The sequence below is a fragment of the Dendrobates tinctorius genome, unplaced genomic scaffold (assembly GCF_039654945.1).
Source record: "Dendrobates tinctorius isolate UK_male_01 unplaced genomic scaffold, ASM3965494v1 ptg000046l, whole genome shotgun sequence".
Classification (NCBI taxonomy): Eukaryota; Metazoa; Chordata; class Amphibia; order Anura; family Dendrobatidae; genus Dendrobates; species Dendrobates tinctorius.
Window position 1 is genome coordinate 15,996,528 of NW_027361714.1, and position 288,358 is coordinate 16,284,885.

Consider the following 288,358-nt stretch of genomic DNA (forward strand, 5'->3'; position numbering starts at 1 on the left):
AGAGAATAAACTATCTAAAAGAAAATGTCCATGTGGCCCCATCACCGACCAGCTTTCATTTTGTATTATGCTGGTGAAAAAAAAGAAAGCCATGCTGTAATTGGTTGTTACATGAAATAAAGAGAGGTTGTCTTTTGTTAATCGGCCCCTATGTATTTAGGAAAGCCGTATAACACAGGATAGTGTTTAGCTATAACATCCCAACTCTTACTTGGCGATTTCATAGAGGAGCTTTCCTTATTCTTCATCATCCAATTTTCAGATTGTGGAGGTACATGTAGAAATGCATACAACCTTCCATCATAGACCTGTTTTTACCATACTTACCTCATCTTCAAGGTTGAATGTGCATATGGTGACCACAGTTAGGGCTCATTCAGATGGCACTCACACCCATTATAGTCTATGGGGCTGTTCACCGGAGACAAGGCTGGCTTTGATCCAAGTCTATGCAAGTCTTTGGATCCATGAAAAATAATGGGAACAACACTTAGACGCATCCATGTGATAGCTGATTTTCATGTTTTTTCAATAGGGGACGTTTGAGAAACCTTCTGGCATGCCAAAAACAACTGATGAAACTCTGATGATAAAAACGGACACTCGGACCAAGCACTGATGAAAATGGGTCCATTTATTGCATAACAGAAAAGCCGCTGAGTCTGAATGAGGCCCAATACTGCGAGATGTCTGCCTCCAGCCACTGCCTGCCAGGCTTACTACAGAGAAAATGCAGAAATCAAGTTGGTCTCAAAACGTATGCAATTCACTGACCGTTTATAAGTGGCGAGGTTTTATGTTCCGAAAGTAAAACACACATTTGTGTCACTAGTTTGCTTTGTTTTTCTCTGTACCCACCTTTTTTAGGCATTTTTGTTTTCTTATAGAAAGATTTCTGAAATAAAAGCTACGTACCCACAACCTGATATCTTTTTGAGAAAAACAAACAAACAAAAAAAACAACAAAAACTTGTAAAAAATGCATTAACAAAAAAAGCTACAGAAAAACCACATGCTTGCAGTGCGTTTCGTTTTTCTCTACTGGCAGCCTGCTACCATCTGACTGCAGTGCTTGCAACAATAACTCGAGGAAAAACACAGCAAAAAGCCATCCCTTCTGTATGTGCGCAGTATGCAGGCACAAAAGCAAACAATTGAAAGGCGCTCTTCTGATGATATTCATGGGAGACAGGAAAATTAGGGACCAAACGCACTTAAAGGGTTCTCTGGTTCTGAAAAAAACCCCTGTCCCCGACTGCAATTTGTAAAAAAAAAAACAAACAAAAAAAAAAACAACCTTAGCTATACTCAGCCTCCTTGGGTCGAGCACAGAGTTTCCTTCGCTGCTCCTGGTGTCTCGTTATTGTCGGGTCTGACGACATGTTGACAGAGCTACAGCCTATCACTGGGCTCAGCGGCTCATGCCATCAACCATTGATCTCCGTTATCGGTTGCAGCGCTGTCGACATGACATCAACGCTGCAGACGATATAAGACCCTGGGGAGGGTGCGGAATGAACAGATTTTGTTTGTAAAACAAACTGCAGGTAGAGGGTTTTTCCGAAACTGAAAATTCTTTACAATCTTACTTCTGCTCATTTGAGGTCTAAAGTCTCAGACCAGAGTTTATTGCCCCTTTAAAAAAAAAGATAAGCTGCTGCATTAATTGAGTATTATGAGGCCTCTTCTACAGCTAACTACATTGTCCTACCGGCATATAAAGCTGCTAATCGGAGCAGGTTCAATGCAGCCAATTTACTAGCCAAATGCCAGCTTGGCACTGCACCTTTCAGCAATTAAGAGCTGAGTTTTGACTTCTTGTGCAACTGGGAAAGGTAGACAGGCTCAGTGGATCCAGTGCTAATGATTTCCTATTAGTGATGAGCGTGCTAACAAACTATCTTCAGCACGCTTGAAAAATATTTTCAAGGCCCCGCGGCTCCTTGTCTCGCGGCTGTTAGACAGCTGCAACACAGGTATGGTTTTCCGGATTGGTAGGCAATCCCTGTATGTGTTGCAGCTGTCTAACAGCCACCAGACATGCAGCTGCGGGGGCTCAAACATATAATTCGAGCACGCTGAAGTCACTTTGTTAGCACCCGAGCATGTTCGGATAACACCTTATCCCAGCGCGTTCGCTCATCATTAGTTCCTATGCGTCACGTTTAGCGTTAGTCATACCAGCATCGTAGCGTCCTGGAGTACACATGGTAACATACATACAGAGAATTAAACAATTATTAGACTCTAAGAAATGGACAAGACAGAGTTATAAATGTATAGCAGGATAGGCAAAATATTCCAGAACTGGAAATATCCATGATGTACTCTACTTACAAAATGTAATAAACCTTAATTAGAATAAATTTGGAAATAGCAAATTCATATGTAAAAATGATAGCGCAACCATACAATGAACTTATAAAATTATGTCATAAATTCTCCCGACCCTACCCAACCATTCCCTGACTGCCTGGCGCACACGTATGTCATTTACATGACAGGTCAGCTGGCTGATGCACGGGAACACTGCCGGTTGCAGAGCAGCAAACATCGGGTCTGGCAGGATTTGGATTTGATTTAGAATAGTCAACACCATGTTGGTCCATGCCTAAAATACAAAAGCATACATATATAAGTACTGCACAGGAAAACGGAAACCCTTCAACTGACATATAGATGAACAGTATACAGTGGCATGTAAAAGTTAGGGCACCCCTGGTCAAAATTACTGCTATTTTTAACAGTTAAGAAAGTTGAAGATGAAATGATCTCTAAAAGGTCTAAAGTTAAAGATGACACATTTCCTTTGTATTTTAGGCAAAAGAAAAGTATTGTAATTTTTACATTTTAAAAATTACAAAAAGGATAATGGACCAATGCAAAAGTTAGGGCACCCTTGGAGATTTGTGTGCCTATTAAAGTTATGACTTTTTCACCATCATTGTTACGAAAGGCCAGGTGATGCAAATTTCCCAGCTTTATAAAAACCCAGCCTCCTCTAAACTTGTGCCACAAATCAGCAACTATGGGTACTTCTAAGCTACTGCCTAGCACTCTGAAATTGGTGGAGGCCTCCAAAGCAGGAGCAGGCTATAAGAAGATTGCAAAGCGTTTTCAAGTTGCCCTTTCCTCAGTTTGAAATGTGATTAAGAAATGGCAGTAAACAGGAACAGTGGATGTCACGATAAAATCTGGAAAATCAAGCAAAATTTCAGTGAGAACTGCTCACAGGATTGCTAAAGAGGCAAGTCAGAACCCCCGCGTGAGTACAAAATATCCTGAGAAAGATTTTTTAGCAGAAAACCTCTTCTGCGTCCTCACCATAAAATTTGCATCAGAAGTATACAAAAGAACGTCTAAACAAACCTGATGCATTTTGAAAACAAGTCCTGTGCACCGATAAGGTTAAAATAGAACTCTCTGGTCACAATGATGAAAGGTATGTGTGGAGAAAAAAGGGCACAGAATTTCAGAAAAAGAACATCTCACACACCATTAAGCCTGGGGGTGGATCAATCATGCTTTGGGGTTGTGTTACAGCCAATAGTACGGGGAACATTTCACAGGTAGTGGGAAGAATGGATTCAATGAAATTTCAACAAATTCTTAATAAAAAAACATAACACCATCTGTAAAAAGCTGATGTTAAAAAGATGATGGCTTGTACAAGTGGATAATGATCCTAAACACACATCAAAATCCACAAAAGACTACCTCAAAAGGTGCAAGCTGAAGTTTTAATAAAGGCCCTCACAGTCCCCTGATCTGATCATCATTGAAAATCTGTGGCTAGACCTCAAAATAGCAGTGCATGCATGATGACCCAGGAAGCTCAAAGAACTGGAAGAATATTCCAAGGAAGAATGGATGAAAATACCTCAAACAAGAATTGAAAGACTCTTGTCTGGCTACAAAAAGCGTTCATACTGTGATACTTGAAACTTGAAAAACTAAGTGCTACTAAGTACTAACCATGCAAACTTTTGCATTGGACAATTTTCCTTCTTGTAATTTTTAAAATGTAAAAAATGAAAAAAAAAAAAATTCTTTGCCTAAAATACAAGGGAAATGTGCCATCTTTAATTTTTGCCATTTTAGAGATCATTTCATATTCAACTTGCTGAACTGTGCACAATAGAAGTAATTTTGACCAGTGGTGCCAAACTTTTACATGGCCACTGTAGGTGATGATTATTACATCGGTATTGGTCCCCGCTCTCCCCTGGCCACAAAGACTGCGGCCAGGAGGAGTGGAGATAATACTTGATAGATGATAGCCAAGCTCAGCATTTTGCCATCATAGTAAATGCCACAGACTTTGACTGGTGTGGTATGGCAGCCACTTCATTATACGGAAGACATAAGTCACCTATTCTGACGATCAGTGCGAGTCTAAGTAATGTAACGATTACCACCTATCCAATAGAGGTGGCAACTTTTGAAGACCTCTTTGAGTGACTTGCATATAACGAGGTTGAAAAATACAATTGGCAAGGTAGCTGTGCCCATATGTGTGTAAAAATTAAAGAGACTGTCCTTATCTAGGAGCTGTGTTAAGGCCCCGTTACACACAGCGATATTGTGAACGATATTGTTGCAACGTCACCAGTTTGGTGACGTTGCAGCGATGTCGAAACCACATTGTTGCGTGTGACACGTAGCAACGATCAGTTGGCTGATCGTTAATCGTTGCCTAATGGTCTGGGCCATAAATCTATCATTGGTCTCCCGCTGGGCAGCACACATCACTGCGTGTGACACCGAGAGACCAACTGTCAACAAGTTCCCAGCGCCAAACAGTAGACGTTGGGAGCTGGTATCCGGAGTAAACAGCGGGTAACTAAGCTGCGCGGAGCTTAGATACCCGCTGTTTACCCTGGATACCAGCATCCTCACTGGTGCTAATCGGGTATCCAGGGTACCCTGGATACCAGCGTGCTCGCTGGTCCTGATCGCAGGTGAGTCTGCCTATGTGACAGCTCATCAGCGATCAGCTAACTCTGTCCCAGCGATCCCATCCACGTCGGATCGTTGGTGGGATCGCTGGGACATTGAAGCGTGTAACGGGGCCCTTAGTTGAGGGCATCATCATGAACATTGCTCGTACATAATAAAACGTTTCTCCTTTCATTGTGATCTATTGTCTGCCTGACAGCCTTACCTTGTCACTTAGTTAATTATCAGCAGCTTGACCAGCTGATAAGAGCCGATTGCTGATGGATTTAGCAGCCAGGCCAACAGCTATCAGCTTATTATCAGCCAATTCTCATTCTGAAAAATATGTCTTCAAGCTCAACTCTAAAGTACTTTATCGATACTGGAAAATGTTAAATTGCAACCTGTTGCTGCTGTGCATTTAGCACCTCTTCTTCTGTATTCTCCAGCTGGTCATATTAGCGTTGAGGCATGTATATAAGCCGATATGTGTGATCAATGACAAAGGTTGGAAAACCCCTTTACTGCAGCATTTCCCAATTGGCAAATGGCTCTTACAAATGGATTACCTGTATCTGTGCTTCTGCATCCCGTGTTGAAATATTGAACGTACTAACAGTGGATCCGGAGCGAGATCTCTTCTCCTGCCTCAATATCTCAGGGCCAGCACTGAAAGAGTGTCTCATCTGAGTCTGGTCAACCAGATGTTGGGGCCTTTGTGGCATAGGCGACTCCTGCCCCCTGGAAGATAACATTTCAACCTTTTTGTCCAATTTTGTGTCTTTAACGAACGTCGTCAGGTTATGCTGCTGCTTTCTCTTTTTGTATTCGGTCATGAGTTTCGCTATTGTTTTATCGGTAGCTATGGTATAGATCTTGTTGCCAGCATTCTCCCACCATTCCTTCTTTCTGCCCTGATCTCTTTTCTCTAGCTTAGGACTTTGTGGCATTGATGCAGCAAAACCTCTTGGTGGTAGATCAATAGGGTGGTCCTTATTCAGATATCGGTCATCTTCAGAGGGGGTTTCTTTTCCAGAGAGACCTCCAGTTGATGGTGTTGAGGTTTCTGACTGAAATGATGGTAGAATGAAGAAAGGGTCCCCCTTAATGCTTGGGTGATCTTCATTATTCTCCAGGTCTAGATGCATCTGAATGTAGTTATTACAAAGTTCCATGCACAGCTTGTGAAGTCTTTTAACCAACCAAGCCCAATCGGCATTACTGACCGGCTGAACACTCAGCGATGGAACTCGAGCCCGCCATTGTCGTTTTTCTTTCCCTCTTGGAGGGCTGACTTGAGCAGTTTCTTCGAATATGTCTTCATCCTCTGATGAGCACTGCTGGGAGGAATCTGTACTATGCTCCTCTTCTTCATAAAGTATCTTCTTCACAACATCAGCAGTTATGTTGTCTTGATTGGTCAACAAGGCACAAATTAAAGCCTGAAAGTAAATGTTAAAGCTCATTGCCGACTGGCGATAAAGATTTGCTGCTCCTCCAATGCCAGAAACTTTCATGAGCAAGCATTTCAAGCCAGGACGTGCATCAAATTCCCTGGCCGTTCTGTAGGAGTCCAACAAGAGGTCAAAAATAACAGCCAGGTTTTGCATTGAAATGTATCTCAGAAATCCAACCGTTTTAGCTTCGGGTGGAGGAGAAGCTTTATCTTCAGTTATTGTGGGGCATTTTACGAATTCCTCCAACAGAATGTCATACAGGTTTTGCAGCAGAACTTGATGAGAAAGCAAACTGACTACAATTGTCCTAAATGGAATACTTTAAGAAAGAATGAGAAATGGAGTTAGGAGAGTTCAATGTGCATTAGCATTATGTGCACTAAATAATGCAGACATTATATATGGTTTCCCACTACATTTCAATACTATTTGTAGTTAGGAAAATTGGAAGCGCAACAGATTTACCTTATGGTTTAACCCCAAGATCAATCAAAAGACAGTATGCTAAATCTTTTCCCACGATTGTTAAAAAGGGTTACCTCACTAGGACATCCCATACTGGAAACAAACCCAGCATAGTGAACGGTCCGTCGCTATCTGTATGGCAACTCAAACCAGTGGCTAGAATATCGGATCATTACAGCTAGTCCTATAGGGATGCGTCGGCGTCCGAGCCACCGATACTCTAGAAATCAATCATGCAGAAAACAGTGTTTTCCTTAAAAATGCGTTAGACAATCTTTAATGACAGTGCTGAGAAAGATCAGCTTTGTTCTTTTGTATGATTGATGTGCTCTAATAGGGTATATGGACTCCAAGATGCGGACATATGGGGAAATACCCAGAGGAGCCCAGGGACTACTAACACAGCCCTTAATGTAAGAGCCTGCCAATGTTACAGAATCCTGGACTACGGAGTATGGGAAAACGGTAAAAAACTAATTAGAGATGGAGGCTTTAGTAATCTTTGTTATATTAAAGGGGTAGTTGGTGGATGGGGGAAAAAAAAAATCTCACCTTCATGGATCCCTCGCTGAGCCTCATTCGTCTATACTAGGCTATCCTGTCTCAACATGCGGGAAATGCCGCTCAGCCAACCGCTGACCATAGCAATGATCCGCCTCAGCCAGGTATTGGCTGAGCAGCATTTCCTGAATATTAAGAGGGACCGGGAAGCCAACATCAGTGGGTACTAGAACGTGAGTGGTGGGAGATAGGTGCAGAGAAGTATTGCTTTCTATGCCACAAGGAAAGGTTTTGAAAATATCTGTATGATTGGACAACCCATTAAATCTTTAACACAAAGCCAACGTTCAGTTATTAATTGTAGAGCTGTAATTGTTCCTCCTTATTTTCATATTTTAGCTAACAATATGAACATTACACAAAAAATTAATTTCCACGTAACCACTACCTGACATTTTTGTTAGCCTCAATATGCAATAGTGCCAAGCAACATAAAGAGCTTACCCCAGCTTTCTGTTTAGTAGCACAGCGTTAGTTATAGGCAGGAAAGAAAAAGGCAGAGAGTTAGAAGCTGTACATGCAAGAGCTGCACCAATTCACGTCACAAAAGACAACAGTGATCACATGAAGCAGCTGTGGTCAGCAGATAATTAGGACCGCCGCCATCTATACGCTAAGCTGCCATGACTGGATACAGGGTAAGGAGAGTCTGAGAATAGGGGTCAATTACACATTTCCAGTACCGATATCTTAAAAGAAATAAATACTACTATCTAGAAATGTTTAAGCCCCCTACTGCCTTTCAGAAAGCATGCTTAAAATAGGACCTGTCACCAGGTCAAAATTGACTAGTTTTTCCTTTTATTTTATTCTTACTGCCTCCCAGAGTTTTCCGCTTTTTTCCTTTTTGAAAATGAGCTATACTGTTCCAGAGATACAAGCCTTTTTATTTAGTGCGGATTTTAATAGTCTTTTCTAAGGGTAGTGGGGGCGTCCTCGCAGAATTCTCTGGAGTATGTCTTTAGGCTGATCTTTATTATTACCCTATGAGAAACACCCCCAAGGTAAAGAACATAAAAATTAGCACTGACTAAAAAGGCTCATAATTTGGGAAAAAAAAGTAAAATACACAAATAGAATATTCAGGGAAGTAGAAGAACAAAAGAAGAATGAAATCGGCCACTTTTGATGGGGTCACAGGTCCTCTTTAAAGGTGAAAGTGCTGAAGATATTAAAAGCCTATACAAATTAAAGCATTTTAATAGAATTTACAACAAGTTTTCATTCCTATGAATTTATCAAAATTACACACTAACTATCTAGGGCTGTTTGGTTAGGTTGTCGGTAAACTCATAAATCGTCTCTGCAAGGATCAGTCTATTGACCTCCTGGTTGCAAACATAAAAAAGTCAAGTTGCAAAAGTGGTGCAAATGTTCTACTTGTCTTAGGAATGTCCAAAGGATCCATGATCTACCTTTTAGTTCATGAACAAGAATCAAACAGATCAAATGCAACTAAAAGCCATCCAAATATTTCTACCTGTTTGGACAGTAAAAATAACCAGCTATTTAAACAACTAACATATATAAAACTAAAAATTAAATATATTTTGGAGTTCTACATATGCCATTTGCACATACAAAGTAGCTTAAATAGTAACACATATGTAGCTGCTCCTATCTAGCCAATGTAACCGTGTTGTGCCTTGAAGCTGGAGAAAAAGGTTCAGCGAAGCTCCTTCATGGACTTTATCATTTAGGTAACCTTATAGTAATCAGTAAGCAGGATCTTTCACCAATGTTAACATGTTAAAGTGGCCACATCATGGAATTGTGGCTGCAGAGCAGAATCAAAAAAACGCTTTTATTTTTAAATATCTCCTCTCCGTTGCAAAGATATTAGCTTGTAAAGTTTACATTATTTCTTCTTGGGGAAGCATGTACTTTTCCCCTGTATGACGCTGACCAATCCTAAGCAGGAGGCGTCATGCAGAATAAAAACACGCCCCCAAAAGGTCAGAACATACCTTCTCATGCAAGATGTGTAATGACTGAAAGCCCTGGTCTCAGCCTTCGCTTTTGCACCTAGTTGAGAGTGATTACAAACACTTTCATTTTTCAACTCACAGCTGTCAATGTGGAAGAAGGGGGAGTAGAGCTGATTTGAGTCAATACAAACACATTTGCAACTGCACGTCTACTTTACAATACTGTCAGATCTGCTTTAGTCCACCTCCTCCACACTGACAGCCATAAGATGAAAGCTGGAAGTGTTTGGAATCACACTCAGCTCTGAAGTACTCTACACAGTAGCTTCAGAGATAAGGACTGAGAGCAGGGCTGTCTATCATTACAAGTCTCCCACTTAGGTTATCTAGGGACATGTTCTTTTTCCCCTGTATGAAAGAGAAAAAGTAATCTGGTTGAACTTATCACCTAAATTTTATAAGCCAATATACATGCAAGTGAGACTATAAATTAAAAATAAAAATAAAAATATTTGTTTGGATCTGCACCCTCTATTTCATGATATAGCCTGTTCATCAGCAAAGTTGTCTCGTATAGCAGCATTGGAAGCGTTCACAGGTACTAAAGCCAGCTAGACCAGAGCAGTATTTACAATATCTACTGGAAAGAGCTTGTAAGTCATGCTCCTGATCAGCCACCACTGCTAAACTTCAGTAGTGGCCGGTACTCTAGGCAATAAGCAGTAAAAAGGAACATTAAAAATTCCTACATTCATCAGGACGGATGGGATTTTTAATAAGAAGGAAATTGTAAAATTGCTTATTTTTACAAGCACTTTCAAATTTTACAAGTAGAAGAACATGAGAATAACATTTTAAATATATCAGTGCTTGATTACACAAACGTGAAGGCTTTTCAAATATGTCAGCCTAATGGCTTTTCTAGATATTGTGGCGACTGGTGACATACAAATTATGGTCAAATTAACATATATGGCATCCTGAATAATTGCTATGCAAGATTATATCTCTTTTAGCAAGTATTAGGTGAAAAATGAACAATAGTGCAAAAATATGGCAACACTTGCTATACCAGATCTCCTGTGATTCCTTCTGATCGGTTTCCATTTTAACCTGCCCATCTTTTACACAAAGTCACTGGAAAGTTCTGGACGGGAGGTATGTTTCACTGCGCTTAAGGGCGTCAGTGATATAAAGCTCAGAGATTTTCCTCCAGCACACAAAGTGCGGTGAGGGGTTAAAAGCTAATTTATGTAATGGGCTGAGTTTTATGTGGACATCCATAGTGTGGGTGGGAGGATGTCCACCTTATCTCCACCCCAGGGTGTAGTCTGGGGCTTAAGTAGCTGGCCTCCAAAGGCAGCAGTGTTCAGTGTCTGGAAAGGAACACTTCAGAGAAAGGTTTGTAGCTTGTTGACACCTGAACCGTGGGCCTTGCTAACCCGGAGTGGGCTGATCCCTGCTAATACAAGGACTGTGCTTAGTGCTACCATTTTATTTTGCCCAGAGGGCCGTGTTTACTTTGTGCTTCATCTTGGTTTATGCCGCAGCTAATAAACCAAGGACATTCTTATAGAGACAGTGTTCCCATGTCTACCTCTGTGTACAGCCGAGTGAGTCGATCTACCACAACAGCCTTACCTTTTCTGCGTGTGTCCATTGGGTTTTTCATCTGGAGGCAGCTCAATTATAAGCACACAGGACTGGGCATGTTCAAAGCCCTCCTTATTGTTTGGGGTTTTTGGTGAGCACTGGGCATCTAGCATGAACACCTGTCAATGACAATGACCTTAATGTGCTGCTTGAACATATGGTAGAAAAGTTTTAGTAAAAATCCTGGATATTTCAAATCTGAATGCTACCAACTAAGGAAAAGAATTCTATCAAACCATGTACAGTAAAGGGAATCTGTCAGCAGGATTTTGAAATGTACTCTGATAGCAGTAAAATGTAGGGACAGAGACGCCGATTCCAGTGATATGTCACTTACTGTGCTGTGTGTTGCAATTTTAATAAAATCAGTATTTCAATCAGCAGGAGATTAAAGCCCCCGTTACACACTGCGATATCGCTAGCAATATCGCTGTAAAGTCACCGATTTTGTGACGTTATAGCGATATTGCTAGCGATATCGCTGCATGTGATACTTACCTCCGACCGGCTCCCCCGCTGGTTATCGCTGATCGCGCGAGAAGCTCCTGGACCATTCCTCGTCGGTCACTTCCTGCGGCTCTAACTGTGGCGCCTACAAGCGGCGCGTGGAGTCGGGTGGGAGGACGCAGGATCGCCGCGTCTGACAGGTAAGTTGCGATCCCCGTCCCCAGCGATTTCGCTGGTGAGATCTGCCTGTTTGGCAGCTCACTAGCGACCACCTAGCGATGCACCAGCGATCCTGACCGCGTCATATCGCTGGTTGGGATCGCTGGTGCATCGCTAGGTGTAACGGTACCCTAACACTACAAGACTAGATATCTCGTGCCTTCTAGTCCAACCATGACCCCACCAGTGATTAGCCGCATTCTCTCAATATATTGAAGGTGATTCATCAAGGTTTTTTCATTTCTGGTATTTACAAAGCATTAAAAAGTCACAAATATTTTAGCGTAACATCAAGGTGTGCAAAAAATGTATGGTATTTGGCATTTTTTCACCATTTGAGTCAAAGTGGGTGGAGGTGGGGCAAAAAACTCTGCTAAGCTGTGTATGAATTTAGCCAGCGTTCAAAGAACTGGTAAATTAGCTGCAGACAAAGCTGTGATTCTATCAAAACTGCTGCACCGAGTAAATGGCACAATGCTGGAATCAAGGTCTCTGTCCTTGCAACATAGGACTCTCAGTTTACATAGCAAAAACCTGATGACAAATTCCCCTTAAGTAGTCAATCTGACGTAGTAGGAAATGGAAATAAAAATATTTTGCATTAAGCCACTCCATCTTTGCTGCAGAATTGAATTATGGCTGCCCACATCTGTTCATTTCCATGATATTCTGGTGTAATCACAAATCTATTATGCATCCATCAAGAGACCGAGAGCAGCGCGTGAAATGAATCATCTCATCTACATCAAATTTAGGCCAAAGACTTTATTAAATTTTCATTCCCGGTTAAGCACACTGACTTCTGGCATAAATATATCTTTCAGTTTTTGGCCAGTAGCCAGTGAACATGGCGAGTGGCAGTGAAATACATTATGTAATAGGTAGAGATGGGAGAATCGATTTGCAGGACCCTGGTCAGTAGTCCTGGACTGCTGGATAACCGCTCTGCAAATCATCACTTACCTACTGTCATCTTTGGATTAGCTGGGCTGATGCGACAACATCATTGATGCACACACTGCACCAGCTCAGCTATCAAAGGAGCAGCAGATGCTGTCAGGTAGCCAGCGATCACAGATCTGGCCTGGCTGCTGGACCTGTAGGGTCACTACTTGTAGGTAGTAAGACTAAAAAGTAACAGTATATCTCAATTTTATGTGGGATTGTTTGGTTTTTTTTTACCTGTTGCGTCATGGCCCGGATTCTCCAGTATTCAGCTTCTGCATTTGGGGATAAAGAAGGTGCTGCCACCTTCACTTCACAGGCGTCTCCAGAAAAACTTTCTGACCCACTGTGGAAATAGCCTAATAGATTCTGAGAGATGATAGAAACTTTGTTATATATTTCCAATAGCGTGACTAGTGTCATTTGGTTATAACATCCCTTATGTCTTACCTTCATTGGTTCTAACGTAGCAGAAAACGCATCCTGCAAGGCACAGCAAGCCAATCTCCACATCTCCTCTGTAAAGACTGGTCCTGCAGTTACCAACACATATCTAAAAAAGAAATCAAAAAGATGACAGGATCAGATTAGAAAACAGAAAAACCAAGGATTCCCATATCCGATCTATCCACGAATCCCTACCTGATACAGGAACAGCCCACTCGAGAGATGGTTTCGGTGGGTTCAGCCACACATGTCTCAAGCAGCTTGAATAATTCTTTTAGCATTGTGTTAATCATATTTTCATATCCTATGTCTGCAGGAAAAGAACCAAAAATTAAACCTTGTAGATCAGAAACATGTTAATTAGTGGTAAAGTTGGGGCACGGAGACTGCCTTGTATAATCGTGCACACTCTGTAGCTGGTACCATATGCAGTGCACACTTGGGCTGGTATTGTAACACACAATTGTATTACATAGGTCTATGTTGTATAATCTGCTGGTTAATTTGGTTGACACCTCTTAAAAATAGAATTGGCATTTTGGGATAATTTGTGATTTCAACGGTTGGGATTAAAGCATAAAATAGGCTTTGTTTTAATTTTTATTTCCCAAATCAATAGTACACATGAAAATAAGCAACGTTGTAATATGTCTCTTCAAAGAAATCTGCTTTCTTCTCCTGGACTGATAATTCATTATCAACTCATAACTAAAATCTGTGTTCAAGGCAGATTTTCATATTACTGAGATAGGAGATGACTTGGTCGGGGCTCCTTTTGCATCAATTTCTGTATCAATGCGGCATGGCATGGAGGCGATCAGCCTATGGCACTGCTGAGGTGTTATGGAAGCCCAGGTTGCTTTGATAGCAGCCTTCAGCTCATCTGCATTGTTGGGTCTGGTGTCTCTCATCTTCCTCTTGACAATACCCCATAGATTCTCTGCGGGGTTAAAGTCAGACAAGTTTTCTGGCCAATCAAGCACAGTAATACCATTGTTTTGTTTTTAAACCAGGTATTGGTACTTTAGGCAGTGTGGACAGGTGCCAAGTCCTCCTGGAGAATGAAATTTCCATCTCCAAAAAGCTTGTTGGCAGAGTTCATGAAGCATGAAGTCCTCTAAAATTTCCTGGTAGACGGCTGCGCCGTCTTTGGTCTTGATGATACAGTGGACCTACACCAGCAGATGTCATGGCTCCCCAAACCATCACTGATTGTGGAAACTTCACACTAGACCTCAAGCAGCTTGGATTGTGGACTCACCACTCTTCCTCCAGACTCTGGGACCTTCATTTCCAAATGAAATGTAAAATTTACTTTCATCTGAAAACAACACTTTGGACCACTGAGCAACAGTCCAGTTCTTTTTCTCCTTGGCCCAGGTAAGAAGTTTCTGGCTTTGTCTATTGGTCATGAGTGATTTGACACAAGGAATGTGACACTAGTAGCCCATGCCCTGGATAGGTCTGTGTGTGGTGGCTCTTGAATCAATGACACCAGCAGCAGTCCACTCCTTGTGAATCTCCCCAAAATTTTTGAATGGCCTGATCTTAGCAATCCTTTCATGGCTGCGGTTATCTTGCTTGCTTGTGCAACTTTTTCCTTCCACTCAATCTTCCATTAATATGCTTGGATACAACACTCTGAACAGCCAGCTTCTTTAGCAATGACCTTTTGTGGCTTACCCTCCTTGTGGAGTGTGTCAATGACTGCCTTCTGGACATCTGTCAAGTCAGCAGTCTTCCCCATGATTGTGGAGACTACTGAAACAGACTATAGGACCTTTTTAAACGCTTATGAAGCCTTTGCAGGTGTTTTTTGTTAATTATTCTAATTTACTGAGATAATGACTTTTGGGTTTTCATTGGCTGTAAGCCATAATCATCAACATTAACAGAAATAAACACTTGAAATAGATTACTCTGTTTGTAATGACTCTGTGTAATATATGAGTTTCACTTTTTGTATTAAAGAACTGAAATAAATTCACTTTTTGATGATATTCTAATTTTGTGAAAAGCACCCGTAAATGATGACCATTTCTGTGGTAGCGTTGAGCATCAGAGGTTCTTAAATTTCCAGTTGAAAAACAAACATCAGAATCCTGTACCCCGTAATGTGCTTCTAGCCAAGCAGCGAGCTCCATGGACAAAATACAGGTACTGAGAATTGGATTACCCTGTTGCTGTTTTTATAATTGTAGCTCATAATGGAAGCTTTTTGAAATCAGAATTATATTATTGAATTACTGATAATGCAATTCCATGATAATCAGCAAAAGTAACCCTTAATGATACAGAAAGTAAAAGAAAAGATGAAATATGAACTTTATATACAACATCCAATACAAATATACCAGCAAACACTCCGCTCTTCGATCTTGTGTCTCATACTTCAATTATGTTGAAAGTGTATAAAGAATTGGATATGTGTCCAGGACAACAATCCTTTATGGATATAAGGAAAGGGGCTGCAGTATTACACTTCCCCCATACGGTAGTCTGCAGTATGAGACCAAGAATGTGAAGCCCCCGGTCGGCAGGATTAAGGGGGCTCATGGGAATATAGGACTATAGTTGTTACTGATCAGCGAAGATTATTTGCCAACTACTGTTTTCTGTCTGAGTTATACAAGGGTTAATGAGGACATCATGACCAAGCTGACCAGGTTGCTGGGCAAAATATACAGACCTGGAAATGTATTTTCCCGCTATTTAGGGATCAAAATGATTGGTGGAAGCCACAGAAAGGCGGGATCAGAATTCTATTTAAACCAAGGCGCGCTATTTGCAGTGTCATTTAGTGATGGGCAGTTCGGTTCTTTTTGGTGATCCGCTCTCACAGCTCCGCTCACCAAAAAAGAGCCGTCTCTTTTTGGATCCTAAATGGATCCCTATTGCATACGTGTTCAGGTGTCCAAAATACCATCCACCTACCACATAAACCCCGCCCACTTTCTAGGAACCAATTAAATTGTTGAGTGGGCGGAGTTTTGTTCGGGTGGGTGTTGTTACGTCTGCTGAACACTGGGATTTTACGCCCAGTGAGAGCCATTCAGGGATTTTAGTGGCTCTCACTGGGGTGCCGGCTCCCATCGTTCACAGCAGGGAGCCGGCTCTTTGTGTCGTATCGTATCACTAGTGTCATTCTCACAGAAATTTTGAAGATTTCCAGTCCCACCCACCTTGTTTCGTCAATTCCTGGCCATTGCATTGCTTTAATGAAGGGAGGTAACACACAGCTCTCAGGCTGTGTGGGCTTTTATTAATTTGGATGCCCGACTTGAGTCAAGTCTTTGATGATGTGTTCTTAAAAGTTATGTTAGATTTTATTGATTACATTTTATATAGTCCTAATTGTGGATAAATATTTAATATTACAGTAATTTAAGTCTTAATAATAGCTCTTATATTCCCATGCTTAGTTCAGCAATGACTGGTACAGGCTTCAGCTTGGGAAACCATGATGGTCGGTTGGTGGACAGAGAAGGTAAGCAGACGTGGTTGCATTAGGCAGATGTTCTCCAGAACGGTAGTGGAAATAAAGTTTTTTTTATCATTTTTAAATGTGAAATAATAGATGGTTTAAGCCACAAAACAATTGACAAGAATTTGTGAAAAGAAGGGGGTCCCTAGGGTTTAACAGGTATTACTATATTTGTTTTTCTGCAAGGCTGAAACAGAAGCATGCAGAAAACTAAAGTCTACAAAGCACTGTTGGACACAGACAGAAGAGGGCAAGAACAATATATGGACAGCACGGTGGCTCAGTGGTTAGCATTGCAGGGTTTGGGTTTTGGGTTTAAATCCCACCAAGGACAACATCTGTTAAGTGTTGGTATGTTCTCCATGTGGATACAGACACAGTGATGGAGAATGTAGATCGAGAGCCCCAATGGAGACAGCGGTAATGTATGTAAAGTGCTGCAGAATATAAGAGAGCTATATCAGCAAAGCACAAATAATTAATTAAATGGGACCTTTGCAGCTAAAGAGCTCATTTGGAGCTGCCTTGGAGGTATCAGTGGTCGCCTGACCATTTTGGCCCATGTGAAGCCGCACAGGTTGCACCAGTGGTATGTCCGTCCCTGCAGTAAAGTCATGGTAACATGGAGACAGATTTTCTTATGAGAAAATAATGTACCCGAATTTATGAAGCTTTGAATGTGCTCAACCACTAGTTCACAAGACAAGCCAATCGCATGTTTGAAGTTGGCAGAAGCGGCGTCCCAATAGATGTGATCACCCTGACTGCGAGCCAGCCACATGGACATGACAGGTAACAGCAGGTGCACAACTGCATAAATGGCAAAGCCAGGACCTGCAAGACAAAGGGACTCAGTGAGCAAGAGCAACTACACTGTAAAGAGCACTGACTGTGGGATGTATAAGGTAAAAACATTTCCAAGTATAACATAAGGTCTCATTAAAAGTTAGATTATTTTTTTATACCTCTCACATCGTTATTTAAAAAATGATAATAATGTTGTCTCTGTTCTAATTTCCAATAATATACATTGACAATTGAAAACGGATTGCACTGGGCTGTATATCCTTTAGACTAAATGCACACACGGCTGCCAAAATAATAACGGAAATGGGATTTGGAAAAAATACTGAGCTACCACCACCACCAATGGTCACACGTTCAGTACTTGGACAGTATTTTACCTCAGTATCTGGAAGCCAAACCCAGGAGCGGTGATAAATACAGAAGTGGGGACGTGGTTCTATTATACTTTTCCTCTGATTGTTCCCCCCTGGTTTTGGATTACAAATATGGAGGTAAAATACTCACCAAATACTGAATGTGTTGTCGTGGCCCAAGGCCATAGCCTAGAGACGCAATGCTAGCCTATAACAATTATGTTCAGTATTTTCCTAGACCATTTATTGCTTCTACTGGCAGCATAAAAAGAAAGGAATGGCTGCTTACTACACTATCCATTTGTATTCCTGTACCTAAGGGTTATCTTAGTGTAGTAATACATTTACCGGGCACTTTGGCAACTTCTCTCAATAACTCAAAGAGTAAATCCAAGGTGGGTGGTTGATGCTGACGAGGACAATTGGAAACAGCGGCCGTAAGTTGTTCTAAAAGGTTTATCCATACATCAATAAGACCTAAAAGTAAAGGAAACAGACAGACCGCACTTACTAACACAAGGAGGGAGGGGAATAAAAACGTTATAAATACGGATTCAGAAAAGAGAAAGAGACATCCAAAAAATCCTGAAATACCATGGCCACATTTACTAATGCTGCAGACAATAGAACATTAGCCCTGATGGTATTTATCACAATGCCCGAACACGGTGTTAAATTTGGGAAGCTCGCATGAACTTAGACCCCCTAAGCCAACTGTGTTCGGTTACTTTAGGCCAAACACATAGCAGAAAAAGGAAGCCATATTTAACACCACAGGTCAGAAAAAGAATCCATTTACAGGATGCAGCGGAACCCATGCATAAAATCTGACACAACAAAGGTGCAAAATACTGAAGAAACAACCACTCTCAGATCTACTATTGATGGAGGGGCTGGTCGCTTAGTATTAAATTTGCACACAGAAAAGGCTTGTATAAGGCACTGGTCACACAACTGAAGTGCACAGCGTCTGGCTTATTAGTGACACACATACTAATAGAATAGGCGTGCTGCCTCATTTCTTTCGAGTCCCTACACTAAAATCAAAAAGGTAAAAACACAGTAAAAGGGGACACAAAAAATAAAAAACATAGCAGAAACACACATTGCACCTTTTTCGCAGGGATAGCAGCAGTGGTATTTACTGTTGTGAATATCAGAAAAAACAGTGGAAAAACACCGAATTCAAAGGTCCAAAATAAGGTAAAAAAAAAATAAATTTTATTATGTTAACACAATGAACAAGTGAGTTAAGGTGGGGGGGGGGGGGACACCAGAAAGAATGGACACACGACAAGGGATGAAAAAAGATATGCACAATATATAATTAATTGTAAAAATAGTAGTAAAGATAACGAATTTAAAAAAAAAATAGCAGTAAAGATGAAGTATATTAGATGAGCAATAAAGTGCCTATGTGCAAAATTGCAGCCTTATGTTGTGAATATCACTGTGGAGTCACCACTACAGGAGGTAAATTCTCTACATGGGATGAAGAGCAATAGAGTATAGTAGTGTACTATGTTTTCTGTACTGGTTCTTGGGTATTAGAAAAGTGGAATACTAAACCTACCGGTGTCATCATCAAACTCGGATAACACCGCATCAATGCCATCTTCACTGCTTCCTGATCTTTCTTGAACCCGGCGGGGTAAAGTGTTCAGGCGCCCACACAAGAAGATTGGTTTCATTGGCATCTTGTAGATTTTAGCCAGTAGCTGTATATTAAATAAACCATCATTTTATTAGAAGGTTTCTTTGTATATGAACATGTACTGAAAATATCTATTCATAAACTTCTTGTCACTGGGTTACCACAACAGAGAGGGGCCAGAAGACCGCAGCGTCTGATTGCTCCTACTCCTGCACTGATAAGAAGCACTTCACCTTTAAAAAATGGTGTTAATTTATTTTGGCAGAACAGGGGTTAAACAGCCATGTTCGGAGCTCTGGGAGTCTGAGCTCTCAGCTGAGCATGGTTAATCCCTCCCATCCGCTATATAATTTGGGTCCTGATTCAAACCCATGTCAGAGCTAGCTTTTGCTGCATGGCTGCTAGGAGAGTTGTTTGTAGGTTATATGAGAAGGGGTTTGGAGGATTTATCTGTGATTGTTGCGTGGGTTTGTAAGAGTGATAATTTCCTTCCCTCCACTTATTTTGGTTTTCTCTCTCCCCAATGCATTTCTCTGTTATATGCAAGTGAATGTTTGTATGTCTGGTATTTTGATTTGCCTTGTTTGCCAGGTTGGTGTACTGTGGTGTACGGCAGCTTCCCTCTTCCCTGGGTGGGGAAAGGAACAGACGGAGGGCTGATTCAGGAGCTAAAGCAAGGGTGGTGGCCCCGGCATGTTCACCTTCAGAAATATCCTGGGGAATAGGGGAAGCTGGAGCACCCCCTAGGTGTTAGGGACAGGGAAGGAACCTCTGGTCCCGGGTCACCTGACAGCCAAGTTGTGACACTTCTGTTCTGCAAGGAAATGTCGAAAAGCTGCCAAGCATTTCACAAGTTTATGCCTGAAAGCGTTTCTAATTTTTTGGGGTCCAGTTTACAGACATTACATGAAATATTTACCGTATTTTTCGGACTATAAGACGCACCTAGGTATTGATGAGGAAATTAAGAAAAGAAAATTGAAGCAAAAAATGTGGTCAATTCTGTACTTAACATCCCCTATCCTGGTATATATGGTCCCCTAATCCCTATCTTGATACACATGGCCCCCTCATCCCTACCCTGGTATGCATGGCCCCCCTCATCCCTATCCTGGTATGCATAGCCCCGTCATCCCTATCCTGGTATGCATGGCCCCCTCATCCCTATCCTGGTATGCATGGTCCCCCTCATCCTTATCCTAGCATGCATGGCCCCATCCCTAATCCTAGTATGCAGGGCCCCCATCTCATCCTAGTATGCATAGCCCCATCCCTATCCTGGCATGCAGGGTCCCCATGTCGTCCTAGTATGCATGGCCATCATCCTTATCCTGGTATGCAGGGTCCCCATCTCATCCTAGGATGCATGGCCCCATCCTTATCCTGGTATGCAGGGCCCCCATCTCGTCTTAGTATGCTTGGCCCATCCCTATTCTGGTATGATTGGCCCCATCAGAAAACATTAAAAAGAAAACATTACACTTACCTTCCCGGCGCTCCTTTGCAGAGTCCTGCTCCATTGGCCAGCCGAAGGGCAGCTGCCGGAATACTCAGTGCTCCCCACACCGGGATTGTGCGCACAGAGAGAAGTGAGTATTCATTGCTCTTCAGTAGCATGCAAAGTGTCAGCTGGAGCCTTCCTACAGCTGCAGGGCAGTCGCGTGTGCTGCTACTTGAAATGAATATTCACCTCTCTGGGCGTGGCGAGACGTGAATATTCATTTCTCTTAAATATCGGCACATGTGACTGCCTGGCAGCTGCAGTAAGGCTCTGGCTGACACTGTGCCGGGACATGAGGAGCAGTGAGTATTCCGGCAGCTGATCTTCGGCATGTAATGAACGCATGACATCCCTGCCATGCGCTGCTTACAAGAATAAAGCAGCTGCTGGCATCGGAACAAGATGCTGTGAGGGAGCGCTGGAAAGGTAAGTGTAATGGTTTTTCTTGCTTTTTTTAATGTTTTATGATGTGTCCATGCATACCAGGATGGGGGTGGGAGCCAATCATACCAGAATAAGGATGGGACCATGCATACCAGGACCGGGGTTGGGGCCATGAATACCAGGACCAGGGTTGGAGTCCAATCATGCCAAGATACTATTATTAAAGAGAAATGAATATTCATTGCCCTCCACGCCCAGAAGTTAGCCGCAGCCGCCGACTCCTGCCTCTGTGACCCGCTGCTCCACCGATGCCGCTCCCCCACCTGCCCAACGCAGCCAGAGCAGGTACATCCTGACTATAAGACGCACCCCCCATTTTTCTCCACATTTTTGGAGGAAAAAATTGTGTCTTATAGTCTGAAAAATATGGTATAAACCTTTTGAAATAATCTTATGATCTGCAGAGAATAAATGAATTGTTTTACCTGAGAACATTTTCTCAAATAATCTAAAGCCGGTAGGCAGAGGTCTGTGGATGATGAAGCAGACGATGGTATACAATCTCCAATTTCTTTGCAATCATTCTCACCTGAAAATTATATTCAGTACCAGTTATTATATTATTTTGGGTTCTACAGAAAGCAAACATTACTAATCAAAGTAGCACTTTCTGCAGCTCCGTATATATTCATGTATTGCCTGCCAGTCCTGTGTTGTGCCCTGGTGTTTACAGGCCAGGAATGTGGAGGACTGTTATGGTTTAACATCCTTAAAAATAATGGGTATTGCACAAACTTTGTATAATACAAAACCAATGATACCAGAGATGTCACAATAATTCTAAAGCATTTAAAGGGGTTGTCCCGTGAAAGCAAGTTATCTGCACTCCTAATGCCGGATAGATACATTAATCCTCCAAATCTGAGAAGACATGGACTCCAAATAGTATTGAAATTATTAGACTTCATGAAACAGGAATAAATATCTATGTGGAGAAACCCAAATCTTACTGTAAGATAATTTGATTTCACCAGACCCTTTCATCACCTATCCACAGTATAGGTGATAACTTGCTGATCAGCAGTTGTCCAACCGCTGGGACCTACACAGATCGGTGGAACGGGGAATTTGTCATCCCCAACAAATAACTTTTATCCTAGATACAAAATCAAGCTAGAGGTTCGGATGCCCGATCGCCGCTCCATTCATTCATTCTGTAATGTGCTTGCTGGAAAAAGTCAAGGGCAGCCTCAGAGAATGAATGCGGTCAATTATGAACACTGCTGATCCATTCTAATAGATATACAAGCGCCCCGTTCTGCTGATCTGTGCGGGTTCCAGCGGTCGGTCTCTTCTCGATCAACTACTTATCACCCATCATCCAGGTTTGGTGATAAAAAGTTTATCCAAGTTAAGTCACGGTAGGATTTTGGTTTCTCCACATGAATACTTATTCCCATTTCATGGAGTCTGGTGATTTCAGTACTTTTGGAACTTAATGTCCCTTCAAACATGGAGGTTTACGGTCTTGATCTGGGCTCTAGGACATGGGGCCATAGCCACGTGAGGTTTTTATATATGTTTTGTTTGGGTTTTGCTCTACAACTGAGATGTGCGGTTCATTTTTTTTCTCTCCTAACTATAAAAGCAGACAACACTCATGCTAGGTGAAGGCACAGAAAAGCCATCCTACAGAATAGCCCCCACCCACCTTATAACACCGCTGATGTTCTTGGATGACTGATAAAACAAACACCCAGCTAATAAGCATAGCACAGACAGAATTTCAAAAAGATATACCTAATCCTTTCACAAACTTCATAAGGCACATAATGTAATCAGTGGCGGCATTGGCAAAGACTTGAATGTTGTCGGTGTTCAGGAATGCTTCAAACACATCAAACACCGGAGCTTGGCGTTTCCCTAAGAAACAAGACATTAGTGGGTTAGAAAAATGAAGGACAACACCACATTTACTCAATGCAATCATTTTCACAGTCATTTCCAATAATGTACAAAGTCAAAAGATGAATTTTAAAGACCGGATTTAAAAAGGTCTCTTTTGAAAGTACCAGGCCATACAATCTTAGGGATTGTCCAGGCAAATTTAAAGGGAATTGTCACCAGGTTCTTCCTCTGTAATCTGAGAGCACCATAATGTAGGAGCAGAGTGATGTGTCACTTAGTGGGCTGGGTTTTGCTGTTTCAATAAAATCAGCATTCTATCACCAGAAGATTATCGCCACAGAACAACTTGGCATGTGCAGGGTAGTCCAACCACATCCCCAGCGCTTATTAGTATGTCACTATACGATGCACACAGCTCTGTAGTGTGGGCAGAGTTATACACAGCTCAACAATTATGCTCTGCTTAATGCACAGCAGAGAAAACTGATTTTATCACAAGTGAGCAGCTAGTATACTAAGTGGCACATCGCTGGTATCGGGCTGTTTCTCCCATGATGCTGTTAACATAATAAAAACCAGCTGACAAATCAGATTCTCTTTAACCCTTTTGTGGCCAGGAAAATAAAATATTCACACTTTTTTTCTTAGATGGAAGGTATCTGTTACAGAGGAGGCTGTCCTTGGTGTTGTAGGTTCCGGCAGATTACTGAGAGGTTTTTTTTTTGTTGAACCGTATTGTCGATCTGGAATTTAGGTGCAACCTAAGAGCTTGAGTGGGAATGGTCGCTCCCATACCTCCATCCCAGCTTTTTGCAGCTCCTATAAAAGATAGCTAAATCAGCTCAGGTGGGTGTAGTATTGGAGGCAGTCACTCTGGTTTCTAATCAAACAGATTGTGAGGAAACCTCAAAAACACGACCAAACAGTCCACAAATCACTATAAAAATAGATTTTATTAAATAGACAGACAGGCAATGCCCCCTGAGGAAGGATCTAAGGATCCGAAACGTGCGTTGGGGTGGGTGCCTGACTTATATTCCTGTGTCTCCTTGCCGATTTGGAGGTAATATGAATGTCGGTTTATAGTGCTTATTATGCTGGCTGCCCCAGAAGTACATACATTAATGGATGTTAGTATGTGATACATGCTTATTGTCGTTTTATTTATATTTGGGGAATTGCCATTATATTCACATAATTTACTTAGGTATAAATGCTAATTTTTCCATTGCCCCACATTAACATATGCTTATACCTGCCCACTTATACCTGCTTATAACATATGCTTATACCTGCTGTGGTGTAGTTACCACTATGTCAGCTAGGGGGCGCTGTGTGGGTGTCCCAGGACGGGTGTACAGGCACATTCAGTGTGGTAACAGGAGCAGGGTCCTAAATGACCATTATGGGTCTCAAGGTGGGTGGCCTTGGGATGCAGGCTCCAGGGTGTATTGATCAGCAGAGGTACTGCTGATCTTTCTGTTACACTGTGTCAGGGAAGCCTGTGTGTGTCTATACAACCTTTAGTGATGTCATAGCCATGTGATCACCTGTGGGTGTGGTTACAGGGCTATGTAATTGAGGTGTTTGGCACATGTGAGAGAGTGTGAGAGTGAGTCTGTCTGAGTGTGGACAGACTTCCATGTGTCCAGGTGGGACACTACAGAGAGTGTATATGGGGAGGACTACAGCTCCCAGCATGTGCTGAGACTCTCAGTCCGAGTCTGAAGCCACGGACATTTCTGTTCCTTTGCCTGAAGTGAAGGTTACATTTCAGTGTTATGCTGTCTATGGTTTATGGAGTAATAAACCTGGTGAAATTTTAAAGGAACGTGCCTCATGTTTGTCTCCCGCTGCACCTAAGCGAGTCGAATCCCTACAATTGGCGGAGAACGCGGGAAGCGATTCCCAGAAGCACGTGTGGCAGCGCTGGCGATTCTGAGCCAGGAGAGCAGATGGTCTGACAACTGTGAGTAATACTGACCGAGGTCAGAGAAAGTGACTGTATTAATATTTGTGGGATACCTCTGGAGGAGAAGAGGCGTCCAGGAACCTGTGTGGCCGACACAGGTAACAGACAGGAGTCTGTGTTGCACTGACCAGGGTCAGTGAGAGACTGTGTTCCTGGAGGGGTCAGTGAGCAAGGTCCTGGAGGGTCAGTGTTTGGAGGTTCTGGGAGAGGAATCGGATCCCTGGAACACGTGACATGACCTTGGACCTGGTGAGGCGTGTGTTGGGCAGTCTCAGGCGGAGACGGATGTCCTGAAGAGCACCCGCTGAGCCCCTGGACCTGGTGAGGCTGGTGTGTTGGGAGACCCTGGGAGGAGGGTCGGCTCCCTGAATAGCACCCGGTGTGCCCTGTGTGTTGGACGGTCTCAGGTGGAGACGGTACGTCCTGAGTGGCACACGAACAGGACATGTGAGAGACTGTGCATGTGTTTTTTTTTCTTTTTTTTTCTTTTCCTCTGCAAAACCTGAAGGTGCTTGCTGTGGCTCAGTGGGGTCACGAAGGTCTCGCAGCACAAGGACCTGGTGTTTTCTTTAAGGGATCTGCCCTGGGAGCATTGGTAGCAGACGCTGTCTGTCTACACCATCCTGCTGCAGCTTTATGGCATGTGACTAAGCGGATACAGTAGTTGTGGCTTTACACAACTATTAAGGGTGAGTACCCTGTATTATGTCATTATACCATTATACCTGCACTGGTAAGGCCCTATGGGTGCGCTTTTGTGGCTTTTTTATCTTTGAGGGTGACAAGCGGCTTCCAGTAACCCGGCGGGGTTACGAAGGTGACAAGCGGCTTCCGGTGGATCGGCGGGTCCACGAAGATGGCGCAGCAGGAGCTGCAGTGACACCAGCCGCTGTGTGTGTGTGAACAGCAGCCGGAGGTGCCGGTGATCAGTGACAGCAGGAGCTGTGGTGGTGCCAGCAAAGACTTGTGTGGTATCGTTAAAAGACAAACTGTACTGTGTGAACTGTGGCCTAAGAGGTTCTGCAGGACGGACATGGGGAAATCCCAAAAGGGGGCGGTGACCCAAAAGGGGGCGGTGACCCAAAAGGGGGCGGTGACCCAAATTGGAGTGGTAACCCAAAAAGGGGTGGAAACCCAAAAGGGGGCGGTGACCCAAATTGGAGTGGTAACCCAAAAAGGGGTGGAGTCCCAAAAGGGGGCGGTGACCCAAATTGGAGTGGTAACCCAAAAAGGGGTGGAGTCCCAAAAGGGGGCGGTGACCCAAATTGGAGTGGTAACCCAAAAAGGGGTGGAGTTCCAAAAGGGGGCGGTGACCAAAATTGGGGTGGCAACCCAAAGCGGGGTGGTGGTCCAGAAAGGGGCCAAGTGTGAAGAAGTGACAGCACTGGGTGTCTCAGTAGGTATGTCTGGAGTACCGCAGTGTATGTGCAGGTCTTTTTCAGAATGTGGAATATCCTTTCCGGGTAGTAATGACGGGCCACAGATGTGTACAGTGATGCTGCACCGGGAAGGAGCCTTTGGTCGGCTGGACTCAGAGAGTCAGGTGACTCTGACAGGAACTCCTCTCGTTTTCTCTCTGACCGAGAAAAACGTCAGGGTTCGCTGTAAACACGGGGTCACGGTGAACTACGCAGTAGACACAGTAGTGTTTGAGGGGACCAAAGGTGGTGAGTGCCAAGGTAGAGGAATACCACGGGACTTAGTCTATGCCTGGGAGAGGGGCCGGGACTTTCTTTTGTTTGATGACGTTTGGTCTGACGATGGAGATGCTTCGACTGTGGGGCAAGCGGACACTGAGACAGTGACGGCTCCTGACATGGACAGGTCAGAGGTAGAACTGACCAGAGGAAGAAGTACATCTGCCCAACTGACGGACCTGACGTCTCGTGATAAGACAGATGGTGGGCTGGGAGATGAGACGACTGACTAGACACATTGGTGCTGGACGGTAACTGGAGGGTTCACTCGACTGGGGTGACTGACCCAGTGGTACCCTTTAACGATATAATTAAAGAGGTAGTAGTGAGACACGTGATGGACAAAAGAGAGCAGGATCGTGAGATACAGCTGATAAAGGAGACTGAAACAGAACATGTCGAACGGGAAAGAGTCCTAAGGCAAGCAGCTGAGCACAGAGTGGATGAGCTGGAGAAGGAAGTCTCTGAGCTCAGAGGTCACCTGTCAGCGTGTAAAACCATGAACAAGACCCTGTTGGAAGATATGGAGGTGCTCAGAGAGGCTCAAGAGAAGCATCAACAGGAGATTCTCAGGAGAGAGGATGAGCGTCGCTACCTGGCAGAGGAGAAAGATAAAGTTCTGCAAGAACTCAGTGGAGTAGTAAAAGGTCTTCTGCAGGAGAAGTGGAGGGGCGAAGACGTACAGCGGCCTTGCCCGACTGATAGCAAGGCAGAACTGCCAAAGCCCATCTTGGAAAAGGGTCCTGAAGACTGTAAATCTCAGGAAGATGGTGAGCCAAGAGCTGCACAAGACAGTCACCCGGTCTTGGCAGATACCTTGAGGGAAGTGTCCGTGGGGAACCCAGAGCCATCTGTCCAGGATGAGAGCAAGTCCATGACCTTCAAGTGTGTGATGGAGGTACCCGAAGACGTGCGAGAAGCGTGTGCCAGCGAAGGTGTGCATGAGACCTTTAAAAAGGCAGTAAAGGCCTATAGTGTGAGCTGGGCACCAGAAACAGACCAGTTGGTGATACTGGCAGAAACGGAAGACACAGAGAGAAGGGTGGCTGTCCTGAAGGAGATGCACCTACAATGCCTCCGCACGAAACAGATGCTCGTGAAGCGTAATTGGAAAGCCGCTCGACGTCTGGAGCTTGCAAGGGAAGCACAAAGTCGGCTGGACTTTGTGGAAGACATAATTCCGGTGCCCAGAAATCTGGTGGGGAAAGTCGTTGGCAGACTTGGAAAGGTGATGCAGGAGATGGTGAATCGATCCTGTGTGAAGAGAGTGAGGATCCCACCTGCTGGTGAAATCCAAGTCGTTATTGAAGATGACATGGTTCCTGTCATTGTGGTTGGTTCGGTGGAAAGCATTGGGAAGCTTCGCATGCTCCTGGAATATCGGGTAGCGTACCTGAAGGAGATTGAGCAGCTAAGACAGGATCGACTGCAGAGGAATGAGCAGATAGAGAACGTCAGGTGGCGTCCCCCTCCAACCCAAGGTGTAAGGACCCGAAGGGATCCTCCAAGGAATGAAAGGACAGGTAGTCGAAGGCAAGAACGTCGAGAGTCCGCAAGTGGCCGTTCTAATCTTAGTAACATAGGCACGAGACTCGGTGGTGGACATAGCGACAGAGGGTCAGACTCAGACCAGCCAGTTGGCCCAGCTGGACGTGGGACTCATGACCGTGCGAACTGGGAGAGCCAGCCAGTGAGAGAAAGGTCGCGTGATGAAGCACACTGCAGACAGGTGGAGACTAAAGAGTGTCTGGTCACACTGACGGACGTTGACGGGAAGGCCAAAGCCCAAGGCCGAGATACTGACCGCTGGGGGCAGGGGAGGCCTAACGTAAATATGCAGTATGACTACCGAAACAGACGGAGATGGTCCTCCCAACTGGTAGGGCAAGGTGACATGGGTGCCAGGTCTCAAGATCCCTGGGTGATGTCATGTGTTCAACCCCACAAGTTTGAACAGAGGGGGGAGGTATGTGGTGTAGTTACCACTATGTCAGCTAGGGGGCGCTGTGTGGGTGTCCCAGGACGGGTGTACAGGCACATTCAGTGTGGTAACAGGAGCAGGGTCCTAAATGACCATTATGGGTCTCAAGGTGGGTGGCCTTGGGATGCAGGCTCCAGGGTGTATTGATCAGCAGAGGTACTGCTGATCTTTCTGTTACACTGTGTCAGGGAAGCCTGTGTGTGTCTATACAACCTTTAGTGATGTCATAGCCATGTGATCACCTGTGGGTGTGGTTACAGGGCTATGTAATTGAGGTGTTTGGCACATGTGAGAGAGTGTGAGAGTGAGTCTGTCTGAGTGTGGACAGACTTCCATGTGTCCAGGTGGGACACTACAGAGAGTGTATATGGGGAGGACTACAGCTCCCAGCATGTGCTGAGACTCTCAGTCCGAGTCTGAAGCCACGGACATTTCTGTTCCTTTGCCTGAAGTGAAGGTTACATTTCAGTGTTATGCTGTCTATGGTTTATGGAGTAATAAACCTGGTGAAATTTTAAAGGAACGTGCCTCATGTTTGTCTCCCGCTGCACCTAAGCGAGTCGAATCCCTACACTGCCCACTGATGTTAATGCATGACATATTGTACCATTGTACTTTGGATGGCTCTATTTCTTTCTGGCAGCTTATTCATTTGATTTTGAAAGTACATTTTACCATATGTAAGACATAGGTATTATTAGTCTTTGCACCTTTCTTTACATCTCGTGATGTGGATTTATTGCACTTTCTGCTCACTACCCTCCTCTGTCTCTGTACATTTGTCTGTATATTTAATAAAATCTATTTTTATAGTGATTTGAGGACTGTTTGGTCGTGTTTTTGAGGTTTCCTCACAATCTTTGTCGTGTTTTGCGACTGTCCTATTATCATGGCGTAGTCGATCAGCTGATTATTTCCATTATGAGGGTCATTGGTGGTTCTACTATTGTGATGATTTTGCTCATTGGCTGTTTAATCTATTCTAATCAAACAGAAAGAGGAGCAGGGACTGCATCACTGCAAGGATGAGAGACAGTGTGCTTGATCTGCCTACCCAGAGAAGACCGTGTGTTTGAAGTGCCTTTACCCAGGACTTTCAGCCTTTATACTGCACTCGCCTTTGATCTTTGGGACTTCACACCTGCATTTCATCCACCAGTTGTAAGGATCACTCTCTTTCTGGCAGCGCATCAGGTATACACAGGCACTGGGTTCTTGTCAAACAAAGTAAGGTCTCTTAAAACATAATAAACCTTCATATTATTTAAACAAAATGAACCAAAGAAATCAAACACCGTCCCTTCTCTGGGTATGCAAATTAAGCACATGGTTTCTCACCCTTGCAGCGACATAGGCCCTGCTCCTCTCTCAGTTGGATCAGCAACCAGACTAACTGCCTCTCTAACACCAAACCCACCTGAGCTGATTTAGCAGTCTTTAATAGAAGCTACAAAAAATAGATTGAAGGCATCGGACAAACCATTCCCACCCAGGCTCTTTGGTCACTCCTAAATCCCGGATCCAAAATCTGGTCCCCCCAAAAAAAATCCCAACTTCTCAGTAGACTGCTGTTATTGGAGCCTTCATTCTGGGACCTATATCACTAAGACCAGCCACCTCAGTGACACATTCCTTCCATCTGAGATTTTACAAACTGCCTTCCCACAACGACCATAACCAAATACAAAACTTTCTAAAAGCAGACACGCGACTCATTATGAAAATATGACCCATATGTTTTCAAACAATTTGAATTTACTACAGCTCTTTAATGGTAAAGGAATGATAACATGTAGAAAAGTTTCTATCCTGCCCCTTTTCCAATGTGGCTATGTCGTACGGGAAGACAAATGGCAGTAACAGGCTGCGATCCTTCTTCCTGATATAATTTGCAGTTTTCCCTCTCCCAACTGCACTCTTAAATACACAGGACCAGGAGATCAAACTTTTCATGCTTTTACCATTTAAAATGGGTGCTGTGCCTCAAGCTACAAGCCAGGTATAATTTAAAAGCGGAGATACTGGGCTTTAGGTCGGGATCACACTACCATGTGTGATGCGAGAAACTCGCACGAGTCTCTCGCATCCACACCGGCACTCTGGACCGGAGCTGCGGCAGCATGCATTTCTCGCCAGGGCCGGCCCGAACGTATAGGCGAACTAGGCGACCGCCTAGGGCGCCGACCCAAAGGAGGAGCCAGAGAAAAAATAGAAAAAATTATAAAAAATCTTTTCAAAAGGCAAAAAGTTTTAGGGATGGAAAGAAAAGTGTACATATTTAAGGGCAAATATGACGCAAGAGAGGTTGGTTGGGTTGGCAACAATTTCGATGGAATCTGAAGTTGCTAAACAAATTAATCTCGGTGACTTAGTGTCATCCTTTTAAAAAAAAAAAAGGCAAGGAAACAAAAATTTTAATTACCTATGGTCGTTTTTGTTTTGTGTTATTGATTACTTTGTATATATTTGTCCTATACAACTTCTCAGAAGATTCAAGAGTTAGGAGAGAGTTAATTAATCATTGTTGTTGTGGTTTATTTTGCTCCTAAATTTATATCCCAAGCTTTCATCTACTGCCAAGAATAGTAGGGGTGCAACAAAATAGTTTCGCCTAGGGCGCCGTAATCTCTCGGGCCGGCCCTGTTTCTCGCATCACACATGGTAGTGTGATCCTGGCCTTAAAGTGAAGCTGTCACAAGGTTTTTGCTATGTAATCTGAAAGCAGGAAAATGTAGGGGAAGAGATTCAAATTCCATTCAGGTTTCACTTACTGGTCTGCTAGTTGTACTTTTGATAAAATTATGCGCTGCAGATCTAGCAGTTGACTGATTGCTCTGTATAACGCCGCACAGACCACTAATTAAGCTTTCTGTTAACCAGTGCAGTGCTGACAGGGTTACACACCGCAGGAGGACTACATGGCATGAGACAACTAGTCCTCTAGTTCTAATCTACAGGTGATTAAACACTGATTTTAAAAAACTACACCAAGCATCCCAGTAAGTGACACACTACTGGAATCGGGGGTCTCTGCACGTACCTTATGCTGCTCTCATGAAATAGCAAAAACCTGCTGACAGATTCCCTTTAAATATGCTACCTTATCTGCAATATTGTTATCGCTGCTAGTCTTTAAGGTCATGAGAAATTCTGTATGTCCTCAACAGCAAAAAGGTTAAAACAGTCACTGGAACCTATATTGAATGCCAACAATCTATTCATAACATGCAAATACTTCCTTTTCTTCCACGCTTTCACCCCCCATATTGATTAGGCCACAGTCCAAAAGTTTCCTAATAACCGTCTGTTTTCCAATGGCTCTTAAGCATCAGCAATATTGACCAGACTACCATAGAATCCTACAGGAGTCGCAGGACTATGGCAATGTGGTCAGGTGACAGTAATTTACTATGCACAAAACCTTACTCCAGTTTAGCCATCACAATTGGGATCAACTATGGGATATAGTATGAATATGAGTAGAAAGTAATTTAACTCTTACTGCCAGGGAGGTGTACACAACTATCACACTTTTGAAAACCATTAAAAAAAAAATTAAAAGGAGACCCCCAATGTTGTGTGGAAACAGTAAAAGTGACTAAAAATCTCTGCGATGTAAAACTTTGTAAACATTTTTCCGGTAGGGAGCAACGTGTTATTGCGCTTCCAACGTACCCATAGAGTACTCTCCGACAAGATACTCTTTAATATCAGACTTGCTGCTATGTACAGTTTCTAGGGCACTAAACAAAGGTCTCCATCCGGACTGGATCCGAGGAGAACACACTTCCACCAGTTCACCAATCGATGTCACCACCTGAAAGTCAAATAAAGAAACACACTAGATAACCATGCTTGGATCACAAGTTTGCTACTGAAGTCACATTCTTTAGTTATCACTTTTTCACAAAATTAAAAAAAGGGGAAATTTCACAAATTAAGCATAAATTGGATTTATATGGTAAATTCTGGTGCAGCATACAATTCCATAGAGCTGTAAAAATATTGTTTTCCAATTAGACTTGCTGGAAACTGATTTGCAGGCCCCGGTCTATCAGTCATGTCAGTATTCCATAGCTACTGGACGACAGCCTTGAGAACCGTCTCTTACCTCACCGCTTCTGTAGCTCTTCTATTGATTAGCTTGCCTGGTGCGATGTCACAGGTGCGCACTCCACAGCGATGACTTCACACCAAGCCGGCTAATCAAAAGAAGAGCCACGGATGTCAGAAGGCAAGAGGTGGTTCTCACGACTCCGGTACAACCGACAGATTAGGAACGTAGCCTCTGGACAGAGTCTTGCACCAACTCTATTTCAGTGCCAAATGGACGGGCTAAAGCTAGGCTGTCCAATGCCTCTATAGATCCAGCCTTGAGGCAAGTGATCAATACCCTGCATTTCGGTGGTCTTTTGTACTTTTATGTCACCTGGTCCTGAACATCTTCATCGCATAACTCGAGTTGCATGATTCGCTCAAAAGGGCGGAAAAGGGCTTCATTAAAGTGAAATTGTTGAGGCTCGTTCCAGTCCATCAGAACCTCAGTCATGATGTCATGTATGAAGGAGACCGCCTTCTTAGACACACGCCTTTCTTTATGACAAGCTGCCTACAACATAGCAGGAAAGGAACAAGGAAAATGTAGTTAAAGCAACGACTGGAAAAATCACAGGTACATGACTGCTAAACTGGAAATCAAAAAACAGTCAGATACATGTGAGATCAGATTATTAAAACTGGAAGCTTAGACTACCAGTGATTTCTAGAAAAAAAAGGGCTCCATTGGGAACTAAAATCCCTATGGCATAGTCTGGAGATTTCTGCTATTGGAAAATTGAAACATTGTGAGAAGCCCAATCAAGTAAATGGCAAGATGATTATTATTTTCTGCTAGACTTCAGTAATAGAGATATTTCTGTGTCAAAGACTTTAAAGCTTCATTAATTCCTCTACAAAATAACAGCACCAGTGACAGAGCCTATATAATAGTACAATCTGTCTCCACTTTTACAGCACACCTCATACATAATCTCCATTCTACAAAACCTGCCTTCTTCCTCATCATCTTCTTTCTTCCAAGACATCTCCTTTTCTGGAATTCACTACCCTCCATGGTGGAGGGTAGACCGCTCTTCGGATGCACATTTATAAGGAATCTGTCAGCAGGTTATTGCTACCTAATCTGAGACATACTACCATGCCATCATACATACAATGAAAAGCAATGGAGTGTATATTTAAACATTCAATTTTTAGTAATCACAAATTTAAACAAAAAGGAGATGCCTAAGGTCTAAAAAAGACTAAAAATAATACCACTGCTCCATTTTATAACAACATACAGAAAATTGGCATCACTAACGCACATCAAACACCTACAATAAATCAGGTTTTTACAATATAAGTCTAATCATCAATTCATGTTATAGTAACTCATTATAAACTTATATAAAAAAAACAACACTTTTTATACTAAAGCATACAAAGTGTCATAGTGCATATAAGTAGATGCTAAAAATCCTCCAAATTCTAATTCATGCTCCCAACTAGAATTGTTAAAAAGGGAAACACCCTAAATCACACTATTTTATAAGTGCCTCCATGCCCAACTTGTAAATATAATTTTATAATAATAAAGGGCGCATAACAGTTACCACGACTAAGCAAAATCCGCTATTATATAGGAGCATCAGTGCCTTGCTAACAATAAATGATAACTACAGAATTGATAAAGAGCGCAAAAAAACCATCATTCCTAAAGAAAATCCGCTACTGCTCAAATGCATCAGTATTCTGCTGACATTCAAATAATAGCTGCGGGTTAAATGGAGGGTGCATGACAATCATTACCTTAGTAGGAGAGCAGGGAAATGCCGCGTCTATCACCCCAACGCCCACGGAAGAAGAAACTTTGAAACGCGCGTTGGGGTGATAGACATGGCATTTTCCTGCTCTCCTACTATGGAACAGTGGTATGTCTTTAGTCTTTTTTGGACCTGAGGAATCTCCTTTTTGCGTAAATTTGTGATTAATAAAAATTGAATGTTTAAATATACACTTCATTGCTTTTCATTGTATGTATGATGGCATGGTAGTCTGTGTTTGATAAGGAGTGGTACCTCTTCTTGAAGGTGTCTTTGGACTAATATGTATACTAATTTGAGTGCAGCCTGATGTAGGCAAAGAGACCCTGGATCCAACAATGTATCACTTAGTTTACTAGGTGCAGCAGTTGTAACACAGTTCTTAGATTTGGCATGTAGCAGAGGTGAGAAAGCTAATCCAGCCCACACCAGGCTCTGTATATACAATCTATTGACAGTGAGCTGCTTATCACAGGAGTGGGCAGAGTCAGTCCAGTGCTCACGTGGCCAGCTAGTCACAGCAATGATATTTTCCTAGTGAGAAAACCTTCATTTTAAGTAAACAGCAGCACATAGTTTCAAAGTGACATATCGCTGAAATCTGTGTTTTAACCCTACTACCTTATGCTGTTCTCAGTTTACATAGCAAAAGCCTACTTGCAGATATCCCTTTAAAGCTCTATAATAGATAATTTAGTGTGCATAGGCTGCCGCTGTTCTCGACAGCGCACGTCCTGCTTACACAGGACATGCTGCTGAAAACAATGATCCCTTGTGCAGCACAAAAGGTTGTTTTCACCCAACGAAACAGCTCTATGCTGGTTCATCAAGTGATTGTCAGCCTGTTTACACCACAAGATTATCATGAAATGAGCATTTTCAGTGTAAATGGAGCTTTACTTTTGGATTTCAGAAAACCCACCCTTCAGCTCAGATAGCCTATTTACCTTTCCACGACCACCATATTACTCCATATTATTGCATTATATTAGACCAGCACATTATCAGGACAGGGTGAGGACACCATACACAATATATAGTTACCTCTACAAAATGAGGGGCCACTATACTCCAACATCGCACAATGTGCAGAAGAGGACGAGATTTGCTGCGGATGATACGCAACATGACATCGCCAAGGCGGAAGAGATGGAGAGCACTTATTTTGTCCTGAGTAGATTTAATCTCACCTGGAAATTTAGAAAACCATGAGTGAATTACAGAAGACAAGTGTCACTTTATATAAATACAGGAAAGTAGCCATCATATTTAGAGCCTTACACAGCTATCAAGTCCTCCATATAACCCCTATTTTAGAGTAGGTTCCCCCCCTTTCAAACTTATCAAATATTCTCATTAAAGGAAAGTCTCACCTGGCATGGCAAGGGAATAGTCAACCGTATCAGTGACTGAATAGAAAAGCTGAGCCTGGGATGCCTTCTTCAGCTGGCAGAGAAAGCCACTTAGTGCCACCAGATTTAGCTTGTCCGCAGCACCTTCAAATAGTCTAAGGACAATTCAAATTTTTATTTTAACCAATTGGAATTCAAGTATCAAAATAAGCATGCTACAATATATATATACCAATCTGTAGCAGATATTATATTCGGTTTCTCACTTGTCTGCTTGCGTGGACAAGGTACACACAGCCTTAGCAGCATTGCTTGCACTCATCAAGGCATTGCCACGGAAGTCAAAGGACCGACCCTTGCTGCCCTCCTTGATAAGCTCTTTTATTGGGACTGGTTGGATGATCGGACTCTTCCCAAGTGAAGCCTCCAGTTCTTTAGATTGATCTAAAGAATCAGCGGAAAGACCATGCGAGTCTGTGGACTGAGTGATTGTCAGCGGTAGCTGCGATATCCCGTCACTGAAGTGCGTGTGCTCCAATGTGCTGATATATTCACACACCCTGGCATAGAGAAAACAGAGAATTATCTTGAAGAAACTCTACTTGATAATTATTATCACGATATGAAGTCTACTTAGAACGTTAGGTAAAATGAAAAGAAATTAATTCTAAAAAAAAAAAATGCTTCTAAAATACTAACGTAACAAAAAGTAATTGAAAGTATCATACCCCCGGGGCGACAAGTAAACACTATTCTACCTGAACACATGCGGCCAGCAATCTTGATTGTGACTTCCCATCTCCAGACCAACATTAAGTATGGCGTCCATACACAGAACATGGGCATTGTGTAGGCGATACCCTCCATGTTTTCCCATCTGCTCCAGTTTTTGCTCCACTTTCTGCTTCACTGGTTTTAAAAATAAATGATAAAGCAATCTGGTAAATTCAGAACTATCTCCAGGATATTTGGGGAGACTTATCAAACAGTTTACGACACAGTTCTCGTGTTGAATGATGTTCCCGGGGTTGCGCCTACATCACTCGAATCCGCTCTGAAATCCTGCGCTTGCGCATTGTGGAACTGCGCTTGCGCGGTGTGTATTTTGGAGCCGCGCTTGTGCAGTGTCGAACAACCCCGGGAACATCATTCAAACTGCGTGGGCAGTGACAAGCGTGACTCAACGAAATGAAGCACAACCCTAAGACTAAATGAGCAGGTACGATCTAACCATATAAAGTGCTTTTTGCACATGATTACTGGTTTTAAAAAAACAAATGTGTTAGCGATGCACATTGCAGAACCAACAACGCACTGAGGACAGTTTATGTGCTAAAAATGACATGACAGGTTCCCAGGGGCATGAACATCTCAGTGTCTGTCAGTCACTTTTCAGTCTTAAAGGGACTGTCCAAGGTTTTTCCGAAAGTCTGCAGTCACTAAGTGACAGCGCTCACATTATGCGCTGTAATGATGCTCTGATGCAGTCAGCAGAATCACACTTCTGGCCAATATTCAACAAGAGGTGCACAGCCTCGCTCAAAGTTTATCTAGTTGTAATGTGGCTGAGAACATGTATAACTGCGGTCACATGACCTCCGATCTCACCACTGGCACAATCCACACTGTGAGGGTTCACAAGAGAAAAATCACGTGCAAATCGATCCCACAATGTTTGTAAATCAGTGCTCTCCACTTTCTGTTGACCAGGTCCCGATGATTCATAAATTGGGACAGAAATTAAGAGATTTTTTAATAGGAAATTAGAATGTATCTAGCACTTTATTCTTACATTTCCGTCACTTTAATTTTGGGCAATTAAAGATGAGCAGATCTGACAAAATTCAAATTCGGCAAATCAAGCAGATTTTACAGGGGAACTTGGTTTGCACGCAAAGTTGTGCTCTGTGAATTTAACTATAAATGTAGGATGTAAAAATGAAGACAATTGCTAACTTGGGAAAATGTTAGTAAAATTCAATTCCACTCGAATACATTTGTTCCCTGCTATTTGCTATTAAGTAACAGAATGCTTTTAAAACACTGCACAATCTGCGTACCTTGTGATATTGTGTCATTTTGTTCATGATTTTCCTTGTCGTACTTCTCCTCTTGCACACAGGACGCAGCAGCCATCTGAGCTAAAGCTGACGCACAGTTAGCAGCCACCCCTGTACATGCATAGAAGACAAAGGAAAAAAAGCCAAGTATACCAACATTCAACAGATTCACAAAATACACATACCTATGGGAAATCAGAAGAACGTACACTAAGTTACATAATATGAAGTGGTTATCTAAGACTTAGGGAGTTCCGTCCATGAACAAAATTTCCGCAGTCAATCACTTTATATGACTCTACTCCCTCTATGTGTTACGCCCACTGTCAGAATTACCCTCAGTGGCCAGCGGTCCTTAGGATAGGTCCTAATATCAGATCTATGAGTGTATGATTCCAGACAAACCCATGAACCAATCCCAGCCAGTACACAACGCAGAGAGCTTCCGGTGTGTACAGTTTCCTCAATAAGCTAATTGTGGGCATGCTGGAAGTCAGACTTCAACTGATCTAATATTAGTGGCTTATCCTAAGATTTTAGTTACTCTTAGTTCCATCATATGTACAGTTAATATAAAAATTCTAGACTCCACTTGTTAAATGCCAGGTTTTTGTTGTGCAAAAAAAAAAATAAAGCTTTTCAGAACTTTAAGCACTCCAAATCTGTCAAATTGCAAGGGCATCTCAAAGGTACAATGCTCTTCAGGTCAACCCACAGATTTTCAATTGGATTCAGGTCTGGCCTTTGAAATTATGATCTTCTGACAAATCCATTCTTTTGCTTGATTTGGAAGTATGCTTAGGGTCATTGTCTGGCTGAAATGTGAATTTCCTCTTAATCTTCTTAGCAGAAGCCTAAAGAAATGTTGTAATGTATATTTGGAACCAATCACCCTGACTAATGCCCCAGTTATCGCTGCTGCAAAACAACATGCTGCATCCACCATGTTTCACTGTGGATATGGTGTTCTGTTGGTGATGCACAATGTTGGCTTTGCGCAAAACACATATGTTTTCCCACATGATTTTGGCAGACTTGGTGTAGGTTTTGGCAAAACATAGCTGGGCATGGATGTTTTTCTTGGTAAGAAAATACTTCAGTTTTGCCACGCTAACTCACAGGCCAGACATATGAAGAATATGAGACACTGTTGTCACATGCAGTACACAACCAGTACTTCCCAGAAATTCCTGCAGCTCCTTTGATGTTGCTGTAGGCCTCTTGGCAGCAAGCAACACATTTTCTTTTTTTCCATCAATTTTTGAGACGTCCAGTTCTAGCTAATGTCACTGCTGTGCTAAATTTAAGCGACTTCTTTATGATGTCTTCACATTGTTTCATGGTATATCGAATGCCTTGGAATTTTTTTTCGACCCTTCTCCTGACTGATAATTTTCAACAATGAGATTGTCATGATCCAGGACGGGATTTCGCTTTGACCCGTCCTGGTTAGACTAGGGGTTAATTGTGCTGCCTCTCTCTGGCAGCAGGAGGCTATTTAGTGCTCACTGCACCTGGGTCCGGTGTCAGTTATACTCCTGCCCTCGGCTGAGTTAAGTGACCTCTTGTATACGTGTGCCTTGTGCCTGATATCTTGCTTGTTTGTTCGGTTGTGATCTGGTTCTGTCCCTGTTACGAGTTCTGCCTGACCCTCTTGTACTGCGCTACCTCTCGTGTATGACTCTCTGCTTGTGACCCGACTCCTCTCTGCTCGTCCCCTTGGTACCACGTCGCCCTCTTGTGTATGACCTTTGGCTCTGTCTGACTACCCGTCTGTTCGTCCCTCCTGTACCTCGTTCGCCCGTACTGTGTGTGACCTCTGTTTTGCCTGACTCTGAGTTGTTGTATGGTGTCCTGTCCTATCTGAATACAGGACGCTAAGCCCCGCCCCCTTGCAGTCACATGACCATAGGTCCCGTGCACATTATTCAGTTTTAGTGTCCGCAGGTCCTTTGCCTCTTTACCTTCCAGCGCTGACTGGACCCTGACACTATTATCCTGAAGCACGCATGGCCACCTCTGCTGCACACTCCACAGGTATCTTTTAGCACTCCTTCTGTTCTCAGGACACGCGCACTGGCTCTATGAGCGAGTGTAGTGCGGTGTCTCTGACATTATAACTGACCCATACCATTTTTTTTTTTTTTTTCTCTGCTCCCATTCACCTGTGTGTGTGATGGATCCTGTGCACACTCTTTCTGAGCAGGTTAAGCATCTGACGCAGATGTCTCAGAAACTCTTTGGAGAACAAAGAGTCCTGGCTCAGTCTCAGCAGCTGATCGCTGACACTGTGCAGGGGATTCTTTCATTGGGGGATCGGGATGTTACATTAATTTCCCCTGAGTCTCCAGTGAAGTTACCAGATACCTTTTCTGGAGATAAAAATGACTTCAGAGTGTTCAAGGAGGGCTGTAAGCTTTTTTTTTCCTTAAGACCACACTCTTCTGGGGATGAAAGTCAGAGAGTGGGGGTCATTATGTCTCTGTTAAGGGGAGCCCCCAAGCTTGGGCTTTCTCCCTTCCTACCACGGCCCCTGAGCGTATGACTGTGGATGCATTTTTTGAGGCCCTGGGGCATATTTATGATGAGCCTGATCGGGTGCGTATGGCTGAGGACAGGCTGATGAATGTTTGCCAGGGGAAACACTCAGCCGAGTGGTTTTGCTCAGAGTTCAGACGCTGGGCTGCTGAGGTCTGCTGGAACGACGCTGCTCTCCGGGGGTTGTTCCGCAGAGGCCTGTCTGAGCATCTGAAAGACGCCTTGGCTCTCCACCCCCCACCTGATGCCCTGGAGGAAGCTATGACACAGGCCGTCCGAATGGATCGCAGGTTACGGGCAAGGGGAGTGATACAAACCGAGACATCATTGTTCTCCCAAGGAAGGGGAGCCAGTTCTTCACTGAAAATCACGGCGATGGGAACCATCAACCGTAAGGAGGAAGAAAGGAGGCAACGGCACGTGAGAAAATGCTGTGTTCACAGTGGCGAGTCTGGACATGGGAAAAAGGATTGCCCCTCCCGGCCACTAACCAACAAACGACTGAGCCCGGGTGATTATCGTGGAGGTCACCCAGGCTCTCAGGTACCCTTTTCTGCATTTTCTAAAATGTCATTCCAAGTGGAACTTTGTTGTGGGGGTGTCTCCACATCCACAACTGCCTTCGTGGATTGCGGTTCATCATTGAACTTTATTGACTCTGACTTGGTGGCCAGGTGTAAGTTAGGGACAGTTAGGTTGGAGACTCCGATTCACCTTGTTGCTATTGACAAAACACCACTGGGTAAGAATGACATTGTGTTTTGTACTGAAGAGTTTCTCCTTAAAGTGAGTTCCTTACATCAGGAACGTATTTCAGGTTTTGTAATGAACAACCTGCCTGCGGGACTGGTGTTGGGGTTCCCCTGGTTACAGCTGCATAATCCTGTGATTAATTGGGAATCTCGGGATATTGTTAAATGGGGTCCCTATTGCTCGGAGAAATGTCTTGTTTCTGTGTCTGTGTCGTCCGTGGGTCTAGAAGGCATTCCGGAGTGTCTGATAGATTATACTGACGTTTTCTCCGAAAAAGAGGCTGAGGTTTTACCACCACACCGCCCATTTGATTGGGCCATTGACCTGGTTCAAGGTGCTAAATTGCCCAAAGCCCGCCTGTATAACCTCTCGGGTCCGGAACGGGCTGCGATGAAGGAATATATTTCTGAGAGCCTCCGTAAGGGACATATTCGTCCTTCTGTTTCTCCTGTGGCGGCAGGGTTCTTTTTTGTAAAAAAAAAAAAAAAGACGGTGGTTTGCGCCCATGCCTCGATTTTCGTGAGTTAAATAAAATAAGTGTGAGGAATACTTATCCCCTTCCACTTATTCCTGATTTATACAATCAGTTGTCCGGAGCTAAGTGGTTTTCGAAATTAGACCTACGGGGAGCGTATAACCTTATCCGAGTCCGGGATGGAGATGAATGGAAGACCGCCTTTCTCACTACTGAAGGGTTGTTTGAAAATTTGGTCATGCCCTTCGGCCTGACCAACGCTCCAGCGGTCTTCCAAAATTTCATAAATCATGTGTTCTCCGATTTGATTGGACGTTTTATGGTGGTGTATTTGGATGACATTTTAATCTACTCGCCTGATAAACAGACTCACATTGGTCATGTTCGGGCAGTTCTCCAAAGGCTCAGGGAGAACTGTCTGTTTGCTAAACTTGAAAAATGTTTATTTTTTGTTCAGGAACTGTCCTTTCTGGGGTTCATCGTGTCTGCTGAAGGGTATCGCATGGATCCTAATAAGGTGCAGGCCATTCTCGAGTGGGTTCAACCGTGTGATTTGAAGGGTCTGCAACGTTTCCTAGGGTTCGCTAATTATTATCGGAAATTTATAAGGGGGTTCTCACAGGTGGTTAAACCCCTCACAGACATGACTCAAAAGGGGGCCGATATCAAGAATTGGTCAACCGCAGCGGTAGCAGCATTTCAGTTTTTGAAAAAATGTTTCATGTCGGCCCCGGTTCTTATCCAACCGGACCCCTCTGAACCATTTATTGTTGAGGTAGACGCCTCAGAGGTGGGGGTGGGGGCGGTATTGTCCCAGGGACCCGCCACTTTGACCAATTTAAGACCTTGCGCCTTTTTCTCAAAGAAGTTCTCTCCCGCAGAGAGAAACTATGATGTGGGGAATCGGGAACTTCTGGCCGTAAAATTGGCTTTTGCAGAATGGAGGCATTTTTTGGAGGGGGCTGTCCATCCTATAACGGTAATCACGGACCACAAAAACCTAGCTTACATCGAGTCTGCTAAAAGGTTGACTCCCAGACAGGCTAGATGGTCACTTTTTTTTTCTCGATTCAACTTCTCGATCACTTTCCGACCAGGATCCAAGAATATCAGAGCGGATGCGTTGTCACGCAGTCTAGATCCGGTGTCCCCCCCGGAACCTCCATCCTCCATTCTTCAGCCTGGGGTGGTGGTGGCAGAGGTTTCTAATGTGTTGGAACGAGAGATTCGAGAAGCCCAGGCTCTTGCACCTCCAGCTAAGCCGGTGGATAAACTTTATGTGCCAGCTCAGTTTCGTCTCAAGGTCCTCCAGGAGTTCCATGACTCAGTTCTGGGTGGACATCCAGGGATCTCAGCGACCCGGAAGGCCATTGCTAGAATGTTCTGGTGGTCTTCTTTAGCCTCTGATGTTGGGGAGTATGTGTCTGCGTGTGAGGTTTGTGCCCGTGCGAAAACTCCCCATAACCGGCCGGCCGGGGAATTGGTACCACTGCCAATTCCTGAGAGACCATGGACTCATCTGTCCATGGATTTCATCACCAACCTTCCCCCTTCCAAGGGTAATACCGTGGTCTGGGTCGTAGTGGACAGGTTTAGTAAGCAGGCACATTTTGTACCTTTGGCAGCTCTACCTAATGCGGAAACATTGTCCAGATTGTTTGTGGAGCATGTGGTGCGGTTGCATGGGGTACCCCTGAATGTGGTGTCTGATAGGGGAGTGCAATTTGTGTCCAGATTTTGGAGAGCTTTTTGTAGGAGGTTGGGTATTAGTCTGTCCTTTTCATCCGCCTACCATCCAGAGACTAATGGGCAGACTGAGCGGACCAATCAGTCTCTGGAGCAAATTCTGCGTTGTTTGACCTCAGCCCGACAGGATGATTGGTGTTCTGTGTTACCATTGGCTGAGTTTGCTTTTAACAACCGCACTAACCAGTCTACGGGTACATCTCCTTTTTTTTGCAATTATGGGTTTCATCCTCATTTTGGAGAATTTTCCCGCTTGAATTCTGGGTGTCCTGGGGCGGACGAGTCGATCCAGCGGTTGGGGGAGGTATGGCGGGAGGTCCAGAATAACATTACGAAGGCCCAGGACAAATTTAAATTTTTTGCGGACAAAAAACGATCAGTGTTTCAGGTTGGGGATAAGGTATGGTTATCCACCAAAAATATAAGGCTCAAGGTCCCCTCTGCGAAGCTTGGACCCAAGTTTATAGGTCCCTATGTAATTACCGAAGCAGTTAACCCGGTGGCTTTTCGGTTGCAGCTCCCGCCATCTCTGCGGATCCCAAATGTTTTCCATAAGGCCCTTTTGAAACCTGTGAGGTCCAGTGGGGAGGGATCATCATCTTCCCCGACACCGGTTCTGGTAGATGGGCAGGCTGAGTACGAGGTGGAACGAATTGTCGACTCCAGGTTGGTCCGTCGCGCCCTTCAGTATTTGATACATTGGAAGGGCTACGGTCCTGAGGAACGCTCGTGGGTTCCTGCTCGATCAGTTCATGCGGATTGGTTGATCCGAGCCTTTCACGCCAAGTACCCTGAGAGACCTGGGGGTCCGGTGGCCCCCCATTGAGAGGAGGGTACTGTCATGATCCAGGACGGGATTTCGCTTTGACCCGTCCTGGTTAGACTAGGGGTTAATTGTGCTGCCTCTCTCTGGCAGCAGGAGGCTATTTAGTGCTCACTGGACCTGGGTCCGGTGTCAGTGATACTCCTGCCCTCGGCTGAGTTAAGTGACCTCTTGTATACGTGTGCCTTGTGCCTGATATCTTGCTTGTTTGTTCGGTTGTGATCTGGTTCTGTCCCTGTTACGAGTTCTGCCTGACCCTCTTGTACTGCGCTACCTCTCGTGTATGACTCTCTGCTTGTGACCCGACTCCTCTCTGCTCGTCCCCTTGGTACCACGTCGCCCTCTTGTGTATGACCTTTGGCTCTGTCTGACTACCCGTCTGTTCGTCCCTCCTGTACCTCGTTCGCCCGTACTGTGTGTGACCTCTGTTTTGCCTGACTCTGAGTTGTTGTATGGTGTCCTGTCCTATCTGAATACAGGACGCTAAGCCCCGCCCCCTTGCAGTCACATGACCATAGGTCCCGTGCACATTATTCAGTTTTAGTGTCCGCAGGTCCTTTGCCTCTTTACCTTCCAGCGCTGACTGGACCCTGACACTATTATCCTGAAGCACGCATGGCCACCTCTGCTGCACACTCCACAGGTATCTTTTAGCACTGCTTCTGTTCTCAGGACACACGCACTGGCTCTAGGAGAGAGTGTAGTGCGGTGTCTCTGACAGAGATCCCTTTGCTGTGTTGTAAGCCGTTTACAGTCCATGGTGTTTGCTGTAAAATGTAACTAAGAAAATTTCAAAGATTCTACTAGAACAGCTAAACTTTATATGGAGTTAATCAGAATCCCTGTAAATGATGTACTGTCTACAATTGAATAAGACTTTCAATCTAATTGGCTAATTCTGATCACAACCACATCCCCAATCATCGGAGGGTGTTCACACGTATGAAACCACATTATTTTATATTTTTGTTATTTTTTAATCCTCCCCATCAAAATGATTTCAGCTTGCTTCTCAATGGATTTGTACAGATTATGGATGACAAAGCTGGAAAAAGTCCTGAAATGATTCTTCATGGATGTGATTTTTGAGCCGTCAATCTTGCTAACTGGGTAAAGAATTAGTTTAAACTTTGAGAAAACCATTCTGACATGGATTTTTACTGTAAGCACACCAGCCTCATTAGATCTAAAATCAATTTAGTAATGTATGCAATTGGTATTGTGAAATCTGGTGACAGATCCCTATATCAGCTTTTTATACTTGATAATAGACAGGCAATCATCACATACAGCAGTAATCTGGCTTTCTAAACTAGTGGCCATGAAACCCTACATTCAGGCTATGTGCCCACGTATGCAGAAAATTTCTGCTTCAAAACTGGACACCTTCCCAGAAAATGCGCATTTTATTTCCGCACGTTTTTTGCGGAAAAACCGCACGTTTTTGATGCTTTTTTTCCGCGCATCTTCTGACTCATAGAAAATAGCTAAAAACGTGGACTTTTCCGCAAAATGAATGAGCATGCTGCGTTTTTCACCGCTAAGCGTTTTTTGCGTGGGAAAAAAATGCATCAATGTGCACAAAAAGTGCGGAATTCATTTAAAATGAATGGGATGCTTCTTCTATGCATTTTTGAAGCGTTTTGACCAGGACAAAGGCTTCAAAAATGCTTACGTGGGCACACAGCCTTACTGTTAAGTCAGGTCTACAGATGATTTCAAGTTCGAACGTCAATAAAAAGAACAAGGCAAGCCATACCTAAGGCGCAGCTGAGACGAGCAGCTTTCCTTAAACCATCAAGACTCATACAGATAGAATCTCTTTCTTTCTGATTTTGCTCCTTCACGCCTTCTGCTCCCAAAATAAATGACAATCCTTTGGAGCTCCCTGCCATGCGCCCAGTTAGTGGTGCAGACAAAGTGTCTATGAGGTTCTTCCAGCACCCAATAAGTACAAAGCGTGCAAAAGCAACACCTGAGTCAGGGAAAGCAACGAGATTATAGATTAGGATAGTTTACCTTTCTAGAGATTCAAAACACTAAAAATGCATTACAGAATAAGGATTATTATGGTGAAGATTACACATGGACTCGGCAAACCTACCATCTTTACAATAGGTTCATTATCGATACTGGGTGTCGGATTGGCTCATTAACCACATTCAAATCCCCTACGGCCTTATTTAACTAGCACACACAATATTCAATGTAATATTGGCGAGGTTTTCTACCCCCCATATTAAACTTTCCATATGGCTCCAGTTGGTAAACTCTAAGAAAGAGCATATACTCACGGTCTGTTCCCCAATTGATCCCCTGCCGGTATCCTCTCTTCTTTCAAGCATGCCTGGCGCTTAACCACATAGTGGCCACCGATACGTCTTTTTACTAACCTGACATATAAGGGAATATCATCCCCTAAAGGGTGAAAAATGCAGAAGCCATCAGAATACACTATACCCCATGCCCTGCTGCATCAGTCACAACTGATGTTGACGCCGACCATGGAAGTTTATCCTCTTAGTCACTGCAGTCAATAGTGACTACAGCATATAGATGGTTAACAGAGTATGGGGTGACCCCATTGGCAACCTGAGATCATGATTGTGTGGTCCTGATGGCTGTCATGACAATTCACAGCCAAATAACGGCCTTAGAATCTGCCGGCTACAGTGAACCAGTTCAGAAGTTAGCAACATTTAAGTGGTACATGCCATTTTGTATTAATTTCTGAATAGCACCTGAAGTGTTAATAAACAATCTGACAGCAGTTTAGAATATGTTGAGGGGTGCATTTTTTAAAATGGTAATTTTTGGGGTTCCCAATATATAGGTGCCCCAAAGTCACTTCAAAACTGATTAAGGCTGGTTTCACATTAGCGCATTTTAAGCGCACGCACGGCCGGGGGTAGCTCCGCCCCCGAGCCAGCTCTCTGCCCGGCGTGCCCGCCCCTTGCTTGTAGCGCCGCCTCCTAGCGCACAGCGGCGTCTGCGATCGGCGCACCCTATCTTTAGCATAGGGTGCGCAGATCGTGCGCAGGCCGTGCGCTAGTTGCGCTTTGACCTGCGCTGCGCACTTTTGACGGTGCGCCGTGCGCGCCAAAATCAAACTTTTCGGATTTTGGCGCGCACGGCGCACCGTCAAAAGTGCGCAGCGCAGGTCAAAGCGCAACTAGCGCATGGCCTGCGCACGATCTGCGCACCCTATGCTAAAGATAGGGTGCGCCGATCGCAGACGCCGCTGTGCGCTAGGAGGCGGCGCTACAAGCAAGGGGCGGGCACGCCGGGCAGAGAGCCGGCTCGGGGGCGGAGCTACCCCCGGCCGTGCGTGCGCTTAAAAAGCGCTAATGTGAAACCAGCCTAAGGTCCCTAAAAAAAAATAAATTTTGGGAATTTTCTTGAAAAAAAAAAAAGAAAAATTGGTACTACATTTTTAAACCTAACATCATGACAAAATGCAAAAAACTTTTTTCAGATGGTGTCAATTCAAAGCACACGAGGGAAATGTTATTTATTAACTATTTTGTGTGATACGGTATGACAATCTGGATTAAAGGGATAATCAAAGTTTGAAAATTTTGTCACACTTCTGATTTTTTTTTATAAATTAAAAGCAAACGATATCAACCTAAATTTACCATTAACAAAGTATAACGTGTCACAAAAAATTACCTCAAAATCACTGGGCTATGTGCAAACATTACAGAGTTATTACCACAGGAAGGGACACATAGATTTGAAAAATTCATTACTTAGCGGTTAAATGGGTTTTCCCCACAAAGTTAATTTTAATTAATAGATCTTTGAATAATAATTATTTTCAACACATCCAATTGTGGAATTTATGCTCCTGTGCTGAGATAATCTTATGTGCCTCTGAGAAATGGCTGTGTTTGACCGTGCAGGAACATGGTCTGATCATACCTCATAGGAAGCAAAATAGTATACAGGTATGACAGTAAGGGACCACATCTGCTGCTTTCTGTGAGGTAAAACTTATTTAAAAACAAACAGCAAATGTTTTACCTCACAGAAAGCAGCAGCTGTGATCCTGTGGTGTACCGTCTGCATACTCTTTTGGTTCCTCCCCTGCCCAGGAGATGTGGCATGATCAGACCATGTTAATGCACGGTCAGACACAGCTATTACACAGTACCCAGCAGGGACACATTTAGAAGATTATCTTAGCATAGGGACATTTTATTTGAACACATCCAATTTTGGAAATTATTATTATTCCAAGATCTATTGATTAAAATGTATTTTGTTTTGTGTGAAAAACCCATTTAATGCTGTGTCAAGAAGCTGAGGCCACTAGATGGCTTCAATGGTATCATGTCAACCATAACGAAAAAGGAGAGAACACTAGCGTGGGACAAAGGAGCAATAGGGGAACGGATGGTGAGTATATGCCATTTCTTATTTTTTTTTTACCACATTGGGGTCATATGTACTGTAAAGTTAACGAAAAAAGCAATGTGGATGTTTGTCAAACTGGTTATTTGCTTCAGAGAAGCCATTTTCAAATATTGTTTTACAAGGTGATTGTTCAGGTGCTGAAAGATCAAACATTTATCGTCAACCTTGTGCGTAGGGGATAAGTGTCCAACAACCACTTTGATAGAAGTTGAGTGAGATATTCCAAATTTCACTAATTGCCTTCATTTTGCATTTGCAGTAAGAGTTATGTTCCATAGTGACAGAAATGTATAGAAATGAAGGCGCCTTGCACATTAGTATTTTCTCCCCGCACACCTGCCACGGTTGTTGGGTCCATATTCTTGTCAGGAGGAAGTGGAGATTGTGTTAACGCGGATGCCTGAAGCTGCCCACCGATGGCACTGCTGCCCAAACCATCAATGTCTACAGTAATAAAATACAAAATCAAGTTTAATAAAACAGACTTGAAATAACAGTTTTGTACAAGTAATGGCACAGACATGTGTATAAATACGAAAGTACTATGTGCGTTTCCTTCCCTGCTCTTACAGTTACATCCTTCCTATTCATCTGGATGTCTGATCCAGAGCTATTGTCTCACCACCAGAACCACCTTGATACATTGGGGTCTTCATTACGGGTGATTGGGTTAAAAAATGTAATTCTGGAGAAGAATTTTCTTTTTTTTTTTTAATAAGGCATTAATTCAGAGGGGCAAAGCCGTAATGTTAGACTCTAGCTTTATATTTATTGTGCTTATACAGGTAACGGGAGAGGACTTCTAAATAATGGCTGCCCATGTAATGTATTGGCATGCCTGGTTCACCAACAGCGGACCTTCATGGTTCACAAAGAGGCCTTATTAGAACATGAGGACAGGGGTTGTCCTGGTGGAACCCCATGAAAAAGAGCCCCGAACAAACATCAAACTCCGAGGAACAGGTTAAAATGGGTGCACATACTAGTGTGGTTGGCTCCCTCCTACTGACAGTAACATGAAGATAAAAGAGAGGAACATTATTCCGATGTAATAGGCCACACATTACATCACTATTCACAGGCCATGTTAGACATGACACCAGTATTAAAATAATGGGCCAGCTTTTTATATCAGTCTGCTTTGGAGATTTCTTGTATCCTCAATAAATAATAATTCTGGAGCAGCTTTTCTCACAATTCTACTTCTTCCTCAGTCATTCTTGCTGGAAATGTATGAACACAACTGCTCCCATTGTTAATACAATGTTTAATTGTAGCACCATCAGCAATGATTAGATAGTATGACATGGGGAATATTGTTGGAAGGTTGTCAAGTTATGGGGGGGGGGAATAACAGCAGTGGCTTTTGTAAGAAAAGATTGCAGTAATAGAATCTTGAATTTTATATCTTAAAGCATAACATAATATACAAAAGGAACAACAAAAAGCAGAGAAAACAGTTAAGGCAAAAACAAGATAATACTCACTAATAAGCATGGTAATAAGAGGTAGACCTTGGCCTTCAGGGGTGCCCCAGTAGCCAGACTCTCCAAGCATGTTCCTGTCCATGATTTGGTGATACAACTCCTCGATCCAAGCCTGGGAGAACACTATGACCACCCCACTGGACTGGACCTGCTTCATGAATTCCTTCTGTATAATGAAACATACGATAAATAGAAGATACTAAATGAGACTACTCTCGCATTAACACCATGTTCAAGGTCTATTAACTGAAGAGCATTTTTCCTCCTTCAGCGAGTCAGCAGCCATATTTGGCTTTCATCTCTCTGCATACAGCCCACTGGTTGTGGACCCAGACTGCAGAGGTGAAACCTGGCACCTGTCCCAGGGCCACATGACTGGTCCATGGCACCTGTCCCAGGGCCACATGACTGGTCCATGGCACCTGTCCCAGGGCCACATGACTGGTCCATGGCACCTGTCCCAGGGCCACATGACTGGTCCATGGCACCTGTGCCAGGGCCACATGACTGGTCCATGGCACCTGTCCCAGGGCCACATGACTGGTTCTTGGTGCCAGGCTCAGAGCCATATTACTGGTTCTTGGCACCAGGCTCAAGGCCATATTACTGGTTCTTGGCGCCAGGCTCAGGGCCATATTACTGGTCCTTAGCAAAAGGATCAGGATAATAAATCAGGCACCTGACCCCAGTAAACACTAGGCAACATATCACTGTCCTTGTCACTCTAATTTTGTTGGTCGATCTGTATGCTTTTATTTGGGTGGTCATAACATTTTAAAATTTAAGTGTTTGGTAATTGCCTAAAAAAGGATCAGACAGACCAATAATAAGCATGATAGTGGTGATGGAAGAGCATATCGCCGGATCCAAGCGCACAAATTTATGGTGAAGTCAAATGATAGTTACCAGCAAATGGATGAAACACCCGACCATTACTAATGTGTAGGGAACGTTTTAGTTATGGTCACACAGTTGGACATAAATTCTTGTTTCATCTATGTGTTTAACCCTTTTATGGCAAGACGTCTAGCAATTCTCAACAACCAAAATTTCAGCTTTCGAAATGCAGCATTCTAAAAGGTGATTCATGTATTTATTTTTTTATGCTGTACTTTACTCACTTTATATTTGATATATTTATCTTTGCAGATCAGCTGTGGTCGATATGTACAGTAATAGTAAACCCTTCCAACACAGGTGCAGTTTCTTTTAAATAACCAAAATACGCATTACACGCCCTCCCCGGGTCCAGTGCAGAGAGTCTACTCCTGTTCTGGGTCTGACATCTGATGTCAGTGCTGCAGACAGTAAAAGACAGTGAGAGTAGAGCCAGAGACTCAGTACTGGACCCAGGGAGGATTACTAAGGAACAGTTTTTTGTTGTTTTTTTAAAAAAAAAAAAAAACAAATTTCACCCAGGAGACAAAGGGTTTCTGAGACCAAGAAACCCCATGAAACAAAGAAAGATGCTAAAAAAATAGAGCAATGTACACTTATCAGTTTCCCTTTGAATGCTACCATGGTGGCATTACTAAGGTACTAAAATGGCTTGCTGATGGACCACAGGCTTCCTTAGAGAAGATACACAGGTGGGTTATTATGAGGGTAATCTCTTGTTACCGCCGGTGAGGCTCAATGCTACAGGGAGGTCTATGGCCAGACTGTCCTCATTATATTATTTTTTGAGCCACCATTGGCAGACATAGCAGGGAAGGGAGTGTTCCTGTAGCTCCACTGCCAGCAATAGAGAATTACATCAAAGCTACAGGAAGCTGCATCATTTAGCATGTATCCATTGGCTACAAGAGGAAGCAAGCAGAGTCGCGAGGGATCGCCAGGAGAGGCAAATGATTTTTTTTTTAACTTTAAATTGAGTAAAAAGGTGGTGAGGGGAAGGTCATGACATTGTAATGAATTGAGGGTGGTAGGGAGAGGACATGACATAATAAATTGGGGAAAGGAAGGGTGGGAGAGAGGACATGACATAATAAATCTGGAGATGGGATACAGGACATGCCAAATTGGAGGTAGGGTATCGGAGAAAGAACATGACATTATAATGAATTAAGGAGGGTGGTGGGAGCAAGGACATGACATTATAATGAATTGAGGGAGAGGACATGATAGTGTAATTAATTTGGTGTGGGCATGTAATTTTAATGAATTTGGGGAGTATGAGGAGCACTGTGATGGGGGGGTTGAGGACACAAGAGAGTGACTGGTAATGAATTGGGGTAAACCTTTACCAATCGGCAATCAATTAATAGCCTATAAACAACGGGCAAACAGTATACAATGAGAACTGAGTAATCTATAATACATCGCTCAGTGTGCATAGGCCACCATTGTTCTTGGAAGTCTACTTGTGACTTATCACAAGACCTCCCAAAAATATAATGTGATAGGTCACATGATACATTTGGTGCTGGAAGAGACCAAACGATCACAACTGCCCTGGGCTCTGGAGACTCAATCTTCCCCTGGGAACATAGCTTTAAAAAAAGATGTGTTCAATAAGACAAGTCAAGACATTTCAATTTGCATGTGACTCAGGCTCTAAAAGGCTGGAAGCCCATGTTCACTAGATATAAATCTTCAGAAATCACATGTGCATGATTTTTGATAGAGGTCGCGCCACGTAGTGAGATGGGTTTCATAAAGTAAAATTGCACCTACTAGTGTCAAGGGGGCCAAAGCGGTTTTCTTCCTGTAATAATCACTGTTGGCTAGTTTCAAGTTCAGGAGAAGGGTGTAGTAGGCTGCAACATATAAACTGTCTGCATTCAGAAGGTTCTGGGCACATGTTCCACCATTAGTGTCAAAGCCGGGTGAATGCATCACACCTGTGAAAAGTAATGCTGGATTAAAGAAATGTGAAATAACTCCCCTACCTAACAAGAAGAATGATAGTGATGACACTAAGGCTAGGTTCACACATTGTGTGCTGAGCTTCGGCCTTGACTCCTGAAAAATTGCACCGAAGAACCACAGAGGTCACAAGGCCTGACCCAAGCCTAGGAGAATGTGCAGATGTTTCCTTCAGGCAGATTTGCACCCCAAGGCACCTGCTGCTTCTTTTAGGCTAAGGCTACATGAAGACTTTGGCCGCGACAGCCGTGGTGTGATCAAAGATCACTTGGTGCGGCTGCTACATCACAGCCCTATACAAGTGAATGTGGCTGCATTGCAACACCTACATATCTGCAAACGTGACAGGCAAGTTGCAAAAATGAGACTCCATTGACTTTTTTGTGACTTGCATGTCACAATGCGATCCCGATCACTTTTATAGAGCTGTGATTTAGCAATGGCACTAAGCGAACTGCTGTTGCACCACAGTCGCTGTGAAGCCCTAGCCTTAAGGGAATCTGCCTATTAAAATAATTTCTGAATTAGAGGGCAAACCACTGGTGGCCCCACCATTTCCAAAATGGAGTTCTGAAATATCCTGTAAGAATGGAGATGTGGGTGCCATGCTCCACTTTTTCTGGCACTCCTGGAGAGAATGAATAGAGTGGCGCACATGCGTGCACAAGGCTCCATTTGTTAGGAGTGCTACAGCAGCCTGTCGTTGGGAACACCTGGTGATGGAAAAAGCCCTTTATGTACGTGCAGCAATGAATATCACATGGAAACATTTCAGAGTGAGACCCAATTGTCTATCTGAAATTGAAACAGGTGAAGACAGAGACAAATCACAATCAGTGGTGTGAGGTGGAGACCCAACAACACGGTATCCATTTAGTTTAACGCAAAGCCTATATACAAGTTGGATAGCAGTCAGATGGACATTCACACAACTGCTATCTCTCCCGACACCTCCATACACAGGAATGATTGGCTCAACTAAGCATTCCTGTGTTCTCCATGAAAGCTGCTGCCAGATTCATCTGGAAACAGCCCGTCTCCCCAGCAAACACAAGGACCGGGAGATTAAACAACCACCACCAGATCTTTATTTCCCCAGACACAAAAATTTAGTAAAGGCAGTCTGGATAGGTGCCTGAATTTATACTGCAGTAGCAATGGGACTAAATGCAAATCATGAACTCAATAATTAAAGCTGGCCACAGACATAAAATAGCTGATGGCCGACTGCTCATTTAGTCATCAGTTATCTCTCCCGACGTCCCCAGATACATGAACATGCCACTCGATGAAATGTTCATGCGTTTTCTAAGAGGAGAGCGAAGCAAGCTGTGACTAAATTTCTCCAACAAACGTCTTCGCTCTGCACATCAGAAAATGGACAGCAATGGTGCCCACCAAATCCTTCTCACTTACAGTGGGTATGGGAAGTATTCAGACCCCTTTAAATTTTTCACTCTTTGTTTCATTGCAGCCATTTGGTAAATTCAAAAAAGTTCATTTTTTTCTCATTAATGTACACTCTGCACCCCATCTTGACTGAAAAAAAAAGTGAAATGTAGAAATTTTTGCAAATTTATTAAAAAAGAAAAACTGAAATATCATATGGTCATAAGTATTCAGATCCTTTGCTCAGACACTCATATTTAAGTCACATTCTGTGCATTTCCTTGTGATCCTCCTTGAGATGGTTCTACTCCTTCATTGGAGTCCAGCTGTGTTTAAATAAACTGATAGGACTTGATTTGTAAAGGCACACACCTGCCTATATAAGACCTCACAGTGCATGTCAGACCAAATGAGAATCATGAGGTCAAAGGAACTGGCCAAAGAGCTCAGAGACAGAACTGTAGCAAGGAACAGATCTGATCAAGGTAACAAAAGAATTTCTGCAGTACCCAAGAGGTTCCTAAGAGCACAGTGGCCTCCATAATCCTTAAACGGAAGAAGTTTCGGAAGTCTTCCTAGACCTGGCCGTCCAGCCAAACTGAGCAATCGTGAGAGAAGAGCCTTGGTGAGAGAGGTAAAGAAGAACCCCAAGATCACTGTAGCTGAGCTCCACAGATGAAGTAGGGAGATGCGAGAAAGTTCCACAAAGTCAACTATCACTGCAACCCTCCACCAGTCAGGCCTTTATAGCAGAGTGGCTCGACGGAAGCCTCTCCTCAGTGCCAGACATATGAAAGCCTGCATAGAGTTTGCTAAAAAAAAAAATAAAAAAAAAAAATACATAAAGGACTCACTATGAGAAATAAGATTCTCTGGTCTAATGAGACGAAGACAGAACTTTTTGGTGATAATTTTCAGCAGTATGTGTGGAGAAAACTGCTCATCACCTGCCAATACAATCCCAACAGTGAAACATGGTGGTGGCAGCATCACACTTTGGGGGTGTTTTTCATCTGCAGGGACAGGACGACTGGTTGCAATTGAAGGAAACATGAACACGGCCAAGTACAGAGATATCCTGGATGAAAACCTCTTCCAGAGTGCTCTGGACCTCAGACTTGGCCAAAAATTCAACTTCCAACAAGACAATGACCCTAAGCACACAGCTAAAATAACAAAGGAGTGGCTTCAAAACAACTCTGTGACCATTATTGACTAGCCCAGCCAGAGCCCTGACCTAAACCCAATTGAACCATCTCTGGAGAGACCTGAAAATGGCTGTCCACCAACGTTCATCATCCAACCTGACAGAACTGGAGAGGATCTGCAAGGAAGAATGGCAGAGGATCCCCAAATCCAGGTGTGAAAAACTTGTATCATTCCCAAGAAGACTCATGGCTGTACTAGCTCAAATGGGTGCTACTACTCAATACTGAGCAAAGTGTCTCAATACTTATGACCATGTCATATTTCAGTTTTTCTTTTTTAATAAATTTGCAAAAATTTCAACGATTCTGGCTTCTTTTTCAGTCAACATGGGGTGCAGAGTTTACATTAATGAGAAAAAAAATGGACTTTTTTGAATTTACCAAATGGCTGAAATGAAACAGAGAGAAAAATTTAAAGGGGTCTGAATACTTTCCGTATCTACTGTATAATGGGGTCCATAAGGTTCAACTGAAAGGATAAATAATTTTCACAAGAAAAGAAAAGCTGCATAAAGCTCCATTTTTTTCGGCAAATATTATAGTCAGCAGATGTATGAAGCAGGAAAGAAGTCTATAGTGAACAAAAAGGGATTATTTATGCAGTTATCAATACTTACTTCTATATGAAGGGGTTGTAGAATATTCTTTATAGTTTAAGGCGCTTATCTGGCGGATATCTCGCCAATGGTATTGTGTTGTTGATTTCTTGTAGTGGTCAGTGGATGCTAATAAAATAATAAGGATAGAATTAAAATAACAGTAATATTAATATCCCATGCTGAACCTTTTATATTCACTGTACTCACTAGTATTTTCTAAGTATTTCTATTCCCTTCGGGGTGGTACCGTGGTGTTTGCTGATGGCCCAATTTCACAGTGCTGTACAGATAAAATTGGATCCAATTAATACTAGTAACCGTGAACTGGATAATGAGTCTATAAGGGTACCTCTGCACTTACTTGCACTTGGTTTTAGTGTTGAAAAAAGTAAGCAGGAACAATATCCTCTCATATGAGCATTGTAATGGAGCTTTAGTTATAAAAAGTTTGCTTTTACTGCATAATAGTAGTGGCCACCAAGTCATCAGTGGATTCTGATAGAATGCTTAAGGTAATTCCTGCTAGCTGAACGGAGCAGGAGCGATGTTTGCTCGTTATGGCAAGGCACTAAACAGAAAAAAACAACCACTTAGTATAGTGTTGTTAGAGTGATCAGTCAGTCCTAATAGGACTCGTCTGGACTTACTTGTACCGCTTGTTAAGTCCCTCTGCGCACCCGTCTCTGTTTGCCTAGCTTGTGACGTCACATAGCTCCGCCCCCTAATCGCGCCGCGTCCTCGCTGCTGCTTCCGGCCGGAGCACACGAGGTGCTGGCGTTCACCCGCTCCCCCGCCACGTGCGGTGCAGTCTCATCCTCCTTGCTTACAGCTATCGCCTCGCTAACAGCCACCACCTGGGCATATTGCGGGACTCAACAAGCGGTACAAGTAAGTCCAGACGAGTCCTATTAGGACTGACTGATCACTCTAACAACACTATACTAAGTGGTTGTTTTTTTCTGTTTAGTGCCTTGCCATAACGAGCAAACATCGCTCCTGCTCCGTTCAGCTAGCAGGAATTACCTTAAGCATTCTATCAGAATCCACTGATGATTTGGTGGCCACTACTATTATGCAGTAAAAGCAAACTTTTTATAACTAAAGCTCCATTACAATGCTCATATGAGAGGATATTGTTCCTGCTTACTTTTTCAATACTAAAACCAAGTGCAAGTAAGTGCAGAGGTACCCTTATAGACTCATTATCCAGTTCACGGTTACTAGTATTAATTGGATCCAATTTTATCTGTACAGCACTGTGAAATTGGGCTATCAGCAAACACCACGGTACCACCCCGAAGGGAATAGAAATACTTAGAAAATACTAGTGAGTACAGTGAATATAAAAGGTTCAGCATGGGATATTAATATTACTGTTATTTTAATTCTATCCTTATTATTTGATTAGCATCACTGACCACTACAAGAAATCAACAACACAATACCATTGGCGAGATATCCGCCAGATAAGCGCCTTAAACTATAAAGAATATTCTACAACCCCTTCATATAGAAGTAAGTATTGATAACTGCATAAATACTCCCTTTTTGTCCACTATAGACTTCTTTCCTGCTTCATACATCTGCTCAGTATAGCGCGGTAAGCTATATAATTACACAGTTTTTCAGTTTTAAACAGGAACCGACACAGTCCTGTCCCTTACCAGTTGCATCCGAGTTATAATTTGTAGCTAGGTAGCGCCCGTGTATACTCTACCCTAAATATTATAGTCAGCGACTGAAGCTCCAAAATGCATTGCAAAGGGTGAATACTGCAAACAAAATCCGCAGCATATATGGACATGCTGCAGATTTACAATCTGCACCACAGGTACATTTTTGGAAGTATTTCTCTTCCCACAACATGTGAATGAAATGTATCAAATTCTCATCCACTTTCCTTCTAATGTAATATGCTGCTATGTGTGATCATACCATCAATTCGCAAAATCATGACCAGTTAATAATATGCTTTGTTGCTCATGCATGCAATTTTTGACATGACTAGGTCTAAGAATATTTGATGATTGCTTAATAATAAATGGACTAAAATCCTACCAGTGGAATATCATTAGGTAGCATTCCTGAGCAGGCCTGACTACAGATGTACAGTGTCCCACTACTGCACAATGAATAGTTACCAGCTTGTAAAGTGGAGCAAAATGTTGAAGCAAAATTCTGCAGCGTGGAATCAACTTCCTCCATCCTCTGCAGTGTCAGGAGGCGAGGGATAAGACCTTCTAGAGACTGGACAAACAGCCGTGCGCTGTGCTGATCTGCCTCCTGGTTTTTCAGCAGTTTTAAAGATAAAGCAGCAGTCCGCAATGACCTATGACCAGGACAGTCTCGGGGAGTTTGCTCTTCATCTGCCAGCGAGCAGTTATCGGAACCAATGTCCGAGACGTCAGATCTACCCGAATCTTTCTCTGCAGCCATAGAGTACTGATCACATGAGTCAAATTCTGTCCTAGAGAGATCTTGCTCGTCAACACTAAAGTTACTCTCACTGTACCTTGAGCCGTAAGACCTTGTCCTACTCTCAACGGACAGGAAGTTTGTTATATCGGGGTAAACGGTAATATGACTCCTTTGGACAACATCTGGTTGATCTACAACATCCAGCTCTGGATCTTTATTACGATTATCTCCTTGCCCATCTAGGTTATCTTCTGGAGTAGTCTGTCCTAAATCTCCTTCTAAGGTGGTTTGTCCAGTGTCCGTGGTCACGCTAATACTAATATCAGGACTCTTTTCTGTTCCCAGCTCCCAAGGTGTATGTTCAGAGGATAAAACGCGTCTTTGCCACCTGAAATCTGCCTCATTAATTTCCATGGATTCTCTGCTTGATTCCGCTCCATCTCTCAGCTCGTCAAGCCGTCTTAGAAGATGTTGGACATGAGCGTCTTTAAGACCTTTTCCTTGACTCATTTCATCCAAAGCTCCAAGCAATGCGCAGACACAAGACACCGAAGCATAACAAGCTTCGATGCCTCCTTTCATACATGCTTCTGCCATCCCATCCATAATCCTACAAGACAAATCACAAAGTACAAGGTGACATATCTCATTCTTGTTGCACTTTATTAATGTAAATCTTAAAACCCCATTAGTTCCAATTTGTAAAAAAATAAAGATGACATGTGGCAGGTCTTCTAATGTCTGTTTCAGTACATACTTATATGAAAAAAGATCCTGTATTATTGTTATTTTTTATGAGATATACAAGTCCTCTATTACTCCTCCTAGAAATATATGAAAGCAAATCTACAATAAAAATGTAGTAATAAATGCATCTGGCCACAAAGGTTTTCTTCAATGCATACAGGCAACAGAGACTGAAGTGGTTACAAAGATAGGTGGGGACCAGCTAAAATTTATTGATCAGCCATTATCATTATTTTTTCTATAATTTCCTAAGCATTAGTAACAAATAAAATCCTGAATTTTCGATGCTCAAAATAAACTTACAAATGAAAGTTTTTAGAAGTAACAAACATAAGTACTTACAGCTTTAACAGGTCCAGATGGGACTTCCTTTTTGATATGGATCGTTTCCTGGTTTCTTGTTCAGAAATACATGGCCCAGCAAGATCAAAAAGTCTTTGTGGACTGCTGAGAATCTAGGGAAAGAGATAAATTAACCGAGTATGAGTCATGTCTGGTAATAACTCCTGCCATCCAATGTCGTGTAACTCAGGAACAGAAAGAAAAGTTGTGCCTATGTGAAACTTTCCGTTGCTTCTATGCCCGAGTGCATCTCAACCCAAGGTCAACAATGTAACAGGAGAATGCCACGAACACATCTATTAGTTGAAAACGTTTAGCTTGTGCTCGGTATACTTTTAAAAAATATATGGCCAGAGACTGAGATAGGACATAGGGGTGTACACTCAAATCTAGGGCTCCATTCCAAATGGGCCCTTCCCAACAGGGCTCCCGGCTGCCCATCAGGTGCTGTGAAGCCCCAATGGAGATGATAGAGGGACCTCCTCATTAACCACTGGTCATTGTTCATAGCGGCATCCAAAAAGATAAACTGCTGCTTACAGCGCTAGCTCCAATTGCAGCAGTTGCCTGCAGGTATCAACGTGTTAGCATGCGCCAGACAACGTGTGAGCATGCGTCATACAAATCCTCCACACTTCTGCCATAAAACGTGAGAAGATGCAAAGCAGGGGTCGAGGCTGTTCATCCTCAGGCCCCCAAGCTCAGGCACTCCATAGCAGTGGTGTGGCCTGCCACCATTGGTTTTTAATTAGGACAATGCATAAAAACAACCTTAGGGTCCAACACTTCTACCATTTTTATATGACTGTGTATCCCTTTAAAAGATAAGACAGTCGATGCCTATATGACCTCAGAGTGTTGCTGCTGCAGAGAGAAATCACGTTTTGCAGATTAGCATACTACAGTCTGGAAGTGCATTGGGGGGAGATGATGCATCTCTACCTCTTCAACTTTTTGAAGTACCAAGCGCCACCCTCCATTGGTTGATTGACAGGTTGTTGGCAATGTATCAGAGCAACCAACCAGATGAGACTGGCTAGGCAGGGAATTCAATGTGAGGCAGAGAAGCTGGAAGTGCATCGCCATGCCCCAATGCACTGCAGTGCTCTAGGGTCACAAAAGGTAAACTGCCTAATTATATTGAGCCCATTAAAATATTAGCATTCATGGCTTTACAACCGCTTTGGGTAACCAATATAATATTTAGGGAAATGAGATCATGTGACTAGATGGAACATACAAGAATTAGATGCTGACTGATAACAGCAATATATAGGTGCAAATTCACACTACGGCCATTGCCACAACACCAGGATACATACAACGCACAGATTATTCATTGTATTTCTCTTACGTATCGGCTCACGTGACCGCTGGCATCAGCAGGAAGGCTCCGGCTGACACTGCTCGCTACTGAAGAGCAATGAATACTCACTCCGATGAACAGTCCCGGTGAGTATTCCAGCAGTGGTGCTCTGCTTGTGATCAGCACATGACGTCCCTTCCATGCACTGCTTACAAGCATTAAGCAGCTGCTGGCAACGGCGCAGGACGCTGCGAGGGAGCGGAGGAAAGTAAGTGAAATGGTTTGTTTTTTTAATCTTTTCTGGTGGTTTGTTTTTTTTAATCTTTTCTGATGGGACCATGTATACCAGGATGGGGGTGGGGCTAATCATACCAGGATAAGGATGGGACCATGTATAGCAGGACTGGGGTGGGGCCAATCATACCAGGATAGGGATGATGGGGCCATGCATACCAGGATAGGGATGAGGAGCCATGCATACCAGGATAGGGATGAGGAGCCATTCAGACAAAGATAAGGATGAGGAGACATGCAGACAAGGAAAGGGATGAGGGGGCCATGCATATCAGGATAGGGATGAGGAGGCCATGCATACCAGGATAGGGATGAGGGGTCATGCATACCAGAATAGGGATAAGGGGCCGTGTGTATAAGGATGGGGATTAGGGGACCATATTTACCAGGATAGAGGATATTAAGTACAGAATTGACCACATGTTTTTCTTCATTTTTTTTTCCTAATTTCCTTCTCTAAAACCTAGGAGCGTCTTATAGTCCGAAAAAGACGGTTTTCATTGATTTTATCCTAGATGTTATATACAGTTCCTTGCATATGGAGGTCATTTCCTTTTGGAAACAGTACTCCATGGACCTCAGTCACACGGCCATCGATTCTCTCATGTGACAGAATAGGGCGCATTACGCTAATGACACTCAGCTCAAACTCTGTCAAAGCTTGGTCCGAGTGTCACCTTAGTATGATCCGATTTTCTCGTTGACAGAATCACAGCACAGGTACGTAGGAGACTGAGAACTTAATTTCTCCATTGTCTCTGTGCGTGTAAATCGGACTGCACTCAAATGACACCCGAGTGCAGTCTGATGTTTCACACGCACCCATAGTCTTGTTTGAATAAGCATTATCCAGTCATCGGATGCACCTACAAGCATGCTGCGATTGTTTTCTCAGGCCAAATCGAAATAAGAAGAAAATAAATAATTGTAGACCTGCACTGCCCCATGGTATAACATTGGGCTGAGTGCTATTTGATAAAACATCACAGATCTGCACTGCCCCATAGTATAACATTGGGCCGACTGCTATCTGATAAACATCACAGATCTGCACTGCCCCATAGTATAACATTGGGCCGAGTGCTATCTGATAAAACATCACAGATCAGCACTGCCCCATAGTATAACATTGGGCTGAGTGCTATCTGATAAAACATCACAGATCTGCACTGCCCCATAGTATAACATTGGGCCGAGTGCTGTCTGATAAAACATCACAGATCTGCACTGCCCCATAGTATAACATTAGGCCGAGTGCTATCTGATAAAACATCACAGATCTGCACTGCCCCATAGTATAACATTGGGCCGAGTGCTATCTGATAAAACATCACAGATCAGCACTGCCCCATAGTATAACATTGGGCTGAGTGCCATCTGATAAAACATCACAGATCAGCACTGCCCCATAGTATAACATTGGGCTGAGTGCCATCTGATAAAACATCACAGATCTGCACTGCCCCATAGTATAACATTGGGCTGAGTGCCACCTGATAAAACATCACAGATCTGCACTGCCCCATAGTATAACATTGGGCTGAGTGCTATCTGATAAAACATCACAGATCAGCACTGCCCCATAGTATAACATTGGGCTGAGTGCCATGTGATAAAACATCACAGATCTGCACTGCCCCATAGTATAACACTGGGCTGAGTGCTATATGATAAAACATCACAGATCTGCACTGCCCCATAGTATAACATTGGGCTGAGTGCCACCTGATAAAACATCACAGATCTGCACTGCCCCATAGTATAACATTGGGCTGAGTGCCATCTGATAAAACATCACAGATCTGCACTGCCCCATAGTATAACATTGGGCTGAGTGCCATCTGATAAAACATCACAGATCTGCACTGCCCCATAGTATAACATTGGGCTGAGTGCCACCTGATAAAACATCACAGATCTGCACTGCCCCATAGTATAACATTGGGCTGAGTGCCATCTGATAAAACATCACAGATCAGCACTGCCCCATAGTATAACATTGGGCTGAGTGCCATGTGATAAAACATCACAGATCTGCACTGCCCCATAGTATAACATTGGGCTGAGTGCTATATGATAAAACATCACAGATCTGCACTGCCCCATAGTATAACATTGGGCTGAGTGCCACCTGATAAAACATCACAGATCTGCACTGCCCCATAGTATAACATTGGGCTGAGTGCCATCTGATAAAACATCACAGATCTGCACTGCCCCATAGTATAACATTGGGCTGAGTGCCATCTGATAAAACATCACAGATCTGCACTGCCCCATAGTATAACATTGGGCTGAGTGCCATCTGATAAATCATCACAGATCTGCACTGCCCCATAGTATAACATTGGGCTGAGTGCCATCTGATAAAACATCACAGATCTGCACTGCCCCATAGTATAACATTGGGCTGAGTGCTATCTGATAAAACATCACAGATCTGCACAGCCCCATAGTATAACATTGGGCTGAGTGCTATATGATAAAACATCACAGATCTGCACTGCCCCATAGTATAACATTGGGCTGAGTGCCACCTGATAAATATCACAGATCTGCACTGCTCCATAGTATAACATTGGGCTGAGTGCCACCTGATAAAACATCACAGATCTGCACTGCCCCATAGTCTTACATTGGGCTGAGTGCCATCCCATTATCACTTCAGGATGAAACAATTTACTAATGCGTACAGTATGTCAATAGGAAATGTCCCTAATAATATCGGCCATTTAGTGAACAATCCTTTATATAAACAATAGATGGTTTAATCAGCTTTAAGAACTGAAACAGTTGTGTAATTACAAATTCTCAAATTTAAAGACCCCTATACACATTACCAATGTTGACTAAACTCACCATTATCGTCAGAATAGGCCAACAGTCTAATGTGTATGGAGGCCTCCTGTCTCTTCCCCGACAGATTATGTTGGGGAAGGGAAGGACCTGGCAAGTTGAATTTCCAATGGTTGATCCTTTGGTTCTCCATAAAATGATCTTCAACCGGAGGTGCATGGCAGCAGCTATTTCATAGAGAACAAAGGATCGCTTTGCCAAGATGCATGTATAGATGAGTCGGGAGAGGTACAGTAGATATCCATTGTATATACGGGCATAATCTTGAGTACTTTTTATTCTTTATTCACAATAAAGCTAGAGTTTATGCAATGAATAAAGTCTTATGACCCTCATACACATTACACTAATGTTTAAGGAACCCACCAGTATCGGCAGGCACGGATGTTAAGCTCCCATCACACTCAGCGACACTACAGCAATCCTGACAACGATACGACCTGGTAGGGATCATTGCTGCGTCGCTACGTGGTCGCTGGTGAGATGCCAAACAGTCAGATCTTCCCAACGACGCAGCAACGATACGGCGACCCGTAGCAACCTTTGGAACGATGTCGGCGGTCGTTAGGACCCTGTCACATAGCAGCTACTCTGACGATTCAGGCCTCAAATTAACGCAAATCCACACCTAGGTGTCCCGCTTCGGAGTCGCTAACGAGGTCATTGGTAAGGTGTCAAACATACCGATGCATGCTACCCAGCGGGACCTCAACGATCAAAAAATGTCCAGCTCATTCCGATACGACCAGCGATCTCACAGCAGGGGCCTGGTCGCTGCTACCTGTCAAACGTAGCGAGATCGCTGCTGAGGTCGCTGTTGCGTCACAAATAGTGTTGAGCATTCCGATACCGCAAATATCGGGTATCAGCCGATATTCGCGGTATCGGAATTCCGATACTGAGTTCCGATACTTTTTGCATATCGAATACCGGAATCGGAAGTTCCCATACTGCTATGAGCCAGTTTGATTTGATTCAGCCAATGACAATCCTCAGAAGTGTGAGCACATCCTTTTAGGCATGTAGGCATGTTAACTAATGGCATGGCTGTGATTGGCTGCTGAAATGATGTCATGATGCAGTATAAAAGCCGCCGCCATTTCGGGTTCACTCTGCTGTGAATTCAGTTAGGGACAGGCTGCTGTTCAAGACTCTGAGGGACAGTTAGAGATAGCGATTTTCCAAATAATATTGTGCTTTACCCAGGCTACATTATCAATCAGTGTAGCTTTCTTTTGCCTTGCAGCGCTGTTCAAAGCTGTCTGCAAGGTCTGTGTGAGAGCAGCTCACGCTGTGTAGTGTGTCCTGCAGCCACGTCTGGTTGTAGGCCGCTCAGCGTGCGTCACTGCCTCACACATATTTTTCTTTTATTGCTGCTCATTTTTCATTAATTCTCCTATTAGTGTGCATCCATCCGTATCCATATACATTGGTTGCAAACACTATAGGAGTAGACAGCGGAGCCTTACTGCAGCCTTTCAGTGCTAGTGCCCAGTTATCTGCACTGTTCACGGCTGAGAGGTCTCTGTGTGTGAGTGCAGCTCACGCTGTAGTGTGTCCTGCAGCCACGTCTGGTTGTAGGCCGCTCAGCGTGCGTCACTGCCTCATACATGTTTTTCTTTTATTGCAGCTCATTTTTCATTAATTCTCCTATTAGTGTGCATCCATCCGTATCCATATACATTGGTTGGTTGCAAACACTATATAGGAGTAGATAGAGGAGCTTTTTTTCTGGCTTGTGCCCTGTAGCTGCAGCCAGATTAGTATTACCCTATTTTTTGGAGCCTCATCTATTGAATTGAAGGTTACCTTCCTGCATTGTAATCAGGGCTGTGGAGTCGGAGTCGTGGAGTCGGAGTTAGTTTTGGTTGGAGTCGGAGTCGGTAGAAATGTACCGACTCCAGCTTTAAAAAAAATGTATTAATATTTCATAATTGAACTTTCGTATGAATTTTATAAATGTTACTCAAATATATATGTTCTATCAAACTATGAACAACAGTGATAAGCAGTTCTGCTGGAGATAGAGACATTTCTTACTTCTTGTGTGTCACTGTTCTCCACTGCCCTTATCTAATCTTATACTTGGTTAACCTCATGCTGCCCCAACCCCCCTACTTACAATGTATGAAACTGAAAGTGAAAATATGTTGCAAATTCTTAGTAGTAAAGCTCCTCCTCTAGACTAGATCATACTAGGTGTGCGTCTTCCAAGCATCTCACAGCTGCCTGCTACTCAGAAGAGGAAGACTGTAAGAAGTATTATCCTTTCAACAAACTTTGCATCAGTTAACTGTGAGTACATGAGGAATAATAACAGTATTACTGACCACTATATCAGTTGTACGACCTGGCAATAATTTTGTACAATTGTTTTTAGGAAAAACAACTGTCATTTGGATTGTGAATGCAGAATTAAAAACCTGAGAATGTCAAAGAAGCATCACATTAAATCAGCTGTATTTGAACATTTCACCATCACTCAAGATAGAAAACATTATGTCTGTCAGTGTATGACAAATCATCCAGACGAAAACAAATGCTGTGAAGCCAAGATGAGTGCATATTCAGGCAAAGATAAAAATGCTCCTACCAGAGCTTCTAATCTAAAGAGACATTTACAGCGCTTTCATCCAGAAGTACTGAAAGCAGTGGATGAGAAAGACTGCATCCAAACCAATGAACCAGTGCCCAGCTCTTCCAGCCAAACAAAGGAGCAGAGAACTTTGCAGCCATCAGTTGCAAGATATTTTGTCAGTGACAAAGTTAGTGTGACAATGACAGTAGATACATTTAAAAAACAGATCATAGAGCTTGTTGTAAAGGATAGTGTGCCTATTTCATTATTTTCACGACCAGCTTTTATGTGTCTGAATGGGGAAATGGCCCGCAAGCTTGGTGTTTCTCTGGAGAGAGAGAGTATTAGAAAATTAGTAATTGAAGAAGCTTTTAAACAAAAGGAAGAACTTAAAAAAACTCTCAAGGGACACTTTCTGTTTCTTAAAATGGATGCCTCCACACGTCACAGAGTGAACTATTTTGCCATCAATGTCCGATTTGTTTGTGACAAAAATGAAATAGTTACCAAGACATTGGCAGTAAAAGACACCAAAGCTCATCACACCAGTGAGTTTCTCCAGGTCTTGGTGGAAAAGGTTCCGCAAGACTATGAACTTAAAAAAGAGCAAGTTCTTTCTGTCGTAACTGACAATGCTTCAAATATGATAAGTATTATTAAGCTAATGAATGAGAGTAATGATGGTGACCAGCAGCTAGACGAACATTCTGGGTCCACAGACACAGAAATGTTTGAAATAGAGGAACACAGTATTGTAACTGAGGAGCAAACTGAAGTTGCTTCAGATGAACAGCAACATGATAGTTTAGAAGATCTTGTTGAAACTGTGTCAATATGTTCTTTCATTCATCACATGCGCTGTGTTGTGCATACGCTACAGCTGGCTATAAGAGACATTCTGCAAGAAGGACATGCTGCTGCACTGATTGGCAAGGTGAGAAAATTGGCTACTGTTGCCAGAACCCCTAAAGTTGACTCAATTTTGAAGAGACGTGCTGGAAAAGGGGCAGTTATTGATCAAGTCACACGATGGGGCAGTACTTACTTAATGATTCAGCGCTTGGTTGAACTGAAAACCTTTCTTGTAGACATGGCTAACCCTCAACTGACGCTAAATGAAAGTCAGTGGAATCAGGTGACTGAGCTGGAAAAATTGCTAGAGCACCCATTTACAGTGACTAAAAAATTACAAGCAGAAGACTTAACTCCAGGTATTTTCTTAAAGGAGTGGAAGAACCTGATGTTTCGCCTGTCCCAAAGAGGAGGGTTAATTGCAAGTGGCATTGCTACATCAATGAAACGGAGAGAGGGGCTACTATTACAAAATAACATTCTTTTGGCAGCTGTTTATGTAGACCCAATGCATCGGATTCTTCTAGATGATCAACAGCTAAGTAAAGGAAAAGAAGCTCTGTTTGAAATAGCAGTAAGGATGAAAGGGTTGCATAACAGTCAGGAGGAACAAGAAGAATTTGGTCATCCTGCCACATCTTCACCCTCATCATCAACTGATGAAAAATTTAATTTAGAAAAATATTTGGATCACAAGGACCGTGCAAAGCGTTCCCGCATAGAAGAAGAGTCATCCCCATCAAGGAACACAGCCAGTACATTTCAGCAGAATTTTTCATGTGCACTAAAAGAAATTGAGAAATTTGACCGTTCATCAAAAATAACAGGGCAACAAGCGATTCCTCTGTATCCTGACATTGTCAGAGATGTTGCCCGAGTGGTTACTGCTTTGCCACCAACACAAGTTAGTGTAGAGAGGTTGTTCTCTGCTCTTAAAATAATTAGATCAGATTTGAGGGCATCGATGAAGGAGGATCTGACAGAGGCAATACTTTTTCTGAGGACAAATTTATAGATTTCTTCTTATTAACTGCATAAAAGTGTTTATTGCATATTTACTTACAGTTTAGAAAAGTTTATAAAAGTTATTTGCTATATTCTAATTGTATTTTAATAAATGTAGTTTTTGCTCTAAGTGGTCTGATTACTTATATGATGGTGAGAAACTGAATAAGCATGATGTTTAATATTTTACAACAGTAAATTTGTTGTTATGAATTGGCCATTTATGAAGGAGTCGGAGCCGGAGTCGGAGCCTGATAAAATCCAGGAGTCGGAGTCGCAACTGTGGCTTACCGACTCCACAGCCCTGATTGTAATAGCTCCAAAAAGTTTGTGATACTATCGCTTTCACATATTTGGTCACATCCTTTTTGTTTTTTTGAAAAACCAAAAAAAATAAAGTTCACCAAACACTCCACTTGACAGATGTGTAGGCCACATTAGCTCATATTAAAGTGTAGTCCACACACTTTATAAAATTAGTGTTTCTTATACCTGTTAGTAGCTGTTCAGGAATAAGCACACTAAGCCCCCCCTTTGTACTTTTCTGCCTATCTTTATCAGTCTACCAAGATGAAGAAGGCAGGGAGTAAGGCACGTGGTCGTGGAGTTGCAGCAGGGAGAGGACGTGGAGATTCAGCAGGGAGAGAACGTGGGGATTCTGTGCCTGCTGCGGGCACCAGTGAGTCAGCATCCCCCAGTTTTACCAGGCAACAGTCCTTTATGCGCAGCTTTGTAGGACCTCACCGTACCCCACTGCTGTGGGAGGAACAAATTGAAGCCGTTGTCGGATGGATGGCAGCTAATGCATCGACTTCAATGACTTCCACATCCTCTCAGGGCCAGAGCACTGAATAGCAACCATCTGTCTCTTCACCACCTGCCAAATTGCCCAGGCAGTCAGTGAGCCCTGTACAGGAGCCATCTCAGTCTCTACTTCTGTTCTCTGAATCTGTTGGCTTGGAAAGAGGGGGCCAGCCAAGCAGCATTCAAGAATGTGAAGAAGAGGGAGTATGCAGTGATGCGCAACTGCTTTGTCCCTCTGAATCTGAAGAGGGCGTGCAGATGAGGAGGTCCTTGACCCATCATGGCGTGAGGAACAGGAAGGTGGTGGGAGCAGCTCTGAGGAAGAGATTCCCCGAATGGCAAAAACAGGAGTCCAGTTCCTCAGAATCAGCGCTGCAGGAGCCTGTTATGACCGATATGAGCACAGCCGTGGCCAAACGTCAACAGGCCGTACTGAAATTAATTTCTTTGGAGAATCGAAGCCACACAGCGCAGGAGCTCTGGAATGCCATCGAGCAGGAGAGCGACGTGTGGTTTGTGCCAGCGAATCTCCAGCCAGGCTTGGTAGTGTGTGACAATGGCCGAAATCTGGTGGCAGCACTGGGCCTAGGCAACCTCACTCACATCCCATGTCTGGCACATGTGCTCAACTTGGTCGTGCAGAGCTGCAGAGCTTTCTGAGGGACTATCCAGATCTTGATGCACTGCTGCACAAGGTCCGCATAGAGTGCGCTCACTTGCGGCGTTCCAGCATGGCAAGATCGCGCATTGCAGCTCTGCAGCGCCGATTACGCCTTCTGGAACACCGCATCATATGTGACCTACCCACCAGGTGGAATTCAACGTTACATATGTTGGAGCGGTTGTGTGAGCAGCAGGCAGCAGTAATGGAGTACCAGCAACATCAGGCGCAAACAAGTCGCACTGTGCGCCGGTCACACTTCAGCACCACTGAGTGGGCCTCTATGAAGGACATCTGCCACACTTTTGCGTGCCTTGGATGATTCCACACGGATGGCGAGTGCAGATGATGCACTAGTCAGCATGACTGTCCCCCTTATCTGTCCGCTTAAAAAATAATGCAAGCACTAAGGGAGGAGGTTTTGGAAGAGGTGGAGGATGAGGAGTCACAAATGCCATCTGCTTCTGGACAGTCTGCGCTACGTGGTTCCTCAAAAAGGCCTAGGCATGGGACATTTTGCGAGGAGGATGAGGAGGAGTCAGTGGAGGAAGACACCTCTCCAGAGGGAGGTACACAATGCTCTAGTCAGTATGTACAGCGAGGGTGGGGTGATGCAGAGCAGGCAGAGATGACGCGTCAAGCAGGGGACAGCGTTTCTTGGGCAGTTGGGAGTCTGCAGCACATGGTTGATTTCATGCTGCAGTGCCTGAGAAACGACTGCCGCATCGCCCACATTCTCAACACGGCTGATTATTGGGTGTAGACCCCCCTAGATCCTCGCTACCGGAACAACTTACAAAGCCTCATAACACCGTTGAACCGGGAGCGTAAAATGCGGGAGTACCAAGAGACACTGGTGCATTCCATCATGTTCTCCATTCCACCCGAGAGCAGTGCTGCTAGTGCTTTAAAAAGCAGCTCTGTGCGTTGAGGCAGTGGAGGAAGCTCTGCCCAAAGAGGGAGCAGAGGCAGCGCCTCAGCACAAGGCAAGACCAGTATGGCCCAAATGTGGCAAAGTTTTGTGTGCCCGCCACAAATGTCTACACCATCACAGATGGCTCCAGTCAGCAGGAGGCGTTTCCGTCAGATGGTGACAGACTACATGTCTTGCCCTGTCAGTGTACTCCCAGACGGCTTTTCCCCCTTCAAGTTTTGGGTCTCTAAGCTGGATACATGGCCAGAGCTTAGCCAGTATGCATTGGAGGTGCTGGCTTGCCCTGCTGCTAGTGTATTATCGGAACGCGTCTTTAGTGCCGCAGGTGGTGTACTAACAGACCGTCGCACGCGACTATCCTCCGATAACGTTGACCGGCTTACTTTTCTGAAAATGAACAAGGCCTGGATCTTGCCAGAATTTGCCAGTCCTCTTCCAGAATAGATAATTGGTTGGCAACAGTATCCAGATCTCCTGTTGTGTTCATGTTTCTACCACCTGAACTGTAATCCCTGGGCTCCAACACCGCCAGTTGTTGCTCAGAAGTGCCATCTGCACAGAGAAACACACATGCTAAAGTGTTAGTGGGGTTCAGTAACGCCAGCTGCTCCCCTGCTGCATGTCCGGCAATGTCTACTGCTGCCTCCACATTCACACTACTACTGATTTCAAACTTAATCCAATTAGGCCTCTGGCTCCACTCTGTCTCTAGTATTTCCCCTGGCCTCCAACACCGCCAGTTGCTGCTCAGAAGTGGCATCTGCACAATCAACACTTGTTCCTGTGTTACTGGGGTTCAGTAACTCCAGTAATGTCTCCTGCTCTGTCCACATTCCCACTACAAGTAGTGGGAATGTGGACAGAGCAGGAGATATTGCCGGTCACACATCAGGGGATCAGCTGACGTTACTGAACCCCAGTAACACAGGAACAAGTGTTGATTGTGCAGACGCCACTTCTGAGCAGCAACTGGCGGTGTTGGAGGCCAGGGGAAATACTAGAGACAAAGTGGAGCCAGAGGCCTAATTGGAGCAAGTTTGAAATCAGTAGTAGTCTACAACAGACTATTAAACTAGATGAAATTAGGCCTCAGCCTACACCCTGATTGACCCTGGGCTCCAACATCGCCAGTTGTTGCTCGGAAGTGCCGTCCGCACAGAAAAAAACACTAGCTCCTGTGTTAGTGGGGTTCAGTAACGCCTGCTGCTCCCCTGCTGTGTGGACGGCAATATCTCCTGCTGCCTCCACATTCAAACTACATCGCATATAAAACTTGCTGCAATTAGGCCTCAGCCTACTCCATGATTGACCCTGGGCTCCAACACAGCCAGTTGTTGCTCAGAAGTGCCATCTGCACAGAAAAAAACACTAGCTCCTGTGTTAGTGGGGTTCAGTAATGTCAGCTGCTCCCCTGCTGTGTGTACGGCAATATCTCCTGCTGCCTCCACATTCAAACTACATTCGATTTTCAACTTGATCCAAGTAGGCCTCATTCTACACCATGATTGATCCTGGGCTTCAACACAGTCAGTTGTTGCTCAGAAGTGCCGTCTGCACAGAAAAAAAGCACTAGCTCCTGTGTTAGTGGGGTTCAGTAACGTCAGCTGCTCCCCTGCTGTGTGTACGGCAATATCTCCTGCTGGCTCCACATTCAAACTACATCCGAATTTCAACTTGATCCAAGTAGGCCTCAGCCTACACCATGATTGATCCTGGGCTTCAACACAGCCAGTTGTTGCTCAGAAGTGCCGTCTGCACAGAAAAAAACACTAGCTCCTGTGTTAGTGGGGTTCAGTAACGTCAACTGCTCCCCTGCTGTGTGGACGGCAATGTCTACTGCTGCCTCCACATTCAGACTACAGCTGATTTTTAACCATGCTCCAATTAGGCCTCTGGCTCCACTGTTTCTAGTATTTCCCCTGGCCTCCAACACCGCCAGTTGCTGCTCAGAAGTGCGGTCTGCACAATCAACACTTGTTCCTGTGTTACTGGGGCTCAGTAACATCAGTTGATCCCCTGATGTGTGTCCGGCAATGTCTCCTGCTCTCTCCACATTCCACAGGGAATGTGGAGAGAGCAGGAGACATTGCCAGACACACATCAGGGGATCAACTGACGTGACTGAACAGGAACAAGTGTTGATTGTGCAGACCACACTTCTGAGCAGCAACTGGCGGTGTTGGAGGCCAGGGGAAATACTAGAGACACTGGAGCCAGAGGCCTAATTGGAGCACGGTTAAAATCAGTAGTAGTCTACAACCAATATTAAACTTGATGAAATTAGGCCTCAGCCTACACCCTGATTGACCCTGGGCTCCATCATCGCCAGTTGCTGCTCAGAAGTGTCTTTGGCACGGGTACTCCTGTTACAGAACCACTCAGCACCCAGAATATGTTGTGCAGTTATATGTATGTATAATAGGTTCCATGTGAGATGCATGTCCCTAATGTATCAGCAGTGTCCGCCCTCCCCCCACCTTTGTAATTCCCACAGTAAACATCCGCAGGCTCCAGCCACCTGCGGCTTTTGTAATGCATGTCTGGCCTGACGATTGTCTATTGGCCGGCCCTCTGTATCTGTGTGATATATTCTGTGTCCTGTGAGTAAAGTGTTGTCAGACTGGAAATACATGGAGAAGCAGTGATCTTTTATATGCGCCCATGCACTCAGAGGAATTCCAGCCAGCGTCATTCATTCAGACTCCAGCCAACGCAGAGCGGACCTCCGAAAACACTGGGTGGTACTGAAAGAGGTACCCCAGCTTGGAAGACCCCGTTACAACTCCCTCCTGCCCAGCCTGGTTCTAGCACACCTGCTGTTTCCGGGTAGTGTCAACTTCACTTTGCCACCAAAACGTTGTCCTGTCGTGTTGCGGTCGGGTTAGCCGAGTCTATGGTGCCTGCAGTTTAGGTGCTTCCTATATGGGCTGCGGGTTCTGGTAATAAGGGCTGGTTCAGTAGTGCCAATAGGACAAGCACCCCCTGTAAGGACTGTGGGTTTCGGTAACAGCGGCCGGCTCGCGGCCTTGCAACTTTGTTTTTCATGGGTACCTTCTGCTACCCCTCCGGGTTCCAGCACCGTCAGCTGGTTCCAGGCAGAGCCTTTGGCCTAGGTGCCTCCTTCTCGGTATCCGAGTTCCAGCAATGTCTGCTGGTCCTTGGTAGTGCTTTCTAGCACAGGTATCTCCTGCTTAGTAACCGTGTTCCAGCACCGTCAGCTGGTCCTCGGTAGTGCCATTGGCTCTTGTTCCTTCTGCTGCCCTTCCGGGTTCCAGCACCGTCAGCTGGTCCTTGCTAGTTCCATTGGCTCTTGCAGCTTCGGCTACCCATCCGGGTTCCAGCACCATCAGCTGGTTCCCGGCAGTTCCTCAGCCTTCTTGTACCTTCTGCTACATTTCCAAGTTCAAGCTTTTGGAAATGGTTTTTGTTTATTATCACTCTGGATCTCCCTGACGACAACCCTGAAGACGACAACCCTGAAGACCACTCCGAAGAAGACGACGCCCACCAAAACGATGACTGTCATGCCCTCAGCCGCAGGCACGGTCTCTGCTGCGCAGGGAGACCGGCGCCTATCTCGCAGCTCCACTGCTACTACTCACCCTGTCCGTGGCTCCAGACAATCAGCGGCTCCTTTCTCTGTTAAGAACTTGCATCCTCTTGGCAGGTCTCCTGGTTATGCTCTTAGGAGGCGTGCCCCGTTTCCTGCACATACTTAAAACAGCAGGGCACCTGTTGTCTATTAGGGCTGTCTGTGCTGTGATGCTCTGTGCATAAAAGGCATCCTCCCTCAAGAGGGAGTTGCCTGAACAATGTGTTCATTCTGTGGGATCGCTGCCTCTCACTCAGGCCACACTCTGCTTTGCTCAGCGTTCTGAATGCCATTGCAATATTCTAATATCTCTGTCTCCTCAGAATCCTCTGCTGGCAGTTCCCGCTCCTGGACACTCCGGTTCCTACCCCAGACTGACCAAGGCTTTCCTCTTGGAATCATCCAGTGACCATCGCAGGCTAGATCAGCGTTTCTGTGATTACTCAGACCTTCCAGGTCTCTCACCACCTCCTCTATACAGTCTGTATGGGTCGTCCCTCTGGTCCGGGCATCGCGGCATTAAGGTCATCTGGTGTTGCGACGGGGGAGCCCCTGTATAGGGGTAGACCTTGCCCGGTGCTCCACTACGTGGTTCTGTGTCGTGGTCCAGAGGGTTCTTCCCTCAGGCACCTTGTCCATTTGTTTGCTTTATTTAATAAACATCTTTAGTTTATTTGATGCTCTTCTCCTGTCTCTTGTGTATCGGGTATACAGCTACCACTGCACCATCAGTGGTCTAGTGGGTCCACTATACATCTTCACGCCCTGTGGGTGTAACAGTTTGTTCAGGCCATGGACTCCGCTGATACCCGATACTCAGCCCAGGGTGAGATGGCTGTGCTTCGACAGAGTCAGGATCAGCTAGTGGCCTTTATGCAAACTTTGGATACCCATCTGTCTACTCTACAGGCTGCCGAGCCCACCAACGCCACCCAGCTAGCAGAGCTCCATCTGGAACTCACTCACCAACTAGAGATGCAGACCCGCTTGTTGGACTACATGACCTCCGTGGAGGACCAGTTAACTAAAGTACTGCCGGTTGCTGCATCCCCAGTCCTTCAGCCCCCAATGCTGCATCCTATGGTTGTGACCTCTACAGGACCCAGTCCTCGTCTCTGCAAACCTCCTCGTTACAATGGTGACCCCAAGTTGCGCAGAGGATTTCTCAACCAATGCTTGTTGCATTTTTTTTTTTGCCTCAGCATTATCCGACTGACATGGTCAAGGTGGCTTTCCTTGCCTCACACCTAGAGGGAGAGGCTTTAGCCTGGTTCAACCCCCTAATGGAGCGGAATGATCCCATCGTGTCTGATCTGCAGGTATTCCTGGACACCTTCCGCAAGATATTCGATGAGCCTGGTCGTGCCACATCTGCTATGGAGTCTCTCTTCAATTTGCAACAGGGCTCTCTCTCTGTCGGTCAGTATGCCATCCGTTTCCGTACCCTGGCTTCGGAGCTCCAGTGGACCAATGAGCCTTTGGTCGGAGCCTTTCGGCGAGGATTATCCGGAAGAATCAAGGATGAATTGGCGGTCAGGGACCTACCTGAGACCCTGGATGATCTCATATCCCTCGCCATTCGAATTGACCTGCGTCTCCAGGAGCGCTCCAGGGAGAGGATTCTCGAGAAGCGATTTCATCGTCCTGCATCTTCTTCACCGAAACCTCGGTTTCCGCCTTGTCCTGCTCCGGTTTCTAAGAATGAACTCATGGAGCTTAATCACGTTAAGGTGAAGAGGAATAGGCAGGAGAAAATGTCCGCTAGGAATCCGCATCGTTATGGTGGATGCCCTGCTCCCAGTCCATGCAGTGGAATGGAGAGGCCAGAGAAACTCTTCCGCCTGGGACAGGTAAGAGAGGCCTCCCTAGGTGAGAATGATTCCTCACCTCCACTAAGTATATCCATACAGGTGATCTTTGGAGAGGTGCGGTTCTCCGAGATGGCCTATCTGGACTCTGGATCGGGTGGAAACTTCATCCAGCAAGCAGTGGCCATGCAGTTCGGGATCCCTATCACTCCTTTGCAGCCGTCCCAGCACATCATCTCCGTAGATGGAAGACCCCTGAAAGATCCCATTCTTGGTATCACCGAAGAGGTGGAGCTTCAAATCGGAGCACTCCACAAGGAGAGAATTGCCTTGTGTTACCGAATCTTTCTCCACCGTTTCTACTAGGTCTTCCGTGGCTGCGCCATCATGAACCTGTCCTGGATTGGCAGTCAGGAGATGTCCTTCGATGGGGTCAGTCTTGTCACAATCACTGCCTCGTACCCATACGGCCTGGTTCAAGCCCGCGTCCTCCTGCAGCCTTACCCGGGTTACCCGCTGCCTACTGGTCCTTCGCAGATGTATTTGACAAGAAGGAGGCCGAAACTCTTCCCCCACACAGGCCTTATGATTGTCCCATCGACCTAATCCCCGGATCCACTCCGCCTCGAGGTGGGATCTACCCTCTTTCTCCCACTGAGACTCAAGCCATGTCTGATTACATCAAGGAGAATTTGGCTCAAGGGTTTATCCAGAAGTCCTCTTCTCCGGCTGGAGCTGGATTCTTCTTCGTCAAGAAGAAAGATGGATCTCTTCGTCCATGTATAGACTACCGTGGTCTCAATTTAATAACGGTAAAGAACAGATACCCTCTTCCCTTAATTCCAGAGCTCTTTGATCGTCTTCGAGGTTCCAGGATTTTTACCAAGTTGGATCTCCGTGGGGCTTACAACCTCATCAGGATACGATCTGGGGATGAGTGGAAAACCGCCATCAACACGCGAAACGGTCACTACGAATATCTGGTGATGCCCTTCGGACTAAGCAATGCGCCCGCCGTCTTCCAGGAGTTTGTCAATTACATATTCCGTGACCTGCTCTATGTTTGTGTGGTGGTCTATCTGGACGACATCCTGGTATTTTCTCCCGACTTATCATCTCACAGGAGGAATGTTCGTCTCGTTCTTCAACGTTTGAGAGAGAATCGCCTCTACGCGAAGTTTGAAAAATGTCTGTTTGAACAGAGATCTTTACCCTTTCTTGGCTTTATCATTTCTGATACAGGTCTCAAGATGGATCCAGAGAAGGTCTCCGCCGTGCTTAAGTGGCCCCGACCTGATGGAATCAAGGCCATACAGCGGTTCTGGGATTCGCCAATTACTATCGGCAATTTATCCCTCACTTCTCCTCCCTGGTAAGACCACTCACCGCTTTGACTTGTAAAGGTGCCAAACCAAGGGATTGGACTCCTGAGGCCGAGTCGGCTTTCACTTCCCTTAAACTAGCCTTCTCTACTGCCCCGGCTCTTCACAGACCAATGATCAACAAGCAGTTTTTCATGGAGGTGGACGCCTCGTCATCTGGAGCCGGAGCGGTCCTCACGCAGAAATTGTCTACCGGTAAGATGGTGACCTGTGGATTCTTTTCCAAGGCATTCTCGCCCTGCGAACGTAACTACTCAATTGGGGATAGAGAGTTACTGGCAATTAAGTTAGCCTTAGAAGAGTGGCGATATCTGCTTGAAGGTGCAGTTCATCCAGTCATCATTTACACAGATCATAAAAACCTGTCCTACCTCCAGTCAGCTCAAAGACTCAACCCTCGCCAGGTTCGTTGGTCTTTATTTTTTGCTCGTTTCAATTTCTCTCTCCATTTCCGCCCTGCAGAGAAGAATATCAAAGCCGATGCGCTTTCCAGGTCATTCCTGTCAGACGACCTTGAAGAGAAGCCTCAGCATATCATTGAACCATCCAAGATGATCACGGTGGCTCCAGTCAGTTTGTCGCAGATCCCGCCCGGTAAGACTCTTGTAGTTGAAAGAGACAAGAGGAGAGTTCTACGCTGGGGTCATTCTTCTAAGCTGGCCGGACACGCCGGTCAAAAGAAGGCGTTACAGCTAATATCTCGATACTACTGGTGGTCCACCTTGCGCCAAGATGTTCTGGACTTCGTTACAGGCTGTCCCGCCTGTGCTCGTAATAAAACACCCAAGAAACTGCCAGCCGGTCGCCTCCTTCCGCTCCCGGTTCCGTCTGCTCCCTGGCAACACATTGCCATGGACTTCGTCACGGATCTGCCAGCATCATCTGGTTGTAGAGTAATCTGGGTTGTTGTTGACTGGTTCTCCAAGATGGGACATTTCACTCCGCTCTCCGGTCTTCCTTCCGCCCCTAAACTTGCAGAGCTCTTCATTCAGCATGTCCTTCGGCTTCACGGACTTACACTCCATATTGTCTCTGACAGGGGAGTTCAGTTCATTTCCCGCTTCTGGCGGTCCCTCTGTAAGTTGTTGGATGTCACCCTGGACTTCTCCTCGGCCTATCACCCACAATCTAATGGCCAAGTGGAGAGAGTGAATCAAGTCCTCACAAACTATCTGCGACACTTTGCGAATGGTCACCACAGCGACTGGGCCAACCTGCTACCATGGGCGGAGTTTTCATACAACAATCATGTCGGTGAGTCCTCCTCTAACTCCCCGTTTTTCATTGTTTATGGACAGCATCCTAGGATCCCGACTCCACTGCCTCTTGCCTCTGGCAATCCTGCCGCTGAGTCCCTGGCAAAGGACTTCTCAAAGGTCTGGACAGAGACCAGGACCTCTTTGGAGCAGGCATCGGTTCGGACCAAGGAGCATGCGGATAAAAGACGTCTGGATCCGCACTTTACCAACCCGGAGATAAGGTATGGCTGTCTTCCAGGCACATCCGTCTTAAGGTCCCTTCTTATAAACTGGCTCCTCGTTTCATCGGTCCCTTTGAAGTGCTCCACCGGATCAACGATGTGTGCTATCGTTTGAAGTTGCCAGCCTCCTTACGGATCCATAACTCCTTCCATGTCTCCCTGCTGAAGCCAGTTGTTCTCAGTCGCTTCACCCAGGATCCAGGTAAATTTCCTTCTCCTGTCAGTTCCGAGGATGTCTATGAAGTGAAGGACATCCTGGCCATGAAGAGAAGAGGGGGCAGGTCGCTCTTTCTGGTTGATTGAAAGAGATATGGTCCTGAGGAGAGATCCTGGGAGCCTGAGGAGAACATTAATGCCCCGATGCTTCTTAGAAAGTTCCTGGCGGGTTTGAAGAAGGGGGGGGCGTAAGGGGGAGGGTACTGTCATGCCCTCAGCCGCAGGCACGGTCTCTGCTGCGCAGGGAGACCGGCGCCTATCTCGCAGCTCCACTGCTACTACTCACCCTGTCCGTGGCTCCAGACAATCAGCGGCTCCTTTCTCTGTTAAGAACTTGCATCCTCTTGGCAGGTCTCCTGGTTATGCTCTTAGGAGGCGTGCCCCGCTTCCTGCACATACTTAAAACAGCAGGGCACCTGTTGTCTATTAGGGCTGTCTGTGCTGTGATGCTCTGTGCATAAAAGGCATCCTCCCTCAAGAGGGAGTTGCCTGAACAATGTGTTCATTCTGTGGGATCGCTGCCTCCCACTCAGGCCACACTCTGCTTTGCTCTGCGTTCTGAATGCCATTGCAATATTCTAATATCTCTGTCTCCTCAGAATCCTCTGCTGGCAGTTCCCGCTCCTGGATCCCTCTGGACACTCCGGTTCCTACCCCAGACTGACCAAGGCTTTCCTCTTGGAATCATCCAGTGACCATCGCAGGCTAGATCAGCCTTTCTGTGATTACTCAGACCTTCCAGGTCTCTCACCACCTCCTCTATACGGTCTGTATGGGTCATCCCTCTGGTCCGGGCATCGCGGCATTAAGGTCATCTGGTGTTGCGACGGGGGAGCCCCTGTATAGGGGTACACCTTGCCCAGTGCTCCACTAAGTGGTTCTGTGTCGTGGTCCAGGGGGTTTTTCCCTCAGGCACCTTGTCCATTTGTTTGCTTTATTTAATAAACATCTTTAGTTTATTTGATTCTCTTCTTCTGTCTCTTGTGTATCGGGTATACAGCTACCACTGCATCATCAGTGGTCTAGTGGGTCCACTATACATCTTCACGCCCTGTGGGTGTAACAATGACCCTGAAAACGACAACCCGGAACACCACCCCGAAGAAGACCAAAAAGATGACCCTGAAGAAGATGAACAAGAGGACAAAGAACATGAAGACAACCACCAAGATACAGAACAACAAGAGACAGAAGACCAAGAAGCAGAAGACCAAGAAGCTGCAGAACAAAAAGCAGAAGAACATTAAGCATAAGACTAAAAAACAGAGCAAAAGATATTATCTAAAGTATAAGCAGAATAAGACTAAGCAGTGTATGGGGGTGAGTCCGTTCCTCCTCATGGTGCCCCAGGAAAATGCCTGCTGCTGCAGGCCAAACTGAACGCGGACAAATCCTGTTGTAAATCTTTTGTGACAGGCAGAACGGAAGGTGTAATCTTCAAACTTTTATAGATAACTACAGGAATGCCTGTCACAAATAAGAAATTGATGAAGAAGAATAGGAAGAAGATGAAGAAGAATAATAGTTGAATAAGAAGACTATGAAGAATGTAAAAAAAAAAAGAATAATAGGAAGAAGGTGAAGAAGAAGAAGATGAATAAGGTGAAGAAGAAATTGATGAAAAAGATGCTGCTGCTGCTGAGGATCATGAAGGAGAAAGTGTGGGAGAAGTAAAAAAGAAGGTGAAGAGCATGGAAGTAGTGAAACATACATATCTGACAAAATATAAAAAAGGTTAACATTGTCAATATCTTTGTAACTCCGAACGTTTAAAAAAAAAAAAAATTATTCCTGCTATTCCATTTGCTTGGGCTAAACCTCTATGCCTTTAATGTTTCCTCCACCTCCCAAAATACATTCTACATTATTCTTAGCTGTTTTTCTTCATGTAGAATTAACCTACAAGAAAAGAAAGGGTTTTTTTTAATTCCGATATTTCCGTCCCATTGACTTGCATTGGTTTCCGGTATCGCAATCGGCGATACCCGATACTTTTTTGGTATAGGTCCAATCCGATATTTCACGATATCGGATGGTATCACTCAACACTAGTCACAAAACTTATAACTCAGCAGCGATCTCGCTAGTGATCTCGTTTAGTGTGATGGGGGCTTTAGTCTAATGTGTGCGGGGTTCTCCTAACAAATGATGTTTGGGGAGATAAGGATCTCACGTCTGATTTCGGACTACCAATCCTTTTGTTCTTGGCAAGATAACAAGAGAATTCTGGCAATGATTCTCTAACAGACCTCTGGAGCGCTCGTCAGAGTGAGCGCTCAGTTGTATGGAAGAGTCGTGAGAGAGTTGTTGGCCGAACAATCATTTGGCTGAAGCCCACCTATTGTTTATGGGTCCTCTTGCATAGAGAACTTAAGGCATCTAAAGAATAAAAAGGAAATCATTCATCTTTTACTTACCTCCTTCATAATTTTGATAGCTTCCACACGATTTTGTGGTGGTGCATACAGCAGAATGCGGTGGTATAGTGACTGAAGAACAGGTCTCATGGATTCGACAGTGCCCATAAGTCGAACTAACTCAGCTGCAATGTAATAAATTGTTCTGGCGACTGGACCACTCAGAGCCGGTGCAGTAGAAGAACATGCTGACCCCCGCCCTTGGTCTGCTACGCCGGTTGATTGACATTCTGAATCCACAAAGGTGTTATTATGGGCAGAGGTTATGGTTTTGTCGTGGACTGGATTTCCCAGGATCACTACAAGCGCTGGACACAGTTGCTTCCTTGAACACAAAAATCACAATCTTGAATGTAAAAAAAAGTGTACTAAACAAATTAATGAATGTTAACAGTAAAACACTATCTGGCAGACATTCAATGTGACCAGAAGTGGCCAAGAAAATCAGTGTAGAGCCTGAAATATAATAATTACTGACAAAAGAGTCACTAGCCTGTTCAATACATTTCGTTTTGCCAATTCTAAGCGGATACTTACCATATCAAGTCCATGAAGCCCTTGTGGCTGTGCATTGTTGGAGAGGAGCTGTTCAGCATCGAAAGTATGCATTCCAAATACAGGAGCTGCAGGGGGTGATTCTCACTGCAAACAAATAATGGGAATGAATGGGAGGTGGGCTGCTAGGTCTAAAGACCTACAGTATAGGTGAATAATATGATATCCTGGCACAGGCCTGACCCCCAAATCACACAACCTAAATGAACTATTGGTGAAAAAAAATACTTACTTAACAACCGCCTGCAACTTGTCACATAGGACCGTGAGGACAGATACAACGTCATCACACAGCGACTCTACGGAGGGTCCAGATTCTGGGTTAAAGATCACAACATCAATAAGAAAAAAAGAACATAATAAATACAACTTTTTTATTACTACAATTTTTATTATGTTTTGTGTGTTCGAAATAGAAGATAAAATACATTAAAACTGAATCCCTAACCATCCTCCAATATCCAAACTGGTAATCAAAAGAGATAAGAGGAGGGAAAGAAAAAGAAACGTAAGCAAGTAGGTCATACATAAAAAAAAAAAGAAAAGCGGTTAGATACTATAGTTAGGGATGGATAGGTAAGTTTTAATGCAAGTATATTAGAAAATAGTATAGATTAATGCACTAGAGATTTAGGATGAAAATTATTTTAGACTTTAGACCACCCCTTTAAGGAAGAAATTAACATAGGTCTTCACTGGCTCAAAAATTCTAAAGAAGTCATGAAACAGTTGAATTAATTCCCCTTCCCCTAAAGTAAGCTATAAGTAATGTGAGTTGATTTGTCATTCTCAAAGTGGTTGGAAGATTGTTCCATTTCGTAAAGTCGACCCTTTGTAACCCAGCTCCTATTGCTTCCAGTGCATTACCCCAGGCAAATATTTTGTACTTAGTCCAGACAATGCCATTAACCCCTTTAAGATGATTTCTCTATATGAGTTACTGTATTTTTCAGACTATAAGATGCAATTTTTCCCAAAAAAATTTGGGTGGAAAATGGGGAGGATGCATCTTATTAGTCCGAAAGCAGGCTTATGAGGGGTGGCCGCTGTGGAGTAGCAGTGTCCCTGGCGGCGGCACAAGTGCGACGATGCAGAAGCTTGGTGACGGCGGTTAGCAGTGGTGAGTGCATCATTGGTTTCCTTGCGGCCATCTTCCTATAGCCGTGGGCCGCTGGAGGAGGCACGTGCGCGGATTGAGATGTCTGCTCACCGTGGACACCGGAACGCAGCATCGCAACATTTCTGCCGCCGGCATCCTGAGGAAGAGACCCTGCTCCAGGCAATACGCTCTACCTCACCGCCGACACCGAACCCGCAGAATCGCACCGCTCGGATACCCCGGGACTGCAGCATTGCCCCACTTCAGCAGCCGCCGGCTTCCTGAGGAAGGGACCATGCCTCCTGTGACCCTGCTCTACCACCGCCGGCCCTCAGGTAAGATACATTAAATTTGGACGATAAGATGGACGCCCATCTTATAAAAATCATTTTTTTTTTTTTGCTATTTTCCACCCCAAAATTTGCGGTGCGTCTTATGGTCCGATGCATCTTATAGTACGAAAAATACGGTATTTCTTGACAGTTATTATTTCAATACAGTGTATTCTGTGGTAACAGAATCTTAGTTGCAATATAGAGATATGTTCCTTGTATGACATAGTTAAGCATCTACAACGCCTCATATTTACAGGGTGCTATTCTGAATGGCATTTATCGAGTAGAACTGACATACCTTGGCTACGGAATTCCAAAAGAGCTTCGTGGATTTCGGTATTCTGTAAAAATTAAACAAGATCTTTAGGAACTCTACTTGAGAATTCAAATACACAAAATTCTTACAGACAGCCTCCTAATAGTAAAGAAACTAAGGTCTGGAAGTCACTGACAGAATATCAAAGGGATTCTTTGTGACTAATGATCAAGGGGAACAAGCAAGGGTAGATCTAGTTTTATTTACCATTTTTCTGGGTAATGCCTTAAAGTAGACATCATCGTGTTTTAGAGCCAGAGAGCAGCGTATACAGATACAGTGGGTGAAATAAGAATTGAACACGTCACCAATTTTCTAAGTAAATATATTTCTAAAGGTGCTATTGACATGAAATTCTCACCAGATGTTGGTAACAACCCCCAATAGATGTCAACAAATTAAGGTATGTGTAATAATAAGTGACAGTATTGAACACGCTTACTGAAATGTAATTAATACTTTGTACACAAGTCTTTGTTGGTGAGGACAGCATTAAGACATATCCTGTATGGAGAAACTAGTTGTATGCATTGCTCAGGTGTGATTTTGGCCCATTCTTCCATGTGCTCCTTCTATGAATTCTGAGCTTTAGTTCCTTCCATAAATTTTCTATTGGATTCAGGTCAGGTGACTGGCCGGGCAAGTCGAGCAACTTTGTTTTCTTTCTCGGAGCGTTTTCTTGGCTTTTCATATTCATCATCCTGGTAGACGGCAGCATATTTTTATCAAGAATGTCTAGGTACATTTGTCTATTCATTCTTCCATCATTGATATGAAGTTTGCCAGTACCATATGCTGAAAAACAGCCCCACACCATGATGTTCCTACCTCCAACTTCACTGTTTCTATGGCATTTTGAGGGTGATATCCAGTGCCTTTTGGCCTCCAGAAAGTGTGTATTATGGTATCCAAAGTGTTCAATTTTGGTCTCATCTGACAAGACTATATTCTCCCAGTATTTCACAGATTTGTCCAAATGTTTTTGAGCGAACTTTAAATTAACGTGATCATTTTTTTTGTTCAACAATGGAGTCTTAGGTGGTCAGAGTGCATACAGGCCATGGAGGTTGATTGCATTACTTTGAATTTTCTTAAAACAATTGTACCTGCTCATTCCAGGTTTTTCCTGTAGCTTTCCATAGGTGGTCCTTGGCTCTTGGACAACTCTTCTGATAATTCTTTTCACTTCTCTGTCTGATCTTATGCAGGGAGCACCTGGTCAGGGCTAGTTTATGGTGAAATGATGTTCTTTCCACTTGAGGAGTATGGCCCAACAGTGCTCACTGGAGTCTTCAGTAGTTTAGGTATTCTTCTTTAACAATAAGGTAGCAAAGGTCTTGAGATAGTTCACTTTACCCATCATGAGGTTTCTTGTGTGGCACGTTGGTAATGAGACACCATTTTATAGGCCTACAGCTGAATTAGCTGATATTATTTTTCACTAAGTGGCAGGATTACTTTCTAATTACTGATAGATTTCAGCTGGTGTCATGACTTTCCATGGCTTTGTGCACCTCTCTTTCTACATATGTTTTATACTTTTTCCCTGTGTCATGCCTCATTATTACTACACAATTTAATTTATGGACATTTATGGTTTGATTTATTTGCCTGTCTGGATTGGATGGGTCGTTACCGACATCTAGTGAGAAGCTCACGTCAATAACACCTTTAGCATAGCATATTTATTTAGAAAATTAGTGACGTGTTTAACACTTATTTCACCCACTGTATAAAAGTACTGGTCAATGGTTTTCCTTATCTTTGCTCTTATTGGAAAGCGTACATTGTAGATTCAGTCTGAAGGCAGCAAACCATAAAATAATACATATGGAAACAAAGAGTAAAGAACCATGTGTGAAAGCACCCAGAATATGTGTTGAACCTCAGATTCCTAAAAATACCCCCCCCACTACTCCAATGAAAGCTTTATACTCCCTTGCCATTCTAACAAGCAGCTTTATCAGATAGTCACCTGGAATGGCTTCCAACAGTTTGAAAGAGTTCTCATGAGGTGCTGAGCACTTGTTGGCTGCTTTGCATTCACTTTTCGGTCCAACTCATCCCAAACCATCTCAATTGGGTTGAGGTTGGGTGTGAGTAGAAGCCATGTCATCTGATGCAGCACTTTATCCCACTCCTTCTTGGTCACACAACTCTGGTCACAAGATGTTTGAGAGAATGCCAACAGAGTGTAATACGGTCAGCGTAAAGGGCGGCATTTTAAAGAATCTAAGGTTTAACACATGTTCCGGTTTGTTTTTTCTGAAGACCAAAACAAATGACGCTAACACGAAATGCAAATCTGATGCAAGGACATGTTTTTGCACAATGCTGTTGTAGCCATGCACTGTGAGTCGTGATTTTGGAATAAATCATCAACATTGACCTCAATGCTTCACGGTGAGCATCAGACATGTAGAAACCCTCCGCTCACCTTGTGTGCGTCTTAAAGACATGGCGGGTGGCACCAAACATCTCAAATTTTGACTCATTACACCACAGTACAAATTTTTCACTGATCTAATGTCCATTCCTTGTGTTGCTTGGCCCAAACAAATCCACTCTTGTTTGAGGTTTTCAATTGTGGCCTTTTTTGCATCAATATGAATATAAGGTCTGCTTTTCATGGTCTTTACTAGTCAGCTTGTATTGAGAGGTTTCAGCTACTTGATGTCTGTGCATCATTTAGGAGAACTAATAACTGAGGTGCTGTCAATATGCAGTTTTGTAGGCCATCTGTAACCCTGTTGAACTTGTCCTCTGCAGCAGAGTTTACTCTTGATCTTCTTCTCCTGGAGTGCTCATCATGAGACAGTTTGATGGTTTTCATAATTGCACTTAAGGATACATTCAAGGTTCTAGCAATTTTCCGGACTGACTGCCTCCATGTTAAAGTAATAACAGACCTCCATTTTTCTTTGCTTAGTGGAGTGTTTAGTGCCATATATTCACTTACAACAGTTAGTTGTAGAATAGGTCTCAGTATGGTATGGAACTGCGTACCAACATTGCCTCTGCAAAACACACCTGATGAACGCAAACGCTTTCTGAAGGTCAATGATTCTACAAATGAACTCTTGACGAGGCATACTTGTTCTTTGGAAGCCATTCCAGTGGACTAGCTGATGAAGCTGTTTGAATGCCAAAGGTTTTTAAAGTTGTCAGAGTAAAAAGGGCGTTACTGTGAGGAATCTAAGGTATAACAACTATTCTGGTTTGTGTCACCCTTTATGCCTTGTGTTTACATGTGTTCCTTTGTCATTTTGAAGCAGTCAGTCTGGATCTACAATGTGCACATTCCAACAACGTCAAGGAAAACCAGTGTATAATGACTGTCTAAATGTTTGATTGGTACTGTAGATTTGTAAGACCTCAGTATAAGACCTCAGAGTAAGCATGGGTTTTAAAAGATCTGCTAAATCTTGTTCCATAAAGCTACATAGTAATCTACTGCGCATGTCCTGTTGAATGACATACTGCCTTGGTTAGTACAGGTTCACTTTAAAGCTACAAGATATAGGATATGTCCACACAAAATTTTTGGGCTTGTTTTCTGTGACATATCCACAAGAGTTTGCAGGGAAATCAGTAACAGCAAATACAAACATATTTTGTAAGTTTGGTGCAGATTTCCTTGGCCATGCCTGCTACATGCATCCTCCCCGAGCAATGCTTTTTTTCTGATGTCTGTACACCTGCCTCATCTGATGAGGTCTCATCCCACGTGAACGCTGCAGTGATTACATGGACCAAGACGTTCTCGCAGGAGGCCAGGTAGACCGTGACCGTTCAAGAATCAGAGTGTTATTGCTACGGAAGCACCAGTAAGGCGAGGACAGAGATTTAAACATGAAGGAACTAATTGATTATTAAGGATTTGAGGTTTTAGGCAAATCCAAGGGTAATCTGCAACAACTTGGGTTTATTGTGGATTTTAAGATTTCTTTTTAAGTTCAGTGAGAAAATCCGCTAAGCTGACACCATTCCTCGACATAAAATTTCTATGTTACTGATGTAAAAGTAAGCACTACAGGTCAATTTCTGTGTAGAAAACTTCTACAGCCTCAGGATGAGAGATGCGCAAAATTGGTCTCCACGGCAGATTTATTTTTACAGAAAATTCAGACAAATTTGGAGCATTTCTGATCAAACCCAAGGACATGAACTGCCTCTGACTTTAAAATCAAATAAACCTTAATTTTTCATTTTGAAACCAGAGAAACTAATGGTAAATCTACAATTTATACCTCATACATTCAGTGACGTAGAGAAGGTTGGCAGCGTCCAGAGCAAGTCAAGTATTTTATGCACTTAAATCCATGGGAACCATCTCAAAACCCACTCCTATGCACAACACTAGATTGTTGTTTTTGTACAATTTTGCACAGGAGAGCACCCCATGCAGCTCTCTGTCTCTCACCTCACAAATCAAAAGTGAGAGGAGAGGCACGGAGTTGAGAGAGTATAGCTCACCCTTTGTCATTTCAGTTTCTGCCTATGCAGAGTGGAGCAGGTGTCATTGGCAGCTGTGTTCTGTAGAGGCAGCACTCAAATTGAGACCTTTGTCATCTCTGATTGGGTATGTGCAGCGTTGTGAAGTTGATTTTTCTTGACATTGTAACATTTAATGGACTGATATTTGATAGTTTATATGATTTGGAACTGAATTCATGCAATGATGCAGTGTGGGTGAAGGGATCTACAGTAGTGGTTGCCCCATGGCTCAAAGCTTCGCTCCCTTCTTCCTTACTGCCACTTCTTCTTGGAGCAGCACAGTGAGTGCTTGGTTGCTGAACTAGATAATTAGTGCAGCCTTGGGCAGCTTTCACAACTATGTCACCACCACAGGTCCCAATGCAGAGTGCAGCAGTCAAGATGAGTTCTCTGCTTGGGGAGCGTCAGACATAGTGATGAGTGACTACGCTCGGGTAAGGTGTTATGCGAGCATGCTCGGGAGCTAACCCAGTGTCTTCGGTGTGCTCGAAAAATATGTTACAGTCTACGCGGCTATATGTCTCGCGACTGTTTTTCAGCCGCAACCAATACAGGGATTGCCTGTTTGTTAGGCAGTCCCTGCATGTGTCACGGCTGTCCAACAATTGTGAGACATGCAGCTGCGTGGACGGCAACATATTTTTCGAGCACGCCAAAGACGCTCGGTTAGCTCCCGAGCATGCTCGCATAACACGTGAAGAGTCATCTGAGTGCTGCCAATCAGACAATTCAGGCAGCAGTCTCCTAACCCATCCCTGCCAACTTAGTTAACACTTCCCCAGCACTCTCATCCTGACATCCTCCGAAGCTCAGCTGGGCAAATGTTAATCAATGGGGACGAGTTTGAAGACTCTTCCTGATTTCAAAACCCAAATTACTCTTCACTGGTAATTACCATACAGCACGCCATCTTATAATCTTTTACTGGATAAAAGAGAAGGAAAAGAAAAAGAAAACATACAAAGAAATGTGAAGAAGCATTTATAGGTTAAGTGTTACGTTAGAAATGTTACTAGGGCTGATAAATTAGCTTCACAATTTACTTTTAATAAAGACCTGTCACTTGCTCAAAACATGGAGTAAATATCCGCTGTTGTCCATTTTGAACTGCGTTGCTCCATTACGGAGAAATTCACTTTGGTTTCTTCAGGATATTCACTATGTGAAATCTTGGCTTGCAATCCAACTGGGTGTTACTTTGCAGTCTTTTCTGGGGATATGCACTTTCAACACTCCCTCCCAGACACTGCCAAATCACAGCTCAGGAGCTAATCTAACCGTTTAGCAGTCTCAGACGATGCCTGTGATTGACAGCGCTTATGAGGCATAAAGCAAGTCTCCAGAGAAGACTGAAGAAACACCCCGTTGGACTGCAAGCAGAGATTTCACATCCTGCGCTCCAAAAGAAACAAATGTAAATATCTCCGCAATGCAGGCAGTGCAAAATGGAAAGAGGGGCAGAATCAGGGTAGAGCAGGGATTTTTTACACGGTATTTTGCTCAATTTTTCAGGAACTGACAACTACTCTGTAAAGGGAACCTGTCAACAAGATTGTGCTGAGTAACCTAGAGATACTGTCAGGTTGGCGTCCTTATACTGATTACAATGACACCTGGGTTGATGAAATCCGCCTTGTGGTTGTTGTTTAATCTTTATTTTAGAATTCATGATATGCTCGTGCCCCAGGGCAGGCCTTATATATATGAAAAAGAAAACGCAGCAGCACTCTATATAAGCCAAGATATATGGAACCAAACACTGAAAACATTAAATCTAAATTGTGTTATTACTCAGATGTACTTACAAAAGTGCAGGTTTTAGCCATAAATTGGGCAATTCATGTATGCCCATCAACCACAGCATACATGAATTGCCTACAGAAGGGTTTTTTCTTTTTTTTCCCCATACATATAATATTCATTATGTAAACTAGGGGGCAGGTCAGTGAGGGATCAGCGACCTATCAGAAGCCATACAAATGAATACCTAATCAGAGCACTACATGAAGACCCCCACAGGCCGCCCCAGAGCACAAGCATATCGTTAACTCAAAACTGAAAGTAAAGATTAAACAACAACAACCACAAGACGGAATTCATCAACCAAGGTATCATTGTAATCAGTATACTGGCGCTGACCTGACGCTGTGTGTACGTTACTGTGCGCAATCCTGCTGACAGGTTCCCTTTAAATAAGAGTAATGCCGAATGTAGAAGAAGGGGGTTGCTCATGAACCAAACATGCCATTATATACATAGCACTGAATTTTTACGTTAGTAGTCTTGGCAGTGTTGAGCTGTTGTGTTTATTTCATTTACTGCATCTGCCTAAATAAGTTCGGTCAGTCCACAACTGCATTCACGCTGCATATTCAAGAAGAGAACATATACTACAACATATGGCCACTGCCAAGGTGTCTGCTGACTCACAGAGCCGCGGGGCTGGAAACGCCCCGCGTACAAAGCTTGACGGCATGAGTAACTAGCATATCGTAACACCAGAAGGCATGTCTGGATGCTGCAGCCCGCTATACTCTCACACACGAGATTCGCTAGTTATTAAATAGGCAAATTAACTAATATCTTATAATTGAACTTCTTCCCTCATTTCTTACTTTGGAAGTGGATTATACAAGAATATAGCATCCCAATCCCACGACAATACTCACTGCTTGCTCAGTCTTGTCATAGGGAAACTGCAGAAACTCCAAACACAACCAACTGCAAGAATGTGAATACTGGGGCCCCAAATGCATGTGATGTTTATTAAGGTGGTCTCTTCTTATGTGGCAAAGGTGTCTTTAAGCCCTTTCAGGCACCAGGACCTGGTTGGACTGACATGTCTGCACTCCATATAATTGGAGGTAAGGTGCATCCAAACCTCTACACATCGTGTACACATATAAACCGACCTACCACTAAAAGGGTGTGTGTTTTGTTTTTGCTGAGTTTTCGGAGCAGAAACTCCATGTTTTTGGAGAAGGATTCGGAGTTTCCACTCAATTTCTGCTCTAAAAACTCAGTGCCAACACATCATTAGGGTGTATGCACACAGCGCTGTTTTCCCTGAAACATCTCTGGCGTCTTTTTTGGGATCTGCCTGTAAAATGACGTCGTGCGCACCTACCCCAAGGCTGGTTTCACATACAGCGGTTTAAGAGCAATTTTGTATGTTCTCATTTATGGGGATTGTCTAAAGTTTGTAAATGGGTAAAACTGCAAAGTGCTTATAAAAACCACCAACTTTGAAATTTACTTCTTAGAATTAAAAATCCCTCCATTCTTGAGAATTCTTTTTACTAAGCGTATCGCTCAATGCCTAGGTTAGTCTCAGAGTGGATGGATGCCCAGGTAAGGAGCACATGGCGCGAGACGGCTCTACAGCCGGCTCATCTTCAGGGGCGCACCGATCTCAGCAGAGCAAACAGCTGGGAGGCAGAGGAGCACTGCGCTCCTGAAGACACTACTTCAGAAGAACCCTTTGACTAATACTAGAAAAGTAGAATAGTAAAGAAGAGTAACGGTTTCATGTTATTATTAATTTAACAAATATTAATTGATTAATAAAAAAAAATGAAATTTATTAATTTAAGTTCATGTTTCATTTTTTTTTTTTTTTAGAATAATTTATACATGTACAATATTTTCAGGGGTCAAACATTGCACGCGGACAACACCTTATCCCAGCACATTAGCTCATAACTGCTGCTAATCCCTGGCATTGTCGGAAACATAGATTTACCTGCAGAAAAAATATATATATCTAGAAATATATGACGTCTCACCGGGCTGTCCTGCTTTTGACGCAATTGTAATGTCAAGTCACTTAACATCTGACTGAGCGTGGCTCGTACAGCCGTGTTAATGCTTCGCTGGTGACAGCTTGATACATAGGTTTCAATGCAGATCTGCGGGGAAACAGCAGGAACAGTAATGTCACAATCTACAAAAGAATGACTGAACGCAGGACACCAGTTTCTCCCATATATCTATATGGGACAGATTTTTTATAGAAGTCACTATATTGACACCGTTAAATGTCACGACCATCAGTTCACAAAAAAAAGTCTCGAAAGGTGTAAAGGGCAGGTATAAATGAATATGGTAACTACTTCACATCCTGAAAATAAATAACTTCCCCACTTATTATAGGATTCACAAAAAAGGACATAAAAAAAAAGAGAAAAAGGGCAGCCATGCTTACTAAAACACTATACTAATGCAGCGCAGGATGTAGAAGCCCCCACTCATAAAGGCAGAGGCAGCACATGTGAAAATTACCGATGAAACCACGGTTCACACACCTAACAGTCATGGACGGGTGGAGGCCTAATATTACAAATGTATGTAGATAAGTTTGTTTGCTGCGAACGATATCTATAACTTTGTATGTAACCCCCCTTCTCATGTACAGCACCATGGAATTAATGGCGCTATATAAATAATAATAAGGCTTGTATAGGGCGCCAGTCACCCGCACATGTACTGCACAGTGTCTGGCTTACAGACTATTAGTGACACCAATACTATTACATCAGGCGGGCAGCCCAGCACTATATAAGTACACCCCACAACTAATTCCCCAAGCCATCACTAAAAGGGCCTAGCTGAACCGTGCAAAAAAAATGAAAAATAAGAGATGAAAGGCAGGCATGAGTGTGGTTGTTTCCCCAGTATATTTCACATGTGCTGCCCCTGCGCTTATCATTGGGGGCTGCTGCATCCGGCAGTGCATCAGTCTTGTGTCTCGGTGTAAATACGGTCACATACACAAGTAATAGGCTAAAATGCAAAATATCAAAGGAAGCATATGTATAGGGAGGGGTTATACAAGACCTTAATTTTATGTAAACTCTCTCTATTGATATAATGGGAGATCAGATAAATGAATAAATAAAAGTAACTTATCCACATACATACATTAGTACATTAGTAAATAACAGGATACCTCGAAAAAAGCAGTGGGCTGCAAGGGGCCAAGGAAAATGCGATGGCATAAAGCAATTAGGACGTGTGCAATGGACTCTCGTATTATTTCATGCAAGCGACGGGATCCTTTTTTATGGCATGCCAAACACAACTACAGATGGAAGAGCAAAACCACAAGCAGTAAAAGCATAACACAAAGAGGAAAACTGACACATGAAACGCAGATATGAGATGTGGAAAAATGGAGCCACGCACACAATCATAAATATATGCTAGTACTAACTAGAGACCAAGGCGTAATAGTTCCTTCATGAAACAAAGTAGAGCTCTGTGGCTGGAGCAGGTATATGGTCTCAAATGCATAAACTCTATACAGTGTACTGGAGGCAGACCATTCCTATATATCTGTAAAGCGCATCACATCCGTTATAGGAAGCCGCATTTCTTCTAGAAAACGTTATAAATACCTAGGCTAGAAGACCATGTGTATAAAAAAATAAAACTCTATTAGAATATGTTTCATGGAAATAAAAGTAAGGAGAATGACCCAAAGGTCTTTCTCATTATGATATAGACACTCTTGTGAGCAAGACGACAGCTGCAGTACAACTAAGTCCTTTTCTTTGCTTTTTAGTAGTGTTAGTGGCCACACATGTTGTGGCCGAGCCACAGATTACCGCTAATTACCTATTTTATCAGTGCCAGCCAATCATGTAATGTGTAGAGGATCCGCACAACTCTTCGCCAACTGATGAAGTCAGGGAGAAAAGAATCATGTATACTGTTTAATCCCAAAGCCCAATGTTTTCGTATTCCCAGGAGATAAACCGCAGTGTCTTATGTAGTGTCTTATCTGCGTGGAGTGGTATGTGTTCCTACCTATCATTTCTTTTGCCACGATCTGTTTCACTCCTCTTGATTTAGTACTCTAGCATATCTTTGAGTGGTCACTCCTACCCCTCCCTCTCTTTTATGACCTTTGTCTAAGGCCCCGTCACACATAGCGACGCACCAGCAATCCCGACAACGATATGACCTGGTCAGGATCGCTGGTTTGTCGCTACATGATCGCTGGTGAGCTGCCAAACAGGCAGCTTCACCAGCTATCAGCACCAGCGACAAGCGGGTAACAAGCGACGCACGTCGCTTAGTTACCCACTGTGTACCTTAGTTACCAGCGCGCTGGTGCAGGGAGTTGGTAACCAAGGTACACATCGTGTTTCTAAGCGCTGCGCGCCGCTTAGAAACCCGACATTTACCTTAGTTACCAGCGCGCTGATCGCTGGTCTCCCACAGCGATGCGTGCTGGCCAGCGGGAGACCAGCGATCAAAAAAATGTCCTGGCCATTCCAGGACGATCAGCGATAATCAGCAGGGGGGCCGCCGGTCGCTGGTCAGTGTCACACACAGCGATCTCGCTAGTGAGATCGCTGTTGCGTCACAAAACTTGTGGGTGGCCAAAGGGTATGTGCACACATTGCGGATTCTGCTGTGGATCCGCAGCAGATTCTCCTGCGGTGTACAGTACCATTTTAATCAATGTAAAATGAAAAACGCTGTGCACATGCTGCAGATTTTTCTGCGGGTATTTGAATCCGCAGCATGTAAATTCTTTGTGCGGAATCCGCAGCGTTTTACACCTGCTCCATTATAGGAATCCGCAGGTGTAAAAACGGAGGTGGAATCTGCACAAAATCTGCAGAAAATCTGCATTAAATCCGCAGGTAAAAAGCAGGTCATTTTTCCTGCGGATTTAGCAAAATCCGTGCGGAAAAATCCGCAGAAGAATCCGCAACGTGTGCACAAACCCTAACTCTGTTCATTTGGTCTGACTATTCTCACCCACCGCCCCCTCAAGCCTGATTGCTCTTAACTCAATATATATTCAGACCCATAAGTCTGATCCATGCATCTTTCAAAGTACCGTATTTTTCGCTTTGTAAGATGCACTTTTTTCCCCCAAATTTGGGGGGAAAATGGGGGTGCGTCTTACAAAGCGGACATGCCTTACCATAGGCCATGATCAGGGGCTGTCCGGCGGTTGCTGGCCGATGCTGCGGGTGTCTATGATGCCCAGCGGTGCTGCGTGTGTGCCCGGTGCTGCCCGGGGCTCTGCTGACATTGTGCGACAGGCCAGAGCCCCGGCATTTCCTCGGTTCCCTGTGTGTGTGCAGTGGTTCCAGTCAAAAATGGCCGCCGGCGCTTGCGCAGATGGGATCTCAGGACCTAGCTCTCGAGAGATGAGATTTCAGCGCTGAGATTTCATCTCTCGTGAGCTGGGTCCCGAGATCCCACCTGCGCAAGCGCTGGCGGCCATTTTTGACTTGAAGCACTGCACACACACCGCTGGGCATTGGAGACACCGGCCAGCAACCGCCGAACACCCCGGCAGCAGCACAAGACCCTGCAGCAGCACAAGACCCCTGCAGCAGCGACACACATCAGAGCCCCCCTCATCCCTGAATGCGGCCTGCAGCATCACTCCACGCCTGCCTCCTCCAGCAACAAGCCTGGGACCCCGCTACACCGCAACCACCAACCCCAGTAAGAAATAAGATGCAAGGATTATTATAAGAAGCACCACCATTTTATTAAAAAATATTTTTTTCTTATTTTTCTCCTCAAAATTTGTAGTGCGTCTTATAATCCGGAGAGTCTTATAAAGTGAAAAATACAGTACATCTTTTTAAGTACAAAACTTTGAATTAGACTAGAATTGGACTGGAATTGACTAAGGTAATGGGATATAAAACCACTACAATGTTCCTGTTTCTTTTCACTTTCACCCCCATACTACTTTATTTCTTACTATCTCCTGTAATCCCTCCACCTAGTAAGGAACTAGTCACATCTCCTTCCATCCTCCCCAGCCATCTCACCTCTTCCTCAGAACTGTTCCTCCACATACAATCCTTTTTTTCCAGACACGCATGGCCACATCATGTCCTATCCTCCTCCCACTCCTCATTGCTGGTGACATGTCCCCAAATGCTGGCCCTCCTCAATACATCCCCACACTCATTTCTAACACCCTGTCACGACCCTGTACAAATTTTCGAAATCATGAAAACCTCATATCCATTAATCCAGCCCCCACTCCCCGAGTCCCTCTATCTGGAGCACTATGGAACGCATGCTCTGTCTGCAACAAACTGTCCTATATCCATGGCCTCTTTTCACTAACAAACTCTCCTTCCTTGGCATCACTGAAACCTCCTGGCTCACCCCCTCTGACACAGCCTCTCCTGCTGCACTTTCTTATGACGGATTCCATCTCTCTCACACCCCTTGCCCCAGCAACAAACGTGGTGGAGGAGTTGGCTTTCTCCTGTCCATTGCCTACTCTTTTATCCCAATACCACTCCCACCCTCCGCTACTCTTCCCTCGTTTGAGGTGCACTCCGTCCGCATCTACTCCACCTCCAACCTCCAGCTGGCTGTCATCTACTGCCCCACAGTACTAGCCATCTCCACCTTCCTCAACCACTTCACCACCTGACTACTTAATTTCTTTTCTGCTGACATCCCCACTATCATCATGGGTGACTTCAACATCCCTATCGACACTTCCACCTCAGCTGCCTTTAAACTTTTATCCCTGACTGCCTCCTTTGGCCTCACTTAATGGTCCTCGGCGGCCACTCACAAAGATGGCCACACGCTGGACCTTACCTTCACCCGCCTCTGTTCCCTTACTAATCTCACTAACTCGCCCCTCCCCCTGTCTGACCACAACCTACTGACATTCTCTTCCCTCTCCTCTCCTAGTGCGCAACCCCCACTCCACAAACTCACTCACCCACCCTTGCAGAAATCTCAAACACCTCAATTTCCATTCACTCTGAGTCCTTTCTCCCTCTTACAGACATAGCTTCATTACATGACAAAGATACTGCTGCCACTTTTTATAACATCACAATAACAGCAACACTAGATTCAGCCGCCCCCCTCACGCACACCATAACTTGTACAAATCAACAGGCAACCCTAGCTGACCAGCCTGACCAAAGAACTGAGACAGGCTTCCAGGGTTGCTGAGCGGAGATGGAAGAGATCCCATTCTGCAGAGCACGTTTTCAGATACAAGCAGTCCCTTGCCAGCTTCAAGTCCACGCTCACTGCCGCAAAACAAACTTACTTCTCATCTCTAATATCCTCCCTGTCTCGCAACCCTAAACAGCTTTTTGACACTTTCAATTCTCTCCTCCGTCCCCCAACATCTCCTCCCTCCCTCTTCTCTCATTTCTGCTGAACACTTTGCATCTTTCTTTAAGCAGAAGATCGATAATATCAGAGAAAGCTTTGGCCCACAGCCCCCAATGACCCTCCTCTTAACTGCTCAGCCCTATTCTTCCAAAACCAGCTTCTCTAACATGACCGAAGATCAGATATCCACACTGCTTTCAAGATCACATCTCACCACTTGCACGCTTGACCCACTCCCGTCCCACCTCATCCCTAACCTCGCGCCACAGTCTTCATCCCAACCCTAAAGCCCCCATCACATATAGCGATCTCGCTAGCGAGATCGTTGCTGAGTCACAAGTTTTGTGACGCAACAGCGATCTCACCAGCGAGATTGCTGTGTGTGACACTGACCAGCGACCGGCCCCCCTGTCGATTATCGCTGATCATCCTGGAATGGCCAGGACATTTTTTTGATCGCTGGTCTCCCGCTGGCCAGCACGCATCGCTGCGTGTGACAGGCGGGAGACCAGCGATCAGCGCGCTGGTAACTAAGGTAAACGTCAGGGTTTCTAAGCGGCGCGCAGCGCTTAGAAACCCGATGTGTACCTTTGTTACCAGCGCGCTGGTGCAGGGAGCTGGTAACCAAGGTACACATAGGGGTTTCTAAGTGCCACGCGCTGCTTGGAAACCCCATGTGTACCTTGGTTACCAGCTCCCTGCACCAGCACGCTGGTAACTAAGGTTACACAGTGAGTAATTAAGCGACGTGCGTCGCTTGTTACCCTCCTGTCGCTGGTGCTGATCGCTGGTGGAGCTGCCTGTTTGGCAGCTCACCAGTGATCATATAGCGACACACCAGCGATCCTAACAAGGTCACATCATTGTCGGGATCGCTGGTGCATCGCTATGTGTGACGGGGCCCTAACACATCTCTTCAACCTTTCACTTACAAACGGTGTATTCCCCTCATCCTTCAAACAAGCCTCAATCACACCCACCCTCAAAAAGCCCTCCCTTGACTCATCATCAGTGTCTAGCTATCACCCAATATCACTTCTCCCTTATGCCTCTAAACTACTGGAACAGCATGTCCATCTTGAACTGTCCTCCCACCTCTCCTCCTGCTCCCTGTTTGACCGGTTACAATCTGGCTTCCAACCGCATCACTCAACTGAAACCACCCTAACTGAAGTCTCCAATGACCTACTAACTGCCAAGAACAAGCAACACTACTCTGTCCTCCTCCTCCTGGACCTGTCTTCTGGCTTTGACACTGTAGAGCATTCCCTTTTGTTTCAGATTCTCTCATCTCTTGGCATCACAGATTTGGTCCTATCCTGGATCTCGTCATATTGAATAGACCAGACATTCAGTGTCTTCCTCTCCCACACCACCTCCGCACCTCACCCCTATCTGTCGGTGTTCCCCAAGGTTCAGTTCTAGGACCCCTACTCTTCTCCATCTACACCTTTAGCTTTGGACAGCTCATAGAATCCCACGGTTTGCAGTATCATCTCTATGCCGATGACAAGCAGATCTACCTATCTGGACCCGACATCACCTCCTTACTGAGCAAAATCCCACAAAGCCTGTCCACCATTTCATCTTTATTTTCTGCTCGCTTTCTAAAACTGAACATGGAAAAAACCCTATTAAAATATAACTTTTATTAAGTACAAAAATAACAATATAAAATTGCACAGATGTCCCCTATTATAAAGCCTAGTAAAAAAAGGGCTATTGTATTGCTGGAAAGAGATAAGCTATAACAGTTAGACCAAATCAGGCCCCGTCACACATAGCGATCTCGCTAGCGAGATTGCTGCTGAGTCACAATTTTTGTGACACAACAGCGATCTCACCAGCGAGATCGCTGTGTGTGACAGAGATCAGCGACCGGCCCCCCTGCCGGTATCGCTCATCGCTGCAGGAAAGGCCAGGACTTTATTCTGGTCGCTGGTCTCCCGCTGGCCACCACGCATCGCTGCGTGTGACAGGCGGGAGACCAGCGATCTGCTGGTAACTAATGTACACATCGGGTATCCAAGGGACGTGCGTCCCTTAGATACCTGATGTGTACGCTAGTTACCAGCGCGCTAATGCAGGGAGCTGGTAACTAACGTACACATCGGGTATCTAGGGACGCATGTCCCTTGGATACCCGATGTGTACGTCAGTTACCAGCTTCCTGCATCAGCGCGCTGGTTACTAACGTGCACAGCGACGCCGGGCGCTGGGCGGCGCTGTGCTGATCGCTGGTGAATCTGTCTGTTTTACAGCTCACCAGCGATCACAAAGCGATTCACCAGTGATCCTGACACATTGATATTGTTGTCAGAATCGCTGGTGAGTTGCTATGTGTGACTCCAGCCTAACCAGCTAAATCTGCCATTCCAATCATATGGTCAAAAAAACCTGAATCCAAGCAGTTAAAAACTGCAAAATACTACTATAGCCCAAAAAATGGAAAAAAAGGGAAATGGACATAAAGAAGATGTAAAAAAATTGATAATACGTGCTACCATCTGATAACAATTTCACTCAGCCGATGTGAAGAAAAAGAGTGACCTGGCCCTATACAAAATGACTATCTGAACACCTACCTAGGTGCGGAGCTTGGCACCCTAAGAAATACGAGAATGGCGCCCCCGTGCGATGGCTATCCCTAATCTACTATATCATCCTATAAGACGACAGATTAGAAACAGAGGGCCAGACGGCCTGTATCCATTTGCTTAGAATATCTTCATGAATGCAGTAAAGCAGATTTATACAATCATATATGGATGTGAGGAAAGGTAGAAAGTCCAGACAGTCTGAATAGATGCATAACACTCACACACAGTAGAACCAGTCACATATAAATTTGTAGCAAATTATGCCCTTTCCCAAAAACCACTATGTTATGTACATGAAGTATATATAAATTGTCACATCAAGTACCCAGATATAAAACTGCCCATTAAACACAATGATGAATCAATGGAATCAATAAGCCCATTCATTCAAAAAACAGTACTTATCTGTGAATATATACTCCTTCGTAATGATCGCCATAAGGTCCATGATAACATCATTCCTCAGATATAGTCCACACACTCTCACGAGTACTGTTTTTTTGCATGAATGGGCTTATTGTTGTCAGTATCTGGTGATTTTCCTTTTTTTGAGGTTTTTGGGCTATAATAGTATTTTGCAGTTTTTAACTGCTTTGTTTCAGGTTTTTCTGACCATATGATTGGATTGGCAGATTTAGCTTGTTAGATTTGGTCTAACTGTTATAGCTTATCTCTTTCCAGCAATACAATAGCCCGTTTTTTACTAGGTTTTATAATAGGGGACATATGTGCAATTTTATATTGTTATTTTTGTACTTAATAAAAGTTATATTTTAATAGGGCTTTTTTTCAGTTAGTCGGTTATAGGTAACCCTTATTCACATTATACTTGTAAGTTGGTGTTTAAAACTGAACATGGACAAAACAGAATTCATCATCTTTCCACCATCTCACTCTACCCCTGCACCAGTCCTATCCATCAACGTCAATGGCTGCTCACTTACCCCAGTCCCGCATGCACGGTGCCTTGGGGTGATCCTTGACTCTGCGCTCTCTTTCAAGCGACATATCCAAGCCCTTGCCTCCTCCTACCAACTCCAACTCAAAAATATTTCCCAGATCTGTACATTCCTTGACCAAGAAACTACGAAAATGCTTGTGCACGCCCTCATCATCTCCCGCCTAGACTATTGCAGCCTACTACTCTCTGGCCTCCCCTCTAGCACTCTTTCATCACTCCAATCTATCCTAAACTCTGCTGCCCGACTAATCCACCTGTGGCCCTGTTGTTCCCCAGCCTCTCCTCTCTGCCAAGCCCTTCACTGGCTTCCTATTGTCCAGAGGCTCCAGTTCAAAACCCAACTATAACATACAAAGCCATCCACAATGAGTCTCCTCCATACATCTGTGACATGGTCTCCCGGTATTTACCTACATGCAACCTTTGATCCTCTCAAGATCTCCTTCTCTACTCCCCTCTTATCTCTTATTCCCACAACCGCATACAAAACTTTGCCCGTGCTTCCCCATAATCTGGAACTCTCTACCCCAACACATCAGACTTTCACATACCATGGAAACCTTCAAAAGGACCCTGAAGATCCAGCTCCTCTGGAAAGCCTACAACCTGCAGTGATCCTCAGTCTACTGAACCACCACACGACCAGCTCTACCCTCTCCTAGTGTATCCTCACCCATCCCCTGTAGACTGTGAGCCCTCGCGGGCAGGGTCCTCTCTCCCTCTGTACTTGTGCATGCCTTGTATTGCTCATGTTTATTGGGCTTGTCTTTGTATGCCCCTTTTTCACATGTAAAGCACCATGGAATAAATGGCGCTATAAACATGAATAATAATAATGTAGTAGATCGCTAGTGTCCTGAAGTAACTTGGCCGTACTTCACATTGTCACATAACAACAGACCATGAAAAAGACTTTAATTTATGGGAGTTCTACATTTTACCTTCATACTGACGTTATGTGTTGCACTAAAATGACGCTTCCTATAAGGATAGCTGCGCTCGTCAATACGTTAGTAAATAGTTAAATACAAGATGCATAACAATATTACAATGCAAGCAGCAAGAAACAGACGAGCAGTGTGAATGGTGACAAAGGTAGTTTTAGTAATAGCTCAGCATAAATAAATCTGCCATCACTTACCTCCGCAATCTTCAGGACTGAGCTGCCATTCAGCTCAAACGTAGACGTATAAGTGATACAGAGTAACACCTACACAAATAAGAACAGTAATTATGCAGCAATTCTGGACGCATAGTATCCCAAGGCTTTGTTCACACGTTGCTTTGTTTCTGCAGCAAAACTTGCTCTCTTGGCAGTAAAGAAGCAGCGTCAAAAAAGCAGATTTTGCTGCGCTTTTTTACTGTGGTTTTGTCAGGGTGCATTTGCCTCTTGTGCATGGTGATACAATTTACTGCATAAAAAAATAATCTGAATCAAATTCTTCAGGTTTTGGCACCAAAAATGCAGCAAAACCTGATGCCAGGTTTGGTTTCTATGGGTGAGAAAATTCTGAGAAAACACTGAATGCTGCATTTTGCAAAAAAAAAAAAAACTATTTGACAAAACAGTCAGAAAAAAACCAAAAAACCCCCAAGCTGTGTGCATGAGAGTTCTCAAATCTCAGACTTTGCTGGTGCTGTAAAGTGCACCTGAAAATTTGCATTAAAAAAGCAGCAAAAATGCAACGTGTGAACATAGCCTTAGGCTTCTTGTACGCAGGCAGATAAATGGTAGAATGCAGAATGGGGGCCGATTGGAAAGATTTTTACAATTGCATTCTTTTTTAGAATTCTGACACAATCACTTGCGCTTTCTTATCTTTGACTATGTCCAATACGAACGATTAAATTACACGAGTGAATTTACTGTCTACAAGCAATATAGTGTAGGTGATCATGGAAGGTAAGAATGTGAAAAACAAATTAATTATTGCCAATGGCTGCACCTGTTTACACTGGATTATTGGGAATTTTGGTGCAATTTAAAAGGGAATCTGTCAGCATGATTCCCCTCTCCCCAAACTGTTCCCATGTACATGTACAGTAGCTCTATCAAAGACAAGTCCAGTAATATCTGTACATGGCCATCTCCATTACTGAGAAATGAACATTTGAACTGATATGCAAATAAGGCTGTAGATTTGATGCCTGTGTCACTCCAGCTCTATTCAGCTCCTCCTGCTTGGCTGATGGCTCCTTGCTTGAAGTCACACAGCACAGACACTACCAGGCAGAGCTGGGCAGGGAATAGAGCTGGAGTCATAGATGCTTCAGATCGACCATAGTCTTTCAGTCTCGTTTGCGTAATAATACAAACGCATCTAAAATAGCTACATGAGCTTATACATAGTGTGGGGTGTGAAATCCTGCTGACAGATTCCCTTTAACCATTGATCTGCCAATGACTGTATGTAAGCTTATGTGAATGTAAGCTTTCTCCCATTAATATTCAATGTGCTGACAGACGCACTGTGCACACACAGCACTGCTGCTTGCTGTTATTTGCAGTGTTGTGCATATGCTTTTCCAGAATTTAGCATATTATTTCCAATGACATATAGTAGGTGTTTTTACCATCTGTCTGATAAGCCACCAAACCAAGTCAACCACACACAAGATGTCAGTCACATGATGGCAAGGAACAGAGGCTCCGGTGCTATAAAGCAGACAGGTTCTTCTGGTTTGTAAGCACACAGTGCTACCCAGGTTGTAAATTTCCACTATATAGCCTCAGAGGGTATACTGCATATATCTACTGTATACACTACAGTATAAGCAAAGTTTTTCAGCACATTTTTAGTGCTGAAAACGCCCATCTTGGCTTATACTCGATTGAGGGTCACATAAGATGGAGGGGAAGCGACAGCGGCAGAGCAGCGGGTCACACATGGCAGGAGCTGGCAGCTGAGGCCAAAGCCTTTGAGGGGACCATGCATACTAGGATAGGGATGAGGGGGGCATGCATACCAGGAAGGAGAGGAGGAGCCATGCATAACAGAATAGGGGATGGGGGCCATGCATACCAGTATAGGGATGAGGAAGCAATGCTTAAAAGGATAAGGATGAGGAGCCATGCATACAAGGATAGGTGTTGTTAACTCTCTTGATCTGACTTCTTAGTCGGGGCTCCCTCTGGTGGTTACAGCGGGTTGTGGAGCTGCCGGGGTTGACAGAAGTCTGCCACCTGACGACAATGATTGGAAATCAGGGGTCACTGACTGGGAGAATTTAAGTGAGCAGGCTTCACTTAGTTGCTGCTGGTGATTTAGTTTCTTCCTGTGCATTTTGAGGTCTGCCGTCTCCTGCCTGATCCTGCATTTTTCAGTTAAGTTGTTAATTTGCTAATCCTTTGCATTTGATCTGGTTTTGCCTTTTTCTGCTTTGCTGCTAGGGTTCAGAGTGCTCCCTGCTGGGGCGGTGCTGGACCCCGCTCCATACGTTACAGCTTGTTTCAGTTTGTTCAGTCCCGTGTTATAATAGTCTCTTTTGCTTTGCTGCCAATTCACACCAGAATGCTGATATAGTGGGGGAGAGGTCGTGAGACCTCAGTGTTGTTATGAATGGGTCACAGAGGAGGATGGCAGGAACAGTATAGGCCACCAGAAGACCAGAGAGGTTGGTAACTAAGTGGATTGCAGACCCCTGATCCTATCCGCACAACTAGCAGTAGCCGTGGAGCGTTCGTACGATGCCCTAGATGCCTCGTCACAGCCGGAGGACTAACTAAGCCTAAAGACCGAAAGATGAAATCTAAACTGCCCCGGAGCAGATCGGCAAAGGAATGGACAGCCCCAAACATATATTGTAGGTGAGACAAGATGAGACACAAAAACACAGGGTGAGAACAGACTGAGCAAACGGTGGGGCCCAAGCTGTCTAGACAGGACAGGATAGAAAAGATACTGTCTGCAATCATGCACAAAACCATGAAAAAGTCCAACACTACTGATATACAAAAAACCTGAGATCACACGATCTCATCCCCGCTAGATCAGCACTCTGGTATAAACTGGCAGCAAGCAAAAAGATACTAACATAATAGGGGACTGAACAAGCTGCCACATATGAAGCAGGGCCCAGCGCTGCCCCCAGCAGGGAGCACGCTGAACCCTAGAAGAAAAACAGAAAGCAAAAAAAAGACACAACCAGATTAGATGCAAAGGATTAGCAAAAGAATACTTAGCTGAACCATGCAGATCAGGCAGGGGACAAAAGAGCTCCAAATGCACACTGAGGAAATCACCAGCAACCCCCAAGAGCAGCCAGCTCAATTATAAGCTCCCAGCCAGTAATCCCAGGTTTCCAATTATCGTCGTCAGGTGGGGAACTTCCATCCATCTGGTCAACTCCACTACTCTCAGCAACCACCAGAGGGAGCAGAGGGAGCTTAGGCTCAGAACTCCGAGCAAGAGTATTCACAACAGTACCCCCCCTTGAGGAGGGGTCACCGAACCCTCATCCACGCCACCAGGCCGATCAGGATGGGCCCGGTGAAAAGCATGAATCAATCTCTTGGCATGGATGTCAGAAGCAGAGACCCAAGAATTATCCTCCTGGCCATAACCCTTCCATTTGACCAAGTACTGAAGTCTCCGTCGAGCCAGCCGAGAATTCAATATCTTCTCTACCTCATACTCCAAATTACCCTTAACCAGTACAGGATCAGGGGGCGCTGCCATGGGAATGACTGGCTCCACAAACCTTTTCAACAAAGATTTATGAAAGACTTTATGAAACTTAAACGTACAGTTAGGTCCATATATATTTGGAAAGAGACAACATTTTTCTAATTTTCGTTCTAGACATTACCACAATGAATTTTAAACAAAACAATTCAGATGCAGTTGACGTTCAGACTTTCAGCTTTCATTTGAGAGTATCCACATTAAAATTGGATGAAGGGTTTAGGAGTTTCAGCTCCTTAATATGTGCCACCCCGTTTTTAAAGGGACCAAAAGTAATTGGACAATTGACTAAAAGGCTATTTCATGGACAGGTGTGGGCAATCCCTTCGTTATGTTATTTTCAAATAAGCAGATATAAGGCCTGGAGTTGATTTGAGGTGTGGTGCTTGCATTTGAATGGTTTTGCTGTGAAGGAAACATTCAGTCAAAGGAGCTCTCCATGCAGGTGAAACAAGCCATCTTTAAGCTGCAAAAACAGGAAAAACCCATTCGAGAAATTGCTACAACATTAGGAGTGGCAAAATCTACAGTTTGAGAAAGAAAGAAAGCACTGGTGAACTCATCAATGCAAATAGACCTGGGCGCCCACGGAAGACAACAGTGGTGGATGATCGCAGAATAATCTCCATGGTGAAGAGAAACCCCTTCACAACAGCCAACCAAGTGAACAACACTCTCCAGGAGGTAGGCGTATCAATATCCAAACTTACCATAAAGAGAAGACTGCATGAAAGTAAACACAGAGGGTTCACTGCACGGTGCAAGCCACTCATAAGCATCAACAAAAAAAAAGGCTAGACTGGACTTTGCTAAAAAAAAACATCTAAAAAAGCCAGCACAGTGCTGGAAGAACATTCTTTGGACAGATGAAACCAAGATCAACCTCTACCAGAATGATCGAAAGAGAAAAGCATGGCGAAGGCGTGGTAGAGCTCATGATCCAAAGCATACCACATCATCTGTAAAACACGGAGGAGGCAGTGTGATGGCTTGGGCATGCATGGCTGCCAGTGGCACTGGGTCACTAGTGTTTATTGATGATGTGACACAGGACAGAAGCAGCCGAATGAATTCTGAGGTATTCAGAGCCATACTGTGTGCTGAGATCCAGCCAAATGCAGCCAAACTGATTGGTCGTCGTTTCATACTACAGATGGACAATGAGCCAAAACATAAAGCCAAAGCAACCCAGGAGTTTATTATAGCAAAGAAGTGGAATATTCTTGAATGGCCAAGTCAGTCACCTGATCTCAACCCAATTGAGCATGCATTTCACTTGTTAAAGACTAAACTTCAGACAGAAAGGCCAACAAACAAACAGTAACTGATAACCACCGCAGTGAAGGCCTGGCAGAGCATCAAAAAGGAGGAAACACAGCGTCTGGTGATATCCATGAGTTCAAGACTTCAGGCAGTCATTGCCAACAAAGGGTTTTCAACCAAGTACTAGAAATTAACATTTTATTTAATCTGTCCAATTACTTTTGGTCCCTTTAAAAACAGGTTGGCACATGTTAAGGAGCTGAAACTCCTAAACCCTTCATCCAATTTTAATGTGGATACCCTCAAATGAAAGCTGAAAGTCTGAACTTCAACTGCATCTGAATTGTTTTGTTTAAAATTCATTGTGGTAATGTCTAGAACCAAAATTAGAAAAATGTCTCTGTCCAAATATATATGGACCTAACTGTAACTGGAAGAGCCAAACGAAAAGAAACGGGATTAAGGATTTCCAAAATCTTATAAGGTCCAATAAACCTTGGCTTGAATTTTGGAGATGCAACCTTCAAGGGAATATATTTTGAGGACAACCAAACCATATCACCCACTTTAAACCGGGGACCATTGGTCCTATGCCGGTTGGAAAACCGTTGGGCCTTTTCCTGAGAGTGGGACAACTTATCCACTGCTGGGTCCCAAATCTGCTGCATTCTCTCTACCACAGAATCCACACCTGGGCAGGCAGAAACTTTTACCTGCCCCGAAGAAAAATCGAAGATAAAACCCAAAGTTACAAAAGAAAGGAGACATCAAAGTGGCGGATCTAGCCCTATTGTTTAGCGTGAATTCGGCCAAGGGCAAAAATGAGACCCAATCATCCTGATCAGCAGATATGAAACATCTCAAATAGGACTCCAACATCTGGTTTGTTCTCTCAGTCTGCCCATTGGTCTGAGGATGAAACGCAGAGGAGAAAGACAACTGAATTCCCAGTTTGGAACAAAAAGCCCTCCAAAACTGGACCCCTCTGTCTGACACAATATACTCAGGAATCCCGTTCAAACGAACCACTTGTAAAAACAAGGGCACCAACTCAGAAGAAGATGGCAACTTTGGGAGTGGTACAAGATGGACCATCTTAGAAAATCTATCACAGATCACCCAATAACAGTCATTCTCTGAGAGACAAGTAGATCAGAGATAAAATCCATTGAGATATGGGTCCATGGCCTCCTGGGCACCGGCAGGGGCATCAACAAACCACTAGAACGAGAACAGGGCTTAGACCGAGAACAAGTTCCACAGGACTGCACAAAATTCCTGACATCACGAGATAAGGCAGGCCACCAAAAAGTCCGACTCACCAAATCTCTGGTACCAAAGATACCTGGATGACCAGCCAACACGGAGCAATTAATTTCAGACATTACTCTTTTCCTCTACTGGTCAGGGACATACAAGTTTCCCATAGGGCGTCGTTCAGGTTTATCCTCCTGAAATTCCTCCAGGGCACGTCTCAAATCAGGACAGATGGCGGAAAGAACTACACCCTCATTTAGAATGGTCGTAGGCTCGATCACGTCAAGAGAATCCGCAAAGAAACTCCTAGTAAGGGTGTCCGCCTTAACATTCTTAGTGCCAGGAAGAAAGGAGACCACAAAATTAAAACACGTGAAAAACAAGGCCCACCTAGCCTGTCTAGGATTCAAGCGCTTGGCTGATTCAAGATAAATTAAATTCTTGTGATCGGTGAGGAAAACAACTTGATGTCTAGCTCCCTCCAACCAATGTCTCCACTCTTCAAATGCCCACTTCATGGCCAATAATTCCTGATTCCCCTCGTCATAGTTACGTTCAGATGGAGAAAATTTTCGAGAAAAGAAGGCACAGGGATTCATCTTAGAGGTTACCAGATCTCTTTGAGACAAAATGGCCCCTGCACCAATCTCAGAAACATCTATCGCCACCTGAAATGGGAGTAAAGCATCAGGTTGCCGTAGAACCGGAGCAGAAGTGAATCTCTGCTTAAGATCCTGAAATGCCGACACTGCCTCTGTAGACCAATTTACCACATCAGCGACCTTTTTGGTCAAATCCGTCAGAGGTTTAACAATAACAGAAAAATTACTTATAAATTTACGGTAGAAATTAGCAAAACCCAAAAACTTCTCAAGAGCCTTCAGAGAAGTGGGCTGAACCCAATCATAAATAGCCTGTACCTTGGCCAGGTCCATTTTAATAGCAGACGGGGACAAAATGAATCCCAAAACCGAAATCTTCTGTACACCAAAAAGACATTTTGATCCCTTAACATACAGAGAATTTTCTCTCAAAATCCGGAACACAGTCCGGACATGTCCCACATGAGAATCCCAATCACTGGAAAAAATCAAAATATCATACAGATAAACGATCAAAAACTTATCCACAAGGTCCCGGAAAATATCGTTCATAAAAGATTGGAAGACGGAAGGGGCATTAGTGAGCCAAAAAGGCATCACCAGGTACTCAAAATGTCCCTCCGGAGTATTAAACGCCATCTTCCATTCATCCCCGTGCTTGATGCGAATAAGATTATACGTCCCCCTGAGGTCAAGTTTGGTAAACCAACAAGCACTTTTAACTCTGGAAAATAAATCAGGGATAATGGGTACTGATATTTAAACAGTGATTTTGTTAAGGAAACGATAGTCAATACATGGCCTTAATGAGCCATCTTTTTTGGCCACAAAGAAAAAAACAGCACCCAAAGGCGAAGAGGATGGTCTGATATAACCCTTCTCCAATGATTCCTTGATATAAGATCGCATAGCATCATGTTCAGGTACCGATAAGTTGAAAAGCCGACCCATGGGAAATTTACAACCGGGCATTAACTCAATTGCGCAGTCATATCTTCTATGAGGAGGCAAAGACGCAAACTTACTCTCACTAAATACATCAGAAAAATCAGCCAAATAGTCAGGAACGTCTTGAGACTGGGGAGAGGTGGAGAAAACAAGAGTGTCACTAAGAACACATTGACAACCCCAACTCACCACAGACAGATTTCCAATCTAAAACAGGATTATGGGTTTGCAACCAAGGAAAACCTAGTACAATAGTATCATGTAAATTGTGCAAAACCAAAAATTTACAATTCTCTTGATGGCCGGGGGTGACCCGCATTACCACCTGGGTCCAAAACTGGGGTTTATTCTCCGCTAAAGGGGTAGCTTCAATCTCCCTCAAGGGAATAGGGGTTCTCAGTGGCACCATGGGGAAACCACAACGCTTGGCAAAGTCAAGATCCATCAGATTCAAAGGTGCTCCTGAATCAACAAAGGCCTTAGGCTAGTTTCACATTTGCGCTTTTGAGCGCAGCGACGGCCTGTGCACGGCCGCCGCTAAGCCCCGCCCCTGCCACGCCTCCGCCGGTAGCTCCGCCTACCGGCGCATGGCGCTGCATGCGTCCTGCGTCCCCTATCTTTATCACTGGGGGCGCAGGCCGTGCGCAGTATGCATTTGGTGGCGCATGCGCCTTTTTGACGGTGCGCCGACCTGCGCCAAACGCAACCTGCTGCAGTTTGGTTGCGCTCGGCGCACAGTCAAAAAGGCGCATGCGCCGCCAAACGCATACTGCGCACGGCCTGCGCCCCCAGTGATAAAGATAGGGGACGCAGGATGCATGCAGCGTCATGCTACCGGCGGAGGCGCGGCAGGGGGCGGGGCTTAGCGGCGGCCGTGCGCAGGCCGTCGCTGCGCTCAAAAGCGCAAATGTGAAACTAGCCTTAGCAGAAAAAGTAGACAAGGAGCAGATAAAGGTAACTGCCAACAGAAACTTAAGCAGTATACTGCCCACGGCAAATGCGTGAGCAAAACGTTTTTCTCATTTAGGGCAGACAGAAATAACATGAGAGGCGTCCCCACAAAAGAAGCATAACTTATTATGCCTTCTAAACTCTTGACGTTGCGTCCTAGACAAAACCCAATCACATTGCATGGGTTCAGAAGTTTGTTCAAAAGGCAGCACCGTCTCTCGCGTACTTTTACGTTCACGTAAACGTTGATCAATTTGAATGGCTAATGACATGGAGTCGTTAAGACCAGAGGGGACAGGAAATCCCACCATAACATCCTTTACGGTTTCTGCCAGACCTTTCCGAAAGAGAGCTGCTAGGGCATCATCATTCCATTTAGTAAGGACCGCCCACTTTTGGAACTTCTGGCAGTATAACTCCGCAGCATCCTGACCCTGGTTTAATGCCAATAAGGTCTTCTCAGCTTGATCATTAGCATTAGGATCTTCATACAACAACCCCAGGGCCTGAAAAAACACATCCACATTAGCCAGAATAGGATCTCCAGGTGTCAGAAAAAGAGCCCAATCCTGGGGATCGCCACGCAGCAGGGAGATGACAATTTTAACCTGCTGCACCGAGCTCCCTGATGAACTATGCTTCAAGGCAAGAAATAGTTTACAGTTATTCTTGAAATTCAAAAATTTAGGCAGATCCCAAAAAACACATCAGGAGTAGGGATCTTTGGTTCTACAGCAGATGATTGAGCGAGATAGGCAGAAATTCCCCGCACTTCAGCAGTGAGCTGCTCAACATGATCGGATAATTGCTTAGTCTCCATTAAAGAAAAAAATCCTCCTACGGCCCCAGAGAAAAAGAGGAAAAAAGATATTTTAAAAATGCTGACTTTTTTTTTTTTTTACAATTCTTTCCTTCTTTTGAGTACCCTAGAGTCTGCGGTTAGGCTGGTGATTCTGTTATGAATGGGTCACCGAGGAGGATGGCAGGAACAGGCTAGGCCACCAGAAGACCAGAGAGGTTGGTAACTAAGCGGATTGCAGACCCCTGATCCTATCCGCACAACTAGCAGTAGCCGTGGAGCGTTCTTACGATGCCCTAGACGCCTCGTCACAGCCGGAGGACTAACTAAGCCTAAAGACAGAAAGATGAAATCTAAACTGCCCCGAAGCAGATCCCCAGAGGAATGGACAGCCCTCAAACATATATTGTCGGTGAGACAAGATGAAACACAAACACAGGCAGAGAACAGACTGAGCAAACAGTGGGGCCCAAGCTGTCTAGACAGGACAGGATAGAAAAGATACTGTCTGCAATCACGCACAAAACCCTGAAAAAGTCCAACACTACTGATATATAAAAAACCTGAGATCACACGATCTCACCCCCGCTAGATCAGCACTCTGGTATAAACTGGCAGCAAGCAAAAAGATACTAACATTCCAGGGGACTGAACAAGCTGCCACATATGAAGCAGGGCCCAGTGCTGCCCCCAGCAGGGAGCACGCTGAACCCTACAAGAAAAACAGAAAGCAAAAAAAGACACAACAAGATTAGATGCAAAGGATTAGCAAAAGAATCCTTAGCTGAACCATGCAGATCAGGCAGGGGACAAAAGAGCTCCAAATGCACACTGAGGAAATCACCAGCAACCTCCAAGAGCAGCCAGCTCACTTATATGCTCCCAGCCAGTAATCCCAGGTTTCCAATTATCGTCGTCAGGTGGGGAACATCCATCCACCTGGTCAGCTCCACTACTCTCGGCAACCACCAGAGGGAGCAGAGGGAGCTTCGGCTCAGAACTCCGAGCAAGAGAATTCACAACAAGTGTTTTTTGTACATCAGACGTGTTGGATTTTTTAGGGTTTTTGCGTGATTGCAGACAGTGTCTTTCCTGTCCTATCCTGTCTAGACAGTTTGGGCCCCATCATTTGCTCAGTCTATTTTCTGCCTGAGTTTGTGCCTCATCTTGTCTCACCGGCAATATGTTTGGGGGCTATCTATTCCTTTGGGGTTCTACTCCAGGGCAGTTTAGATTTCACCTTTCTTGCTTTAGGCTTAGTTAGCTCTCCGGCTGTGCTGAGGCGTCTAGGGCATCGTAGGTACGCCCCACGGCTACTGCTAGTTGTGTTGTTAGGATTAGGGGTATGCAATCCGCTAAGTTACCAACCTTTCTGGTTTCCTGATGGCCTAGCCTATTCCTGCCATCCTCCTTGGTGACGTATTCATAACAGATAGGGATGAGGGGCAATGCATACAAGGATAGGGATGAGGAGCCATGCATACAAGGATAGGGATGAGGGGCAATGCATACCAGGACAGGGGTGAAGGGACAATGTATACCCGGCTTATACTCGAGTCAATAAGTTTTCCCAGTTTTATTGTGGTAAAATTAGTTGCTTCATCTTATACTCGGGTCGGCTTACACTCGAGCATATACGGTAGTTGAGTTTTCCAAGTTTACATTTACACAACAGTGTGACTAAAATAATTTTATGACAGGTCAATCAAAACGTGTCAGAAAAGTCAGACTGGTAATGGGCACCTTCTGTTCCTATAAGCTGTTCCTAGCTCTCGTTTTGTTTTGTTTTTTCTAGTAGTACCCTCTCCGGGTCCACTGATAGCTTTCCACTGTTGTCCTAGTCTCTGTTGTTCGTCTACAGTGCTGAAGTCAAATCAACAGCACTGTAGTTAATTAGAGAACTCAGTGGCTCGTGTCCTCCAGAGAGGAACTGAGCTCACAGATTGGCTGCAGTGCTGTTGATGTGACATCAGTGCTGCAGACAAACAATAGAGACTGGGGATGAATGCTGGGAGGGCAAATACTTTTTTTCACTATAGCTACTACAAACTATAACACGAAGATAAGCCCTGTCAAAGGGAGATTTTAAAAGGAGATTGGTAGAATTACACTACTCTATTGAACCTGCAATCGAGTGACTGCACGATCAAAAACCCAAGGGAGACCAAATAACAAATGCATAAAGATAGGGTACAATTTTTTAAAAAACTATATAGTAATCACTTTATTACAGAGAGTTGTATGTACCCCAAAATGGCCCCAATAAAATAAAACCAGCAACACTGGCCAAAAAAAAAAAAAAAAAACACCTAACAGCTCAGGGAAATAAAAAAGTTATGGTTGCCAGAATTTGGTGGCAATGCAAGTTTTAATTTTCCTAAATTATCAAAAAAAAATTACAAAAAGTCTGTATTTTTGTCAACTTTGACACACACAATTTATCAAGAAGAAAATGAGGTTGAACACTGGGAGAACTGAGCAGCTGCACAGTTCTCTCTCTCACTGCCTAACACTGATCTTTCGAATCAATGCAGGGCAGGAAAGAAATCTGAAAAGGACCTGCACATTCCACCCTTCCCCTTGATGCACGTCCTGACACAACATACTTGGAACATGGGTAGCTCCTCGCAAAATGATAACTCATGATTAGCTGGTGGAATGTCCATGAAGCCTGAAAAGAACTTGAAGTGTGGACAAGACTAGAAGTTTTTCACCTCGTAATACACTTGCAATAAAAAGGTAAGAAAAAGGAAAAATGGCTGTAGTGGTAAAACGTTAAATCAGAAATACCTGAACAGATACTTTTTTTATTATTAAAAATAGTCCCTGTAAATTTCCTACCTAAGCAATAAATCACAAGGATCCCCACGATCACTGGACCGAGTGGATTCTTACCACACAAAGCAGTAGTCTATCTTCCGCCTGCTGCACAGGCCCATCCCATTATATGACTTATGATATCATTTGCGGAGGTAGAAACTTGCTGAACATTTTGATAATTGTGAAACTATATTTTATGCAAACTAATGTGTAAACTATATAAATTCTATATTAGAAGTAGATATACAGGGAGATTAACTCAAAAGAGTCCTCAAATATTCTGTAATGACTCTCGCTAAGATGAAGAAACGACATGGTCTTCAGTATCTGGAGCTTTGGGCCAGCTCGGGGGCATGCTACTTTGTACAATGAGGTAGATGCCGGACAGCCATCGGAATGTTTAACCTCCGGACATAACAGATGGTTGGAACAGGAACATGGCGGAAATTTAGTTCTCTTTCGGCAACAGAATAATTTCAAAGGAGCTTTGGTCACCATGGTTTGACACCACCAGACTTCTTTCGTTGGGGTATGTGCAAACAAAAAGTCTATCGAAACAAGCCTCGGACTGTGGAAGATTTGAAGGGAAACCTCCAATGTGAAATTGCTGCTAATCTCTCCGATAAGCTTACCGATATGCTAAAGAACATTGAGCACCACATTGAAATTTGTCTGGCAGAAAGTGGAGGTCATTTCCAGCATCGCATGCAATGCAATCGATTACACATATGTCAAGGTATGTAGGTCATTATTTGGTTCAGGCTGCTTCACCCGAACGGGAATCACGACAATAATGGGGGTCTCTTTCCAGTGATTCTCCCTGTACTATAGCTACATATAGAGTCTATTTTCAACACAAAATCAAAAGACATCACATTGTGGAGAACTTACTTTCATAACTTCAACTTGCAGATCTTCATATAGAGATGGGGTCACTTTAACGGCACTCAGCATTTGGTTAAGCAGCTGCTGTTCATCAGGTTCTGTTTCCACGGATACAAATCTGTCGTCGGTGAGAAGTTTCTATAGAAAAAAGTAGCGGAGAAGCAATGAGTCAGCTCTGAGGTCATTATCGTCGTGCGACCAGCCATCCAGAGCTAAAGTCATTTTCCTATCCAAGAAAGAAGACACTTTATTTTAGATCAAGATGTTCAGCCTATATTTTTGTTAGAAGGTTTCACTATGGACTGAAATAAGGTCTCATTATGTATAAAAGTCATCAGAAATGGCAGAAAATTATATTAATGGGTTATTATAGTCAAAGGCATTTATACCATGACCTTAGTATTTGCTATACATGGTTGTAAGGTAGGTGGTCACAGAGAGGACATCAGGAGAAAGACTGGTTCCTGGAGTGATGCCCTGTTGCCAGGCATTGACAGGTATCACGCATGTGGCCTCTTATAATTCAAGAGGCACTAAACCTTCAACACGTTTGTTTTTAATTTGAGTTACTTTTTAATTGCAAGCAGATCAGTGCAGGTCCAGGCCCTAACTTCCCCACCAAATGCTCAAAAAAACCCCAAAGAGGTGTGTAACTCAGCCGCCCGGAGCACAAAGAGTGATATGGATTCAATAGAAAGCATAGACTTTGTAACCTAGAAAGCATGTGCTTCATAGCTGTGAACTACTGCCCGCTGCCTGGCTGCACGCTCCTGCCCGCTGCCTGGCTGCCCGCTCCTGCCCGCTGCCTGGCTGCACGCTCCTGCCCGCTGCCTGGCTGCACGCTCCTGCCCGCTGCCTAGCTGCACGCTCCTGCCCGCCGCCTGGCTGCACGCTCCTGCCCGCCGCCTGGCTGCACGCTCCTGCCCGCCGCCTGGCTGCACGATCCTGCCGGCTGCACGATCCTGCCCGCTGCGCAACCCTCAGGGTTTTTCTTGAGCAACTTATGGGAGTTCTCAGGACCGAGACCTCAACTCCCTGCTTGCAATTAAAAAGGCACTCAAAGACAAGAAAAAAAAGGTTTAGTTACTCAAGCACCTGATGGACACCAGATATGAGAGATGCCAATAACCCCCTTTGGTAATTAGTCCTTGGTCTTCATTATACTAAATGTAATCAATTCCTATTTTTCAGCTTCTGGACTGTTGCAGGAGAGACACCTAATTCATCAATACTGTGAGCTGTGATCTGGCCTCCAACAATGCCAAATACATACTCAAATAAAAGCAATCTATACTATACCACCTGATCTCCCCACTGTTACCTGCATGCCAGCTAGTGCTTGCTGTGCTAACTTCATATTTTTAGATTCCAGAGCAAGTTGAAGGGGGAGAAGGCATCTTTCCCTAAAACAACAAAAAACCAAAATAAAGATGTAGAAAAAAAATGTTTCTATGATAAATGAAGAAATTTATCAGATGGAACCCATGAATAGCTCACTGTCAATTATCTCAAAATGTCTATTTCAGACCACATACTATGACTTGTTTGCAAGGATAACATTTCACATATTAATTTTATCTGTCATATCAAATATACAATGTATGGAAATCAGCAATATGAAGATGGCTTGTATTAGTGTAGGGCAATGCATATGAACCAAGGTTTGGCAGGCCACACGTGTAACATAATATAACTATTTAATGGCATTATTCCCAGTATATATGATAAATGTATGATTGGTTGGGGTCCAATCACTGAGACCCCGTTAAGGGCCTGTCACACTAAGCGATATCGCTAGCAATATCGCTATAACGTCACTGGTTTTTGTGACGTTATAGCGATATCGCGGTGTCTGATACTTACCTCCGACCGCTCCCCCGCTGGTTATCGCTGATCGCGTGAGAACGTCCAGGACCGTTTCTCGTCGTCAGATTCCTGCTGGGCTTCCTGCTGTGACGACGAGCGACGTGTGGACGCAGGCGGGAGGACGTCAGGATCGCCTCGTCTGACAGGTAAGTAGCGACCCCCGACCCCTGCTATGTCGCTGGTGAGATCTTCCTGTGTGGCAGCTCACTAGCGACCACTTAGCGATGCACCAGCGATCCTGACCGCGTCATATCGCTGGTACATCGCTAAGTGTGACATTACCTTTAGTCACAAGAATAAGGGGCATTTTATTCCTTGTCTGAATAGAGCGACATGGTGCATATGTGACCACTGCTCACGCTATCAATGTACAGCTCTGGCAAAAATTAAGAGACCACTGCAAAATTTTCAGTGTGTCTGATTTTTCTCTTTATAGGTATATTTTTGAGTAAAATGTAAATTGCTCTTTTATTCTATGAACTACTGACAACATGGCTTCAAATTTCCAAGCAATACATTTTGTATTTATTTTCAGAAAATGAGAAACGGTCAAAACAAAAAAATGCAGTGCTTGCAGACCTCAAATAATGCTAAGAAAACAAGTTCATAATCATTTAGAAACAACAATACTAATGAAATCCTGAAAACATGATCTGTTGGTGGGTCTTGAGAACGGGAGTTGGGGAACCCTGCTCTATGGTCCAATCCTTATGGTCTTTGGCAAACTTCAGCCTGACTCTCCTTTGCTTCTCATTGATGAAAGGCTTTTCTCTAGTTCTACCTGACTTGAGCCCTGCCTCTAGGAGCCTGTTACAAACTGTTCTTGCAGCTTGTCCTATTGCAAGAGGATTATGACCACCACATCAGAGTTTTTTAAACTTTCCTTCATTAAATAAGATTTGGTTCAGGTGATCACCTAATCAGAGGCACATTAAGTAGAATGAGGTGTACTCTGGTTGGAATTCAACTGACGCTGGAATGGCTGTCAGACATGTAGAGAAGCGGATTTTTATAAAACGCTGCAGTGGCCTCTTAATTATTTTGCCAGAGCTATATAAGACAGCTGTTGACACACACGTGTGGAGTCACTGAATGAGGCCTTAGCAAACTCAATTAAGTCCACTTGCTTAAACAAAAATCACTGACTAAGGAGGACGAACAATAAAAAAAAATCACTTAATATTAATTTATTTCCCAAATCTATGGTGCTCGTGCAGTCTATCAGCCTGTCCTATTATTATTTTCCCAATTGATGTTATACAATAGAAATTATTTTCTTTCCATAGCAGGGAGTTTTTCCTTTCTCATTTGCCACATTTCAGTTTATTTCTGATAATATTGCACCCAATTTCAGCCTGGGATGCCAAGGGTCCACCAGTAACCAACTCCATTCACATGGGATCCGCAAATATATCATTTATCAGGTGGTATTTCCACCTGGCAGATCCCCGACGCGCGTTTCCTCCCCTTGAGAAAGCCATGCTGAAACGTGCGTCGGAGATCAGTGGGGCACCCTATCTTTCACTTGACATTGGTAAGAGGCAATTAGCATCTGTTATGACCCATTAGTGGTCATGTAGTATTACTGTTGCATATTGATCCATGATTTAAGGTTTACATAGACATGCATCTGTTTTTTTGCGGCACCTTAAACTTTTTTTGGGCACATGCACTTTATATTTAGTATTCAGGTATTCAGTCACTCGGTACTTCATATGTTTTTGGTTGCCTTTTTCTGTCCATTATTTATGGGTTACCCCACTGTTTGTCTTTGAATGTTCCTCCTTGCTACCTGTTTGATTTTGGCAATATAAATGTACTAGCTGAAGAGCCCGGCGTTGCCCGGGCATAGTAACTAACTATGGTTGGTTATAACAAATTCGGTTAGCTATAACAAATTATAATGAATATATATCTATATACACAGTACAGACCAAAAGTTTGGACATGCCTTCTCATTCAAAGAGTTTTCTTTATTTTCATGACTATGAAAATTGTAGATTCACACTTAAGGCATCAAAACTATGAATTAACACATGTGGAATTAGATAATTAACACAAAAATGTGAAACCGCAGAGTAAAGGCAAAAGGGCCAACAAGTGCTAAGCATCTCTGGGAACTCCTTCAAGACTGTTGAAAGACCATTTCCGGTGACTACCTTTTGAAGCTCATCAAGAGAATGCCAAGAGTGTGCAAAGCAGTAATCAAAGCAAAAGGTGGCTACTTTGAAGAACCTAGAATATAAGACAAGTTTTCAGTTGTTTCACACTTTTTTGTTAATTATATAATTCCACATGTGTTAATTCATAGTTTTGATGCCTTCAGAGTGAATCTACAATTTTCATAGCCATGAAAATAAAAACTCTTTGAATGAGAAGGTGTGTCCAAACTTTTGGTCTGTACTGTATAATATATATATATATATATATATATATATATATATATATATATCTCTGAGTGTAGAGCCCCGCCCACTCCGCATAGCCACATTCACTATATCTCACATCATCCCGTCAGCCAGAGCTATCGCACTATTACCCCTAATATCCCACATCATCCCGTCAGAGCCACTAGACTACTACCCCTAATATCCCACATCATCCCGTGAGCCAGAGCCACCGAACTACTACCACTAATATTCCACATCATCCAGTCAGAGCCACTGGACTACTACCCCTAATATCCCACATCATCTCGTCAAAGCCACTGGACTACTACCTCTAATATCTCACATCATCCCGTTAGCCAGAGCCACCGGATAACTACCCCTAGTATCCCACATCATCCTGTCACAGCCGCCGGACTACGACCACTAATATCCCACATCATCCTGTCAGAGCCACCGGACTACTACTCCTAATATCCCACATCATCCTATCAGCCAGAGCCACCGGACTACTACTCCTAATATCCCACATCACCCCGTCAGCCAGAGACACCAGACTACTCCCCCTAAATCCCACATCATCCCATCAGCCAGAGCCACCGGACTACTCCCCCTAATATCCCACATCATCCCGTCAGCCTGGGTTCAGAACCAGAGCACTGAGTGTAATGATCCTAAATTCCATACCGGGGATCACTTTAAGAGGGGCCTGGGGTCAGAACCAGAACGCTAAGTGGAATTGCCCTGACTTCCATACCCGGGATCCCTTTAAGAGAGGCCTGGGGTCAGAACCAAAGCGCTAGATGGATTTGCCCTGACTTCCTTACCAATGATCCCTTTAATAGAAGCCTGGGGTCAGAATCAGAGCGCTGAGGGATTTGCTCAAACTTCCATACCAGAGATCCCTTTAAGAAAGGCCTGGGGTCAGTACCAAAGCGCAGAGTGGATTTGCCCTCACTTCCGTAGCAGGGATCCCTTTAAGAGGGGCCTGGGATCAGAACGAGTGCTTAGTGGAATTGCCCTAACTTCCACACCAATGATCCCTTTAAGAGACCATGGGGTCAGAACCACAGAGCTGAGTGGAACGGTCCTAACTTCCATACCGGGGATCCCTTTAAGAAAGGCCTGGGGTCAGAACCAGAGCGCTTAGTGGAACTGCCCTAACCTCCATACCAACGATCCCTTTAATAGAAGCCGGGGGTCAGAATCAGAACGCTGAGGGATTTGCCCTAACTTCCATACCGGAGATCCCTTTAAGAGGGAAGATGTGCCAATGGGATGGAGGATGTGTGATGAGTATACGGGCAGGGAGTGGGGGGGGGGTTGACTCATTTCTGTCCTGTGCTTTCTGCTCCTTTCTGGGGGGCAGACAATGGCTGGGAGCTTATGTTCCCGGGGATGCTATATTTCTCCCACCCGGTCACTGTCTGCTGAGGTGTTGTGGAGTGGGAAAACTGTTGCTCATAGCATCCAGTCACAGCTCATCTTCTTTTAAACATCTTTGGTGAAATGAAAGATGCTTCGTGATTGGTTGGTGACACACACATACATTCAATTTTATATATATAGATAGATAGATAGATGTTTTTATTGCTTTTGTGTAAATAAAATTTGTTCGTGTTTATTTTAATACTTTTTCGTGGTTTATGGTTACTCTGGTTTTTCTTCTGTTTCTTTTTTATCTAAGTGGTGAAAACAAAATTCAAACTTTCTTTAAAAAAAAAAAATTGCGCCATTTGGGTGAGAGCTTATTTTTGTGTGCCGAGCTGTCACTCAGAATCTGGCTATGACAACCATAGAGGTCTGCTGGAGAACTCTGGCATTCATGTCGACCCATAGGTGACGCGCAATCATGTGATGGGGTCACCGATGGGCGAGATAAAGGACGCGCTTCCAGTAAGCACGAGTTAAATGCCGCTGTCAGAAACTGACAGTGGCATTTAACTAGTTAACAGCCGCGGGTGGATCACGATTCCACCCATGGCTATTGTGGGCACATGTCAGCTTTATAGATCAGCTGACATGTGCCTGGAAAGGTGCGGGCTCAGCGCCAGACCCCACACCAAACAGGGGGGGGGGGGGAGTCCGACATGGGCGTATTATTACGCCCAACGTCGGAAAGGGGTTAAAAGGTATTCAACCACACATTGCAAGCAAAGCTTTTTTCAACCCCATCAAGACAAAGGTCTAATTACTTACCATTTGGCTGTTATAACCTGCTGCAAATGTGATGCATAGCCAGATACCAGCTTCTGGCAGTGTTCCTGAAGAATCTGGAGGTCAGTGTCTATAAGGAAAATACTAATATTCTTGGGTATGTGCACTTATGCCAGTCAATACTGTACTGAAAATATGACACTCTTGCAAGCCAAGCATAAATGTTAGGCTACATTCACACGTATAAACTGTCTGTCTGCTACCAGATTTTTTAATCAGATGGCACACAGACCTATAAAGTCACAGGGATACCACGACAGAAAGGGGCCAGAAGATTGTGGCATCAGCACTAATTACAACAGCTTCACCATCCTATTAAACAGTGCATGCTTTCCTTACTCTGTCATGGCAAGGGTTAATTCGTTCAGGTCATCTACTGGAGCTTTTCTTCCTGAATTGTCTCTGCTGTTCAGTGTTAGCAACTCCCCTCTGGCATACATGCTTGTTACTGGCTAGTGATCTGTCTTTCACGAACGATCCGACAAAAAGAGCCGGCTACCTGCTGTAAACGATGGGAACCGGCACCCCAGTGAGAGCCACTAAAATCCCTGAATGGCTCTCGCTGGGCATAAAATCCTGATGTTCGGCAGACATAACTCCGCCCACCCGAACAAAACTCCCACTCAGCAATTTAATTGGTTCCTAGAAAGTGGGCGGGGTTTATGCGGTAGGTGGGCGGGGGTATGGACGCCTGAGCACGGATGCAATAGGGATCCCTTTAGTATCCAAAAAAAGTTGGCTCTTTTTGGTGAGCGGAGCCGTGAAAGCCAGATCACCAAAAAGTGCCGGACTGCCCATCACTATTACTGGCACTGAGGAGTTGCCAGTGATAGTTCTACTTCCTGGTTTGGTGGTGAAGGAGAAAGTTCAGTGTTTGATGTTGGGGGTTGGAGAGCTTTTCTGGAGATTGCTGCTTGGAGTTGGTTTGCGCGTTTTTCCTTATCCTCTCACATTTGGTTTCCCCTTTCTATACCTCCTCCATTTCCCAATCTGTTGTTTAGTGAGTGTATTTGTATGATTGTAGTTTTCTTTTATCTCAGTCTGACTGGTTATGTTTTCCTATACACTTCAGCCCCTCACATCTCTGGGTGGGGGAGGGATCAGATGATTTTTAACGTACACACGAGAACGTCCCTTCAGGAGTAATCCGAGGGACAGGTATAGACTAGGGTGACCCTAGTTTGAGAGATCAGGTAGGTGCCCACAGGCCCTTGACATGATTTGATATATTAAGTATCGTAGATCTATTCATACATCAGTAAAAATCAAGGATCCAAGTGGGAGATCAATGAGACTTGAAGCAGGTCCCATTTAAGAGTCTGTGTGCTTTATGAATGAAAAATCAGACAGCACATGGATGTGTGAACGTAGGCTGATAAGGAGGTTGTAAGGACAGATACATTTGATGGACTGATCTATGGTCTCAGACTATTTATGTGCACAGTTATTTCAGCCGGTTTTATTTTCCTTATACTGTACAATAGCGGAAAATGAGTTCAGATCATTTGAACGTTGATAGTAACGTTTCCTGCTCACTGCTGTATTATATTATTATTTGTATACCACATAATAAAAGTAGTAATAAAGTAGTAAGAGTTCTTAGGACATAGGCCACCAACATCAGATTGGTGGGGGTCCAACACCTGGCACCCCAACTGATCAGCTGTTATCAGATTTAGTATTACAGATTAGCTCCTATTTAGGCTGTGTGCCCACGTAAGCGGTTTTTTCGCGTTTAAGCGCTTTTCCCTGCAAAACGCTTAAAAAACGTATACATTAATCATCCCATTCTTTATAATGCATTCCCCAATTTTTGTGCACATGATGCGTTTTTTTCTGCAAAAAAACGCAGTGGAAAAAAAACGCAGCATGTTTATTAATTTTTGGGAAAAAAACGCATCTCCAACTATATTCTATGAGAATGTGGAGACTCCGGAAAAAAATGCGTAAAAAACACGCACGTTTTTCCCAGGAAGGAGTCCGGTTTTTAGTCAGGAATTTTCTGCATATGTGGGCACATAGCCTTAAAGTAGCACTCTTTTTTTACTCCATTCTGTCACTATATATACCCACATTATATATTTACTAGCTGAAGAGCCCGGCGCTGCCCGGGCATAGTAACTAACTGTGGTTAGTTATAACAAATTATAATTATCCTCCATCCCATAGTCCCGTGCCCATATACACATCATACATATTCTTCATCCCATAGTCCAGTGCCCATATACCCATCATACATCCTCCATCCCAAAGTCCCGTTCCCATATACCCATCATACATATCCTCCATCCCATAGTCCAGTGCCCATATACCCATCACACATCCTCCATCCCATAGTCCCATGCCCATATACCCATCATACATATCCTCCATCCCATAGTCCAGTGCCCATATGCCCATCACACATCCTCCATCCCATAGTCCCATGCCCATATACCCATCACACATCCTCCATCCCAGATTCTTCATTTGCAATTTTTAAGTCATCTTCATGTTTTGTCATGTGATATTAGTTGCTGTTTTTTTGGCACCAAATTCTCAAAAATAGTTCATGTGTTTCATGAATTTAACCCCTTTCCTTCATTGGACGTAATATTCCGTCCATGCGCCCTGGGCTCTAATTACCATGGACGGAATATTACGTCATAGCGATAAGCGGCGCCCACGTGGTGAGCGCCGCTTATCGCGGCCGGGTGTCAGCTAATTATCATAGCTGACACCCGGCACAATGTGTCAGGGGCGGTCACGGACCGCCCCTGACATGTTAACCCCTTGTACACCGCGATCAAACAGGATTATTATACATATACATTATACATATTAGGTATCGTCGCGTCCGTAACGACCCGCCCTATAAAACTGTCCCACTAGTTAACCCCTTTAGCGAACCCCTTAAAAAATAAAAATAAAAAACGAAGCAAAAAATAATGATTTATTATCACACCGCCAAACAAAAAGTGTAATAACGCGCGATCAAAACGACGCATATAAATATCCATGGTACCGCTGAAAACGTCATCTTGTCCCGCAAAAAACGAGCCGCCACACAGCATCATCAGCGAAAAAATAAAAAAGTTATAGCTCGCAGAATAAAGCAATGCAAAAATAATTATTTTTTATATAAAATAGTTTTCATTGCATAAAACCGACAAAACATAAAAAAACGACCTAAATGAGGTATCGCTGAAACCGTACTGACCCGAAGAATAAAACCGCTTTATCAATTTTACCGCACGCGGAACGGTGTAAACGCACTCCCCCAAAAGAAATTCATGAAACGCTGGTTTTTGTTCATTCTGCGTCCCAAAAATCGGAATAAAAAGCGATCAAAAAATGTCACGTGCCCGAAAATGGTACCAATAAAAACGTCAACTCGTCCCGCAAAAAATAAGACCTCACATGACTCGGTGGGTCAAAATACGGAAAAATTATAGCTCTCAATATGTGGTGATGCAAAAACTATTTTTACAATAAAAAGCGTCTTTTAGCGTGCGACAGCTGCCAAAAATAAAAACCGCCATAAATAGTAAATCAAACCCCCCGTTATCACCCCCTTAGTTAGGGAAAAATAATAAAATTAAAAAAATGTATTTATTTCCATTTTTCCATTAGGGCTAGGGTTAGGGTTAGGGCTAGGGTTAGGGCTAGGGTTAGGGTTAGGGCTAGGGTTAGGGTTAGGGTTAGGGCTGAGATTAGGGTTAGGGGTGTGTTGGGGTTCGGGTTGGAGTTAGAATTGGGGCTTTCCACTGTTTGGGCACATCAGGGGCTCTCCAAATGCAACATTGCGTCTGATCTCAATTCCAGCCAATTCTGAGTTGAAAAAGTCATATGGTGCTCCTTCCCTTCCAAGCTCTGCCATGCGCCCAAACAGTGTTTTACCCCCACATGTAGGGTATCAGCCTACTCAGGACAAATTGCAAAACAATTTTTGGGGTCCAATTTCTCCTGTTACCCTTAGGAAAATAAAAAATTGGGGGCAAAAATATCATTTTTGTGGAAAAAAATGATTTTTTTATTTTCACGTCCGAGCGTTATAAACTTCTGTGAAGCACTTGGGGGTTCAAAGTGCTCACCACACATCTAGATAAGTTCCATGGTGGGGTCTAGTGTCCAAAATGGGGTCACCTGTTGGGAGTTTCAATAGTTTAGGTACATCAGGGGCTCTCCAAACACACATGACACCCGCAGACCATTCCATCAAAGTCTGCATTCCAAAATGGCACTGCTTCCCTTCCGAGCCCCGACGTGTGTCCATACAGTAGTTTTCTCCCACATATGGGGTGTCAGCGTACTCAGGACAAATTGGACAACAACTTTTGGGGTCCAATTTGTCCTGTTACCCTTGGGAAAATGAAAAAATTGGGGACTAATTGATCATGTTTGTGGAAAAAATACGATTTTTTTATTTTCATGCCCTGGCATTATAAACTTCTGTGAAGCCCTTGGGGGTTCAAAGTGCTCACCACACATCTAGATAAGTTCCTTAGGGGGGTCTAGTTTCCAAAATGGTGTCATTTGTGGGGGGTTTCCACTGTTTAGGTACATTAGGGGCTCTCCAAAGGCAACATGACACCCGCAGACCATTCCATCAAAGTCTGCATTCCAAAACGTCACTACTTCCCTTCCGAGCCCTGACGTGTGCCCATACAGTAGTTTTCTCCCACATATGGGGTATCGGCATACTCAGGACAAATTGGACAACAACTTTTGGGGTCCAATTTCTCCTGGTACCCTTGGGAAAATAAAAAAATGGTGACTAAAAGATCATGTTTGTGGAAAAAATACGAATTTTTTATTTTCACGCCCGGGCGTTATAAACTTCTGTGAAGCACTGGGGGGTTCAAAGTGCTCACAACACATCTAGATAAGTTCCTTAGGGGGTCTAGTTTCCAAAATGGTGTCATTTGTGGGGGGTTTCCACTGTTTAGGTACATTAGGGGCTCTCCAAAGGCAACATGACACCCGCAGACCATTCCATCAAAGTCTGCATTCCAAAACGTCACTACTTCCCTTCCGAGCCCCGACGTGTGCCCATACAGTAGTTTTCTCCCACATATGGGGTATCGGCATACTCAGGACAAATTGGACAACAACTTTTGGGGTCCAATTTCTCCTGGTACCCTTGGGAAAATAAAAAAATGGTGACTAAAAGATCATGTTTGTGGAAAAAATACGAATTTTTTATTTTCACGCCCGGGCGTTATAAACTTCTGTGAAGCACTGGGGGGTTCAAAGTGCTCACAACACATCTAGATAAGTTCCTTAGGGGGTCTAGTTTCCAAAATGGTGTCATTTGTGGGGGGTTTCCACTGTTTTGGTACATCAGGGGTTTTCCAAACGCGACATGGTGTCCGATCTCAATTCCAGCCAAAAACGTCAAATGGCGCTGCTTCCCTTCCGAGCTCTGCCATGCGCCCAAATAGTGGTTTACCCCCACATGTGGGGTATCAGCGTACTCAGGACAAATTGCACAATAACTTTTAGGGTCCTGTTACCCTTGGAAAAATAAGAATTGAGGGTGAAAAGATCATTTTTGTGGAAAAAATATGATTTTTTAATTGTATGGCTTTATGTTATAAACTTCTGTGAAGCCCATGGGGGTTCAAAGTTCTCACCACACATCTAGATAAGTTCCTTAGGGGGTCTAGTTTCCAAAATGGTGTCATTTGTGGGGGTTTCCACTGTTTTAGTACATCAGGGGTTTTCCAAACGCGACATGGTGTCCGATCTCAATTCCAGCCAAAAACGTCAAATGGCGCTGCTTCCCTTCCGAGCTCTGCCATGTGCCCAAATAGTGGTTTACCCCCACATGTGGGGTATCAGCGTACTCAGGACAAATTGCACAATAACTTTTAGGGTCCTGTTACCCTTGGGAAAATAAAAATTGGGATGAAAAGATCATTTTTGTGGAAAAAATATGATTTTTTAATTGTACCGCTGTACGTTATAAACTTCTGTAAAGCCCTTGTGGGTTCAAAGTTCTCACCACATATCTAGATAAGTTCCTTGGGGGGTCTAGTTTCCAAAATGGGGTCACTTGTAGGGGGTTTCCACTGTTTAGGTACATCAGGGACTCTCCAAACGTGACATGGCGTCCAATCTGAATTCCAGCCAATTTTGCATTGAAAAAGTCAAACGGCGCTCCTTCCATTCTGAGCTCTGCCATGCACCGAAACAGTGGTTCCCCCCCACATATCAGGTATCTGCGTACTCAGGACAAATTGCACAATAACTTTTGCAGTCCAATTTCTCCTGTTACCCTTGGTAAAATAAAAAAAATTGAACCTGAAGTATTTTTTTTATGAAAAAAAGTTAGATGTTCATTTTTTTTTTAAATATTCAAAAAAATTCCTGTGACGCACCTAAAGGGTTAATAAACTTCTTGAATGTGGTTTTGAGCACTTTAAGGGGTGCAGTTTTTAGAATGGTGTCACTTTTGGGTATTTTCTATCATATAGACCCCTCAAAGTGACTTCAAATGTGATGTGGTCCTAAAAATAAAATGGTGTTGTAAAAATGAGAAATCGCTGGTCAACTTTTAACCCTTATAACTTCCTAACAAAAAAAAATTTTGGTTCCAAAATTGTGCTGATGTAAAGTAAACATGTGGGAAATGTTAGTTATCAAGTTTTTTGTGTGCCGTATCTCTGTGATTTAAGGGCATAAAAATTCAAAGTTGGAAAATTGCAAAATTTTCAAAATTTTCGCCAAATTTCCGTTTTTCTCACAAATAAACGCAAGTTATTTGAATGAAATTTTACCACTAACATGAAGTACAATATGTCACGAGAAAACAATGTCAGAATCACCGGGATCCATGGAAGCGTTCCAGAGTTATGACCTCATAAAGGTACAGTGGTCAGAATTGTAAAAATTGGCCCGGTCATGAACGTGCAAACCACCCTTGGGGGTGAAGGGGTTAATGCACACTCTGCACCCCATCTTGACTGAAAAAAAAAAAGTAGAAATTTTTGCAAATTTATTAAAAAAGAAAAACAGATATCCCATGGCCATAAGTATTCAGACCCTTTCCTCAGTATTGAGTAGAAGCACCCTTTTGAACTAGTGTAGCCATGAGTCTTCTTGGGAATGATACAAGTTTTTCACACCTGGATTTGGGGATCCTCTGCCACTCTTCCTTGCAGATCCTCTCCAGTTCCGTCAGGTTGGATGGTGAACGTTGGTGGACAGCCATTTTCAGGTCTCTCCAGAGATGCTCAATTGGGTTTAGGTCAGGGATCTGGCTGGGCCAGTCAAGAATGGTCACAGAGTTGTTCTGAAGCCACTCCTTTGTTATTTTAGCTGTGTGCTTAGGGTCATTGCCTTGTTGGAAAGTGAACCTACGACCAAGTCGGAGGTCCAGAGCACTCTGGAAGAGGTTTTCATTCAGGATATTTCTGTACTTGGCCGCATTCATGTTTCCTTCAATTGCAACCAGTCGTCCTGTCCCTGCAGCTCAAAAAATCCCCCATAGCAGGATGCTGCCACCACCATGTTTCACTGTTGGGATTGTATTGGGCAGGTGATGAGCAATGCTTGGTTTTCTCCACACATACCTATAAGAATTATCACCAAAAAGATCTATATTCGTCTCATCAGACCAGAGAATCTTATTTTTCACAGTCTGGGAGTCTTTCATGTGTTTTTTTTTTTAGCAAACTCTATGCGGGCTTTCATATGTCTTGCACTGAGGAGAGGCTTCCGTCGGGCCATTCTGCCATACAGGCCCGACTGGTTGTGGGCTGCAATGATAGTTGACTTTGTGGAACTTTCTCCCATCTCCCTACTGCATCTGTGGCGCTCAGTCACAGTGATCTTGGGGTTGTTATTATTATTATTATTTATTATTATAGCGCCATTTATTCCATGGCGCTTTACATCTGAAGAGGTTCTTCTTTACCTCTCTCACCAAGGCTCTTCTCCCATGATTGCTCAGTTTGGCTGGACAGCCAGGTCTAGGAAGACTTCTGGTGGTCCCAAACTTCTTCCATTTCAGGATTATGGAGGCCACTGTGCTCTTAGGAACCTTGAGTACTGCAGAAATTCTTTTGTAACCTTGGCCAGATGTGTGCCTTGCCACAATTCTGTCTCTGAGCTCCTTGGCCAGTTCCTTTGACCACATGATTCTCATTTGGTCTGACATGCGCTGTGAGGTCTTATATAGACAGGTGTATGCCTTTCCAAATCAAGTCCTATCAGTTTAATTAAATACAGCTGGACTCCAATGAAGGAGCAGAACCATCTCAAGAGAATCACAAGGAAATGGACAGCATGTGACTTAAATATGAGTTTCTAAGCAAAGGGTCTGAATATTTATGACCATGTGATATTTCAGTTTTTCATTTTTAATAAATTTGCAATAATTTATACATTTCTGGATTTTTTTTCAGTCAAGATGGGGTGCAGAGAGTGAACATTAATGAGAAAAAAAAGAACTTTCTTGAATTTACCAAATGACTGAAATGAAACAAAGTGAAAAATGTAAAGGAGTCTGAATACTTTCCGCACCCACTGTAAAACAAGACAGTCACAAATAAAATAAGGAATTGGATGTAAACGACAATTTAAAAAAAACTGCAAAGAGCATAAAACTAGGCAAGAAATAGGTGCAAAAGCAGTGATGAAATAATGAATTGGGTACCTAGTAGCTGATCTGCAGCTCTTAGCATAGGGCACTACATACTGAATGTGGATGTTCTGGTGATTTCCATTCACTATTCACAACCACCACAGGAGCCAATAACAGATGATCGGAGGGAGCCTTGGACTGTCACCTGATGTGATATTGATGACCTATGTTAAGGTTAGGTCCTCATTATTATAGGTATATGCCTTGACAAACCCTTTAATAATTAGTGATGTGTCGTTCCAAATCAAAGAGCCGGCACCCCAGTGAGAGCTACTAAATTCTCTCAATGGGCATATAATGCTGGTGTTCGGTGGCTGAAATCCCGCCCACCCGAACCAACCTTTCCCATTCATCAATTTCATTGGCTTGTTACAAGTAGGCGGTGTTTCTGTTGCGAGTGGGCAGGTGTTTGATTACGTTAAAATTAAATTAAGAGGGTGTTCACCTACAGTGAACACATTTCATGGGGATACATTTAGGATTCTAAAGAGGCAACTCTTTTCGGTAAGCAGACCCAAGTGATCCAGAACACCAAGAGCCGGACTGCCCATCACTGGCACTTATAGCCTGCTATGGGCCAACAATGTAAGTTCTGGTGCTTTGAATATTATATAGAGACACAGCTCTATGGGATAACATTTCTCCTTGTGGCGAGTGACATGCCAGTGAGGTTTTCCCCCATGAAGCACCATTTCTTCTAAGAATACTATCTACCATCCAATGTCACCATTTGCTGGAACCTATGATGTCTACAGGGAGGGAATATAACCCTGTGAAGGACTGTTCCCAGAAAGACAGCTCAAGGGCTCATTTAAAAGGGGCTGAAAACTAATAAAGTAGGGACTGTTACAAGATCTGGGAGTTATGCAAATTGTCTCTTCAGAGAGGAAGTGGACTAGAACTCTAGTGCCACCTACTGGAAGTAGCAATCCTAGAAGCCAATGTTGACTCTTTAACGAGCCTTGTTACATGATTTAGGATAAAAGCCAAGCCAGAATCTCAATTTGCAGACACTGTGTTTCGGGGTACTGCCCCTCATCAGTGCAAAGTGTGAGATCTGGTTTGGCTGTGTGAGAGGCGTCTGACCGATATCCAAGAAGTATCATTTCTCCTTGTGGAGAATGACATGCTAAGCATGTCGAGGTGAGGAGACTTAAAGCCGCAATGCTCCTCTGGGAAATATGCTAATTATTATGCAAATTGTCTCCAGAGAGGAAGAGGACTAGAACTCTAGTGCCACCTACTGGAAGTAGCAATCCTAGAAGTCAATGCTGACCCTTTAACGAGCCTTGTTACATGACTTAGGATAAAAGCCAAGCCAGAATCTCAATTTGTAGACCCTTGAGCTTGGCTTTTATCCTAAGTCATGTAACAAGGCTCGTTAAAGGGTAAACATTGACATCTAGGATTGCTACTTCCAATAGGTGGCACTAGAGTTCATCTTCTTCCTCTCTGAAGAGAATTTGCATAATTAGCATATTTCCCAGAGGAGCATTGCGGCTTTAAGTCTCCTCACCTTGACATGCTTAGCATGTCATTCTCCGCAAGGAGAAATGATACTTCTTGGATAAAGATCTGGGAGCTAATAACAATGTATGACATAGGAAAGATCACTGATAGAAAAACTGTAGTGAACAACCCACATTTGTGGGGAATTAGGTTTTTCCTCAGCAGCAGGTTTCTCTTATGTTACATACTAATATTTCAGTGAGGGCAGATCAGCTGTTTAAAGAGATTGTATCATGACAGGCATGTATGGCAGATGCAAAGTCAAACAGTAAAGGAAAGCAGTAGATCTGGGTATTGCAGGCAGCTGTGGCGCAAGTGCTCGAAGAGGACTCTTCACCAGTTTTAGCATGTTAAACCGGCCACATCATGGAGTAATCGCTGCAGAGCTGAATAAAAAGCTAGTTTTCAATTTCTTATCTCCATTGCAGAGATATTAGCTAATAAAGTTTATGTGCTAATTTCCACTAAGCCAATGGGATGCTAACAGAGACTCTTCTCTGGAGAAATTGATCTTTTTATCCTTGCATGATGTTGCCCAATTATATGCAGGAGAAAGAAAAAAAAAATCCCATGCCCCCAGATATTAGACCTGGCTTTCTTTGTGTAATATGGAAAGATGTTTAAAGAAACACAGCTCTGCTGTCCTCCTAATCTCACTGCCTACACCTACTGTGATCACAGTTGGGAAGTAGAGCAGAGCTGTGTGTTATTACAAGCACCTCAGCATATGCAGCTCTCATCTAATGGCAGTTACAGTAGAGCTAACAGCACCAAGAGATGAAAGCTGCAAGGGATGTTTGCCACACAGCTCTGCTCTACTTCCCTCCTTCGAGGGTGAGTGGTCACATTACTGATGTCACCGCTCACCAAACCATTCAGATGAAGCAGAGATGGGAATCGTCATGGGACATCATTATGGATTAACGGCAGACAGGTGAGAATTACTTTGATTTTTTTTATTTTTAGGTTATTAAATGGGTAAAAGAGGGCGATTGCCGGGGAGTAATTTGTACAATTAAAGGACTTTTCTCTGTGTGCATCTTTATTAATTTGGACTATGGGGTTAGTAATGGAGGTGTCTGACAGATGACTCTCCATTACCAACCCCTGGGCTTCAAGCCCGGGAGCATAAAACAGCTGACATCAACCTCAAAACTGTTACCCCACTGGCCAACAGCAAGTGGAAAGAGCCAAGGCTAACGGCCAGAATTCTAATGGATGCTCCATTTCTGGGACGGCTGAGGGTCAATAGCCATGGTCTTTTGCCAGCCTATTAATCTCAGCCCACAGCTGTCTGTATCGCCTTTGCTGGTTAGTAAAAATAGGGAAATCCCGACATTTTATTTTTGGGTTCTCCCTTTTTACTAACCACTAAAAGCTAAGCAGACAGCTGTAATCATTTTTAACCTTTATAGCTACTGGCCCCTTCCCAAAATAACAACAGCCCCCAGCTGTCTGTTTTCCCACAGCTGGTTAGGAAAAGTGACGATTTTCATTAAAATGATTTATTTGATATGCGCAGACTACAATTGTCATCAGCGTTGCCTGGTCTCAATGATCGCAGGGAGACCAGACGACAATGAAGAGAGCTGGATTCAGCACTAAGCGCCTAGAAAAGCGCCAACTGTAAAGCTTTTCCCAGACTCCAGTACATGTCACACTTATGACACATGGATATCATCCATGTGACAGTGTGTAGGACATATTGCAGACCGTGCTGCTGGCAAAAAACTGGCATGTCTACGTGTTTTGCACACGATCCGTTGAAACTCACTGACATGTGCGCAGACCCATAGATTTGAATACGTCTATGTGTGCAAGTGTCTCCAGTACGTGTGGAAACTGTCACCACACGTGCTGGAGACACTAATGTGTGAAGGGGCCTAACCAGAACGAGCTGGAGAGGTTTTGCCTTGAGGAATGGGCAAAAATCCCTGTGGAAAGGTGGAGAAAGCTTATAGAGAATTATCCAAAGCAAAATGCAGTTGTACTTACTGCAAAAGGAGGTTCTACAAAGTACTGACTTTAGGGTGTGAATAGTTATGCACAGTGAAGTTTTCAGCTATTTTGTCCTGTTTACTTCACAATAAAAAAGAAAAACAAATGTTCACAGTTGTAGACATGTTCTTTACATAGACAAAAGCAAACCCTCAAAAAAAAAGAGAAATTCCAGAATGTGAAGAAGCAAAACCCCAAAAATGCAGAGGGGGTGAATACTTTAGCACGCCACTGTATGTTGCTTTTTGCAGAGTCCCTATAATGCAGGACTTAGCGGTCCCTGTGCTCCAAAAATGGGCACATTGAAGAGCCCATTCATGTTTATGCCAATATATTTAAAAATTACTTTACAACTTATAATTTAAAAATCTCCAAAATAATTACAGATTTTACGATGAAAATGTTCTATGAGGATTCCAGAAGAGAGGAGACTTATTAATAAGCACTGACATAAGCCGTGTCTATAAGGATACCGAATACAAGAACAAATGTTATTTCTTTTGGAAATAGTTGGCGTGTGACAAGATTTGGAAACCGCTCTCACTCCTACAACTACTGATTATTTCGTTTCCAGCATTGGGAAGTTCTTCTCTCAGACATTTGTGAGCCCCCTCCACAGTTACGGACCCCTGAACGGGACGTTTATTCACATCCTAATGCGGGAAGGATAGAATATTGTAAAATCATAAAGACGAGCTGTAACACAGTCATTTCCTGTAGCTCGATGCCCTGATGTGGCTTTATGCAGCGCTACGCATGAACTGCTCAGGGGTCTGTGATGGCAATCCTGCGCAATATATCGCTGACAGTAGCGATAGCAATGACCAGGGATATCCAACAGATGGTGCGGGCAGCCGGAATACAGATGCTCGTGCTTGTAGAGATGGAGCGGCGGGCACTTACCTAAGGTGGCAAGGAGGGATCTTGGCGGTGCCCTCTGGAGCTTCTAATACATCTGTACATTGAAAAGAAAAATGCCCATCAATCAATGAGAGAAACGTATTGACATTTTCTGCGGAATAAATATTGTATGCGTATGAGCCAAAATGCACAGAACACAACAAATGCCACAAGGCTTTAAGAGATGAATGATACAGGAGAATACTGTACTGGTAATAAATTCATCATGCATTTAAAGGGACTGTCCTCTTTAAGAAACCCTTCTATCATAGACTACTGTAGCAATACAGAACAAGTGTTACTCAGGCCTCTGTATGACACGGCCGAGCGCTGTGTGATGTTTAATCAGAGAGCACGCGGCCCAGTGTTACACTGTGGGGCAGTGCAGGTCTGTGAATATATACTCATGCTAATTCAGGTACATCCGATGACCATGCGCCCCATAGAAGTCTGTGTGTGAGAAACATCAGACTGCACTCAGATGACATCCGAGTGCAGTCTGATTACCACAGATGCCAGCAATGGAGGAGATGGAGAAATTACGTTCTCATCTTCTCCACACTTGTGACAAGATTCTCTCACAAGAGACAATCAGATCACACTTGGATCAGAGTTTGATCCAAGCGTCATATGCACAATTAGCTCGCATGAGAGAATCGACAACGGTGTGAGCGAGCCCTGAAACTCCATGTCGCAAGAGAAAATGACATGTTCCAGATTTCAAACACGCACCGCACATCAGGCTACAGATCGTTAAAAAAAAAAAAAAAACTACAATGGGCATGAGATTTCTATTTCATCCACTTTGCTGGAAAAGTAAGTTGCAGCATCAAAACCTCATAGTGGGAACTTAAAAGGGTATTCCCCATCACTAAGACCCTACCCCACTATGTATAATAATAATAATAGCAAATACCTCCAATTAGAAATGTAGTAGTTACTATAGGAGTGGATGTGACAGATTGTTTGTTGCTAGTGGTTGTAACCATGGAGACCTAAGCTACTGCAATGCACTAAGCGACATAGTGAATCAGAAGAACTACACTACATTCCTAATTGGAGATATTTGCTAATATTATTATTATCCCTACTATATATTGGAATAGGATTTTGGAGATGGGAATACCCCTTTAACCTCAAAAGGTCTCTCTTTGTCTGCAGCACGTCCGTCACATTGACAGCACTGCAGCTAATCAGTGGTGACGGAGAACACTCCTGCGATTCTCGGCCAAGAAAATCTGACCGATTTTTCATACGGCAAGTGTGACGCCGGCCTAAGAAAGACAAAACCTCACTTTTATATTCCTAAATAGTCAGGGCTGAGGTTTATTAACCTTTTGGATTGATTGACAGCACTGTAATTTTTCAAAAATAAAACAAATAATCAGAAATACAAATTATGCACATTATATATAAACATCAGCAAAAGTTTGGTTCACCATCCTTCAAATTTGCTATCTACATATCCACCTATCTACAGTATTATCTATCTATCTACTTATCAATCTAAAGTCTCTATCTATCTACCATCTGTCTCACAGTGACATCACAATAAAGCCGATGTCACAAGTGATGTGATGACTTCATCACATTCTACACATTTTATATTCCATTGTTGCGGCCAAAGGGAAATCACTGCCTTACAGACTCCCAAGGGTGAGGCAGCCCCTTATGTTTTTTATGATAAACGAAGCACAAATTTATTCTAAAATGGATAAAGACAGAAGAAGATCCCAAAGAGATCAGGTTCTGAGAGAGAAGAGAGGAATTAAAGAAGAGCAGGTACCATTGTTCGCTTTAGGGCGAAAAGACTCTATACTACCAGACATGGACACTGACAGCCCAGAAATGGCGTCCAAACGACAAAATCTGGAGAAAATTACAAAGACCGAGAAAATGACAAAGACCAAAAGACATGAGATCCTAACAGAGAGAAGGAATATGGAGACCCTCATGGAGTCTCACTCTGCAGCCTCTGCTGAGCTTCAGAGGGCCTTTCTTATCTCCCTGAAAAAAATCGGAGATCTGGTCCCTGAAATACGGAAGAGGAACAAAGATGACATCCTCAATAAGCGGAGAAACATCAGCGCAGAGTTAGAGCAGGAAGAGGTTCTCCAAGAACCACCAAGACACGTCACAGTCTCCAGATCTGAAAGTCTGGAGGCACGGAACCTACAAAGAGCGGCAGCCCAGAAGAGGATCAGGAACAGCAGAGATTGGGTTGTCCAATGTAGGAGACGTCTCATCTATGCCAAAGCCATTATAAATGGGAATGGTGCATTACGGAGGTCCAGGACATCATCTGAGAACATCTCCATCCCAGAGAACAAACAGCTGAGTGATTCTCCACCACACACCTCACCGGATAAAGAAGAGCCAGGTATGATGGAAACTGCTCTGTATAATAAGACTGGGAGGAGGGGAATTATACTCCTAATATTATGTACAGGCCTCACTTATCAAAATTGCAGAAGAACTGTCCTTCTTGTCCATAGCAACCAATCACAATGCGGCTTCATTGTTCTATAGAATGTTAAGAAATGGAATCTGTGCTGTGATTTGTTGCTATCGGCAACAGGAACGCTTTTGCTATTGGACAGTTTTGATAAATGAGAGCCCAAATATTAGACATTTCTGGCTTATTTACATAAAGCTGTGTAAAATTCAAATATTTGCTCTGGAGCTATATTTGTTAACCCCTTCTTGCCAGGGTAACCTTTGGTTGTTTTTCCTCCCTCCTTTGAAAACCCATAACTATTTATTGCTTAACTATTCTGCCAATTTAGCTGTATGTGGACTTGTGTTTTTTAGTGGACAGAGCTGTAGTTTTCTACACTATTCAATGTTCTGGAAAATGGGGAAAATGATTCAGAATGTGGTAAAATTGTGGAAAAAGTTATTCAGCCATTGTTTTTGGTTTATTGAGTGGTAAAAATGGCCTTCCAAAATGTTTCTCGATGTCAGTTACAACTATGGCAATAATGAACATGTATCGGTTTTTGTTTTTTTTTAATTAAGTGGTGAAAGGAATTTTAGAACAAAAATGTATAGTGTCCCCATATGGCGAGACATTGTATGTTTTTGATAGCTCGATGGTGCTGTGCGAGGACTTGATTTTTGCGTGTCGAGTTCTAGCTATTATTGATACCTTTCCTGGGTAGACCGGACATTGTGATGTCTTTAAATTGCATTTTTTTAGGTGGACACGGCGCCCTAAAAAAATATCACAATCCTGATGTTTCAATTTTCTTTTTCTCACTTCAGTGTTTACTGTTTGGGTTAATTAATGTTATATTTTTGTACATCGGATTAATACAGATGGGGTGATACTAGATATGCCAATTAATATTATTTTTATTATTGTTATTAATGAGGCGGCTAATATATTTTTTTAATTCTTTTCTTTAGTCTCCATAGGGGACTTGAACCTGTGATTTTTTGATCGCTTGTACTATATACTGTGATAGAACTGTATATAGCTAAATTAATGTTCTCATATGAAATTAAGCCAGGCTGGTCTTAACAGAAGGAGGAATATGAAAGACAGGGGCTTTCAGCAGGCCCATGTAGTCATTTCAAACAATTGACCCCCTGCAGCTGTGTCCTGGGGGGAGGGGTAATGGCTGCTGGTGCACACAAATCAGCACGGACTTCATTTAAATACCACTGTCAGCTTTGAAATGGTTAAACAGCAGTAATCGGAGAACGCACTGGTGGCTGCAGTTATAGGCAGGTGGATGCTATGTAATACAGCAGGCATTGGTATGACGCATGCTCAGCTCCTGAGTCCGCTCCATACATTTGCTGCACAACATGACAACCATTTCCATTATGAATTCGCTAAAGGGTTAATAAATCTTGTATCATCCCAGCAGATGGAATGGATAAGATGTCCCACGACACAATAGACATGCCGGCACAAGACCTTGGAGATGCCAATGTACAGATTTCTCCACAAAGAGGACTGGTCCACACAGACCAACCTATGGACCTTTTCAGTCTTGAGCTCCTGAAAGATCTTGGAAAAGGAAACTATGGAAAAGTAAGTGTCAATTTATATTTTTCCGTGTTCCTCAATGTATCCTGAACAGATACACAGGAGGGATGGACTTATTCATTACAGGATGTTCATATGTAATGATACTTGGGATAAACTAGTGACATATTACCCAGTAATAGATGGGAGCTTGGTCTGATCTGTTGTGATTTTTCTCCAGGTCAGCTTGGCATCAGATCCGGTCAATGAAGGACTTCTGGCCATTAAGATCATGGACAAGAGATCTTGTGAGGACATAACATACATAATCTCTACAGAGGTAGAAGTCATGAGAATGGCTGCCGGGTGCCCCTACCTAATGTCTATGCGGGCGTTTATGGAGACACCTACGGAGTGTGCAATAGCCATGGACTATATGGCCGGAGGAGACCTGTGGCACCACATGAAAGATTCAATGCTGTTTAACACAAAGACAATAAGGTAAAATGTCTTATACTGAATCTAGATAATCTGCTGCCTGCACATTGTAGTCCTAGAGCAATGGAGAATGACAACAAGAGCAAATAATGAGGTGAAAAGGACACGTGTGTGATCTCCTCATGTCCTCCGTATGATTGTGTATGTAACCACTGATCCACCCTTTACTTTCTACTCCACAGACTCTTTGCGGCAGAGATGGTGTGCGGACTCCAATTCCTGCATGAACACGGCGTCATACATAGGTAATCATTTCACCTCCATAAATCTGTCACCTGTGACTCTCTGTTCTCTCCTTACATATCTATTGTAGAAAGTTCTATCATGAATTATCCTCACAATCACTGTCTGCTCCTTCTCCCTGCAGTGACCTGAAGCCAGATAACATCCTCATCCAAGACACCGGACACATCAAAATCTGCGACTTTGGCGTATCAGTCACAAATGTCTCTGAGGGTGACATAGTGGAGTACGTTGTTGGCACTAAGGGTTACATGGCGCCTGAGGTAAGGAACAAGTGACTGGTCCCGATAGTAGGATTGAGGGATAATCTGATCCCACTGCATCCTGCTCACATCTAATCACAGACCGGTCCTCATAGTATGTGTGCAATTCCCCATCCCGGTATATTCAGCTTCTCTCCAATCTCATGTTCCCACAGATAATGGATGAGGAAGGATACAACCATCTGGCAGACTCCTTTTCCTTTGGAGTCATCCTATATATGATGAGCGTTGGGGACTGGCCATTTTACAGCAAAGGCTCAACGGATGAATACCACCAGTCTCTACGTGAGCACATCCCTTATTTTCCACCAGGGATGTGCACTAATACCATTGACATCATAAAAAAGGTGAGTAGTATCAGATGGATAAAGATGGCAGTGGATTACAAGAATAGATAGAAGATAAGATGTGGACAGTCCATAGACATTGTGTAATAACTTATCAGTAATAATATATAATCTAATGACTAATGGTCTCTTTCGTTTTTTAGCTTCTCTGCAAAACTCCATCTGCCCGATTGGCCATAAAGTCATCCATCAGGTCCCACCCGTTCTTCCACTCCATAGACTGGAGCGATGTGGAGTGCGGCAGATCCGACCCACCATTCCCATATTGCTATGTAAGTATAACACATACAGATATCCATAATGTTATCACTACCCAGAAACGCACTTACCCACTATATCCCTTATTGTTATATCTCTCAGTACACTGTATATACTGAATGTGAGGAGCTGATTCTCAGATGTGTATATTTCTCTTCTTACAGCAGGACTATTAGGCTGATAACAATCAGCCCCATTCCAGTAACATCCAGGAATGAAGATTTACAATTAATCAGATGAGGCAACGAAACTGGACTTTCTAATTTACCGGACTGTGACAAACCTGCCGAGCTTCCACCACCGAACATCCACGTAGATTTGAGCACCAAACATCCAGGGATTTATTCCGATCGCCATACTTGGGGTCAGGAAGGAATTTTTTTCCCGTGATATGAGGATAATCCAACAACAAGTCCTCAGGGTTATTTTTCGCCTTCCTCTGGATCAACATAGCAAGTAATTAAAGGCTGAAATTGAAGGCCTTCTTTCAGCTATACTTGCTATGTCACCATCTGGATGACTCATCTACAATGTGGTGGTAAGGAGAAGACTACCAGATATGGACAGACAGAAGGCAGCGGCTGCTCCTTCACCTACCAGATATTTACGGAAAGAAGGACGCGGATGCTCCTTCTCCTACTTGGCCATGTACAGGCAGAAGGAAGTGGCTGCTCCTTCTCCTACTTGGCCATGTACAGACAGAAGGAAGCAGCTGCTCCTTCACCTACAAGGCCATGGACAGATGGAAGGAAGCGGCTGCTCCTTCACCTTCCTGCCCATGGTCAGACAGAAGGCCATATGGTTAATCGCGATGCTGCAGGAATCCAGGAAAACGTCAACTACTCAGATCACATCACACATTCCAGCTCTTCTCCTCTCTGTCATGTGTGATCCAGACATGGATGTCCAAAAACGGCACAAGTGCAAACCAAGGCCCGAGGAGCAGAATCATCATCATCTGCTCCTCTCTACAAAAAGTGACAGTACTTATACACTGTCTTTTATCATTATTGCAAATTATTAACAACTTTATTGCATAAAAAAATGATAAAACATCTATATTGCTTTTGGTTAGATTCTTCTCATATACAGACATGTTTTTCAGTATTTTTATAGGTATCATGACTAGGGTCAGAACAAGTTATTTTGGTGCCTTAGGCAGATAGAGCCAATGGTGCCCCCCAGCAAACTATGGTAACAGGACCCCTAACGTAGCACCTCCCCTCTCTGATTGGTCAGGTAACAACCTCTGATGACCACTTCTGCTACAATTATTACTTTTTAAAAAAAAAAATACTAGCAAAAGTAAAAAAACTATCGTGTATTATGGGTGAGGCTTACCAGGGAGCACAATTTCAAAGTTATATGCAGAATCATTCATTGTGTGTGGATTATTTACACATTCCAATTGAAAATGTCCAAAATTTTTTACCTTGGATCTGGGGGGAGGATGAAGAAGGGTCCGAGCAGCACCCTGAACCTCGTTACCAGACGTTAACCCCCAGGGGGAAGGGGTGATCCTGATGAGACTCAGATATCTAGGCTCACTTGGACTGTACTGTGCTGTCAGGGCAGGAAGTGGAGGAAGGTAACTCTAAGGACGTGGAATAGGCGATAGATCCCAGTTGGCGTAAACACAAAGGCACACAGCTGAGTAGGTCATCTGAGGAGGAGGAAGACGAGGCGTTTACGTTGCGCAGTACGGCGCACATAGTGATGTAGCCACAACAAGCAATTTCCACAGCCACAACTTAGCCAGCAGAGTTTATGGGTATGCAGCTCACATGGGTGGCAAGGTCTGCCTAGCCTGGGCCGTTTTTGACACCGCAAAGGATGAGCCATCTCACGTAATCTGCCAACTTTGAAAAAACTGAGTAGAGGGAAAAAGTGCAATTATTTGACGGCTACATGTATGCACCTTCACAGTCACCATTCGTTACTCTGGGAATCCCACTGCTCTAAAATGCGGACCAGCAGACCTCAAAAACCAACAGCCACCCCAGCAATCGCATCTGCTGCTGCTTCTTCCTCCTCTGTTACTGTGCTAAGCATTGTGATGCAGGTCTCTGACCGCAGAACCTCGGCTTCTTTACCTGCTCCAGTCAGGCTGAGTGAGAGCCTGTCAGCTTTCTCACAGCTTTTTCAATCCACATCTCCTCCTGCACTTCCCTCATGGTCCAGCAGTTTGTCCAGTTCACCGTACACCTCCCTCTCTCAGCCAGCCGACGTTACCGCAGTTGTGGTCACGTAAAAGATTGTTTCCTCCTACACGTGATAAAGCTAAGAGGTTGAACTCCACCATCTCCAATCTGTTGGCCATGGAAATGCTGTCTTTCCGCCTGGTAGATACAGATGGTTTCCGAAAGCTGATGGCCATCGCAGTCTCCCAGTACCAGTTGCTCAGCCACCATTACTTTTATTAGAAAGCTGTGCCTGCGCTACACCAGCATGTTGCAGACATCACCCACTCCTTGACTAAATATATGTCTGCATTTCACCACAGCTGTGAAAAGAAAAGGGGGAGACAGGGCGCTTCCAATGCGTAGGTCTGTATGGAAAGTAGATGAGTGCACAGCAAGTGTTAGGCTCACCTGATAGGGTTGTGAGAGTCACAACACCTATAATCGCATAAAACAGCTGCAGCAGTCTGCACGAGGTCCAAGGACTTGGTACAGTCATGGCCAAAAGTTTTGAGAATGACACAAATATTATATTTTCACATGATCTGCTGGCCTCTGGTTTTTATGTGTGTTTGTCAGATGTTTTTATCACATACAGAAATATAATTGCAATCATATTATGAGTAGCAAAAGGTTATATTGACAGTTAGAATGAGTTAATGCAGCAAGTCAATATTTGCAGTGTTGACCCTTCTTCTTCAGGACAGCAGCAATTCTCCCTGGCATGCTCTCAATCAACTTCTGGATCAAATCCTGACTGATAGCAGTCCATTCTTGCAAAATCAATGCTTTTATTTTGTCTGAATTTGAAGGTTTTTGTTTGTCCACCCGTCTCTTGATGATTGACCTCAAGTTCTCAATGGGATTAAGATCTGGGGAGTTTCCAGGCCATGGTCCCAAAATCTCTGTTTTGTTCCCTGAGCCATTTAGTTATCACCTTTGCTTTATGGCAAGGTGCTCCATCATGTTGAAAAAGGCATTGTTGATCGCCAAACTGCTCTTGGACGGTTGGGAGAAGTTGCTCTTGGAGGACATTTTGGTACCATTCTTTATTCATGGCTGTGTTTTTAGGCAAGACTGAGAGAGAGCCCATTCCCTTGGCTGAGAAGCAACCCCACACATGAATGGTTTCAGGATGCTTGACAGTTGGCATGAGACAAGACTGGTGGTAGCGCTCACCTGGTCTTCTCCGAATAAGCCGTTTTCCAGATGTCCCAAACAATCGAAAAGGGTATTCATCAGAGAAAATGACTTTACCCCAATCCTCAGCAGTCCACTCCCTGTACCTCTTGCAGAATATCAGTCTGTCCATGATGTTTTTCCTGGAGAGAAGTGGCTTCTTTGCTGCCCTCCTTGAGACCAGGCCTTGCTCCAAGAGTCTCCGCCTCACAGTGCGTGCAGATGCACTCACATCTGCCTGCTGCCATTCCTGAGCAAGCTCTGCACTGCTGGTAGCCCTATCCCGCAGCTGAAACACTTTTAAGAGACGGTCCTGGCGCTTGCTGGTCTTTCTTGGGCGCCCTGGAGCCTTTTTGGCAACAAGGGAACCTCTCTCCTTGAAGTTCTTGATGATGCGATAGATTGTTGACTGAGGTGCAATCTTTCTAGCTGCGATACTCTTCCCTGTTAGGCCATTTTTGTGCAGTGCAATGATGACTGCACGTGTTTCTTTAGAGATAACCATGGTTAACAGAAGAGAAACAATGATGCCAAGCACCAGCCTCCTTTTAAAGTGTCCAGTGGTGTCATTCTTACTTAATCATGACAGATTGATCTCCAGCCCTGTCCTCATCAACACCCACACCTGTGTTAATGGAGCAATCACTGAAACGATGTTAGCTGGTCCTTTTAAGGCAGGGCTGCAATGATGTTGAAATGTGTTTTGGGGGATAAAGTTCATTTTCTAGGCAAATATTGACTTTGCAAGTAATTGCTGTTAAGCTGATCACTCTTTATAACATTCTGGAGTATATGCAACTTGCCATTAGAAAAAATGAAGCAGTAGACTTTGTAAAAATTAATATTTGTTTCATTCTCAAAACTTTTGGCCATGACTGTACAAGAGAAGGCTGGTAGTGCAATAAGAGACTGCGCTGCTGTGGTAGAATTCAAGGTATCTTTATTGCCAACGCGTTTCCTGAGCCAGTCCCAGCTCACTTCATCAGGGCATGTCCTGTTGAAGTGAGCTGGGACTGGCTCAGGAAACGCGTTGGCAATAAAGATACCTTGAATTCTACCACAGCAGCGCAGTCTCTTATTGCACTACCAGCCTTCTCTTGCATTTCACCACAGACACTTGGACGAGTAAGCATGACCAAGAGTGTTACATCTCACTGACTGGGCACTGGGTGACTCTGGTGGTTGTAGGGGACAGGCAGGGAAGGTGCTGCTCCACAAGTCTTGGAATCCCCACGCCTTGCAGGACAAGCCTCTATATTTCACACTTCCTCCAATGCAACTGACTCCTCCTCTACCTCGTCTAGGGCCTCCACCTGCACCCTCAACCTCTGCCTTAATGGGACATGCGTTCCAACAGTGGAGAACGAATCGCCACCACCTCCATACTGCGCAGCTCACAGCAATCAGGTAGTGTTAAAATTGAGATCGCAGTCATACAGCTGAAGAGTTGTGGACAGCTCTCCAGGCTGAGTTTAATCAATGGTTGTCTCCGCTGAACCGGCATCCATGGAAGGCTATGTCCGAAAACAGTGTGAACTTAGTGGATACCCTATGCCAAGGCAAGCCCACACACGTGCCTTGCATGGTTCATATCCTCAATCTGGTGGTACAGTGTTTTCTCTGACAGTATCCTGGCCTGGGTGAGTTGCTGCAGAAAGCATGGAAGTTGTGTGCTCACTTCCTCCGTTCACACCCATCAGGTCATCGACTTGCATCAACACAGAAATCTTTGTCCATGCCAGTTAACAAGTTGATATGTGATGTGCTGACACTTTGAAATTCCACTCTGCACATGTTGCAGCGACGGTGGCAGCAGCTACGAGCCCTGACAAAGTATGTCATATCGTAAAGTCTGGGCCAACACAGTACGGATGTAGCACATATCACGTTTACGTAGTGGGCACAGATTAAGGACCTCTGCACCCTTCTGCACAGATTCAAAATGGCTGCTAAGATAGTTAGCACTGATGATGCTATCATCAGCATCACTATTCCAGTCATCTATATGCTGGAGCAGACTTTGAATAGCCTGCGGGAGGAGGTTGTTGTCCCAGAAGAAGAGGAGGAAGTAGGAGGAGGATGCAGAAAGGGATAACATTGTCTCAAAGTTCCAGACTGTCGTCACACAAGAGAGTACCAAGGGAGAGTGAATAACTACGATCGAGGGTGCAAGATCGGAGGAACAAATGGAGGAGGAAGAAGTTATGGGTGAGCAACTGTCAGGAGATGAAGAGGATAACCATCCCCTCTCTGTTGTTCGTGGTTGGCGGAAGTGGGGAAGGAGGAAACAAATATCAGTGTTATCTAGCCACCAACACAACATGGGCTTGGACCTCATGGAAGAGCCTGACATATGAGTGCCTTCTTGCTGCACTATCTCCAACATGATCCCCGTATAGTTATGATTCGAAACAGTTGGGACTACTCGGTTGCCACTCTGTTAGATCCACATTATAAGACAAAATTTTGCCAGATGATTCCCGCCCTAGAAAGGGACCCGCGAATGCTGCAGTTTGAAAACATGCATTTAAAGAACCTTAAGAGAGGTTTTCCCAATGACAGCAGTGAGGCACACAGTGTGCATCGCAGCTCTAGACTTCCAAACTCTGGCACGTCAAATCGTCAATGCCAAAACATTAGCAGGAGCAGTTGTAGTGTAAGTTGCAGAAGCAATTTCTTTGAGTCCTTTGACACTTTTTTTTAGACCAGCTCGTGCACCAGCACAACAGAGTCCAAATCTGACTGGTGGTGAACAAATGGAAAGGATGGTGCAGGGGTATCTAGAACTGAATATCAATAGCATCAGGGAGGGTTTGGACCCTTTCACATTTTGGTCTTCCAAAATGGAGGAGTGGCCTGAACTCGCCCCTTACACCTTGGAGGTTTTATCATGCCCGGCATCCAGCATTCTCTCAGAACAGGTCTTCAGCGCTGCTGGTGGTGTCCTGACGGATAAGCGCAGCCGTAGCCCGCCTAACTTTCATCAAGATGAACAAGATCCAAGGACTTTGCACCACAATGGCAGACAGTACAGACTAGGCTATGTTGAAGTTTTTAGTGTGCTACTTTGATCTTGCGTAATTGCCCTCTGTGATGTGTTTAGTGTGGCTTCTGTGCCTGCTGCAGATGTTAACACAAATTTGTGGAAATATGAACAGTCATGGTTGGTCTCCATCTGCTGGGTTGGCTGTAGTAGAAGTTGTGTTGGTCCCTATCATACTATTTCTACTCTCGTGAAATAGATGCCACTTCAGTGGTGTCAGGCCCTCATTTTTTGAAATTTTTTTTTTTTTAATTCGTTTATTGAACCTCAGGACACAAATAATGTACAACATACATAATAGCTTATGATAACAAGCATTATACATAGCACACACGTTTCCGTCCATTGTAAAATACAATGCAAAGAGATTGCACACTCTTATAGATAAACAAGGCCAAATGTACATATCCTTCCAAACATACCTAAAGGATAATTGGCTATACATTTTCCAGCATGTGTATCAATCCAATTCCACAAGCCTTGTCGTATCATTCAGAAAATTAATAAACTACAAACTACCACTACATCAACTAGTATCTCCTATTTCCGCAGCCTGGTCTCCTATATCAAATTATGTCGCATGTGATGTCTCAGCCTTGCAAAGTAAGATGAGAGGAATTCCACCTCTCCCAAATCTTTTCAAATTTGCCCGGGCATCCCCTATTTTGGTATAACGTGCGCTCATATGGAATAATCGAATTTACCAACTCGATCCAAAATCTAAGGGAAGGACATGAACCCCCATCCACCGCAATGCCAGCACCTTTCCGTGCCATAAACAGCATCTCGCGCAGGAAGACCCCAGTATAGCGATCCCAAATCTCCTCCTCGCATACCCCAAACAAGCAGACCAATGGCTCTAGAGGGACAGGGGTTTGTGCCAGGGATGTCAGTAGTGTAGTCACCTATTTCCAGTAATGTAGGATAGTGGGACATTGCCACACCATATGAATAAAATCCGCATCTGGCAAGTGACATTGCAAACATTCTGATGATTGAAGCCGACCCATCCTAAAAAGTTGCATCGGAGTCAAATATGATTGATTAATTATATATAATTGTATCCTTCTATTGTTAGTAGATGGTGATAATCCAATCGGAGATTCCAGAATCTCCTCCCACTCCTCTCTTTGCGCATTAGGGATGAGTCTTTCCCAACTCCTCTTAATGGAGCTTATGGTCGATTCTGCCCCTACTGACAGCATGTATGTATGTATACAAAGAGGATATGAGACCCTGGGGACCCTGCGAATTGAGGATTCCTATCAGAGGTAAAGATGAAATAGTACGGCCCACACCCCTACCCCTCATATGTGATTGAAGAGCCGATCTCAGCTGCAAAAAACGAAAAAACTGAGATCTCGGAAAATCATGTGTGACCTGTAATTGCTCAAAAGACTTTAAGATCCCTCGGTCATACAAGTCTCCCATTGAAGAGACGCCACACTGAATCCAAAAAACGGTGGATGGGCGATTCAACAACCCCTGAAAATAGTTATTATTCCACAGGGGCATTGCAGCTATAAAATCTCTAAACCCAATTACGTTCTTGATTTGTCTCCATATTAATCGTGCCAGCCGGAGCATGGGTAGCAGACGTGGGACATTAGTTTTCTCCAACTCAAGGAACACTAACGGGCAATCCGCTTGTGCAGCGTGAAGCAAGTGACTTTCAGAATTGGGGAGGCAATTACCCGGCATCCATTTACTTAAAGCTTTAGCCTGCCCAGTTAAGTAGTATAGGAAAAAATCTGGCAACGTCGCCCCACCTCCCTTCTTTGGTCTTTGTAAAGTGGACAATTTAAGTTTGGGCCTAGTTTTCCCCCATATAAAGGACGTGACCAGGGAATTGAGACTTACAAAAAAGGACCTGGGCACCGGTACCGCACTGTGCTGAAGGGAGTAGCTAAAGTTAGGGAGTAGTATTATTATAATCAGGTTAATGCGTCCAGCCACAGATAATGGGAGCCTACTCCAGGGTGCAAATTTAACTTTAATCATTTTTTGAAATTTGAATACTAGTGATTGGGTATTCATCTGCTGGGTTGGGTGTAGTGGAAGATGTATCGGTCCCTATTACACTATTTCTACTCTCGTGAAAATCATGCCACTTTGGTGGTGTCTGCCACTAATATTTGGAAATATGAACTCTCCTGGTTGGGTGTCCATCTGCTGCATTGGCTGTAGTGTAAGAGATGTCGCTCCTTATTATACTAATTCTACTGTGGTGAAATTGATGCCACTTTGGTGGTGTCTGCCACTAATATTTGGAAATGTGTGAACTCCTGGTTTGGTGTCCATCTGTCGGATTGGCTGTAGTGTAAGGGGTGTCGGTCCCTGTTATACTATTTCTACTGTGGTGTAATTAATGCCACTTTTCTGGTGTCTGCCAGTATTTTTTTGTACTTAATTTGAAATTCAATTTTAAGCTGTAAATGCTGGCCCAGACCCTGATACCTCAAGCATGGCTGCTTGCTGCTGTGCTATTATAAAATTTGTACTGTGGTTGAATTGAGGCCAATTTCCTGGTGTCTGCCCCTATTTTGATGTGTTTTGGCAGCTTTTGGGCCCGTTTGAAGGTGTTGTGTATGTGTTTCTTTTTGCCTCCCATTGACTTGAATGGCGTTTGATGAATATTCGATGAATAAATCGGCGAATATTGCAAATTCGGCGATCATAATCCGAACTTTGAAATATTCAGTCATCTCTTTTGAATCAATTGATTCCTTCAGTAACTGAAGAACAGTGGAATGACGCTTTAGAAGCTTATACTGTAGTATCGCCAGCTGCAAATAATAAGCTAATAAAATTATACAGCTCTGGCAAAAAGAGACCACTGCACAGTTTCATAAAAATCAGCTTCTCTACATGTCTGACAGCCATTCCATTCCAGTGTCAGTTGAATTCCAACCAGAGTACACCTCATTCTACTTAATGTGCTTCTGATTAGGTGATCACCTGAACCAAATCTTATTTAACCAAGGAAAGTATAAAAAACCCTGCTGTGGTGTTCACAATCCTCTTGCAATAGGACAAGCTGGATGGCAAAACAATTGCTCGCAATATCCAAAAAGTAATAGGAATGAAAAAATAACTTTTAAACATACCAAAGAAGTTGAAAAGTCTTGAGTGAGAAAAAGAAGGGCTCAATTCTGGCTTTACTAGCAGAGGGATACAGTAAGCGTCATATTGCCTCCATCCTTAAAATTTCTAAGACGGCAGTCCATTACAGCAAGGCCAAGCAGCAGACATTGGGGACAACAATGCTACAGACCGCCAGAGTGCGAAAACGACTCTCCACTGACCGGGATGACCGTTATCTTATTTGAATGTCATTCAGCAACCGCAGAATGACATCAAGTGACCTAGAAAAGAAATGGCAAATGGCAGCTGGGGTGAAGTGCACGGCAAGAACAGTTCGTAACAGGCTCCTAGAGGCAGGGCTCAAGTCATGGAAAGCTAGAAAAAAGCCTGTCATCAATGAAAAGCAAAGGAGAGACAGGCTAAAGTTTGCCAAAGACCATAAGGATTGGACCATAGAGGACTCGAGTGAGGTAATCTTCTCTGATGAGTCTAATTTTCAGCTTTGCCCAACACCTGGTCGTCTAATGGTTAGACAGAGACCTGGAGAGGCGTACAAGCCACAGTGTCTGGCACCCACAGTGAAATATGGTGGAGGATCGGTGATGATCTGGGGATGCTTCAACAAGGCTGCAATTGGGCCGGTTAATCTTTGCGAAGGACGTATGAATCAAGCCGCATACAAGGTTATCCTGGAAAAACAGTTGATTTCTTCTGCTCAGGTAATGTTCCCCAACTCTGAGGTCTGGATTTTTCAGCAGGACAATGCGCCATGCCACACAGCTAGGTCAATGAATGTGTGGATGAAGGACCACCACATCAAATCCCTGTCATGGCCAGCCCAATCTCCAGACCTGAACCCCATTGAAAACCTCTGGAATGTAATCAAGAGGAAGATGGATAGTCACAAGCCATCAGACAAAGAAGAACTGCTTAAATTTTTGTACGAGGAGTAGCATAAGGTCACCCAAAAGCAGTGTGATAGACTGGTGGAAAGCATTCCAGCAAGAATGAAAGCTGTGATTAAAAATCATGGTTATTCCACAAAATATTGAATTCTGAACTCTTCCAGAGTTAAAACATTAGTATTGTTGTTTCTAAATGATTATGAACTTGTTTTCTTAGCATTAATTTGAGGTCTGCAAGCACTGCATTTTTTTTGTTATTTTGACCATTTCTCAATTTCTGAAAATAAATACAGAATTAAGTGCTTGAAAATTCGAAGACATGTTGTCAGAAGTTTATAGAATAAAAGAGCAATTTACATTTTACTCAAAAATATACCTATAAAGAGAAAAATCAGACACACTGAAAATTTTCCAATGGTTTCTTAAATTTTGCCAGAGCTGTATACCGTATATACCCGTGTATAAGCCGAGATTTTCAGCCCAGTTTTTTGGGCTGAAAGTCCCCCTCTCGGCTTATACGAGAGACATAAACGCCAGAAGCGGGGGAGCAGGGGTATCAGATCATACTTACCCCCAGGCGCGGTCTCTGCAGCCCCCCCGCTGCACGGGAGACCGTGGGAGAAGCAGGGCAGCAGAGACCACGCCAAGAGGGACCAAGTATATCCAATATTCACCTGTCCTCGGTCCATCTCTGCTCACCGCTGTCTGCCGCATCCTCTGTCAGTGACGTTCAGGCAGCAGAGGGCGCGATGATGTGGTTAGTGCTCGCTGTGCCCTCTGCTGCCTGAACAGTCACTGACAGAGGACGCGGCAGACAACGGCGAGCAGTGATGGAATGGGGACAGGTGAATATCTCAGGTGCCGGGGCCCTGAGCCAGCGGCGACACCGGCATCTGTCCCCCATAGCGCGCCACTGTCTCCGTCTGCTCAGCACACCGGCACCTGGCACCCAGGGACAAGAGGTGAGTATGTCATTTTTTTTTATTTGCAGCAGCATATGGGGCATCTTATGGGGGCATAATGTATGGAGCATCTTATGGGGCATTTTATGGAGGCATAATCTATGGAGTAGCATATGGGGGGATAATCTATGGGGCCATCTTATGGGGCATAATCTATGGAGCATCTTATGGGGGCATAATCTTTGGAGCATCTTATGGGGCAGCATATGGGGCATAATCTAAGTAGCATCTTATGGGGTCATAACCTTTATCGAGCAGCATATGGGGAATATTATTATATGGAGCACCTTATGGGGCCATTATTAACCTTTGTGCAGCATTATATGGTGTGTATTTTGTATGGAGCATCTTATGGGGCCATCATGAACTGTATGAAGCATTATATGGCGCTCCTGATTCAATATGGATATTTAAAAACAATTAACCTACTGATGTCTCAATTAATTTTACTTTTATTTGGTATCTATTTTTATTTTTGAAATTTACCAGTAGCTGCTGCATTTTCCACCCTAGGCTTATAGGCGAGTCAATAAGTTTTCCCAGTTTTTTGTGGCAAAATTAGGGGCGTCGGCTTATACTCGGGTCGGCTTATATCCGAGTATATAAGGTGCAGAAAAACTCCAAAAATGCATTCTCAATACATAACTAACACTTCAGATGCAGCCTCATTCAGTCTATAGAGAGTCCATACTATATTAATGAGCATAAATTTATTGATACAACTCAAAGACACATAAATGAGAGACAGGACAAGTATGCTGGTGTAGTAGGAGGTCAATCAAATTAATTAAACCTGAAACCATTAAAAAGGAACAGACTGGCAGTGTTGGTAAACAAGTCCGATTGGACGACCATGAGAGGGGTAAGTGGTGTTACATACTAGTCACACATGCAAGTAACAGACAATAATCGCATTCAAGAAAGGTCCCTATCAGTTTTGCAAATGTGCAAAAAAAATTGTATGAAGAATATAAAATACCATTGCACAATGCCAAAAGTAATAAACTGTTGATACAACGGCAAGGAATTCAGTCGCAGCTGAATTAAATATAGTAGAATTACTGTAGGTCATGAGGTCAACCAATATAGATCCATTGTTAAGTTTGCCGCGGCTGCAAACATTGCAAGAACAATGCAGCGAACAGGCCCAAAGTGCCAAAGTGACGGGACCAGAAAAGATTACATGCAAAAGCATAATAAATCAAGGCAAAATGAACCGGTGTAAAAAAACATACCCATCATGTCATGCACAGGACGCCAGTCTGGAAACCCCAACGTACGTTTCACGGTATGAATACCGCTTCCCCTGAGGCTCATACCATTTACAAAGGACGAGAAGCTAAGCTCACTGATTGGCTGCAGTGCTATTGAGGTGACGTCAACAACCGGGGACAGCGGTGGAGAGCCCGCGCTGGACCTGGGGAGGGTAATAGTCTGTTTTGTTTATTGCTATCGTACTCTATGAAGGAAAGTTTTCTTAAAGGGGACAATCAATATAATAAGTTTTAGTGGTCAAACTCCAAAGTCGAACACGGACCTTGCTGGTATCGCAGTATATGGCTCGGCTGAGCTGCTTTGCGGCAATTAGCCCAAGTGAGTACACCCGCCGGTCTGGCCAGGTATTGCCATCCGTGTGAATCGAGCCCAGGCTTCCCTCCATGTAACATACAGCCCAGAGAGGACTGACTAGTGGTGACCTCTGTGTAGGACGTCTATGACAAGAGCGACGTTCTTTCCCCAGAACTAGTAATGGCGCTGACAGACACGGATAATAGGGGGTCTATTCTGGGGTGACCTCAGGATTAATAACACGCAGTCTGAATTTGCAGAAATTGGATAAAAAGAGATTGTCCTTCAGGCCTGGAGCTCCGGATTATGGATGGAGACGTCATGGATATGACCACGAGCATTATGGCGCACAATGGCAACTTATCTATGGCATATGGAAGGATGAGCATTTTGTGCCCCATCTATTGGGGGTCTGTCACCAGGTCACAAGGGGGCAGTTGCTGCTCCTATGTTATCCCGCTATTCCCTGGGGCATTTCTTTTAACCCCTCATATGCTTCCAGAGATACGGGCTTTCTCACTTAGTGGACGTTTTTCTGGTCCTTACCAAGGGGGCGTCTAATGTGTATGGCGGCCCTCATATCCGCAGTCCTCTCTACGGGCCACACATTACTGATCTTCTAGGTATTGCACAGGCCAGGAAACCACAAGGACTAGTAAATGGCAGCGGCAGTGAGGAAACAGATCCCAGCTTCCCAAATACCTGCACCACGTCATAAGAAGTCAGTGACAAAATGTCAGTGGTTTCCATAACAACCACCTGACGATGTGGAAAAAGCTTGATGAATGTAGGAAGCAGGAAGATCACAGCCTGCCACAAACATGGGCTTCTGGCGGCAGCCAGGCTTACTAGGCAATGGTGGGCAGCGAGTAGACAGACGCTCCCTAACCATTAGGGGGCTTCTGGTTGGCAGCCATACTAGGCAATGGTGGGCAGTGAGTAGCCAGCCGCTCACTTACCATCAGGGGGCTTCTGGTGGACAGCCATACTAGGCAATAGTGGGCAGTGAGTAGCGGGTCACTCACTAACCATCAGGGGGCTTCTGGTAGGCATCCATACTAAACAATGGTCGGCAGTGAGTAGCTGGCCGCTCACTAACCATCAGGGGGCTTCTAGTGGCCAGGCATACTAGGCAATGGTGGGCAGTGAGTAGTCAGCCACTCATTAACCATCAGGGGGCTTCTAGTGGGTAGCCATGCGAGGCAATGTGGGCAGTGAGTAGCTGGCCGCTCACTAACCATCAGGGGGCTTCTAGTGGCCAGCCATGCTAGGCAATGGTGGGCAGTGAGTAGCCAGCCGCTCACTAACCATCAGGGAGCTTCTGGTGGGCAGCCATACTAGGCAATGGTGGGCAGGGAGTAGCCGGCCGCTCACTAACCATTAGGGGGCTTCTGGCGGGCAGCCATACTAGGCAATGGTGGGCAGTGAGTAGCCAGCTGCTCACTAACCATAAGGGGGCTTCTGGCGGGCAGCCATACTAGGCAATGGGGGGCAGTGAGTAGCCGGCCGCTCACTAACCATTAGGGGGCTTCTAGTGGCCAGCCATGCTAGGCAATGGTGGGCAGTGAGTAGCCAACCCCTCACTAACCATCAGGGGGCTTCTGGCGAGCAGCCATACTAGACAATGGTGGGCAGTGAGTAGCCGGCCGCTCACTAACCATCAGGGGGCTTCTGGTGGGCAGCCATACTAGACAATGGTGGGCAGTGAGTAGCCGGCCGCTCACTAACCATCAGGGGACTTCTGGTGGGCAGCCGTACTAGGCAATGGTGGGCAGTGAGTAGCCGGCCGCTCACTAACCATTAGGGGGCTTCTGGCGGGCAGCCATACTAGACAATGGTGGGCAGTGAGTAGCCAGCCGCTCACTAACCATCAGAGGGCTTCTGACGAGCAGCCATACTAGACAATGGTGGGCATTGAGTAGCCGGCCGGTCACTAACCATCAGGGGGCTTCTGGTGGGCAGCCATACTAGACAATGGTGGGCAGTGAGTAGCCGGCTGCTCACTAACCATCAGGGGACTTCTGGTGGGCAGCCGTACTAGGCAATGGTGGGCAGTGAGTAGCCAGCCGCTCACTAACCATCAGGGGGCTTCTGGCGGGCAGCCATATTAGGTAATGGTGGGCAGTGAGTAGCTGGCCGCTCACTAACCATCAGGGGGCTTCTGGCGGGCAGCCATACTAGGCAATGGTGGGCAGTGAGTAGCCAGCCGCTCACTAACCATCAGGGGGGTTCTAGTAGGCAGCCATACTAGGCAATGGTGGGCAGGGAGTAGCCGGCCGCTCACTAACCATCAGGGGGCTTCTGGCAGGCAGCCATACTAGACAATGGTGGGCAGTGAGTAGCTGGCCGCTCACTAACCATCAGGGGGCTTCTGGCGGGCAGCCATACTAGGCAATGGTGGGCAGTGAGTAGCCAGCCGCTCACTAACCATCAGGGGGGGTTCTAGTAGGCAGCCATACTAGGCAATGGTGGGCAGGGAGTAGCCGGCCGCTCACTAACCATCAGGGGGCTTCTGGCAGGCAGCCATACTAGACAATGGTGGGTAGTGAGTAGCCGGCCGCTCACTAACCATCAGGGGGGTTCTGGCGGGCAGCCATACTAGGCAATGGTGGGCAGTGAGTAGCCAGCCGCTCACTAACCATCAGGGGGCTTCTGGTAGGCAGCGATACTAGGCAATGGTGGGCAGTGAGCAGCCAGCCGCTCACTAACCATCAGGGGGCTTCTGGCGAGCAGCCATACTAGGCAATGGTGGGCAGTGAGTAGCCAGCCGCTCACTAACCATCAGGGGGCTTCTGGTAGGCAGCGATACTAGGCAATGGTGGGCAGTGAGCAGTCAGCCGCTCACTAACCATCAGGGGGCTTCTGGCGGGCAGCCATACTAGGCAATGGTGGGCAGTGAGTAGCCAGTCGCTCACTAACCATCAGGGGGCTTCTGGCGAGCAGCCATACTAGGCAATGGTGGGCAGTGAGTAGCCAGCCGCTCACTAACCATCAGGGGGCTTCTGGTAGGCAGCCATACTAGGCAATGGTGGGCAGTGAGTAGCCAGCCGCTCACTAACCATCAGGGGGCTTCTGGTAGGCAGCCATACTAGGCAATGGTGGGCAGTGAGTAGCCAGCCGCTCACTAACCATCAGGGGGCTTCTGGTAGGCAGCCATACTAGGCAATGGTGGGCAGTGAGTAGCCGGACGCTCACTAACCATCAGGGGGCTTCTATGATTATATATGTAGACTGTGCATGGACCTAGGATTCCTCATCATTGCCGCTTGCTGATTGGTACCAGACTGTCACTGGCCCAAAGCAGTCAGATCTGTGCCAGCACTGTGCCATGTAGAAAGTTAGCATGTACATGGCAGATCTGAGGATGGCAGCCTCCCTGACCAGGATCTGCCTCATACATGCTGCTACCCGGACATCTGCCATTATGTGGCATCCACCTGACAAGCTGTCATGAGAACAGCAGTGAGTGCAGGCAGGCAGCCATCATCATCCATGATCCCTACATGTACCAGGGCAGGTGCACTCACCGATGGCCAGGACACACGTATCCTTGATCGCCCTGTGCTTGTTGCCAGTGGCTTCCTTCTGCAGCTTTCTCAGAATCTCTTCCATGTTGACTGAAGGGATGATGATGATGCCGAGCAGCAGAGGCGGCTAAGCCCAGGGTAATGACGTCCCAGCCCCTCGGATAGGAGGTCTCAGTGCGCAGCATCCCCGGCTCCCATTGCTGATGAATCATCACCCAGCTCCGGGCACTGCACACACATGGCTGGGGATGATTCCCCGGCAGGGGGCAGCTCGGGCTCCTAGAGGGGCGGGAGCAGGAAAGGCCTCCGCCGCTAATTATTCTATTAGGAGATGCTGGTATAGGCTCTTACAGAAAGGAAGAAACCATTGAGCCACGGAGGGGGAGTGGCGAGGGATTTCCTGTGGGAGATAGTGTAGGAATTGGCTGTGGGAGCTAGGTGTGTGTGTGAGCATGCTCAGGAGCCTGCCACCTGTCTGTGTGTGGTAAATGCTAGACTGTATGGGCTCCTTCCAGGCGTGATGTCAGCTCTGGGGGCGTGTCATACCGGGGGGCGGGTCATAACGGGGGGCGTGTTCTGACAGCAAAGGCAGGAAGAGAAGACGCCATTACACGTGTCTCTGGTGCAGGGAGCGAAGCTTCCATTACACACTGTCTCAGCTGTCGGCGTCTGTGAGCAGTGTGGAGTGATGTCAGCCGCGTCAGTGACAGGCAGGAGGGTTTAGTTTAGTAAGTAACAGGTTGATGGGGCTGATACTTGGGGCTAACTAGTGGGATTTGGAGGCTTACCTGGGAGCTGTTGGGCTCCCGGAGGGGAGGGGGGATTAATGCACGCTGGTGGGGTCTGCTTGGGTTGGGTCTGGAGGGGTTAATGCATGCTTACGGGGTCTATTTGGGGTCTGGGGGGGTTAATGCACGCTTGTGGAGTCTTTGGGTAGGGGTTAATGCATGCTTACGGGGTCTGTTTAGGGTCTGGAGTGGTTAATGCTTGCTTTTGGGGTCTGCTTGGGCTCCCAGGGGGGGTTATGCTTGCATGGTCTGTTTGGGGTCCGGGCGGGTTAATGCATGCTTGTGGGGTCTGTTTGGGTGGGGGGGTAGGGGTTAATGCATGCTTACAGGTCTGTTTGGGGTCCGGGAGGTTAATGCATGCTTGTGGGGTCTGTTTGGGGCAGGGAACTTGGGGTATAATGCACACTTGTGGGGTCTGGTTGTACTTTGGGGGGTACTAATGCATGCTTGTGGGGTCTGTTTGGGGTGGGGGGTTAATGCACACTTGTGGGTTCTGGTTGTACTTTGGGGGGTACTAATGTATGCTTGTGGGGTCTGTTTGGGGTAGGCTGGTGGGGGGGTTAATGCACACTTGTGGGGTCTGGTTGTACTTCAGGGGGGTACTAATGCATGCTTCTGAGGTCTGTTTGGGGCAGGGGGTGGGGGTTAATGCACGCTTGTGGGGTCTGGTTGTACTTCAGGAGGTACTAATGCATGCTTGTGGGGTCTGTTTGGGGGTGGGGGGTTAATGCACGCTTGTGGGGTCTGGTTGTACTTCGGGGGGTTCTAATGCATGCTTGTGGGGTCTGTTTGGGGGTGGGGGGTTAATGCACGCTTGTGGGGTCTGGTTGTACTTCGGGGGGTTCTAATGCATGCTTGTGGGGTCTGTTTGGGGGTGGGGGGTTAATGCACGCTGGTGGGGTCTGCTTGGGTCGGGTCTGGAGGGGTTAGTGCATGCTTACAGGGTCTATTTGGGGTCCGGGGGGGTTAATGCACGCTTGTGGAGTCTTTGGGTAGGGGTTAATGCACGCTTACGGGGTCTGTTTAGGGTCCGGGGGGGTTAATGCACGCTTGTGGAGTCTTTGGGTAGGGGTTAATGCACGCTTACGGGGTCTGTTTAGGGTCCGGAGGGGTTAATGCTTGCTTTTGGGGTCTGCTTGGGTGGGGGGGTAGGGGTTAATGCATGCTTACAGGTCTGTTTGGGGTCCGGGAGGTTAATGCATGCTTGTGAGGTCTGTTTGGGGCAGGGGACTTGGGGTATAATGCACACTTGTGGGGTCTGGTTGTACTTTGGGGGGGTACTAATGCATGCTTGTGGGGTCTGTTTGGGGTGGGGGGTTAATGCACACTTGTGGGGTCTGGTTGTACTTTGGGGGGTACTAATGTATGCTTGTGGGGTCTGTTTGGGGTGGGGGGGTTAATGCACACTTGTGGGGTCTGGTTGTACTTCAGGGGGGTACTAATGCATGCTTCTGGGGTCTGTTTGGGGCAGGGGGTGGGGGTTAATGCACGCTTGTGGGGTCTGGTTGTACTTCAGGGGGTACTAATGCATGCTTGTGGGGTCTGTTTGGGGGTGGGGGGTTAATGCACGCTTGTGGGGTCTGGTTGTACTTCGGGGGGTTCTAATGCATGCTTGTGGGGTCTGTTTGGGGGTGGGGGGTTAATGCACGCTGGTGGGGTCTGCTTGGGTCGGGTCTGGAGGGGTTAATGCATGCTTACGGGGTCTATTTGGGGTCCGGGGGGGTTAATGCACGCTTGTGGGGTCTGGTTGTACTTCAGGGGGTACTAATGCATGCTTGTGGGGTCTGTTTGGGGGTGGGGGGTTAATGCACGCTTGTGGGGTCTGGTTGTACTTTGGGGGGTTCTAATGCATGCTTGTGGGGTCTGTTTGGGGCAGGGGGTGGGGTCTAATGCACGCTTGTGGGGTCTGGTTGTACTTCAGGAGGTACTAATGCATGCTTGTGGGGTCGGGGGTTAATGCACACTTGTGGCGTCTGGTTGTACTTCAGGGAGTACTAATGCATGCTTGTGGGGTCTGTTTGGGGGTGGGGGGTTAATGCACGCTTGTGGGGGTCTGGTTGTACTTGGGGGGGGGGTGTGGAGGGGGGAGACTAATGCATGTTTGTGGGGTCTGGTTGGGGCAGGGGGGTGGGGGTTAATGCACGCTTGGGGGGTACTAATGCATGCATGTGAGGTCTGCTTTGGGCTCCCAGGGGGGTTAATGCACGCTTGCGGGGTCTGTTGGGTCAGGGGGGTGGGAGTTAATGCACACTTGTGGGGTCTACTTGGGCTCCCAGGGGGGTTGTGGGGTCTGTTTGGGTCGGGGGGGATTAATGCACACTTGTGGATTCTGGTTGGGTCTCGGGGGGTGTTAATGCACACTCCTGGGGTCTGGCTGGGTACCGGGGGGGTTACTGCACGCTTATGTCTAGTTGTCCCGGGAGAGGGGGGGTTAATGCGCGCTTGTGTCTGGTAGTCCCGGGAGAGGGGGGTTAATGCACGCTTGTGGTGTCTGGTGGTCCTGGGAGAGGGGGGTTAATTCACGCTTGGGGTGTCTGGTAGTCCTGGGAGAGGGGCGTTAATAATGCGCGCTTGGGGTGTCTGGTAGTTCCGGGAGAGGGGGGTTAATAATGCGTGCTTGGGGTGTCTGGTAGTCCCGGGAGAGGCGGGTTCATAATGCGTGCTTGGCAGTCCAGGGAGAGGGGGGTTAATGCACGCTTGTGGGCACTGGTTGTACTTCGGGGGGGGGGTGCTAAGGCATGTTTGTGGGGTCTGCTTGGGCTCGACGGGAGTTTATGATGGGAAGCCGGACATCCGATGAGACTTATGCTGGGAGGGGGTGGACATCCGACGAGACTTATGCTGGGAGGGGGTGGACATCCGACGGGACTTATGCTGGGAGGGGGTGGACATCCGACGGGACTTATGCTGGGAGGGGGTGGACATCCGACGGGACTTATGCTGGGAGGGGGTGGACATCCGACGGGACTTATGCTGGGAGGGGGTGGACATCCGACGGGACTTATGCTGGGAGGGGGTGGACATCCGACGGGACTTATGCTGGGAGGGGGTGGACATCCGACGGGACTTATGCTGGGAGGGGGTGGACATCCGACGGGACTTATGCTGGGAGGGGGTGGACATCCGACGGGACTTATGCTGGGAGGGGGTGGACATCCGACGGGACTTATGCTGGGAGGGGGTGGACATCCGACGGGACTTATGCTGGGAGGGGGTGGACATCCGACGGGACTTATGCTGGGAGGGGGTGGACATCCGACGGGACTTATGCTGGCAGGGGGTGGACATCCGACGGGACTTATGCTGGGGAGGGGTCAGATGTGGAAGTCAGATGAGGTTTTATGCGGGGCGTGGATGTCCAATGACGGTTTTATGCTGGGAATTGCATCCAATAGGGGATTATGCTTAAGGGGGGTGGATGTCCGATAGGGGCTTAGGCTTAAGGGGGAGTGGACGTCTGATGAGGGTTTATGCTGGGGGGGGGTCGTCCGATGGGGGTTTATGCCGGGGTGGACGGTTTCTTCTGGGGTTGGACTTCTGATGGGGTTTTATGCTTGGGGGCGCATGGACGTCCGACGGGGGGCTTGCGCTTGGGGGGGCGCGTGGATGTCCGACTGGGGGGTGGACGTCCGATGGGGTTAATGCGTTTATGCTTGGGGGTTGGACGTCCAATGCTGTGGGGGAGGGGCGTCCAGTGGGGGGTTTAAGCTGGGGGGGTTTTGCATGGGGGGTGGAGGGTGCATGATGGGGATTTAGGCTTGGGGGAAGGGGTCATTTGGGCTTTAATGGGTGTATCCTGTGGGGTCCACTGATTATTGTGAGGTGGAGGTTTATGATTGGACAGGGGGGGGGTTACCCTGTGTGTCCCTCTGGTTGGTGTGCGGGGTGGATAATGCTTCATTGGGGCACACAGAAAACTATGGTTGTATGCTGCTTATGCTAGGAGGGTACACCAACTGGCATGAAGCTAATCCGTTTTAGCTTAGTGTCAGTAGGAGGCAGACATGGGTCCGGACCAACCAGGCTGGTTTCTGCCTTAGGTCTTGATTTTTTTTTATTAACGATTTCCCTTTTTCTTTCAGATATGGCTTTTAAGGGCGACAGAGTGGAGTTATCACTGATCGCCCACCTAGAATTGTCTCAACCATATCATCTGTGGTCTACGAGGCAGGGCCCTAACACATCAAGAGTGTTTGCGGTTTTCCGGCGGACGGTCCTTGCCACTAATCCCCTACCCTCTCGCACCCCCAGAGCCAGATAGAGTAGGGAGGGAAGACAAATCCGTTACCTGCCAGCCGCCGGAACCTCTGTGTAAAGGTTAGGATTTGAAATCTTCAGGACAGGTATATCCTACCAGGCAGTGAGGGGGCTCCATTAAAAAAATGAAGGGTCAAGACAAATATGTCCTAGTTTTTCCCTAAGCAACAAAATTTACACACAAAATTATTTTAGGGACCACCTCACAGTTGAAGTCACTTTGAGGGGTCTATATGGCAGAAAACACCCAAAAGTGACACCATTCTAAAAACTGCACCCCTCAAGCTACTCAAAACTACTTTCAGGAAGATTAGTAACCCTTCAGTTACTTCACAGGAACTAAAGCAACGTGGAAGGAAAAAATGGACATTTTAATTTTTCCAACAAAAATTTTCTTTTAGCATCAATTTTTTTTTTTTATTTTCACATGGGGGAACAGGATAAAATGGATCCTAAAATTTGTTGGGCAATATCTCCTGAGTACATGGATACCTGTTTGGGTGCACAGCAGGGCTCAGAAGGGAAGGAGCGCCATTTGACTTTTTGAATGGAAAATATGCTGGAATATTTAGCGGTTGCCATGTCGCGTTTGGAGAGCCCCTGTGTGCCTAAACATTGGAGCTCCCCCACAACTGACCCCATTTTGGAAACTAGACCCCCCCCCAAGGAACTTATCTAGATGCATAGTGACCACTTTGAACCCCCAGGTGCGTCACAAATTGATCCTTAAAAAAAAAATACTTTTTTTTCACAAAAATTTTCTTTTAGCCTCAGTTTTTTCATTTTCACATGGGCAACGGGATAAAATGGATCCTAAAATTTGTTGGGCAATTTCTCCTGAGTACACGGATACCTCATATGTGGTCATAAACCACTGTTTCGGTGCACAGAAGGGAAGGAACGCCATTTGACTTTTTGAATGGAAAATTGGTTCCAATCGTTATTGGACGCCATGTCACGTTTGGAGAGCCCCTTTGTGCCTAAACAGTGAAAACCCCCCACCAGTGACACCATTTTGGAAACTAGACCCCTTAAAGAAAGTATCTAGATGTCTGGTGAGCACTTTGAAACCCCAAGTGCTTTACAAAAGTTTATAACAGAGCAGTGGAAAAAAAATCATTTTTTTTCCTCAAAAATGATTTTTTAGCACACTATTTTTTTATTTTCCTAAGGGTAATTAGCCCCCCAAAGTTGTGCAATTTGTCCTGAGTACGCTGATACCCCATATGTTGGGGTAAACCACTGTTTGGGCACACGTCGAGCACCGTTTGACTTTTTGAACGCAAAATTGGCTGGAATCAATGGTGGCACCATGTCGCGTTTGGAGACCCCCTGATGTGCCTAAACAGTGGAAACCCCTCAATTCTAACTCCAACCCTAATCCCAACATCCCTAATCCCAACCGAAACCCTAGTTGCACCCTAACCGTAATTTCAACCATATTGGAAAAATAAAAATATTTTCTTTATTTCATTATATGTGCCTACCTATGGGGGTAATAAAAAGGGGGGGGTTATTTACTTTTTATTTTACTTTGATGGCTGTTAAAGTTTATCACAGTGATCAAAATGAATGAAATTGCAGCCGCTGATTCTGGCGGGCGCACTGCGCATGCGCCCACCATTTTCGAAGATGGCGGTGCCAATGATCCGGGACCGCAGGACACCGGTAGCGGCTCTAGGAAAGGTACCAGGGGGTGGGAGGAGAGGTGATCCGAAGGCGGGGGGAGCAGATGATGACAGCAGCAGCCGATCACCGCTGTCATTCAGCGGCGGGGGGGCAGATCAACCCCGTTAACCGTGGGGGGGGGTCAGATCGGTGTCTCCAGCCATGTTCGATGCTTCTAAGACACAAAAACAGAACACAGTATGACAAACGTGCATAAATACTCTGCTGTAAAACATATGTAACTGTAAGTAGCAAGTGCTAGTAAAAGATGTTAACAAAACCAGGGTATTTTGTTGATACGTTTTTTTGGAAAAAAAATGTACGCTAAGCCACTCCGCCGCGTCAAGGCATACCCTTCTCGGAGCAGTCCTATCTAATATATTTAAAAACCTGAACATGTGAATAATACCTTCATGAGCAGGGTTCAGAAAGGTGCTGCCCGGTATGGGCTCGCTGGGCAAAATGGCTTTTTATGCATGTCCCAAAGGAGAGAGGCGGGGATCTCCCAAAGCTTGCATAAGCAAGAAATCAATGGATTCAGAACACATGACACATGCACAAAAACTGAACGGGTCATAAGACCGGGTCATTGAAGGTATTATTCACATGTTCAGGTTTTTAAATATATTAGATAGGACTGCTCCGAGAAGGGTATGCCTTGACGCGGCGGAGTGGCTTAGCGTACATTTTTTTGCAAAAAAACGTATCAACAAAATACCCTGGTTTTGTTAACATCTTTTACTAGCACTTGCTACTTACAGTTACATATGTTTTACAGCAGAGTATTTATGCACGTTTGTCATACTGTGTTCTGTTTTTGTGTGTTAGTTCTTGGGTGGTGTGAACAGGGTCTTATGACCCGTTCAGTTTTTGTGCATGTGTCATGTGTTCTGAATCCATGTTCGATGCTTCTGCAGCATCGGCCATGGCTGGTTTGTAATATTTCATCAAATTTCAGAAATATTACTATCGCTCTGATTGGCTGTTTCACTTTTAACAGCCAATCAGAGCGATCGTAGCCATGTGGGGGCAAAACCACCCCCCTGTGGTGAAGTACAAAGCCCCCTGTATCTGCGGATCGGGTGACCTTTCATTGACCTCGGTCACCCGACCCGCAGGGGGGCTTTAAATCCATGACACAGCATATGCATCATTGGTCGGATTGGCACCGACACATACGCTGTCACTAGTCGGGAAGGAGTTAACTCTACTTGTAGGGGGTCATTACTGTATATACAGGAGATGTGGTGGGTACATACTTCATATAAAGATCTGTGTGGTCCGGTAGTGTACAGTGATGTGAAATACTTTTTGCCCACCCCTCCTGGTTTTTTACTCTCTTGCATCTTTGTCATACTTAAATGTTTCAGAGTAACAAACAAATTAAAATATTTGACAAAGATAGCACAAGTAAACACAAAATTCAATTTGTAGATGAAGGTCTTTATTATTAATTGGGAAGAAAATACAGGGCCCTGTGTGAAAGTTATTGCCCCCTATCTTTTTTTTAACTGTGGTTTGTCACATCTTTGAAAAGCAAAAGTTCAGTTTCCATAGCCCTACCCAGGCCTGATTACTGCCACACCTATCCTCAATCAAAAAATCACTTAAATAGGACCTGCTTGACAAAGTGAAGTAGACAAAAAGATCCTCAAAAGGTAGACATCATGCTGCGATCCGAAGAAATGCATGAACAAATGAGATGGAAAGTAATTCAGATCTATCAGTCTGGAAAAGGTTATAAAGCCATTTCTAAAGCTTTGATATTCCAGCGAACCACCGTGAGACCCATTATCCACAAATGAGAAAACATGGTACAGTGGTGAAACTTCCCAGGAGTGGTCTGGTCATTAAAGTTAAATACTGGGGGGATGAAAAGGTTATTGAAATTGGCATTTTTTTTTAAGTTTATTTTATATGAAAAAAATATTTTCTTCAACTGTACAATATAGGAACATAGCGATACATTGTACATAGCAATGCATCGCTGTGCTTATATACTCTGCTTCTGAACTCACAACCTGCAGTACAGCTCACTATTAACAAATGTGGCAATATTTTTTTAGTGTGGGCGGTAGATCACTGATAGAGCTGTTACCTGTGGGCGTTATTTTTCATGATTTTAATGTTTTGATTAAAGTTTTTAGTTTATTTCTATTTTTTTAATGGTGATGCAGTTTTTTTTCTCTTTATATATACTCCATTCCGATGTCATCACTGATACAATTGTGCTCAAAAGTTTACATATCGCTGTAGAACTTTTGCTTTCTTGGCCTTTTTTCAGAGAATATGAATGATAACATCAAAACTTTTTGGTGGCCAGAGTGGTCAGCTTTACCATCAGAGAAAATAAAGAACCTTATCCATAACTACCACAAACGACTTCAAGCAGTCATTAATTGATATTAGAGGGGGCAATACATGGTATTACAAAAAATGTGGTATGTAAACTATGATGAGAGTGATTTGGATGTTTTGGGTTGTCATTATAATTAAAAAGAAAACACAGTAGTATGACATAAATGGCTTCACCCAAACACTAACCATGAGTGGAGAAAAAGTTTTGATGTTATCATTCATATTCTCTGAAAAAAGGCCAAGAAAGCAATAATTCTGCCGGGCTATGTAAACTTTTGAGCACAACTGTATACCTGACAGGCCCATACATTCTAATATCACTAATATATACCTGAGAGGGGCTCATACATTCTGTATCTACAATAATTAATATATACCTGACAGGAGCCCGTACAGTCTACAATAATATATACCTGACAGGAGCCTGTACAGTCTATATCTATAATATATACCTGACAGGAGCCCGTACAGTCTATATCTACAATAATATATACCTGACAGGAGCCGATACAGTCTACATCTACAATAATATACACCTGACAGGAGCCCGTACAGTCTATCTACAATATACACCTGACAGGAGCCCATACAGTCTACATCTACAATAATATACACCTGACAGGAGCCCGTACAGTCTGTATCTACAATATACACCTGACAGGAGCCCATACAGTCTATATCTACAATAATATATACCTGGATTAAAAACACATGTGACATGCACAAATGTGAACAAGTCTGTCGGACACTGTTCACACCACCCACTAGCTGAAACACAAACAGAAGGCACAGAATAATAAATGTGCAGAAATACCTTGCAGTAAGACATATGACTGTCTTAATCCTGTTCATTTAGACACTGTTCAGGTTTTAAATATATTAGATAGGGACTGCTTCAATAAGGGTTACCTTGACGAGGAGCAGCTTGGTATACATTTCTTTGCAAAAAAAGTATCGACTAAATACCCTGTATTTGTTGTCATCTTTTTATCAGCACTTGCTGACTGCTGTCATGTGTCTTACTGCAAGGTATTTCTGCACATTTGTTATTCTGTGCCTTGTTTGTGTTTCAGCTAGTGGGTGGTGTGAACAGTGTCCGACCGACTTGTTCACATTTGTGCATGTCACGTGTTTTTAATCCAGTTTTTTTTTCGTGCTTATCCATGATTTGAGAGACCCCACCCCTCTTTTGTGTGACATGCACATAAAGAGCTGTCTTACACCACATGCCCATACTAGAAAGCACCTGTCTTAATCCTGTTCATTTAGACACTTCATATGTTCAGGTTTTAAATACATTAGATAGTGACTGCTTCAATAAGGGTTACCTTGACGAGGTGGAGCAGCTTGGTATACATTTTTTTGCAAAAAAAAAGTATCGACTAAATACCCTATATTTGTTGTCATCTTTTAATCCGCACTTGCTGACTGCTGTCATATGTCTTACTGCAAGGTATTTCTGCACATTTGTTATTCTGTGCCTTCTGTTTGTGTAATAATATATTACCTGACAGGAGCCTGTACAGTCTATATCTACAATAATATACACCTGACAGGAGCCCGTACAGTCTATCTACAATAATATATACCTGGATGGAGCCCATACAGTCTAGCATCTTCAGTAGTGAGCCAGCTAGACTGTATGGGCTGCAGTTAGGACCTGGAAGGAGCCCATACAGTCTAGCATCTTCAGTAGTGAGCCGGCTAGACTGTATGGGCCGCAGTTAGGACCTGGAAGGAGCTTATATGTTCGGCTGGCTTTAATAATTTATACCTTTAAAAGAGCACATACATTCTAGTGTCATGTATGGGCTGCAGTTAGGACCAGGCAGCAGCCCATAATGTCTGCTATCTTCAAGAAAATATACCTGGAAGGAGCCCATACAGTCTAGCATCTTCACCAGTGAGCTGGCTAGACTGTATGGGCTGCAGTAAGGCACCTGGATGGAGCCCATACAGTCTAGCATCTTCAGTAGTGAGCCAGCTAGACTGTATGGGCTGCAGTTAGGAACTGGAAGGAGCCCATACAGTTTAGCATCTTCAGTAGTGAGCCGTACTGAGCCGGCTAGACTGTATGGGCTGCAGTTAGGACCTGGAAGGATCCTATATATTCGGCTGGCTTTAATAATTTATACCTTGAAGGAGCACATACATTCTAGTGTCATGTATGGGCTGCAGTCAGGGCCAGGCAGCAGCCCATAATGCCTGCTATCTTCAAGAAAATATACCTGGAAGGAGCCCATACAGTCTAGCATCTTCACAAGTGAGCCGGCTAGACTGTATGGGCTGCAGTTAGGACATGGAAGCAACCCATACAGTTTAGCATCTTCAGTAGTAAGCCAGCTAGACTGTATGGGCTGCAGTTAGGACCTGGAAGGAGCCAATACAGTCTAGCATCTTCAGTAGTGAGCCGGCTAGACGGTATGGGCTGCAGTTAGGACCTGGAAGGAGCCTATATATTCGGCTGGCTTTAATAATTTATACCTTGAAGGAGCACATAAATTCTAGTGTCATGTATGGGCCGCAGTCAGGGCCAGGCAGCAGCCCATAATGTCTGCTATCTTCCAGAAAATATACCTGGAAGGAGCCCATACAGTCTAGCATCTTCAGTAGTGAGCCAGCTAGACTGTATGGGCTGCAGTAAGGCACCTGGAAGGAGCCCATACAGTCTAGCACCTTCAGTAGTGAGCCAGCTAGACTGTATGGGCTGCAGTAAGGCACCTGGAAGGAGCCCATACAGTCTAGCACCTTCAGTAGTGAGCCAGCTAGACTATGGGCTGCAGTAAGGCACCTCGAAGGAGCCCATACAGTCTAGCATCTTCAGTAGTGAGCCGGCTAGACTGTATGGGCTGCAGTTAGGACCTGGAAGGAGCCCATACAGTTTAGCATCTTCAGTAGTGAGCCAGCTAGACTGTATGGGCTGCAGTAAGGCACCTGGAAGGAGCCCATACAGTCTAGCATCTTCAGTAGTGAGCCGGCTAGACTGTATGGGCTGCAGTTAGGACCTGGAAGGAGCCCATACAGTTTAGCATCTTCAGTAGTGAGCCAGCTAGACTGTATGGGCTGCAGTAAGGCACCTGGAAGGAGCTCATACAGTCTAGCATCTTCAGTAGTGAGCCAGCTAGACTGTATGGGCTGCAGTAAGGCACCTGGAAGGAGCCCATACAGTCTAGCACCTTCAGTAGTGAGCCAGCTAGACTGTATGGGCTGCAGTAAGGCACCTGGAAGGAGCCCATACAGTCTAGCATCTTCAGTAGTGAGCCAGCTAGACTGTATGGGCTGCAGTAAGGCACCTGGAAGGAGCCCATACAGTCTAGCATCTTCAGTAGTGAGCCAGCTAGACTATGGGCTGCAGTAAGGCACCTGGTAAGAGCCCATACAGTCTAGCATCTTCAGTAGTGAGCCAGCTAGACTGTATGGGCTGCAGTAAGGCACCTGGAAGGAGCCCATGCAGTCTAGCATCTTCAGTAGTGAGCCAGCTAGACTGTATGGGCTGCAGTAAGGCACCTGGTAAGAGCCCATACAGTCTAGCATCTTCAGTAGTGAGCCAGCTAGACTGTATGGGCTGCAGTAAGGCACCTGGAAGGAGCCCATACAGTCTAGCATCTTCAGTAGTGAGCCAGCTAGACTGTATGGCCTGCAGTAAGGCACCTGGAAGGAGCCCATACAGTCTAGCATCTTCAGTAGTGAGCCAGCTAGACTGTATGGCCTGCAGTAAGGCACCTGGAAGGAGCCCATACAGTCTAGCACCTTCAGTAGTGAGCCAGCTAGACTGTATGGGCTGCAGTTAGGACCTGGAAGGAGCCCATACAGTTTAGCACCTTCAGTAGTGAGCCAGCTAGACTGTATGGGCTGCAGTAAGTCACCTGGAAGGAGCCCATACAGTCTAGCATCTTCAGTAGTGAGCCGGCTAGACTGTATGGGCTGCAGTAAGGCACCTGGAAGGAGCCCATACAGTCTAGCATCTTCAGTAGTGAGCCGGCTAGACTGTATGGGCTGCAGTTAGGACCTGGAAGGAGCCCATACAGTCTAGGCTCAACCGTCTGTATGTGGGCCGTGTCACCAGTGTCTGTTCTGTTCCTAGGAGGACGTGCCAGTGATGGGCAGTCCGTCTCCTACTTTGCCGCTGTTCTCAGTCCTGTCCCTCACTGTAAAGTCAGTGCCTCATTATCCAGCTGTATTCATCTAGTGAGGCAGTACAGCCTGCCATTAGTGATGAGTGAATGTGCTCGGCCCTACTCGGTACTCTCCCGAGTATCACCGTACTCAGCAAGCATTTTCAGGATTACTCGGGAACTTGGGTCTCCACCCCGCATTTTTGGTGGTCTTTAGGCTATGTGCACACGTTGCAGATTAGAGGATTTGGCCCTGCGGATCCGCAGCAGATCTGCAAGTGATGTACAGGAACATTTTAGGCTATGTAAAACAAAAAACGCTGTGCACATGCTGCAGATTTTTCAGCGCAGATTTGCTGCGGATTTAAAACTGCAGCATGTCACTTCTTTTGTGCGGATCTGCAGCAGTTTTACACCTGCTCCATGATAGAAATCCGCAGGTGTAAGAGTATGTGCACACGTTGCGGGTTCTACCGCGGATTTGGCCCTGCCGGGTCTGCAGCAGATTTTGCTACATTGTACAGTACCATTAAAGTCAATGGAATTTGAAAAACGCTGTGCGCATGCTGTGGAAAAATCCACCCGGATTTGCTGTGGGTTAATTTCCGCAGCATTTCAATTCTCTGTGCGGATCTGCAGCATTTCTGCACCCATTGAATTGCATTGATCCGCAGCAAAACCACAGGTCTCAAAAATACCTGCAGATGAAACGCTGCAGATCAGGAGGAGTGAAGAGTGTGGGCGGTGACGGTGTGCGTGTATGGTGTGTGGGCGGTGACGGTGTGCGTGTATGGTGTGTGGGCGGTGACTGGGCGGGCTGTGTGTGCAGGGATCTGCAGGGCTTATCGGGCTGTGTGGGGGGGTTACCGCGCCTGTGCGGGGCTCATCGGGCTGTCGGGGGGGGGGGGGGTCTGTGTGGGGCCTGTGCAGGGCTCATCAGGCTGTCGGGGGGGGTCTGTGCGGGGCTCATCGCGCTGTCGGGAGTCTGTGCGGGGGGGTTACCGGGGCTGTGCAGGGCTCATCGGGCTGTCGCAGGTCTGTACGGGGGTGATCGGGGCTCTGCGGTAGTGTGTATATGTATGCAGGCATCGTCCGATGGGACTACAAGTCCCATCGGGCGATGCCTGCTACTGTCAGTGAGTGACACATTAGCCAATGCTGGGACAGTAGTAGTCCCATCATCCAGCTAATGTGTTGCATGTTGAAAACAAACAAACAAACATACATTATATACAGAAAATACAACATACAGAACATATAACATACAACACATAACAGTACATACCGCACACACCTAATTCCCCGAAGCCATCGATCACCTGTAATAAACATAAAATAATAAACCAACCTATACTCATCTCTCCGCTGTAGTTCAATTAATAACGAGGGTCCCATGATGATCTCCCATGGAGAACAGCCACATCAGCTGATGCGACCGCTCCTCAGGGGCTCCAGCAATGATAAGACAGGCAGAGGTATCCCTCCGCCGGGAAAGAGGTCCCCTAACCCTAGTCCTAACCCTAAATCTCACACAGCAGTGCTGTAAAGTGAGACTTTGAACTCAGGTAAACTCAGTGATGCACTGCAGGAGCCATTGTCTCCTGTCAATTCATCACTGGGAGGCCCTATAGAACAGTCACATCACTTGATGTCACTGTTCTATAGGGGAGATCGTCGTGGGACCCTCGTTATTAATTGGACTGCGTCGGACTGGGAGTATACGGTTGGTATATTATTTTTCGTTTTATTCTAGGAGACTATGGCGTTGCTTGGATCTGAGCATGCAATAAACATATGAAAACCATGTTGTGTTTTATTTCATTAAAAAACTTTATTCTTGTTTTTTTAACCCTTTCAAAAGATTAATAATGGAAAGGTGTCTTATTGACGCCTCTCCATTATTAACCAGGCTTAATATCACCTTAAAATAGCAAGGTGACATTAACCCCTTATATTACCCCATATCCCACCCCTACACGGGAGTGGGAAGAGAGGGGCTAAGTGCCAGAATTGGCGCATCTTATAGATTCGCCATTTCTGGGGCAACTACGGGCTGGTATTTGTAACCAGGGGGACCAATGTCCATGGCCCTTTCCTAGGCTATGAATATCAGCCCGCAGCTGTCTGCGTAGCCTGTCTATAAAATATAGGGGGACTCCACATCATTTTTTTGGGGGTCCCTCTCTTTCAATAGCCAGTAAAGGCTATACAGACAGCTGCAGGCTGATATTTATAGCCTTGGAAGGGGCCATGGGTATTACTCCCTTCCCAGGCTACAAATATTGGCCCCCGGCCGTAGGCTTTCCCCCTCTGGCGCAGAAAATTGAGTGGGAGACCACGCCTTTTTTTTGTATTTATATGGCTGTATATCTATAGATATATCCATAGATAAATCTATAGATTTAGCCATAGATATATCTATAGATAGATGGATGGATGGATGGATAGATCGATCTATCCATCCATCCATCTCCCTGTCTTTGTGTGTGTGTAATGGAGTGTGGGTTGGACAAATGTAAAAGAGGAGGTTGGACAGAAATGACATCACAAATCTTTTTTTTTTTGTTAAACCTATCTTTATTTAGCTTACAAAAACGCATACAAATCCGCAGGCAAAACCGCACTGAAAAACCGCGGCAAAAACGTTTTCTGCCAAGAGCTGCGGTTTTTGTGCGGAAAAATCCACGGGAGAGTCCGCAACGTGTGCACACACCTTAAAACTGCAGGGGAAAGCCACACAAAGATTATGTGCACACGTTGCGGATTCTGCTGCGGATCCGCAGGGAATTTGGCCCTGCGGATCTGCAGCAGATCTGCAGGCATGGTACAGTACAATGCTAATCAATGGGTTTTCAAAACCGCAGTGCACATGCTGTTTAGTTTTCCACGCGGATTTGCTGCGGTTTTAAATCAGCACCATGTCAATTCTTTCTGCGGATTTTGCAGAGGTTTGAAACCTGTTCCATTGTCCAGGTGTCAAACCGCAGGTCACTTTACCTGCAGTCTTACCTGCAAATCCGTGCGGAAGAAACAGCAGATGATTCCACACTGTGTGCACTCACCCAAAAAATGCAGAAAATCTGCAGTAAATCTGCACTAAATCCGCAGGTAAAACGCAGGTCATTATACCTGCGGATTTAGCAAAATCTGCGCAGAAAATTCCACAGCAGAATTCACACCATGTGCACATACCCTTAGAGACCCAATCACACTGCAGGGATTGTTTGCCAGGCTCTGAAACGACGCAGCCATCTTTGTTGTGGTCGTGCAGTGATTGGCTGGCTGCACAGCATTATCAGGGGTATAAGGCTATGTGCACAAGTTGCGGATTCTCCCGCGGGTTTTTCCGCACTAAAACCGCAGCTGCTGGCAGAAGCCGCGGATGCGGTTTTGCTGCGGAAAACATGCGTTTTTACCTGCGCTTTTGGAATCAGGAATTGTATGCGTTTTCAACAGCATCACATATCAATAAAGTTTTACAAAGTAGACTTGTTAAAAGAAAAAAAAAAAGGATTTAATTTTCTGGTCCAACCCTTTTGTTTGCAATTTTGCTTTGCTAAATATAGTCATAAGCATGTACACACACATACTCACATTACACATACTCAAAGATCTACTCACACATGTACTCACACACGTACTTCACGTGTACTCACACATACACATGTACTCACAAACACGTACTCACACACGTACTTCACATGCACTCACACACATGTACTCACACATGTACTTAGAAACACGTACTCACACACACGTACTCACACACACATGTACTTAGAAACACGTACTCACACACATACACACACACACACGTACTCACACATGTACTTAGAAATACCTACTCATACACACGTACTCACACATATACTTAGAAACACGTACTCACACACACATACACACGTACTCACACATGTACTTAGAAACACGTACTCACACACACATACACACGTACTCACACATGTACTTAGAAACACGTACTCACACACACATACTCACACATGTACTTAGAAACACGTACTCACACGTACTTCACATGCACTCACACACGTACTCACACATGTACTTAGACACATCCCATAGTTTAAGGTTAATATGACGGTCTCTTTTGCTGTTGACGATCAAGGTTGTGGCACACACTCAACCAGGGAGAGCTGACACCGTGAGGAACCACCACCAATACATGGAGTGTCTCAGGGGCAAGAAAAATGGTGTGAGGCACTATGACTGCTGTAACTAGAAGGCCGGCTCAAGGAAGACACAAGTGTGTCTGACAAAAGGGTATGTGCATGATACAAGACAAGACCAAGTGTGGACACAGGGCAGCACGGTGGCTCAGTGGATAGCACTGTAGCATTGCAGCGCTGGAGTCCTGGGTTCAAATCCCACCAAGGCCAACATCTGCAATAAGTTTGTATGTTCTCCCCGTGTTTGCGTGGGTTTCCTCCGGCTTCTACGGTTTCCTCCCACATTCCAAAGACATACTGATAGGGAATCTAGATTGTGAGCCCCATCGGAGACAGCGATGATAATGTGTGCAAACTGTAAGCGCTGCGGAATATGTTACCGCTATATAAAAATAAAGATTACTATTAAGATTATTAGTCTCGTCATTAATGCGTGTGTTAAGGGTAACAACCGTGTAAATACTTAATTATGAGGACAAAGTGATACACATCAAGGTACGTGCGACTGCACGCCAACATCCAAGGCATGTTATGTGCTAGGTGGCAGACAAGGGTTAGGTGGCATCTGACTCCTGACATCTGGCAACGATTAACCGGTTCTGGACATCATCTCCGGACATCAGGCTGCAGTCATCACTCTCCGGACCTATGTCAGCCATCGCCAGACTACGGGCATCCGGCAGGCAAGCCAGGGTTCAGTCAAGGGGGTGCGTCAGTTCAAGACATGGTCCAAGGCAGGATTCAACACAAAGTCCTGCGAGTGAAGAGACACATGCCAACTGCAGGGTTCTTGTCAAAGAGCAGAACATAGGCAGTAACAGAGAGGTGGGTACGGACAACACGTAAGGTTTCAACACAGCTCATACAGATCAGAACACAACAGAGATTAAAGGTTTAGGACAGAGCAATAATCGAAAAAGACTTGTGATAAAGAAGCACGAAACGCACAGTGCGAGAAACAGTGTGGGTGCAAGAAAGCATGAGGCACATAGAGGAGGGCACGGTTACAACCAGGCGCGTGCAAGGGGCACACAGCGACAAGGTAGGGCTAAGGTACAGAAGACGCCACTGCAAAGCCTGGTGAAAGTGAAACTGCACGCGCCTTCAAAAACATGCACAAAAAGTACACTAGGAACACAGGCAAGGTACAAGAGCTAGGGAATGTAACCTGAAGAACAGAGCAGAGTCTATGACAAATAAGCATAACGTAAGGTAGAGCATAGAGACTGGAAAAGACAGATCATAGGAAGGAGCAAGAAGGACAACAAAATAATTTTGGAAACGTATAAATTTATTTATGGATAAATAACATTTGACAAACATGTCAACCTCTTTTTTTCAATTTGAAAATACATTGTGGACACAAAGCAGTCCATTTCAGAACAACAGAACAAAAACTGATAAAACAAAAAGATAACTTTAATTTAAGTTGTAGTACTGGGGGTAATAGCCATACCCAGTACTGCAATCTGATGTGGAGTCTCCTGCTGCCTGCAACTGCTGGGTGAAGCTGTGGTGTTGACTCTCTTGGCGCACAGGGGATGGAGGTTGCGGGCCTTGTTGTCTGGCCCTGAATAGGCCAAAAAGACCCATCCAAATCTGTTCGTAGTTGAAGATTGGAGCAGGGTCCTCTAGAGCTGTTAGGAACATGTGGACCACACTCATGAAAATTGACTGCCTGTCCGGTGGCAGTGATCGAGTTTTGCTTGCAATTTGTAGCGCAAAGAAATCATACTGGTCCTCTGAAGTGGATTTTTTAATCAACTCCAGAGTATCAGTCACTTCCTTGACACTAGGATCTTCATTTTTTTTTTTTTGTTGTTTTTTTTTTAGTCGGCTCTCCTGCCACCGGACAGGCAGGTCGGTGTCGAACATCAGGTTCTGCCAAACCAGATGTTCCTGCAGCTGGTGTTGCAGATGTTCCATCAGATGCAGAGCATGTGGCAACAGCAGAAGGTGGTTCGACACTTGGTGAACAGATGTCCCCAGCTCCAGAAGATCCTGCTCCATCTTCGGACTCTTGTCCGGTCTGTTTAGGTGGTTCAATGTTCCCTTGAGTGCTGGAAAAAAATAAATAAATACATTAATATGGTATGTAGCCTTGCGGCATAGAAGCTACACTTTGGACACAGCCAACATCCCACTCATTGAAAAGTGCTGCTCCCTTTTTCTTGCACCATGGTGATAAAGCCTGTTTTCAATAAAGACATGACAAATAACATGATGCTATAATTTGACGTTGAAACTTAGCTTGCGTAGCAAGAACGCCTACGCAAGCTAGCTAGACATGCTGCGGTGTACAATAAACGTGCAACATGTCGTGTTAGGTATGCCTCATCCCTACATCTTTGGACGCATAGTGTTGAAGGCATTTACGGAAATCCAATTAAATTTCCTGGAATATCTGTATCCTGGCAATTGAACGATGTAACATGACGCAGCGTTAATTATGCAACGCACCCAATTTTTACTGTACACATGGCTAAACACAATACAAGTTTTGTTTGGGCTTTTTCAAAAAATTACCTCCGCGCATTCCTGCTTGATATCACAAACTGGAGTTCTTCAAAAAAAGGGAAAGTGGTTCTTGCTTGGCGATGATCCACTTTTGGAGCAGTTAACCAGAAACTTGGTAAAACGGTCCCTTACCGACCGCCAACGCAGCTTGACATCTTTCTCTACAGAACAAACAAAAAGAAAAACTTTAGTACATTTTCAAATAAATATAATATTACACATCATGAAAAGTTTGAAAATTACCACTTTGCAACTGTACGGCATTCGTGAATTGATTCTAGTCGGCATACATCTGGCGGCAAATTTTGGTCCAGCACAGGTCCCTATAATGTCAGTCCTTGTAGGTATCCTCTGCCTGGTCCCAGATAGCTGGATAGTCCCGGACCTAAAATGTATAGACAGTAATGTGTTAACATGCTGTAACCAACACAAAATTGTTGATATTTTAAAATTAGGGAATATGCCACCGATTTTGAGTACAATCACCTGCCTGTACCGCCATCAGAGGATTATCTACAGCATTCTGCCATGCTCTAGGTATGCCACCGATGTTTGCATAAAGAGTACAACAACGAGTTATATAATATACTCAACACAATCCGGTTCCAATGGGTGTCGCGGTCCGGTACGGGGCCCTCAAATTTTCTAGTGAAGCCGTCCTGCTTAGTATATCTCTGTGACAATTCCCGGCGCCAGAGAGGACCACAACACCCAGTGCACCAGACCGCGCACCGTGTCTAATCAAATAGTCGGCCCATCATCTACAGCATTACAGAATGCATTACACAATGCGATAAATAAGGCCATGGCGGGGACCAAAGCAGATAGGTGTACAAATAGGTGACATATTCACTTTTAATCAAACCACAAACCAAATCTAAACCCTATGCCTACTCCTAACACAAATGAGTATCATAAAGATTTATTTTATTCTTAAAATATGAAGTTGGGGTCCCCCTATATTTCATAGTCAGAAAGGCTACGCACACAGCTGTGGGCTGATATTCTGAGCCGAGGAAGGTGATGAATAGCAGGCCAAAGCTGTCTGTGTAGCCTTTATGGCTATAAAATATAGGGTGACCCCCCAAACAAAGAACGTGTGATGCACAATATATTTCAGAGGCCGAAAGGCTATGCAGACAGCTGCAGGATGATCTGCATAGCCTTGGAAGGGGCCTTAGATCTTGATCCCCCCCCCGATGTACATATGAGTCCGCCTCTGCCAAAGAAAGTCCGCATCTATAAGATGCGGAAATATTTGGGCCTAGCCACTCTCTTCCCATGTAGCGGCGGGATATGGGGTAAAATAGGGGTTAATGTGACCTTTTCTGATAGGTGACATTAGGCACGGTTAAGAATGGATAAGCGTCAATAAGACGCAGATCCATTTTAAATCCTAAACTGTCCAACAGTAAATAACCCCCCAAAAATAAAAATAATTTTAATAAAAAAAAAAAAAAAAAAAGGAGGACCCGAAAAAAAAACAAAAACATGCAGGACGATATTTACAGCCTTGGAAAGGGTTAATATCCATGTCCCCTTTCCCAGGCTACGAATATGAGCCCGCAGCTGTCTGCGTAGACTCTCTGGCTCTAAAAAAAATGGAGACCCCCCAAAAAAATGACGTGGGGGTCCCCCATATTTTAGGGCCAGAAAGGCTACGCTGACAGCTGTGGGCTCATATTCATAGCCTAGGAAGGGGTCATGGATATTGCCCCCCTGGCTACAAATATGAGCCCGCAGCCGCCCCAGAAATGGCGCATCTATAAGATGTGCCAATTCCGGCACTTAGCCTGTCTATTCCCACTCCCGCTCAGCGGCGGGCGGGATGTGGGGTAATAAAGTGGTTAATGCCACCTTTGATTGACAGGTGTCATTAACCCCGGTTAATAATGGAGAAGCGTCAATAAGACGCCGATCCATTAATAAGCCCATAGAGATAGTTTGAAAAAAAAAAAAAACAGACACATTAAAAAAAAAAAATTAATGAAATAAAACAGTGTTTTTGACCAAAAATTTATTTTTTCGCGCAATGCTATGCGACGCCCTCGATCAACCTAGAGAAAAAATAAAAAACAAACCAATTATATACCTACCGTTCCGTCGCAGTCCATAAAACGAGTGTCCCACGACAATCTGACATGGAGAACAGTCACATCAGGTGATGTGACCATTCTCCATGGCAACAGAAACACACTGCCAGGAGCTCAGCTCCTGTAGTGGGTTACTGCGCATGTGCCCAGAGTTTACCTGAGTTCAGTGACTCAAGTAACCTCCTTTACGGCACTGCTGCGTGGGAAACTTCACACGCAGCAAGAGGGCCATAAAGCGAGGTCCCGGAGCCGCCGAACACCGGGAAACTCGGCGATACACTGCAGGAGCACCGCTCCTGCTAGTGTATCGACCGAGGACAGAAGAGATCGCCGTGGGACAATCGATTATGGATTTCTGCGGACAGGGAGTATAGATTTTGTTTATTTTTATTTTTTTTAGGGGAACAATGGCTTCAGGGAACAAAATGTCCTGTATGGTGAGTATGTAATGTATGTTTTATGTTGTATGTCATGTGTTACATGTGTGTAATGTTACATGTATTGTACTTTTTTTTTTTTTTTACATGCACAATTGTGCTCGGTCACCGCAGGGACTACTCCCCCATCCTATAGCCGGATGGGGGTAGCAGGCCCATACGGCGACTGAGCACAATTGTGGGGCTACTGTCACATGGGGACTGACTCACACAGACAGACACACAAACATACATGCATACATACCAAATCGATCAGACGCCCCACATCGATCCCCATGCGACGGTAGCCTTCCATGACGGCAACTTCCTGCTTTTTCCCTACACTACATTCCGCCCAGACACTTCCTCCCGCCTGACATCACTTCCCTATGCAGCGGTTTTGACACCGAAATCCGCAGCAAAAACTGCACATATGCCGGATTTGCTGCGGATTTTAAAGACTCTATACAAGTCTATGGGTGCAGAACCGCTGCAGAATCGCAGAAATAATTGACATGATGCGTTTTGTAATCCGCCTCAAAACCGCGCGGTTTTTACCGCACCATGTGCACAGCGGTTTCGTTTTACCATAAACTTTAATGGTACTGTACTTTGTTGCGGAAACCGCAGCAGTTCCGCAGAATTAAAACCACTGCGGAATCGCGGGTAAAACCTCAACGTGTACACATAGTCTAAGAGACCGGACGCCGCCCTTCTCAGGGCATTCAGTTCTGGATTAAGAGAGTGTAGGGAGGGCAGCTGCCTTGATAGGTTCAGAATTGGGCATTTCTCAGTTAGTGTGGGGTCTACCATCCTAAACAACTCACATCTAGCTAAAGCAACAGTCCTTCTAAGGACTAATTCCGGAGTATATAGGTTCCAGTGTTAGGCAGGCAGGGGAGTGTACGTCCCTCTATACACATCAGTGCAAGGCCTGCAGGCACTGTATGTGTGTATATAGAGCATTGCATACATCAAGAGGGTCCATTCCCTTCCTGTTTTCTGGTGCAGCTGCTGCTACCTGTAGGATATATTGGCAGCATATAGCTAGCCCCAAGTGCAATTGGAATACAGGCCGCACATTTTTTGGTGTGGTGCCTCCGTGCAGCTCACATTTGTGCGTGCTCAAAGTTTGGCCAGTTTACGGCTGTTTTCTTTTTTTGCCTGGCTGTCACTTTTGCTATCTGATAAAACATCACAGATGTGCACTGCTCCATAGTATAACATTTGGCTGAGTGCTATCTGATAAACATCACAGATCTGCACTGCCCCATAGTATAACATTGGGCTGAGTGCCACCTGATAAAACATCACAGATCATCACTGCCCCATAGTATAACATTGGGCTGAGTGCTATCTGATAAAACATCACAGATCTGCACAGCCCCATAGTATAACATTGGGTTGAGTGCTATCTGATAAAACATCACAGATCTGCACTGCACCATAGTATAACATTGGGCTGAGTGCTATCTGATAAACATCACAGATCTGTACTGCCCCATAGTATAACATTGGGCTGAGTGCTATCTGATACATCACAGATCTGCACTGGCTCATAGTATAACATTGGACTGATTGCTATCTGATAAACATCACAGATCTGCACTGCTCCATAGTATAACATTGGGCTGAGTGGTATCTGATAAAACATCACAGATCTGCACAGCCCCATAGTACAACATTGGGCTGATTGCTATCTGATAGAACATCACAGATCTGCACTGCCCCATAGTATAACATTGGGCTGAGTGCTATCTGATAAAACATCACAGATCTGCACTGCCCCATAGTATAACATTGGGCTGAGTGCTATCTGATAAAACATCACAGATCTGCACTGCCCCATAGTATAACATTGGGCTGAGTGCTATCTGATAAAACATCACAGATCTGCACTGCCCCATAGTATAACATTGGACTGAGTGCTATCTGATAAACATCACAGATCTGCACTGCCCCATAGTATAACATTGGGCTGAGTGCTATCTGATAAAACATCACAGATCTGCACTGCCCCATAGTATAACATTGGACTGAGTGCTATCTGATAAACATCACAGATCTGCACTGCCCCATAGTATAACATTGGGCTGAGTGCTATCTGATAAAACATCACAGATCTGCACAGCCCCATAGTACAACATTGGGCTGAGTGCTATCTGATAAACATCACAGATCTGCACTGCCCCATAGTATAACATTGGGCTGAGTGCTATCTGATAAACATCACAGATCTGCACTGCCCCATAGTATAACATTGGGCTGAGTGCTATCTGATAAACATCACAGATCTGCACTGCTCCATAGTATAACATTGGGCTGAGTGCTATCTGATAAACATCACAGATCTGTACTGCCCCATAGTATAACATTGGGCTGAGTGCTATCTGATACATCACAGATCTGCACTGCCTCATAGTATAACATTGAACTGATTGCTATCTGATAAACATCACAGATCTGCACTGCTCCATAGTATAACATTGGGCTGAGTGCTATCTGATAAAACATCACAGATCTGCACAGCCCCATAGTACAACATTGGGCTGATTGCTATCTGATAGAACATCACAGATCTGCACTGCCCCATAGTATAACATTGGGCTGAGTGCTATCTGATAAAACATCACAGATCTGCACAGCCCCATAGTATAACATTGGGTTGAGTGCTATCTGATAAAACATCACAGATCTGCACTGCCCCATAGTATAACATTGGGCTGAGTGCTATCTGATAAAACATCACAGATCTGCACTGCCCCATAGTATAACATTGGGCTGAGTGGTATCTGATAAAACATCACAGATCTGCACAGCCCCATAGTACAACATTGGGCTGATTGCTATCTTATAGAACATCACAGATCTGCACTGCCCCATAGTATAACATTGGGCTGACTGCTATCTGATAAAACATCACAGATCTGCACAGCCCCATAGTATAACATTGGGTTGAGTGCTATCTGATAAAACATCACAGATCTCCACTGCTCCATAGTATAACATTGGACTGAGTGCTATCTGATAAACATCACAGATCTGCACTGCCCCATAGTATAACATTGGGCTGAGTGCTATCTGATAAACATCACAGATCTGTACTGCCCAATAGTATAACATTGGGCTGAGTGCTATCTGATACATCACAGATCTGTACTGCCTCACAGTATAACATTGGGCTGAGTGCTATCTGATAAACATCACAGATCTGCACTGCTCCATAGTATAACATTGGGCTGAGTGCTATCTGATAAACATCACAGATCTGCACTGCCCCATAGTATAACATTGGGCTGAGTGCTATCTGATAAACATAACAGATCTGCACTGCCCCATAGTATAACATTGGGCTGAGTGCTATCTGATAAACATCACAGATCTGCACTGCCCCATAGTATAACATTGGGCTGAGTGCTATCTGATAAACATCACAGATCTGCACTGCCCCATAGTATAACATTGGGCTGAGTGCTATCTGATAAACATAACAGATCTGCACTGCCCCATAGTATAACATTGGGCTGAGTGCTATCTGATAAACATCACAGATCTGTACTGCCCCATAGTATAACATTGGGCTGAGTGCCACTTGATAAAACATCACAGATCTGCACTGTCTCAAAGTATAACATTGGGCTGAGTGCCACCTGATAAACATCACAGATCTGCACTGCCCCATAGTATAACATTGGGCTGAGTGCTATTTGATAAAACATCACAGATCTGCACTGCCTCATAGCATTCAGCCCAATGTAATACTATGAGGCAGTGCAGATCTGTGATGTTTTATCAGAAAGCACTCAGCCCAATGTTATACTATGGGGCAGTGCAGATCTGTGATGTTTTATCAGATACATTAGGCTGAGTGCTATCTGATAAACATCACAGATCTGCACTGCCCCATAGTATAACAGTGGGCTGAGTGCTATCTTATAAAACATCACAGATCTGCACTGCCCCATAGTATAACATTGGGCTGAGTGCTATCTGATAAACATCACAGATCTGCACTGCCCCATAGTATAACATTGGGCTGAGTTCTATCTGAGAAAACATCACAGATCTGCACTGCCCCATAGTATAACATTGGGCTGAGTGCTATCTGATAAACATCACAGATCTGCACTGCCTCATAGTATAACATTGGGCTGAGTGCTATCTGATAAAACATCACAGATCTGCACTGCCCCATAGTATAACATTGGGCTGAGTGCTATCTGATAGAACATCACAGATCTGCACTGCCCCATAGTATAATATTGGGCTGAGTGCCATCTGATAAAACATCATAGATCTGTACTGCCCCATAGTATAACATTGGGCTGAGTGCCACCTGATAAAACATCATAGATCTGCACTGCCCCATGGTATAACATTGGGCTGAGTGCCACCTGATAAAACATCATAGATCTGCACTGCCCCATGGTATAACTTTGGGCTGAGTGCCACCTGATAAACATCACAGATCTGCACTGCCCCATAGTATAACATTGGGCTGAGTGCTATCTGATAAAACATCACAGATCTGCACTGCCCCATAGTATAACATTGGGCTGAGTGCTATCTGATAGAACATCACAGATCTGCACTGCCCCATAGTATAATATTGGGCTGAGTGCCACCTGATAAAACATCATAGATCTGTACTGCCCCATAGTATAACATTGGGCTGAGTGCCACCTGATAAAACATCATAGATCTGCACTGCCCCATGGTATAACATTGGGCTGAGTGCCACCTGATAAACATCACAGATCTGCACTGCCCCATAGTATAACATTGGGCTGAGTGCTATCTGATAGAACATCACAGATCCGCACTGCCTCATAGTATAACATTGGGCTGAGTGCCACCTGATAAAACATCATAGATCTGCACTGCCCCATAGTATAACATTGGGCTGAGTGCCACCTGATAAAACATCATAGATCTGCACTGCCCCATAGTATAACATTGGGCCGAGTGCCACCTGAAAAAACATCACAGATCTGCACTGCTCCATAGTATAACATTGGGCTGAGTGCCACCTGAAAAAACATGATAGATCTGCACTGCCCCATAGTATAACATTGGACTGATTGCTATCTGATAAAACATCACAGATCTGCACTGCCCCATAGTATAACATTGGCCTGAGTGCTATTTGATAAAACATCACAGATCTGCACTGCTTCATAGCACTCAGCCCAATGTAATACTATGAGGCAGTACAGATCTGTGATGTTTATCAGATAGCACTCAGCCCAATGTTATACTATGGGGCAGTGCAGATCTGTGATGTTTTATCAAATAGCGCTCAGCCCAATGTTATACTATGGGGCAGTGCAGACCTGTGATGTTTTATCAGATAGCACTCAGCCCAATGTAATACTATCTGATAAACATTACAGATCTGCACTGCCCCATAGTATAACATTGGGCTGAGTGCCACCTGATAAACATCACAGATCTGCACTGCCCCATAGTATAACACTGGGCTGAGTGCCACCTGATAAAACATCACAGATCTGCACTGCCCCATAGTATAACATTGGGCTGAGTGCCACCTGATAAAACATCACAGATCTGCACTGCCCCATAGTACAACATTGGGCTGAGTGCTATCTGATAAAACATCACAGAACTGTACTTCCCCATAGTAGAACATTGGGCTGAGTGCTATCTGATAAACATCACAGATCTGCACTGCCTCATAGTATAACATTGGGCTGAATGCCACCTGATAAAACATCATAGATCTGTACTGCCCCATAGTAGAACATTGGGCTGAGTGCTATCTGATAAAACATCACAGATCTGCACTGCCCCATAGTATAACATTGGGCTGAGTGCTATCTGATAAACATCACAGATCTGCACTGCCTCATAGTATAACATTGGGCTGAATGCCACCTGATAAAACATCATAGATCTGTACTGCCCCATAGTAGAACATTGGGCTGAGTGCTATCTGATAAAACATCACAGATCTGCACTGCCCCATAGTATAACATTGGGCTGAGTGCTATCTGATAAAACATCACAGATCTGCACTGCCCCATAGTATAACATTGGCCTGAGTGCTATCTGATAAAACATCACAGATCTGCACTGCCCCATAGTATAACATTGGGCTGAGTGCTATCTGATAAACATCACAGATCTGTACTGCTCCATAGTATAACATTGGGCTGAGTGCTATCTGATAAACATCACAGATCTGCACTGCCCCATAGTATAACATTGGGCTGAGTGCCACCTGATAAAACATCACAGATCTGCACTGCCCCATAGTATAACATTGGGCTGAGTGCTATCTGATAAACATCACAGATCTGCACTGCCCCATAGTATAACATTGGGCTGAGTGCTATCTGATAAAACATCACAGATCTGCACTGCCCCATAGTATAACATTGGGCTGAGTGCTATCTGATAGAACATCACAGATCTGCACTGCCCCATAGTATAACATTGGGCTGAGTGCCACCTGATAAAACATCATAGATCTGCACTGCCCCATAGTATAACATTGGGCTGAGTGCCACCTGATAAAACATCATAGATCTGCACTGCCCCATGGTATAACTTTGGGCTGAGTGCCACCTGATAAACATCACAGATCTGCACTGCCCCATAGTATAACATTGGGCTGAGTGCTATCTGATAGAACATCACAGATCCGCACTGCCCCATAGTATAACATTGGGCTGAGTGCCACCTGATAAAACATCATAGATCTGCACTGCCCAATAGTATAACATTGGGCTGAGTGCCACCTGAAAAAACATGATAGATCTGCACTGCCCCATAGTATAACATTGGGCTGAGTGCTGTCTGATAAACATCACAGATCTGCACTGCCCCATAGTATAACATTGGGCTGAGTGCCACCTGAAAAAACATCACAGATCTGCACTGCCCCATAGTATAACATTGGACTGATTGCTATCTGATAAACATCACAGATCTGCACTGCCCCATAGTATAACATTGGCCTGAGTGCTATTTGATAAAACATCACAGATCTGCACTGCTTCTTAGCACTCAGCCCAATGTAATACTATGAGGCAATACAGATCTGTGATGTTTATCAGATAGCACTCAGGCCAATGTTATACTATGGGGCAGTGCAGATCTGTGATGTTTTATCAAATAGCGCTCAGCCCAATGTTATACTATGGGGCAGTGCAGACCTGTGATGTTTTATCAGATAGCACTCAGCCCAATGTAATACTATCTGATAAACATTACAGATCTGCACTGCCCCATAGTATAACATTGGGCTGAGTGCCACCTGATAAACATCACAGATCTGCACTGCCCCATAGTATAACATTGGGCTGAGTGCCACCTGATAAAACATCACAGATCTGCACTGACCCATAGTACAACATTGGGCTGAGTGCTATCTGATAAAACATCACAGATCTGCACTGCCCCATAGTATAACATTGGGCTGAGTGCCACCTGATAAAACATCACAGATCTGCACTGCCCCATAGTACAACATTGGGCTGAGTGCTATCTGATAAAACATCACAGATCTGCACTGCCCCATAGTATAACATTGGGCTGAGTGCCACCTCATAAAACATCACAGATCTGCACTGCCCCATAGTATAACATTGGACTTAGTGCTATCTGATAAAACATCACAGAACTGTACTTCCCCATAGTAGAACATTGGGCTGAGTGCTATCTGATAAACATCACAGATCTGCACTGCCCCATTATATAACATTGGGCTGAATGCCACCTGATAAAACATCATAGATCTGTACTGCCCCATAGTAGAACATTGGGCTGAGTGCTATCTGATAAAACATCACAGATCTGCACTGCCCCATAGTATAACATTGGGCTGAGTGCTATCTGATAAAACATCACAGATCTGCACTGCCCCATAGTATAACATTGGGCTGAGTGCTATCTGATAAAACATCACAGATCTGCACTGCCCCATAGTATAACATTGGGCTGAGTGCTATCTGATAAAACATCACAGATCTGCACAGCCCCATAGTATAACATTGGCCTGAGTGCTATCTGATAAAACATCACAGAGGTGCACTGCCCCATAGTATAACATTGGCCTGAGTGCTATCTGATAAAACATCACAGATCTGCACTGCCCCATAGTATAACATTGGGCTGAGTGCTATCTGATAGACATCACAGATCTGTACTGCTCCATAGTATAACATTGGGCTGAGTGTTATCTGATAAACATCACAGATCTGCACTGCCCCATTATATAACATTGGGCTGAGTGCCACCTGATAAAACATCACAGATCTGCACTGCCCCATAGTATAACATTGGGCTGAGTGCTATCTGATAAACATCACAGATCTGCACTGCCCCATAGTATAACATTGGGCTGAGTGCTATCTGATAAAACATCACAGATCTGCACAGCCCCATAGTATAACATTGGGCTGAGTGCCACCTGATAAAACATCACAGATCTGCACTGCCCCATAGTACAACATTGGGCTGAGTGCTATCTGATAAAACATCACAGATCTGCACTGCCCCATAGTATAACATTGGGCTGAGTGCCATCTGATAAAACATCACAGATCTGCACTGCCCCAAAGTATAACATTGGGCTGAGTGCCACCTGATAAAACATCACAGATCTGCACTGCCCCATAGTATAACATTGGGCTGAGTGCTATCTGATAAACATCACAGATCTGCACTGCCCCATAGTATAACATTGGGCTGAGTGCTATCTGATAAAACATCACAGATCTGCACTGCCCCATAGTATAACATTGGGCTGAGTGCCACCTGATAAAACATCACAGATCTGCACTGCCCCATAGTACAACATTGGGCTGAGTGCTATCTGATAAAACATCACAGATCTGCACTGCCCCATAGTATAACATTGGGCTGAGTGCCACCTCATAAAACATCACAGATCTGCACTGCCCCATAGTATAACATTTGATTTAGTGCTATCTGATAAAACATCACAGATCTGCACTGCTCCATAGCATAACATTGGGATGAGTGCTATCTGATAAAACATCACAGATCTGTACTGCCCCATAGTAGAACATTGGGCTGAGTGCTATCTGATAAACATCACAGATCTGCACTGCCCCATAGTATAACATTGGGCTGAATGCCACCTGATAAAACATCATAGAACTGTACTGCCCCATAGTAGAACATTGGGCTGAGTGCTATCTGATAAAACATCACAGATCTGCACTGCCCCATAGTATAACATTGGGCTGAGTGCTATCTGATAAAAGATCACAGATCTGCACTGCCCCATAGTATAACATTGGCCTGAGTGCTATCTGATAAAACATCACAGATCTGCACTGCCCCATAGTATAACATTGGCCTGAGTGCTATCTGATAAAACATCACAGATCTGCACTGCCCCATAGTATAACATTGGCCTGAGTGCTATCTGATAAAACATCACAGATCTGCACTGCCCCATAGTATAACATTGGGCTGAGTGCTATCTGATAAACATCACAGATCTGCACTGCCCCATAGTATAACATTGTGCTGAGTGCTATCTGATAAACATCACAGATCTGCACTGCCCCATAGTATAACATTGGGCTGAGTGCTATCTGATAAACATCACATATCTGCACTGCCCCATAGTATAACATTGGGCTGAGTGCTATCTGATAAAATATCACAGATCTGCACAGCCCCATAGTATAACATTGGGCTGATTGCTATCTGATAAAACATCACAGATCTGCACTGCCCCATAGTATAACATTGGGCTGAGTGCTATCTGATAAACATCACAGATCTGTACTGCTCCATAGTATAACATTGGGCTGAGTGCTATCTGATAAACATCACAGATCTGCACTGCCCCATAGTATAACATTGGGCTGAGTGCCACCTGATAAACATCATAGATCTGTACTGCTCCATAGTATAACATTGGGCTGAGTGCCATCCCATTATCACTTCAGGATGAAACAATTTACTAATGCGTACAGTATGTCAATAGGAAATGTCCCTAAAAATATCGGCCATTTAGCGAACAATCCTTTATATAAACAATACATGGTTTAATCAGCTTTAAGAACTGAAACAGTTGTGTAATTACAAATTCTCAAATTTAAAGACCCCTATACACATTACCAATGTTGACTAAACTCACCATTATCGTCAGAATAGGCCAACAGTCTAATGTGTATGGAGGCCTCCTGTCTCTTCCCCGACAGATTATGTTGGGGAAGGGAAGGACCTGGCAAGTTGAATTTCCAAAGGTTGATCCTTTGGTTCTCCAGAAAATGATCTTCAACCGGAGGAGCTTGGCAGCAGCTATTTCATAGAGAACAAAGGATCGCTTTGCCAAGATGCATGTATAGATGAGTCGGGAGAGGTACAGTAGATATCCATTGTATATACGGGCATAATCTTGAGTACTTTTTATTCTTTATTCACACAGTGAATAAAGCTAGAGTTTATGCAATGAATAAAGTCTTATGACCCTCATACACATTACACTAATGTTTGAGGAACCCACCAATATCGACAGGCACGGAAGTTAAGCTCCCATCACACTCAGCGACGCTACAGCGAGCCCGACAATGATACGACCTGGTAGAGATCGTTGCTGCGTCGCTACGTGGTCGCTGGTGAGATGCCAAACAGTCAGATCTTCCCAATGACGCAGCAACAATACGGCGACCCGTAGCAACCTTTGTAACGATGTCGGCGGTCGTTAGGACCCTGTCACATAACAGCTACGCCGACGATTCAGGCCTCAAATCAACGCAAATCCACACCTAGGTGGTTCGCTTCTGAGTCGCTAACGAGGTCGTTGGTAAGGTGTCAAACATACCGATGCATGCTACCCAGCGGGACCTCAACGATCAAAAAATGTCCAGCTCATTCTGACACAACCAGCGATCTCACAGCAGGGGCCTGGTCGCTGCTACCTGTCAAACGTAGCGAGATCGCTGCTGAGGTCGCTGTTGCGTCACAAAACTTGTAACTCAGCAGCGATCTCGCTAGTGATCTCGCTTAGTGTGACGGGGGCTTTAGTCTAATGTGTGCGGGGTTCTCCTAACAAATGATGTTTGGGGAGATAAAGATCTCACGTCTGATTTCGGACTACCAATCCTTTTGTTCTTGGCAAGATAACAAGAGAATTCTGGCAATGATTCTCTAACAGACCTCTGGAGCGCTCGGCAGAGTGAGCGCTCAGTTGTATGGAAGAGTCGGGAGAGAGTTGTTGGCCGAACAATCATTTGGCTGAAGCCCACCTATTGTTTATGGGTCCTCTTACATAGAGAACTTAAGGCATCTAAAGAATAAAAAGGAAATCATTCATCTTTTACTTACCGCCTTCATAATTTTGATAGCTTCCACACGATTTTGTGGTGGTGCATACAGCAGAATGCGGTGGTATAGTGACTGAAGAACAGGTCTCATAGATTCGACAGTGCCCATAAGTCGAACTAACTCAGCTGCAATGTAATAAATTGTTCTGGCGACTGGACCACTCAGAGCCGGTGCAGTAGAAGAACATGCTGACCCCCGCCCTTGGTCTGCTATGCAGGTTGATTGACATTCTGAATCCACAAAGGTGTTATTATGGGCAAAGGTTATGGTTTTGTCGTGGACTGGATTTCCCAGGATCACTACAAGTGCTGGACACAGTTGCTTCCTTGAACACAAAAATCACAATCTTGAATGTAAAAAAAAGTGTACTAAACAAATTAATGAATGTTAACAGTAAAACACTATCTGGCAGACACTCAATGTGACCAGAAGTGGCCAAGGAAATCAGTGTAGAGCCTGAAATATAATAATTACTGACAAAAGCGTCACTAGCCTGTTCAATACATTTCGTTTTGCCAATTCTAAGCGGATACTTACCATATCAAGTCCATGAAGCCCTTGTGGCTGTGCATTGTTGGAGAGGAGCTGTTCAGCATTGAAAGTATGCATTCCAAATACAGGAGCTGCAGGGGGTGATTCTCACTGCAAACAAATAATGGGAATGAATGGGAGGTGGGCTGCTAGGTCTAAAGACCTACAGTATAGGTGAATAATATGATATCCTGGCACAGGCCTGACCCCCAAATCACACAACCTAAATGAACTATTGGTGAAAAAAAATACTTACTTAACAACCGCCTGCAACTTGTCACATAGGACCGTGAGGACAGATACAACGTCATCACACAGCGACTCTACGGAGGGTCCAGATTCTGGGTTACAGATCAAAACATCAATAAGAAAAAAAGAACATAATAATACAACTTTTTTATTACTACAATTTTTATTATGTTTTGTGTGTTCGAAATAGAAGATAAAATACATTGGAGGTGGGAAGACGGCAGATAAATGGGGCACAATACCCCACGTTGGCTATGATTTTCAAGGTGTGGGATAGGGGTAAGTCTCTTTTGAAGATAAATGGGCCTACGGAATTGTGGCCATTGTGGCGAAATCCGGATTTGAAAGAGATCAAAAAGCTGGTGGGGTTCGGAAGATGGGAAGATAAAGGGATTTATCTGGTGTCACAAATTTTGCAAAATAATACTCTTAAGAGTTTTGAACAATTGAGAACAGAATTTCACCTCCCGCACGTCTTCTTTTATCAGTACTTACAGCTAAGACATGCATTGGAAAAACAGAGAAGGACAAATCCGGTGATAGTGACACATAATCAAACACTACATATGCTACTTACATCTGAGTCTTCTAGGGGACTTATCTCTGAATTATATAAAAGATTATTGCCTGCCCATCTGGAGACATATCCACTGACTGCTGCTAAGAATAAGTGGGAACGGGACGTTGGCCCCCTGACGGAGGACCAGTGGTCCGATATTCTAGAACAGGTCCCTAAAATGGCGGTTTCTGAGTGCCAGCGGCTTTCGCAAATATATCTCATTCACAGGGTATATAAAACACCCAGCTTATTATTTAAAATGGGACTTAGGCCCAATACACAATGTGTTAGGTGTGGGCAGGATGATGCCCACTTGATGCATGTTATGTGGGAGTGCGGGCACATTGGGGATTTCTGGAGGCAGACCCTGGGACTCATAGCCCAAGTATACCATATCACAATACGACCGTCACCTCGTCTATGTTTGTTGAATTTGTGGGAGGAGGGGGTTGACCCGGACTCTGCAGTGGCCCTGGGAATAGCACGCATCCTGTATCAGGCAAGAAAGATACTTGCATATCATTGGTTGGATCCTATGCCACCAACATTGTCAGAGCTTAAAAATAAACTAAATAATGTCATCAGATTGGAAAGGGGGGCTTATTTAAAAAGAAATGCATTAAGAAAGTTTTACAAAATTTGGCAGCCATGGATGGAGTCACCGGGTCTCCCCTCGGGCGCACTGGTACGGGATGCAATGTTGGACCAGTTGCTGTTGTGCTTGCGATGAGGGGATGCTTGGGGGGTGAAAATAAAGTCTAGTGCCCTTTGTGGCGAAGTAGATTTTGAGTGGCGCGGTGGGAGGGGGCTGGGGTGGATTGGACCTGATATCCGTGGGGGGGCGGGGGGGGGGCGAAATATGATGCGGAGTGGCGCGGCTGGCGGGGATGGTTTTCCCGCTGAAATGAGGCACTGATGTATAATTTTGATTTTTGTTTATTTGTGGAGCCATGTTGTTTATAGGCTCAATTTTATGCAAATATCTGTGTTTTGAGATTTCTTCTTTTTATTTATTCTTACACAGGAAGAGTTTTACCCTTTAAATAATATCTGCTCTCAATGTAATTTTTACTAGCTATATAAGATGTCATATTCTTTCTGTATTGATTCCTGAATGTTTAATAAAAAAGATCTGATTCAAAAAAGAAGATAAAATACATTAAAACTGAATCCCTAACCATCCTCCAATATCCAAACTGGTAATCAAAAGAGATAAGAGGAGGGAAAGAGAAAGAAATGTAAGCAAGTAGGTCATACGAAGCGTCATCAAAAAGGAAGTAGGGAAAAAAAAAAAAGAAAAGCGGTTAGATACTATAGTTAGGGATGGATAGGTAAGTTTTAATGCAAGTATATTAGAAAATAGTATAGATTAATGCACTAGAGATTTAGGATGAAAATTATTTTAGACTTTGGACCATCCCCTTTAAGGAAGAAATTAACAGAGGTCTTCACTGGCTCAAAAATTCTAAAGAAGTCATAAAACAGTTGAATTAATTCCCCTTCCCCTAAAGTAAGCTATAAGTAATGTGGGTTGATTTGTCATTCTCAAAGTGGTTGGAAGATTGTTCCATTTCGTAAAGTCGACCCTTTGTAACCCAGCTTCTATTGCTTCCAGTGCATTACCCCAGGCAAATATTTTGTACTTAGTCCAGACAATGCCATTAACCCCTTTAAGATGATTTCTCTAAATGAGTTACTGTATCTTTCAGACTATAAGACGCAATTTTTCCCAAAAAAAATTTGGGTGTAAAATGGGGGGGGGTGCGTCTTATTAGTCCGAAAGCAGGCTTATGAGGGGTGGCCGCTGTGGAGTAGCAGTGTCCCTGGCGGCGGCACAAGTGCGACGATGCAGAAGCTTGGTGACGGCGGTTAGCAGTGGTGAGTGCATCATTGGTTTCTTTGCGGCCATCTTCCTATAGCCGTGGGCCGCCGGAGGAGGCGCGTGCGCGGATTGAGATGTCTGCTCACCGTGGACACCGGAACGCAGCATCGCAACATTTCTGCCGCCGGCATCCTGAGGAAGAGACCCTGCTCCAGGCAATATGCTCTACCTCACCGCCGACACCGAATCCGCAGAATCGCACCGCTCGGATACCCCGGGACTGCAGCATTGCCCCACTTCAGCAGCCGCCGGCTTCCTGAGGAAGGGACCATGCCTCCTGTGACCCTGCTCTACCACCGCCGGCCCTCAGGTAAGATACCTTAAATTTGGACGATAAGATGGACCCCATCTTATAAAAATCTTTTTTTTTTTTGCTATTTTCCACCCCAAAATTTGCGGTGCGTCTTATGGTCCGATGCATCTTATAGTACGAAAACACGGGTATTACATACCTGGTAATGTGTTTTTTCATGAGACATGACGGCACCACGAGAGAGGGGATCCGCCCCACGAGGACAGGAAACCTTCAAGATAAAAGGGGCGGCTCCTCTCTCCGCATCAGTTGTTTTACAGAGCACGAGAGGAACTCCGCAGGTTAGTGCACACATAAATAATACATATTTTATACTGCTAAATTTCCAACACCAAGGGAGTGTATAATATTAACAAAAAACACCCCACTAATGACGTGATCAGATAGGGCGGGAATATCAGGGTGCCGTCATGTCTCATGAAAAAACACATTACCAGGTATGTAATACCCGTGTTTTTCCATGGTACATGACGGCACCACGAGAGAGTTACAGAGATTTGTATTCTCTTTTAGGGGGGGGATCACTGCCTGTAACACTCTTCTCCCAAATGTGAGATCAGAGGTGGCAGATAGGTCTAATCTGTAATGTCTGAAAAAGGTAGATGGAGAGGACCAAGTGGCCGCCTTACAGATTTGGTCGATGGAGGCGTCCGCTTTCTCCGCCCAGGACGTTGCCATGGCCCTCGTGGAGTGGGCTTTTAGGCCCTCTGGAACAGCCCTACCTGCACTACTATATGCTAGTATGATGGCCTCTCTCACCCATCTAGCTATAGTTTGCTTAGAGGCTTTAAGGCCTTTCCTTGCCCCCTGATATGAGACAAATAAGGCCCTCTGTTTCCTCCATGGTTTTGTCACCTCTAAATCCTGTAGGATACATCTCCTAACGTCTAAGCAATGTAATCTCTCTTCTTTTTTGTTACCGGGGTTAGGACAAAAGGAGGGCAAGGTTATTTCCTGAGCTCTGTGGAATTTCGACACTACCTTAGGGAGGTATGCTGGATCTAATCTCAACACGACTCTATCCTCCATAATCTGAGTGTATGGTGGATCTGCTGCTAGTGCGTGTAAGTCCCCAACCCTACGTGCCGATGTGAGCGCCACTAACAAGGCTGTTTTTAAAGTTAACACTTTATCTGATGTTGCGTTTATTGGTTCGAACGGACTTTCCGTTAGAGATGATAGGACTAAATTTAGATCCCAGGGAGGAGCTTTAGGAGATGGGACAGAGTCAGCTCTAGCACAGGCTCGGATAAATCTGGCGACCCATCTATCGCTTGCCAGGTCATAGTTGAATAATGCTGCCAGGGCTGAAACGTGTACTTTCAGGGTGCTGACCGCTAAGCCCAGGTCCAAACCCTTTTGTAGGAATTCTAGTACTGCCCTCACAGGCACTTCCCCCTCCTGTATTGGGCCTGAGGTGGACAAAAATTTCCTCCATATCCTCCCATATATTTTTGTGGTCACTGGCTTTCTGCTACTGATTAAGGTGGAAATCAATCTTGCTGAAAACCCTTTCTTCTCTAACAGTGACCTTTCAAATTCCAGGCTGTCAAATGCAGCCTGGAATTCGGAGGATGATTGAAGGGACCCTGTGTTAGGAGGTCGTGATCCTCTGGGAGCACCCATGGGTCTGTCACTGACATCACCCTCAGCCAATAGAACCACGGCCTTTTCGGCCAAAAGGGAACCATCATAATTACTCTGGCTTGGTCCTCCCTGATCTTTTTCAGGACTAATGGAATGAGGCATATCGGAGGGAATGCGTACAGGAGACCTGATGTCCATTTTATTCTGAAGGCGTCTACCGCCAGTGGCATGTCTGCTGGTCTTAGGGAGCAGAATTTTTGAACTTTTCTGTTGGTTTTTGAGGCGAAGAGATCTATTATGGGTTTTCCCCACCTCTGCACAATTTGCTGAAAAATGGACTCTTTTAGGCACCATTCTCCTTGTTTTAAGTGGTTCCTGCTCAGAAAGTCCGCCTTCAGGTTGTCCGCGCCTCGGATATGCAGGGCCGATAATGAAAGGAACTGATGTTCCGCCAGAGTCAGGATTCTTTTTGCTATTTCCATCAATGACCGAGAACGAGTGCCTCCTTGATGGTTCACGTATGCAACCGCTGTACGATTGTCTGATAGGACTTTCACATGATGTCCTCTTAGGTGTGTCAGTAATCCTTCCAGCGCTCTTTCGATGGCTAGTAGTTCCCACTCGTTTGAGGATAGATCTTTTTCCCCCTGCGCCCAAGGGTCTTGGAGCCACAGGGTGTCTAGATGGGCTCCCCAGCCCCAGGGACTGGCATCTGTCGTGACTACTCTGGAGGCTGCATATGTCCAGGGTACTCCCCTCGGAGCGGACTCTAACTGTAACCACCATTTTAGCGACTGGAGTACAGGAACCGGGATGGTGAGCTTCTGTTCTAACTGCCCCTGAAGCGTCAGATCGCTTTGTAACACATACCACTGAAGTTCCCTTGTGTGAAATTGTGCCCATTTTACTGCTGGTATGCAGGAGGTTAGGGACCCCAGCACTGACATGGCTTTCCTCAGAGTCATTGTTGGCTTTCTTAATGTTGTTCTGATTAGGTTTTTGATTTTCTCTTCTTTTCCCTCTGGGAGGCGACACTCCTGTATTACCGAGTCTATTGTTAGGCCCAAAAAATTCTGGACCATCGTTGGCTCCAACCTGGATTTTTTGAAGTTCAGTTGCCAACCCAGAGTCTGAAGAGTCTCTATCACTGTCTTGACTTGTTCCTGACAGTGAGCGAAATCTTTCCCCACTATCAAGAAGTCGTCCAGATATGGTATTACTAGAGCATCTTTTTCTCTGAGATGTGCCGTGACCTCCGCAATTAACTTCGTAAAGACCCGGGGGGCTCTTGCTACCCCAAAGGGCAGAGCCTTGTATTGAAAATGATGCCACTGAGAGTTTATCTGGACTGCCACTCTGAGATATTTGCGGTCTTGCTGCTGGATCGGGACATGATAGTAAGCGTCCTTGAGATCCAGGACCGACATGTAACACCGAGGGAAGAGGAGTTTCACTGTAGATCTTATCGTCTCCATCTTGAACGATGGGACTACTAGATACTTGTTGAGGCCTTTCAGATTTACAATCGTCCTCCAGGAATCGTCTGGTTTCTTTATCAGAAATAGGGGGGAGTAAAAGCCTTCCTTCTTTTCCCTTTCTGGAACTTCTTCCAGTACGAGTTTTTGTATAAGCGATAACACCTCCCCCTCCAAACTCTTTTGTCTTTCTTGGGATGATTGTACCGGAGTTTGAATGAATTTTTGTGGTGGCCAGTGGTGGAACTTTAACTCCAGACCTGACCCTACTATCTGTCGGATCCAGGTACTGGATGAGATCCTTTCCCAGGCTGGGAGGAAGTGAGAGAGCCTTCCCCCCACCTGAGAGGGACCGTCACTGGGCGGGTTTTTTGGCTTCTCTAGGGAGTTTACTAAAATAGAAGCCTCTCCCTCCTCTGTATCGTCTGTCAGAATTATTTCTGTCACGGTCCTTGAATTGTTGCCTTCTAAATTTTCAGCCCCTCTGAAAGGAGCGCCGAAAGGCCTGAAATGGTTGTTTCGGAAAATTCTTTTTTGTGTCACTCGCTTTTTCCAATACTTCATCCAGTGCTGGACCGAATAAGAAATTTCCCTCACATGGTAGAGAGCAAAGTTTCAGTTTTGCCTGTGTGTCCCCCGGCCAGCATTTGAGCCATACCGCACGCCGTCCTACATTTGTTAATGCTGCTGACTTTGACGCTAGTCTGGCCGAATCTGCTGACGCCTCTGCGAGAAAGCCCGCCGCCGCTCTAATAGCCGGTAATGATTCCAGAATCGTGTCTCTGGGAACTCCTTGTTCTAATTGATCCTCCAAGTTGTCTGTCCATATCTTTAGGGACCTAGCCACACAAGTGGCTGCGATGGCGGGTCTTAGTGCGCCAGCCGAGGTTTCCCAGGCTGCTTTAAGGCAATTGTCTGCCTTTCGGTCCAGCGGCTCTTTTAGGAACCCCAGGTCCTCAAAGGGTAGGGAAGATTTTCTGGTGACCTTTGATATCGCCACATCAATTTTAGGGGCCCTATCCCAGGATGAGGATGCCTCTTCCTCAAAGGGGTATCTCCTCTTTAGGGAATTCGTTATCTGGGACTTCCTTTCTGGCTTTTCCCATTCGCGCTTTATTAGTGCTTTTAGTTGCTCGTTAACAGGGAAGGTCTTACGTTTTTTCTTTTGCAGTCCGCTGAACATGAGATCTTGGGCTGTCTTTTTTGTCTGCTCTTCTACTAGCCCCATGGTAGATCTAACTGCTTTAATGAGTTCATCCGTAGTTTCTACTGGAAACGTATCTTCCCCGTCCGAGCTACTTCCTGAATACTGAGACTTATTTGAGTCGTCCTCTGACTCTGTAGAGTCTTGTTGAGAGACCCCTGAGGGGCTTGCTCTCCTAGTTTTCTTCTCTGTATCTACAGTTTGTAATGCTCTTACCGATTTGGAAACTTCTGTCTGAATTATGGCCCTCAGACTATCCGAAAATGAGGGTGTCTCCTCCGCTATGGTTTTGTTAATGCACTCCTGGCACAACTTTTTGTTCCAGGCTGCTTCTGTGGGACTTTTACATAAAGCACATTCTTTATTCTTTGACTTCCCTTTACATTTCTTAGGGACCTCCTATACTCCACCCCGCCAATGTATATAAGAGGAGGAGGAGAGGGAAAGAGAGGAGAAAGGAGAAAGAGAACAGACATTAGATTACTGGACTTTCTCGAAGTTCACTCACCACTCGGACGCTTCATAGAACGGGTACCGGATCTGGAGGTTGGCTGGTCCTTTCACTGTCTCCCAACGAGACTATGGACCCCTCTTTCCTGCGGTGACGACCCGCCCATGCGCTGCCCGAGTGGCTCACACTACTGCTGCGGCGTGTCTTTGCTTTCTCCTCTGAGCACGACCGCCTCTCTTTTGCCTCCTGGCGCGGTTGCACATGCTCTGGCGAAGGGCTCTCCATTATGCTGCTTATGGCTGCAAGCAGTCACTTCCACTCCAAATTGGTGCTGTGACGCCTGCTCGCTTTTTCTGGCGATCTTAAATAGCCCTTTTTTTTTTTTTTTTTAGACCAACTGGTCTCGCACCTGCCGCGCCTGCTGTGTGGACGTGCGCGCGCTCTGCGTGCCCCCCCCCGGGCCGTGCACACCTTCTGCCTCTCCCAGGCCCCGCGGTGCTGTGCGCGCCGCTCTACTTCCGGGTCGCCGCAACCACTTCCGGTTCGTCGGCCATGATGCGCGCTCCCAGCGCGCGCGCCTCCCGGTGCGGCCATACGAACCCGGCCGGGTGAGCGCTTGTATTTCGGGACCCCCAGACACCTCTTACCTGCATGGTGGACCCCATCTATGGTGCAGGTATGTGTAGAACTACAGATCTCCGCTGCGGGGTCCGGTGTCTGGTGCTCACAGGGAGGGTACACAGTCTGTGGCCTCCGAGGAGCTCTCTGCCCGGGCACCGATGTGCCTCCCGGGCTGCATGGCCACTGTATGTCAACAGGGAGGGAACACTACCAGTGGCCTCCCTGGACCTCTCGCTGACATCTTGGAGGGTCCCCCGCTTCGCCTGGGCATCTGCCCTCCGGCTGTGGCCATGCCTTCGCTCAGGCGGGACATAGGCATATATGGCCCCCGAGGCGACTACCGGTACCCGGTGTCGGGTGTAGCAGACCCATGCCTGCCATTAATCACCCGACCCAGGCCCAGGCATCCTCTTCTCGGAATCTTCCAAGAGGCTTTCATCTTGAGGGTTCCCCGTCGAGGACAGGAAACCAACTGATGCGGAGAGAGGAGCCGCCCCTTTTATCTTGAAGGTTTCCTGTCCACGTGGGGCGGATCCCCTCTCTCGTGGTGCCGTCATGTACCATGGAAAAAATACGGTATTTCTTGACAGTTATTGTTTCAATACAGTGTGTTCTGTGGTAACAGAATCTTAGTTGCAATATAGAGATATGTTCCTTGTATGACATAGTTAAGCATCTACAACGCCTCATATTTACAGGGTGCTATTCTGAATAGCATTTAGCGAGTAGAATTGACATACCTTGGCTACGGAATTCCAAAAGAGCTTCGTGGATTTCGGTATTCTATAAAAATTAAACAAGATCTTTAGGAACTCTACTTGAAAATTCAATTACACAAAATTCTTACAGACAGCCTCCTAATAGTAAAGAAACTAAGGTCTGGAAGTCACTGACAGAATATCAAAGGGATTCTTTGTGACTAATGATCAAGGGGAACAAGCAAGAGTAGATCTAGTTTTATTTACCATTTTTCTGGGTAATGCCTTAAAGTAGACATCATCGTGTTTTAGAGCAGCGTATACAGATACAGTGTGTGAAATAAGTATTGAACACGTCACCAATTTTCTAAGTAAATATATTTCTAAAGGTGCTATTGACATGAAATTCTCACCAGATGTCAGTAACAACCCCCAATAGATGTCAACAAATTAAGTTGTGTGTAATAATAAGAAGTGACAGTATTGAACAAGCTTACTGAAATGTAATTAATACTTTGTACACAAGTCTTTGTTGGTGAGGACAGCATTAAGACATATCCTGTATGGAGAAACTAGTTGCATGCATTGCTCAGGTGTGATATTGGCCCATTCTTCCATGTGCTCCTTCTATGAATTCTGAGCTTTAGTTCCTTCCATAAATTTTCTATTGGATTCAGGTCAGGTGACTGGCCGGGCAAGTCGAGCAACTTTGTTTTCTTTCTCGGAGCGTTTTCTTGGCTTTTCATATTCATCATCCTGGTAGACGGCAGCATATTTTTATCAAGAATGTCTAGGTACATTTGTCTATTCATTCTTCCATCATTGATATGAAGTTTGCCAGTACCATATGCTGAAAAACAGCCCCACACCATGATGTTCTTACCTCCAACTACACTGTTTCTATGGCATTTTGAGGGTGATATCCAGTGCCTTTTGGCCTCCAGAAGGTGTGTATTATGGTATCCAAAGAGTTCAATTTTGGTCTCATCTGACAAGACTATATTCTCCCAGTATTTCACAGATTTGTCTAAATGTTTTTGAGCGAACTTTAAATGAACTTGATCATTTTTTTTGTTCAACAATGGAGTCTTAGGTGGTGAGTGTACATACAGGCCATGGAGGTTGATTGCATTACTTTGAATTTTCTTAAAACAATTGTACCTGCTCATTCCAGGTTTTTCCTGTAGCTTTCCATAGGTGGTCCTTGGCTCTTGGACAACTCTTCTGGTAATTCTTTTCACTTCTCTGTCTGATCTTATGCAGGAAGCACCTGGTCGGGGCTAGTTTATGGTGAAATGATGTTCTTTCCACTTGAGGAGTATGGCCCAACAGTGCTCACTGGAGCCTTCAGTAGTTTAGGTATGCTCCTGTAACAATAAGGTAGCAAAGGTCTTGAGATAGTTCACTGGTTTTACCCATCATGAGGTTTCTTGTGTGGTACGTTGGTAATGAGACACCATTTTATAGGCCTACAGCTGAATTAGCTGATATTTTTCACTAAGTGGCAGGATTACTTTCTAATTACTGATAGATTTCAGCTGGTGTCATGACTTTCCATGGCTTTGTGCACCTCTCTTTCTACATATGTTTTATACTTTTTCCCTGTGTCATGCCTCATTATTACTACACAATTTAATTTATGGACATATATGGTTTGATTTATTTGCCTGTCTGGATTGGATGGGTCGTTACCGACATCTACTGAGAAGCTCACGTCAATAGCACCTTTAGCATAGCATATTTATTTAGAAAATTAGTGACGTGTTTAATACTTATTTCACCCACTGTATAAAAGTACTGGTCAATGGTATTCCTTATCTTTGCTCTTATTGGAAAGCGTACATTGTAGATTCAGTCTGAAGGCAGCAAACCATAAAATAATACATATGGAAAGAAAGAGTAAAGAACCATGTGTGAAAGCACCCAGAATGTGTTGAACTTCAGATTGCTAAAAATACCCCCCCCACTACTCCAATGAAAGCTTTATACTCCCTTGCCATTTTAACAAGCAGCTTTATCAGATAGTCACCTGGAATGGCTTCCAACAGTTTGAAAGCGTTCTCACGAGGTGCTGAGCACTTGTTGGCTGCTTTGCATTCACTTTTCGGTTCAACTCATCCCAAACCATCTCAATTGGGTTGAGGTTGGGTGTGAGTAGAAGCCATGTCATCTGATGCAGCACTTTATCCCACTCCTTCTTGGTCACACAACTCTGGTCACAAGATGTTTGAGAGAATGCCAACAGAGTATAATACGGTCAGCGTAAAGGGCGGCATTTTAAAGAATCTAAGGTTTAACACATGTTCCGGTTTATTTTTTCTGAAGACCAAAACAAATGACGCTAACACGAGATGCAAATCTGATGCAAGGACATGTTTTTGCACAATGCTGTTGTAGCCATGCACTGGGAGTCTTGATTTTGGAATAAATCATCAACATTGACCTCAATGCTTCACGGTGAGCATCAGACATGTAGAAACCCTCCGCTCACCTTGTGTGCGTCTTAAAGACATGGCGGGTGGCACCAAACATCTCAAATTTTGACTCATTACACCACAGTACAAATTTTTCACTGATCTAATGTCCATTCCTTGTGTTGCTTGACCCAAACAAATCCACTCTTGTTTGAGGTTTTCAATTGTGGCCTTTTTTGCAGCAATATGAATATAAGGTCTGCTTTTCATGGTCTTTACTAGTCAGCTTGTATTGAGAGGTTTCAGCTACTTGATGTCTGTGCATCATTTAGGAGAACTAATAACTGAGGTGCTGTCAATATGCAGTTTTGTAGGCCATCTGTAACCCTGTTGAACTTGTCCTCTGCAGCAGAGTTTACTCTTGATCTTCTTCATGAGACAGTTTGATGGTTTTCATAATTGCACTTAAGGATACATTCAAGGTTCTAGCAATTTTCCGGACTAACTGCCTCCATGTTAAAGTAATAACAGACCTCCATTTTTCTTTGCTTAGTGGAGTGTTTAGTGCCATATTTTCACTTACAACAGTTAGTTGTAGAATAGGTCTCAGTATGGTATGGAACTGCGTACCAACATTGCCTCTGCAAAACACACCTGATGAACGCAAACGCTTTCTGAAGGTCAATGATTCTACAAATGAACTCTTGACGAGGCATACTTGTTCTTTGGAAGCCATTCCAGTGGACTAGCTGATGAAGCTGTTTGAATGCCAAAGGTTTTTAAAGTTGTCAGAGTAAAAAGGGCGTTACTGTGAGGAATCTAAGGTATAACAACTATTCTGGTTTGTGTCACCCTTTATGCCTTGTGTCTACATGTGTTCCTTTGTCATTTTGAAGCAGTCAGTCTGGATCTACAATGTGCACATTCCAACAACGTCAAGGAAAACCAGTGTATAATGACTGTCTAAATGTTTGATTGGTACTGTAGATTTGTAAGACCTCAGTATAAGACCTCAGAGTAAGCATGGGTTTTAAAAGATCTGCTAAATCTTGTTCCATAAAGCTACATAGTAATCTACTCCGCATGTCCTGTTGAATGACATACTGCCTTGGTTAGTACAGGTTCACTTTAAAGCTACAAGATATAGGATATGTCCACACAAAATTTTTGGGCTTGTTTTCTGTGACATATCCACAAGAGTTTGCAGGGAAATCAGTAACAGCAAATACAAACATATTTTGTAAGTTTGGTGCAGATTTCCTTGGCCATGCCTGCTACATGCATCCTCCCCGAGCAATGCTTTTTTTCTGATGTCTGTACACCTGCCTCATCTGATGAGGTCTCATCCCACGTGAACGCTGCAGTGATTACATGGACCAAGACGTTCTCGCAGGAGGCCAGGTAGACCGTGACCGTTCAAGAATCAGAGTGTTATTGCTACGGAAGCACCAGTAAGGCGAGGACAGAGATTTAAACATGAAGGAACTAATTGATTATTAAGGATTTGAGGTTTTAGGCAAATCCAAGGGTAATCTGCAACAACTTGGGTTTATTGTGGATTTTAAGATTTCTTTTTAAGTTCAGTGAGAAAATCCGCTAAGCTGACACCATTCCTCGACATAAAATTTCTATGTTACTGATGTAAAAGTAAGCACTACAGGTCAATTTCTGTGTAGAAAACTTCTACAGCCTCAGGATGAGAGATGAGCAAAATTGGTCTCCACGGCAGATTTATTTTTACAGAAAATTCAGACAAATTTGGAGCATTTCTGATCAAACCCAAGGACATGAACTGCCTCTGACTTTAAAATCAAATAAACCTTAATTTTTCATTTTGAAACCAGAGAAACTAATGGTAAATCTACAATTTATACCTCATACATTCAGTGACGTAGAGAGGGTTGGCAGCGTCCAGAGCAAGTCAAGTATTTTATGCACTTAAATCCATGGGAACCATCTCAAAACCCACTCCTATGCACAACACTAGATTGTTGTTTTTGTACAATTTTGCACAGGAGAGCACCCCATGCAGCTCTCTGTCTCTCACCTCACAAATCAAAAGTGAGAGGAGAGGCACGGAGTTGAGAGAGTATAGCTCACCCTTTGTCATTTCAGTTTCTGCCTATGCAGAGTGGAGCAGGTGTCATTGGCAGCTGTGTTCTGTAGAGGCAGCATTCAAATTGAGACCTTTGTCATCTCTGATTGGGTATGTGCAGCGTTGTGAAGTTGATTTTTCTTGACATTGTAACATTTAATGGACTGATATTTGATAGTTTATATGATTTGGAACTGAATTCATGCAATGATGCAGTGTGGGTGAAGGGATCTACAGTAGTGGTTGCCCCAGGGCACAAAGCTTCGTTCCCTTCTTCCTTACTGCCACTTCTTCTTGGAGCAGCACAGTGAGTGCTTGGTTGCTGAACTAGATAATTAGTGCAGCTTTGGGCAGCTTTCACAACTATGTCACCACCACAGGTCCCAATGCAGAGTGCAGCAGTCAAGATGAGTTCTCTGCTTGGGGAGCGTCAGACATAGTGATGAGTGACTACGTTCGGGTAAGGTGTTATATGAGCATGCTCGGGAGCTAACCGAGTGTCTTTGGCGTGCTCGAAAAATGTTACAGTCTACGCGGCTATATGTCTCGCGACTGTTTTTCAGCCGCAACCAATACAGGGATTGCCTGTTTGTTAGGCAGTCCCTGCATGTGTCACGGCTGTCCAACAATTGTGAGACATGCAGCTGCGTGGACGGCAACATATTTTTCGAGCACGCCAAAGACGCTCGGTTAGCTCCCGAGCATGCTCGCATAACACGTGAAGAGTCATCTGAGTGCTGCCAATCAGACAATTCAGGCAGCACAGTCTCCTAACCCATCCCTGCCAACTTAGTTAACATTTCCCCAGCACTCTCATCCTGACATCCTCCGAAGCTCAGCTGGGCAAATGTTAATCAATGGGGACGAGTTTGAAGACTCTTCTTGATTTCAAAACCCAAATTACTCTTCACTGGTAATTACCATACAGCACGCCATCTTATAATCTTTTACTGGATAAAAGAGAAGGAAAAGAAAAAGAAAACATACAAAGAAATGTGAAGAAGCATTTATAGGTTAAGTGTTACGTTAGAAATGTTACTAGGGCTGATAAATTAGCTTCACAATTTACTTTTAATAAAGACCTGTCACTTGCTCAAAACATGGAGTAAATATCCGCTATTGTCCATTTTGAACTGCGTTGCTCCATTACGGAGAAATTCACTTTGGTTTCTTCAGGATATTCACTATGTGAAATCTTGGCTTGCAATCCAACTGGGTGTTACTTTGCAGTCTTTTCTGGGGATATGCACTTTCACCACTCCCTCCCAGACACTGCCAAATCACAGCTCAGGAGCTAATCTAACCGTTTAGCAGTCTCAGACGATGCCTGTGATTGACAGCGCTTATGAGGCATAAAGCAAGTCTCCAGAGAAGACTGAAGAAACACCCCGTTGGACTGCAAGCAGAGATTTCACATCCTGCGCTCCAAAAGAAACAAATGTAAATATCTCCGCAATGCAGGCAGTGCAAAATGGAAAGAGGGGCAGAATCAGGGTAGAGCAGGGATTTTTTACAAGGTATTTTGCTCAATTTTTCAGGAACTGACAACTACTCTGTAAAGGGAACCTGTCAACAAGATTGTGCTGAGTAACCTAGAGATACTGTCAGGTTGGCGTCCTTATACTGATTACAATGACACCTGGGTTGATGAAATCCGCCTTGTGGTTGTTGTTTAATCTTTATTTTAGAATTCATGATATGCTCGTGCCCCAGGGCAGGCCTTATATATATGAAAAAGAAAACGCAGCAGCACTCTATATAAGCCAAGATATATGGAACCAAACACTGAAAACATTAAATCTAAATTGTGTTATTACTCAGATGTACTTACAAAAGTGCAGGTTTTAGCCATAAATTGGGCAATTCATGTATGCCCATCAACCACAGCATACATGAATTGCCTACAGAAGGGTTTTTTCTTTTTTTCCCATACATACTGTATAATATTCATTATGTAAACTAGGGGGCAGGTCAGTGAGGGATCAGCGACCTATCAGAAGCCATACAAATGAATACCTAATCAGAGCACCACATGAAGACCCCCACAGGCCGCCCCAGAGCACAAGCATATCGTTAACTCAAAACTGAAAGTAAAGATTAAACAACAACAACCACAAGACGGAATTCATCAACCAAGGTATCATTGTAATCAGTATACTGGCGCTGACCTGACGCTGTGTGTAGGTTACTGTGCGCAATCCTGCTGACAGGTTCCCTTTAAATAAGAGTAATGCCGAACGTAGAAGAAGGGGGTTGCTCATGAACCAAACATGCCATTATATACATAGCATTGAATTTTTACGTTAGTAGTCTTGGCAGCGTTGAGCTGTTGTGTTTATTTCATTTACTGCATCTGCCTAAATAAGTTCGGTCAGTCCACAACTGCATTCACGCTGCATATTCAAGAAGAGAACATATACTACAACATATGGCCACTGCCAAGGTGTCTGCTGACTCACAGAGCCGCGGGGCTGGAAACGCCCCGCGTACAAAGCTTGACGGCATGAGTAACTAGCATATCGTAACACCAGAAGGCATGTCTGGATGCTGCAGCCCGCTATACTCTCACACACGAGATTCGCTAGTTATTAAATAGGCAAATTAACTAATATCTTATAATTGAACTTCTTCCCTCATTTCTTACTTTGGAAGTGGATTATACAAGAATATCACATCCCAATCCCACGACAATACTCACTGCTTGCTCAGTCTTGTCATAGGGAAACTGCAGAAACTCCAAACACAACCAACTGCAAGAATGTGAATACTAGGGCCCCAAATGCATGTGATGTTTATTAAGGTGGTCTCTTCTTATGTGGCAAAGGTGTCTTTAAGCCCTTTCAGGCACCAGGACCCGGTTGGACCGACATGTCTGCACTCCATATAATTGGAGGTAAGGTGCATCCAAATCTCTACACATCGTGTACACATATAAACCGACCTACCACTAAAAGGGTGTGTGTTTTGTTTTTGCTGAGTTTTCGGAGCAGAAACTCCATGTTTTTGGAGAAGGATTCGGAGTTTCCACTCAATTTCTGCTCTAAAAACTCAGTGCCAACACATCATTAGGGTGTATGCACACAGCGCTGTTTTCCCTGAAACATCTCTGGCGTCTTTTTTGGTATCTGCCTGTAAAATGACGTCGTGCGCACCTACCCCAAGGCTGGTTTCACATACAGCGGTTTAAGAGCAATTTTGTATGTTCTCATTTATGGGGACTGTCTAAGGTTCGTAAATGGGTAAAACTGCAAAGTGCTTATAAAAACCACCAACTTTGAAATTTACTTCTTAGAATTAAAAATCCCTCCATTCTTGAGAATTCTTTTTACTAAGCGTATCGCTCAATGCCTAGGTTACCGACCACCCTGCAGTCTCAGAGTGGATGGATGCCCAGGTAAGGAGCATATGGCGCAAGACGGCTCTACAGCCGGCTCATCTTCAGGGGCGCACCGATCTCAGCAGAGCAAACAGCTGGGAGGCAGAGGAGCACTGCGCTCCTGAAGACACTACTTCAGAAGAACCCTTTGACTAATACTAGAAAAGTAGAATAGTAAAGAAGAGTAACGGTTTCATGTTATTATTAATTTAACAAATATTAATTGATTAATAAAAAAAAATGAAATTTATTAATTTAAGTTCATGTTTCATTTTTTTTTTTTTTAGAATAATTTATACATGTACAATATTTTCAGGGGTCAAACATTGCACGCGGACAACACCTTATCCCAGCACATTAGCTCATAACTGCTGCTAATCCCTGGCATTGTCGGAAACATAGATTTACCTGCAGAAAAAATATATATATCTAGAAATATATGACGTCTCACCGGGCTGTCCTGCTTTTGACGCAATTGTAATGTCAAGTCACTTAACATCTGACTGAGCGTGGCTCGTACAGCCGTGTTAATGCTTCGCTGGTGACAGCTTGATACATAGGTTTCAATGCAGATCTGCGGGGAAACAGCAGGAACAGTAATGTCACAATCTACAAAAGAATGACTGAACGCAGGACACCAGTTTCTCCCATATATCTATATGGGACAGATTTTTTTATAGAAGTCACTATATTGACACCGTTAAATGTCACGACCATCAGTTCACAAAAAAAAAAGTCTCGAAAGGTGTAAAGGGCAGGTATAAATGAATATGGTAACTACTTCACATCCTGAAAATAAATAACTTCCCCACTTATTATAGGATTCACAAAAAAGGACAAAAAAAAGAGAAAAAGGGCAGCCATGCTTACTAAAACACTATACTAATGCAGCGCAGGATGTAGAAGCCCCCACTCATAAAGGCAGAGGCAGCACATGTGAAAATTACCGATGAAACCACGGTTCACACACCTAACAGTCATGGACGGGTGGAGGCCTAATATTACAAATGTACGTAGATAAGTTTGTTTGCTGCTAACGATATCTATAACTTTGTATGTAACCCCCCTTCTCATGTACAGCACCATGGAATTAATGGCGCTATATAAATAATAATAAGGCTTGTATAGGGCGCCAGTCACCCGCACATGTACTGCACAGTGTCTGGCTTACAGACTATTAGTGACACCAATACTATTACATCAGGCGGGCAGCCCAGCACTATATAAGTACACCCCACAACTAATTCCCCAAGCCATCACTAAAAGGGCCTAGCTGAACCGTGCAAAAAAAATGAAAAATAAGAGCTGAAAGGCAGGCATGAGTGTGGTTGTTTCCCCAGTATATTTCACATGTGCTGCCCCTGCGCTTATCATTGGGGGCTGCTGCATCCGGCAGTGCATCAGTCTTGTGTCTCGGTGTAAATACGGTCACATACACAAGTAATAGGCTAAAATGCAAAATATCAAAGGAAGCATATGTATAGGGAGGGGTTATACAAGACCTTAACTTTATGCAAACTCTCTCTATTGATATAATGGGAGATCAGGTAAATGAAAAAATAAAAGTAACTTATCCACATACATACATTAGTACATTAGTAAATAACAGGATACCTCGAAAAAAGCAGTGGGCTGCAAGGGGCCAAGGAAAATGCGATGGCATAAAGCAATTAGGACGTGTGCAATGGACTCTCGTATTATTTCATGCAAGCGACGGGATCCTTTTTTATGGCATGCCAAACACAACTACAGATGGAAGAGCAAAACCACAAGCAGTAAAAGCATAACACAAAGAGGAAAACTGACACATGAAACGCAGATATGAGATGTGGAAAAATGGAGCCACGCACACAATCATAAATATATGCTAGTACTAACTAGAGACCAAGGCGTAATAGTTCCTTCATGAAACAAAGTAGAGCTCTGTGGCTGGAGCAGGTATATGGTCTCAAATGCATAAACTCTATACAGTGTACTGGAGGCAGACCATTCCTATATATCTGTAAAGCGCATCACATCCGTTATAGGAAGCCGCATTTCTTCTAGAAAACGTTATAAATACCTAGGCTAGAAGACCATGTGTATACAAAAATAAAACTCTATTAGAATATGTTTCATGGAAATAAAAGTAAGGAGAATGACCCAAAGGTCTTTCTCATTATGATATAGACACTCTTGTGAGCAAGACGACAGCTGCAGTACAACTAAGGCCTTTTCTTTGCTTTTTAGTAGTGTTAGTGGCCACACATGTTGTGGCCGAGCCACAGATTACCACTAATTACCTATTTTATCAGTGCCAGCCAATCATGTAATGTGTAGAGGATCCGCACAACTCTACGCCAACTGATGAAGTCAGGGAGAAAAGAATCATGTATACTGTTTAATCCCAAAGCCCAATGTTTTCGTATTCCCAGGAGATAAACCGCAGTGTCTTATGTAGTGTCTTATCTGCGTGGAGTGGTATGTGTTCCTACCTATCATTTCTTTTGCCACGATCTGTTTCACTCCTCTTGATTTAGTACTCTAGCATATCTTTGAGTGGTCACTCCTACCCCTCCCTCTCTTTTATGACCTTTGTCTAAGGCCCCGTCACACATAGCGACGCACCAGTGATCCCGACAACGATATGACCTGGTCAGGATCGCTGGTGTGTCGCTATATGATCGCTGGTGAGCTGCCAAACAGGCAGCTTCACCAGCGATCAGCACCAGCGACATGCGGGTAACAAGCGACGCATGTTGCTTAGTTACCCACTGTGTACCCTAGTTACCAGCGCGCTGGTGCAGGGAGCTGGTAACCAAGGTACACATCGTGTTTCTAAGCGCTGCGCGCTGCGCCGCTTAGAAACCCGACGTTTACCTTAGTTACCAGCGCGCTGATCGCTGGTCTCCCGCCTGTCACACGCAGCGATGCGTGCTGGCCAGCGGGAGACCAGCGATCAAAAAAATGTCCTGGCCATTCCAAGACGATCAGCGATAATCGGCAGGGGGGCCGCCGGTCGCTGGTTAGTGTCACACACAGCGATCTCGCTGGTGAGATCGCTGTTGCGTCACAAAACTTGTGGGGGGGGCAAACGGTATGTGCACACATTGCGGATTCTGCTGTGGATCCGCAGCAGATTCTCCTGCGGTGTACAGTACCATTTTAGTCAATGTAAAATGAAAAACGCTGTGCACATGCTGCGGATTTTTCTGCGCGTATTTGAATCCGCAGCATGTCAATTCTTTGTGCGGAATCCGCAGCGTTTTACACCTGCTCCATTACAGGAATCCGCAGGTGTTAAAATGCAGGTGGAATCCGCACAAAATCTGCAGAAAATCCGCAGTAAATCTGCATTAAATCCGCAGGTAAAACGCAGGTCATTTTTCCTGCAGATTTAGCAAATCCATGCGGAAAAATCCGCAGCAGAATCCGCAACGTGTGCACATACCTAACTCTGTTCATTTGGTCTGACTATTCTCACCCACCTCCCCCTCAAGCCTGATTGCCCTTAACTCGATATATATTCAGACCCATAAGTCTGATCCATGCATCTTTCAAAGTACCGTATTTTTCGCTTTGTAAGATGCACTTTTTTTCCCCCAAATTTGGGGGGAAAATGGGGGTGCGTCTTACAAAGCGGACATGCCTTACCATAGGCCATGATCAGGGGGTGTCCGGCGGTTGCTGGCCGGTGCTGCGGGTGTCTCCAATGCCCAGCGGTGCTGCGTGTGTGCCCGGCGCTGCCCGGGGCTCTGCCGACATTGTGCGACAGGCCAGAGCCCCAGCATTTCCTCGGTTCCCTGTGTGTGCGCAGTGGTTCCAGTCAAAAATGGCCACCGGCGCTTGCGCAGATGGGATCTCAGGACCTAGCTCTCGAGAGATGAGATTTCAGTGCTGAGATCTCATCTCTCGAGAGCTGGGTCCCGAGATCCCATCTGCGCAAGCGCTGGCGGCCATTTTTTACCGCAACCACCGCACACACACAGGGAACCGTGGAAATGCCGGGGCTCTGGCCTGTCGCACAATGTCGGCAGAGCACCGGGCACACACGCAGCACCGCTGGGCATCGGAGACACCCGCAGCAACGGCCAGCAACCGCCGAACACACGGAGAAACCCGGCAGCAGCACAAGACCCTGCAGCAGCACAAGAACCCTGCAGCAGCGACACACATCAGAGCCCCCCTCATCCCTGAATGCGGCCTGCAGCATTACTCCACGCCTGCCTCCTCCAGCAACGAGCCTGGGACCCCGCTACACCGCAACCACCAACCCCGGTAAGAAATAAGATGCAAGGATTATAAGAAGCACCACCATTTTATTAAAAAATATTTTTTTCTTATTTTTCTCCTCAAAATTTTTAGTGCGTCTTATAATCCGGAGCGTCTTATAAAGCGAAAAAGTCTTAGTTACTCACCGGTTAACAGTGTTTTTCGAAGTCCATGACAGCACCACCTGAGAGAGGGGATCCGCCCTTCAGGAACAGGAAACCTACAGATACAAAAGGGCGGCACCTCTCCCACACATCAGTTGGATTACAGAGCACAAGAGGACCACAATGGTTAATAGCATAATTTATATACAATACTTTTACACAACTATTCCATACCAGTGTACATACAAGAGGAAGAAGTGCACACCCAAATTAAACTAAAGGGAGGGAATATACGGGTGCTGTCATGGACTCCGAAAAACACCGTTAACCGGTGAGTAACTAAGACTTTATCGGTCGTCCATGACAGCACCACCTGAGAGAATTACAGAGAGTAAACCTATTTAGGGAGGGACTACAGCCTGCAGCACCCTTATACCAAAGGAGAGGTCTGTGGAAGCACCCAAGTCTAGCCTATAATGACTATAAAAGGTGCTCGGAGAGGACCAAGTAGCCGCCTTACATATCTGGTCAATGGAAACTTCTGATCTCTCGGCCCACGAGGTCGCCATGGCTCTGGTGGAATGCGCCCTCAGCTTCCGGGGTGGCGACCTGCCTTTTGAGATGTATGCTATCGAGATCGCTTCTCTAATCCACCTGGCTAGTGTATTTTTTGATGCTCTACAACCTAGGGCCTTGATGGGAGACATACAGGGCATTATCTTTTTTCCAGGGATCGGTAACTGCCAGATATTCTATGAGGCATTTCCTAACATCCAAGGTGTGAAGTTTCTCTTCCTTCTCATTAGCTGGATTAGGGAGGAAGGACTATCTCCTGTATCCTATGAAAGCTGGAAACTACCTTAGGTAAATACGCCGGATCAGGTCTGAGTATTACCCTATCGTCCTTGAACTGTATATAAGGAGGACGTCTAGATAATGCCTGGATGTCGCTTACCCTACGAGCTGAGGTTAGAGCTACCAGGAAGGCTACTTTGAGGGACAGGTTTTTTATGGAAGCTGATGAGATAGGTTCGAATGGGGCTTCTGTCATAGCCGTGAGGACTAGGTTCAAGTCCCACGGCATGAATCTATCTTTCGCTATTGGCCTGGATCTACCTGCTGCCTTAATGAATCTACTGATCCAGTAATTACCCGCGATGTTGCAGCTAAAGAGGGCCCCCAAGGCTGATACTTGTACTTTAAGGGTACTAGTGGAGAGCCCCATATCCAGACCTTTCTGTAGAAACTCTAAGATTTGGTTTACAGGTGCCGAACCGCCAGCGACCACTCCAGAGTTCTGCAGGAATTTTTTCCAAATTCTGACATAGATTTTGGTAGTGATGACTTTTCTACTTTTAAGTAGGGTGTTAATTAGGTCTGGGGAGAAGCCTTTTTTTCTCAGCAGTGTCCGTTCAAACTCCACGCCGTCAGATGTAGGCCAGCCACCTGAGGATGGAACACTGGGCCCTGGGATAGGAGATCCGGGATGTCCGGAAGCACCCAAGGGTCGGACACCCGACATGGTCCTGAGGCAAGAAAACCAAGCCCTCCTGGGCCAAAATGGAGCGATAACTATCACCCTTGCTCTGTCTCTCCTGATTTTCTTCATCACTATGGGTAGTAGAGATAGGGGAGGGAAGGCATATGCTAGCCTGAAGTCCCACTTTATCAGAAAGGCATCTACTGCCAGGGGGTTCTCTCTGGGATTTAGGGAACAAAATTGTTTTAATTTTCTGTTTTCCCTGGTAGCGAAGAGATCTACCTCTGGTTGTCCCCATTTTTGTACAATCAGGTCGAAGATGGAGGTGCTTAGGGACCATTCTCCTTGTTGTAATGGATTGCGGCTTAGGAAATCTGCTGTGATATTTTCCTTCCCTTTTATATGTAGAGCTGATAAAGATTGAAAATGCTGCTCTGCTAGCCGGAACAACCGTTCTGCCACATTCATCACAGGGGTTTGGAACGAGTTCCGCCTTGGTGGTTGATATAAGCCACGATGACCTGATTGTCGGAGAACACTCGTACATGATGGCCCTGTAGATACACAAGTAGCTCCTTAGCTGCCTGCTCTACTGCTGTCAACTCTTTCAGGTTAGATGACATTTCTATCTGATGATGCTCCCATAGGCCCTGAACTAGGATCTCCCCCATATGCGCCCCCCAACCGGTAGGGCTAGCATCCGTGGTGATTATGCGGGATATGTCATACTCCCAGGGGACCCCTTTGGATAAATTATCCTTGTCTAGCCACCACTCTAGGGACTCCCTTGTGTTTCGGGACAAGGTTAGCTGGCCCTCTAAGTAACCCTCAAGGATTCTTTGATGCCTTAAGACCTCGCCCTGCAGTTTTCTTGTATGAAACTGTGCCCACTGGACTGCCGGGATACAGGACGAGAGGGAACCCAGAAGGGACATGGCTTTCCTGAGGGACATGGTGGGGTTATTGCAAGCGTTCAGGACCTGATAGTGTAGGCGAACAAGCTTCTCCGGGGGCAGACGGCATTCCTGTTTCTCAGAATCTAGGATCAGGCCCAAGAATTGTTGGACTCTCACCGGCTGTAACCAAGACTTTTTAATGTTAAGCAGCCATCCTAACCCCTCTAGGGTAGACATTGCCCTTTGTAGCTGTTCCAAACAATGCTTTGCTGTTTTCCCTACGATCAGGAAGTCATCTAAGTAGGGGATCACAAGAATGTCTGATTCACGTAGATGGGCCATAACTTCCGCTACTACTTTGGTAAACACACGGGGAGCGACTGCCACCCCAAAGGGGAGGGCCGCATATTGGAAATGTTGGACTGACCCATCCAGCTGAACCGCCACTCTGAGAAACCGCTGATGAGCTGCATGAATGGGAATATGGTAGTAAGCGTCCTTTAAATCTAACACCACCATAAAGCAGTTTTGAAACAGCAATTTTATTGTTGATTTAATTGTCTCCATCTTAAACGGGCGTATGACCAGGAATTCGTTGAGGGATTTAAGATTTATTATAGTCCTAAAGGACCCGTCTGGTTTACGGACCAGGAACAGGGGGGAGTAAAACCCTTTCCCCGTTTCTTCCTCTGGGACCACCGTTAGGACCCTCTTGCGGCAGAGATCATGCACCTCGGACTCCAGGGCAGCTTGTTCTGGTGTGGAAGACCTGAGCGGGGTGACCTTAAATCGATCTTGGGGAACCCGGGCGAATTCTAGGCGTAGACCCGCAGCTATCAACCCTAGTATCCATTTGCTATTGGAAATCATGGACCAGGCTGGGTAGAAGGCAGCTAGTCTCCCCCCTACCGGAGCAACTAGTCATTGGGGAGGTTTTTTAGTGTCACGTGCTGGACCTTCTTGACGCCCCCCTCCTCCGAACATGAAACCTGTACCTCTCCTTCTTTTGTCATCCCATCTGCCCTGATCTCTGGACGGCCTTCTACGGAAATAGCCTTTCCTGGTAAAGGGACGTCTGTAAGAAGGATTCGGTAGACTGGGAACTTCTTTTTATCATCCCCGGCTTTCTCTAAGAGTTCATCAAACTCCGATAACTACAGTACATCTTTTTAAGTACAAAACTTTGAATTAGACTAGAATTGGACTGGAATTGACTGTAAGGTAATGGGATAGAAAACCACTACAATGTTCCTGTTTCTTTTCACTTTCACCCCCCATACTACTTTATTTCTTACTATCTCCTGTAATCCCTCCACCTAGTAAGGAACTAGTCACATCTCCTTCCATCCTCCCCAGCCATCTCACCTCCTCCTCAGAACTGTTCCTCCACATACAATCCTTTTTTTCCCAGACACACATGGCCACATCATGTCCTATCCTCTTCCCACTCCTCATTGCTGGTGACATATCCCCAAATCCTGGTCCTCCTCAATACATCCCCACACTCATTTCTAACACCCTGCCACGACCCTGTACAAATTTTCGCAATCATGAAAACCTCATATCCATTCATCCAGCCCCCACTCCCCGAGTCCCCCTATCTGGAGCACTATGGAACCCATGCTCTGTCTGCAACAAACTGTCCTATATCCATGACCTCTTTTCACTAACAAACTCTACTTCCTTGGCATCACTGAAACCTGGCTCACCCCCTCTGCCACAGCCTCTCCTGCTGCACTTTCTTATGACGGATTCCATCTCTCTCACACCCCTCGCCCCAGCAACAAACGTGGTGGAGGAGTTGGCTTTCTCCTGTCCAATGCCTGCTCTTTTATCCCAATTCCACTCCCACCCTCCGCTACTCTTCCCTAGTTTGAGGTGCACTCCGTCCGCATCTACTCCCCCTCCAACCTCCAGCTGACTGTCATCTACTGCCCCACAGTACTAGCCATCTCCACCTTCCTCAACCACTTCACCACCTGACTACTTCATTTCTTTTCTGCTGACATCCCCACTATCCAGTGAAGAGAAAACAGCTGCACTCTGGGAAATTTTGATTTTCAATGCATCTTAGGACCTCTGCCTGGTCCCTGCCAGACCGGACTTCTACTTATGGCACTTTAGGTATGCCTCTCCTCTGTCCCTCCTACCCCCTTTCTTTTCCCTACTGCAGTGTCCTATACTGATCCAAACCTCTAGATTGTTTCCTCCTTTTTCAGCCCCTCCTGCACATTCATACTGCCGTGATTGCTTCTTTTTCTCTTGTGCTTTAAGGTCAGTCTCCATGCTTGCACTGCCTGATTATGTTGCATTTATGTGATTTGCTCCATTATGCCGGCCTCGCCGTAACCCAGTTCCACATCTGCTTCAATCAATATTTACTGGATCTAACTCCAACATCCTATGGGCTGATTGATTTGTACAATTTTGTTCTATAATGATTTTGCACACAACGATCCTGTATATGATGATTTTGTATATAGTGTAAATATGTAATTGTGTAAATATGTATATCTGTTTAAACCTCTACAGAGTTTGTACATTTTTGTGATTATCACTGTATATATCCTAATGTCTATCTTTGTATGTGTCTCTTCTAGTGAGGTTTGAAAAAGACCCGACATAGGGTCGAAACGTTACCTCAACGCACTATTCCCCTGTGGTGTCTTCAATAATAAAAAAAATTTTTTGCATTGAAAATCAAAATTTCTCATAGTGCAGCTGTTTTCTCTTCACTGGATGACTGTCTGGACTAAGTTCCAGGTTCAGCTTGCACCTACCTCATATCCACAGAGTGCGCGCCTTGTCTGTATCACGACATCCCCACTATCATCATGGGTGACTTCAACATCCCCATCGACACTTCCACCTCAGCTGCCTTTAAACTTTTATCCCTGACTGCCTCCTTTAGCCTCACTTAATGGTCCTCGGCGGCCACTCACAAAGATGGCCACACGCTGGACCTTACCTTCACCCGCCTCTGTGCCGCGCGCTGCTTAGAAACCCCATGTGTACCTTGGCTACCAGCTCCCTGCACCAGCACACTGGTAACTAAGGTTACACAGTGAGTAACTAAGCGAAGTGCGTCGCTTGTTACCCTCCTGTCGCTGGTGCTGATCGCTGGTGAAGCTGCCTGTTTGGCAGCTCACCAGCGATCATGTAGCGACACACCAGCGATCCTAACAAGGTCACATCGTTGTCGGGATCGCTGGTGCATCGTTATGTGTCACGGGGCCCTAACACACCTCTTCAACCTTTCACTTACAAACGGTGTCTTCCCCTCATCCTTCAAACAAGCCTCAATCACACCCACCCTCAAAAAGCCCTCCCTTGTCTCATCATCCGTGTCTAGCTATCACCCAATATCACTTCTCCCTTATGCCTCTAAACTACTGGAACAGCATGTCCATCTTGAACTGTCCTCCCACCTCTCCTCCTGCTCCCTGTTTGACCAGTTACAATCTGGCTTCCAACCGCATCACTCAACTGAAACCACCCTAACTAAAGTCTCCAATGACCTACTAACTGCCAAGAACAAGCAACACTACTCTGTCCTCCTCCTCCTGGACCTGTCTTCTGCCTTTGACACTGTAGACCATTCCCTTTTGTTTCAGATTCTCTCATCTCTTGGCATCACAGATTTGGTCCTATCCTGGATCTCGTCATATTGAATAGACCAGACATTCAGTGTCTTCCTCTCCCACACCACCTCCGCACCTCACCCCCTGTCTGTCGGTGTTCCCCAAGGTTCAGTTCTAGGACCCCTACTCTTCTCCATCTACACCTTTGGCTTGGGACAGCTCATAGAATCGCACGGTTTGCAGTATCATCTCTATGCTGATGACAAGCAGATCTACCTATCTGGACCCGACATCACCTCCTTACTGAGCAAAATCCTACAAAGCCTGTCCACTATTTCATCTTTATTTTCTGCTCGCTTTCTAAAACTGAACATGGAAAAAAACCCTATTAAAATATAACTTTTATTAAGTACAAAAATAACAATATAAAATTGCACAGATGTCCCCTATTATAAAGCCTAGTAAAAAACGGGCTATTGTATTGCTGGAAAGAGATAAGGTATAACAGTTAGACCAAATCAAGCCCCGTCACACATAGCGATCTCGCTAGCGAGATCGCTGCTGAGTCACAATTTTTTTGACACAACAGCGATCTCAACAGCGAGATCGCTGTGTGTGACAGCGATCAGTGACCGGCCCCCCTGCCGGTATCGCTGATCGCTGCAGGAAAGGCCATGACTTTTTTTTGGTCGCTGGTCTCCCGCTGGCCACCACGCATCGCTGAGTGTGACAGGCAGGAGACCAGCGATCTGCTGGTAACTAATGTACACATCGGGTATCCAAGGGACGTGCGTCCCTTAGATACCAGATGTGTACGTTAGTTACCAGCGCGCTGATGCAGGGAGCTGGTAACTAACGTACACATCGGGTATCTAGGGGCGCACGTCCCTTGGATTCCCGATGTGTACGTTAGTTTCCAGCTTCCTGCATCAGCGCGCTGGTTACTAACGTGCACAGCGACGCCGGGCGTCACTGTGCTGATCGCTGGTGAAGCTGTCTGTTTGACAGCTGACCAGCGATCACAAAGCGATTCACCAGCGATCCTGACACATTGATATTGTTGTCAGGATCGCTGGTGAGTCGCTATGTGTGACTCCAGCCTAACCAGCTAAATCTGCCAATCCAATCATATGGTCAGAAAAACCTGAATCCAAGCAGTTAAAAACTGCAAAATACTATTATAGCCCAAAAAACGGAAAAAAAGGGAAATGGACATAAAGAAGATGTATAAAAATTGATAATACGTGCTACCATCTGATAATTTCACTCAGCAGATGTGAAGAAAAAGAGTGACCTGGCCCTATACAAAATGAACACCTACCTAGGTACGGAGGTTGGCACCCTAAGAAATACGAGAATGGCGCCCCCGTGCGATGGCTATCCCTAATCTCCTATATCATCCTATAAGATGACAGATTAGAAACAGAGGGCCAGACGGCCTGTATCCATTTGCTTAGAATATCTTCATGAATGCAGTAAAGCAGATTTATACAATCATATATGGATGTGAGGAAAGGTAAAAAGTCCAGACAGTCTGAATAGATGCACAACACTCACACACAGTAGAACCAGTCACATATAAATTTGTAGCAAATTATGCCCTTTCCCAAAAACCACTAGGTTATGTACATGAAGTATATATAAATTGTCACATCAAGTACCCAGATATAAAACTGCCCATTAAACACAATGATGAATCAATGAAATCAATATGCCCATTCATGCAAAAAACAGTACTTATCTGTTTATATATACTCCTTCATAATGATCGCCATGAGGTCCATTGTGATGGTGTGATATGCTATATGGATATCATTTTGTGTATATTGCTATTTCACTGATTTGCATACTGTTAGTCTTGATTCCTTGTATGTCTGCAGCCTGACTTTTATCTATGACTCTTGATGACCCCCTGTAGTGTCATAATCCCCCAGGCACCTTTTGTCAAGTCTGGGAGGCCTGAAAACCGCCCCAACCGGTTTGACTCTCCCTGGACTTATTGAGGGGGCTGGGGAGGACAGGGGCTGGGCAAGTCAGTTGCTGTGTGCAGAGCATGGTGTGAAGACTGGACTTCGGAGAGAAAGAAGAATATATGGAACATGTTATCACTGTCAGCTGGATTTCGGACTCTCATCTCCCTGGACATGTTATACTGTTACTGAACTGCATTCAGATTCTGGACTATCTATCTTTTGTGGGGTGGACTGAATATGGACCTTTCATATTTTTGCCTAAATAAATGTTCACTCTCCTCTTGCTCTGTTGATTGTGTGATAACAGAGAAGGACCCCATGACATCCATGATAACATCATTCCTCAGATATAGTCCACACACTCTCACGAGTACTGTTTTTTGCATGAATGGGCTTATTGTTGTCAGTATCTGGTGATTTTCCGTTTTTTGAGGTTTTTGGGCTATAATAGTATTTTGCAGTTTTTAACTGCTTGGTTTCAGGTTTTTCTGACCATATGATTGGATTGGCAGATTTAGCTGGTTAGATTAGCACATGCTAAAAAGGAAGAAAAAAATGTTTATAAAATGGAAAGAGGGAGGCATATCTAAAGAAGAATATAATGCTGTCTGCAGAACCTGCAGGGCACAAATCAGATTATCTAAAGCTGAAAATGAATTGAGGCTTGCAAGAGATGTCAAAAGCAATAATAAAGGATTTTGGGGATATGTCAAAAGTAAAAGAAAAGTCAAAGATGCTATAGGATTTTTACAGGATGAAAATGATGAAATGGTAAGACAGGATGTTGAGAAGGCTGAACTTTTAAATTCCTATTTTGCATCTGTTTTCTCTCAGAAAGGAAATGTAACATCAACTGTTATTCACTGTCCTATTAAGGGAAATAGAAGAATCCAGGATATCTATAAACAGAAAGATAGTGAGGAAACACTTAGCTAGCCTAAATGAATTCAAGTCTCCAGGTCCAGATGAATTACACCCCAGAGTACTGAAGGAGATAGCAGAAGAAATTTTTGAACCCCTCTCTATAATCTTTGAAAATTCTTGGAGAACAGGAGAAGTGCCAGAAGACTGGAGAAGAGCAAATGTTGTTCCTATCTTCAAAAAGGGGAAGAAGGTGGACCCAGGTAACTATAGGCCGGTGAGTCTGACTTCTATACCAGGAAAGATCTTTGAACAAATTATTAAACAACATGTATGTCAATACCTGGATAAGAATGAAGTGATTAAACAGAGTCAGCATGGGTTTGTAACTAATAAGTCATGTCAGACTAACTTAATTTCCTTCTATGACGGTATCACTGATTGGTTGGATCAAGGAAATGCTGTAGATATAGTATATCTTGACTTCAGCAAAGCATTTGACAAAGTCTCTCATACAATCCTTATTGAAAAAATGATTAAGTATGGAATGGACAAGGCAACTGTTAGGTGGATTCATAACTGCACATCCAGTTGGAAGAATGTCTCAAGTGGGGTACCACAGGGCTCTGTCCTGGGCCCTGTATTGTTCAACATCTTTATCAACGATTTAGATGAAGGAATTGAGGGTAAACTGATTAAATTTGCTGATGACACAAAGCTAGGAGGGATAGCTAATACTAGAGAAGAGAGAGAGAGGATTCAAAAAGATTTAAATAAACTGGAGAAGTGGGCAGCAACTAACAGAATGGTTTTTAACAGGGAGAAATGCAAAGTACTACATCTGGGCAATAAAAATGGAAAAAGCATATATAGAATGGGAGGAATAGGGCTAAGTGACAGCACATGTGAAAAAGACTTGGGTATACTAATAGATCACAGACTGAATATGAGTCAACAGTGTGATGCAGCAGCAAAAAAGGCAAATGCAATTCTAGGATGTATTAACAGAAGCATACAGTCTAGATCACGTGAAGTCATTATTTCCCTCTACTCCTCTTTGGTCAGACCTCATCTGGAATATTGTGTCCAGTTTTGGGCACCACATTTTAAAAAAGACATCAACAAACTGGAGCAAGTTCAGAAAAGAGCGACCAGAATGGTGACCGGTCTGCAAACCCAGTCTTATGAGGAAAGGTTGCAGGATTTGGGAATGTTTAGTTTGCAAAAGAGAAGACTGAGAGGAGACTTAATAGCTGTCTACAAATATCTAAAGGGCTGTCACATTGTAGAAGGATCAACTTTATTCTCATTTGCACAAGGAAAGACTAGAAGCAATGGGATGAAACTGAATGGGAGGAGACACAGATTAGATATTAGAAAAAACTTTTTGACAGTTAGAGTGATCAATGAGTGGAACAGGCTGCCACGAGAAGTGGTGAGTTCTCCTTCAATGGAAGTCTTCAAACAGAGGCTGGACAGACATCTGACTGGGATGATTTAGCGAATCCTGCTTTGAGCAGGGGGTTGGACCAGATGGCCCAGGAGGTCCCTTCCAACTCTACGATTCTATGATTCTATGATTTGGTCTAACTGTTATAGCTTATCTCTTTCCAGCAATACAATAGCCTGTTTTTTACTAGGCTTTATAATAGGGGACATCTGTGCAATTTTATATTGTTATTTTTGTACTTAATAAAAGTTATATTTTAATAGGGTTTTTTTCAGTTAGTCGGTTATAGGTAACCCTTATTCACATTATACTTGTAAGTTGGTGTTTAAAACTGAACATGGACAAAACAGAATTCATCATCTTTCCACCATCTCACTCTACCCCTCCACCAGACCTATCCATCAACGTCAATGGCTGCTCACTTACCCCAGTCCCGCATGCACGGTGCCTTGGGGTGATCCTTGACTCTGCGCTCTCTTTCAAGCGACATATCCAAGCCCTTGCCTCCTCCTGCCAACTCCAACTCAAAAATATATTTCCCGGATCTGTACATTCCTTGACCAAGAAACGACGAAAATGCTTGTGCACGCCCTCATCATCTCCCGCCTAGACTATTGCAGCCTACTACTCTCTGGCCTCCCCTCTAGCACTCTTTCACCACTCCAATCTATCCTAAACTCTGCTGCCCGACTAATCCACCTGTGTCCCTGTTATTCCCCAGCCTCTCCTCTCTGCCAAGCCCTTCACTGGCTTCCTATTGTCCAGAGACTCTAGTTCAAAACCCTAACTATGACATACAAAGCCATCCACAATGAGTCTCCTCCATACATCTGTGACATGGTCTCCCGGTATTTACCTACACGCAACCTTCCATCCTCTCAAGATCTCCTTCTCTACTCCCCTCTTAGCTCTTCTTCCCACAACCGCATACAAAACTTTGCCCGTGCTTCCCCATAATCTGGAACTCTCTACCCCAACACATCAGACTTTCACTTACCACGGAAACCTTGAGGCTGTGTTTACACACAGCGTTTTTTTAGCGGTTTTTACCACGGTTTTCACTATAAAACCGCTAAAAATAAGCTGCACAGTCATTTCTATGCATTTTGCCCTTTTTGTGCACATTGATGCGTTTTTTACCGCGAAAAAAACGCACCGCGGTAAAAAACGCAGCATGCACATTAATTTTGCGGATTTTTCCGCGGTTTAGGCTTCTCCCATGCTTTTAGAAACCACTACGGGAAAAAAAGCATCAAAAACGCATCAAAACCGCACAAAAAAACGCGCAAAAAACGCAGCGGAAAAATAGGTGCGGTTTCTGGGAAGGGATTCAGGTTTTTGAGCAGAAATTTTCTGCAACGTGTGCACTTAGCCTCAAAAGGACCCTGAAGACCCAGCTCTTCCGGAAAGCCTACAACCTGCAGTGATCCTCAGTCTATTGAACCGCCACACGACCAGCTCTACCCTCTCCTAGTGTACCCTCACCCATCCCCTGTAGACTGTGAGCCCTCGCGGGCAGGGTCCTCTCTCCCTCTGTACTTGTGCATGCCTTGTATTGCTCATGTTTATTGGGCTTGTCTTTGTATGCCCCTTTTTCACATGTAAAGCACCATGGAATAAATGGCGCTATAAACATGAATAATAATAATGTAGTAGATCGCTAGTGTCCTGAAGTAACTTGGCCGTACTTCACATTGTCACATAACAACAGACCATGAAAAAGACTTTAATTTATGGGAGTTCTACACTTTACCTTCATACTGACGTTATGTGTTGCACTAAAATGACGCTTCCTATAAGGATAGCTGCGCTCGTCAATACGTTAGTAAATAGTTAAATACAAGATGCATAACAATATTACAATGCAAGCAGCAAGAAACAGACGAGCAGTGTGAATGGTGACAAAGGTAGTTTTAGTAATAGCTCAGCATAAATAAATCTGCCATCACTTACCTCCGCAATCTTCAGGACTGAGCTGCCATTCAGCTCAAACGTAGACGTATAAGTGATACAGAGTAACACCTACACAAATAAGAACAGTAATTATGCAGCAATTCTGGACGCATAGTATCCCAAGGCTTTGTTCACACGTTGCTTTGTTTCTGCAGCAAAACTTGCTCTCTTGGCAGTAAAGAAGCAGCGTCAAAAAAGCAGATTTTGCTGCGCTTTTTTACTGTGGTTTTGTCAGGGTGCATTTGCCTCTTGTGCATGGTGATACAATTTACTGCATAAAAAAATAATCTGAATCAAATTCTTCAGGTTTTGGCACCAAAAATGCAGCAAAACCTGATGCCAGGTTTGGTTTCTATGGGTGAGAAAATTCTGAGAAAACACTGAATGCTGCATTTTGCAAAAAAAAATAAATAAATAAATAAACTATTTGACAAAACAGTCCGAAAAAAAACAAAAAAAACCCAAGCTGTGTGCATGAGAGTTCTCAAATCTCAGACTTTGCTGGTGCTGTAAAGTGCACCTGAAAATTTGCATTAAAAAAGCAGCAAAAATGCAACGTGTGAACATAGCCTTAGGCTGCGTGCACACGATGCAGATTTGCAGCAGTTCCGCAGCGGATTTTAACGCGCAGAAACGTTGCATATCCGCATTGTGATGTACAGTAGCCTTAAAATCAATGTAAAAAAAAAAACCGCTGTGCAGGCGCTGCGGATTTTTCCGCGCGGTTTTCCCACAGTACAAAATCCGCAGCATGTTACTTCTTTTGTGCGGTTTTCCATCTCCCCTGTCACCAAATCCGCAGGGGGAAAACCGAGATGGAAAACCGCATGAAAACCGCATGAAAAATGGAAGAAATCCGGAGGAAAAATCCAGGTCATTTGACCTGCGGATTTCTTCCATTCTGCGCGGAAAAATCCGCAGGTCCAAAAAGTACATCTGCACTCAGCCTAAGGCTTCTTGTACGCAGGCAGATAAATGGTAGAATGCAGAATGGGGGCCGATTGGAAAGATTTTTACAATTGCATTCTTTTTTAGAATTCTGACACAATCACTTGCGCTTTCTTATCTTTGACTATGTCCAATACGAACGACTAAATTACATGAGTGAATTTACTGTCTACAAGCGATATAGTGTAGGTGATCATGGAAGGTAAGAATGTGAAAAACAAATTAATTATTGCCAATGGCTGCACCTGTTTACACTGGATTATTGGGAATTTTGGTGCAATTTAAAAGGGAATCTGTCAGCATGATTCCCCTCTCCCCAAACTGTTCCCATGTACATGTACAGTAGCTCTATCAAAGACAAGTCCAGTAATATCTGTACATGGCCATCTCCATTACTGAGAAATGAACATTTGAACTGATATGCAAATAAGGCTGTAGATTTGCTGCTTGTGTCACTCCAGCTCTATTCAGCTCCTCCTGCTTGGCTGATGGCTCCTTTGCCTGAAGTCACACAGCACAGACACTACCAGGCAGAGCTGGGCAGGGAATAGAGCTGGAGTCATAGATGCTTCAGATCTACCATAGTCTTTCAGTCTCATTTGCGTAATAATACAAACGCATCTAAAATAGCTACATGAGCTTATACATAGTGTGGGGTGTGAAATCCTGCTGACAGATTCCCTTTAACCATTGCTCTGCCAATGACTGTATGTAAGCTTATGTGAATGTAAGCTTTCTCCCATTAATATTCAATGTGCTGACAGACGCACTGTGCACACACAGCACTGCTGCTTGCTGTTATTTGCAGTGTTGTGCATATGCTTTTCCAGAATTTAGCATATTATTTCCAATGACATATAGTAGGTGTTTTTACCATCTGTCTGATAAGCCACCAAACCAAGTCAACCACACACAAGATGTCAGTCACATGATGGCAAGGAACAGAGGCTCCGGTGCTATAAAGCAGACAGGTTCTTCTGGTTTGTAAGCACACAGTGCTACCCAGGTTGTAAAATTCCACTATATAGCCTCAGAGGGTATACTGCATATATATCTACTGTATACACTACAGTATAAGCCAAGTTTTTCAGCACATTTTTAGTGCTGAAAACGCCCATCTTGGCTTATACTCGATTGAGGGTCACAGAAGATGGAGGGGAAGCGACAGCGGCAGAGCAGCGGGTCACACATGGCAGGAGCTGGCAGCTGAGGCCAAAGCCTTTGAGGGGACCATGCATACTAGGATAGGGATGAGGGGGGCATGCATACCAGGAAGGAGAGGAGGAGCCATGCATAACAGAATAGGGGATGGGGGCCATGCATACCAGTATAGGGATGAGGAAGCCATGCTTAACAAGATGGGGGATGAGGGGCCATGCATACCAGGATAGGGATGAGGAGGTCATGCATACCAGGATAGGGATGAGGAGGCCATGCTTACAAGGATAAGGATGAGGAGCCATGCATACAAGGATAGGTGTTGTGAACTCTCTTGATCTGACTTCTTAGTCGGGCTCCCTCTGGTGGTTACTGCGGGTAGTGGAGCTGGCCGGGTTGACAGAAGTCTGCCACCTGACGACAATGATTGGAAATCAGGGGTCACTGACTGGGAGAATTTAAGTGAGCAAGCTTCCCTTAGTTGCTGCTGGTGATTTGGTTTCTTCCTGTGCATTTTGAGGTCTGCCGTCTCCTGCCTGATCCTGCATTTTTCAGTTAAGTTGTTAATTTGCTAATCCTTTGCATCTGATCTGGTTTTGCCTTTTTCTGCTTTCTGCTTTGCTGTTAAGGTTCAGAGTGCTCCCTGCTGGGGTAGTGCTGGATCCCGCTCCATACGTTACAGCTTGTGTCAGTTTGTTCAGTCCCCTGTTATATTAGTCTCTTTTGCTTTGCTGTCAATTCACACCAGAATGCTGATATAGTGGGTGAGAGGTCGTGAGACCTCCGTGTTGTCATGAATGGGTCACCGAGGAGGATGGCAGGAACAAGCTAGGCCACCAGAAGACCAGAGAGGTTGGTAACTAAGCGGATTGCAGATCCCTGATCCTATCCGCACAACTAGCAGTAGCCGTGGAGGGTTCCTACGATGCCCTAGATGCCTCTTCACAGCCGGAGGACTAACTAAGCCTAAAGACAGAAAGATGAAATCTAAACTTCCCCGGAGCAGCTCGCCAAAGGAATGGACAGCCCCAAACATATATTGTAGGTGAGACAAGATGAGACACAAACACAGGGAGAGAACAGACTGAGCAAACGGTGGGGCCCAAGCTGTCTAGACAGGACAGGATAGAAAAAACACTGTCTGCAATCATGCACAAAACCCTGAAAAAGTCCAACACTACTGATATACAAAAAACCTGAGATCACACAATCTCATCCCCGCTAGATCACCACTCTGGTATAAACTGGCAGCAAGCAAAAAGATACTAACATAACAGGGAACTGAACAAGCTGCCACATATGAAGCAGGGCCCAGCGCTGCCCTGAGCAGGGAGCACGCTGAATCCTAGCAGAAAAACAGAAAGCAAAAAAAGACACAACCAGATTAGATGCAAAGAATTAGCAAAAGAATACTTAGCTGAACCATGCAGATCAGGCAGGGGACAAAAGAGCTCCAAATGCACACTGAGAAAATCACCAGCAACCTCCAAGAGCAGCCAGCTCAATTATATGCTCCCAGCCAGTAATCCCAGGTTTCCAATTATCGTCGTCAGGTGGAGAACTTCCATCCACCTGGTCAACTCCACTACTCTCAGCAACCACCAGAGGGAGCTTCGGCTCAGAACTCCGAGCAAGAGAATTCACAACAGTACCCCCCCTTGAGGATGGGTCACCGAAACCTCATCCACGCCACCAGGCCGATCAGGATGGGCCCGGTGAAAGGCACGAATCAATCTCTTGGCATGGATGTCAGAAGCAGAGACCCAAGAATTATCCTCCTGGCCATAACCCTTACATTTGACCAAGTACTGAAGTCTCCGTCTAGCCAGCCAAGAATCTAATATCTTCTCCACCTCATACTCCAAAGTACCCTTAACCAGTACAGGGTCAGGGGGCGCTGTCATGGGAACGACTGGCTCCACAAACCTTTTCAACAAAGATTTATGAAAGACGTTATGAATCTTAAACGTACAGTTAGATCCATATATATTTGGAAAGAGACATTTTTCTAATTTTGGTTCTAAACATTACCACAATGAATTTTAAACAAAACAATTCAGATGCAGTTGAAGTTCAAACTTTCAGCTTTCATTTGAGAGTATCCACATTAAAATTAGATGAAGGGTTTAGGAGTTTCAGCTCCTTAACATGTGCCACCCTGTTTTTAAAGGGACCAAAAGTAATTGGACAATTGACTAAAAGGCTATTTCATGGACAGGTGTGGGCAATCCCTTCGTTATGTCATTCTCAAATAAGCAGATAAAAGGCCTGGAGTTGATTTGAGGTGTGGTGCTTGCATTTGAAAGGTTTTGCTGTGAAGGAAACATTCGGTCAAAGGAGCTCTCCATGCAGGTGAAACAAGCCATCTTTAAGCTGCAAATACAGAAAAAACCCATTCGAGAAATTGCTACATTAGGAGTGGCAAAATCTACAGTTTGAGAAAGAAAGAAAGAAATAAAGAAAGCACTGGTGAACTCATCAAAGCAAAAAGACCTGGGCGCCCACGGAAGACAACAGTGGTGGATGATGGCAGAATAATCTCCATGGTGAAGAGAAACCCCTTCACAACAGCCAACCAAGTGAACAACACTCTCCAGGAGGTAGGTGTATCAATATCCAAATCTACCATAAAGAGAAGACTGCATGAAAGTAAACACAGAGGGTTCACTGCACGGTGCAAGCCACTCATAAGCATCAAGAATAAAAAGGCTAGACTGGACTTTGCTAAAAAAACATCTAAAAAAGCCAGCACAGTTCTGGAAGAACATTCTTTGGACAGATGAATCCAAGATCAACCTCTACCAGAATGATCGAAAGAGAAAAGTATAGCGAAGGCGTGGTACAGCTCATGATCCAGAGCATACCACATCATCTGTAAAACACAGCGGAGGCAGTGTGATGGCTTGGGCATGCATGGCTGCCAGTGGCACTGGGTCACTAGTGTTTATTGATGATGTGACACAGGACAGAAGCAGCCGAATGAATTCTGAAGTATTCAGAGCCATACTGTGTGCTGAGATCCAGCCAAATGCAGCCAAACTGATTGGTTGTCGTTTCATACTACAGATGGACAATGAGCCAAAACATAAAGCCAAAGCAACCCAGGAGTTTATTAAAGCAAAGAAGTGGAATATTCTTGAATGGCCAAGTCAGTCACCTGATCTCAACCCAATTGAGCGTGCATTTCACTTGTTAAAGACTAAACTTCAGACAGAAAGGCCCACAAACAAACAAACAGCAACTGATAACCACCGCAGTGAAGGCCTGGCAGAGCATCAAAAAGGAGGAAACACAGCGTCTGGTGATATCCATGAGTTCAAGACTTCCGGCAGTCATTGCCAACAAAGGGTTTTCAACCAAGTACTAGAAATTAACATTTTATTTACAATTATTTAATCTGTCCAATTACTTTTGGTCCCTTTAAAAACAGGGTGGCACATGTTAAGGAGCTGAAACTCCTAAACCCTTCATCCAATTTTAATGTGGATACCCTCAAATGAAAGCTGAAAGTCTGAACTTCAACTGCATCTGAATTGTTTTCTTTAAAATTCATTGTGGTAATGTCTAGAACCAAAATTAGAAAAATGTCTTTGTCCAAATATATATGGACCTAACTGTAACTGGAAGAGCCAAACGAAAAGAAACGGGATTAAGGATTTCCAAACTCTTATAAGGTCCAATAAACCTTGGCTTGAATTTTGGAGATGCAACCTTCATTGGAATATTTTATGGAGGACAACCAAACCATATCACCCACTTTAATCCGGGGACCATTGGTCCTATGCCGATTGGAAAACCGTTGGGCCTTTTCCTGAGAGTGGGACAACTTATCCACTGCTTGGTCCCAAATCTGCTGCATTCTCTCTACCACAGAATCCACACCTGGGCAGGCAGAAGCTTTTACCTGCCCCGAAGAAAAATCGAAGATAAAACCCAAAGTTACAAAAGAAAGGAGACATCAAAGTGGCGGAGCTAGCCCTATTGTTTAGCGCGAATTCGGCCAAGCGCAAAAATGAGACCCAATCATCCTGATCAGCAGATATGAAACATCTCAAATAGGACTCCAACGTCTGGTTTGTTCTCTCAGTCTGCCCATTGGTCTGAGGATGAAACGCAGAGGAGAAAGACAACTGAATTCCCAGTTTGGAACAAATAGCCATCCAAAACTGTACCCCTCTGTCCAACACAATATACTCAGGAATCCCGTGCAAGTAAACCACTTATAAAAACAAGGGCACCAACTCAGAAGAAGATGGCAACTTTGGGAGTGGTACAAGAAGGACCATCTTACAAAATCTATCACAGATCACCCAAATAACAGTCATTCTCTGAGAGACAAGGAGATCAGAGATAAAATCCATTGAGATATGGGTCCATGGCCTCCTGGGCACCGGCATCAACAAACCACTAGAACGAGAACAGGGCATAGACCGAGAACAAGTTCCACAGGACTGCACAAAATTCCTGACATCACGAGATAAGGCAGGCCACCAAAAAGACCGACTCACCAAATCTCTGGTATCAAAGATACCTGGATGACCAGCCAACACAGAGCAATTAATTTAAGACATTACTCTTTTCCTCTACTGGTCAGGGACATACAAGTTTCCCATAGGGCGTCATTCAGGTTTATCCTCCTGAAATTCCTCCAGGGCACGTCTTAAATCAGGACAGATGGTGGAAAGAACAACACCCTCATTTAGAATGGTCGTAGGCTCGGTCACGTCAAGAGAATCCGCAAAGAAACTCCTAGAAAGGGTGTCCGCCTTAACATTCTTAGTGCCAGGAAGAAAGGAGACCACAAAATTAAAACGCGTGAAAAACAAGGCCCACCTAGCCTGTCTAGGATTCAAGCGCTTGGCTGATTCAAGATAAATCAAATTCTTGTGATCGGTGAGGACAACAACTTGATGTCTAGCTCCCTCCAACCAATGTCTCCACTCTTCAAATGCCCACTTCATGGCCAATAATTCTCGATTCCCCCCGTCATAGTTACGTTCAGATGGAGAAAATTTTCGAGAAAAGAAGGCACAGGGATTCATCTTAGATGTTACCGGATATTTTTGAGATAAAATGGCTCCTGCACCAATCTCAGAAGCATCTAACGCCACCTGAAATGGGAGTGAAACATCAGGTTGCCGTAGAACCGGAGCAGAAGTGAATCTCTGCTTAAGCTCCTGAAATACCGAGACTGCCTCTGGAGACCAATTTACCACATCAGCGACCTTTTTGGTCAAATCTGTCAGAGGTTTAACAATAACAGAAAAATTACTTATAAATTTACGGTAGAAATTAGCAAAACCCAAAAACTTCTGAAGAGCCTTCAGAGAAGTGGGCTGAACCCAATCATAAATGGCCTGTACCTTGGCCGGGTCCATTTTAATAGCAGACAGGGACAAAATGAATCCCAAAAACGAAATCTTCTGTACACCAAAAAGACATTTCAATCCCTTAACATACAGAGAATTTTCTCTCAAAATCCGGAACACAGTCTGGACATGTTCCACATGAGAATCCCAATCACTGGAAAAAATCAAAATATCATCCAGATAAACGATCAAAAACTTATCCACAAGGTCCTGGAAAATATCGTTCATAAAAGATTGGAAGACGGAAGGGGCATTAGTGAGCCAAAAAGGCATCACCAGGTACTCAAAATGTCCCTCCGGAGTATTAAACGCCATCTTCCATTCATCCCCGTGCTTGATGCTAATAAGATTATACGCCCCCCTGAGGTCAAGTTTGGTAAACCAACAAGCACTTTTAACTCTGGAAAATAAATCAGAAATCAGGGATAATGGATACTGATATTTAACAGTCATTTTGTTAAGGAAACGATAGTCAATACATTGCCTTAATGAGCCATCTATTTTGGCCACAAAGAAAAAACCAGCACCCAAAGGCGAAGAGGATGGTCTGATATAACCCTTCTCCAATGATTCCTTGATATAAGATCGCATAGCATCATGTTCAGGTACCGATAAGTTGAAAAGCCGACCCTTGGGAAATTTACAACCGGGCATTAACTCAATTGCGCAGTCATAACTCCTATGAGGAGGCAAAAACGCGAACTTACTCTCACTAAATACATCAGAAAAAGCAGCCAAATAGTCAGGAACGTCTTGAGACTGGGGAGAGGTGGAGAAAACAAGAGTGTCACTAAGAACACATTGACAACCCCAACTCACCACAGACAGATTTCCAATCTAAAACAAGATTATCGGTTTGCAACCAAGGAAACCCAGTACAATAGTATCATGTAAATTGTGCAAAACCAAAAATTTACAATTCTCTTGATGGCCGGGGGTGACCCGCATTACCACCTGGGTCCAAAACTGGGGTTTATTCTCCGCCAAAGGGGTAGCTTCAATCCCCCTCAAGGGAATAGGGGTTCTCAGGGGCACCATGGGGAAACCACAACGCTTGGCAAAGTCAAGATCCATCAGATTCAAAGCTGCTCCTGAATCAACAAAGGCCTTAGCAGAAAAAGTAGACAAGGAGCAGATCAAGGTAACTGCCAACAGGAACTTAAGCAGTACACTGCCCACGGCAAATGCGTGAGCAAAACATTTTTCACGTTTAGGGCAGACAGAAATAACATGAGAGGCGTCCCCACAAAAGAAGCATAACTTATTACGCCTTCTAAACTCTTGACGTTGCGTCCTAGCCAAAACCCTATCACATTGCATGGGTTCAGAAGTTTGTTCAAAAGGCAGCACCGCCTCTCGCGTACTTTTACGTTCACGTAAACGTCGATCAATTTGAATGACTAATGACATGGAGTCGTTAAGACCAGAGGGGACAGGAAATCCCACCATAACATCCTTTACGGTTTCTGCCAGACCTTTCCGAAAGAGAGCTGCTAGGGCATCGTCATTCCATTTAGTAAGGACCGCCCACTTTTGGAACTTCTGGCTGTATAACTCCGCAGCATCCTGACCTTGGTTCAATGCCAATAAGGTCTTCTCAGCTTGATCAATAGCATTAGGATTATCATACAACAACCCCAGGGCCTGAAAAAAACGCATCCACATTAGCCAGAATAGGATCTCCAGGTGTCAGAAAAAAAGCCCAATCCTGGGGATCGCCGCGCAGCAGGGAGATGACAATTTTAACCTGCTGCACCGAGCTCCCCGATGAACTAGGCTTCAAGGCAAGAAATAGTTTACAGTTATTCTTGAAATTCAAGAATTTAGAACGATCCCCAAAAAACACATCAGGAGTAGGGATCTTTGGTTCTACAGCAGATGATTGAGCGAGATAGGCAGAAATTCCCGCTCTTCAGCAGCGAGCTGCTCAACATGATCGGATAATTGCTTAGTCCCCATTAAAGAAAAAATCCTCCTACGGCCCCAGAGAAAAAGAGGAAAAAAATATATTAAAAAAATTCTGACACTTTTTTTTCTTTTACAATTCTTTCCTTCTTTTGAGTACCCTAGAGTCTGCGGTTAGGCTGGTGATTCTGTTATGAATGGGTCACCGAGGAGGATGGCAGGAACAGGCTAGGCCACCAGAAGACCAGAGAGGTTGGTAACTAAGCGGATTGCAGACACCTGATCCTATCCGCACAACTAGCAGTAGCCGTGGAGCGTTCCTACGATGCCCTAGACGCCTCGTAACAGCCGGAGGACTAACTAAGCCTAAAGGCAGAAAGATGAAATCTAAACTGCCCCGAAGCAGATCCCCAGAGGAATGGAGAGCCCCCAAACATATATTGTCGGTGAGACAAGATGAGACACAAACACAGGCAGAGAACAGACTGAGCAAACAGCGGGGTCCAAGCTGTCTTGACAGGACAGGATAGAAAAGATACTGTCTGCAATCACGCACAAAACCCTGAAAAAGTCCAACACTACTGATATATAAAAAACCTGAGATCACACGATCTCACCCCCGCTAGATCAGCACTCTGGTATAAACTGGCATCAAGCAAAAAGATACTAACATAACAGGGGACTGAACAAGCTGCCACATATGAAGCAGGGCCCAGTGCTGCCCCCAGCAGGGAGCATGCTGAACCCTAGCGGAAAAACAGAAAGCAAAAAAAGACACAACCAGATTAGATGCAAAGAATTAGCAAAAGAATACTTAGCTGAACCATGCAGATCAAGCAGGGGACAAAAGAGCTCCAAATGCACACTGAGGAAATCACCAGCAACCGCCAAGAGCAGCCAGCTCAATTATATGCTCCCAGCCAGTAATCCCAGGTTTCCAATTATCGGCATCAGGTGGGGAACATCCATCCACCTGGTCAGCTCCACTACTCTCAGCAACCACCAGAGGGAGCAGAGGGAGCTTCGGCTCAGAACTCCGAGCAAGAGAATTCACAACAAGTGTTTTTTGTACATCAGACGTGTTGGATTTTTTAGGGTTTTTGCGTGATTGCAGACAGTGTCTTTCCTATCCTATCCTGTCTAGACAGTTTGGGCCCCATCATTTGCTCAGTCTATTTTCTGCCTGAGTTTGTGCCTCATCTTGTCTCACCGATAATATGTTTGGGGGCTATCTATTCCTTTGGGGTTCTACTCCTGGGCAGTTTAGATTTCACCTTTCTTGCTTTAGGCTTAGTTAACTCTCCGGTTGTGCTGAGGCGTCTAGAGCATCGTAGGTACGCTCCACGGCTAATGCTAGTTGTGTTAGGATTAGGGGTATGCAATCCGCTAAGTTACCAAACTTTGTGGTTTCCTGATGGCCTAGCCTACTCCTGCCATCCTCCTCGGTGACCTATTCATAACAGATAGGGATGAGGGGCAATGCATACAAGGATAGGGATGAGGAGCCATGCATACAAGGATAGGGATGAGGGGCAATGCATACCAGGACAGGGGTGAAGGGACAATGTATACCCGGCTTATACTCGAGTCATTAAGTTTTCCCAGTTTTATTGTGGTAAAATTAGCTGCTTCATCTTATACTCGGGTCGGCTTACACTCGAGCATATACGGTAGTTGAGTTTTCCAAGGTTACTTTTACACAACAGTGTGACCAAAATAATTTTATGACAGGTCAATCAAAACGTGTCAGAAAAGTCAGATTGGTCATGGGCACCTTCTGTTCCTATAAGCTGTTCCTAGCTCTCGTTTTGTTTTGTTTTTTCTAGTAGTACCCTCTCCGGGTCCACTGATAGCTCTCCACTGTTGTCCTAGTCTCTGTTGTTCGTCTACAGTGCTGAAGTCACATCAACAGCACTGTAGTTAATTAGAGAACTCAGTGGCTCGTGTCCTCTAGAGAGGAACTGAGCTCACAGATTGGCTGCAGTGCTGTTGATGTGACATCAGTGCTGCAGACAAACAATAGAGACTGGGGATGAATGCTGGGAGGGCAAATACTTTTGTTCACTATCGCTACTACAACCTATAAAACAAAGATAAGCCCTGTCAAAGGGAGATTTTAAAAGGAGATTGGTAAATTATCAAAAAAAATTACAAAAAGTCTGTATTTTTGTCAACTTTGACACACAGTTCTCTCTCTCACTGTCTAACACTGATCTTTCGAATCAATGCAGGGCAGGAAAGAAATCTGAAAAGGACCTGCACATTCCACCATTCCCCTTGATGCACGTCCTGACACAACATACTTGGAACATGGGTAGCTCCTCGCAAAATGATAACTCATGATTAGCTGGAGGAATGTCCATGAAGCCTGAAAAGAACTTGAAGCGTGGACAAGACTAGAAGTTTTTCACCTGGTAATACACTTACAATAAAAAGGTAAGAAAAAGGAAAAATGGCTGTAGTGGTAAAACGTTAAATCAGAAATACCTGAACAGATACTTTTTTTATTATTGAAAATAGTCCCTGTAAATTTCCTACCTAAGCAATAAATCACAAGGATCCCCACGATCACTGGACCGAGTGGATTCTTACCACACAAAGCAGTAGTCTATCTTCCGCCTGCTGCACAGGCCGATCCTATTATATGACTTATGATATCATTTGCGGAGGTAGAAACTTGCTGAACATTTTGATAATTGTGAAACTATATTTTATGCAAACTAATGTGTAAACTATAGATTAACTCAAAAGAGCCCTCAAATATTCTGTAATGACTCTCGCTAAGATGGAGAAACGACATGGTCTTCAGTATCTGGAGCTTTGGGCCAGCTCGGGGGCATGCTACTTTGTACAATGAGGTAGATGCCGGACAGCCATTGGAATGTTTAACCTCTGGACATAACAGATGGCTGGAACAGGAACATGGCGGAAATTTAGTTCTTTTTCGGCAACAGAATAAATTCAAAGGAGCTTTGGTCACCATGGTTTGACACCACCAGACTTCTTTCGTTGGGGTATGTACAAACAAAAAGTCTATCGAAACAAGCCTCGGACTGTGGAAGATTTGAAGGGAAACCTCCAACGTGAAATTGCTGCTAATCTCTCCGATAAGCTTACCGATATGCTAAAGAACATTGAGCACCACATTGAAATTTGTCTGGCAGAAAGTGGAGGTCATTTCCAGCATCGCATGCAATGCAATCGATTACACATATGTCAAGGTATGTAGGTCATTATTTGGTTCAGGCTGCTTCACCCGAACGGGAATCACGACAATAATGGGGGTCTCTTTCCAGTGATTCTCCCTGTACTATAGCTACATATAGAGTCTATTTTCAACACAAAATCAAAAGACATCACATTGTGGAGTACTTACTTTCATAACTTCAACTTGCAGATCTTCATATAGAGATGGGGTCACTTTAACGGCACTCAGCATTTGGTTAAGCAGCTGCTGTTCATCAGGTTCTGTTTCCACGGATACAAATCTGTCGTCGGTGAGAAGTTTCTATAGAAAAAAGTAGCGGAGAAGCAATGAGTCAGCTCTGAGGTCATTATCGTCGTGCGACCAGCCATCCAGAGCTAAAGTCATTTTCCTATCCAAGAAAGAAGACACTTTATTTTAGATCAAGATGTTCAGCCTATATTTCTGTTAGAAGGTTTCACTATGGACTAAAATAAGGTCTCATTATGTATAAAAGTCATCAGAAATGGCAGAAAATTATATTAATGGGTTATTATAGTCAAAGGCATTTATACCATGACCTTAGTATTTGCTATACATGGTTGTAAGGTAGGTGGTCACAGAGAGGACATCAGGAGAAAGACTGGTTCCTGGACTGATGCCCTCTTGCCAGGCATTGACAGGTATCACGCATGTGGCCTCTTATAATTCAAGAGGCACTAAACCTTCAACACGTTTGTTTTTAATTTGAGTTACTTTTTAATTGCAAGCAGATCAGTGCAGGTCCAGGCCCTAACTTCCCCACCAAATGCTCAAAAAAACCCCAAAGAGGTGTGTAACTCAGCCGCCCGGAGCACAAAGAGTGATATGGATTCAATAGAAAGCATAGACTTTGTAACCTAGAAAGCATGTGCTTCATAGCTGTGAACTACTGCCCGCTGCCTGGCTGCACGCTCCTGCCCGCTGCCTGGCTGCCCGCTCCTGCCCGCTGCCTGGCTGCACGCTCCTGCCCGCTGCCTGGCTGCACGCTCCTGCCCGCTGCCTGGCTGCACGCTCCTGCCCGCTGCCTGGCTGCACGCTCCTGCCCGCTGCCTGGCTGCACACTCCTGCCCGCTGCCTGGCTGCCCGCTCCTGCCCGCTGCCTAGCTGCACGCTCCTGCCCGCTGCCTGGCTGCACGCTCCTGCCCGCTGCCTGGCTGCACGATCCTGCCCGCTGCGCAACCCTCAGGGTTTTTCTTGAGCAACTTATGGGAGTTCTCAGGACCGAGACCTCAACTCCCTGCTTGCAATTAAAAAGGCACTCAAAGATAAGAAAAAAAAGGTTTAGTTACTCAAGCACCTGATGGACACCAGATATGAGAGATGCCAATAACCCCCTTTGGTAATTAGTCCTTGGTCTTCATTATACTAAATGTAATCAATTCCTATTTTTCAGCTTCTGGACTGTTGCAGGAGAGACACCTAATTCATCAATACTGTGAGCTGTGATCTGGCCTCCAACAATGCCAAATACATACTCAAATAAAAGCAATCTATACTATACCACCTGATCTCCCCACTGTTACCTGCATGCCAGCTAGTGCTTGCTGTGCTAACTTCATATTCTTAGATTCCAGAGCAAGTTGAAGGGGGAGAAGGCATCTTTCCCTAAAACAACAAAAAACCAAAATAAAGATGTAGATAAAAAAAAAGTTTCTATGATAAATGAAGAAATTTATCAGATGGAACCCATGAATAGCTCACTGTCAATTATCTCAAAATGTCTATTTCAGACCACATACTATGACTTGTTTGCAAGGATAACATTTCACATATTAATTTTATCTGTCATATCAAATATACAATGTATGGAAATCAGCAATATGAAGATGGCTTGTATTAGTGTAGGGCAATGCATATGAACCAAGGTTTGGCAGGCCACACGTGTAACATAATATAACTATTTAATGGCATTATTCCCAGTATATATGATAAATGTATGATTGGTTGGGGTCCAATCACTGAGACCCCGTTAAGGGCCTGTCACACTAAGCGATATCGCTAGCAATATCGCTATAACGTCACTGGTTTTTGTGACGTTATAGCGATATCGCTGTGTCTGATACTTACCTCCGACCGCTCCCCCGCTGGTTATCGCTGATCGCGTGAGAACGTCCAGGACCGTTTCTCATCGTCAGCTTCCTGCTGGGCTTCCTGCTGTGACGACGAGCGACGTGTGGACGCAGGCGGGAGGACGTCAGGATCGCCTCGTCTGACAGGTAAGTAGCGACCCCCGACCCCTGCTATGTCGCTGGTGAGATCTGCCTGTGTGGCAGCTCACTAGCGACCACTTAGCGATGCACCAGCGATCCTGACCGCGTCATATCGCTGGTACATCGCTAAGTGTGACAGTACCTTTAGTCACAAGAATAAGGGGCATTTTATTCCTTGTCTGAATAGAGCGACATGGTGCATATGTGACCACTGCTCGCGCTATCAATGTACAGCTCTGGCAAAAATTAAGAGACCACTGCAAAATTTTCAGTTTGTCTGATTTTTCTCTTTATAGGTATATTTTTGAGTAAAATGTAAATTGCTCTTTTATTCTATGAACTACTGATAACATGGCTTCAAATTTCCAAGCAATAAATTTTGTATTTATTTTCAGAAAATGAGAAACGGTCAAAACAAAAAAATGCAGTGCTTGCAGACCTCAAATAATGCTAAGAAAACAAGTTCATAATCATTTAGAAACAACAATACTAATGTTTTAACTCAGGAAGAGTTCAGAAATCAATATTTTGTGGAATAACCATGATTGTTAATCACAGCTTTCATGCGTCTTGGCATGCTTTCCACCAGTCTTTCACACCGCTTTTGGGTGATCTTATACTCCTGGTACAAAAATGTAAGCAGTTCTTCTTTGACTGATTAATTGTGACCATTCATCTTCCACTTGATTACATTCCAGAGGTTTTCAATGGGGTTCAGGTCTGGAGATTGGGTTGGCCATGACAGGGATTTGGTGTGGTAGTCCTTCATCCACACATTGATTGACCTAGCTGTGCGGCATGGTGCACTGTCCTGCTGGAAAAAACAGTCCTCAGAGTTAGGGAACATTGCCTGAGCAGAAGGAATCAACTTTTTCCAGGATAACCTTGTATGTGGCTTGATTCATACGTCCTTCGCAAAAATTAACCTGCCCAATTCCAGCCTGGCTGAAGCATCCCCAGATCATCACTGATTCTCCACCAAATTTCACATTAGGTGCAAGACACTGTGGTTTGTACGCCTCTCCAGGTCTCCGTTTAACCATTAGATGACCAGGTGTTGGGCAAAACTGAAAATTAGACTCAGCAGAGAAGATTACCTTACTTCAGTCCTCTATGGCAGGGTTCCCTAAATCCAGTCCTCAAGGCCCACCAGCAGATCATGTTTTCAGGATTTCCTTTGTATTGCACAGGTGATGCAATTATCACCTGAGCAATACTAAGGAAATCCTGAAAACATGATCTGTTGGTGGGTCTTGAGGACTGGAGTTGGAGAACCCTGCTCTATGGTCCAATCCTTATGGTCTTTGGCAAACTTCAGCCTGGCTCTCCTTTGCTTCTCATTGATGAAAGGCTTTTTTCTAGTTCTACCTGACTTGAGCCCTGCCTCTAGGAGCCTGTTACGAACTGTTCTTGCAGCTTGTCCTATTGCAAGAGGATTATGACCACCACATCAGGGTTTTTTAAACTTTCCTTCATTAAATAAGATTTGGTTCAGGTGATCACCTAATCAGAGGCACATTAAGTAGAATGAGGTGTACTCTGGTTAGAATTCAACTGACGCTGGAATGGCTGTCAGACATGTAGAGAAGCGGATTTTTATAAAACGCTGCAGTGGCCTCTTAATTATTTTGCCAGAGCTATATAAGACAGCTGTTGACACACACGTGTGGAGTCACTGAATGAGGACTTAGCAAACTCATTTAAGTCCACTTGCTTAAACAAAAATCACTGACTAAGGAGGACAAACAATAAAAAAAAATCACTTATTAATATTATGTTAAAATAATTTACTTCCCAAATCTATGGTGCTCGTGCAGTCTATCCTTTATAACCCCACTCTATATTTTGATGTCATATATTGGATATTAAAAAGTGGTAAAAACACTAATGTCCTCTGTTTTTTTTTTTTATTGTTTTCGTATTATCAGTCTGTCCTATAATTATAATTTCCCCAATTGATGTTATACAATAGAAGTTATTTTCTTTCCATAGCAGGGAGTTTTTCCTTTCTCATTTGCCACATTTCAGATTATTTCTGATAATATTGCACCCAATTTCAGCATGGGATGCCAAGGGTCCACAAGTAACAAACTACATTCACATGGGATCCGCAATTTTATCATTTATCAGGTGGTATTTCCACCTGGCAGATCCCCGACGCGCGTTTCCTCCCCTTGAGAAAGCCATGCTGAAACGCGCATCGGAGATCAGTGGGGCACCTTATCTTTCACTTCACAAGGGTAAGAGGCAATTAGCATCTGTTATGACCCATTAGTGGTCATGTAGTATTACTGTTGCATATTGATCCATGATTTAAGGTTTACATAGACATGCACCTGTTTTTTTGCGGCACCTTAAACTTTTTTTGGCACATGCACTTTATATTTAGTATTCAGGTAGATTCAGTCACTGGGTACTTCATATGTTTTTGGTTGCCTTTTTACTCTGTCCATTATTTATGGGTTACCCCACTGCTTGTCTTTGAATGTTCCTCCTTGCTACCCGTTTGATTTTGGCAATATAAATGTTCTAGTTGAAGAGCCCGGTGTTGCCCGGGCATAGCAACTAACTATGGTTGGTTATAACAAATTCGGTTATAACAAATTCGGTTAGCTATAACCAATGATAATGAATATAAAATTATATATATATATATATATAAATATATATATATATATATATACACAAACACACACACACACACATACAGTATATATATATATATATATATATTATATATACACATATATACACAGTACAGACCAAAAGTTTGGACATACCTTCTCATTCAAAGAGTTTTCTTTATTTTCATGACTATGAAAATTGTAGATTCACTCTGAAGGCATCAAAACTATGATATATATCTCTGAGTGTAGAGCCCCGCCCACTCCGCATAGCTACATTCACTATAATATCTCACATCATCCCGTCAGCCAGAGCTATCGCACTATTACCCCTAATATCCCACATCATGCCGTCAGAGCCACCAGACTACTACCCCTAATATCCCACATCATCCCGTTAGCCAGAGCCACCTGACTACAATCCCTAATATCCCACATCATCCCGTGAGCCAGAGCCACCGGATAACTACCCCTAATATCCCACATCATCCTGTCACAGCCGCCGGACTACTACCACTAATATCCCACATCATCCTGTCAGAGCCACCAGACTACTACTCCTAATATCCCACATCATCCTATCAGCTAGAGCCACCGGACTACTCCCCTTAATATCCCACATCATCCCGTCAGCCTGGGTTCAGAAAGAGGAGCACTGAGTGTAACGATCCTAAATTCCATACCGGGGATCCCTTCAAGAGGGGCCTTGGGTCAGAACCAGAACGCTAAGTGGAATTGCCCTAACTTCCATACCCGGGATCCCTTTAAGAGAGGCCTGGGGTCAGAACCAAAACGCTAGATGGATTTGCCCTGACTTCCTTACCATTGATCCCTTTAATAGAAGCCTGGGGTTAGAATCAGAGTGCTGAGGGATTTGCTCTAACTTATACCAGAGATCCCTTTAAGAAAAGCCTGGGGTCAGTACAAAAGCGCAGAGTGGATTTACCCTCACTTCCGTAGCAGGGATCCCTTTAAGAGGGGCCTGTGATCAGAATGAGTGCTTAGTGGAATTGCCCTAACTTCCATACCAATGATCCCTTTAAGAGACCCTGGGGTCAGAACCACAGAGCTGAGTGGAACGGTCCTAACTTCCATACCGGGGATCCCTTTAAGAAAGGCCTGGGGTCAGAACCAGAGCGCTTAGTGGAACTGCCCTAACCTCCATACCAATGATCCCTTTAATAGAAGCCTGGGGTCAGAATCAGAACGCTGAGGGATTTGCCCTAACTTCCATACCGGAGATCCCTTTAAGAGGGAAGATGTGCCTATGGGATGGAGGATGTGTGATGGGTAGATGGGCAGGGAGGGGGGGGGGACTCATTTCTGTCCTGTGCTTTATGCTCCTTTCTGAGGGGCAGACAATGGCTGGGAGGTTATGTTCCCGGGGATGCTATATTTCTCCCACCCGGTCACTGTCTGCTGAGGTGTTGTGGAGTGGGAAAACTGTTGCTCATAGCATCCAGTCACAGCTCATCTTCTTTTAAACATCTTTGGTAAAATGAAAGATGCTTCGTGATTGGTTGGTGACACACACATACATTCAATTTTATAATATATATATATATATAATGATGTTTTTATTGGTTTTGTGTAAATAAAATTTGTTCGTGTTTATTTTAATACTTTTTCGTGGTTTATGGTTACTCTGGTTTTTCTTCTGTTTCTTTTTTATCTAAGTGGTGAAAACAAAATTCAAAACTTTCTTTAAAAAAAAAAAATTGCGCCATTTGGGTGAGGGCTTATTTTTTGTGTGCCGAGCTGTCACTCATAGAATCTGGCTATGACAACCATAGAGGTCTGCTGGAGAACTCTGGTATTCATGTCGACCCATAGGTGACGCGCAATCATGTGATGGGGTCACCGATGGGCGAGATAAAGGACGCGCTTCCAGTAAGCACGAGTTAAATGCCGCTGTCAGAAACTGACAGTGGCATTTAACTAGTTAACAGCCGCAGGTGGATCACGATTCCACCCATGGCTGTTGTGGGGCACATGTCAGCTGTATAGATCAGCTGACATGTGCCTGGAAAGGTGCGGGCTCAGCGCCAGACCCCACACCAAACAGGGGGGAGTCCGACATGGGCGTATTATTACGCCCAACGTCGGAAAGGGGTTAAAAGGTATTCAACCACACATTGCAAGCGAAGCTTTTTTTCAACCCCTTCAGACAAATGTCTAATTACGAACCATTTGGCTGTTATAACCTGCTGCAAATGTGATGCATAGCCAGATACCAGCTTCAGGCAGCGTTCCTGAAGAATCTGGAGGTCATTGTCTATAAGGAATATACTAATATTCTTGGGTTTGTGTACTTATGCCAGTCAATACTGTACTGAAAATATGACACTCTTGCAAGCCAAGCATAAATGTTAGGCTACATTCACACGTATAAACTGTCTGTCTGCTACCAGATTTTTTAATCAGATGGCACACAGACCTATAAAGTCACAGGGATACCACGACAGAAAGGGGCCAGAAGATTGTGGCATCAGCACTTATTACAATAGCTTCACCATCCTATTAAACAGTGCATGTTTTCCTTACTCTGTCATGGCAAGGGTTAATTAGTTCAGTTCATCTCCTGGAGCTTTTCTTCCTGAATTGTCTCTGCTGTTCAGTGTTAGCAACTCCCCTCTGGCATACATGCTTGCTACTGGCTAGTGATCTGTCGTTCACGAACGATCCGACAAAAAGAGCCGGCTACCTGCTGTAAACGATGGGAACCGGCACCCCAGTGAGAGCCACTAAAATCCCTGAATAGCTCTCGCTGGGCATAAAATCCTGATGTTCGGCAGACATAACTCCGCCCACCCGAACAAAACTCCCACTCAGCAATTTAATTGGTTCCTAGAAAGTGGGCAGAGTTTATGCGGTAGGTGGGCGGGGGTATGGACACCTGAGCACGTATGCAATAGGGATCCCTTTAGTATCCAAAAAAAAGTTGGCTCTTTTTGGTGAGCGAAGCCGTGAAAGCCAGATCACCAAAAAGAGCCGGACTGCCCATCACTACTACTGGCACTGAGGAGTTGCCAGTGATAGTTCTACTTCCTGGTTTGGTGGTGAAGGAGAAAGTTCAGTGTTTGACGTTGGGGGTTGGAGAGCTTTTCTGGAGATTGCTGCTTGGAGTTGGTTTGCGCGTTTTTCCTTATCCTCTCACATTTGGTTTCCCCTTTCTATACCTCCTCCATTTCCCAATCTGTTGTTTTGTGAGTGTATTTGTATGATTGTAGTTTTCTTTTATCTCTGACTGGTTAGTGTTTTCCGATACACTTCAGCCCCTCACATCTCTGGGTGGGGGAGGGATCAGATGATTTTTAACGTACACACGAGAACGTCCCTTCAGGAGTAATCCGAGGGACAGATATAGACTAGGGTGACCCTAGTTTGAGAGATCAGGTAGGTGCCCACAGGCCCTTGACATGATTTGATATATTAAGTATCGTAGATCTATTCATACATCAGTAAAAATCAAGGATCCAAGTGGGAGATCAATGAGACTTGAAGCAGGTCCCATTTAAGAGTCTGTGTGCTTTATGAATGAAAAATCAGACAGCACATGGATGTGTGAACGTAGGCTGATAAGGAGGTTGTAAGGACAGATACATTTGATGGACTGATCTATGGTCTCAGACTATTTATGTGCACAGTTATTTCAGCCGGTTTTATTTTCCTTATACTGTACAATAGCGGAAAATGAGTTCAGATCATTTGAACGTTGATAGTAACGTTTCCTGCTCACTGCTGTATTATATTATTATTTGTATACCACATAATAAAAGTAGTAATAAAGTAGTAAGAGTTCTTAGGACATAGGCCACCAACATCAGATTGGTGGGGGTCCAACACCTGGCACCCCAACTAATCAGCTGTTATCAGATTTAGTATTACAGATTAGCTCCTATTTAGGCTGTGTGCCCACGTAAGCGGTTTTTTCGCGTTTAAGCGCTTTTCCCTGCAAAACGCTTAAAAAACGTATACATTAATCATCCCATTCTTTATAATGCATTCCCCAATTTTTGTGCACATGATGCGTTTTTTTCTGCAAAAAAACGCATAGTGGAAAAAAAACGCAGCATGTTTATTAATTTTTGGGAAAAAAACGCATCTCCAACTATATTCTATGAGAATGTGGAGACTCCGGAAAAAAATGCGTAAAAAACACGCACGTTTTTCCCAGGAAGGAGTCCGGTTTTTAGTCAGGAATTTTCTGCATATGTGGGCACATAGCCTTAAAGTAGCACTCTTTTTTTACTCCATTCTGTCACTATATATACCCACATTATATATTTACTAGCTGAAGAGCCCGGCGCTGCCCGGGCATAGTAACTAACTGTGGTTAGTTATAACAAATTATAATTATCCTCCATCCCATAGTCCCATGCCCATATACACATCATACATATTCTCCATCCCATAGTCCAGTGCCCATATACCCATCATACATCCTCCATCCCAAAGTCCCGTTCCCATATACCCATCATACATATCCTCCATCCCATAGTCCAGTGCCCATATACCCATCACACATCCTCCATCCCATAGTCCCATGCCCATATACCCATCATACATATCCTCCATCCCATAGTCCCATGCCCATATACCCATCACACATCCTCCATCCCATAGTCCCATGCCCATATACCCATCACACATCCTCCATCCCATAGTCCAGTGCCCATATACCCATCATACATCCTCCATCCCAAAGTCCCGTTCCCATATACCCATCATACATATCCTCCATCCCATAGTCCAGTGCCCATATACCCATCACACATCCTCCATCCCATAGTCCCATGCCCATATACCCATCATACATATCCTCCATCCCATAGTCCAGTGCCCATATACCCATCACACATCCTCCATCCCATAGTCCCATGCCCATATACCCATCACACATCCTCCATCCCAGATTCTTCATTTGCAATTTTTAAGTCATCTTCATGTTTTGTCATGTGATATTAGTTGCTGTTTTTTTGGCACCAAATTTTCAAAAATAGTTCATGTGTTTCATGAATTTAAAGCAAAGTCAAAAATCATCTTTTTTCTGTATTGAACTTTTTTTGCAACTTTTGCAAGATGGTGCAAAAAATTGCAACGTACTAAATAATACACTGGGAAAAACTGGAGTGAGTTGGTGCCAAGTGGCAATTTATGAATCACTTGAAAGCAAGTAAAATTGCTAAACTCTGCTTACAAAGTAAAAAAAAAACAAAAAACACAACCAACTATAGGCGAGCACATATACAGTGGGTACAGAGAGTATTCAGACCCCTTTAAATTTTTCACTCTTTGTTTCATTGCAGCCATTTTGGTAAATTCAAAAAAGTTCATTTTTTTCTCATTAATGCACACTCTGCACCCCATCTTGACTGAAAAAAAAAAATGTAGGAATTTTTGCAAATTTATTAAAAAAGAAAAACAGATATCCCATGGCCATAAGTATTCAGACCCTTTCCTCAGTATTGAGTAGAAGCACCCTTTTGAACTAGTGTAGCCATGAGTCTTCTTGGGAATGATACAACAAGTTTTTCACACCTGGATTTGGGGATCCTCTGCCATTCTTCCTTGCAGATCCTCTCCAGTTCCGTCAGATTGGATGGTGAACGTTGGTGGACAGCCATTTTCAGGTCTCTCCAGAGATGCTCAATTGGGTTTAGGTCAGGGATCTGGCTGGGCCAGTCAAGAATGGTCAGAGTTGTTCTGAAGCCACTCCTTTGCTATTTTAGCTGTGTGCTTAGGGTCATTGCCTTGTTGGAAAGTGAACCTACGACCAAGTCGGAGGTCCAGAGCACTCTGGAAGAGGTTTTCATCCAGGATATTTCTGTACTTGGCCGCATGCATGTTTCCTTCAATTGCAACCAGTCGTTCTATCCCTGCAGCTGAAAAAATCCCCCATAACAGGATGCTGCCACCACTATGTTTCATTGTTGGTATTGTAGTGGGCAGGTGATGAGCTGTGCCTGGTTTTCTCCACACATACCTATAAGAATTATCACCAAAAAGATCTATATTCGTCTCATCAGACCAGAGAATCTTATTTCTCACAGACTGGGAGTCCTTCATGTGTTTTTTTTTTTAGCAAACTCTATGTGGGCTTTCATATGTCTTGCACTGAGGAGAGGCTTCCGTCGGGCCATTCTGCCATACAGGCCTGACTGGTTGTGGGCTGCAGTGATAGTTGACTTTGTAGAACTTTCTCCCATCTCCCTACTGCATCTGTGGAGCTCAGCCACAGTGATCTTGGGGTTATTATAGTGGTTTGAAAAAACCACTATATTGTAATCCGAACGCTGCTAACTTATTCTTCTTCTTCTTATTATTATTATTATTAAGTTGATTTCCGCAATTAATGCGGCCCGAACCGCTACACGCACAGACTCCGTTGAGGTGTCGTTTCGAAGCCAGCGTCCATGAGAGGTGTGCTAAGTATTTTTCGTGTCGATCGGATTTGTAGTTTTTGCGCAATTTGCGTTTGAAAATTTTTTTTCCCGTCATTGGAATGCACTGTCTCCAATGCTTTTCAATAGGAAATGGCAAAACGTGCCCTGAGGCGATTGAAATGGCAGTTGAGCTCATTGATATGCGCAGGCAGACCCAGTTACTATGCCAACGCCTACGAACTTCACCTGAACCCCAGCACAGAGCCTCTGCCACATAATATCAGCTCTTAAAGCGAAACCCACAGCACAAATGCAAATATAGCTTCATCACATGACACATGCCCCTGAGAGAGAATGTGTGCGCCAAAGTGGAATTAAAAGAAGCCCAGTGAGCCAAACTAGCTCTTAAAGTGCCAACGAGCCAAAGTGATTGTTAAAGGGCCAGCGCACCCAAATGAGTCTTAAAGGGCCGACACACCAAATCGGAGACTGAGCCACCCCGGCCTCCAAATCGGAGGCTGAGCCACCCCGGCCTCCAAATCGGACGCTGAGCCACCCCGGCCTCCAAATCGGAGGCTGATCCACCCCGGTCACCAAATCGGAGGCTGATCCACCCCGGCCTCCAAATCGGAGGCTGATCCACCCCGGCCTCCAAATCGGAGGCTGATCCACCCCGGCCTCCAAATCGGAGGCTGAGCCACCCCGGCCTCCAAATCGGAGGCTGAGCCACCCCGGCCTCCAAATCGGAGGCTGAGCCACCCCGGCCTCCAAATCGGAGGCTGATCGACCCCGACATCCAAATCGGAGGCTGAGCCACCCCGGCCTCCAAATCGGAGGCTGAGCCACCCCGGCCTCCAAATCGGAGGCTGAGCCACCCCGGCCTCCAAATCGGAGGCTGAGCCACCCCGGCCTCCAAATCGGGGGCTGAGCGACCCCGGCCTCCAAATCGGAGGCTGAGCCACCCCGGCCTCAAAATCGGAGGCTGAGCCACACCGGCCTCCAAATCGGAGGCTGATCCACCCCGGCCTCCAAATCGGAAGCTGAGCCACCCCGGCCTCCAAATCGGAGGCTGATCCACCCCGGCCTCCAAATCGGAGGCTGATCGACCCCGACATCCAAATCGGAGGCTGAGCCACCCCGGCCTCCAAATCGGAGGCTGATCCACCCCGGCCTCCAAATCGGAAGCTGAGCCACCCCGGCCTCCAAATCGGAGGCTGAGCCACCCCGGCCTCCAAATCGGAGGCTGATCGACCCCGACATCCAAATCGGAGGCTGAGCCACCCCGGCCTCCAAATCGGAGGCTGAGCCACCCCGGCCTCCAAATTGGAGGCTGAGCCACCCCGGCCTCCAAATCGGAGGCTGAGCCACCCCGGCCTCCAAATCGGGGGCTGAGCGACCCCGGCCTCCAAATCGGAGGCTGAGCCACCCCGGCCTCCAAATCGGAGGCTGAGCCACACCGGCCTCCAAATCGGAGGCTGATCCACCCCGGCCTCCAAATCGGAAGCTGAGCCACCCCGGCCTCCAAATCGGAGGCTGAGCCACCCCGGCCTCCAAATCGGAGGCTGAGCCACCTCGGCCTCCAAATCGGAGGCTGAGCCACCCCGGCCTCCAAATCGGAGGCTGAGCCACCCCGGCCTCCAAATCGGAGGCTGAGCCACCCCGGCCTCCAAATCGGAGGCTGAGCCACCTCGGCCTCCAAATCGGAGGCTGATCCACCCCGGCCTCCAAATCGGAGGCTGAGCCACCCCGGCCTCCAAATCGGAGGCTGATCCACCCCGGCCTCCAAATCGGAGGCTGATCCACCCCGGCCTCCAAATCGGAGGCTGATCCACCCCAGCCTCCAAATCGGAGGCTGATCCACCCCGGCCTCCAAATCGGAGGCTGATCCACCCCGGCCTCCAAATCGGAAGCTGAGCCACCCCGGCCTCCAAATCGGAGGCTGATCCACCCCGGCCTCCAAATCGGAGGCTGATCGACCCCGACATCCAAATCGGAGGCTGAGCCACCCCGGCCTCCAAATCGGAGGCTGATCCACCCCGGCCTCCAAATCGGAAGCTGAGCCACCCCGGCCTCCAAATCGGAGGCTGAGCCACCCCGGCCTCCAAATCGGAGGCTGATCGACCCCGACATCCAAATCGGAGGCTGAGCCACCCCGGCCTCCAAATCGGAGGCTGAGCCACCCCGGCCTCCAAATCGGAGGCTGAGCCACCCCGGCCTCCAAATCGGAGGCTGAGCCACCCCGGCCTCCAAATCGGGGGCTGAGCGACCCCGGCCTCCAAATCGGAGGCTGAGCCACCCCGGCCTCCAAATCGGAGGCTGAGCCACACCGGCCTCCAAATCGGAGGCTGATCCACCCCGGCCTCCAAATCGGAAGCTGAGCCACCCCGGCCTCCAAATCGGAGGCTGAGCCACCCCGGCCTCCAAATCGGAGGCTGAGCCACCTCGGCCTCCAAATCGGAGGCTGAGCCACCCCGGCCTCCAAATCGGAGGCTGAGCCACCCCGGCCTCCAAATCGGAGGCTGAGCCACCCCGGCCTCCAAATCGGAGGCTGAGCCACCTCGGCCTCCAAATCGGAGGCTGATCCACCCCGGCCTCCAAATCGGAGGCTGAGCCACCCCGGCCTCCAAATCGGAGGCTGATCCACCCCAGCCTCCAAATCGGAGGCTGATCCACCCCGGCCTCCAAATCGGAGGCTGATCCACCCCAGCCTCCAAATCGGAGGCTGATCCACCCCGGCCTCCAAATCGGAGGCTGATCCACCCCGGCCTCCAAATCGGAGGCTGATCCACCCCGGCCTCCAAATCGGAGGCTGATCGACCCAGGCCTCCAAATCGGAGGCTGATCCACCCCGGCCTCCAAATCGGAGGCTGAGCCAACCCGGCCTCCAAATCGGTGGCTGAGCCACCCCGGCCTCCAAATCGGAGGCTGAGCCAACCCGGCCTCCAAATCGGAGGCTGAGCCACCCCGGCCTCCAAATCGGAGGCTGAGCCACCCCGGCCTCCAAATCGGAGGCTGAGCCACCTCGGCCTCCAAATCGGAGGCTGAGCCACCCCGACCTCCAAATCGGAGGCTGAGCCACCCCGGCCTCCAAATCGGAGGCTGAGCCACCCCGGCCTCCAAATCGGAGGCTGAGCCACCCCGGCCTCCAAATCGGAGGCTCTTTGACCTCGGCCTCCAAATCGGAAGCTCAACGACCCCGGCCTCCAAATTGGAGGCTGAGCGACCCCAGCCTCCAAATCTTACCCAGAGTGGCCCCACCCACCAAATCGGACCCTGTGGGGCCCCGCTCACCAAATCGGACCCTGAGGCCCCGCCCACCAAATTGGACCCAGAGTGGTTCCGCCCACCAAATTGGACCCAGAGTGGTCCCGCCCACTAAATTGGACCCAGAGTGGTCCCGCCCACTAAATTGGACCCAGAGGGGCTCCGCCCACAAAATCAGACCCAGAGGGGCCCCTGCCACAAAATCAGACCCTGAGGGGCCGCGGCCACAAAATTGGACCCTGATAGGCCCCGGACACAAAATCGGACCCTGAGGGGCCCCAACCACAAAATCAGACCCTGAGGGGACCCAACCACAAAATCGGACCCTGAGAGGTCCCGCCCACCAAATTGGACCCAGAGTGGTCCCGCCCACCAAATTGGACTCAGAGGGGCCCCACCCACAAAATCGGACCCAGAGGGGACCCTGCCACAAAATCGGACCCTGAGGGGCCGCGGCCACAAAATCAGACCCTGAGGGGCCGCGGCCACAAAATCGGACCCTGAGGGGCCCCAACCACAAAATCGGACCCTGAGGGGACCCAACCACAAAATCGGACCCTGAGGGGCCCCTGACACAAAATCGGACCCTGAGGGGCCCCGGCCACAAAATCGGACCCTGAGGGGCCCAATCCACAAAATCGGACCCTGAGGGGCCCTGCCCACCAAATTGGACCCTGAGGGGCCCCGCCCACCAAATCGGACCCTGAGAGGCCCCACCCACAAAATCGGACCCTGACGGGCCCCGGCCACAAAATCGGACCCTGAGGGGCCCCACCCACAAAATTGGACCCTGAGGGGTTCCGGCCACAAAAATCGGATCCTGAGTGGCCCGGCCACAAAATCAGACCCTGAGGGGCCCCAGCCACAAAATCAGACCCTGAGGGGCCCCACCCACAAAATCAGGCCCTGAGGGGCCCCACCCACAAAATCAGACCCTGAAGCCAAAGTGGCCCCTGAGAGGCACCCACAGTTAAATCGTATCCTGAGTTGAAAGTCTTGCAGGGGCAGCAGGCAAGTCTCTCTTAAAGGGGCAGCCCGGGCACCATTTCAAACCACTATCTGTACTTCCTTCAGGAAATACACATCTAGTATTATTATTACTATTCAGTTCAGTTGATTTCCGCAATTAATGCGACCCGAACCGCTACATGCACTGACTCCGTTGAGGCGTCGTTTCGAAGCCAGCGTCCACGAGAGGTGTGCTAAGTATTTTTCGTGTCAATCGGATTTGTAGTTTTTGCACAATTTGCGTTTGAAAAAAACATTTTCCTGTCATTGGAATGCACTGTCTCAATGCATTTTAATGGGAAAATGTTGCCATAGGGAAAACATGGGGCAGTCATGAGGTGGCAGTTAAGCTCATTGATATGCGCAGGCACACCCAGTTACTATGCCAACGCCTACGAGCGTCACATGACCTCTCCAAGACAGAGCTTCTGCCACATAATATCAGCTCTTAAAGCGAAACCCATAGCACAAATGCAAATCTAGCCTCATCACATGACACATGCCCCTGAGAGAGAATGTGCGCCAAAGTGGATTTAGAAGCCCAGTGAGCCACCCTGGCTCTTAAAGGGCCGACGTGTCAAAGTGATTCTTAAAGGGCCGACGCACCGAAATGAGTCTTAAAGGGCCGGCGCGCCAAATCGAAAGCTGAGTGACCCCGGCCTCCAAATCGGAGGCTGAGCCACCCCGGCCTCCAAATCGGAGGCTGAACCACCCCAGCCTCCAAATTGGAGGCTGAGTCACCCTGGCCTCCAAATCGGACCCAGTGTGGCCCCGCTCAAAAAATCAGACCCAGAGTGGCCCAGCCCACCAAATCGGACCCTAAAGGTCCCCGTCCACCAAATCGGACCCTGAGGAGCCCCGCCCACCAAATCGGACCCTGAGGAGCCCCAACCACCAAATCGGACCCAGAGTGACCCCGCCCACCAAATCGGACCCTGAAGGGCCCCGCCCACCAAATCGGACCCAGAGGGGCCCCGCCCACCAAATCGGACCATGAGGGGCACCACCCACTAAATCAGACCCAGAGTGACCCCGCCCACCAAAATGGACCCAGGGGGCTCCACTCACAAAATCAGACCCTAAGGGGCCCCACCCACAGAATCGGACCCTGAGTGGGCCCGGCCACAAAATCAGACCCTGAGGGGCCCCAACCACAAAATCGGACCCTGAGAGACCCCGGCCACAAAATCGAACCTAGAGGGGCCCCAGTCACAAAATAGGACCCTGAGGGGCCCCAACCACAAAATCAGACCCTGAGGTGCCCCGGTCACAAAATCGGACCCTGAGGGGCCTCACCCACAAAATCAGACCCTGAGGGGCCCACCCACAAAATCAGACCCTGAGGGGCCCCACCCACAAAATCAGACCCTGAGGGGCTCCACCCACAAAATCGGACCCTGAGAGACCCCGGCCACAAAATCGAACCCAGAGGGGCCCCAGTCACAAAATCAGACCCTAAGGGGCTCCGGTCACAAAATCGGACCCTGAGGGGTCCCAACCACAAAATCAGACCCTGAGGGTCCCCGGTCACAAAATCGGACCCTTAGGGGCCCCACCCACAAAATCAGACCCTGAGGGGCCCCAGCCACAAAATCGGACCCTGAGGGGACCCACCCACAAATCCAGACCCTGAGGGGCCCCGGCCACAAAATCGGACCCCGAGGGGCCCCAACCACAAAATCAGACCCTGAGGGTCCCCGGTCCCAAAATCGGACCCTGAGGGGCCCCACCCACAAAATCAGACCCTGAGGGGCCCCAGCCACAAAATCAGACCCTGAGGGGCCCCGGTCACAAAATCGGACCCTGAGGGGCCCCACCCACAAAATCGAACCCAGAGGGGCCCCAGTCACAAAATCGGACCCTAAGGGGCCCCGGTCACAAAATCGGACCCTGAGGGGCCCCGCTTACAAAATCATACCCTGAGGGACCCCAGCCACAAAATCGGACCCTGAGGGGCCCCACCCACAAAATCGGACCCTGAGGGGACCCACCCACAAAATCGGACCCTGAGGGGACCCACCCACAAATACAGACCCTGAGGGGCCCCGGCCACAAAATCGGACCCTGAGAGACCCCGGCCACAAAATCGGACCCTGAGGGGCCCCACCCACAAAATCAGACCCTGAGGGGCCCCAGCCACAAAATCAGACCCTAAGGGGCCCCGGTCACAAAATCGGACCCTGAGGGGCCCCGCTTACAAAATCAGACCCTGAGGGACCCCAGCCACAAAATCGGACCCTGAGGGTCCCCGGTCACAAAATCGGACCCTGAGGGGCCCCACCCACAAAATCAGACCCTGAAGGGCCCCAGCCACAAAATCAGACCCTGAGGGGCCCCGGTCACAAAATCGGACCCTGAGGGGCCCCACCCACAAAATGAGACCCTGAGGGGCCCCAGCCACAAAATCAGACTCTGAGGGGCCCCAGCCACAAAACCAGACCCTGAGGGGCCCCACCCACAAAATCGAACCCAGAGGGGCCCAAGTCACAAAATCGGACCCGAAGGGGCCCCGGTCACAAAATCGGACACTGAGGGGCCCCGCTTACAAAATCAGACCCTGAGGGACCCCAGCCACAAAATCGGACCCTGAGGGGCCCCACCCACAAAATCGGACCCTGAGGGGACCCACCCACAAAATCGGACCCTGAGGGGACCCACCCACAAATACAGACCCTGAGGGGCCCCGGCCACAAAATCGGACCCTGAGAGACCCCGGCCACAAAATCGGACCCTGAGGGGCCCCACCCACAAAATCAGACCCTGAGGGGCCCCAGCCACAAAATCAGACCCTGAGGGGCCCCAGCCACAGAATCAGACCCTGAGGGGCCCCACCCACAAAATCGAACCCAGAGGGGCCCCAGTCACAAAATCGGACCCTAAGGGGCCCCGGTCACAAAATCGGACCCTGAGGGGCCCCACTTACAAAATCAGACCCTGAGGGACCCCAGCCACAAAATCGGACCCTGAGGGGCCCCACCCACAAAATCGGACCCTGAGGGGACCCACCCACAAAATCGGACCCTGAGGGGACCCACCCACAAATACAGACCCTGAGGGGCCCCGGCCACAAAATCGGACCCTGAGGGGCCCCAACCACAAAATCAGACCCTGAGGGTCCCCGGTCACAAAATCGTACCCTGAGGGGCCCCACCCACAAAATCAGACCCTGAGGGGACCCAGCCACAAAATCAGACCCTGAGGGGCCCCAGCCACAAAATCGAACCCTGAGGGGCCCCACCCACAAAATCGGACCCTGAGGGGCCCCACCCACAAAATCGGACCTTGAGGGCCCCGCCCACTAAATTAGACCCTGAGGGGCCCCACCCTCAAAATCGGACCCTGAGGGGCCCCAGCCACAAAATCAGACCCTGAGGGTCCCCAGCCACAAAATTGGACCCTGAGGGGCCCCAGCCACAAAATTGGACCCTGAGGGGCCCCACCCACAAAATTGGACCCTGAGGGGCCCCACCCACAAATCCGGACCCTGAAGGGCCCCGGCCACAAAATCGGACCCTGAGAGACCCCGGCCACAAAATCAGACCCTGAGGGGCCCTGGTCACAAAATCGGACCCTGAGGGGCCCCACCCACAAAATCAGACCCTGAGGGACCCCAGCCACAAAATCAGACCCTGAGGTCATGAAACCCCTGTCTCCAACGCCACTTCTGATGTGTGCACGACCAACACCTCTTCCAAGTTGCCCCCGGCCCCTAATAATAAAATATAATAAATAAATCTTTATATAGCGCTAACATATTCCGCAGCGCTTTACAGTTTACACACATTATCATCACTGTCCCCAATGGGGCTCACAATCTAAATTCCCTATCAGTATTGTCTTTGGAATGTGGGAGGAAACCGGAGTACCCAGAGGAAACCCACGCAAACACTGGGAAAACATACAAACTCCTTGCAGATGTTGTCCTTGGTGGGATTCAAACCCAGGACCCCAGCGCTGCAAGGCTGCAGCGCTAACCACTGAGCCACCATGCTGCCCCTACGGCTTGTGTGACAACCATCACCGCTGCTGTGTGCTGGGAATGCCTCAACCAACCGGTTTACCAGAGTTGCTTGTTTGTTAGTCAATATTAGGTCAAGGTTCTCCTGTGGCATGATGTTTTGGAATTTGCCTTTATAGCGTGGATCCAGGATGCTGGCCAACCAGTAGTCATCATCGTTCATCATTTTGGCAATGTGGAGGTCCCTTTTTAGGATCTGCAAGGCATAATCTGACATGTGGGCCAATGTTCCCGGTGTCAATGATGCACTGCGAGTGCTGGGTGGAGGAGCACTTTCAGGCAAATCCACATCCCTCCAGTCACGCACATACCCAGTACCAGACCTTGCCATGCCAACATTTTCTCTTGCCCCACGAGAAGCATCCTCCTCCCCTAAATAATCATTGCCATCATCATCCTCCTTCTCCTCTTCTTCCTCCACCTCGTCCACGACAGTTCCCTGAACAGACAATGGCTGACTGTCATCAAGGCTTCCCTCCTCCTCTTCCTCATCATCCTCAGCTGCAGACGCCTGCTCCTTGATGAGCGTCAAAGTTTGCACGAGCAGACGCATAAGTGGGATTCTCATGCTTATGATGGCGTTGTCTGTGCTTACCAGCCGTGTGCATTCCTCAAAACATTTAAGGACTTTACAGAGGTCTTTCAGCCTCGACCACTGCACACTTGTCAACTCCATGTCTGCCCTCAAAGTGCCTGCCCGTGTATCCTCCCACAAATGCATTGCGGCCTGCCTCTGTTCGCACAGCCGCTCAACCATGTGCAGGGTGGAGTTCCCCCTTGTTGCAACGTCGATAATTAGGCGGTGCTTGGGAAGGTGGAGCAATCACTGCAGCTTCTGCATACTACTGGAGTGTACCGGCGACCGGTGGATGTGCGAGCACAGTTTTCGAACCTTATGGAGCAGGCCTGTTAACTCCGGATAATTAGTGAGGAAGCACTGCACCACCAGGTTCAAGGTGTGAGCCAAGCAAGTATGTGTCTGAGCTTTGAAAGGGCTATGGCTGCCACAAAATTCTGGCCGTTATCACTAACTACCTTGCCTGCCTCAAGACTCAGTTTGTCGCTGAAAGTAGTCGGCCAGTACCTCCGCCGTGTGTCTGTCGCCCAAACACATCATCTGAAACACAGCCTGCTGACGCTTTCCACTAGCTGATCGATAGTGGGACACCTCGTGTGCACCACTGTCAGCTGCGGATGCAGTGCTCGTGCGACTGCGCTCTGTGGACAAGCTTTCGCTTCTGGAGGAGGAGGAGGGTCGAACGCCTACAGCCAACTGTTTCCTATACCGTGGGCTAAGCAGCACTGTGCCATCACAGCTGTCCCCTGTGGACCCTGCATCCACCACATTAACCCAGTGCGCAGTGATGGACACGTAACGGCCCTGGCCATGCCTACTGGACCATGCATCAGTTGTGAGGTGCACCTTTCCACTCACTGATTGCTTGAGTGCATGGACAATGCGGTCTTTCACATGAAGGTGGAGGGCTGGGATGGCTTTGCGAGAAAAGAAGTGGCGACTGGGTAGGTCATAGCGTGGTACTGCGTAGGCCATGAGCTCGTGGAAAGCTGCGCTTTCAACCAACCGATAGGGCATCATCTCTAACGAGATTAGTTTGGCAATGTGGGTGTTCAAACCCAGTGTACGCGGATGAGAGGATGAGTACTTTCTTGTCCTACTCATAGTCTCTGGTAGGGTGAGCTGGACTTGAGAGCTGCATATGGTGGAACTAGCGGTGGACATGGCGGACTGAGAGAGGGTTGATGATGGTGATGGAGTTGGTGTTCTTTCTGATGGCCTAGATTCAGTTTTTCGCTGCAATAACAGTGGGATTCCCTGACTGATTTGCCCTTGCGACGACAACTCAACATTTGCTGCTGGTGGTGTGCTAACCGGTGGACTTACAGTGGGGGAAACAATGTAGCGTTGCTGACTACCTTCTTTGGGAGCAGTAGCACATGTGGTACATGAGTTTTGGTAGTCCGTCCACGCTTGCAAGTGCATGGTGGTTAAATGTCTTAGCATGCAACTGGTATTCAAATTTCTCAGATTTTTCCCTCGGCTAAAGGTCTTTGCGGACTTCTTACAGATAACTTTTGCCTGATCATTAGGATTTTGTTTAAAAAATTGCTACACTGCACTCTTCCTATTATGGAAGACATTTTGAGGCCTTGCACGCTGTGCTATTTTGACCGTCTGGCCAAGCTGTACAGCAACTCTTTTGGTTTTTGTAACCCATTTTTGGCCTGCTAGGGGCCTGCTAGATAACAGCTGTTGCGATGTCGATGCCCGCTGCGGATGATCCTCCTCCTCTTCTGAGCTATTGGCAGCGGCACCTTCTACCCCCAATGGATGCCAATCTGGGTCAGCAGCTGGGTCATCCATCACCTCCTCTTCAATGTAATGTGCACCTTCCTCTGTGTCACCATGTATGGTGGTATAGTATGCGGGAAGGGGCACCTGAGTTTCATCTGTGTCAGAGTCTGCCTCAGTACACTGCGAGGACAATGTAGTGCTCTGAGTGAATGTACCAGCAGAATCATCTATCAGTGGCTGTGCATCAGTATACTCCATGTCAGATTCATCTTTGCCTGGGTAATTCACGATTTGACTTGATAACCCAGGCATGGTATGTGAAAACAGCTCCATGGAGTAATCTGTAGTGTGGCCTGCCGCATCCTTCAATTTTGGTTGGGGTGAAGGACACAAGGAAAGGTGTGGTTCATGAACATGAGCCTCCAATGATGACTCAGTGCTTTTATTTTTTAAAACTTCAGAAGAGGAGGAGATAGAGCTGGAGGCTGAGTCAGCAATGTAAGCCAAAACTTGTTCTTGAAGCTCCGGCTTTAAAAACGGTTTACCTACTCCCAGAAAAGGGAGTCTTCGAGGCCTTGTGGAGCCAGACGATGACGCAGGCTCAACACCTCCTGCATTAGGTGCTATTTTGCTTTTGCCACTACCATCAGATCCACCACCAACACCAACACCATCATTACCAGCTGCCATCCCCCGCCCACTTCCACGGACTCTTCCACCACACTTCCTCTTTTTTGGGGAAAATGTACCCAAAAAACCACCAACTATATGGTACTGTAAAACAAGGTACAAGGTGTATATAGTAGTGGGGAAAATTGGAATCTCTGTAGACTTCAGGACACAGCTGGATTCTGTCAGGCCCTGTTTATTTTACACCGCAATGTGACAGGCAGATTCTGGATGGTGTAATAAAGGTGGATAGAGGACTGTGGAGAATTGGAATCTCTGTAGACTTCAGGACACAGTTGGATTCTGTCAGGCCCTGTTTATTTTACACCGCAATGTGACAGGCAGATTCTGGATGGTGTAATAAAGGTGGATAGAGGACTGTGGAGAATTGGAATCTCTGTAGACTTCAGGACACAGTTGGATTCTGTCAGGCCCTGTTTATTTTACACCGCAATGTGACAGGCAGATTCTGGATGTTGTAAGAAAGGTGGATAGAGGACTGTGGAGAATTGGAATCTCTCTACACTTCAGGACACAGTTGGATTCTGTCAGGCCCTGTGTCTATAACACCGCAATGTAACCGGCAGAAATTGCCCAGTGTATGACAAACTACAAGGTGTATATAGAATTGGGCAGAATTGGAATCTCCCTAGAATGTATGTCTGTAAGAACCTGCTGTGTGGATGGCAAAGTCTCCTGCTGCCTCCCAAATCACACAACATCTTATTTTCTACTTGCTCCAAGTTGGCCTCAGCCAGCTCCGTGATTGATCCAGGGCTTCAACACAGCCAGTTGTTGCTTGGAAGTGCCATCCGCACAGATAGAAACACTCGCTCCTGTGTCAGTGGGGTTCAGTAACGCCAGCTGCTCTCCTGCTGTGTTGATGGCAAAGTCTCCTGCTGCCTACACAGTCACACTACTACTGATTTTTAACCATGCTCCACTTAGGCCTCTGGCTCCACTGTCTCTAGTATTTCCCCTGGCCTCCAACCCCCCCAGCTGCTGCTCTGAAGTGGCGTCTGCATAATCCACACTTGTTCCTGGGTTACAGGGGCTCTGTCACGTCAGTGGATCCCCTGATGTGTGTCCGGCTATGTCTCCTGCTCTGTCCACATTCCCACTACTAGTAGTGGGAATGTAGACAGAGCAGGAGACCTTGCCGGACACACATCAGGGGATCCACTGACGTGACAGAGCCCCTGTAACCCAGGAACAAGTGTGGATTATGCAGACGCCACTTCAGAGCAGCAACTGGCGGGGTTGGAGGCCAGGGGAAATACTATAGTGTCTTTGGCACGGGTACTCCCTCCTGCCCAGCCTGGTTCCAGCGCACCTGCTTTTTCCGGGTAGTGTCAACGTCACTTTGCCACCAATACGTTGTCCTGTCGTGTTGCCGTCGGTTTAGTCGAGCCTATGGTGCCCGCAGTTTAGGTGCTTCCTATGTGGGCTGTGGGTTCTGGTAATAAAGGCTGATTCCGTAGTGCCAATAGTACAAGCACCCCCTGTAGGACTGTGGGTTTCGGTAACTGCGGCCGGCTCATGGCCTTGCAACTTTGTCTTTTCCATGGGTACCTTCTGCTACCTATCCGGGTTCCAGCACCGTCAGCTGGTTCTCGGCAGTGCCTTTGGCCTAGGTGCCTCCTTCTTGGTATCCGAGTTCCAGCAACGTCTGCTGGTCCTTGGTAGTGCTTTCTAGCACAGGTACCTCCTGCTTAGTAACCGTGTAACAGCACCGTCAGCTGGTCCACGGTTGTGCCATTGGCTGTTGTTCCTTCTGCTGTCCCTCCGGGTTCCAGCACCGTCAGCTGGTTCTCGGAAGTGTCTTTGGCACGGGCACTCCCTCCTGCCCAGCCTGGTTCCAGCACGCCTGCTGTTTTCGGGTAGTGTCAACGTCACTTTGCCATCAATACGTTGTCCTGTCGTGTTGCGGTCGGGTTAGCCGAGTCTATGGTGCCTGCAGTTTCGGTGCTTCCTATGTGGGCTGCGGGTTCTGGTAATAAAGGCTGCTTCCGTAGTGCCAATAGGACAAACACCCCCTGTTGGACTGTGGGGTTCGGTAACTGCGTCCTACTCGTGGCCTTGCAACTTTGTTGATTATGGGTACCTTGCGCTACCCATACGGGTTCCAGCACCGCCAGCTGGTTCTCGGCAGAGCCTTTGGCCTAGGTGCCTCCTTCTTGGTATCCGAGTTCCAGCAATGTCTGCTGGTCCTTGGTAGTGCTTTGTAGCACAGGTACCTCCTGCTTAATAACCATGTTCCAGCACCGTCAGCTGGTCCACGATTGTGCCATTGGCTCTTGTTCCTTCTGCTGCCCCTCCGGGTTCCAGCACCATCAGCTGGTCCTCGCTAGTTTCATTTTCTCTTGTAGCTTCTGCTACCTATCCGGGTTCCAGCACCATCAGCTGGTTCTCGGCAGTGCCTTTGGCCTAGGTGCCTCCTTCTCGGTATCCGAGTTCCAGCAACGTCTGCTGGTCCTTGGTAGTGCTTTGTAGCACAGGTACCTCCTGCTTAGTAACTGTGTTCCAGCACCATCAGCTGGTCCACGGTTGTGCCATTGGTTCTTGTTCCTTCTGCTGCCCCTCCGGGTTCTAGCACCATCAGCTGGTCCTCGCTAGTTTCATTTGCTCTTGCAGCTTCTGCTACCCATCCGGGTTCCAGCACCGTCAGCTGGTTCTCGGCAGTGCCTTTGGTCTAGGTGCCTCCTTCTCGGTATCCGAGTTCCAGCAACGTCTGCTGGTCCTTGGTAGTGCTTTGTAGCACAGGTACCTCCTGCTTAGTAACCATGTTCCAGCAACGTCAGCTGGTCCACGGTTGTGCCATTGGCTCTTGTTCCTTCTGCTGCCCCTCCGGGTTCCAGCACCATCAGCTGGTCCTCGCTAGTTTCATTTGCTCTTGCAGCTTCTGCTACCCATCCGGGTTCCAGCACCGTCATCTGGTTCTCGGCAGTGCCTTAGGCCTAGGTGCCTCCTTCTCGGTATCCAAGTTCCAGCAACGTCTGCTGGTCCTTGGTAGTGCTTTGGAGCACAGGTACCTCCTGCTTAGTAACCGTGTTCCAGAACCGTCAGCTGGTCCACGGTTATGCCATTGGCTCTTGTTCCTTCTGCTGTACCTCCAGGTTCCAGCACCGTCAGCTGGTCCTCGCTAGTTCCATTTGCTATTGTTCCTTCTGCTACCCATCCGGGTTCCAGTACCGTCAGCTGGTTCTCTGCAGTTCCTCAGCCTTCTTGTACCTTCTGCTACTTTTCCAAGTTCAAGCTTGTGGAATTGTTTTTTAATACCCTGAAGACGATGACCCTGAAGACCACACCGAAGAAGACCAAAAAGATGACCCTCAAGAAGATGACCAAGAGGACAAAGAACATGAAGACAACCACCAAGATGCAGAACAACAAGAGACAGAAGACCAAGAAGCAGAAAAAACAAAAGCAGAAGAACATTAAGCATAAGACTAAAAATAAGAGCAAATGATATCTAAATTTTAAGCAGAAGAAGACTAAGCAGTGTATGGGGGTGAGTCCGTTCCTCCTCGTGGTGCCCCTGGAAAATGCCTGCTGCTGCAGGCCAAACTGAACGCGGACAAATCCTGTTGTAAGTCTTTTGTGACAGGCAGAACGGAAGGTGCAATCTTCAAACTTTTATAGATAACAACTACAGGAATGCCTGTCACAAATAAGAATATGATGAAGAAGAAGAATAGGAAGAAGAGGAAGAAGTAGAATATGAAGAAGAATAATAGTTGAATAAGAAGAATATGAAGAATGTAAAAAAAAGAATAATAGGAAGAAGGTGCAGAAGAAGATGAATAAGGTGAAGAAGAAGTTGATGAAAAAGATGCTGCTGCTGAGGATGATGAAGGAGAAAGTGTGGAAGAAGAAAAAAAGAAGGTGAAGAGCATGGAAGTAGTGAAACATACATATCTGACAAAATATAAAAGAGGTTACATATACTGTATCTTTGTAACTCCAAACGTCTTTAAAATAAAAAAATTATTACCGCTATTCCATTTGATTGGGCTAAAGCTCTTTGGCTTTAATGTCTCCTACACCTCCCACAATACATTCTACATTATTCATAGTTGTTTTTCTTCATGTAGAATTAACCTACAAGGAAAGAAAGGGTTTTTTTCAATTCCGATATTTCTGTTCCATTGACTTGAATGGGACTTCCGAGATCGGAATCGGCGATACCCGATATTTTTTTTTAGATCGGCCGATCCAATCCGATCCAATATTTTTCAATATCGGGTGGTATCGCTCAACACTAGTGGTGAGCACTTTGAACCCCAAGTGCTTCACAGAAGTTTATAACGCCCGGGCGTGAAAATAAAAAAATCATATTTTTTTTCCACAAAAAAGATATTTTTGCCCCCAATTTTCTTATTTTCTTAAGGATAACAGGAGAAATTAGACCCCAAAAGTTGTTTTGCAATTTGTCCTGAGTAGGGTGATACCCCATATGTGGGAGTAAAACACTGTTTCGGCGCATGGCAGAGCTTGGAAGGGAAGGAGCACCATTTGATTTTTTCAGCGCAGAGTTGGCTGGAATTGAGATCAAACGCCATGTTGCGTTTAGAGAGCACCTTATGTGCCTAAACAGTGGAAATCCCCCAGTTCTAACTCCAACCCTAACCCTAATCTTAGCCCTAACCCTAGCCCTAACCCTAGCCCTAACCCTAATGGGAAAATGGAAATAAATACATTTTTTAAATTTTATTATTTTTCCCTAACTAAGGGGGTGATAAAGGGGGTTTGATTTACTATTTATGGTGGGTTTTACATTTAGCATCTGTCACACGCTAAAAGACGCTTTTTATTGTAAAAATAGTTTTTGCATCACCACATATTGAGAGCTATAATTTTTCCATACTTTAACCCACCGGGTCATGTGAGGTCTTATTTTTTGCGGGACAAGTTGACGTTTTTATTGGTACCTTTTTCGGGCATGTGACATTTTTGGATCGCTTTTTATTCCGATTTTTGGGATGCAGAATGAACAAACCCAGCATTTCATGAATTTCTTTTGGGGGAGTCGGTTATACCGTTCCGCATGTGGTAAAATTGATAAAGCGATTTTATTCGTCGGGTCAGTACAATTACAGCGATACCTCATTTCTGTCTTTGTTTATGTTTTGGCGCTTTTATGCAATGAAAACTATTTTATATAAAAATAATTATTTTTGCATCGCTTTATTCTGCGAGCTATAACTTTTTTATTTTTTCACTGATGATGCTGTATGGTGGCTCGTTTTTTGCGGGACAAGATGACGTTTTCAGCCTTTCTTGCACTCCTTATGTCACTCCCCCGACTTGACATGTTCATGATATGTCAATAAATCAGTGAAACCTCGATCTTGATGAGTGCGACATTTTCTCTTTGCATGGATTCCCAGGATTGACTGTTTCCAGGTCTGGCACCCGAGATTCCCAGCTGCTGGGCTTCTGTATGCCGCACATCATTTGAAGTCATACGGTAACAGCGGTGCCGTCCGCTTTTTATCTTGAGTTTTGTGAAAACTATTTTATATAAAAATAATTATTTTTGCATCGCTTTATTCTGCGAGCTATAACTTTTTTATTTTTTCACTGATGATGCTGTATGGTGGCTTGTTTTTTGCGGGACAAGATGACGTTGTCAGCTGTACCATGATTATTTATATCCGTCTTTTTGATCGTGCGTTATTGCACTTTTTGTTCGGCGGTATGATAATAAAGCATTGTTTTTTGCTTTGTTTTTTATTTTTTAAATGGTTCGCTAAAGGGGTTTACTAATGGGACAATTTTACAGGGTGGGTCGTTACAGACGCGGCGATACTAAATATGTGTACTTTTATTAATTTTGTATTTAAAAAAAATGAATTTATTAGGGAATATATATTTTTTTATTTAGTTAGCGATTTTTTTTATAAATTATTTTTACACTTTCTTTTTTTTACTTTATTACATTGTCCCAGGGGGGACACAGTGCTGTGTCAGATCAGCGATGTGACAGGCGCTGCACAAGCAGGCCTTCCCTGCAGGCCTCCGAAGGTCCCCGCCGCAATATTGGATCCGGAGACCTGCAGGGAAGGAGGCCCCCAGCGCAGGGCACCACATCGCGCTGCGCTGGGGGGTCTCAGGGAAGCACGGAGGGAACCAGTGTGCCAGGGGTTAACGTGCAGGGGGCAGTCCATGAACACCCCTGACACATAGTGCCGGGTGTCAGCTGTAATAATCAGCTGACACCCGGCCGCGATCAGCGTACTATCCTGTCCCCGGTCATAGGGGCCCGAGTCCTGTGGATGGGATAGTACGTCAGATGTCAGGAAGGGGTTAATTAATGCAGTTCTGGGACCCCTGGTTCTGCTAGTCTCAGTTTCTGCTTTCAGTTTGTTTCTGCAGCCTTCTTTGTGTTCTCTGTTAGGAGGTGACCCGTTTTTGTACCCAGCCCTTATATTCTTCAGGGACCCCCTTCCCTCTATCAATAGGTCTTCGCTTGAGATTAGCCTAGGATCATCGGTGGGTCTATTCACAAGGAATGGGTCGCGCACTCCATCGTAGGGCATCAGCCTAGCTGCAGTGCAGGGTCAGTTTTCCCCCTTCTACCCTAGTCCTGTGCTGCAGAACCGTAACACCTCTCACACATCCAAACCAGATCTCACACTTTACACTGATGAGGGGCAGTACCCCGAAACACAGTGTCTGCAAATTGAGATTCTGGCTTGGCTTTTATCCTAAGTCATGTAACAAGGCTCGTTAAAGGGTCAACATTGACTTTTAGGATTGCTACTTCCAATAGGTAGCGTTCTAGTCCTCTTCCTCTCTGAAGAGACAATTTGTATAATTAACTTACGATTTTAATATTTTTTTTTTCTGCTGCCAGTTTATATTTGCTGCTGTGTAACTGTTTAGGTATGACACTTGAACACCGCAAATACTGCAGCCATAGGAGTCTAGAGACGCACAGACCACAATCTCCTATATTGTTTAATATAACCGATGCAATGGGTAATAGAAAAATTCCATATTCCCCTAAGGGGATGGGCAACTCCAAACATAATCGAAATTTACACATTTAAAGAGCATCTAGCCCTACATGAACCATAACACAAAAGATAATTATTAAAAATATTCCTTTTATTAATCATCACATAAAAACGCAATAGTTAGAGTAATAATAGATGCAGTGGTTGGTGTTGGTAAACAAACAAAAATTCCCCGGAACTACTCAAAGCATAGACATAATAATATGCACCATTTAAATGCAGAAAACCTCTAAAAGAGAAAAGATAAAGCAAGCCACAAAACCTAAGTATATTGTTTTTCAGAATCACCTCCTGCAAATATGTTCAAGTAATGTATCAATTATGATCCAATATAAGTCATAGGTAAAGGTCTAATACAGGGTAAGGAAGCTATAGAGAAATAATAGATGTGGCTAGCATAGAGTAAACATCCCAGAGGCAGATCTTTATATCAGAGCGGTATCCCTTAATATATAAAGTGACAGTGCAGATTAAAGTGCCATTCAGTGCTTACCCATATGGGTGAGTATACCGGTTCCAGGAACGTGCCCCGATGCACGTTTCGCCTATTTGGCTTCCTCAGGGGGCAGGACCTTTACCTGTGACTTTTATTGGATCTTAATTGATACATTACTTGAACATATTTGCAGGGGGTGATTCTGAAAAACAATATACTTAGGTTTTGTGGCTTGCTTTATCTTTTCTCTTTTGGAGGTTTTCTGCATTTAAATGGTGCATATTAGAGTTGAGCGAAACGGGTCTAAAAATTTCAAAAGTCACCGACTTTTGGCAAAGTTGGGTTTCATGAAACGAAACCCGACCCTAGGATGAGGTCGGCCACGAGGTCGGCGACTTAAGCGCCAAAGTCGCGTTTCAAAAGTTTGTTTTGCGCTCTTTTTCAGCCAATCAGGATCCACGGACACTGTGGGCAACGTGATGACATAGGCAGGGGTCACCACCATCTTTCAGAAGGGCATGCAAGTGATTGGCTTGCTTTGGTGGGCGTCACAGGGGGTATAAAAGGGCGTGCATGCCGACCGCCATGTTACTCATGCTGATCTCAGAATAGGGAGAGCTGCTGCTGATAATGATTTTGTAGGGAGAGTGTTAGGCAGGGAAGAAGACACCAAAAACTGCTTCTGCTGCTAGCGATTTTGCCTGTACAACACACCAGTCACTGTGTGTGCAGTGCAAGTGGAGGCTATATTTTGCTGGATCAGCGGTGTTGGTTGTTAGGCTGCCTTCTAAGGCTTCCTGACGGCTGCATTGCTGTTTACCCACTGCTCTGCAAACTGCTTTTTTAAAAGCAATCCCAATTTTTTTTTTGTCCTGGTGAGGTACTGAGCGTGCATTTTTTTACACCATACAGCGGTGCACACTCCTCACACAATACCGTGTAACTGCTGTTATCACAGCCACAGTGAAGCTATCTGTGTGTCACTCTGTAAGGATAAGTCAAGGACATGTTCCGTTCTTACAGACCTGCACCTTCTAGTTTTGTCTAGCTTTCAAACAGTTAAATATATTTGCTGTTTGATCACATTCAAAACTATAGAGAGACAGCGTGTGTCAGTCCGTATACTTAAAAAACATGGAGCTTGACAATTTTACGTACACCGGACAGCCGTGTACGTGCACGCTCCTCTCTCAGTACCGTGTAACGGCTGTTATCACGGCCACAGTGAAGCTATCTGTGTGTCGCTCTGTAAGGATAAGTCGAGGACATGTTCCGTTCTTACAGACCTGCACCTTCTAGTTTTGTCTAGTTTTCAAACAGTTAAATATATTTGCTGTTTGATCACATTCAAAACTACAGAGAGACAGCGTGTGTCAGTCCGTATACTTAAAAAACATGGAGCTTGACAATTTTACGTACACCGGACAGCCGTGTACGTGCATGCTCCTCTCTCAGTACCGTGTAACGGCTGTTATCACGGCCACAGTGAACCTATCTGTGTGTCGCTCTGTAAGGATAAGTCGAGGACTTGTTCCGTTCTTACAGACCTACACTCTAGGGAGATTCCTATTCTGCCCAATTATATATACACTATGTAGTTTGTCATACACTAGCCAATTTCTGCCTGTGACATAGCGCTGTGATATTCACTGGGCCTCACACAATCCAAAAGTGTCCAGTGTCCACAAGTGTGTGCTGAAATTCAAAATCTACGTTATCCTCTAGTCACATTTTTCACACCTGCGACATTAAGCCTGTGACATAGCACTGTGATATTCGGTGGGCCTCACACAATCCAAAAGTGTCCAGTGTCCACAAGTGTGTGCCGAAATTCAAAATCTCTGTTATCCTCTAGTGACATTTTTCACACCTGCGACATCGAGCCTGTGACATAGCGCTGTGATTTTCAGTGGGCCTCACACAATCCAAAAGTGTCCAGTGTCCACAAGTGTGTGCAGAAATTCAAAATCTCCGTTATCCTCTAGTGACATTTTTCACACCTGCGACATCGAGCCTGTGACATAGCGCTGTGATATTCAGTGGGCCTCACACAATCCAAAAGTGTCCAGTGTCCACAAGTGTGTGCAGAAATTCAAAATCTCCGTTATCCTCTAGTGACATTTTTCACACCTGTGACATCGAGCCTGTGACATAGCGCTGTGATATTCACTGTGCCTCACACAATCCAAAAGTGTCCAGTGTCCACAAGTGTGTGCAGAAATTCAAAATCTCCGTTATCCTCTAGTGACATTTTTCACACCTGCGACATCGAGCCTGTGACATAGCGCTGTGATATTCAGTGGGCCTCACACAATCCAAAAGTGTCCAGTGTCCACAAGTGTGTGCAGAAATTCAAAATCTCCGTTATCCTCTAGTGACATGTTTCACACCTGCGACATCGAGCCTGTGACATAGCGCTGTGATATTCAGTGGGCCTCACACAATCCAAAAGTGTCCAGTGTCCACAAGTGTGTGCAGAAATTCAAAATCTCCCCTGTCCTATAGACACGTTGTACCTTGTTTTACATTACTATATAGTTTGTTGGATTTTGTCTACATTTCTACCAAAAATAAGGAAGGCTGGTGGAAGAGGCCATGGAATTGGGCGGGGGTTGGCAGCTGGTAATGATGGTGTTGGTGGTGGATCTGATGGTAGTGGCAAAAGCAAAATAGGACTGAATGCAGGAGGTGTTGAGCCTGCATCATCGTCTGGCTCCACAAGGCCTCGAAGACTCCCTTTTCTGGGAGTAGGTAAACCGTTTTTAAAGCCGGAGCTTCAAGAACAAGTTTTGGCTTACATTGCTGACTCAGCCTCCAGCTCTATCGCCTCTTCTTCTGAAGTTGTAAAAAATAAAAGCACTGAGTCGTCATTGGAGGCTCATGTTCATGAACCACACGTTTCCTTGTGTCCTTCACCCCAACCAAGATTGAAGGATGACGCAGGCCATACTACTGATTACTCCATGGAGCTGTTTTCACATACCATGCCTGGATTATCAAGTGAAATGGTGAATTACCCAGGTCAAGATGAATCTGACATGGAGTGCACTGATGCACAGCCACTGATAGATGATTCTGCTGGTACATTCACTCAGAGCACTACATTGTCCTCCCAGTGTACAGAGCCAGATTCTGACCCTGATGAGACTCAGGTGCCCCTTCCCGCACACTATACCACCATACACGGTGACACAGAGGAAGGTGCACATGACGTTGAAGAGGAGGTGATGGATGACCCAGTTGTTGACCCAGATTGGCATCCATTGGGGGAAGAGGGTGCTGCTTCCAATAGCTCAGATGAGGAGGAGGAGCATCCATAGCAGACATCGACATCGCAACAGCTGTTATCTGGCAGGCCCGGAGCACTCCAAAGACAGGTTCCAAAAATCAAAAGAGTTGCTGGACAGCTTGTCCAGAGGGTCAAAATATCACAGCGTGCTAGGCCGCAAAATGTCTGCCAAAGTAGGAAGAGTGCAGTGTGGCACTTTTTTGAACAAAATCCTCATGATCAGGCCAAGGTAATCTGTAAGAAGTGTGCAAAGACCTTTAGCCGAGGGAAAAATCTGAAAAATTTGAATACCAGTTGCATGCTTAGACATTTAACCAGCATGCACTTGCAAGCGTGGACACAACACCAAACCTCAAGTACCACATGTGCAACTGATCACAAAGAAGGTAGTCAGCAACGCTACATTGTTTCCCCCACTGTAAGCCCACCGGTTAGCACAGCAGCAAATGTTGAGGTGTCGTTGCAAGGCCACAGCAGTCAGGGAATCCCACTGTTATATCAACGAAAGACTGAATCTAGGCCATCAGAAAGAACACCAACTCCATCACCATCATCAACCCTCTCTCAGTCTGCCCTGTCCACCGCTACTTCCACCATATGCAGCTCTCAAGTCCAGCTCACCCTCCCAGACACTATGAGTAGGTCAAGAAAGTACTCAGTCTCTCATCCGCGTACAATGGGTTTGAACGCCCACATTGCCAAACTAATCTCGTTAGAGATGATGCCCTATCGGTTGGTTGAAAGCGCAGCTTTCCGCGAACTCATGGCCTATGCAGTACCACGCTATGACCTACCCAGTTGCCACTTCTTCTCTCGCAAAGCCATCCCAGCCCTCCACCATCATGTAAAAGACCGCATTGTCCATGCACTCAAGCAGTCAGTGAGTGGAAAGGTGCACCTCACAACTGATGCATGGTCCAGTCGGCATGGCCAGGGCCGTTACGTGTCCATCACTGCGCACTGGGTTAATGTGGTGGATGCAGGGTCCACAGGGGACAGCAGTGGTGGGACAGTGCTGCCTAGCCCACGGTATAGGAAACAGTTGGCTGTAGGCGTTCGACCCTCCTCCTCCTCCTCCAGAAGCGAAAGCTCATCCACAGAGCGCAGTCGTACGAGCACTCCATCTGCAGCTGCCACTGTTGCACACGAGGTGTCCCCCTATCGAGCAGCTAGTGGAAAGTGTCAGCAGGCTGTGTTGCAGATGATGTGTTTGGGCGACAGACACACCGCCGAGGTGCTGGCCGAGTACTTTCAGCGACAAACTGAGTCATGGCTGGGCAGAGTACATCTTGAGGCAGGCAAGGTAGTTAGTGATAGCGGCCGTAATTTTGTGGCAGCCATAGCCCTTTCAAAACTCAGCCACATACCTTGCTTGGCTCACACCTTGAACCTGGTGGTGCAGTGCTTCCTCAATAATTATCCGGAGTTAACAGCCCTGCTCCAGAAGGTGCGAAGACTGTGCGCGCACATCCGCCGGTCGCCTGTACACTCCACTCGTATGCAGAAGCTGCAGCAATTGCTCCACCTTCCCAACCACCGCCTCATTAACGACATTGCAACAAGGTGGAACTCCACCCTGCACATGGTTGAGCGGCTGTGCGAGCAGAGGCAGGCCATAATGCATTTGTGGGAGGATACACGGCCAGGCACTTTGAGAGCAGACATGGAGTTGACAGGTGTGCAGTGGTCGAAGCTGAAAGACCTCTGTAAAGTCCTTCAGTGTTTTGAGGAATGCACACGGCTGGTAAGCGCAGACGACGCCATCCTATGCATGAGCATCCCATTTATGCGTCTGCTCATGCAAACTTTGACGCACCTTAAGGAGCAGGCGTCTGCAGCCAATGTTGACGAGGAGGAAGAGGTGGAGGGAATCCTTGATGACATTCAGCCATTGTCTGCTCAGGGACCTCTCCTGGACGAGGTGGAGGAAGAAGAGGAGGAGGAGGATGATGATGGGTATGATTACTTAGGGGAGGAGGATGCATCTCGTGGGGCAAGTGAAAATGTTGGCGTGGCAAGGTCTGGTACAGGGTTTGTGCGTGAATGGTGGGATGTGGATTTGCCAGAAAGTGCTCCTCCACCCAGCACTCGCAGTGCATCATTGACACTGGGAACATTGGCCCACATGTCAGATTATGCCTTGCAGATCCTAAAAAGGGACCCACGCATTGCCAAAATGATGAACGATGATGACTGCTGGTTGGCCAGCATCCTGGATCCACGCTATGAAGGCAAATTACAAAACATCATGCCACAGGAGAACCTTGACCTAATATTGGCTACTAAACAAGCAACTCTGGTTAACCGGTTGGTTGAGGCATTCCCAGCACACAGCAGCGGTGATGGTTCTCACACGAGCCGTACGGGCCGGGGGCAGCTTGGCAGAGGTGTTCGTGGTGTACACAGCAGAAGTGGCGTTGGAGACAGGGGTTTCATGACAATGTTGTGGACTGATTTTTCACGGACCGCTCACACAACTGGTAATACTGCATCGATGGAAAGTGACAGGAGACAGCATTTGTCAACTATGGTTAACAACTACTTTTCCTCCCATATTGATGTTCTCCCGCACAGGTCATTCCCCTTTGACTATTGGGCCGTTAAACTGGACACCTGGCCTGAATTGGCACAATATGCCTTACAGGAGCTCGCTTGCCCAGCTGCAAGTGTGCTATCGGAAAGAGTCTTCAGTGCAGCTGGATCAATCCTGACAGAAAAAAGGACCCGTCTGTCAACCCAAAATTTGGATGATCTAACCTTCATTAAAATGAACCATGCATGGGTTTCCAAGGATTTTGTCCCACCTTCCCTTGATGACACATAGGTTGCCAGAAAAAAGGCTTGCTTTGGTCCTCCTCCTATTCCGCGAACTTGACCTATTTCGCCTTTTGCAGCAGCTGAATGACCCACATCTACATATGCCACTTTGTAAACCTCCCTAAGTGGGCGGCCCCCCCCATAGCCGAGGTCACCACCTAGCGCACAAAACCGTGCGAGTGCCGTTGCCCTGGACAGGTGGGTAGGCCGACTCTTGGGCGCGGGCACTGGCACAGGGTCCTTCATAGTGCAATCAAGTGTCTCTGACGGTGGTGGTGCACACCCGCCGTCAGACACACCGCCGTACTATGAGGGGCCCAGTGCCAGTACCGACGCCCACGACTGTGCCCCCCTTGCTTAGGCAGGGCCCCAGCATTTGCAATGTTTACCTCTCCCTGCTCCTCCGCTGTGTAGTCTGGCCTGTCAAATCCTTCACTGGGACTGCCACTACAAATTGATTGAACTGAAAGATGATGGTTAAGATGTAGCTATGCCCTGTCCTGCTGGCCGGGCTCTAGCTCCAGATGATCAGTGGCTTCCATTTCTTATGGACGTCGACTCACAATTACATGCAGTGGTGGTTTATCATCAGCTTTCACAGTTTTCCTACTCACAAACGTGTGACATTCCGGCGCACATTTCAAAATGTGCCCTCTCATGCCAATCAAATAGAATCGCCTACGGCCTGTGGCTTCTGTCTTTTGCACTCCAAAGTTACGTGACAGATCATGATAGCCAGTGAGCACCATGTTTACATCGCTCCCTGTGATAAAAATTGGATTGAGATGAGTAACAGTGATGGAATCAACGAAAGTGCGATACAGCAAGACTTTATTCACAAAAAAATGTTTTCACTGTCTCAACACACAAATTAATTGAGGGTCAGCATCGCCTATGAGAATTGTGACGGAAGTTTTTCCCGTGAATAATAATTCCTAGATTTCTGCAATCAATAGCCTTTATGTCACTAATTGTATGCATCTCATTTCCTATTGCGTAGAGGCTGGACTGTATTACTGAGACAGAAATATATATGTAGATTAAAAATAACACCAAAAGTATATAGTTGTGTACGCCTCAAATGCATTTCCTTTTTTCCACTTTTTAGATTGCTGTGTCATCCATACTGAGAACACGGAGACTTTACATGTTTAAACTATGCTATACACTCACTGGCCACTTTATTAGGTACACCATGCTAGTAAGGGGTTGGACCCCCTTTTGCCTTCAGAACTGCCTCAATTCTTCGTGGCAGAGATTCAACAAGGTGCTGGAAGCATTCCTCAGAGATTTTGGACCATATTGACATGATGGCATCACACAGTTGGCGCAGATTTGTCGGCTGCACATCCCTGATGCGAATCTCCCGTTCCACCACATCCCAAAGATGCTCTATTGGATTGAGATCTGGTGACTGAGGAGGCCATTTGAGTACAGTAAACTCATTGTCATGTTCAAGAAACCAATCTGAGATGATTCGAGCTTTATGACATGGCGCATTATCCTGCTGAAAGTAGCCATCAGATGTTGGGTACATTGTGGTCATAAAGGGATGGACATGGTCAGCAACAATACTCAGGTAGGCTGTGGCGTTGCAACGATGCTCAATTGGTACCAAGGGGCCCAAAGAGTGCCCAGAAAAAATTCCCCACACCATGACACCACCACCACCAGCCTGAACCGTTGATACAAGGCAGGATGGATCCGTGCTTTCATGTTGTTTACGCCAAATTCTGACCCTACCATCCGAATGTCGCAGCAGAAATCGAGACTCATCAGACCAGGCAACGTTTTTCCAATCTTCTACTGTCCAATTTCGATGAGCTTGTGCAAATTGTAGCCTCAGTTTCCTGTTCTTAGCTGAGAGGAGTGGTACCCAGTGTGGTCTTCTGCTGCTGTAGCCCATCTGCCTCAAAGTTCGACGCACTGTGCGTTCAGAGATGCTCTTCTGCCTACCTTGGTTGTAACGGGTGGCAATTTGAGTCACTGTTGCCTTTCTATCAGCTCGAACCAGTCTGCCCATTCTCCTCTGACCTCTGGCATCAACATGGCATTTCCGGCCACAGAACTGCCGCTCACTGGATTTTTTTTCTTTTTCGGACCATTCTCTGTAAACCCTAGAGATGGTTGTGCGTGAAAATCCCAGTAGATCAGCAGTTTCTGAAATTCTCAGACCAGCCCTTCTGGCACCAACAATCATGCCACGTTCAAAGGCACTCAAATCACCTTTCTTCCCCATACTGATGCTCGGTTTGAACTGCAGGAGATTGTCTTGACCATGTCTACATGCCTAAATGCACTGAGTTGCCGCCATGTGATTGGCTGATTAGAAATTAAGTCTTAACACACAGTTGGACAGGTGTACCTAATAAAGTGGCCAGTGAGTGTATATACCTGCTCTCCAGTGATAAAGTACCCTTTCTCAACTTTGTACAATCTGGTCAAATCCATACTGGGCCTGAGAACATCTGAGTCTGCCTCCTGATCTATAGACATATATTTTTAATGTGTAAACTAGGCTACATATATACGTGTTATCCGGTGAAACTGTACCCTTTATCAACTTTCTACAATGTTGTTGAATCCATACTGGGCCTGAGAACGGCTGCCGAGCTGTTAAGCAAGCTACAGCACCTGTGGTTTGGACACGTAATTTTTTCAGGAATGACGGTTAGGCCTAACTCCGGAATTGCGGTTGACCTGAACTTACTGGGAAATCATCGTTCGCGGGGAATAATCTGAATCCCAGATTCCCATCACTAACGGAGTTCAGCAGGTTATCTGCACCTGTAAGCGACAAAAGCTGGTCCTTTCAGTGTAGTGTGCATGCAGCCCCGGACATGTACTGGAATGCTAGACCTGTTATTGCTCGATCTCACGTGCCACAGCCTCGCGTATCCCTCTAGTAAGCTTGACGCGTACCGCGGGGCCATACCGGAGTCTCGGTCGTTAACGGAATAAAGATGAGAAATTGCTAGCACAACTACAAACGGACATACCACACCACACACAGAATCGACAAAGCTTGCAATCTGTCCATCTTTTCTGTAGCTTGTATGGTAGTGGCTTCCCGGGTGCAGTCCAATTAAGCCACAGGCTCCACTCCTGGTGGTGCCCTTTTGGACATTCCTTTAAGGTTCAGCTTTGCAATCATACTACCCCCGGAAACCAAAAACGTTGCCTTCAGGGACGCTGTTTGGAGGTTCGTGGGAATAACGCCGCCCGATCAGCAGTCGGCATATGGGTTGCCCTCCCAGGGCTGTGGGGTACTCAGTACCGGGCCGGTGTCAGTGGGATGTGTCACAGCAGCGGTGACCCGGACGGTGGCCCTGGGCGCCCATGTAAATTCCGTGGTATAATGGTAAAGAGTTTATATAGATAGTTTGACGCCACCTGTGGTGTTCGGCAACATAGATGTTAGGCCGACGCTGCATGCAGATCCTCTGGGACTGATGGTGTTGTGCAGCAAAGATGGAGAAGCTCCCCACAGGTGGAGCTGGAGTCCCAGGGAAGTGTAGATGTAGTGAAGGGGGAAAGGCACAGGCGGTGTAGGTGCTGGTACCCAGATGTAGCGGTGCTGGAATAACTGTAGGACAGCAGAGTGTGCAGTTCCAAAGCTTTACTCACAGTCTGCAGGTTACACAGATGCCTGCCTCCGTGCTGTGTCCTCCGGGTCAGGACCTCTGCCAACCTCCGGGACCAGAATGGAAAGCTCCCTTCCAACACTCCGCCAACATGTACCTTCCTGAACGTCTCCTTTCTAGCGCTTGTGAGGGAAGCACTCACAGGACCGTGGTTCACTGAAACGCCTCCTGTCTAATAGATGTTCCTCAGACTTTACTTGTATGGCAGACAGCTGTAGCCTTTTCCTTCTGCCTCGCACACGTCGATGCTGGGGCCTCCGAGCCTTAGTTGGGTACAGAGCATTTATAGCTGCTACTTCCCCCGGTTTCTGCTGCAGGAACGTCAGTGTCCCTACAAACTCGGAGACCGGAATCCGGACCATGCGCTCCAGCTAGGAGTGAGCCTTAACTCTGCTCATCCTCCAGCTCCCCTTCTCACATCCACACACTTCCCCTTCCCTGCACAGAGTGCCCTAACTTACCTCCTCCCGACCACAGAGAGCAGCTCCTCAGCAGTCAGGTTCAGAGGTCTCCCTGCTGGCCTGGAGTGGGAAATGTGTTGTGTGTTGGTTTCACTGCTAGAGAGATCCTTCATTGCTCCCAAGCTTGACAACACACTCCCTAGGAGGAAGGCAATGCCACAGTGGCGACCGTACTCTTGGGGACGCCACAAGTGCACTGAGGCCCAGACACTGCTGGATGATGCTGCTGGTACATTGACCCAGACCACTACATTCCCCTCGCACTCTACACAGCCAGAATCTGACCCAGAGGAAACTCAGGTTCCCCTTCCCGCATACTATACCACCTTACACGGTGACAAAGAGGAAGGTGCAGATGAAAGTGCTGGTTCCTTGAGCAGGTGGGGGGGCATACTCATGGGCGATGGCACTGGCACAGGGCACCGCATAGTATGCAAAAGTGTCTCTGCTGGTGGGAGGGCCTAAACAGCCAAGTGCAGTGAAGTGAAGTGCAGCCAAATGAAGTGAAGATGGGGATGACAAGGAGTTCAGAGTAGTGCAGGGATTCCCTAGCAAGGAGACTTATGTAATTGTTTTCAATGTTGGGACAGCAATTTTTGGGGAGCACTATACTCTGGTGAATGATATATGGGGCCCACCATACACTGGAGCATTCCAAAGGTGGACATCAGACACTGGAGCAGCATTTACAGGGCCCATTATACACTAGAGCAGTAGAAATGGGGCCCATTATATATGGAGCATTATTTGGGCCCATAAGACAGTGGAGCTTCATCCATTGGGACCAACATATACTGTAGCATTATGTGGAGCTCATCATATACGGTTTGAAACATTATATGGGAATAATGATTCCGTATGGAGAAATATATGGGCCTCATTACTCTGTATAGCGCACTAAGCGCTGGCCATAATACTGTATGGAGTTATATACTGTCCGTTTTTGGAGGTATTGGAGAATTTAAAATGGATATCAGTCATGAGATGTAAGAAGTGAAGTATTTTTCATTGTACTATACTGCTATTTCTCTGCCGTATCGGAGCATCATGAGTTGTGGTATGTGTTAAATGGGCGCTCTTTGGCCCTGGGCCCACGAAAACCTGGAGCCAGCCCCCCCCCACAACTGTAGCCAAATAACCCCCATTTTTCAGTGCGTAACTAGTATTATGAAGTAAATTAAGGTTGACAAGCTTCAGTAACAAGAATTTATGCTTTTGGCATTCAAATGGGCACTGTTGGTGTGTTTCCTGTCCTCCTCTCAATGCCGACTTTAATTCTCCATTGACTTACATTGGGTTTCGTGTTTCGGGACGGAAAAGTCGGGTTTCATGAAACGAAACTCGACCCTAAAAAAACAAAAGTTGCTCAACACTAGTGCATATTATTATGTCTATGCTTTGAGTAGCTCCGGGTAATTTTTGTTTGTTTACCAACACCAACAACTGCATCTATTATTACTATAACTATTGTGTTTTTATGTGATGATTAATAAAAGGAATATTTTTAATAATTATCTTTTGTGTTATGGATCATGTAGGGCTGGATGCTCTTTAAATGTGTAAATTTCAATCTCCTATATTGTGTCTGTCTCAGCTGTGGACTGTGCATTCCCCATGGGGTGTCCAGTTCACAGCTGCGGGGGAGTCAGGTGCCATTTTATTGTAGTCCAGAACTGTGCTCTTGGCTACAATTTACACCCCCATATCAACAGCTCACAGTGACACAGCTGTTGGTGACAGGAGGTCTGCACAGCAGTTGTGAGATGTGGTGAGCACAGATCAGGAGCCTGACGCTGTAGTAATATCAGGCTATTGAGCAGCTCGGTAGCCTGGGATTAGTCGTACAGTGTCAGGCTGCCGACCTGTACTCACTCCAGTATTCAGAGTTCATCATCACACTGCTGTGCTCTGAACGCTGACTCATCTCTGCTCAGTCAGTGTAAAGCCTCATTCAGATGTCCCCACATTATACTGTACATTTGAGTGAGGCTTTACACTGAGCACAGCCATGTATCTAGTCCCATCATGTGTGACGGTCTGCTGAGCCTTGTATCTCATGCGGCCACTGAATGAAACGGTGAGCAGCGCACCTTCAACTAACAGAATATGTGCTAACGACAGACCTCTGTGTCACTTTCCACTTGTCAATACCACTTTGCCGCCACTAACAAAATGGCTCCTACGCTTCATCCTGCCTTATCCTTTGGCAAACATCTAGAAGGCGAGGAGTGACGTCTCACACATGGAGCAGATCCCACCAATGTGTACTGCAGTTGCACTATCTCACATTAGACTAAATTTTTACGGCAAATATCAGCCGTTGCCCCCCACTACCTCCAGTTTTTCAAGTTGAAAATATGAGCAAAAATTGCTATTTTATACCATTAAAAAATATACGTTTTTGCATTTTTTTTCCCAATTGTTGAGAAAAAAAATGGACACATTCCCATTAAATCTGCCAGATCCATTTATCATCTACTGTAGATTATAAAGGGAATGTTACTGATGAAATGTAGCCATTAAAATGAACTGTTGTGCTCTGACTGGAACTAATTGTTCTTTGTTCTGGCTCTGACCGCCATGAATCCTAAATGCCTGTATGTCCACTCTGATTGTCTCTTGGGATCAGGAAAAAACTTTATTTTTTTTAATAAAGCCAATCGGTTCATGATTTGCACTCCTTTAAGTCAATAAGGTAAAGCAAAGTTCTATGATCAACCTCCGACCCTTCCTTCTGATGTTTGCTCCTTCTGACATGAATATATTCTCAAGGTCCATACAAGAACATGGCATAACTATTATTGGTATAGTGGTTTGTCTTTAGCGTTCTGGGTTGAAAAATAACCTGAATAAATGTTCGGCACTCCTCACTAAGGAATTTGGCAGGAGATAGCAGTAATTACATATACTACTACTACTACTACTACTTTTTGAAGCTATCTACAAGGATGCGGAGGGCACCATCAGATAATAAGACTAATTAGAGGGGTTCCAACCACAGTATGTCCAAATTACATGTAAATCACAAAAAAAGAACCAAGAAGACATACACCAAATGCAGGGATCACCATAGAAAAATTGTCAATTTTATTACATGGGATACACAAACCACCAAAAAAATGATTAAAAACGTTTAAAATAGACAGCGGTTATTAAACATAAGCTATAATCATGGGAGCAATAACAAGCTCTATATAACATCACACAATTGTATACGTACAGTCATGGCCAAAAGTATTGACACCCCTACAATTCTGTCAGATAATATTCAGTTTCTTCCTGAAAATGATTGCAAACACAAATTCTTTGGTATTATTATCTTCATTTAATTTGTCTTAAATGAAAAAACACAAAAGAGAATGAAGCAAAAAGCAAAACATTGATCATTTCACACAAAACTCCAAAAATGGGCCGGACAAAAGTATTGGCACCCTCAGCCTAATACTTGGTTGCACAACCTTTAGCCAAAATAACTGCGACCAACCGCTTCCGCTAACCATCAATGAGTTTCTTACAATGCTCTGCTGGAATTTTAGACCATTCTTCTTTGGCAAACTACTCCAGGTCCCTGATATTTGAAGGGTGCCTTCTCCAAACTGCCATTTTTAGATCTCTCCACAGGTGTTCTATGGGATTCAGGTCTGGACTCATTGCTGGCCACCTTAGATGTCTCCAGTGCTTTCTCTCAAACCATTTTCTAGTGCTTTTTGAAGTGTGTTTTGGGTCATTGTCCTGCTGGAAGACCCATGACCTCTGAGGGAGACCCAGCTTTCTCACACTGGGCCCTACATTATGCTGCAAAATTTGTTGGTAGTCTTCAGACTTCATAATGCCATGCACACGGTCAAGCAGTCCAGTGCCAGAGGCAGCAAAGCAACCCCAAAACATCAGGGAACCTCCGCCATGTTTGACTGTAGGGACCGTGTACATTTCTTTGAATGCCTCTTTTTTCTCCTGTAAACTCTATGTTGATGCTTTTGCCCTAAAAGCTCTACTTTTGTTTCATCTGACCAGAGAACATTCTTCCAAAATGTTTTAGGCTTTTTCAGGTAAGTTTTGGCAAACTCCAGCCTGGCTTTTTTATGTCTCGGGGTAAGAAGTGGAGTCTTCCTGGGTCTCCTACCATACAGTCCCTTTTCATTCAGACGCCGACGGATTGTACGGGTTGACACCGTTGTACCCTCGGACTGCAGGGCAGCTTGAACTTGTTTGGATGTTAGTCGAGGTTCTTTATCCAACATCCGCACAATCTTGCGTTGAAATCTCTTGTCAATTTTTCTTTTCCGGCCACATCTAGGGAGGTTAGCCACAGTGCCATGGGCTTTAAACTTCTTGTTGACACTGTGCACGGTAGACACAGGAACATTCAGGTCTTTGGAGATGGACTTGTAGCCTTGAAATTGCTCATGCTTCCTCACAATTTGGTTTCTCAAGTCCTCAGACAGTTCTTTGGTCTTCTTTCTTTTCTCCATGCTCAATGTGGTACACACAAGGACACAGGACAGAGGTTGAGTCAACTTTAATCCATGTTAACTGGCTGCAAGTGTGATTTAGTTATTGCCAACACCTGTTAGGTGCCACAGGTAAGTTACAGGTGCTGTTAATTACACAAATTAGAGAAGCATCACATGATTTTTCAAACAGTCCCAATACTTTTGTCCACCCTCTTTGTTATGTTTGGTGTGGAATTATATCCAATTTGGCTTTAGGACAATTCTTTTTGTGTTTTTTCATTTAAGACAAGTTAAATGAAGATAATAATACCAAAGAATTTGTGTTTGCAATCATTTTCAGGAAGAAACTGAGTATTATCTGACAGAATTGCAGGGGTGTCAATACTTTTGGCCATGGCTGTATAATGTGTGTAGCTAGTCCACATAATCAATATAATGTGCAAAATACACTAAGCCATATGCAAAAAAAATTTCAGATGTATATTGTTGCTAAATGCATTAATTTAAGTACATCAAAAACCATGTCCTGAGTGCAAATGTTGGGAAGTATATATGGAGGGAGGTTTACTATTGATTTATTTTATAAGTGTTTTGGCGCTCTTTAACCCTTCAGTTCTTTTTCATCTACTGAATACGGGTTAATATAGTGGTCCATATCACAGTTTATTATACTGAACTAATATTTGATGCCACAATACCTTGCCTTGATGCGTGTACTTCTTACATCTCCTCTCCCTCCATATATACTTCTCAACAGGCTATCTGACTATGGAGCTAGCTTGGTATGTATCTCGACCCATGCGCCAGACCACAGACTATTTAAAAGTTATCCATTTGGACTACAAGCAGTAAGCTGGATCCATTTTTTTTCTTTCTTCTTGATGGCTATAACTTAATTACTTAATCTAAGTTCACATTGTGTCTTTGTCTACGGTCGGGGGCTTGCAGCTGAAGCCCTAGAAAAACGTTTTCCGATGCTTGTGTTAATGAAGCCATTGATTATAATGATGTAGATGGAGTCACTGTGTGCTCTGTAGGACATAATTTTTGGCCTTGCATGCCATTTTGAGGCAGACACCAAGATGGCGTCTTGGTGCCTGCCTCAAATAGGTATATAATGATGCCAACATAGAACACTGACTCTGCCTGCAACATTATAGTCAATGTTCCTGTTGGTGCGAACATCTGAATCCCATTCTCCGAGGCTTCAGACACAAATACCGACAGAGCCACTGATCATAGTCCAACGTGAATATAGTCCAAGTAGGACTGTCCTAGGATGCCCAAGTCCTACTGGTTATGCATGTCTCTAGAAGCTTTTATAAGGGAATAATTGTCACGGCTAGATGATAACCAGGTCACATCATCTCCCACATCGGCAAGTATGAAGTGAGTAAAGGGAACCTGTCACCTCGTTTTTCAGCTATAAGCCACGGCCACTGCCTTTCTACAGCTTTCTAGAATGCTGTTGATAAGCCCCGAAAGGCAGTGGCCGCAGCTTATAGCTGAAAAACGAGGTGACAGGTTCCCTTTAACAATGTAAGCCTATGAAGCATCAGAACAAGGCTCCATAGGCTCCCATTATAGAAGAGACTTCTCGCTCACACCGAGAGTATACAGTGAGCTAAAGAGCGATGACAGGCGATTCCAACAGCTAAATAGGAAAGGGTTATTTACAGTTAGAGCAGTGACACTGTGGAATGCCGACCACAAGAATAGCAGACACTACAACAGCTTTTAAAAAGGGCTGGATGATTTCCTCAATACCATAACATTGTGGGTTATATTTAATTTAGTGACAAAATGGACAATTGGTGGAGAAAGGTTAAACTTGATGGACCTAGGTCTTTTTTCAACCTATGTATGTAACTATGTTGTTATGACATCACACAAAAGTGGAGCCGGACAGAGCTTGATCTCAGAGAAGACGGCAGTAGGGAAGTATATTACCTCACCACACTACAACACATACACGTTTAGTGAAAAAACAAAACTTCATGAGGGTGCTTCAAACATGTACGACGTACAGTATTGGTATGCCATATATTTCAGAAATATTCTATTACAAAGGAACATTAATTCAGAATTTTTATTTTATTTTTTTAAATTTGGAATTCCCAATCAGTATGTCTTTGGTGTGTGGGAGGAAACCGGAGTACCCGGAGGAAACCCACGCAAACACGGGGAGAACATACAAACTCCATGCAGATGTTTTCCTTAGTGACATTTAAACCCAGGATCCCAGTGCTGCAAAGCAACAGTGCTAACCACTGAGCCACCGTGCTGCCCAAGTACAGCTTTGATGATGGACTTGCTGTACTAGATGTATATTGTGCCCTATGGACAGATTGGACAAATGCATCTTCTGATGCTGCGAGCGGCCCTGGATAATCCTCGCCGGCAGGATGATATAATCCGGCGGAAGATGGAACCTAGGAGAAGAGATATAAAACTAATGTAAGTAATGGAACTCCATATTAGAGGATACTGCTTTGGTGTCATTGTGGCAGGACGGTAGAGAAATCTTATCCGTGCAGAGCAACAGGATCATTGCAAGTCATCATACATGTGACAATCCCACCACTGACAGATAACATCTTCTCCACATGAATTATTCCCACTGGCCAACATCAAACAATATAGACTTTTTTATCACACTTACGTCTTCTAGGTTTTCGCTCTTCTACTATTTGGGCATTTTGCTCTTCTACCAGTATTTTTGCAGAGTTATTTTTCTTCTCAACTAGAAATTCATATAAAAAGTAAAAAAAAAACAAGTCAGTGATCATTTTCAATCATCATCCATGTAGCAATCGTGTAACTGGGAGTTAACATCTCCTCCTCGTGAATAATTCTCAATCGCCAACATCAGACCACATAGACCTTATTGTCACACTTACCTCTGCTAGACTCTATCTCTACTACTATTTCTGTGTCTTGATCGTCTCCCAGTTTTATTGCAGATGTATTTGTCTCAACTGGAAATTCATGTAAAAAAGTAAGAAATACAAGTCAATGATCATTGTCAGTCATAGATGTGAAAATCCCACCATTGACATATAATATATCGTCCTCGTGAATTATTCTGTCGCCGACATCAGACAACATAGACCTTATTGTCACACTTACCTCTGCTAGACTCTGTCTCTACTACTATTTCTGGGTCATGATCTTCTCCCAGTTTTAATGCAGATGTATTTGTCTCAACTGGAAATTCATGTAAAAAAGTAAGAAATACAAGTCAATGATCATTGTCAGTCATAGATGTGAAAATCCCACCATTGACATATAATATATCATCCTCGTGAATTATTCTGTCGCCGACATCAGACAACATAGACCTTATTGTCACACTTACCTCTGCTAGACTCTGTCTCTACTACTATTTCTGGGTCTTGATCGTCTCCCAGTTTTAATGCAGATGTATTTGTCTCAACTGGAAAATCGTGTAAAAAAGTAAGAAATACAAGTCAATGATCATTGTCAGTCATAGATGTGAAAATCCCACCATTGACATATAATATATCGTCCTCGTGAATTATTCTGTCGCCGACATCAGACAACATAGACCTTATTGTCACACTTACCTCTGCTAGACTCTGTCTCTACTACTATTTCTGGGTCATGATCTTCTCCCAGTTTTAATGCAGATGTATTTGTCTCAACTGGAAATTCATGTAAAAAAGTAAGAAATACAAGTCAATGATCATTGTCAGTCATAGATGTGAAAATCACACCATTGACTTATAGTGATAAGCGAGTGTGCTAGTTACTGGAGTTTTCCGCGCATGCTCGGGTGTTCTCCATGTATTTTGAGCGTACTCGTGAATTAAGTTTTAGTCCTTGCAGCTGCATGATTTGCGGCTGCTGGAACGCCTGAATACATGTGGGGATTTTTGCTAAAGAACGGGCAATCCCCCATGTATTCAGGCTGTCAGCCGCAAATCATGCAGCTGCAGGGACTGACTGTTTGATGTCGGCAACTGAGAATAATTCCCAAGGAGGATATATTATATGTAGTGATGAGCGATTGTGCTCGTTAATTGAGTTTTCTAAGCATGCTCAGGTGTTCTCTGGGTGTTTGCCGAGTATTTTGGGCGTGCTCGGAAATTAAATTTTAGTCCCCGCAGCTGCATGGTTTGCAGCTGCTAGACAGCCTGAATACATGCGGGGATGATTGCACGTTTTTTCAAAAATCCTCACATGAATTCAGGTTGTTAAGCAGTCTCAAATCATGCAGCTGCGGGAATTAAAACTTGATTTCCGAACAGGCCCAAACTACTCAGAGAACACCAGAGCATGTTCGGAAAACTCGAGTAAAGAGCACACTCGCTTATCACTACTTATAACATCTCCTCCTCGTGAATTATTCTCAGTTGCCGACATCAGACAACATAGACCTTATTGTCAAACTTACCTCTGCTAGGTTCTGTCTCTGCTACCATTCCTGAGTCTTGATCTTCTCCCAGTTTTAATGCAGATGTATTTTTTGTATCAACTGGAAATTCATATAAAAAAAGTAAGAAAAACAAGTCAATGATCATTGTCAGTCATAGATGTGAAAATCCCACCATTGACATATAGTGATGAGGGAGTGTGTTCGTTTCTCGGGTGTTCTCCTAGACTTTTGAGCGTGCTCGTGAATTAAGGTTTAGTCCCCACAGCTGCATGATTTGCAGCTGCTAGACAGTCTGAATACATGTGGGAAGGATTGCCTGTTTCTTCGGAAATCCTCACATGAATTCAGGCGGTCTAGCAGTCTCTAATCATGCAGCTGTGGGGACTAAAACTTGATTTCCGAGCACGCCCAAACTACTCAGAGAACACCCGAGCATGTAAAGAGTAAAGAGCACACTCGCTTATAACTGCATATAATATATCCTCCTTGTGAATTATTCTCAGTCGCCGACATCAGACAACATAGACCTTATCGTCACACTTACCTCTGCTAGATTCTGTCTCTGCTACAATTTCAGGGTCATGCTCTTCTCCCAGTTTTAATGCAGATGTATTTTTCATCTCAACTGGAAATTCATATAAAAAAAGAAAAACAAGTCAATGATCATTGTCAGTCATAGATGAGACAATCCACCACTGACATATAACATCTCCTCCTCATGAATTATTCTCAGTCGCCAACATCACACAACATAGACCTTATTGTCACACTTACCTCTGCTAGGTTCTGTCTCTGCTACTATTTCTGGGTTTTTCTCTTCTCCCAGGTTTAATGCAGATTTATTTTTGTTCTCAACTGGAAAATCATATAAAAAAGTAAGAAAAACATGTCAATGATAAACTCCTATAAGATTAGATTAATATCAAGTCAAAAGATTAGAGTCATATCTTTATGGTTGCTGATGCCGGATTGCTATGAGCGCAACCCTGTGGTCGGCGTTCATAGCACACCTGTAATTCTGCTACATAGAGATGATCTATGCATCTCCTCTATGTAGCAGAGGCAATCGAGTTATGGCAGTTTCTAGCCTCCTATGGAGGCCATTGAAGCATGCCAAAATTAAAAAAAATGTTTTTAAAAATATAAAAAAATTAAAAAAAACAAGATTTTAAATCACCCCTCTTTTGCCCTATCCAAAATTAAACAATACACATATTTGGTATTACCATGTTCAGAATCTATCTATGTCCGATCTATCAATAAAAAAAGGATTAACCCTATCGCAAAATGGCTGAGCGAGAAAACAAATCGAAAAGCCAGAATTGCGTTTTTTTGGTCGCCACGACATTGCATTAAAATGCAATAATGGGCACTCAAAAGAATGCATCTGCACAAAAGTGTTATCATTAAAAAAGTCAGCTCGGCGCACAAAAAATAAGCCCTCAACCAACCAGAGATCACGAAAAATGGAGACGCTACTGGTCTCAGAAAAGGGCGCAATTTTTTTTTTTTGGAAAGTTTGGAATTTTTCTTCACCACTTAGATAAAAAAGAACCTAGACATGCTTGGTGTCTACGAACTCGTAATGACTTGCAAAATCAAAATCGCAGGTCAGTTTTAGCATTTAGTGAACCTAGCAATAAAGCCAATCGAAAATTAAGTACGGGATTGCACTTTTTTG

At 45.1% G+C, this 288,358-nt stretch overlaps 2 protein-coding genes across 5 annotated transcripts in view; both read right to left on the bottom strand.

The window, feature by feature from the left end:
• Positions 1-616: 616 nt before the first annotated feature.
• Positions 617-157,690, bottom strand: ARFGEF3 (ARFGEF family member 3). Of its 3 annotated transcripts, XM_073575730.1 has the most exons (35): positions 157,323-157,690; positions 135,292-135,343; positions 117,104-117,185; positions 115,789-115,920; positions 102,714-102,782; positions 93,825-93,956; positions 92,662-92,784; positions 84,362-84,404; positions 82,862-82,946; positions 82,612-82,716; positions 82,075-82,399; positions 59,890-60,002; positions 58,524-59,410; positions 52,995-53,161; positions 50,319-50,484; positions 49,168-49,275; positions 46,172-46,387; positions 38,078-38,188; positions 36,776-36,926; positions 36,284-36,577; positions 36,039-36,172; positions 35,710-35,855; positions 33,231-33,410; positions 32,477-32,618; positions 23,044-23,166; positions 21,729-21,832; positions 19,278-19,422; positions 18,053-18,181; positions 17,202-17,378; positions 13,256-13,370; positions 13,064-13,166; positions 12,851-12,982; positions 10,991-11,121; positions 5,508-6,714; positions 617-2,611 (listed from the first exon to the last, which is right to left on the bottom strand). In XM_073575730.1, exons 1-35 carry the CDS (start codon positions 157,405-157,407, stop codon positions 2,420-2,422), a joined length of 6,606 nt encoding a protein of 2,201 aa, XP_073431831.1. In that variant the 5' UTR covers positions 157,408-157,690; the 3' UTR covers positions 617-2,419. The 3 variants fall into 3 exon arrangements, with proteins under 3 accessions (XP_073431831.1, XP_073431832.1, XP_073431833.1); XM_073575731.1 differs by lacking the exon at positions 93,825-93,956; XM_073575732.1 differs by lacking the exons at positions 93,825-93,956; positions 102,714-102,782.
• A 19,772-nt stretch (positions 157,691-177,462) lies between these two features.
• Positions 177,463-288,358, bottom strand: part of LOC141089603 (brefeldin A-inhibited guanine nucleotide-exchange protein 3-like) — a 153,095-nt gene continuing 42,199 nt past the window's right edge. Inside the window, exons 3-12 of one of the 2 annotated variants that reach the window (XM_073576112.1) lie at positions 239,186-239,267; positions 237,813-237,944; positions 225,057-225,125; positions 210,122-210,253; positions 208,959-209,081; positions 200,665-200,707; positions 191,840-191,924; positions 191,590-191,694; positions 191,053-191,377; positions 177,463-177,597 (exon numbers count right to left, since the gene is read on the bottom strand). In XM_073576112.1, the coding sequence (XP_073432213.1) occupies positions 177,544-177,597; positions 191,053-191,377; positions 191,590-191,694; positions 191,840-191,924; positions 200,665-200,707; positions 208,959-209,081; positions 210,122-210,253; positions 225,057-225,125; positions 237,813-237,944; positions 239,186-239,267 (1,150 nt within the window). In that variant the 3' untranslated portion in view covers positions 177,463-177,543. The remainder of the gene's footprint in view (positions 177,598-191,052; positions 191,378-191,589; positions 191,695-191,839; positions 191,925-200,664; positions 200,708-208,958; positions 209,082-210,121; positions 210,254-225,056; positions 225,126-237,812; positions 237,945-239,185; positions 239,268-288,358) is intronic. The other variant, XM_073576113.1, reaches the window with a different exon arrangement.

What these genes read in the sequence shown, in the direction of transcription:
- ARFGEF3 (XM_073575730.1), bottom strand. Translation starts at nt 157,407, where the DNA reads ATGGAAGAGATTCTGAGAAAGCTGCAGAAGGAAGCCACTGGCAACAAG. An exon ending in TCGTCTCAGCTGCGCCTTAG is followed by an intron (nt 38,189 to 46,171) that starts GTATGGCTTGCC and finishes ATGCATGTACAG; the next exon opens with GGGTGGCTGCTAACTGTGCG. An exon ending in CTACGTTAGAACCAATGAAG is followed by an intron (nt 12,983 to 13,063) that starts GTAAGACATAAG and finishes ATCATCTCTCAG; the next exon opens with AATCTATTAGGCTATTTCCA.